Source organism: Grus americana, chromosome 22, assembly GCF_028858705.1.
Source record: "Grus americana isolate bGruAme1 chromosome 22, bGruAme1.mat, whole genome shotgun sequence".
NCBI lineage: Eukaryota > Metazoa > Chordata > Aves > Gruiformes > Gruidae > Grus > Grus americana.
This window is the reverse complement of record NC_072873.1, coordinates 1,888,509-2,162,750: the sequence shown is the minus strand read 5'-3', so window position 1 is coordinate 2,162,750 and position 274,242 is coordinate 1,888,509. Positions and strand designations below refer to the sequence as shown.

Sequence of the window (274,242 nt, the reverse complement as noted above, 5' to 3'; positions counted from 1 at the left end):
AAATCAGGCCATTTTGGGGCTCTTTTTCCAGCTCCATCCCCCCGATGGCTCTGCAGAGGGGCTGGAGTCTGGGGGGGACATGGTGTGTGCTGGGGGGGGCTCACAGCAAACCCAGCCCAGGGAGATGTCAAACTCAGAGCCACAAAACATCCGTTTCCCCCAAACCCAAGCTGCTTTTGCAAAAAATTCTGTGTGCAGAGCTGGGCTGCAGTGCTGCTGAGACACAGGAAAAACCCCACAGTGGGGGCTCGAGGGGGACGCGTGCACCCACCAGGCTGGGGGGCTCTGGGACAGGGGACACGTCCCTTCCCTCTGGGGGTGCGGCTGTCCTGTCTTGCCGGGCTGCACTGGTCCCTCCTCGCCGGTGTCCCCAGGGTGCAGCCCCCCCGTGTCCCCACGAGAGGACCTGAGGCCAGGTGGGAGATGGCGGCACCGGGGCGAACCTGCTCGGGCACTGGGATTTACCCGCACCGGCACCTTCCTGCCCGCTCCTGCCCCTCTGCCCTGGCTCTGACTCGCCGTCCCATGCCCACGCATCCCCAGCAAAAATAATTTCCTGCCGGTTTCCCACGCAGGTCCCCATCCCTCCTCCGCACCCCTCAGCTCTCGGGGCTCAGCCAGGGCAGGATTTCTGCAGAAAGCCCCGAGGCCTCGCCATCGCCCTGCCTGAAAAGGGCCTGGGGAATTCCTGCCGTGCGTTTCTGCGTCAAAGCCGGGGCTGGCTTCACCTTTTGGGGGGACGCAGGGGCTGGTTTTGCCTTTAGGGGGTACACGGTGCTGCCTTTGGGGGGGTGCGGGGGCTGTCTTTGCACTTGGGGTCACAAGGAATGGCATTGCCTTGGGAGAGGGTGCTGGGGATGGCTTTGCATTTGGGGGACACGCGGGCTGGCGTTGCCTTTGGGGGGGGACGTGGAGGATCACTTTGCGGACACAAGGGCTGGGTTTGCATTTGGCAAACACGAGGGTTGGATTTGATTTGAGGGATGCGGGGAGTGGCCATGCATTTGGGGGAACACAAGGGCTGGTTTTGCCTTTTTGGGGGGGACTCGGGGATGGTTTGTCCAGGCCAGCAGCTGCTGTTCCCACGCTGGCTGGGCTGGGGGAGCCCGGTGCCTGGCCGGCAACTCTGCGGGGTCGGAGGCTGTGCCGTGCGGCTGTGCCGTGCGGCTGTGCCGTGTGGCCGTGTAGCTGTGCCATGCACCCACCGTGCCGTACAGCTGTGCAATGCGGCCGTGCCATGCCGTGCAGCCATGCTCTGTCACCGCGCCATGCCGAGCCGCCGTGCCGTACAGCTGTGCCGTGCGGTGGGGGCTGCGCCGATCTCCCACGCGGCCGTGGTTCTTGTGGCCGCTGGGGCTGGGGCGCGCTGGGTTGCCATTGGGAGAGGAGGCGGCTCAGGAAGCCGGCAGCCCCCCCCCCGTGCGCTGTCAGGGGTGCAGGCAGGGCTGGGCAGGGGGAGCACCACTGGCTGGGGGGGGGGGTTGCAGGCAGCTGGCCCCCAGATTTCCCCTCCACCTGGCTTCATCCTGGACCCCCTGTCCCTGCTCCTTGCATCCCCGAGACCCCAATGTCCCGTATCACCTAGCATCCTCTTGACACCCACGTCCCCTGGATGTGCCAGTGTGCCCCCACCTCCCCGTGTCCCCTGGCTCCCCTGCCCCGTGTCCCGTCCCCAACCCCCCCCGAGTTGTGGGGTTCATGCAGGGACAAACCTTGGGGTTTGAGAGCCAGGAGCCCCTTCCAGAGCTCCAGAAACAAACATGCAGAGGGAGGGAAACCAGAGGTGCCCACCGGCTTTTGGGGTGCACGGGGGTGTGTGTGTGAACTGGCCAGGGCATCCTGCACCCCACCACGGCACCTCCCAAACCGCAGGGGCCAAACCCAGGGGAACCCAGTCCTACCCGAGCAGCAGCCCTGGGAGCTCGAGCACCGGGGGATTTAAAAATAAACGCGAGGCGTGCATGGTTTCGGGTCTTACCCCCCCCGCCCTCCCATGCCCTGGCCGAGCCCTGTGGTTTGCACCACGGCAGCGTTTGAGCTATAACACTCTCTCTGCTCCACCGGCAGCACAAGGCTCGGGGAGCCGTGGAACCGGCAGCGTCGGAGCAAGCGAGGTGCAAAAAAAAAAAAAAAACAAACCCAAACCAGAAGAAGGCTGTTTTCTTCCTCCCTGCTCCTTGCAGCAGCTCAGGGCTGGTGCAATACCCAGCCTGGCTGCTCGCCACGGGGCCAGCCATCGCCCCGGCTTGCTGGTGTGCCAGGAGCCGGTGCCGGCTACCGCTTTGGCACCCAGAGCACAGCGGTGGTGAGGCAGCACCCTACGAGAGCTCGGCGAGGGCTCGGAAGCAGCGCAGCCCCTCGCTGCCGCCCTTTGATGTGGCTGCAGTTTTTATCGGTGGCAGGAACACCGTCCCTCGATACGGCCGCATCTCGCTCGCTCCGGAGATGTGAGCCCCGGGGGGGCCACCCGCTTTTGGCACACGAGTGGCAGGACGGGGGCTGCGAGGGCTCGGCCAGACCCTGGGGTACCTGGGATGCTGGCGTCCATCCCGGCCCCGAGGAGCACGTGTGCAGCTCCTCGCCACGAGCGCTGCTTTCTTTTTCTTTTTCTTTTCCCCTCTCTCTCGCAAAGGCAATTTTGAGTCAGCGGCACCCGGTGCAGGCTGTGCATGCTCTTTCCACTGCTCTTCACATGCCGCTTCCCCGGCGCCGTGACACTGCCCAAGCCATGCTTCCTGCCGGGGCCGCGGCCGATCCCCCACGCTCCTGTCCCGGCACCTTGCTCTGCTCCTCGCCCGTGTTTCGGCCCTCCCGGCCCCCCTGGCTGGTGCGGAGGGGCAGGACAGCAGCCCCGGAGCTCAGCTGAGCTCCCTGGCGCAGCAGCCCCCTTGGTGCATCGTGCCATCCCTGTCATGAGCTCACCGGTCTCTGCCTTGGGACTGGTGGGAAACCCCGGCGCACGGGGGGCTGGGGTGGCCGGGAGCTGCCAGGGCAGGTGGGGGGAGGCAAAGTAACCCCCCCACTGCTCCCCCTCCAGGGGTGATTCCTGCGAGTGGGCACCGCCGGGGCCGGGCACCGCTGCCAGCTCTGCGCCTCGCTCCTGCCGGGTGGTCGGCCGGGGAGCAGCTCACCCTCCCTGCCCAAACCCGGCCGGGGGGGTGGGTTCCCCTCTGGCATGGGGAAGGGGGGCGGAAGCCCCCAGCCCCACGCAGGACGAGGATTTCCGGGGCTCTTTCGGAGAAGCCCCGGCACCCGCTTTATAAGAAACGCCGGCGCTTCGAGGAAATGGGGAGCGGGGGTGAACCCAGCCCCCCCACACCCTGCCAGCCGCCCCCCACCCTCGCCCACTGGGTACCGGCACACGGGAAGCGGCGCAGCCCAAGAGAGGGAGGAAGAGGCGAGGAGAGAGGGAGGGGGCCGGGGGTGTGCAGGGCTGTGGCCCCCCCAGCCCTCTTCCCCTGGGGGGGCGGTCAGGATGAATCCCCCCCCTCACCCCGTGTGGGTCTCAGCCAGGCAAAGCTGGGAGGAGGGCTGGGGGCCCTCCGTGTGCCCCATGTCGGTCTGTGTGTGTGTGTGGGGGGGGGGTCTGTCCTGCTCCCCACTGGCGATGGCTCGTTATCACGGGTGATGCTAACGGGGCGGCCGGGCAGCGGGGTCGGGGCTGCTGGAGGTGCTGGGGCTGGTTTCCAGCTCCGGCCGCAAAAAGCCAAAACTCCAGTGGGTGCCGAAATGCCGCAGGTGAAAAGCCGAGCTCTGCTGGTGGGGGTGGGGGGGGTGGGGGGCTGAAGAAGCCACCCCAGCCACGACTTGAGGCCCCCACTGTGAGCCTGGGCCAGCAACTGGGGCTACTGGGGCCAGCAACTGGGGCTACTGGGGCCGGTGATGGAAAAGGAGGGACTGACCTTGGAGGCGTGGGGTCAGCTCCCACCCCAGGACTAGGATTTGGGGTCCCCCTCTGGGCGTGTGGGGACAGCGGGGTGCAGTCCCATGGAGGTGGGGGGGGGGGTGTGGCAGCTGCAGCCCCGGGGCCGCAGGGTCCCCCCCAGCCGTCCCGTCCTGTCCCCTTCCTGCCCTTGGCGCAGGCTGGCGCCCAGCCCGAAATAGCAGTGGTGTTGGTTTCCGATCCGGAAGGTGCTCGGGGAGGGGGAGGAAGATGCCGGGGGGGGGGGGGATCGGCCCCGAGAGCATCCCCCAGCTGCCGGGGTCAGTCACCTCCTCACGGGCACCCAGCCGGGTACGGGGGGGGGGACGGGACAGCCGGGCATCGCTCTGCCTCGGTTTCCCCATCACCACTCTGCGAGGCAGAGCCACCCCCCCACACACACCCCATGCAGCCCCTTGCAAACAGGGGTGAGCCGGGGCCGGGGGGGTGCATGACGGCGTCTGCACCTCTGTCCCCTCCCCAGGCGCATGTTCCCGTTCCTCAGCTTCAACCTCTCGGGGCTCAACCCCGTGGCCCACTACACCGTCTGCGTGGACGTGGTGCTGGTGGACCAGCATCACTGGCGCTACCAGGGCGGCAAGTGGGTGCAGTGCGGCAAAGCTGAGGGCAACATGCCAGGTATGGCCCCCCCCGCCCCATCCCCTTCCTCCTCCTCCTCCTCCTGGTGGGGCTGGGCAGGGGGTAACCCCATCCCCGCTGCCCCCCCCCCCTCCCCAGGGAACCGCCTCTACCTGCACCCCGACTCGCCCAACACGGGCGCCCACTGGATGCGGCAGGAGGTCTCCTTTGGGAAGCTGAAGCTCACCAACAACAAGGGTGCGTCCAACAACGTTGGCCAGGTAAGGGTCCTGCCACCGCGCCGGGCTGTGCCGGGTCCCTGTGTGCCCCCCCTGACCCTCCCGCTGCCCCCCCCCGCCAGATGATTGTGCTGCAGTCGCTGCACAAGTACCAGCCCCGGCTGCACGTGACGGAGGTGAAGGAGGGCGAGGAGGCGTACCCCTCCCCGCACACCCACACCTTCGCCTTCCCCGAGACCCAGTTCATTGCTGTCACAGCCTACCAGAACGCCGATGTGAGTACGAGACCATCCCCGGTCCCTAGCACGGGGGTACCCCCACAAACAGCCCCCCAGCAGCGTGGGAACCCCAGCACCCCCCCAGGGCCACAGAAACCACTGATACACCCCAGTATTGCCCCAGCATCACAGGAACCCCAGTAAACCCCCACCCAGAGCAGCCCCTGGTAATCTACCCCCCCACCCCCCCCACCCTCTAAGGTCCCCAGCATCAGGGACTCCCCGATGGCATCCCCCAGGGCCCCCCCCCCCCAACACCCCTATCTGCAGCATCGCCACAATCCCTGGTACCTCCCCCCGCATCCCCTCAGCATGCCAGTACCTCCCCCTGAATCCCTTCAGCATCCCAGTAGCCCCCACCCAGTAGCCCCTGCATCCCGTCAGCATCCCAGCACCCTGCCATGCCCCCCAGCATCCCATGTCAGCACTCACCCCAGCCCCCCCAGCACAGCCTGCCCCCCCCAGCTGTGGCTGAGCCCCACAGGTGCTGGGCTGGGGGCTGCTCAAGGGAAAAGGGATGGGGGGGACATCCCTGGGGGAGGGGGGCAGGCTGGCAGCCCCAGGCCCCCCCAGCTCCATGTGTCCCCCACCCCAGATCACCCAGCTGAAGATCGACCACAACCCCTTTGCCAAAGGCTTCCGGGACAACTTTGACCAGTGAGTGGCCCCCCGCCCTCCCGCTGGTGTCCGTCCCCCCCGGCCCTGGCTGCCGGGAGGGAGGGCATCCCCCCCACTCCTGCCTTGTCCCCCCCAGGATGTACACGACCTCGGAGGGCGACCGCCTCACCCCGTCTCCGCCGGACGCCCCCGGTTGCCAGCAGCTCCTGCCAGCTCCCCGCTTCCAGCCCTTCCTGCCTGAGCAGTACCCGCTGCCCCCCGGGCGCTTCTTCAGTGGGGAGCGGGGGGCTCCGCTGCCTCTGCCCCCCAAGGAACCCCCACGCTGGTACTTCACCCCCCAGCAACCGCCCGCCACCGGGGCGCTGGAGTACGGCGGCTACGAAGGGGGGTACGGGGGGGGCAAGCTGGTGCCCTATGGGGTGAAGCCCTTCGCCCTGCCGCCTGCCCCCCACCCGCCCCTGCCCTACTACCCCGAGGGGCCGGGGGGGTTCGGGGTGGCAGGGGGCTGGAGCCCCGGGCAGTACGGCCCCAAGGGCAGCCCCGGGGCTCTGGGCTGGTACCGGGAGCCCCGGGAAGAGAAGGGGAAGGAGGCGGAGGGCTGGCCCCCCGAGCCCCCCGCCACCACCTCGGGCGACTCCTCGGACTCGGGGCTGTATGAGTGCAAGCGGCGGCGGGTGTCCCCGTACCCCTCCAGCACCGAGAGCTCCCCCCCGCCCCGTAACGGGGACCTCTATGACAAGGACCCGGGCGCTGACGGCGGCTACTATGGCTTCTATGGCAACTGAGCCACACTGGGGGGCTCACACACCCCCCCCCCGGGCACTGCAAGGCCAGAGGAGCTGGGCACAAGGGGTCTTGTGTGCCCCCCCCCTCCCAGTTTAACACCCATATCCTGGGAAGACTTGAGCGGAGGGGGGCTGCAGCCAGACAATCAGCCCCCGGTGCCACCCCAGTGGGGCCGCGGGGGCGAGCGGGGAGGGGACGGGGTGTCAGTGGTTTTTAAGGAGGGGGGGGTTTAACGGTGAAGTATTTATTGAACCCCCACGTGCCTGGCGTGGGGCTGGGGGCAGCAGCATATCTCAAAATAAAACGCTCTGGGGCACGGCTCTTTGCTCTCCTCTGCGTCATGCAGGAGGGAAACTGAGGCACCGGGGGGGGGGGTTATGGGACTTGTGCCCCCCCTTGCTGGCGGCAGCCAGGCACCCTGGGCTGAGAGGGGGGGCCTGAGTCCCGGGGCGGCGGCAGGGAGAAGGAAGCACTCTGCACACCCCAGCTCTTTGCAGCCTTTATTAAAGCAGGGGCTGTGCACAGCCGGAGGACCAGAGGGGTCTGCCCGCCCGCGGGCACCCCAGGACACCCCGCTGCCCCCCCGGCGAGCCAGGGACCCAGGTGTCCTGTGCCCCCCCCAGTGCCCCAGCCAGCCCCGAGGCTCTACCCCAGGTCAGGGGGAGGCACTGCCCGTGCCCCCCCATATCACAGTTTTGCTTAAACACCGGCGAAATGGCCGGTATTACACCCCAAGTGCTGGGGGTCCAGCCCCACTGCTGGGTGCCACTACTGTGATGAGCTGGGGGGGGCTCAGAGCCCCGCGGAGTGGGGGGGGTGGCTACCAGAGCACCGCACTGTCCAGGTGGGCAAAGCCGGGGTCCAGGCGCAGCTTCCAGTAGGTGTTGTTGGTGACCCACGACTCCTTGCCGTTGGCGTCCGTCAGCCGCCTGGGGAAGGGGGGAGTCACGTCTGGGGCGCCATCGAGACCCCCCAGGGCATCTCCCCCATTCCCCGAGAGCCCCGCATCCCCCTGAGCCACGGGGTGCCCCCGTGCCCCACGCATTGCACCACACTCGAACCCCCCCCCCCCCCGGGCTCCCCCCGCGCCGGACCTGAAGAAGCGAGCCTGGTGCGTGATGTTGTTCTCCTCCATGACGCGGCGTCGGTCCCGCTGCAGCTGCTCGATCTGGCGCTTCTGCGTCTCGGCCGCCGGCACGTTGCCTTCCTCCAGGTACCTGGGGTGGGGACACGCACACATGCACACACGCGCCATCGCTGAAATGAGCTGGGCAGCCTCAGCCCTGCCCCCAGACGCCGGGGGTGCTGCTCACCGCTGGTCGGGGCGCAGGCGGGTGTCGGTGGAGGGCAGGACCCGCCGCAGCTCGGGCGTGAGCTCGTTCAGCTCCAGGGCAAACTGGGTGAAGCCGTAGCTCCTCTCGTGGTCACGGGGCATGGGGTCTGCAGGGGGGGGTGCACGGTGCTGAGACCCCCGGCGGTGCCCCCAGGGTGGGGTATCCCCCCCCCACCCCTCCCCGGGTCCTTACTGGCTCTCCAGACACACTGCCCTGGGGCGGGCCCGCGGTGCAGCCCCTCGTGCCACTTGCCGGCCAGGCGCTCCACCACGGTCCCGGTGCGGCTCAGCACGGCGCCCTGCACCTCGTTGGCCCCCGCGCCCCAGTACCGCGCCTGCGGGCACAGGGGGCTGCGTGGGGGGGGCCGGGGCGGGGCCCGGGGTGAGGGGCGGGGCCAGGGGGAAGGGAGGGGCCATGAGCAATGGGGCGGAGTCAGAGGGGAAGGGCAGGACCATTGGGAAAGGGGCGGGGCCACCGGGAAAGGGGGCGGGGCCATAAATGAGGGGTGGGGCCATTGGAAAAGGGTGGGGGCCAAGTAATGGGCAGAGTCATTGGAAAAGGGGCGGGGCCACTGGAAAGGGGGCGGGGCCGTTGGGAAAGGGGCGGGGCAACAATCCCTTAGGTGAGCATGTGGGCAAAAGGGGTGTGGCCACGCCCAAAAGGGTGGGGCCAGGCAATGGTGACGCAATGGGGGCAGAGTCAGGAACACACGGGAGGGTGGAGCTAAGGGGTGGGCGGAGCCCAGGGACTAAAGGGCGGGGCCAGGGACCAGGCTGGGGAGGCGGAGCCTCTGTGGGGCGGGGCCGGGCGGGGCCGGGCGGGGCAGGCGCACCTTGCAGAAGGTGATCTTGCAGTGGTAGGAGGCGTCGCGGGTGTTGCGGATCAGCACCTCCCCATAGTGCTCGATCCAGCGGGGGCCGCTGAGGACGTTGTGGATGCAGGTCGTCACCTTGTTCCACTCAAAGTGGTCCCCGGTCCTGCGGGCAGCGCTGCGCTGTCAGCCGGGGTGGGCGGGCAGGGTGGTACCGTGGCGGCGGGGGGGGGGGGCGGGGGGCACCTGCCGGGGTCTCACCTGGGCAGCTGGACGTTGACGGTGCCCACGGGGACGATCTCCAGGGACTTGCCCCAGAATTTGTTCTTCCACCTCATGTCTGGGGGGGGGGGGGGCGCGGAGGAGGTGAGACCCCCCCCCCGGCCCCCTCACGTGTCCCCAACACCCTCCTCGGCACCCACCTTGCCAGAAGATGAAGTTGTCGGACTCGGCGTGGCAGGCAGAGATGGGGGGGTGGTGGCAGACCTAGAGGGAGGAAGAGGGACATGCCAATGCCCCGTCCGGCTCCATCCTCCCTCCCCATGCCTGTCCCTACCTGCTCGCTGATGAAGCGGAAGCCACGGTCGGGCCGCACGCACTCGTAGGTCTCGCCCAGCACCGGGTTGAAGGGCTTGCTGCCCGCCCGGTAGTAGGTGGAGGCGTAGGCGGACACGGCGAAGGCGGCCACGTAGACCTGTCACCGCAGGCACCGCACCGCTGCCACCGTGCCGGGGGCGGGGCGTCCGCCAGTCCCTCCCCCGTGGGGGGGTGTTTCCCCTCGACCACGCCCACAATGGGCGTGGGCTCGCCGCGATCGTGCATCCCCCCCGCCCACGCCCCGTGCTGGTGGGGGGGGGGCCGGCCAAGCCCTCCATGGCCCCCCATGTCCCCCCCCCGACCCTGCGTCCCCTCTGCTGCCCTGTGTCCCAGGAGCCCCACGTGTTCCTGAGCTCCCCCATGTCCCCCGAGCCCCCTAAATCCCCGAAGCCCCCCCGTGTCCTCGAGCTCCCGCCCCGTCCCCCGTGCCCCTCCTGGTGCCGAGCCCCCCATGTCGCCGGGGCTCCCCTACCCCCGTGTCCCTGGAGCTCCCGACCCTCCCGAACTCCCCGTGACCCCACGTCCCCCGTGCCCTCGACCTCCCCATGCCCCCCCCCCTCCCCGAAGTCCTTCTTGTCCCCCGAGCCCCCTCGTCCCCCGAGCTCCCCCTGCCCCCGACCCCCCCGTCTCACCAGGCGCTGGCGGGGGTCGCGGGCGCGGCTGGCGCGGTCCAGCAGTGCGCTGTATTCGAGCTCCTCGCAGAGACGCTGGAGCGTGTTGAGCGGCTCGTTCAGCTGCACGGGCAGCGCCACGCGTGACAGGTCCTTCCCCACGCTGCTCCGCAATAGCCCCCACAGGCTCACGTCCCCCGGCGGCGCGGGGGGGGCGGGCAGGCAGCTCCGCCGCCGCGGATCCGGCCCCGGCAGCTCCAGCGGCGGCGGCGGCGGCTCCACGGGCATCCCCGGGCCCTCTGCTCCTGCCGGGCACCGGGCGGTGGGGCGGTGGAGCCGCCTCATTCCCCCCCCACCCCCCCCACCCCGCGGTCCCCTCACCGGTGTCCCGCTCCTCGGTACCTGTCGGGGGGCGGCCCGGCCCCCCCGGGTCGGCCGCGTCCTCGCAGGCGCTGGTGGTGGCCTCGCTGATGCACGACTCGTCGTCCGAGGGCTGGGGAAGGCGCAGGGGACCGTCGGCGGCTTCGGGGGGGTCTCGCGGCGGGGAGCCGTGGGTTACCGCACCGGGGGGGGGGGGGCAGGAGGGGCTGTACCGGGCAGGGTCCCCCTCGGGAGGATGGGAGGAGAGATGGGCTGGGGGGGGGGGGGGGGGCAGGCCGGGAAGGGGGTGGCGGATACCGGTGGGACCGCAGGAGGGGGGGAGCAGGGGCGGAGGGGGGCACCGGCAGTACCCGGCCCCCGCCGCCGGGCTCAGGGACTGTGGAGACCCCGAGCGCCCGGAGCGGGGGGGCTGCGGGGGGCTGCAGGGGACACGGAGGCTGGGGGGCAAGTGGGGACCGGGGGGGATAGAGGGGCTGGGGGGGACTCGGGGAGCAGGGGGGGCAGCTCCCGGGCCGGCTAACGGGGGGGGGGGGGGTGGTGGTACAGGGGAGAGAGAAGGGAGAGATGAACCCACAGAACAGCGGCGGGGGGGGCTGCAGAGCTCCTCCCCCCGGCCATGGCCCGGCCCCGGCCCAAGCCCCGCCGCACCTCGTTCTCGGAGGAGCTGGCGGAGAGGAAGACCTCGCAGGCGTCGAAGAACTCGGTGTGCGAATCGGCCAGCGAGACGATGCTGCGGTTGGAGAGCTGCTGCTCCCGGCCCTTGGCTGGCAGCGCGTCCGGCTGTGGGGACAGCCACCGCCTCAGTGCCCTGCCCCGGGGGGGCCGCCTGCACCCCCCACCCCATCTCGGCCCCCCCTGACCTCATCGGGGTGCAGCGAGGCGAAGGAGTCCAGGGTGGTGTCAGAGGAGATGGAGAGGGAGTGGAAGCGGTGCAAGGCGGCCTGCGGAGGCAGGGGGAGGCTGAGCTGAGCTCCCCCCCCCAGCCTGTCCCCTCCAGCCAGCGTGGGGCTGACGGGGAGGGGGGATCGCCCTGCTGCTGCCCAGGCACCCAGCACCAGGCTGAGACCCTGCCAACTCACTGCACCCACCAGCACCCCGACACAGCAACAACCCCCAGGCCCTGGCAGGACCCAAAGCCGGGGGCAGCCCTGCCCAGTCCCCCGCAATCCCTCACCCCGGCATTGCTGGCACCCCCCGGGTGCGGGGCTGAGCGCCGCCGGTCCAGTGCCTGCCGCATCTCCTCCAGACGGGCCCTCTCAGCCATCAGCGCAGCCACCACGCTGCTGAGCGAGCCGTGCACTGCCGGGAGACACAGGCAGGCGGTCGGACTGCGGCACAGCACCCTGGCACCCACGCTGCCACCACCGGGACCCCTGGCTGGGCTCAGCCCCCCCCCCATCCCACCCCACCTTTCTGGGCCAGGACCCAGAAGCTCCTCTGCAGCTGGCTGTACTCAGGGGGGAGGCTGAAGGGCAGCTGGCTCTGCGATGGCTCCAGGTAGCGCGAGAGGTTGGGGACGGAGCCATGCAGGCGGCCGACCTGGGGGGGTGGAACATGGGGGTCAGCAGGGCCCTGAGGGGGCTCCGTCCCTGGGCAGCGGCTCAGCCGGCAGCAGCAGAGCTCGGCGGGGTGCCCGCTCCTCCTCACCCTGCCGATAGTATCGTCCTTGGCGAAGCTCTGCGTGCACCATATCTTGGTGGTCCTCCTGGCCTTCTTGGGCCTCTCTGTGGCGGCCGAGGGCTGCGAGAGAGAGGAGGGGGCTGGAGCCCAGGAAAGGGGGCTGCCACACTGGGCGATGCTCAGCCCTGTACGCGCCACTGCCCCGCTCACCTGGCTGCCGGAGATGAGGGGTGCCGAGGGGATGCGGTGCAGGGCCTCCAGGCTCTGCAACATGCCGGTCAGCTCCTGCAGCTTCGCCTGGCACTCTGACAGCTCTGCGACAGGCACAGAGCGAGCCCAGTCAGGGATGGGGGACAGGGCATCCCCTCCACCCCCGTGCATGCCCTCCCGCCCTGCTCACCGGCCGAGCAGCGCTCCAGCCCCTCGCTGTCCTTCAGCCAGGCGTTCACCTTGTCCCGGGAGCTGGCGAGGCTGGAGAGGGCAGGGGCGCTGCCCGAGGGCAGGATCCGTGTCCACGGGCCCTGCAGCCGGGGAGAAGGGGCACCACCGGAGCTGCCGCTGGGAGCCCCGTGCCCGGACACTGCCTCGCATCGCCATCCCGAGGTGCCACCCACCTGCGCGTTGGTGGGGGTCCTCCCCGTGGGACCCCCCCTGGGGCAGGGCTCGGGCCTCTCACCCTGGTGATGGGAGCAGAGGCTGCTCACCCAGCTGGTGAAGAGCTCCGGGGACTTGATCTGTGGGACAGGGGCAAGTTGGAGTGGGGGGACCCGGGTGGGGGGGCCCAATGCCCCCAGCCCTGGCGCCAGCCCCCACCAGCACCTTGAGGTGGTAGATGTTCTCCTCCGTGTCCAAGTCAACCCGCTGCGCCTTCTTGTTGACAGACATGACAGACTGACGGACATCAATGGCTCCGTGCAGTTTGCCCTTGAGGACCTGGGGGAGCCCGGGGATGCCTGTCAGGGGGAAGACCCCCTTCCTCATGGGGACCATGGGGTGGCCCCTGCCCCGAGCCCTCAAGGAGGCTGCACAGACGCAGCTTGGCCCCACACTCACGTCTTGGCGCGTGGTGGCATATTTCAAGATGCCATTTTCCAGCACAAAGTACCTCTGGGGACAGAGAGGGACGATTGTTTGGGGAGGGATAGAGACCGGTCCCTGCAGCCTCCCCCATCCAGGGGCCCAAATCGCCCCAGGGATGGGGACGGTGCCCAGGACCAGCCAGGTGGCCAGGGCAGGGTTCCCAGTGCCAGCTCTGCTCCGTTACCTTGTGCCAACCCTTCAGGGGCCATTTCCTCTTCTTGAGCAGGTACCCCTCGTGCCGCTGTGGCTCCTGGCCCGGGCTGCCCCGTGTGCGCGGCTCCTCCACCACCTCCCAGCTCTCTGAGCCCTGCCAGGGACGGGGGTCAGCATGGGGGTCCCTCAGCACCAGGGGCAGATGGGGTGCTCCCCACCTTGTCCTCGGGCAGGGACCCTTGGGTACCCCCTGGGAACAGGACATCTCTGTACCACCCTTCCTAAAGTGGGGTGAAGCTCCCCAGGGCCCCATGCCACCCCCGAGCCAGCCTGTGTGCACCACTGGGATCCCACTGAGCCCCCCCTAATCCTGGAGCCCCCCAACCTGCTGAACACTGCTGTGCTTGGAAGACACAGTGCTGTTGGAGCGTGACAGGGCCTTTTTCGGAGAGGATGAGTCCTTCTCGTGGCTGCCCATGGCCAGTGAATGGACGGGGCTGGGGAGGGGGGGCAGGCCAAACCCCCTCTCCTGTCCGTGCTGGGGGTCCGAACTCGGCCGTCACAGCCCAAGCAGTGGGAGCCGCTGCGAGGAGGGGACACCATGTCAGGGAGCCCAGGGAGGGCATCTCCCACCCTGTCCGCAGGTTTCCTGCGGGGACGAGGGCGGGGGGATCCTCCTGCCCCCGCAGAAGCGAGCAGCCTCGCATGTGACTGGCTGGCACCCAGGAGCTTCTGAGCAAGACGGAGCCTTCGACCCACCCAGCCTTATCTCGCCTCCGCCACCCGGCCCTCGCCCGCCTGGCAGGTCCAGAGTCCGGCCCCGCCACCTTGCTCCTGCTCCGTTGCCCCATGGACTCAGTGCCACAGGGCAACCCAGTGGCCGGCACAGCCGGGAGGGTGGCCAGGGGAACAGCACCGATCCGTCCCAGCACCCCCGAGCCAGGACATGGCCCCCCAGAACCCTGACCTGGCCATGCTCCCTCCCAGCAGGGTGTTCCCTTTGCCCTTCTTAGTTACAGGAGGGGGAAACTGAGGCAGGGGAAGCTCTCCCCCCTCACCTTGCCAGTTCCCCTGCCGGGGTACCCTGGCGTCCCGGGCTGTTGTAGGACGGTCCTGGGATAACCCCAAGCCCCGGCACCAGTAACCGCCGCACCGATAACCACAGCACCGCGCACCCCTGCCCAGAGGGGAGGAGGACGGGGGGGCTCCCACCGCAGCCCGGCCCCCCTGCCCTGCCCAGCTTGGCAGCGAGCAGAGAGCCCCCCCTGGGTGCTGCCGGGGGGCAGGACTGACCCCCCGCGCAGGAACGGAGCTGGGCCGGTGCCCCCGGGGGGTCCCCAGCCGCCCCCTCTGCCTGCAGCCCCCACCGCGGGGGGCGCACAAAGCCCCCGCCTGCTCCGGGCAGGGCACGGCCGCGGGCACGACCCCCGCAGCGCAGGGCAAAGCCCATCCCCGTGTCCCCCCGCCTGCCCCCCCGCAGGTGTCACCCCCCCCCTCTCCGGAGCGGCGGGCAGCAGGGGCCGGGGCCGGCTGCCAGCGGGGTCCTGGCGGGGGGGGGCGCAGGGCTGGACCCCGACTCCCCCCCCCCCCCGGGGCCGGGTCCCCGGTGCTCACCTGGGCGGGCGGCGGGCGGACAGCCGGGGCCGGTCGCATCCTGCCCGGCGGCTGCAGGAACCGGAACACGGAAGGAGGCGGAGGCGCCGGGCCGGAGCCGCTCGGCTCTGCCCCCTGCACCGTGGAGGACCGGAGCCGCCAGCGCCGGGGGCCCGCCGGGGCACCGGGACCACCCCTGCCGGCTGCCCGCACCGAGCCGGACCCACCCGCGTCCCGAGCACGGACGTACCCGGAGCCCCTGCGCGGTATTGGAGACAGCTCCAGCCGCGGAGCCCCGGCAGCGGGACGGCTCCTCTCCCGTAGAGGGGGGGCATCTCGCCCAGGCTGCACTTGCTCTCCCCCCCAAGCCAGCCCCAGCCCACGGGAAAAGGGCCAACCCACGAGCTCTGCCCACACAGGGCTGGGGTACCCCCGGGAGAGGCACCACCCCACAGGAGTCCCCGGGCTTTGCTTTAGCCCCCCCGGGATTTCCCTCGCCTGCCCCCCCAGCACTGCTCAGCTCCAGGACACCCCTGGAGCAGCACCCAGCCTCTCCCCGTGGAGCCGAGGGGCAGGAACCCCCCACCCACCCCCCAAACCCAGGACGAGGCCTCTGGCGTCTCCACCACCACACAGCTCGCTTTAATGGGCAGGACAGCGATTCCGCAGATGTGGCTCCGTCAGCGTCACAGCACGCTCCCCCTCGCTGCCCCCGTTCCAGAGGGCGTGGGGGTCTCAGGGTGCCCAACATCCTCCCCACCGGCACCACCACAGCTCCCCACCATGGTCTGCCCCCTCCGGCCGATCCCAGCAACCCTCCAACCGCAGCCAGGATGTTCCCAGGTGCCATCGGAGCAAAGGGAAGGGCCGGGGCTCCCCAAATGGGTCAGTGATGCTGCAGCACCCTCAGTCCCACCCGTGACCAAACCTCCCTCCCCGACCACAGCCAACGAAGAGCTGACACGGGGATCAGCGTCAGTGAGCCTCCGAGCTCTGGGCAGGGGCAGGCTCGGCCGGGCTCCCTGTCTCCGCAGCCTGCAGCCGGCTGATGTGCTGATCCAGGAGAGCCGTGAGGTGTGCAGAGCCGCGCTGGAGCAGGGAGGATGTCTGGGAGGGCAGGAGGGCCAGAGCACCCACCGTCTGGCCCTGGGTGGCCTCCAGCGAGGGCAGCTTGGCAAAGTTCTCCACTCCCTGCCTGCTCAGGATGGTGTCATCGATGCAGGCGCCTGGAAGAGAGGAGCAGACCTGAGCGCAGGAGATAGGCGCCAGAGCGCCTTCGTCTTCCGCAGGCGCACGAGGAAAGGCTCGCTCTGGCAGGCAGGACTCCCACCCCTCACCATCCATCCCCTCATTCTAATGGACACAACAGCGATCCCGCAGACACGACTCCGTTAGCGTGGACCCTGAGGAGGGAGCGCTGGATGAAAGCCGCGAGCCCGGTGCCAGCCGATGGGGATGCAGGGGAGGCTCTCACCCAGGAGGTTGATCTGCGGCACTCCCTTCAGCACCCGCAGCATCTCCTTCACCTTCGTTTCCCGGCTCACCAGCAGGATATTGCGTGCCACGAAGAGAGGGAGGAGATTCTTGTACTTGGACTGGGACAGCACGGGTCGGATAATCTGACAAAGACAGCTGTCAAAATGCAGCGGGGGAGCACAGAGGCCGCTTTTCACCCCAGCGGGCATCACGCAGTCATCCCACCTCTCCTCCACCTTCCCCTCACAACCACACTGGGATCTGCCCCAGCAGCTCTTGCTCTACCTCATTCAGGACGAACTTGACCTCGATGTTGTGCTTCCGGAGGTAGTGCCTCATCAGCACCACGTCCTCACCAGGCATGGAGTTGAACTGACAGACGGCAATCATCCGATTGTCCCGGAACACCTCTTCCACCTGCCGCCGCAACAGCTGGACGTAACCGTTGTCCTGAAGGGAGGGAGCAGCGCTGGGCTGCAGGGAAGGGGCAAAGGCTGCCGCCTCCCCCCACTCCAACCCCGCAACTGGACCCACTGCCTTGGGACGCTACCATGGATTGGGACTCACCTGGTTTCCAGTACTTGGATTACGAGCTGGGGCATCTCCCAGCCACCCACAAGGCGATGACAGAGGCAGTAACCACCCCGGGCAGCTCTCCTACAGGTGCCCAGCCAGGCTGACCCCGGGGCAGGGCTGTCCCGGGGGTCTGTACCACACCCGGTGGAGGCTGTCAAATCCTCCTGTCAAATCCCCAGAGCAAAGCGCACACGCACTGGGTGTGCAAAGCCACTCGGTGTCCTCGGGCCCTGAGGCCCCCACAACGGCCACACGCCAGAAAATTACCTCCTCGACCGTCTCCTTCCTGGGGGCCAGGCACCGCGGTGGGACGGACGGCCGCGGGGCCAGGTACTCGGTCACGGCCATCAGCTTCTGGCGCTGGAAGTGCATGGCCTTCCAGTGCCGGGTGACCGCCTTGGAGCCGCGGCGGACGAACTGCAGGGCGGGCAGCCAGCCTGGGGAGAGAGGGCACACGGGCAGCGCTCAGGGCCCCGGGTCCCCGGGGGGAGCGGGAGAGGAGCCGAGCCCAGGGAGTAGGGCCCGGGTGAGGACAGACCGGGCCGCATGCACACACCCCTCCCCTTGTCCGAGCCCCGCGGGGCTCCCAGCCCCGGTGAGGAGCCCCTCACCCCGGCACCACGGCGCAACGCCGCCGCTCAGCGCCGCCATCTTTGCCGCTGGAGCGCAAAGGCCTGTGGGGAGGCGGAGGACCGGCGGCGCGCATGCGCAGAGAGGACGCGTGGTGCCGGCAGGGGGAGCGTGCCCTTCGCCCCGCCCCTTCCGGGGCCGCCCGTCTCCTAGCAACGGGCACGCTGCGGCCTGAGCCCCCTCCGGCCCCCGGGACCCCCCGAGCCCGGCCCCGGCCCTGCCCCAGCCCGGGGGGGCTCCGTGCCCCCCACTCGGGGGGCCTGGTCCCACTGACACCCCCCCCCACCCCAGCCCGGGGATCCCAGCCCCATGGTCCCCCCAGGCCCTGGGTTCTCTCTGCCCCACCCGGAGGTCCCAGTGTTGATCCCCCCCAGCCCGGCAGTCCTGTCCCCAGCGGCCCCCCCAGCCCGCAGGTTTCTGCCCCCCATTGCCTCAGCACCCTTCCGCTTGCAGAGAGCAGTGGGGTCAGCCCAGCCCCCACGACACACCGACCCGAGGGCCCAAGGAGGGGACAAGGACCCAGGTCACCCCCCAGCTATGCCTGGGCAGGGGGATACCCTGCCTGGGGGTGAGTGAGCCACTGCGGGGCCTGCTTACGTGTCAGCCTGGGAGGGTACGGGGGGGCTGGCCCCCGCTGGCCTGGGCCCCATCACTCTGGATTTCCCACAGGCCATAAGCAGACGTCCCCAGGGGTGACCCTCACCGACAGCCTCATCTCCACGAGGAACCTGCCTCGGCTGGTGGAGCCCCCACACCTGGAGAGCCGGTGAGGATCCGCACAGAGCTCACCTTCACCACCCAGGCTGGCAGGGAGGGGTCTCTGGGCACAAAGGACACACCAAGCACCTTCCTTCCTCTAGATCCATGGAGCTGCTGTCCCCCTCGACCGTCCGCTTGGACCGGGAGAACATCTGCGCTATCGGGAGGCTCCAGAGCCTGCGGGAGATTCACAGCCTCTACCTGCAGCAGGTAAGGCACTATGGCAGGTGCAGGGCAGCGGAGATCAGCACTGGTTCTGCAGGTAAAGGTCTCCTCGGGGGCACCACAAACACCCCTAGTTCTGCTCCAGAGTTTTGTCTCCCCACGTGACCAGAGGGGCTGGCAGTGCCACTGACAGAATTTGAGCAAGGGTCTGGCATCAGCTATTTGGTCTTTTTCAAACCCACATGAGAAGCTGTAGGGTTCTCCTGAACTCTGCTGGGCTCTCCAGGCCCCTGCAGCTCCATACCCTCTCCATAAAGCTCCCGTGGCAGTGGTGGGACATCATGTTGCCTCTGTGAGGTTGGAGCAATCCCGAGGTGCTCCCAAAGTCTGATTTTTCATGCAGTAGGAAAACATGTTGCTTTTTTTTTTTTTCCCCCAGAACCAAATTGAGAAGATCGAGAATCTGGGCTGCTTTCCCAACTTGAGGTACGGGCAGCTCCTGCCCCCAAGGAGATTGCTTTCCATGCTCAGAGGAGAACAGGGCTCTCTCCTTCCCCTGGCAGAGCTGGGGGGGTTCAGGTTGCAGCCCCTGACAGCCTGGTGCTGCTGGCTCTGCCCCTGGGGGCCATGGTGTCCCCCCACTCACACCACTGCCCTCCCTGTGCCCTGCAGGTTCCTCTCCCTGGCTGGAAACCGCATCCGCAGAGTGGAGAACCTGCTGCCCCTGCAACACCTGCGTGTCCTGGACTTGTCCCACAACCAGATCCAGACGCTGGACCCAGGTAGGAGGCAGGCACGGGTCCGGATGTGGCCTGGCTCTGCCCGAGAGCTACCTCGGGTACCAGGGAAATGCCAGCAGACCCTGGGTCCAGGCTCTGCCACAGCCTCTGGCTCTGGGGTCCCAGCCAGAGCCACAGCAGAGTCACCCTGGGCTGGCCTGCGTGTCCCAGCGTGACACCAGAGGAGCCCTGTGGCCAGGTTTGAGCGGTCCCTTCTGCTGGCAGACTCCAGGTGTCTGCTTCCACCTTGTGTCCTGCTTCGGCAGAACATGTCAGCGGCCCAGATTAAATTTAGGGAATTCAACCTGATAGCAAAGCTGCTCCAGCCCTGACAACCCTTCGTGCCGGCTCCTCCCACGCGTGATTTTTGGCAGAAGAGGGAGGGACAGAGGGATACTATCTCCCTCCCTTCCTCTGTAGCGTTGCTGTTCTGGCACCAGGCCCCTCTGCTTGCAGACAGGGCTGACAAAGGGAACAGCGAGGGCCTGGGAAGGGGAAAACCCTCAGTTCTCACATGCGAGTGTGTGCAATACACATTCCCGCCCTCCCTGCCTCAGTTTCCCCAGCTGTGAGGTGAGAGACTGCTTCCCACAGTGGGGCTGTCGCCTCGGGAGTGGGTGAAGAGCTGTGGGAGATGGGGGTGTGGGGGTTTGGTGGAGGGGGGGGGCTCAGGTCCCGTCTCAGCACCTTTCTGCGTTCCCTTTGATCTGTGCAGACGAGCTGCCCCGCAGCCTCCGTCTCCTCAACTTAACAGGAAATGAATGCACCCGCCAGCACGGATACAGGTGGGTCAGGGGAGCCTGCGGGGAGAGCGGAGGGGAACAGCAACTCCCCCAAACCACACAAACCCCTCAGCAGGGTACAACCCCCCCCCAAATATCAAATACAGCTTGAGCCCCCCCACCCAAACCCCAGAAATCTGAATCTCTGCTCCCTGCCCAGGCCAGGCTGTGGGGTGAGCTGTACCGAGCAGTGCTGGGGGGGCACGGTGCCAGGAGGTTCGGTGTCACCCCAACCCGCTCTCAGCCCTGCGGCGATGCCGCGTGGCGGGGGAATGTCTGCTCTTCCTTCGGTGCTTGCAGAGAGCTGGTGGTGAGAGCCCTGCCGCACCTCCTGCAGCTGGACGCCCAGGATGTCCATGGCAGCATGGGTGAGGAAGAGGAGGAAGGAGGTTCTTCCAGCAGTGAGGATGAAGACAAAGAGTTGTGCTCTGAGCCGAGCGGCCCTTTCACTGCAGGCAAAGGTGCCCAGACTGAAGCAGGACACGCTGCACGCTTGGGGCTGGCTGGTCCCTCTGTCCCCAAGGGTGACAGGAGTGGCAGGGAGCTTGGGTGGCTGTGTCAGGTCTCCTGTAATTCTCCCTCCGTCTGTCCCTGGCAGATTTCTTTGCGGATCTGCACTGGGAGCTGGCTGGGCGCTCACGGCGGAGGCGGAGGGAGGCCCTGGAGGAACACCAGACCCGTCTGGAAGAGCTGGAGGAGCTGCGGGAGCGTCGGGGTCTGCTGCTGCCTCCAGAACCGCTGGGCCCAGGCAGGGAGGGAGCAGCCTGCCTCATGGCCCCAGGCCCCAGGCGGTCTCAGCCCCGTCCCCAAGCAAAACTGGGGACGCAGCTGCCACCCCTGCCCGGACCCAGTGGGCAGCATGCCTGCCCACAGCCCCAGCGAGCTCCTGGCAGGAGTCAGCCCCGGACCAAGGCTCTGGAGGAGGAGATTCGCGCCAAAGGAGCAAGAAATAGGCAGTTACCCCAAATACCCCACACCAGCACGGCGCCGCGCAGTTGGGATTAAAGCCTCTTTATTCCTACACCACTCTGCCTCTCTGCCGCGGAGCCCCCAGCCCCACAGCCGGCCCCACAGGGGCTGGGCACGGGCAGCTCTGCCTGATGGTGGGAAAAGACACACGGGGGTGCGGGCAGGACTCCAAATCCCGCTCCATGTCCCTCTCCTTCCCCCTGCACCCGCATTTCAGGCCACAGCCACCTCTCAAAAGTGCAGGTTCCTCTGGGGCAAGTTAGGGGGCTGGAAGCTCCACACCCCCAGGCAGGGCTGGCGATGCCGGTCGAGCCGTTCCCCACCATGCAGTCAGCGGCAGATCTGCGGCAGGAGGAAGCGAGGAGCCGGGGCACCGGGAAGGTTTCCTCATTCCCTATTCAGGAGCAAAGCCACGGGGGGACCGAGCCCACCCACCTGCATGGAGTTTATGCGTAAAACTTCATCTCTGCCTCCACGCAGTCAAAGAAGAGGTCAGCCAGCTCTTCTGGGCGGGGGGCCACTGTCCCCCCCAGCAGCGCGTTCATCCCCTCCAGGCCCTGCTTCTCCAGGTCCCGCAGCGTCTGCAGGAGCTTCTGGCCCCGCTCCTGGCAGTGTCAGGGAGGGAGGAGAGCTGAGACCAGGCACCCTCAGCGAATTCGACTGCCTCCCACATCACCAGGGGCAGCGGGGTCTGCGGTACCTGGTCCCTCTCCATCAGCTCCAGCGCCGCCTGATGCCGGCGGTAGAGCTCGTGTCGCCGATCGACTGTGCTCTGGAACCGCGGGATCTGCTTGGCAGGGTCGTCACGGAAGGTGGGAGACCTCACCTGTGGCACGGGCTTGAGGCCGGCCACGAAGACGAAGGGCTTGAAGACGGACCTGCCGGAGAGCAGCACTGTGGCCCTAGGACTGGCCAGCACCAGGATGGACGCTGCTCCCCGGGCATGGCTCTGCCTTGTCCCTGTCACCCCCAGAGCAGAGCTGCCTGTCCCGGTGTCCTCACCTGGAGGGGTCAGGGGTGGCCGTGAAGAAGTGGACGCAGGGCAAGGCGGGATCCCGGGGCAGCACAGACACCATGCTGCCCGCCGTGCGGAAGCCTTCTGAGTCCACGCAGATGCCGCTGTCCTTGTCCCGCAGGATAGCCATGAACGTCTCTGCCGTGATGTGACCTGGCGGGCAAGACACAGCCACGTCACCGCCGGCAGCTCAGCCACAGTGATGCTGGCATGAGCCATGGGTGGCCGTCCCCATCCCCTGTCCCCCGTCCCCACCTGCGTGCTGCTGCAGCATCTCCTTGCCGGCACGGTAGCGGGCCTTGGCAGCCTCCATGCGGGCGGGCTGGTGCGTCAGGGAGAAGACCTCAGCGAAGCTGAACTCACCGTCCCCGCTCCACCAGCCCTGGCTGCGGGCTCGCTGCCGCAGCCCCGCATGCTCGGCCGTGATCTCCCTCCCGATGCTGAGCTGGTTGGAGATGTTGCGGCTGCCCTCTGCAAAGGCCAGAGGAGAGTCAGCCTGTGTGGTGCAAGGCTCCCTGTCCTCCCAGTACAACCAGCACCCCCTCACCTCGGATCTGCTGGGCTGCCCAGTACCGGCCAGCGGTCTCCAGCACCCAGGCCTCGGTGCGGTCAGCCAGCAGGAAGGTGTTGTGGTAGACAAAGGGCACCGGCTCCTCCTTGCAGCTCCCGCCCTGGCCGTAGCGCTCCAGCAAGGCCACGATCACCTCCAGGGCCTCCCGGGCAGAGCTGCCCCGCTCCAAACCCAGCCTGCCGCGCCGGCAGCACCCCGTCGGCCAGCTGCAGCGAATGGCATGGGGCGGCCAGGGCAGGGAGGGGGACAGGACACGGTCCTCACCTCACCAGGTCCATCCCCAGCAGCGCCTCATCCTCCCCCACAGGCTCGCGGGTCCAGACGCCCTCGTTGCCTACGCAGACGCCGTGCTCGTTGGCACCCATCTCTGCGCCCCACAGCCAGGCGGGACGGCTCAGCACCACTGCGTGGGTCCTCTCCGCCTGCTCGATCTCCAGATAGGTGCACTGCGGGGCGGGGGATGGAGGACGGCTGAGACCTGGTGCACTCAGTGCACTGTCCCCTGCAGCCACCCTGGCCCCAGCGTGGTCTCACCTGGACTTTGTCCCCAGGATGGTGGACGGCGGCGGGGACATAGACGACCTCCTGGACCTCATGGCGTGGCCGGTCAGCATTCTTGCCAAAGATGACGGCGGGTGCCAAGGTGTGTGGCGGCAGCGCCACGAAGCAGTCGCAGGACGAAGGCACGGGATCCTGCCCTGCCATCCTAAACCGGGTGGAGGGGATGGGGGGGCAGCGAGGGGGACGTCACCCCCTTGTCCCTGTCCTGGATGTGTCTCCAGGGTCCCTTTGGGGCTGGCAGACGTGGGGACACGGAGGGTCATGGGGGGGGCGGCTGGGGCATGACGTGGTCCCTGGACCTGGGGGACATCAGGGACCCTATCCCGGGGTGGCCTGGGGGGCAGCTCCTGCGCCAGGCCCCCGCAGCTCTGCACCGACCGGAGACCCCCCCCGCGCAGCCCCAGTAACCGGGACCCCCCTGCAGCGGCCGCGGACGGGACCCCCGCTCGCACAGCCCCGCTTCCCGGGACCCCCCCCCCCCCCGCGCGAAGCCCCTTCCCCGGGACCCGCCGGCCCCACGAACCTGCCGCTGCTCCCGCCCCGCCGCCGCCCGCCGGTCCCGCCCCCCCGTCCCGCCCCGTCCGGGCGACGGCGGCGCCCCGTGGCCGGAGGCCGCGCGGCGGCAGCGGGCGGGGACCGGCACCGGCACTCCCGTGGGGCGAGGGGTACCAGCCCCCAAAGGAGCCCGCGGACGGGGGTCCTAGATCCCCCCGCCACGGGGCAGGGACGGGGGACCCTGGTACGAGCCGGGGGGGTCCCGTGGGGCAGAGACCCCTGTAGGCAGCACCCCGCGTGGGTTGTACCCCGCATGGGCAGCACCCCGCGTGGGCAGCACTCCTTTTGGGTAGTGCACCCCCCGTGGGCAGCACCCCCCGTGGGCAGCACCCCGCGTGGGCAGCGCCCCGCGCGGCACGCCCGCCCCGCGGTATGCAGGCAGACCTGCCGGGCAGCACCCTGCCCGCGGGGGGGACCCTGGGCGCCCGCCCGGCGCGTCCCAGCGTGCGAGACCGGGCCACAGGGGTGCAGGATGCGGCCCTCCCGGGGGGCTCAGCGGGGCTTCACCCGGGTCAGCCCCCCCAGTCCCGTGTCCCCCCCCCCCCCAGCACCTTCCTGCGTCCACATCCCGGAGCAGCCCCGGAGGCAGGAGGCCAGGGTGGGGGTCAGGGTGCCGGACGCCTGGGTCCCTTGGGAGAGACGGAGCCGGAGAGCCGGGGCGTGGAAAACACGCGGCGTTTATTCCAGTACAAAACCCAAACCCACAGCCCTGCAGCCTCTTCACAGCACAAACGCTCCCCTCGCCGGACGGGGCGGGGGGGGGGCACCCCTCGCCCCCGGCCGCAGCACACCTCGGGCCACCCCGCTCCTGGGGTTCCCCGCTCCCCTTCATCCCCCGCAGCCGCCCCCCGCCCGGGGCTGGGGCTCGGTGGGGGACGCCCGGGGCCCCCGGCCGGGCCGGTTCCTCCCTGCCCCGGGGAGGCGGCTCGGGGGTGGGAGACGCGGCGGTTCGGGGCGCGGGGCCGGGATCCCCACGCCGCAGCAGGCTGGACTGGTTTCGGCGGGTGGGAGCCGGCCTCCGTCCTTCCCCACCCGGTTTTACAGCCTTCATTGCCCCATCGCGGCAGGCAGGGCCCCGGGGGAGCGCGGGGGCAGAGCACACCTGGGGCCCCTCCTCGCAGCCCCCCAGCTCTGAGCTGGATTGGGGGGGGCAGCACGGAGAGGCTGAGCCCATTGCCGTGGGACCCCCTGCTCGGGGTTCCCTCCCCAGCCCACCCTTGGGGTGCCCCCCCGCCGCAGCCCCCCTAAACCTGCCCAGGTGGCTGCAGCATGGGGTCCCCGACACGCCGGAGCCCCCGGCTACTGCCGGAGCCCGGCTACCAAAATCCAGCGGGCCACCGGCGCGATGCTGCGGCACCCTGGGGAGGGTCCCGAACTCCCCTGGGGTCCCCTCGGGAGGTGAAATCCCACCCGGGGGGCACCGAGGGGGAATTTTGTGCTGGAAAAGGCAAATGCTGGAGTCGGGGACGTCCTTCGAGAGCTGTGGGCAGCCCAGGTCACCCGAGTCCTGCAGAGGGACAGTGGCGGCCGTGCGGGGCTGGGGACACGTCCCTGTGGACCCCCCCCCAGCGAGACTTCACCTCGTGCTGGGTTTCCCCAGCCCCACGGCTCGTCCCCGGCCCCATGGCGCGGCGGGGCTGCCATCGGCCCCTCGCGCACCGATGGGGACAGGGACAGGGACGGGGATGGGGATGGGACCCGGCAAGGGGTCCTACCCCCCATCCATAAGGCCCACGGCCACAGCTTTGGCCCGAGACGTCCACTCTGCCCAAGTGGCAAAGCCTGGCTTTACCTTAATAAAATAATAATAATTAATAATAATAATAATTAATAATTAATAATAATAAAACGATCAAAACCAAAAGCATTGGGGTGCCCTCTGGGCATGGACCCCACTTGACTTCACCTCCACCCCTTCCCCCCCCAGCCCCCAGGGTGCTCTGAGCTTGGGCAGTCTCCACAGCCCCAGCCACGGCCCCCCCAGAGCCCCCAGGATGAGGCCATGCTGGGAGACTGGCTCCCCCCAATCGCCCCCCTCCCCAGATTCCCAACTGGTGTGAACTGGCACCGGCTGTAGGGCAGAGTTGGGGGACCCCCAGGTGCCCTGAGCACCCTGCGAGCCCCAGCCCACCCACCCCCAGCACTGCCCCCCAACAACCACCCCCCCCCCCCAGGTCCCAGGTTCAGCGTCTCCTTCTGTGTCCAAGGGGTTCTGCCAAAATCGGGGGGATAAGACCCAAAAGGTGTAACAATCGAGTTTTGTGGCCTGCCAGCCAGGGGTGAAGGACAGATCTGGGGTCCTCTGGGGAAAGGGAGACGGCCCCAGGGGAGGAAAGATAGGGGGTCCCTGGTGGGGGATGCCCTGGGGTGTCCCTGGGAGATACAGGGACCTGGGAAGGGACGGCTATAGGGTCCCCGGGGGGACAGGCAGCATGCACGGGGGGACAGGCAGAGGTCCCCTGGAGAGACGGGATCCCGGGGAGGGACGGCTACGGGGCCACAGGGGGACAGGCAGCATGCATGGGGGACAGCGGGGGTCCCCTGGAGAGATGGGGTCCCCGAGGGACCTGTAGCACGCACAGGGAGATGGCTGTGGTCCCCAGTGGGGTCCCCCGCAGTCACAGGGTCCCCGGGGAGGGACGGCCACGGGGTGCCGGGGGGGGAGGCGGGGGTCGCAGGGCGGCGGGCAGCGCGGCCGTGCCAGGCCGGAGGAATGCGGCCGTCCCGGCTCTCCCAGGGCCGCAGCCGCCCCGTGTGCTTCCCGCCCGGGGCCGCGGCGGTGGGTGTGGGAAAGCTGCAGGTGTGCGCTTGGGCAACCGCCCGCCGCCGCGCCACGCGCCCGCCGCAGCCCCCCACGGCTCCCCACGGCTCACATTCAAGCAGGACTTCTTTTTTTTCCCCATTTTAGCCTCAATTTGGGCCAAAAAAGGGGTTCATACCCCCAAGCCCCCAGCCAAAGTGGGGCTCCAGGGATGCGGGACCCCTGCCAGCCCAGCATCCCCAGGCAGGGCGGGGGGCCGTGGGTACCCCCTGAGCCCCTGCGTGCCCCCCTGGGGGTGCCAAAACCTCATGGGTGGTGAAAGAGCGGGGCTGGCATGGGGCGGGGGGGGGCAAGCCCGGGACACCAACAGTTTAGGGGGGAACACAGGGAGGGGGCCAGGGGGCTGCAGCCGCCCTCCCCGAGCAAAGGCTCCCGGGTTTCTCCTCTCTCCCTTTCTCCTTCCTCCCCTTTGGGCCGAACGTGCCCGGGCAGCGCCGGCTCCTTCGGCTCCCATTGATGTTCCTCCCAAACAGCCCCGCCGCCTGCCAGCAGCCTCCCGAAAAAAAAAGATTTGGGAAGCCGGGGGAGGACGGGGGGAACCGGGGCGGGAGAGCGGGAGCGGGACAAGTGAAACCGCCGCAGGGCAGCTCCGGCGCTCCCCAACCGGCACCACCGCAGCGGGGGACGGGGCTGCACCACCGGCCTGTCCCCCCCCGCCCTCGCCACCGCTTAGAGCGCAAGGTGCCAGCCCTGCACGCCCCCCACACCCCAACACCCTTCGGGGACCGGCCCCAAAGGGTCCTCCCAGCCCCCACCCGGGATCCTCCCCACCTCCATCCGTGTCCCCCCCCGGGGCTCAGCGGCTCAGTTTGTGGGGGCGGCGTTACCCCCCTCGGACTCCCTCTTGCCTCCCTTGCCGGCTGACGGGTCCCCGGTGCCCTTGACCTCGGGTTCGCCCCCGTCCTTGCCCCCATCGTGCGTCTTCATGTGCTTTCCCAGGTGGTCGCTGCGCATGAAGACGCGGCCGCAGACGGGGCAGGCGAATTTCTTGGCACCGGTGTGGGTCTGGAGGTGCCGCTGCAGCTCGTCGGAGCGGGTGAAGCGTTTGCCGCAGAAAAGCCAGTTGCAGACGAAGGGTCGGTCGCCGCTGTGCCAACGCAGGTGGGCTTTCAGGTGGGAGGTCTTGGCGTACGCCTTCCCGCAGCCGGGGATGTGGCAGTTGTGTAGGTGCTTGCGTTTCACCCCCTCCGGACAGGGACCCCCCCTTTCCGCCTCCTGGCAGTTGGGGCAGCGACACGCCGCCTGCCCCCCGCCCCGCGGCACGGCACGACGGGCACCTTTTGGCCGCCCGCCGCCCTCCGCCTCCGGCCCCCGGGGCTCGGGGGGTCCCTCCAGCGCCTTCGCCCCCTCCGGTCCCAGGAGGTGCTGGGCGGGGGGGGGCAGCAGGTGGGCGGGGGGGGCGCAGAGCTGGTGCTCCCCCCCTCCGTACCCCCCCAGGGCCGGTGGCAGCCCGGGGTGCCCGGGCACCTGCAGCCCCCCGCCCTGCCCGGGGGGCAGCTCCATCCAGCTGGCTCCGGCGTGGAGATCCCACCAGTTGACACCTCCCTCCTCGCCGGTGGGGCCGGGATGGGGGGGCCGAAACCAGGGCTCGTAGGGATGCGCCATGTCCGGGGCAGCCGGCAGCAGCTTGGTGTAGGCACCGGGAGCGGCAGGGCCGTCGGCGGGCAGCTCTAACCGCGGGGGGCCATGGGGCTCGTAGGTACCGGGGGTGGCGAAGCCGGAGGCGTCGGGACCCGCCAGCGGCAGCTCCGGGGGCGGCAGCGGGGAGGCGAAGTCAGCGGCACCCGCCGAGGAGCTGCCGTGAGGCTGGAAGGGCTGCAGCGGCTGCAGGTCCAGGTGGCTCGGGGAGGCGCGGGGTGCGTCGGAGGGCTGGGTCCCCAGGGAGCCGCAGACCGCTGTGAGCATTGCCGAGCGGCGCGGGGCGGTGGCACAGACAGACCTGCAGGGCCAAGGAGGGATGGGGTGGGGAGGGGAGAGAAGAGCTGTGAGAAAAGGGGGGGGCACACCGGCACAGGGGAGGGTTTGGCACCGGCGACAGCCCTGGCACCCATTCCTGTCCCGTACCATCGTGGTCCCGCCACGCCACAGGCGACAACGTCCGCAGCACCCTGCCACCCGCGATTTGGGGGACACCCCTGCCACGCCAAGGGGGTTTCTCTGCTCTGCAACCCGGTGTGACACCAGGACGGTGGCACCAGGCAGGGGATCCCCCCTTAGCACCCATCCCCGTGCCCCTGTGGACCCTGTGCCAGCCCCAAAGGGGTCAGTGCCCAATTCCAAGATCTAAGGAAGCCGCCAGCATCTGCCCCGTCACCTCCCTGACCACGTCCCTCCAACGCAGCCAGTGTCCCCATGGGGACATGAGTGGTGTCCCCAAGCCCGTGCCCCAACCATGGGGGGGACATGGCACCCACGAGGCCACCCCAGTTCTCCCGCACCCTGGCCGAGCTGGGCAGCCATTGCCCCCATCTTTGCTCCTGGCCCAGCTGGGAGCCCCCAGGCTGCTGGGGGGGCAAAACACAGTTGGGGGGGCGGGCTGCACCCCCAGGCTGGTTGGCAGCAGGATGGGGGAGCGGAGCTGGCTGCAGGGAGGCAGCGGAGCCCCGGGGCCGAGCCGCCGGCAGCCCTTTGAAGCCAGGCTCTGGGCTGCCTTGGCCCGTGGCCCTGGACCCCCAGGGCACCCGCTGCGCCCCCAGACCCCCAGGCACCCGCTGCCTCCCCGGCACGGCGGCCGTGACTCACCAGGAGCTGTGCAAACCCCACTGGGGACGGGCCCCACCCCGGTGTCGAAATCCACCTGCCGCCACTGGCTCCCGCCCCCCGACTTCCCACCGGCGCTGTGGCAAGGGGTGGCTGAGACCCCCCCATCCCCGCAGACCCCCACTGTCCTCTCCTACCACCATCGCCTTCTCCCAGCCACCCCCACACCACCACCCCCCACTCCCCGTCACCCCCAGCCTGTGTGAGATGGGACAGATCCCCAGGGAGACACCCGGGGGTGCTGAAGCTTTTGGGGTGGGAGATCCCCTGCACAAAGGGTCTGGACCCCCAGAGCCCCCCAAATCCCAGCACTACTATGCTAGGGCAGGGAGGGGGTCCCTAATACTGAAGACCCCCCCAACTGCCTGGGGACACAATTTTCCCCTGCCAGGCAGCTCTGGAGAGGGCAGGGGGACCCCAAGGAGAGGGGCAGGAGCTGGGGGGTGCCAAAATCCCCCCAATGGGATCCACCTCCACCTGCGATACCAACACCCATGGGGGCTCGGCCTCGAGCTGGTGCCGAGGCAGTTGCGGGTATGACGAGCCCCCCGGGGCCGGCAGCCTGAGCAGGTTTCAGGGTGCTGCTCCCCAGGGGGACTCAGCTCTGCCCACCCCAACCCTGGGGGGGGGGGGGTTGGCATCAATTTTGGGGCCAGCTCCTGGGGTCTGTCCCTGCTTCCTGGGGATGTCAGCGGGGTAGGTGACAGCTAGCACCAAGGGGGTCACGGCTCCCACCCAGCGCCGGTCCCCAGCAGGGTCCTGAGCGCCCCCAGCTCCCTGCAGGTGCCAGATTGGGGTCACAACCATGAAAGCCCATGGTGATGGCCCTTTGTGGGGCTACAGGGTGGCAGCCTGCACCACACAGCCCCCCACCCACCCCGGATCTGGGGACAGAGGGGATCTGGCAAGGATGTTCCCCAGCCCCCCAACCCAATGGGACGAGAAGGGACCTTCCGCAGGGTCCCAGGCAGGTCCCATCCGATACAGACCCGGCACAGCCACACCACAGCGAGCTGCAGGCAGCGACGGCCGTGGCTCTCCCAGTGCACCCCGCTCCCAAACGTCCCCCTCAGCTCGGGCGTCCCACCGGGACTGAGCCCCCAATCCATGGCCCCACTGCGCACGTTGAGACCCACAGCCGGGTCGCACCACCTCCGCCGCGGCTACACCCAGCCCAGCTCCAAACACAGGGAACGGGGACCAGCGCTGGGTTTGGGGGGGGGGAGAGGGGGCTGAGAGGGACACCCCCCCGGTGGCCCTGCCCTGCCCGGCTGCCCCAGCCACGCGTGAAGGCTCCCGGGGCGTTTTTCCATCCGGGAATGACGACAAAAACTCCCCAAGGGCCCCCAGCGTCCCCCTCCCTGGCGGGGCTCGACGACGCGTTGGCCATTTCACCGCAGGGAAACTGAGGCACCGGCGAGTGATGCGTCCCGTGAGTCACGGTCCAGGCTGGGCAGAGGCGGCTCTGCCCGTCTCCCAGCCCCAGCCGGTGCCTCGCCCCGCGGCAAGGCTGGGCAGGCAGCGCTGCCCTCAGCCCTCAGCCCCGGCTCCTGCCCGGCCGGGCTCGGGGAACCCCGACGGACGGCTCGGGGACGATGGTCGAGGCCGGTGTCATGGGTTTTGGGGTGATGCTGCGGTTTTGGGGGTGATGCTGCGGGTTCAAGGGTGATGATGCCGCGGGTTTGGGGCCGGTGCCGCGGGTTCGGGGAGATGCCGCCCGCTCGCCGCGCTCACCCCAACGCCCAGCCCACAGCAACGCTCCCCGGGGCCGGAGCGAAACTCCCCGGGGCTTTGTTTGGGGGGGGACGGGACAGCGGCGATCGCGGCGCAGGGGGGGGCCCAGCCCGCCCAGCCTCCCGCCTCGCACCCTCGTACCGGGGCTTGGCACCGGCGCGGGGTCCCCGTGGGGCAGCGGGGGGTGGGTGGGGGGCGGCCCCACGGGAGGGGGCTTCGCGCTGTAAATGGGGGGGGGGGGGGTGAGGGCAGGGCGTCGCGGGAGACCAAGGGGCCGGGAGCCTGGGGCTCGGTGGCCAGTGGACGCGGCGAGGCGGCAAGCAAAGACTTGCCGGGGCTGGGCTGGGCCGGGGCGGCGGAGCCGCCAGCAGCACGTTCCCAGCCGCCGGTCGGGGCGGCCGCGGCACCCTGACCCGGCCGGGGGTCCCTGCCGGGGTTCCCCGCGGCCGCCCACCCTCCCGCCGCGCCGACCGTCGGGGCTCCGGCAGCGGGCAGCGCCGAGGGGGTACGTACGGGTCTAACGGCAGCGAGCTCCCGGCGGCTCCGTCCTCATCGGCGTGGCGTGGGCGCTGGCTCCCGAGGGGACCCCGAGGGACCCGCACGGCTCCCCAGGGACGGGGCACCCACTGGGCCGGGCGAGCAGGAATGGCTGGGTCCCAGCCCGGCTCCCGGTTCTTCCCTCCTCCCCACCGTCCCAGCTCCACCCCTCCCCGGCCCAGGTGATTTTAACCCTTGGAGGCAGAGCCCCAGCCCCGCCGCTTGACAGGAGCCTGGTCCCGGTCCCAGGATCCGGCGCATGAAAGCGGAGGGAGGGGACGGGAAGTTCGCAGCAGACACCGCAAACAGGGGGGTAATTAAAGAAGAAAGAAACAACCGCCTCCCTCCCGCGCCCGTGGCCGCCCTCCTCCCGCCGCCCTCCTGCCAAACCCCCCCGGGGACCCCCGGGCACCCCGCCGAGCCCAGCCGGCTGTCCCCCCCCAGCCCCGGAGGGGGGGGGCACACAGAGGTGGCCGTCTGCTCCTGCCCCCAGGGATGTCACCCATCCCGGTGGGGGGGCTAGGTGTCCCCCCGTTGCCGCAGGGCAAATGGGACTGGCGCAGGGAATGTGTTTCGGGGGCCAGAGCTGGACCCGCCAATGGGCGGGAGCGGGATGCTGATGGCAGGACCCACCATCACCCAGATGCATTCAGGGCTCCCCAAAAGGGTCTGGGAGGTCCCAGCTGAGCCTGTCCCCGCTCGGCCATGGGGTGTCTGACCCTCCCGGCTGCCATTTCCCCGCCACCGAGGCTGCCAGCACAAGGGGTTGCTGGGAGGGAGAAGCCCGCGGAGCTGCGAGGCGGCAATGCCACGGCCGGAGGAGCCACTTAATCATCAGGGCGTCGTGTCCCCATTTCCACGGCCCAAATCCCCAGGCCAGCACGGGGCTGGCTGCTGATAGCCACAACCCGCGGGGACCCTCGCGGCCCTGGGGGAAGCCCACCCCACTCCAAAGCCCGTGGGGAAAGGTGCTAGTCCCTCGCCAGAGCCGGGACCTCGGCCGGCAGCACCGCGAGCCTGGCCGGCCAAGCCCAGCACACCGGCGCGTGGGAGCCCGCATCTCCCTGGCGCGCTTGCCAAGCACCCGGCCGGGCGGAGGGCGCAGGGAACTCCTTCGCCCTGGGGAAAACTCTCCTGGTTTTCATCATCCCAGGGACGGCTCCGCCGCTGCCACCGAAACACGGCTGCCTGTGGGGTGAGCGTGGCCCCACGGCTCGGCCGGGCACCGGGATGGGGACCCCAGGATGGGGACCCTGGGATGGGCAGGGGCAGGGCTGGCAGCGGGGCAAGCTGCTGATGGGGGGGCTTGGCTGTACGCAGCTGGTGGTGACCACATGCTCCAGCGCTCAGGTGCTCTGGGGAGCACATGGGGGTTGCAAGGGGGACGTGGGGTGACCCCAGCCCCCCGGTCTTGCCGCCTCTCCTCCCCTGCACCTGCCCAGGTGGTGCCGGGGGCCATTCCCGTGGCCACGGGGAAGGGGGATGCTCCAGCTTGGGGATGTCCAAGCGCTGTTTGAGCTGGGGTGGTGGCCCTGGGCTCCCCAGCTGCCTCCCAGTTGCTGTATCACGGCCGCCAGCAGCTCTCCGGGGCAGGGAACAGTTTGCAGACTTTACATGTACAGTTCCAGGCACCGGCCAGACCGATCCCCAGCCTGATCCCAATCCCCATCCCAGCGGAGTCACCACAGGGAGCAGGGACCCCACGGTACATCGTGCATGTGGTGGGGACGTGGCTCGTCCTTCGTCCCTTCACTTCGGGGTCTCCTCCCAGTCTTCCCAGTGCTTCAGGGACTGGTGGTGCAGGAGGGAGACAGGTCCCTGCCAAGGGGTCCCGGGTGCCGGCTGCCATGGCCCCTCTCCCGCCCGGTCCTGGTGTGACCCCTCTCCCCGCCAGCCCTGGGCCACGGAGGGGCTGCAGGATGAGAGGACGTGGGACACTGCGTGCCTCCTCCAGGGACAGGGACAAGGACCTGGGGACGCCCCAACCTGCTCACGCCACCAGCACCCAGCCGCAAGGCCCCCCCATGATCCTCCGGACCCCATCCCAAAACACCACTCCTGGGCTGGGGGGGAAGGAGCCGCTGGGGGCAGCGGGGGCTGAGAGCCTGCGGCTGGACAGGGCAGTGGCACGGGGCCGTGGGGACCATGGGGGCCGTGGGGACCAGGGGTCTGTGGGGGGTAGGGGCTCCTGGAGCCACCTCGAGTGGCTCACCCAGCTGGGACCACACATGGGGAAGAAAGCGCACCGATGCTGGAGGATTCTGGGGGGGGGCATCTCCTTGCCACCGAGTGTCTGAAACCCCAAGCTGTGCCTTGAAATTACAGCTAATTACAGACCTCATTTGCATAAATTACAAGGTGAGAGGCAAATTTCTCCAATCCCTCCGGAGCACTCAGGCAGCAGGAGCCGCTCCAGCCTCTCGGGGGGTGGATGGGGGGTCCTGGGTCCCACGCAGAGCCGGGATGGGGGCAGGAGGGGTCAGTGCTCCCCAAAACTGCATCTGGCCCCCCGGTGCATGGGTGGGCATGAGGCAGCAGCCCCCCCCGCCCCGTGCCCCCAGCTCTCTCCCCACCGCTGCCCCCAGAGCTGGGCACAGCCTGGCCCTGCTGGGGGGACACACATGCCCCGATGGGTGACGAGGGGTGAAAAGGGCTGGCACGGGGCACAGGCAGCGCTGAGCTGGGGGGGTACAGCCCTATGGCACATGGGGGTTGGGGACACCCCTCTCCCCAGGGGGAAATAGGGGTGAGGGAATGGAAGGATGGAGGGACAGAGGGATGGAGGGATGGAGGGATGGAGGAGGAGAGGCACCTCCTGGTCCCCCCAGGGCCAGGGGGATGGAGAGAGGGAGGAGGAGAGATGTCCCCCCAGGCCCCAGGAGGATGTTGGGGGACAGAGGGATGGCCGAGGCCCCTCCCGGCCCCGGGGCAGAGCACTTCAAACGGCTCCTGGCTCCGGGGAACGGACGGCAATTTCCTCTGCTGCCATAAAACAAATTGGTGTCTGTGGGGGGAGTGGGGCTGGCTCGGCACTGGGGGCGTGCGCGTGCGTGCGTGTGCGTGTGTGTGCACGTGTGTGCATGTGTGTACATGTGTGTGCAGTGCTGCTGCATGTGTGTGTGTGCAGAGGGTGTCATATCCACACGTGTGCCCACATGTGCAGGTCATGAGCCCCCCGCCCCGCGCTGCACCAGGTCCCTGCGTGTGTGCACGTCCGTGTGCGTGTGCGCACGTCCGTGTGCGTGTGCACCCTCTGCCTGCATGCACCCACCCATGCATGTGGGTGCTGAGCTCGGCGGAGGCTGGGTGCCCAAGAGCAGGGTGCCTGGAGGGGGTTCCCCGCGGGGGGGTTCTGCAGTGGGTGCCATGGGGCTCCGCCGTCTGGGTCGCCCTGGCCTGGGGGGAGCCCTGGGGGCAGCCATGGGGCTTCAGACGGGGTGAGCGAAGCGCCCGGATCCTCCCCCGAGGTTTTGGGGGTGCTGCCCCTGGCCCCGCACCCAGACACCCCTGGGGGGGTGACGCTGAGCTGATGCTGAACCCCCTGTGGGGTGCAGTTGGGGTGCTGGCAGAAGCTGGGGAGGACCCCAAGTCCTTGGGGCTGGCACTGGGGGGACGATGCCAGGTGGGTCAGGCACCTGAGTGGTCCTGGGTGCTCACAGCCCCATGGGGGTGTCACAGACCCCATGGGGGCTGTCACAGCCCGGTGCACCCTTGGCTGAGCAAACCTGGGGACCGGCGACCAACACGGGGTCCCTCAGCCCAGACCAGGACCCCACGAGACCTCCATCACCCCCAGCACGGGGGTCCCAAATCCCCACGCCCGCACCAGGAGGGCACAGCCTGGCACATCACCCATTGCTCTCGCAGCCCCCAAAGCAAATCGGGGGGGGACGACACATGGGACACACAGTCCTGTCTCTGTCCCCAAGCCGTGCCATCACGGGGATGAAGGTGCAGCCCGTCTGGTCCCCAGGGACAAGCTGAAGGCAGGGCACCTGCCTGCCTGGCAGAGATATCTACCGGGATTATCGCGACGGGCTTCCCCTGCCCGCGGTGCGTGCCAGATCACGGCGTGCCCCGAGGGAACATTTCTCACCGGGAGCAGGAATTACTGTCGGGACTCGACCTCTGCGACGTGGCGATGGAGTTGACGGCTCGGTGTAGTTCTAAATACAAGTTTTAATTAGCCCCGTGTAATCTTTCCTGACTATCTGCGTCCAACCGGCCCGGCTGTCAGTCACCGCGTGGGGAAAACCTGCCTGGCACGGCGGCGGGGAGAGATCGGCATCGTGTACCGGGGATGGGGACACGTGGCTGCACCGGGGATGGGGACACGGGGCTGTATCGGGGATGGGGCACATGGATGCACCAGAGATGGGACATACGGAGGCACCGGGGACATGAGGTTGCACCAGGGAGGGGGACACGTGGCTGTACCGAGTACAGGACACTGGGCTGCGCTGGGGATGGGGACACGCAGCAGCCCTGGGAACAGGGACACACGGCCACACCAGGGACAGGGACGCAGCGCTGCGCCAGAGATGGGGACATGGCGGCTGCACCAGGGTTGGGGACGCATGGCCACACTGGGGACAAGGACACGTGGCTGTACTGGGGATGGGGACGCGCGACTGCACCAGGGGACGGGGCCAAACAACCACACCAGGGACGGGGGCCACCCGGTCGTGGCACCACCACCTTCCCCGGGCACGTCCCCTGGGACCCCGCTGGGGTTGGGGCTGACGGGGGGGAACCCAGACACCCCACAGCGGCCCCACGGGACTTCGGGGAGGCAGGGACCGGCGTGGGAGCAGCTCTGCTCCCGGCAGGACCGCAGGGGCGGGAGGCAGTGCTGGGCGGACGCCAGGCCCCCGAGCAGCGGTGACGGCACCGTTCCCCCGTCGCTCGCTGCGCCCCGGGAAGAGCCCCTGCAAAACCACTTTCTAATTCTCCGAAGAAACCATTAGGAACAGCTTAACGACCTCGGCCGGGCGCAGGGACAGGCTGGTGGCTGAGGAGGTGCCGTAATTGCCGTAATTGAGCGTGGGCTTGGGCACGCTTCCCGCGCCGCGGCGCATCCAGCTGGCACAGGGCACGGGGTGGGTGGCGGGGGGCTTGGGGACGGTGACCACGGAGGACGGCATACCCTCGCCCCATGTCGCAGCTCCAGGTCCTCTGGGTCCTCCTGGTGCAGCCTGGCTCTGCACGGGTCCCTGCCTCGCTGCATGGACCTGTGTCCCCGTCTCTGTCCCCGTGATCCTGTGTCCCCATGTCCTCGTGTCCCTGTCCCCCTGTATCCTCATGTCCCCAGCCCAGCCTTGCTGTGCCAACCTGTGTGTCCCTGTCCCCTGTCTTGTTGTGTGCATCCGAGCCCCAATCCCAGCCTGTGCCCCTGCCCCAACCTCGCTGCATGGACCTGTGTCCCTGTGTCCCCATGTCCCTGTGTCCCCATGTCCCTATGTCCCCGTGTCCCCATGTCCCCATATCCCCATGTCACTGTGTCCCTGTGTCCCCATGTCCCCATGTCCCTGTGTCCCCGTGTCCCTGTGTCCCCGTGTCCCCATATCTCCATGTCCCTGTGTCCCCATGTCCCCGTGTCCCCATGTCCCCATATCCCCATGTCCCCATGTCCCCATGTCCCCGTGTCACTGTGTCCCTGTGTCCCCATGTCCCCGTGTCCCCGTGTCCCCATGTCCCCATATCCCCATCTCCCCATGTCCCCGTGTCACTGTGTCCCTGTGTCCCCATGTCCCTGTGTCCCCATGTCCCCGTGTCCCCGTGTCCCCATCCCAGCCATGCTGTGCCAACCCAAGTCCCTGTCCCCTGCCTCACTGCCCCCTTGTCCTCATGTCCCCATCCCAGCTTTCCTATGCCAATTCATGTGTCCCTGTACCCTGTCCTGCTGCACAGACCCTTGTCCCCGTCCCAGCCTTGCCGCACAAGCCCGTGTCCTCGTCCCCCACCCCGCTGCACAGAGGTGGTCCATCCGGTACTGTGGGGATGGCCCTTTCCCAGGGACGGTGACAGCGATCGTGCCCGCGCTCGCGTCCGCGCCAGGCTCACAGACGAAAGCCGGCGTCACTGCCCGCCTGGGGAAACTGAGGCAGGGAGCGGCAGGCTGGGACTTGCCCCGGCAGCCGGGGTGGGAGCGCCGGGAGCGGAGCTGAGGCCGTGCGGGCACCCGGCCAGGCGATGGCCCTTGGGCACCGCTGCCTCCCACCAACCGCCGGCTGCCCGGGGTCCCTCTGCAGGGCCGGTCCCGCTCCCCTCCCTCGCCCCGGCATGGCTGGGGTGCGGTCTGCTGCGGGCTGAGCCCGCGGGGACCCCGGCACTGGGGTCCCCTCTGCAGAGGGTGGCGATGCCGGACAGGGCCCCCAGGGTGGGTGTCCCCCAGCGGTGACGGGCTGCGGGGTCCCGCTCCTGGGGTGAGGGGTCAGAAACGGGGTACGGGGCAGGCAGCACCATGGCGTGGCCGTGTCCCACACGTGTGCGTCCCCGTGCCCCCGGCACGCGGAGGACGACGCCGGCGCGGCGTCGGGAGCGTCGGTGACTGCGGTGCCTCCCGCAGCATTTATGAGCTTGGCCGGAGCCGGGTCCCAGGGGCGGCCGTGGGTGGCCCCCACCCAGGGGACCCCGCCGGGCACCCAGCCCCAACCCTCCCCTTCCACCTGCAGCGTTGGGGCCGGGTCCCCGCCTGCCTTCACCCCACGGTGGGATGAGGAACCCAGGCGGCGTGCGGGCTGCTCTACCCACCCGAGCACGACGCCAGCACCCCGAGATGCGCCGCCGGGACCCCTGCATGAGGCTGGGACAGCGGGGGACCGGGGGCCGAGGCGGGGGTCGGAGGCGCCGGTGCCAGGCGGTGAGTAAGCAGGAGCATGAGGAGGGGAGGTAATTAAAAGGGAGGCACTCGCCACAGCAAGTTCCCACAAATGGAGGCCCCGGGGCCATAGACACTGCACAACAAAGCACCGAGCAATTATTTGGCTCCAGTGGGAGGTGCTGGTCCCGTGGGGGCTGGAGCCAGCTGGGCACCCCGGGGCCCTGGCAGGCCTGGCACGGGGGGGGTGAGGGGGGTTTCGGGGAGCAGGACCCACGGGGACACCCCCCCCACACACACACACAGCCGGTGTCGGGGTGGCTGGTGGCCACAGGGCTGCGGTGGGGGGGGTGAGCCGGGAGCGTGGGGAGGTCGGGGTGGGGAGGTGCGGGGTCACAGCTGCTGGGCACCCCGACACCCTCCGGGCCCCCAAACCCTCCCCGGCACCCCAACCCCTGCAGGGAGACAAGACACCCCAACCCCCCCCGGGGGACATGGGCTCCTTCAGCAGCACCGGCTGCCACCGGCCTTGGGGTCCCCCCGCCCCGGGGTGCAGCGCCTGGCGGGCGGGGGGCCGGGGGCAGCACCAGGCCGGCCCGCGGGTGGGGCGAGGGGGCCGGGGGGCTCCGCGGAGCCTCAGGTTCCCCACCTGTGGCGGCGGGGTGACGCCCGGCCTGGGCTCAACCGCGGGGCCCCGGGAGGCCTCTGCTCCCCCCGGGCCTGGGGGGCCACTGGGGATGGGGGGGAGGCAGCGCCGGAGACACCGCCGGCCCCATGGACCCCCCGGTGGCGCGACGGGGCGGGGGGGGGGGGGGGGGTCCCGGCCCGGGGGGGTCCCAGGAGCGGCCGGGACGGGGGGGACGAGACGGGCGGGGCAGGGACCCCCCCGGGGATCCCCGGGACTCCCCGCCCCCACGGAGACCCCGCTGCCGTCATCAGGCTTCAACGTTTCGGAACCCCCAACCCCCTCCAAAGCGCGCGGCCAATCACAAGCGGAGCTCAGCCGCCTCGCGTCTTCCATTGTCTTCTCTGCGCGTCAATCAAGACGGCCGCGTCCAACCGAGTAGGCGGATTCTGGGTGGCTCCCGCCCACGAGGAAGTCCGCCCCCCCCCGCTTCGAAGGCTTGTCAATCAATCAGCGGATGGCGACAGGCTGAACATGTTCCCATTAGCCAGCTTCGCTGTCAATCAGAGGTCCGCCCTCCGATTTGGTCTCTGCTTCCGTCCGTCATCCCGGAGGCCCGCGCCCATTGGCGGAACTGTCACTCCATCACGGGTCCTATTGCTCGACGGAGCTGCCCATCAAGCGGCAATCCGCGGCGGATTGGTCGACGATAAAGCCTCTCGCCGTCGGTTGGCCAGAGCGCCGGCAAGCCGGGTGGAGATTGGTCAAGAGGCTGCCGAGGGGGCGGGTTATCTAGGGCGGTGCCCGGGCGGCCCCGGAGGAGGAAGATGGCGCCGTGAGGGGGTCGGAGCCGCCGCCGCCGCCGCTCCGGCCGGTCTGTGCGGGCCCACGGCGGGGGCGGGCGCGTTGGAGCGGGGGGCAGCGGCGCGGGGGGTGGCAGCGCCAGTGTCGCCGGGCCCGGAAGGGGCGTGCGGCCTTCCCGGCCCGCCCTCCCCGAGCGCCGGGCGAGCGGGCGGCGCTTCCGGGGCCGGGGCCGGGGCCCGGTCGGGGGCGGGCCCGCCACCTCGGCCCGCCTCCCCGGGGACCGCCGCCGCCGTCGCCGCCGGGAGGGGCCGGGCGGGGCGACCGGGGGGGGGGGGGCCGGGCCGGGCCGTGTGCGGGGGGGGTGCCCCGGTACGTGGCGGCGGGGGCCCGGGGGTGCCCGGGCGCTGGTAGAGTTGTTCCCCCCCCTCCCCGGTCAGCCCCGCGCTCCGAGGGGGGTTGGAGGTGTGTCCGTGCGGGGCGACCCCGCCGGGGGTGCCCGGGTTGCAGCGAGGGTCCTTGGGGATGGGGATGCCCGTGGCGGGGTACCCGGGTCGCAGGTGCAGGGGGTGCCCGGGCCTGGCAGACGTGGGGGCGCGGAGGGGCGTGTTGCCCAGCGGGGTGGGATGCTGTGGCTGGGATCTGCGTGGGAAGCTGCCCCAGATTTTTGTTGAGGGATGCAGAGGAGTGGGGGGGGTGGAGTAGGTGGGGTGCTGCTGTGTGTTTGGGGGGCTGGGGGGGGGGAAGGGCATTTCAGCCCCCCCCCCCCCCGCCCCGTTCTGGCTCTGGGACATGGAGAGGGACTCGGTCTTGTGGAGAAGGACACTGGCCGTACCAGGGGCTGCAGGGCTGTGCTGAGGTGGGGGAGCCATCCCGGGACTGGGGGTGCAGCAGGGAGGTAAGGACCCGGCGGTTATCTCTGGTCCCTGGGGATGTGCAGTGCAACAGGATCTCTGGGAGCTACAGATTGATGCTGCTGGAAGTTTCCACAAGGGCCTCTCGTCGCTCTGGGGGAGCTGCCGCTTGAGGGTGCCCCACGATCCGCTTGCTCCTGCCACCTCAAAACCTCTCCTTCCTTGTGTGTGCAGAGCCAGGAGCTGCTCCCTCCTCCCCGAGGCCAGTCCTTCCTGCGCATCCTTGGCAGCGCGGCCGTCCTGGTTCGCTTTATTTTAGCTGCTTCTCCTCTTCCTCCTCCTTAAACACAACCAAAGCGCCAGGGAATTCCCCCCCCCCCCAGCATCAGGGAAGGAGAAAACAAACTCTGATGTTGGCAAGTGGCTGTCGCAGGCGTGTCGGAGCCAGACCAGGAGTTACAACAACAACAACAACAGAATTCCTGGCCAGTTTATTCTAAGACATTGCTTGATTTCCTGCTGTTAATATGTAAATATGCAGGTGTTTGAGCTTCTCTGCGCTGACTTTGAATACTTGCTTATAGCCCTGACAAACAAATGGGGCTGCTACCATCTGCGGTGTTTTTTTTCCCCTTATGACTGTGCTTAGCTTCGTAATCCTGAGTGGGGTTTTTTTTGCAGTTGCTGAGGTCTTTCATGGATTTCAGGGGACTCTGATTCACCTTTGTGGTCAAGGTGCTAATTAAAACCACGGTAACTTGGATCAGGTGTGTCCATTGGCTTAAACAGAGTTTAAACTGAAAGTTAGAATCATGTTCACCCCCCTGCACCTCCAAAAAAGATGCGTCAGGGAGATGGGAATGGTATTTTGGGGAGCAGAGACTCCCCTGCAACTGGAATACACGGACTGATGGCTTGTGCCCTGTCTGTAAGTTGGTGTGGTACTTCCTCTCTCACTGAGGGGCTGTGACACGGTAACGAGGATATCATTGTGATAGGGCTTGTAGTTGTGCTCTAAAATACACAAAACTTTTCCAGCCCCCCCTGAAAGGGAGTTTTGTAGCTGTGTAGAAGTGCCTGCGCTGCTCAAGCTGCAGCACGAGGTGTTGGTCGTGGCTGTGAGGACTGGCAGGTACCTTCTCGTCAGCGTTTGCCTCTGTCCCCGGCTCCTCTGCTGAGCTGGAGGCCGTAGATCCTGCGGAGGACTGCCTGGCAGCTCCCTGAGGAGAAGAGCTAGTCCTGGTTAGGAAGGAAAAAAATAAAAATCTCTCCCTTTTTATATCTCTTGTAGAATTTTGAAGATAATGGCACAGTTTCCAAAGTAAATAAATTGTTGTGAGAAGCAAAGGAGCCGCCTCTGAGCAAACCTACCAATCGTGCTGGTGTGAGCGGTCCAGCTGGCTGCTAGCAGGCGTTTCCTCCAGCTGGACATGGGTTCTCATGGGCTGGCGCGGTTGGTAAGTTTTCTCTTCCTACAGCTCCCATCGCTCGAGTCCTGTGGATGTTTTTTCTGCGTGCTGTGAGCTCATGGTGGGCTCTGAGAACTCCTCAGAGTGCCGTCAGGCAGGACCTCGGGGATCTGGACAGTTGGTTGGCATGTGCAGCACTTGGTCCTGGTGTCCTGGGGCAGGAGTGAGTCCTGGTTGTGCTCGTTTGAGGAACATAATAAAGGAAACGGTTCTCGAGCCAGAAATCACTGAGGTTTTTGGTTGCTTTGTCCTTTTACAGGGGTGAAGGCAGGCAAGGAGTGAGGAGGCTGTTGTTTCCAGTCTGTAGGGAGATGGTTTCCATACAGAACTGCAGGAGGAAGAGGAGGTGGCCAGAAAAAAAAAAAAAAAATTATGAATCGGTGCTCTTTAGTTGCCTTAAGGGAGAGTCCTCTTCCGCTCGAGGCTTGGCTGGGGGCTTACAGAAGAGCAAACTGGACTTGAACTGCTCAGCAAGTTCTTCGTGGGGCGTGAATAAGTGTGTAATGCAGGGCGGGTGATGGTTTCATGGTGCAAATCTGTGAGAGGGTGCTGGGGGGGAGCTCCTGCCTCTCAGGAGGGTCTGTATCCCCCAGGGCCAATCCAGAAACGTTCCCCGCAGGCAGTGACGGTCCCACTCCCAGTTCTGTTCTGGGCAAACGCCTGGAGAGTGAAGCCGTGTGCTTTGGTATCCGCTTGGTTTCACTGTGCTGTAAGTAGGTTTACACCACGTTACACCCTCAGGATGTGAAACTGTCACTGCTGGACTCGGACATAAATTGTACGAGTGAGAAACTCGCGGAGGGATTACACCGTGAGCGTGGCGACACAGGGCTTCTCCCCCAGTCATTATCCTTATTTATTTGTTCGGGCTAATGGGATCTCTCCTGGTATGTGTCTCTCTTTCTGGCCAGCTCAGCGTTGCTCTTATTTGTAGTCAGGGCTGTTAATCCTCAGCAGTGCCCTAATTCTGCTGAAAGGGAGGGTGCAGCCGTTGAACTCGGGCAGCAGTATGAGCTGCCGGCTTTCTGGGAAGAAAGCGTCCTTTTATCGCAGGCCAGCTCGCTGGATGCGAGCGTCTGATGCTTTCGTCTCCGGGAGGTTGTCACAGCGAGTGGCTTCAAGGGAACGGATGCCCTTCGCTAAGGAACGGGACGAGTAATTTCCATGCGATGCCATCCCAGGCGCCTGGGACTCTGACCTGACTCTTCCCAGGGATTTACGTGCTCGGTTGTAGCAGGGCAGTGAAAGAGCCTCCGTGGTGCCTCGAGAGGAGCCGTGGAGCCTGTGCTGGCGAGGGGCGAGCTGCCTGGCTTTGGGAAGCGGGCTCCTTGGTGACTTGGCCCGGGGCCCGATCGCTCGGTTTCTTAGCGGCTTTCTGTTTGGTGAAAGGCTTCGTGTTCCCAGGGAGGAGACGTCTGTCTCGGTCCATGCTGTGCAGGACAGCCGAGGGGCGTGGGGGGAGCTGAGGGCCTTCACCTCTGGTCTTATGCGAGCGTTGACTGCATCTCAATTACCTAGAGGACTTTTCTCCCAGCCTTAAGCTGTATTAAGATGTGACGACCTGCCCCTGCATTGGGCAGCAACGCATACGCCTCCTGCACCGACTGCAAGAACAAAAGAACCCCTTTATTCTCCCACTGCAGACGTGCCTTTTGCCTTGGGCTCCTGCAGCAGATGCTGCTTCAAGCATGGTCAAGTTTGCCCTTTCTGAAGTTGGGTGCTGGCCCTGTTGCCCTCAGCCAGCCCCTGCCGCTGCCTCTCTTGCCACTGATGCTGCTGAGCCTTTGCCACGCTGGGCTGCAGAGCGTGGAGTTTGCTCCCCTTGAAACAAACCCCACAGGTAGTTTTCCCCATCCGTGTAGTCCCTTGTCCAACCGTGGATCTGCCGCAGCTCCCCGGGCAGGAGCACGAGGTTGTTGAGCAGCAGCTCTGCCTGTGCCAGATCTTCTCTTCACCTACTCAGAGGCAGAGACCAGTGCTCTGCCACGGTCCTGGGATGTGGTTCTTGCCTGGTCCCTCTGAGCAGCAAAAAGCCACTTGCTGTGCTTAGACAACAGTTAATCTTTGGCTGGTACGATGTATTCTAAGCTGTCCAGGGCTTCGTATCTTCGTCGTGCTACTCGTCCTCTGCCAGCGCTTCCCATCGCTCCTGCAGTCCGGGTATCTCTGTAAATACCACGGCGCTGGCTTCCCATCGGCTCGCCTGCGCCAGGGCTGCGTTTCAGAGACGCCCTGAGTAAACCCCAAGCATCCGTACTCCTCAGACGGCCGTAATTCCCCATTTGAAGTCAGGACATTGTCAGCAGCGGTAATAAAGAGTGTTCGAGCTCAGACAAGTTCTCCCTGGCACCTTGTCTAAGCAAATATTATCAAGCTATTGAGACATGCAGCGACTGCTGGATGGGGGTCACAGGGGAATTTGCCAAAGGAAACTGAGGATGAAACGTCTTTCTAGTCCAGAACAAAAGATTTAGCGAATTGTGAGGATTTAGGAGTCTCTTTCCCTGGCTTCGCTGTATTAAGCCTTTAAAAAGAAACTGTTCTAGCTGCCTTGCTGTGATCACTCTGTGGCGTTCGGGGCAGCAGAAAGGATGAACGTCAGAGATCGTGAGCTCCTGAGGAAAGCGTCAAGAGAGGATGGCAGCAAAGCCGCAGGGACAGTGAATTGTCCCCGTCCTCGCAGCTGCCCCGCGGGGTGGCCCTGCTGTCGGAGGAGCTGCGGCCACTCGCCTTGCATCCTCCCTGCCCGGCTCTGCCTGCCGAGGCCCTTGAGCGACCGGCTTCTCCTCTCCCCTCTCCCATCGAAGCTGTAGGCTGCATGGCCCTGGCTCCCCTGGGCACCTCCTGCTCTCCTCCCCACTCGCCGTCAGCTTTTCTCAGCCTCCTGAGGTCCTGCTGCCAACCAGCTCCAGCAGTTTTGGGTCTTTTTTTATTCCCTGAAGTGACCTTTTAATTACATAACGACTTACAAACACTCAGCGCCGACAACATACCAAAATAATTGAAACAATGTTTTTCCAGCCTTGAGAAGCACAATTCTGTACCAAAACTCTGTCCTTTGACATTCCCAAAGTCAGAAAGATAAGCAGCAGGGAGATGGTGTGGGCTGGGAACTGGGGGGCCCTCAGCTCTTGCCAGGCACGTCTGCCTCCGCTTTGAAGGGGGGATCTGCAGGGCAGCGATGGTCTCTCAGCCCAGGGGAGGCCGTGGCTTCAGGTCAGGGTTGTGCTGGGATGCAGGCAAAGGAAAGTGCGGGGAGAGAGTGCTGTGAGATGATGAGATTTCTCTAGCCCCTTTGTAAGCCCCCGGTGAAGGCATGTGGGTGAGGTGTGGCGTTTTGGGCAATGCAGGGAGATGCCAGGAGAGTCCCTTGGGCATCGGGGCCTTGGGCTGGGTGCGCCGGGGAGCTGTGGTCCTTGGTTTTGCTGCTGGTCTTACTCCTCTGTCTCTCTGCTTCCTCTTCGCAGATCAAGAGACAGCATGGCTGCGACTGCTGCCGTCAGCCCCAGTGAATACCTGCAGCCGGCCGCCTCCACTGCCCAGGTGAGTATGGGGGCATCGGCGGGCTCCCAGCTCCCCGCTGGGGCCGAGGGACGTGTCCTGGGGTGCAGGACAGCAAACGCCGAGTCGTTCGGCCCCTCCTGCCTCTGCCATAGCCAGCATTACCGTGTCAGGAGGAGGGCTGGTTGCAGGACAGGCTGGGAAGCTGTGCCCTGGACTTCTCAGCCCTAATGCTGACTCTCTGGAGTGTTGTTTCTCCTTCCCATGTTGTGTTTTCCTTGAGGATCTCTTGGGTCGTGTTAGGAGCTGATATCGCAAGGCGGTCTTGGAATTAAAACTGCATGAAACACTCCAGGGTATAATGGGTGTAAATACCAGCAGACTTGCAGGGTATTTGCAGCTTTATAGAGGTTGTAAGAACACAGGCTCGCAATTAAAAGGCAGTCGCCATCCTGATGGCTAAAGGTAGCATGACTAGGCTGAGCTAAAGGCACACGTGGTAGGGGTAATTAAGCAGTTCCCTTAATAAGGGCTGTCTCATTGGCATGGACTGGATTGCTTTCGATAGCGTGTACCCTTTCCCTCCCTGACTCAATCTCCAGATGTTTGGCACAAGCCCCTGTCTCCAACTTACCCATCTCCTTCCTGGCTCCCCAGGACTCCCAGCCGTCTCCCCTTGCCCTCCTCGCAGCGACATGTAGCAAAATTGGTCCCCCCGCAGTGGAAGCCGCTGTGACTCCTCCTGCCCCTCCTCAGCCAACGCCTCGCAAACTTGTCCCCATCAAACCTGCTCCGCTCCCTCTGGGCTCCGGTAAGAACAGCATTGGGATCCTGTCGTCGAAAGGGAACCTCTTCCAGATCCAGGGCTCTCAGGTTGGCACCTCCTACCCTGGGGGGCAGCTGGTTTTTGCCATTCAGAACCCAACTGTCATCAACAAGGGCACCCGCTCCTCCGCCAACATCCAGTACCAAGCCATGCCCCAGATCCAGGCTGCGGGGGGACAGACCATCCAGGTCCAGCCCAACCTCACCAACCAGATCCAGATTATTCCGGGCACGAATCAAGCGATCCTCACCCCTTCCTCTTCCTCTCACAAGCCCGTGCCCATCAAACCGGCTCCGGCACAGAAGGGGGGAGCTTCACCTGTGCAGGGCACAAGCAACGTGGTCAAGTTAGCCAGCGGCAGCAACGTGACCCTTACCCTGCCCGTGAACAACTTGGTGAACGCTGCTGAGCCGGGCGCGCAGGCACAGATTCTTGCAGAGAGCCCCTCAAAGCCCAGCAAAAAGACTCGAAAGAAAGCCGTGTCGCCCGCCCAGCCTGCCGCCGTGGCCGTGGCCGAGCAGGTGGAGACGGTGTTAATAGAGACCACGGCGGAAAACATCATCCAGGCGGGTAACAACCTGCTCATCGTGCAGAGCCCGGGCTCTGGCCAACCGGCCGTGGTGCAGCAGGTCCAGGTGGTGCAGCCCAAGCAGGATTCGCAGGTGGTGCAGATCCCGCAGCAAGCCCTGCGCGTGGTCCAGGCCGCCTCCGCCACGCTCCCCACCGTCCCCCAAAAATCCTCACAGAACTTCCAGATCCAGACGACGGAACCTACTCCTACCCAGGTACCCCCTCCTCTGTCCGCCTGCAAGGTCCCTCTGCCCTGTTTCTCCTCCGAGCCCTCACCCAGGCTTTAGAAAGCTGAAGGGTTTGGGGAGCCACCAGACATTCTCAACTTGGCATCCCCTTTAGGCATCACTTGTGTGGATTCTCTCATGTCTAAGAAGGGCTGGGAGCGCAGCTGTTCCCTCCGCAGGGCTTTATTAAGCCTCTCTTGCTGTCCACCTGCTTTTGCAGGACTTGGAGGAGTACAGCATCCTTGAAAGCTCTGCTGGGCCACCAGCTTGGGTTGGGATGAGCCAGCCTGCCCAGAAGCCCTTGGGAGACAGAGGGAGGTGGGGGAGCGGGGCTCGCAGCCTGCAGGACGGTGTCTTTAGTGTTGCTTTCGGAAACCGTGCTGCAAGGCCAACGCAACCCTTTGCTGCTGTGCAAGGTCAGGGCCTTCAGATGCTCAGGCAACTTCTCCTGCTCTTTGGCTCATCACAGGCCCAGGTTCCTGGGTTGTGTGGGGAGGGCGACCGTCGCGGTGCAGGGAGGTCTGCCTGGTGACAGTGGCTGGTCTTATTCCTCTTCTCTCCTCCCATCAGGTCTACTTCAAAACGCCGTCGGGTGAGCTGCAGACAGTGCTGCTCCAGGAAGCCCCAGCCATGACGGTGGCTCCGTCTGGGACCTCTTGCAGCAGCCCCGTGTCCCGCAGCTCCGGCACGGGGGGTAGCAGCAAGAAACCAACCACGCGCAAGGAACGCACCCTGCCAAAGATCGCTCCGGCCGGAGGCATCATCAGCTTGAACGCAGCTCAGCTGGCAGCCGCAGCGCAGGCCATGCAGACCATCAACATCAACGGTGTGCAAGTCCAAGGCGTGCCTGTCACCATCACCAACAACGGAGGTGGGCTGCGTCCTGCTGTGCGGCGGGGTGGGAGGGACGGCAGGACATAGGCAGCTCCCTGATCTGGAGGACATGAAGCCCCCCCTTGCTAGCAGCGGCCTTTGCAGCTGGGGTGTTGCAGCTTTGTAAACATCCCTCGTACCCTGAGGCCAAATGTTGCTGACTTAAATGTCATCTGTTCTAGCTCCCGTCGCTCCAGGAGGCCACGGGTGTTTCACAGAGTGTCTCTGTGGTGGCTCTGCTGGGTGTTCCCGAGCCCATCCCGGCGAGCTGTGTGCGGTTAGCGGAGATGGGCGCCTGCGGGGTCAGGCTGTGTGGCCGTGCCGAGCCGCAGGACGTGTCTGAGCGCAGGGGCTGGGGCTGCCCGAGAGCCCGGAGCGGCTGTTTGCTCCTCCACTGCGTGCAGGGGGAAGGCTGAGCTGTACCCCGGCCCTTGGGGTGAGAGGGGTGTCTTTTTTTCCTCGCCTCCAGAGAGCCGGGACCCAGCTGGGCAGAGGGATGCGGTGCACCGGGGCTTTCCCTGCTGTGGCACCTCGGGGCCAGCAGCCCCTACCACAGATCACGCTGCCGGGTCCCGGTCCTGGGACATCTGGGTGCAATGACTGCTGCTTCGCGTTTCCAGTAGCATGTTCACACACACAAGCTCTGTGTTCCTCCGAGCTCTGTAGCGAGGGATCACCATTCTCTGAGAGTGAACCCAGCCCCTCACCTCTGTGGGACAAGTGTCTTAAACCAAAAATAGCCAGATGTGGCCCTGGCCAGTGGCGGGAGCTGCACGTCCGCCCCCGCATCCCCTGTTCATCTCCCCGCTGCCAGGACAGACGCGGCCCGGCAGCCGCTCCGTCCTCCCCTCGTGCCCAGCAATCCTTCCCCAGCCCAGTCCCGGTGGCAGCTAGAGAGCCGAGGGGAGGAAGCTGCGTCTGAGGGCAGTTTATCTGCTCTCTGATCCAGAAAGACCTGCTGCCGCGTGGTGGTTTCTCTCTCAGCAAGAGCCAGCAGGAGTCCCGGCTCAGTTTTGCAGTCAGAAGCTGTTCTTTCTTGCTTGACTAAATGATGTCAGCATAAAACACAGGCCAGCGTGGTTTCGTGCTCCACAGTGGGCTGCCGTCGTCACTGGGGTTGCTTTTAAGGGGGTTTTTAATTGCTGCTTCGCCTGTAAATCTGGGGCCAGCCGTGAGCGTTGGGGAGATGCCACAGGCAGATGTTGCTGCAGCCCCGGCTGCGGAGGGGACCGGTAGGACCTGCTGGCTGCTGCCCGTGAATGAAACGAATTGGGTCGGGTCTCAGCCCAGGTTCAGCTGGGACACGCACGTCTCCCAAGCGGCCATGTGTCCCACGGTGCTGCCAAGGGGCTGCCTCGACCCTCGGCTTCGCGCTTTCCCTCCCTGCGGATGTGGTGGCACCTTTGCTCTGCCTGCGCCCCCCTGATCCCATTCTCCCTCTCTGTAGTCCCCCCTTCTTCGCTCCACCATCAGATCCCACTCCTCTTCCTCCTTCTCCTCCTCCTCTTCCTTCCCCGCTGCCCTGAGAGCAGCGATCCCGCTTGCTGACGCTGACCCCATCTTCTTCTTTCCAGCCCCCATCACGGCTGCCGGGTGCTGTGCAAGGCCCAGGCTGCCGCCTCCGTGAGCGCCCGAGCATGGAGCGGCCCTTAGGGTGCGGGGTAAGTCCCGTTTTTTTGGTCAATATATTGCACGTTTTTTCAAAGTTTCTTTTTTGTTTCCTCTTTGGTCATTTCCCCACCCCGAAGGGTCAAACCAAAAACTTTGAAAAACCGCACAGTATATTCAGAAAAAAGGGACTTACCGGCCCTGCTTGGGGACCAGCACGTGGCGGGGCGGGGGGGGCCGTGGCACTGCTGCATGCGGGGCTGGGGGCGTCGAGACCCGGGGCATCCCGTCCCGTACGCGGTGGTGGTCGGGGGTCTTTCCTCCGCCCAGCCTCCTCCGGAGGGTTTCAGCAGGACCCGCACGAGGAGCATGGACGGACGCGATGGGCACCGGCGTGTGGGCGCAGCGCGGCCCCCCCCTCCCCGGGGAGCAGAGGGGCAGGGCCTGACTCCCCCTTTTCCTCCCCAGGCCAACAGCAACTGACTGTGCAGAACGTGTCCGGCAACAACCTGACCATCAGCGGCCTGAGCCCGACCCAGATCCAGCTCCAGATGGAGCAAGCCTTGTCCGGAGAGATGCAGCCGGGGGAGAAGAGGCGGCGGATGGCGTGTACCTGCCCCAACTGCAAGGACGGGGAGAAGAGGTGAGCACGGAGGGGAGGGGGGGCAGCCCTGGGGGGCCGGTGCCCGTCTCCGAGGCTAACCGTGACTTTCCTCGCCAGGCCGGGGGACCCAGGGAAGAAGAAGCACATCTGCCACATCCCCGAGTGCGGGAGGACCTTCCGCAAAACGTCGCTGCTGCGTGCTCACGTGCGCTTGCACACGGGCGAACGGCCTTTCGTCTGCAACTGGGTCTTCTGCGGGAAGCGCTTCACGCGCAGCGACGAGCTGCAGCGACACGCTCGCACACACACAGGTCTGCAGCCTGGGCACAGCTCAGTGCCATGGTGTGGCCCCCCCCCCCTCCCAGGGCAGCCCCCCAAATCGCGGCCCAGCCCTTGCAGGGTCCTGAGCCGAGGACTGGGATGATCTTGGGCCACCGCAAGTTGTCCTTGCGATTTGACTGAGTGCCCGGGAGGGACTGGACAACTTGGAGGGGGGGGGGTCTCTGCTGCTTTTGGGGTCTCCAGATGGTGGTGGTGACAGAGGTGTGGTGGGAAGGGGCCAGGGGGGGAGCAGCTGCAAAAGGAACCTGGTGTGGGGGTGTCACTGCCACCCCAGGAGCCCCCCACTGTCCCGACCGCGACTGGTTTAGGGCAATACAGGGACAAAAGCCGGTCGGTGTCGGTGCTGCCGGGGCCGTGGCACACCGGCTACCGCCCCCTGACCGCCGCCACTCTTCCCCGCAGGTGACAAGCGATTCGAGTGCGCGCAGTGCCAGAAACGCTTCATGCGGAGCGACCACCTGACGAAGCACTATAAAACCCACCTGGTCACCAAGAACTTGTAGGGCCGGGAGCTGCCCCCACGGCTGCGCGGTCAGACCCGGCGAGGGCACCAGCCTGCGACGCCGCAGCACTCCAGCGTCCCCGGCCGCGGCTGCCCGCGGAGAGGAGCCCTCGGTAACCGTCCTCCTGCCCTTCCTGTGACGCCGGCTGTGCCCCCCACGTGAAGAAACCCTTTCCGAAGGGTGCGAGGGGCCGACCCAGGTTCAGGGGGTGGCCCCGGCGGTGGCCCCGGAGCCTGGCAAAACGTCTCGGAGCCGATCGCGGAAGGGACCGCACGCTCCGGTGCGGGCGGGCCGGGAGAGGCTCCACAGCACATTCCTACTTTATATTTAAAGTCTATAAATAGCTATAAATATCTATATAACCCCCTTTGGAAGGTCCCTTTTTTCTATGGAGATTGTTGCCTTACTCTCCCTGCTCCCGATTACCAACACTGTGTATTGTGAGTGCTTTTTTTAATCTTTATTTAATTTCTCTGTAAGATGCTGCCCATCTTCTTGCCCCCCTTTTCTCCTAACGTTTCTTTTCCAATACTGAAGAGTTGTGGGGTTTTGTTTTGGTTTTTTTTGTCTCTCCGACGATTTCTTTCTCCCCGCTTTTCCGTTTCCAAGTGACGTGGCGTTTCCTTTTGAATTTTGGGACTTCATCCCCCTTTCCTTCCCCCCCCGTGCTGCCCGCCATCCCCACTGTGTATAGTGTACATTGTATCATAGATTATATTGCTTTTGTGTTTACTACATGTTTAAAAAAAAAAAATATGGCTTGTTATTTTTGAGCTTTTAAATTAAACAAATCCACTTTATTTTTTAGTTGTAACTGCCCGACGTTGTTTTCTCGATTACGTGACAGATCTGTTATACTTTATTAACTGTAACTGGTTGGCTGGTGTGGATTCAGCCGGGAGCTTTCCTTGCTAAATAAATTTGGTCACCAGAGGCAAATCCAGCGCAGCGTGTGCCGCCGAGGGTCCTTTCTCTCTCCCGGGGACGCTGTACCTTTAAGGGCCCCTCCATGTGCCTGTTTACAGCCCTGACACCACTTCCGGGTCTCTCTGCCTCCTCCAATTGGCTGGCAGCTCGCCTCACCCCCTCCCTGCGGTGGGCGAGCTTCGCCTCTCCCTATTGGCTGTCGGAGTTGGGGAGGGAGGCGTGGCTGGGGTTCGCCACGCCCCGGGGCGGGGCGATGTGGGGGTTGTGGTTGGGGGGGGGCCGCGCGGTTGCGCTGCGCTCGGCTGCTGTGGGGATGGACCTGGGGGCGCTGCGGGGGAGCTACCGCGGGGACGCGGAGGTGGGTCGGGGGACCGGCGGGGGGGGGGGCGGCTCCGGGGGCCGAGAGGGGCCGAGAGGGACCGTGGATGACCCCCCCCAGGCTGTGTCCTGGGGCCGAGGTGACCCCCCCCCCCAGGGTGACCCCCCCCCCGTGCTAGTTGTACCCCTGGAACCGGGGTGACCCCCCCAGGCCGTGTCCTGGAACCGGGGTGACCCCCCTCAGCTGGTCCCGAGCCCCCCCCCCTTCCCGCGCTGTAGTGACCCCGGAAACAGGGTGCCCCCCCCATGCGGGTTGTGCCGCTGGATTTGGGGTGACCCCCCCCGTCACTCTGGCGGTATCCCCAAGGCCTGGGGTGCCCCCCCCTCCCTTGCATTTGCCGCACCCCCAGAGCCGGGGTCACCCCCTCCCCAGTGCTGGCCGTGCCCTTGACCCTGGTGTGCCCCCCCCCCCCGCCCCCCCAGTGCTGGCGGTGTCCCCAGGGTGCTCCCCCCCTCACGGCGTCCCCCGTGTCCCCAGGCCTTCGAGGAGCAGCACCTGGCCTCCCGCGACCCCATCCAGCAGTTCGGGGTCTGGTTCAAGGAGGCCGCGGGGTGCCCGGCCGTGGGGGAGGCCAACGCCATGTGCTTGGCCACCTGCACCAGGTGAGGCCTTGGGGGGAGGACACGGGACACAGGCCGGGAGGAGGGCGGGGGTCCCCCTGGGGAGGGGGGGGACACACCTGTCATGGCATCCCCTCTCCCGCACAGGGACGGGAAGCCATCGGCCCGCATGGTGCTGCTGAAGGGCTTCGGGCAGGATGGCTTCCGCTTCTTCACCAACCACGAGAGCCGTAAGGGGAAGGAGCTGGTGAGGGGTGCGGCCGGGCCGGGGCTGGGAGGGGGTTCTGGGGGTGCTGGTGGGGGGGGGGGGACGGTGGCTTTCCAGCCCCTTTGCTGAGGCTCTGCCCGGCGTGGGCAGGTCCCGCGGGGGGGCTCTGATTTTTGAAGGCGGGAGCGATGCTGATGTGCTGACAGCTCCCTCGTGCCTCCCCAGGACGCCAACCCCTTCGCTTCGCTCGTCTTTTACTGGGAGCCCCTCAACCGACAGGTGAGTCATGGCCCCCGGGAATGGGGGGGGGCAGAGGGAGCACGGTCGAGCCCTCGGCACGGTGTCGGGCAGTGGGTGCTCCCCCCCCTCAGGGTGGGATGTTGGGGGTCACGCGTTTGGGTGAGGGTCACGTGCGGATGGGTCCCAGCCCCCGGGGATGAGACGGGATGGGGGGGTGCCCGTGATTTTTGGGGGGAGGAGAGTTGGGGGACGGGGCGGTTCCTCGCTCAGGAGCCCACGCAGCCCCTTGGGTGCCCGTCGGCCAGAGCCCAGCTGATGGTGCCCGGCACAGGTACGGATCGAGGGCTCGGTGAAGCGGCTGCCGGAGGAGGAATCAGAGCGGTACTTCCACTCCCGCCCCAAGAGCAGCCAGATCGGGGCCCTCGTCAGCCGGCAAAGCACCGTCATTCCGGACAGGGAGGTGAGCGGCCGTCCCTTTCCCCGCGGCAGCGCCCAGGGGGGCCGGGAGAACCGGGGCTGCCTCTGCCGCCCTCGCGTTCACCACCTTCCCCTTCCCCACAGTATTTGAGGAAGAAGAACGCGGAGCTGGAGGAGCGGTACAGGGACATGACGGTGCCGAAGCCAGCGTACTGGTGAGTCGCGGGGGCTGCGGGCAGGGTGCTGCCCACCGGCGGGACCCCCTGAAGCCCCGTGTTTCTCTGTCAGGGGGGGTTACATCCTGCGTCCAGACGTCATGGAGTTCTGGCAGGGCCAGACCAACCGCCTGCACGACCGCATCGTCTTCCGACGCCTGCGGGACGGCTTGGCCCCCCTGGGAGACATGACGCACCGGGGAGAAGGAGAATGGGTCTTCGAGCGCTTCTCCCCGTGAGGCCGCCGGCATCTCCGGCCACGTTCACCCGATCGGGAGCGTCACCTGTGCCAAACCTGCCTGCCGGTCCCCCGCCGTGCCCCGGGGAACGGGGCTGGCCTCGCTCTGCCCTGCCCCGGGAGCCGCATGCTGCGCTCTGGGGGTGCTGGCCAGGGGCTCTGCTCCGGCCCCCAAGCCCCTCGTCTCCCTTTGCTTCTCCCTGGGGGGGCGAGAGCCGCAGGCAGGTCCAGGAGACTATCTGCTTCCCCCCCGCCAGCACGTGGGGAGCGACCGCTCCCGGTGCTGCTGGTGGTTAATTAATTATGTTAATTATTGTGGAGGGACCAAGAAAGACCCCGGCGAAGCCCTTGCCCGTGTCCTGTGGCTGCTGCCACTCGTGCCTCGTGTTTTAGCTAGAACCGTGCGATGTGCTCAGTCTGCGCGATAACTTATTGAATTGTGGCTTTAATGTCACCGGTCTGTGCAATAACTTATTTAATTGCAGCTTTAATGTCCCCACCGTGTCACCGGTGTTCGTACCTGGCTGCGTGTGTTGCCACCGACGCGCCCCATCCCTCCGGGGCTGTGGGACCCCCACCCTCAGCCGCTCCCCGTCCCCCCCCGCCCCAGCTGCCTGTCCAAGCTTGGAAAAAATAAAACCCGATCGGTGTGGAGCCGCGCAGTGCGTTTGGGTTAATATTTACCTGCGCGGGGGCCAGGCTGCACTCTCCGGCAGACGGAGCTCGGTGCAGCCAGGGGTGCCGGGGGTGCTGGCAGCCCTCGGTCCCTTGGGCCACGTCCCAGTGAAACCGGCCCTGAGAACCTTCACCCTCCCTGGCTCCGTGTTTGCTCTCCCGGTCGCTGGCTCTCAGGGACAGGATCGTGCCCCGGGGTTTTGCCGTGGCCGGGGGTCTCCCGACGGGTTCCTGGCTGTGCCGTGCTGGGCTAAAAACCCTGCGGTGGGTGGCAGCGGGAGAGAACGGTGGGGAGGGCAGCCCCGGGATAGGGGGAACTGGGTTAGGGGGCTGCGGGGGGTGTCACACACCCGGTGCCGCTGTGGCAGACTCCCTCGTGGCCGTGGTCCCTCCCGGCTGGGGTCCCTCAGGGACAGCCACCACGGTGGGGCAGGAGGGGACGGCGTGGGTTCCGGCATCGCCTCGATGGCACGGCACGAGGTGGCAGCTTGATGTCCCGGGAAGGGGCTGGGGGCTTTGCTGGGGCTGGCAGCGCAGCCGGGTCTCCCACCCATCCGGGCATTAGGAGCGTGATGGGAGCCCAGATACCACGGTGATGGGCGTAAGTGAGCCCACCGTGCACCGGCTGCGTGCTGACGCCTCTCCTCCTCCCCGCTCCCTCCCTTCCCTCCCGGGCAGGATCCCTCCGGCGCTGCCAGCCCTGGGACAAAGAGCAGCCTGTGAGCCGCAGAGCAAACAGAGCGGAGGGCGGGGGCCGCCGGGGGCCCTGGCAGCCCTGGCACAGGGTTTGTGCTGGGGAAAGGGGGGGGGGGTTGGACTCCAGCGCTTGGCACCATCCGGCTTTTGTCATAGCTGGGAAGCGTTTGGCTTGCGCTGGCTGCCGGCACGGCCGCACCCTGCTCCGCAGAGAGGGCACCCCGGGCTGGCAGCGCCGGTGATGGCCACCCTAACCCTCCTGCCCCCCCAGTGTGTCCCCCGGCTCTGCGGAGTCGGGGTCTCCCTGTGTTGGCAGCGGCTGGCACCGTTCCCCGCCGCGGCGGCAGAAAGGGCCCGCAGCCCTTCGGCCCTGCCAGGCTGGGGCCGGGGGGGTCTGCCGAGCTGTCCCCCTGCCCGCGCCCCTGAGCTCCCGTTGCTGCCAGACCTGCTTTATTAACAAGAGTTAATTATCAGCAGTCGTGAGAGCTGGCTAAAGGCTCGGCTTCCAACAACCCAAACAAACACCGGGGCTGCGAGATCGGCCGTGGCAGCTGCCCCGGGGTCGGCTCCGGCACCGCGCTCCGCGCTCAGCTCTCCGCTTCCGGGAGCAGGGAGCGATTCCGGGATGTGGATGGGAATGCGGCTCCTCCTGGGAAGCCCGGAGCCTGCCACGGTCCCCACGGAGGCAGCTCAGGGCAGGGGGGGACTTTGCCCACGGGGTTGTTCCCTCAGGGCAGGGAAGCGTCGTGCCCCCTGGTTTGGGGGTGACCGCTGGCAGGGATGCGGCGTCGGTGGCTCTGCCCACGGCCACGCAGCCCCCCGGGCTTGGGACACGAGCGGGGAGTCCCCCGGTCTCGCCCCCGCGGGAGTGATGGGCGGGAGGGGATCGGGGCAGAGCTGGGTGAACGATGGGCTCCGGTGGTCCGCAGCAAGCGACCGAGCTGGGACAAACGTCCTCATCCCAGTATGAACCAGTCAGCCTCGGGGGGCTCCCCGTGCCCGCGGGGGGCTGGGAGGGACGGGCTGCGCCTGGCTCCGCTCCCCGGTTCTCCCTCTGCCCCAGGGGTGCCAGGAGCCCAGGGTAGGGTGGGGGGCTGCGATTAAACAGGGTCCGTCCGTCCTTCTCCCTTAAATAAACAAACTCCAATCCGAGTCCTTCCTCCTCCTGAAGCCCCGCGGTCCGGCGTCCCCGGGCAGGGATGGAGCTGAGCCGGTGGTGCCGGTCGGAGGGTGACAACCGGCTGGGTCATTTCTCCTCCCGCTCGCCGGCGGCGCAGAGGTTGGGGTTGTCGGCCAGGGTCGCCCGCACTTTCTTCTTCTCCTTGAAGCGTCCCGAGTTGGAGACCTTGACGTGTTTGCCCTTGCTGTTCTTGTCCACGATCTTCTCCAGGCGGGTGGTGAAGCCGGGCGGCCCCTCCTCGCCCGACCCCTCCTGGCTCTCGCCGCCGGCGGCAGCGTGGCTGTCGGGGCTCTCGTACAGCACCGTGGGTGCCGACCGACGCTTCCGCAGGAAGGTCAGCTTCCACCAGCCGTGGCTGTCGGCCATTGCCGCCGGCCCCTGAAACGGAGGTGGGGGTCGTACTCTCTTTGGGGGGGGTCCCTCGGCCCCCCCCCCCCCAGGCCTGCCATCCCAGAGCTGACGGGGATGGACGAGGGACACGGGCCGCCGATCTGGCAGCACCGGCGGGGAGCCCGGTGCCGTGTTTGCCAAAGGTGGCTCTGGCGCTCTCCCACCATCTCTGCCGGGATGCTGGTGGCAGGCGCCGGGGGGGCTGCGTGGTGCTGGAGCTGGGGGGGGCCGGGGCAGGAGGACCCCACAGGTACCGGGAGGGGACGCTTGGGTGACTTGGGCATTGCCGAGCCCGGGGGGAAGGCCGCTGGCACCACCGGGAGCTGCCGTATCAGCTGCGTGTAGCGGGGCAGGGAGGGAGCCCAGTAAGCAAACAGGAACAGGAACTGGGAAGCAGGTGGGAGCCGGGGAGGTGCTGGGGTCCCAGCCGGGGGGGGGGTCACTGCCCGCTGCACCCCAGGGTTGGGGTTTTCCTCTTGCCCAGCCCTGCCTGCAGGGACAGGCAGGAGTGTTGGTGGGGCCCCGGTCGCTGCCGGGAAGGCTCCGGCAATCCAGGAAGGCTCCGGTGCCGAGCGTGGCTCCAGGGCAGGGATGGGGAAGGCGGCTCCCGAGCGGAGGAGCTGAACGCTTCCCTGGCAGCGGGCAGCGAGGGGATTCCCAGCGCCCCGGTCCCCGTCGCCATCCCAGGAGCCGGCACGGCTCCATGGCCCCACGGTGCTCAGCCACGACCAGCCCCGCACACCGACCGTGGCTCTTCAGGTGCCGGGACAGGGGGACAAGGACACCGAGACTGGGGCCGCCACCCCAGGGAAGGCAGCGGGTGGCCCCCTGGGCCAGTTTGCTGCGTCCCCCCCACAACGCCGTGCCCCTGCCTGCCCCGTGCCAGAGCCGGGCAGAACCCGTTGCCAAACCGCAGCCACGCCGTGCCGTGACCATGAGCTGGCAGCGGGGGTTTCCACGTCCCACTCCCCGCCGTGTACCTGCACCTCCCACGCCTCCGCTGCGGCCGCCCAGCCCGGGGGTCCCGGGGGTGCCGGGGGTGCCGGGGCAGCTTCGGCCGGGGTGCGCAGGCAGGTGCTGTCTACCTGCCGCTGCCCCGTTTGCTCGCCGTCAAGGTGAACCCGCGACCAAACCCCTCCTGCCTGAGCAAACAGCGGGGCCGGGCCAGGGCACGGCTGAATATTCATGACGGGGGAACCCGGGGCTGAGCCCCGACAACCCACGGCGGGTCCGGGTCCTGGCACCGGCAGTGGCACCGGCGACACCGGGCCGGGCTCGCCACCCCGCCAGCCTCGAGGGCAGGTCCCCGGCGGGTGCCGGGGCGGCACATGGCACGTGTTTCGGGCAGCCAGGAGTTAAGGGCAGCCGGCGGGAGCGGAGCTCCGGCTTTCGGCAGGATTAGCCGAAACCAGCGGCTGGCTGGCCGGGCTGCCAGACCGGTTCCTGCCTCCCGCTTCTCCCCGCCGGGCTGTCCCCACGCTGCCACCGCCCCGCTCGGCCGCCGCCGGCCCCAAGGCCGGGGTGATGCTCTTTTTGGGGGGCAGGAGGAGAACCGCCATCTCATCCCCACATGAGGACGCGGAGTCGTGGGGACACACTGGTTCAGGGCAGGGTGCCACCCGTGGGTGTGTGTCGTGTGTGTCGTCCGTCCCCCCCCCCCCCCCCGAGCGATGCCATCCCCGGAGTGCTGGAGGCAGCTGCTCCCCCAAATCCTGTGGGCATCCCGGGGCGGCTGCTCCCAGCAGGGAGGTCCCCAAGGGATCCTGGGGCACCCCGAGGGATCCGGGATCTGCTCAGGCCCCCCGCGCCCCCCAGGGGATCCCCGAGGGACTCGGGATACCCACGGGGGGGTCTGCGGACCCCGGGGGGGTGGGATTCTGGGTCTGCGCTGGGGCACCCCGAGGGATCTGGGATTCCCACTGGGGGCAAGCGGGGATCCCCATAGGACCCGGGATGTGCTTGGGGGCTCCCAGGGATCCCCGAGGGATCGCGGCTCTGTGCTGGGGCACCCACGCTCCGTGGGACCCGCGATCTGCCACGGCATCCACCCTGGCGACCCGCTGCACTGCGCATGCGTGCGCGGCATCCCCCTCCCTCACCCCCCCTCAGCCCGTTCCGATTGGTCCTCGGCGGCACCTCCTCCTCTCCCTCCCCGACCTCCCCTCCCAGCCAACCGGAGCGCCGGCACGTGGCGCTGTCTCTATACCTCTCCCTTCTGATTGGTAGTAGGGCGGGGGCCTGTTGGACAGAGAGCGTTTTGATTGGATAAAAATGAGGAGGCCATGTCCGGGGATTGGTTGAAGTGGGGAGGGGGCGTGAAAAGGCGGAAGCGGAAGTGAAGCGGTGGAGGGCGGCATGCAGGTAAGGGCAGGGGCCGGTGGGGGGAGGCCGGGGCGCCGGGGGGCCGGCCCCCCGCCCCCCCCCCCCGGCCTCCCCCCACCGGCCCTCGGTAAGGTCTCCGCTCCTTCCCCCGCAGCTCTCTCCCCAGGACTACCAGAACGTACCCATCGACATCCAGACCGGCAAACTCCTGGGTACGGCACCCCCGATCTGGGGGTGGCACCGGTCACTCGTGTCCTTCTCCTCACGGGGGGGTGGGGGGTGTCCCGTGGGTTCAGCACCGCCTCCCTTGGTGCTGTGGTGGGTTGTCCCAGCTCAAGCAGCAGTGGGGTGACACCCCCCAATTTTCCCCCAATTTTCCCCTGACACCCCCCATTTTCCTGACAGCTCCCCAATTTTCCCCCAATTTTCCCCTGACAGCCCCCCCAATTTTCCCCCCACTCCCCCACCTTCCTCTGAGCCCCTCCCACTCCCCCCCCCCCCTTTCCCCTCCAGCCTTTCCCAGACCTGGGAAGCAGCCGGGACTTTATCCCAGTGTTTTGGGGACACACACACATACACGGGGTGTCCCTCTGCTCCCTGCCCCCTCCTGGCATCGTAAGGCATCTCGGGGGGTGTGTGTGGGGGTGACCCCCTCCCCACGGCCCCTCTCTCAGCTCTGCCCCCCGTTTCCCTCCCTCCCGCCTCGCAGACTGGCTGGTGGACAGGAGACACTGCAACCTGAAATGGCAGAGCCAGGTGCTGGCCATCCGCGAGAAGATCAACGCGGCCATGCGAGACATGCCGGAGAACGAGGAGATAAAGCAGCTGCTCGCGGGGGCCTGTGAGCAGAGCTGGGGGGGGGGGTCTGGGGGTGTCAGGGTGCTCCAGGGGGTGGGTGTCGCACTGGGAGCCTGTTCCTGGGGTTTGGTTATGGCAAACTGCCCCCCTCCCCGGCCAAAAAGGAGATGGGGAGTCGGTGGCCCAGCCCCTGGGGTGAGCTGGGAGAGGGTGGCACCCGCAGACCCCCCCGGTGACCGCGTCCCTCCCTCCGATGCAGACCTGCACTACTTCCACTGCCTGAGGATCGTGGAGATCCTCAAGGGCACTGAGGTTTCCACCAAGAACCTCTTTGGGCGCTACTCGTCCCAGCGCATGAAGGTGAGCGTGGGCCTGGGGGCGTGTGGCAGCCGGCGTGTTCGCAGCCCCCCCCCCCACCTTCTGCTTCCTCCTCCCCAGGACTGGCAGGAGATCGTGTCCCTCTACGAGAAGGAGAACACCTACCTGGGTAAGGCAGCTCTGGCAGCGGGCGGGCTCCGGGGAGCCCTTAGGGGGGGTGTCGGTGGGTGGCTTTCGGTCCCCAAACTGGGATGAGGATGGGGCGGGCAGGGAAAGGGGCAGGATGCGACGGGCTGTCGTAGTCCCACCGGGGTGAGGGCCCCGAGCTGGCTGTGCTGCGCAGCTGGGAAAACAACCGAGGTGGCTGGGGCACCCCGAGGGCCTCGTGGGTGGCTGGCACGGCCTCTCAGCACCCCCCTCGCCCCCCTCTGCAGCCGAGCTCGCCAGCCTCCTGGTGCGCAGCATCAGCTATGAGATCCCCTCGCTGAGGAAGCAGATCAGCCGGTGCCAGCAGGCCCAGCAGGACTTCGCCCGCCGTGAGGAGGAATGTCAGCTGGGGGCGGCCGAGCTGCGGGAGCGGTTCTTCGCCTCGTGCAAGCAGTACGGCATCACCGTGAGTCCCTGCGGCCGGCCCCGGTGTGGGGGGGGTCCTGCTGTGCCACCTCCCTCTCCCCAGCAGCCCCCAGACACCTGCGTTTGGCCTCAGCAGGGCTCAAGCTGGGCCCACGTGTCCTGTGTGATGTCCCCACGGTGCCATTGTATCTGTGAGAGGATCTGGGGGGGTGTAGGGTGACACCCCCCCCCCCAGCCCTCCATCCCCTTCCTGCCCGCGTCTAGCTCTGCAAGCAGAGAGCGAAGCCACCCCAGGAGTGTGTTGGCTGCCAGCCTCCCTGCCCTGACACGTCCCTCCGCTGTCCCCAGGGTGACAATGTGCGCCAGGAGCTGCTGGCCTTGGTGAAGGACCTGCCGTCGCTGCTCTCCGAGATCGGGGCGGGAGCCAGCGCGCTCTCCGAGGCCATCGAGCTGTACCAGGCCTGCGTGGAGTTTGTGTGCGAGAGGTGGGCAGGGGCTGGCTGTGGAGGCGCAGGGATAGACACTCCCCACTCCCCCAATCTCCTCTCCCCACCTTTTGGGGGGGCAGCTGGTCAGGCTGGCAGCTGCACCCAGGCTGGGGTTCTCCCGGAGGGACCCTGGTGGGGTTGGGGGTGCTGGGGAGGGGGGGTCCCTGCCTTGTGCCTGACACTGACGTCCCCGTGGTGGCTGCAGCTCCACAGAGCTGGTGGTGCCCATGCTGCGGCACGTGGGCAAGAGAGGCAACACCACCGTCTACGAGTGGAGGACGGGGCTCCAGCCCCTGCGGGTGGAGCGGCCGGAGGTGGAAGAGGTGCCGGAGCAGCCGAAGGAGGACACGGTACGTCCTGGCCAGCCGGGGCCGAGCCGTGGGGCTGGGTAAGAGCCCCAGCTGCCTCTGGTTGGGGTCAGGCAGTTTGTCCCTGGGGTTTCAGGGGGTCTGCTATCCTTCTCCCCGCAGATCGACTGGGGAGACTTCACGCTGGAGCCGACCAAGGTGGATGATGGTGCTGCTGCTGACAGGGGAGCCCAGGGCGAGGAGATCGACTGGGGGATCACGCTAGAGCCCAGTTCTCAGGTGCGTGACCCCCAGCTGTGCAATCCTGGAGTCCGGGCTGGGGACCTGGGGGTGTCCCGGACACCCCCATCTCACAGGGCACCCTTTCCTTTGCGACAGGGTGACGGCATCGACTGGGGAGACGGTGAAAGCGAGGAGGTGCAGATCACGGTGCTGGAGGCTGGCACCGAGGGTGAGCAGGGCTGCAAAGGGACGTGGGGAGGTCCCAGTGGGTGGCAGGTAGCGCCCACCCTGCCTTTACTCCCCCTTCCCTGCCTGCAGTGACCCTGGGTGCCCCGGCTGTGCACAAAGGCCAGTTGGGGATGGAGCAGAAGGCAGCACGGTGCTGGGCAGGCGCCTGCCGGGTGCGGGGTGGGCAGGAGCAGGGCCCTGACCCCCCTAGACGGTGCTGTGGGATGATGCTGAGCACCCTGGATGGACGTGCTGGAGCAGGGGGGGTATGAGCAGCCTGAGTGGCAGAGATCCCTTCCCTGCCCCGCTCACCCCCAGCTCATCCCCCAGTGCCTGAGGGGGTTGCCTGCGGCTCCGATGCCCTGACGCTCCTGGAAAACACCGAGACCCGGAGCCAGTTCATCGACGAGCTGATGGAGGTGAGTACGGTGCGGCAGCCGGGTAAGGGGCAGCTCCGCTGCCATCCTGCTACCGGGACCACAGTACCGGCGTGTCCCCTGCCTTGTCCCCGCAGCTGGAGCTGTTCCTGTCCCAGCGCTTGGTGGAGATGGAGGAAGAGGCCGACATCGTGGCCGTCAGCCAGTTCCAGCTGGCCCCTGCCGTGCTGCAGGGCCAGACCAGCGTCCGCGTGGGCTCTCTGCTGGCCACCACCCGGGCTCTGCTGGGCCAGCTCTGCACCCGCAGCATGCAGCACCTCTTCATGATCCTCGCCTCCCCCAGGTCCTTGCTCAGGGGGGAGTCAGGGCTGGGGAGGGGATGGGACCGTGGGGCTCTGCGGGGCAGATCCGGAGGGGTCTTGGGGTGGGGATGACACCCGGGTGGGAGACGGGGGTGACGGAGGTCCCGGCTGTCCCCAAACAGGTACGTGGACCGTGTGAGCGAGCTGCTCCGGCAGAAGCTGAAGCAGGCGGAGCTGCTGCTGGCCAAGAAGGAGGCGATGAGCCGGAAGCGTGAGGAGGCCCTGGCAGAGCAGGGCACCTTGGAGCCCAAGCTGGACCGGCTGCTGGAGAAGACCAAGGAGCTCCAGAAGCTGGTGAGGGAGGTGGGACCCCGCTGGGATGCCCTAGGGGCCCCCCTGTACCCCCTGACCCCCCCCCCCCCCCGCTCTGTCTTGCAGATCGAGGCAGATGTCTCCAAGCGCTACAGCGGGCGGCCGGTGAACCTCATGGGTGTTTCCCTGTGACACCCCCCCCACTCCAGGCCGGGCACCTACTCTCCAGACCCCCCAACTCACAGCCCTGGGGTGCTGATGACGTGGCTGTGGCCTCGTGGGGGGGTGGATGTTGCTGAATAAAACCGAGACCCTTCTCCCACCCGTCGATCTTGCTGTTCCCCTTGCAGGGTCTTGACTTTTGGGGGGGTGGGGGAAGCCCCTCAGTCCCCTGCTCTGGGTCAGTCCCTGGGGTGAGGGTGGCCCTGGGGACATGGGGTGTCCTTGGGGTGGCCCTCATGGCGGGGGGGGGATGACACACGGTCCCTCCGGGGCCACCAGCCGTTGCCGGAGGAGGGGGGTTCGCAGTGGGGGGGTGGTGGTGGGGTGGGCGATTCGATTTTAATTTCATAGCAGAGCAGTTGATTCATGGCTGGTTGTCGCCGCCGGTGACGCCTGTAATGACTTTCCATCACGATGAAAAGTGGAGTGACACCGCTCATTATTCCTGCCGCTCGTTATCGCTGCGCAGGGGGGGGCCCCCACCGCCCCTGCCGGACAGTGAGCGATGGGCCCCATTAATCACCCCCTGCCCCCTGCCGCCCTGTCCCTTCCCGTCAGCCGGGGGGTGCCGGGCTGGGCTGTACTGGTCCGTACTGGGGGGGGGGGAGCCATGCTGGTCCGTACCGGGGGGGGGAGAGCCATGCTGGGCTGTACTGGTCCATACTGGGGGGGGGGGGCCATGCTGGGCTGTACTGGTCCGTACTGGGGGGGGGGGGGAGCCATGCTGGGCTGTACTGGTCCGTACTGGGGGGGGGGGAGCCATGCTGGGCTGTACTGGTCCGTATTGGGGGGGGCCATGCCGGCCTGTACTGGGCCATACTGGTTTGTACTGAGGGGGCCGTGCCGGACTGGTCCGTACTGGTCCGTACTGGGGCGGGCGCGGCTGCAGCCCCCCCCCCCAGCCCCCCCGAGGGGCCTGCCACACCCGCTGCACGTCATGCATTAGCCACGCCTCCCCAGGCAGCCCATTGGTCTCTGCGCCTCTCTTGTCCCGCCCCCTGCTACCTTGCAGCTGCTCATTGGTCTGTTCATCGGACCCAGCGGGGCTCCGCCCTCCCCCGGGGGTCCCAGTGCTGGGGCGCAGCCTCGGGGGGGTCCCCACGGTGTGTGTGGGGGTGCGTGGGGCACGGGGTCCCCTCCCCACGGGCTCTGCGGGGCTGGGGGGGGGCTCCTGCTCCAGTGGGTGGGGGGATCCCGGCCCCACCGGCTGCGGGGCGGTGGGGGGCAGAGCCCGGTGCGTGGCGGGGGGGGGGGGGTCCCTTCCCCCCGGTGCGGCGCTCACGGCCACGCTGGTGCCACGGGTGAAGGTCGCGGGGAGCCCCTCGTTCCCCCCCCGCCCCCGGCTGTAATTAACGGGACAATTAAACGGCGGCGGTAACTCCTCGCTGCCCGGCGATGGAGCTGGGAACCGCGGGGGGTCCGTGTGCCCCCCCCGGGGCCGGTGGGTGCTGGGGGGCCGTGGGGGGGTCACCATCCTGCCGCTGCAGCCGCGGGGGCACCGTCGCCATCGTCTCCATAGCGAGCGGCGGGGAAGGCATCCGGCACGGGGGGGTCCCCGGCCATAAAGCCCCCTTTATCCACCCTCCCCCTCCCGCCGCGGGGGGCTGCCCCCCGGCCCCTGACCCCCCCCTCCCCACGGGTCACGGTAGCCCGGCCGGGGGCAGAGGGCAGTGCCGCCTCCGGAGGTCACGGCTGGCGGGGGGGCGGCGGCACCGCGGGGCCTTTCATGGGGAATTTGGGAAGGGGGGGGGGGGGGGAGCCGGGATGCCCCCCCCGCGTTAGGGGCGTTGTGGGGGGCGCGGGGCCGTTATTGGTACCGCTGTCTGGGGGGGCCCGTCCCCGCCATCGCATCCCGCGTGAAATATCGGCCGGCGCCGCCGATCGCTGTTCCCATTAAATGCGACATTACCGGGGGGGTAATGACAGAGAGGTAAAACACCCCCCTCCCGGCGGGGGCTGCAGGCGCCCGGGTGGGTTTCCAGCCCCCCCGCCTGCACCCCGCTGCCCCCGCCCCACGCGAGCCCCGTGTCTGTGTCCCTTGGGATGGGGACTGGGGGGGACCGGGGAGGGGGGGGGGCGTGGAGGGGACCGCGTGGGTCCGGGGGACATGTGGATGGAGGGGATGTGGACCAAGGGGACGTGTGGATGGCAGGGACCCACGGTCCCGGGCAGGCAGCCCCCCCCCCCAAAATACTGGGGTCCTCTGCGGGTCACTGTCACCGGCCGACAGGCTGCGGGAGGGGGGACCGTGGCCCCGGGGGGGCTCGGGGCTGGGTTTGCTCCAGAAATCGGCAGACAAAGGGACGAGGCAGGGCTGGGGACGGGGACCCCCACCCCGGGGCTGCGTCATTCCCCTCCTCGGCTCCTGCGATGCCGGGGACCGGCTCTGCCTCCCCCTCTGCGGCCGGGGGGGCCCCGGCTGCTGCTCCATCTCACCTGCCAGGGAGGAATTTAATTACCAATTAAGGGGCCTTCCATCTGTTTGAGGCCTGCCCGAGCGCTCGCGCTCCCCTTTAATTACACCGCTGACAGCCATTTCACTCAATTAGCTGCGAACGCAGCAGAGAGCCGGTGCGGGGGCAGCCCCCCGGCCGCACCATCTGGGGGGACGGACCGGCCCCCCCCCCCCCCCCCCCTTGTTCCTCCTGCTGTCCCCAGCCATCCCCACGGCTGTCCCTGTGCCATCCGGCCAGGTTCCCTCGCCTGTCCCGTGCATCCCCCCTTCCATCCATCCCTCCCTCCATCCCCGCATCCTTCCCTGCATCCTTCCCTGCATCTCTCCATCCCTCCCTCCATCCCTGCGTCCTTCCCTGCATCCTTCCCTGCATCCCTCCATCCCCACATCCTTCCCTGTATCCCTCCATCCCTCTCTCCCCCCTGCCACCTTTCACAGGGTGCTCTGCCAATTTTTAAGGAGATGAAGCCGTCCCCAAGGTCTCCTGGGGGGTGGGGAGGGCAGAGGGGCTGGGGCTAGCACCTCTTGCCCCCTCCCCGCCGAACCCCCCCCCCCCCCCCGACTCTGCTGCGCTTTCCTACGGGCAGACACTGCAGCTGCTTAACGGGCTTTAAATCTCCTCGTTAAAACAATACGTAACGGGGCGACAGATGCCCCAGCGCGCCCAGGGACAAATGTATCACCGGGGGCCAGGGGCGACAGCTCTGCGCAGGGGGGGGAGCTGGCCCGTGCCCCCCACCCTGGAGCTGCCTCAGGAGTTCTGGGTGTTTGGGGGGGCTCCTCCGGAGCCACGGCGGGGGGTGAAAATGTAGAGAAGGGAAAAATCAAGGCACTGGAAAGGGGAAAATCCTCTGGGTTTGTTTTTGGGGAGCGATCTGGACCAGATGGGGCTGTGTGTGCAGCCCCCCCGCCCCATCCAGCAGCGCCCACGGGTGTGATGAGCTGGGGGGACTCAGGCAGGGGTTTTTGAGGAACAGAGGCTCATCGTGCAGCCGAGCCCCCCAACGTGGCCCAGGAATGGGGGGGGGCTGCCTCCTGCGCCAGGGTGTGCAGCCCCCATCCGGTCTCTGAGGGCTGCTCTGGCTCCCCATCCCCAGAGGAGGGGGGGTCCCCGTCCCTGTGCCCCCCTGACAAGGATGCTGTGAGGAGGCGGCTGCCCCCCGGCCAGGCCATCCATCACCGCGACAGCCCGGGGAAAGGCGAGGAGGGCCCCCCTCCCTCGGCACCCCAACCCCTGCTGCCCCCCCGGCCCTGGGGTCTTTTTTTCCCTCCTCCTTCCCTTTCTCTTCCCTTCCTCCCCCCGGCTGGGAGACAAAACCCGGCTGACAAGATGGAGGCCAGGCCATCAATCAAGGCGGCCGCTGGAACCACCTCTCCCCCCGCTAATGAATCCCCTTCCCGGCCTGCTGCTGCGGCACCCCGGCACGGCCACCCCCCAGCACGGCTGGGCCCCCCCCCATCACCCCCATCATCTCCCCCGTGGACTTGGGGGTCCCAGCTGGGCTGGGGATGGAGCAAGGGAGACGGGGTGACCTGGTAGAGGGGAGCACAGTTTGGGGGTGGCATGGTTTTGGGGGTGGCGTGGGCCCAGGCTGGCAGGGATTTGGGGTGCAGGGCAGCACAGATACAGGCTGCCAGGGACTCGGGGTCTCGAGATGGGTTTGGGGGTGGCGTGGCCGTGGAGTCGCACGGGGCTGGCAGAGCTGCAGGGTGCTGTGGGGCTGGCCAGCGGGGTGCAGGGCTGGTGGCCCCCAGCCCCGTCCCTCCCGAGGAAGCCCCCTGGTCCGGTCAGTCCCCATGTGCCCTGTCCCCTCCTGCCCCCTGTGAGTGACAGTTTGGGGCCCCCCCCATCCCCACGGTCCCTGGGGAGTGAATCCCCTTTGTCCCAGGGCCCATCGCCTGCCACGGCGCCTTTGTCCCCCTGTCACTTGGGGGGGGGGCACCAGCTGTCATGGCCGGGACTGTGGGGCCTTCGCGCTCCTCCTCCTCCTCCTCCTCCTCCTCCTCTTTGTTCTCCGCTCCGGCACTGGGGGCTGCCTGGGATGGGGAGAGAGGGGGGGCTCGGGGTCCCCATCCCAAAGGGCAGCTGGGGGCACACAGCCCCCCATGATGGTGCAGTCCGTCCCCCCCCTCCCTTGCAGCCCAGACACCCGTGGGGAGCAGATGGGGACTTGGGGTGGGTTTTGTGCCCTGCCCCATCCATGGGGTCCCCCAGCCTTGGGGTGCCCCAGGGTTGGGGGTCCCTGGGGTGGGAAACCACCACCTGCCCAGACCCCATGGCCCCCCTGCCACCCCCTGCCCCAGTGCCCCCAGTTTTGGGGTGGGGGGGGGTCCTGCCGAGCGCTGGCCTTTGTTACCCATGGAGAGGACAGCCCCAGGGCAGGGGGACAGCTGGGGGGGGGCTGGGTCCCAGGGGGCTGTGAGGTCCTGGGGGGGACACGGGACTTGGGATCATCCCCTCCTTGGGGACACAGAGGACATGGGGACACAAGGGGCTCTCCCAGCCCAGAGGAGTGGAGGGGCTTCGGGGACCCGGGGCTGGGGGGGGGGCACAGAAAGGTGCTGGGGGGGGGGGGTCCCAGCTGCGGGGACATCTGCCTGGGCCCCCCAGGGGGACACGCTGCCAGCTGCTCTCCCTGCCTGGCCCTCCGGGGAGGGGGGGGTCTCAGGCCAGGGCGAGACCATCCATCACCATCTGCCCGGAGCACCACCCCCCGCAGCCCCCCACAGCCCCCCGGGGTCGGGAGCGCAGGGATGGGTAGGGAAGGGTCGCGGGGCGGGGGGCACGACACGTGTGGGGAAGATTGGGGTGTCACTCGTGTTTTGGGGGACATGCATCTTTGGGGTTCACGTGGCTGTGGGGTGACCCCGGGAGGGGCTGGGGAAGGTGAGGAGGGGGTTTAGGGAGGCAGAAGGGGGGGGGGGGGAAACCTGGGTGGGGGGTCACAAAATGTGAAGGGTGTCCCACAGCAGGGGTGTCCCTAGTAAGGGGAGGGGTCCCAAGGGGCAGGAGTCCCTATGATGGGGGGGGGGGGGTGTCCCCAAGGGGCGGATTTGGGGGATCCCAAGGCTGAGGCTTATGATTGGCGGGAGGAGGGTCCAGGGGTGTCCAGGACTGCGAGGGGCGTCCTGGGGGGGGGGGTGGGGGTGTCCTAGGGGGTCTTGAGGAGGGGGGGGTCCAGGCGGGGGGGCAATCCTGAGGAGAGGGGGGGTCCTGGCGACAGAGAGGTCCAGGGCTGGGGGGATCCCGGGGAGGGGGGGGGGGGTTCCGGGGAGGGGGATCCCAGGGAGGGGTGGTCCCGGGGGCGGTCCCGGGCTGGGGGGGGCCCGGCAGGGGGTTCCGGGCGCTGCCCCACAACCGCCGGCAGGTGGCGCTGCAGGATCGCGAATGCGCGAGCCGAGTAGGGGCGGGGCATCCGGGGCGGGGCGGGGTTAATGCGAGTAGGGGCGGGACTATGAGCCATATAAGGGCAGTGCCCGGCGTGGGGCGGAGCTATGCAAAACCTGCCGGGGCCCCTCCAGGGAGCGACGAGCAAGAACCGCGCTGCGGCCGCGGCGTTAGGGAGCGTCGCGCAAGAGGCGGTGGAGGTGCCTTGCTGGGGTTGGGTGGGGGGGTCCCCAGGCTGGGTGTCCTGGGATGGGGGGGGTCCCCAGGGTGAGGGATTCCCAGGAAGAGGGTGATCCCAAGGTGGGGGAAGTCCCTATGCTGGTGCAGCATGACTGTGGCAGAGCAGACCATGCCCACCCGTGGGTGCAAGCCCCACGGCTGCCCCACTGGGCACCCACGGGTGGGCAGCGCTGGGGTGCCCAGCTGCACGCACCCATCCCCACCCCGGGCACGGCCAGGGAGAGCGTGGGAGGCTCCTCCCTTCTTTGTCCAGACCCACACCAGAACGTTGGGGTCCCGCAGCATCCCACCAGCCCCGGGCCACCCCGTGCCCAACCCCATTGATCCGCCATGGCTTGAAGTTATGAACCCGCAGGGAGTGGGATTTTACAGAAAAATTCATAAATGTCATTTTTGCTTCTAAGAGAAATGCACCGAAGAGTGAAAGATCCCCCAGACCATGGGCAATGTGCCCATGGGACCCACCACCTGATGTGGCTGACGGAGAGAGGACACTAAATTGGGATGGAAACTTTATTTGTAGCTGGCTCCAGCCGGGAGCGAGTGGAAACAGTGAATCAATTCTCCTTCATTAGCGCTTAATTTTTCCCTTGATATTATTAACGTCGGGGGCGGATACGAGACCTGGCAAAGGGCTTCTGGAGGCGGCGTAGCTGGGCAGGAGCCATCCTGGGGATCCAGGCTGGAGCGCGGGGTCCGGGCTGGGGTCAAAGCAGGGGGGATGCTGGGGAACGTCCGTGTGTCCTGCTGCCCGGTGTCCCCCGGTGCTGGGGTCCCACCTTTCCAGCCAGCCCCTCTGAGGGGAGACCCCGGAGCTGTCACGTCAGCGGGGGTGGCTTGACGTGCTCCTTGGTGGGCTGCAAGAGCTGGTACGAGACCCCTGGGATGGGGCTGGGGCCAGGCTGACCTTGGGGTGCCCGTCCCGGCCGGATGCCTGGGTTCCCTTGGCCGGGGGGGGGGGGGGGCACACCTCCTGCTGAGCAATTAGGGGTGTGTGGGACCCCACGCTGGGGTGACGACGAGAGCGGGACCCAGGGTGTGTCCCATCTCCATCCTGCTGGGTAAAGCTGGGCAACCCACCCCCTCATTAGCAAGGCTAACGAAGCGCTTACCTGGGCCGTGCTCTGCTCCGACACAGGGCTGTCATCGCTCTGGGGGAGGGAAGGGGACCAGCAGCTTGAGGAACAGGGCGAAGGGGACCCGCTGGGTGCCCTGATGTGAGGAGCATCCCCTCAGCACCCACCCTGCATGGTGCCCATCACCCACAAGGTTGGGATGACCCCGACCCCCATCCCTGCCCAGCCCCCTGGCACAGGGAAGGGCTTGCACCTCGGTGCTATTCGTGGCCGCCGGTACCCCCCGTGTCCCTCCGCTCCGAGCTGCCTGCCAGGTAGTCGAAGAGGACGAAGCCATACGCTGCCGGCTCCGGGGCCTGGGGAGGGGAAGGAGAGGCTGAGGAGGGTGGGGAGAGGCAGAGGAGGGTGGAGGAAGGCCATGGCACAGGATGGCCGCACTCACCCGCAGGCTCAGCCGCTGGATCACTTGCTGGGGGTCGCTCTCCAGGATCACCCTGCGGAGCAGCACGGTGCTGGCACCATCCTACCGGGATCCTCCCGGCACAGCTCCCTCCCGGTCCTGGCTGCACCCCAGCGGGCATCACCACGACCACCCCGTGCCTCAGTTTCCCTCCCTGTGCAAAGCCCTGAGATGCCCTGACAAAGGCTTGAGGAAGAGCTGCCGCAACATTGGCAAACCGGGGTGCCCAGTTCCCCGTCGGCACCCTGAGCCAGAGACGGGGCCAGCCCCTCCCCAGCACCCGGGGGGACGATGCCCCCCCCGCTGTCCCTGCAACTCCCAGTGCTGTGGGCTGCTTCTCCTGCTCCGTCCCCCCCAGGAGCAGCTCACCCCCTGTCCACGATCTCGTCCACCACCAGGAAGGTTCCCTCCATGTTGTCCAGCAGCCAGCACTTCTCCACCTCCTTCCTGTGGGCGAGCGGGTGGGAGATGTCACCAGTCATGGCCTGGGGTCCCGTGCAAGGTCTCTGCCATCCCAAAGCAGCGCTGGCCCCGTCCCACCCGAGGCGTTAGGAGACAGAGGTTTCACACCAGCTCGTGGTGTCACCTGGAGCGAGCTGCTGCCCTGTGCCCTGCCTCAGTTTCCCCACCTGAGGCACGTTTGGGGCCGGGTGGCCCCAGGGACTCACCGCAGGAGGTGGCCCAGGGTGTCGAGGAGGCAGGCGAGCACGGCCGACAGCATCAGCTGTGGGAGAATGGGGGTGTCAGTGGGGCTGGGGGGTCCCCCCGGGGCTGCCACCCTCCCCGTACCTCATTCTCCTGGCAGCCCCCCACCACGTAGAAGAAGAGGTCGACGCTGCTCCTGTAGACGACGGTGAGTCCTTCCAGAGAGGTGATCTCACCTGCACGGCGTGGGGACACGTGGCATCGTTAGTGTCCCCCAGCACTGCGCCGGAGGGGATGCTGCTCCGAGCCCCGTGCCCCCCCCACGCCCCCCACCAGCATTAATCTCTTTGCTGTCTCCCCCCACGATTGCTAAAGCTCCCGAGTGGGACCCCCGCTCACCGCCCGCCCGCTGGGTCTTGCTGAAGACGCTGCTCTCGAAGGCCGCCTGCTCCTTGGCCGTGGGGAAGGTGCTGTCGTAGTACTGGGGGGACGGGCAGGGGGTCAGCGCGGCAGGGTGGGCGGCACGGATCCTGCACGGTGTGTGGGGGGGACAGGGACGTGTGCCGCGACCCCCCAGCTCCCTGCCGGGACCCCCCAAGACCCTGCAGCCCGGGGGGAGACACCTGAACGGGGGTGAGTGGGGGGGGCTGGGCAGCATCCCCTGGGGAAACTGAGGCAGGGCGCTGGGCTTCACCTTGGCCAGGAGGCGCTGCCCGTGGCTGTCCAGGATGAGCAGGGCCTTCACCGTGTACAGCGAGGGCTCCTGGGGGAGACGGGCCGGGTCGGAGGGCTCAGCCCCGCGGGGGGGGGGGTGTCTGGCCACCCCCAGCCCACCCTGCGCTCCCCTGGATCCTCTCCCTTGGGGTCCCCCCAGGTCTGGGTTTTGGGGACCCCCTTTGCTCCCCTGTCCCACCCCCCTTCTCCCTGTCCTGCCCCCCCTTTTTGCCCCATTCTCCCCCCAATCCCATTTCCCCATTTTCCCCAATTTCTCCCCTCTCCCCCGGCCCCCCAGTTCCCCCCCCGGCCCCCATCTCCCCCCGTTCCACCATGGTCCTCCCCCTCCTCCCGTTGCCCACCCTTCGCCCCCCCCCCGTGTTTTTCCCCCCGTTTTTTCTCCCTCGTGTTTACCCCCCCCATGTTTTTCCTCCAGTTTTCCCCCTCCCCCCCCCCCCTCCGTTTTTTCCTCGTTTTCCCCCGTTTCTCCCCGCTCCCCCCGTCCCGCCGCGGCCGCACGAAGTTCCCGGGGAGGCTGCGGAGCCCCGGCCCCGGTCCCGGCCCCGGCCCGGCCGGTCCCGGCTGTACCGGCCCCGCGGGCTCCATGGCTCCGCCGCCCCGGGCCCCCCCCCGCCCCACGCTGCCGTGCCCGCCCCGCCCCGCCCCGGCCCCGCTCCCCCCCCCACCCCCGCACCCCGACTCCTCCCCGCTGCACCCCGGAGCCAAGACCCCCCCCCGCGTGTCCCCCCCCGGCTCTTGTGGAGGAAAAGGGGGGGGGGGGTGTCCCCCGGGCGGGGCTCCCGCACTCCCGTGGGCGTGGGCGCAGTGGGGGAACGTGGGGGGGGGGGTGTTCCCCCAGTGCCCCCCTCCCGCACACAGACACCTCCTTTGGGAAAGGACTGACCGGGGGGGGCAGTGGGGTGGGAGGGAGGTGGGACCCCCACGCACCCCGAATTGGGGGGTTCAGGGAAGGGTCACCCCTCACCCAACCTCTGCTGCCTTCAATTTGGGGTGTGTGTTGTGTCCCCCCCCGGTGACCAAGGGGAGGCGGGTGGGGGTCCTGGCAGCGCGGGGTGCAGCCGGTGGGTGCAGGCACATCCCGGGTGCAGGCTGTGGGCTCTGCCGGGGGGGGCTGGTGTCCCCCCGGGTGCGATCACGAGTGACCCCAGCCGTGGGGCACAGCTCCCCCCTCCCCGTGTCCCTGGTCCCCGGCCTTTACCGGTGAGTCACCGGTTGCACCCAAATCGCCTTTTGTTTTGCTTTAACCTCCGGGGCCGGGGCCGGAGCGTTTCCCCACGGGCGGGGGCTGAGCCCACGCGGGAACCTGGCCCACGGCCGAAAAGGAGCCAGGGAGGGTGTGTGTGTGTGTGTGTGTGGGGGGGTGTTTTTCCCGTGGGAGCACTGGGCAAGGGGCTCTGTGCCCCCCTCGCTGCTGTGAGGCACCCAAAGGCTTTCGCCTGCCTGAGCCGGGCAGGGTGCGGGGTGGGGGACGCCTGCCAGCCCTCCAAACAGTCCCGGGGGGGGGAACACTAAAAATAAACCCCACGAGGGGCAGCCCGGCTCGGGTTGCTGACCACAGCCCTGGGGAGCCGCGGCGAGAGGTTTTTGGGGCACTCCCATACATCCATTTTCCCCGTGGGGCACGGGGGGATGGCAGCCCCGTTGTAAACCCATCGGGGTTTGGCAGCACCCCCAAATTTCCCACCCGGTGTGCAACGTGCCGAACGGCGGCTCTCGGTATCGAGGGGGAACCGCTTTGGCAACGGGGCCGTTCCCGTCCGCCTGCCGGGGCAAATTGCTGGTTGTGGCACGACGTGGGCCGGGGCCGCACCCCGGCTTTCGTGGGTGTTTCGCGGCTTGTTTTCCAGGAGAAGATTAGTGAGACAGAGCAGCCGGGGCAGAGCCAGCCCGTGACCCAAAACCACTCAGATCCGGGTACTTCCAGGCTCCTCGCCACCTTCCCCTGGCCGTTTCCCTGTCGTGCCCGTCTCCCTGGAGCGTCCCCGCTCGCAGCACTGGGGCTCTCTGGGTTCGGGGGGATGCGCAGCCTGTCCCCCGTATCTCAGCCGTGCCGGCAAACTTGGTCCTTGCCGTAAAAAACAGGGGCTCCGCTCCTGCTGCTGCCCTGGGAAGACACCCTCGGCTGGGAAACCTCACCCCGCCGCGAGGCATCGGAGCCCACGCTTATTTTCCAGTTGTTTTTTTTTTTTTCTTTTGGATGAACTATTGTCTCTGGCATCCTGTTTGTCCCGGCAAGTTTTCTGGGGCAGGGAAGAGGGTGTCTGGTTTTGGCAGCTGCAGCGTTGCAGGAATAGCAGGCAGGGGTGGTGCTGCCCGCCTGCCCTCACCTCCTACCTGCCTGTCTCTGCTGCCAGGTCTGGCAGCAGCTGCCCCTCGCCCTGTGGGTGCCAGCATTGATTTGGGCAGGAAGCCTGCGCCGATCGATGGGGAAAGGTATAAATAACCTGCTCAGAGTCGACGTTTTTTAACACCGGCCCCACTCTGTGCTTATTTAAATAGTTTATGGAGTTTCCATCAGTCTGGTGGTTGATCATCCTGGGATGCAAGGATGGGACGGGGGCCTGACGCCGTTCGCAGCGCCTTTCCGCCTCCGCGCCTGCAGTTCTAACGGGAGATCCTGGTGCGTTTTGTCGAGTGGCGTCAGGGCCACTGGTTGCGTGGGCTGATGGCGCTGGTGAGAGTCCTCGGGCACCCGGTGAGGCGGTTGGGATGAGCTGCAGCCTTTCCCTCACCTCTGCTGGGTAGTTACTGTCTCAAAAGACAATCAGACGTCAAGATTTTGGTAGCTCGATCAAACTCAAACTGGCCAGTGGGTTCCTTGGTGACGAGCAGCGGCACTCGTGGGACGACCCACAGACAGTGCAAGTGCTTCAGGCTGACACGTGATGGCCAGACAGACGGACAGCCCCTGGCATGTGAGCGGCATGTGGCTGCGAGCAGCTCTGGCTGCGTGGTGGGGAGCCCCATCCTGCTCTGAGCACCAGCACCCCGGGGGCACGGTGCCCCCCTCTCCCCGGGCTCTCCCCCTCCCCATGGCTCTCGGACAGCCGAGGCCGGGGCTGGGGTCACCTCTCTTTGCCACAGCCATTTGTGCCTCTGGCAGCTCTCACCGCCACGGGCGAGGAGCAGCCGACCGGGAGAGCTCGCTTTCCTCAACCCAAAACCAGGCCTGGGCGTAATGAGCAGGGGTATGCCGACTGGGCAGCTGCTGGAGCATGAAATTAAAGACTTTTAATTAGCGAAGGGCTGGAGCAATGAGGAAAGTAAAGCATGGGGCTAGGAGGCGATGCCCTAGCTTCGCTCCCCGTCACTGACTCACTGCAGGGCCTGAGGCGAAGCTCCGAGTTCGGCTTTGACTCAGTCCTGTTGTCTGCAAGTGGCTCCGGCGGCTGCCTCGTGCCTGCGCATGACCAGGGACCTGCAAGGGCCGAGGGGAGCGCGGGGCAGGGCCGTGTTTAGACAGCGTTATCAGCCCGAGAGCCTGTGGCAGCGCAGGGGAGGCCCTGGGGCCGCTCTTGGGGGACAAGCAAAGCCGAGGAGCCATCACCCCGCTGCAGGCCCCGCTATGCTGTGGCCCTGGAGGAGGCCCAGAGCCCCTTCTATCCCCAGTGCCGGGAGGTGTCAGGATTGGGGGCCCTGGGGGAGTGGGGACCCCCGGGGCGGTGTCGAGGCCTGCGAGGTGATGGAGGCTCCGCCATGGCGGCCCCAGGCCTCGCCCTGCGCTGAGGGCCTGGGGCGCCCGGTGCCATGGCAACAGCTGCGGGGCGAAGGGGCGGTGTCTCTGCGTCGCAGGGATTGGTGCGCGCCTCTGCCACTCAAGCGCCCAGACGGGCGGCTGGCTCCTGCGCGTCGTCTCATTGGTAATTTTCGCTGTCGCTCGGCGGAGGCCTCGCGTTCCATTGGGCAGATCCCTTGTCACTCAATCGCTGAGGGGGCGGGTCACTTCGATTGGCCGGCGGTCGCAAGCACGGGGGCCAGCGGCGCTGTCTGCGCGTCGATTGGCTGCTCAGCCTGCCTATCCAGGCGGCGGCGGGGGTGGGAGCAAACGCCTCACCGTCGCCTTCCATTGGGCTGCCGCTTCGTCCCGCCTCCCCTTCTCGAGCGCCGATTGGTCGCGGCACCGCGCGAGGCGGGAGGGGGAGGTGGTTGGCCAGGGCGGGGAGCGGGAGCGGGGCCGGCGGCGGCGGCGGCGGGGCCGGGAGCGAGCGGCGGCGAGCGGGTAGCGGCGGGCGGCAGCGCGGAGGGGCTGGACGGAGGGGCCGCGGCGGCGTTGGCGTTGCGGGGGTGCTGGCCGGGCCGGGCCGGGCCGAGGGCCGGGCGACGCTGAGGGAACAGCGAGGCCGCGCGGGGGGGGCGGGTCACGAGGCGCGGGGGGGTCTTAAAGGGCCCGGGGCGGGGGGGTGAGGGGGGGCGGCACATGGTCCCGCCGCCCTTCGCTCGGCAGCGCTGGGACCCCCACCCCCGGGAAGGGGAGAGCGGGCAGCGTCGGGGCCTGGAGGCTCCTCCTGGGTACCGGGAGCCGCCCCGCCGGGCTTGGGAGCGGGCGGCCCGGGAAGGTCGGGCCGGGGCCGCGGCGGGAGGGGCGATCCCGGGAGTCCCCGGTCGGGCGCTGGTCAGGGATGGGTTTGCTGCCCGTGGAAAGCCCCTGACGGGTTTTTGTAGAGCCGCTGGAAACTGGGCTAAGGAGTGAAAGGGAGTCGGAGCTGGATTCCTTCAGAGAGAGGGGAAGTTGACGCACCAGCCTAAGAATAGCTCAGGGAGGGGAAGTATGGACAATATTGTCACCAAAGGTAACCTCTGCCGTGCCTCTGTGTGTGTTTCTGTGCCCGTGTCGTGTCAGGAAAATCAGCTTTTTCGAGTGAAATTCGTTTGGCTTTTCAGGGGCCCACGCGTGGGGAAACCGCCGTTTCCCGGTGTAGTAGGTCCATGTGCAATGTTTAGGGTGGTGCCTCGTCGGCGTGTTATCGCGTTTGTTCTCTGGTTATATTTCAGCTGCTGATGAAATTGCAGCCAGAAGCGGAGGAGTCTTTGGACCTTCCCATGATCAGGACCTTTGACTCGTAAAAGGCTCCTTCAAGAAGCTTCGTAGATCAGAAGAGGGGAAGAAAGAACAGCCGGCTGTCGGAGGGAGCAGACCCCGTCCTGGACCGTGGGGAATTGGGGGGGCAAGAGGAAGTCGCTGTATGTGGAGTGTTTGGACAGTAAGTCACATGGATTTTTGTGTAGCTGCATGGATTGTGTACTAAAACAGTTCTGAAGAAGAGGAAAGGGCAAAAGAAGGAGGGTGGAGACTGTCATCTGGGGAGGGTCTGTTGCTTCTCGAGGTTTAAATCTTTAATTACGCTCTGCTGGCTGACCAGTGAGTTCCAGAATCTGAGAAGAAAAACAAAGTTGTCCTGAACCCAAAGTCTTGAATGTTCTTTAGACTTTTATCCTGTTGTTTAACGATAACCCGAATGCTGAAGTCGTCGCTTTATTTTGTTTTGTTTGAAAGTGGGGCAGAGGAAAGAACAAACCCAACCAACCTGTTGTGTGGAGAATTCATCTGATGCTGGTTGGTTTTTTTTTTGATTCCCAAACCCTCCACCTGTTTTCTTTTCTCCTCCACCAGAAATGCTTTCTCTGAAGAAATACTTCACCGAAGGCCTCATCCAATTCACCATTCTGCTGAGCTTGATCGGTGTTCGTGTGGACGTGGACACCTACCTGAACTCGCAGCTCCCCCCTCTCCGGGAGATCATTCTTGGCCAGAGCTCCGCTTACACCCAGACCCAGTTTCACAACCTGCGTAACACCTTGGATGGATATGGCATCCACCCAAAAAGCGTAGACCTGGACTATTACTTCACCGCTCGCAGGCTCCTCAACCAGGTGAGGGCCCTGGACAGGTTTCAGGTGCCCACCACCGAAGTCAACGCCTGGTTAGTGCACAGAGACCCCGAAAGCTCCGTGTCCGGTAGCCAGCCCAGCGCCGGTATCGCCCTAGAGAACGGCAGCGGCCTGCAGGATGGGAGCAGCCCTGACAACGGAGTGAGGGAGAGCGGAGCGGAGCAGGGTTTTGGGGAAGAACTGGAAGATTTGGGAGCGGTGGCTGCCCCAGTGAACGGAGACCTCACCAAAGAGGTAGGCAGGACTTTCTTTTGCCTGTGGTGGGGGGGAGAGGGAGCCCTTGGGGGGGTTCTTGCCCTCCAGTATCCATCCGAGGGAGCGGTACTCTGTACCTTGTGTTTAGCACTTGGGAAAAGCGGGTCCCTGCTTGGGAATGGCGTAATGCTAAATTCCAGCTCAGTGAGAGGGCTCCGGGGGTATCGTGGGGTGGTTTGTCCTTTTTGTTTGTTTTATCCTTGGTCTGAAAGTAATAGCGAAAGGAGGGGAAAAGGGTTGGGGTCAGCATCCGGACCTGTACGCTTAGCTTTGTGTTGTGAAACCAATAAAACGAGGTCGGGAGATAAACAGGGGCATTGGGTAACAGCCTTGTCCCAGGTGTCGAGCGGGTGGTTGGGTTACTTGGCTCTGGAGTTCATCCAGTGGAGATGTTTATTGCTTGGTTTTCATCACGGGCGGGTGGGGAGAGGTGAACTGGAAAGCGGTTTATTTTTTTTCTGTCTGAGCGCAACCTTTCAGAGGCTGTGATGCAATGCTGGTCCCTGGGAGCTGCTGCTCTTTTTCCTTTTTGGCACCGTTCTCTTTGTCACGGCATGTTCAGCGTCTCCCTGCCCGTGGCGTGGGGGATGTTAGCGCTGATTTGCAGCGTCGGGTCCTTCCAGTGTCGCTCTTGCATCTCGTAAATTGTGTCTTGGACAAGCTGTTGAGGCGTCTGGGCACGGGGAGAGCGGGATTCGACTGCTGCCACCCCCGTCCCCCTGCAGCGAGGGGTGGGCAGCTTTTCAGGCAGCTGTCGCGGATGCCCGGGGCTTTTGTCATGTGGCTTCGGCGCAGCAGCAGGCAGGGAATCGAGTGAGGAAAGTGGTGTGAACGCGTGCACGCCAGAGAAACAAAGGTGATGATTGTTTCGGGTCTAGTATTGACGGATGAGCAGCGGGACGCTGCCGTAGGAAGTGTGGATGGTGTTTCGGCTGTACCTGCGGGGATCTCCCAGCTCCGGAGGCGTTTGGGGCTGCGGGACTCGAGGGTGAAAACCCTGCTCCAGGTTTGCAACCAGCGACCTTGGAGGTGTCAAGGAGAGGAACTCCGGTCAGAGAGTCGCAGAACAGAAGGCAGACGTTCATACATTCAGCTGCTTCCCTGATAATTGAGAGGGGTAATTCCCTGTCTTGGGAATGGGGAAGAATTTGATGAAATGCCTTGTGCAAGGTCACACGCAGCCTGAGGAAGACATCGCTGCCCTTCCCCAAGTCTGGTGTTCTTGGCTGAGGGCCTTGGGTCTGGGGGCCCCGTCAAGTGCGGTATAGAGAAACCGGGGTCAGATTTTAGGGCGAAATGCTGCAGATCTGAGAGGCAAGAGGCCGGTAACACTGCTGTATTCCAGAAACCTGTTTATTTCTGTCTTAAAATACAGTCCTGCGTTAAATGCCGTGCTTGCTGTGAGCCGCCAGTGCGCAGGGTGCAGCTGCAGACCTGGCCAGCTCGGGCTGGACTTGATGGGAGTGAAATTCCCAGGCGATGCCGGGGGGGAAGCACGTTCCTCCGCGCTGCAATTTTGCTCCGGTCACCCCTTCGGGGAAGGGTGGGGAGAGCTGGGTCCACACCTTCCCTGATCCCAGGTGTTCGGCCGTCTGCGCTCTTCCTCGGGTCCCTATTTTCCATCTTTTTCCCCCAAACCCCTGGCTCGGACAGGAGGGGAGGGTGTTACAGCACCTGCAAGGTGTTCCGCGCTGCCAGGGGCACAGTGCCCGGGCACCCAGTGCCAGGAAATCCCGTCTGCCGAGCCCGCCTTGCACGCCCACGTCACATCGCCACACTGTCACATCGTCACACCGTCACATCGCCCTCTCTTCCCCCCCCCCCCCCCGCCCCGGGGCCAGCGACACCGCGCTCGCCGCTGGTGCGACGCTTCAAAGCACCGAGTCTTAGTTCAAAGCCCCTGGTGGGGCTTTTTGGGGTTAGTTTTTTATTTATTTTGGGTGTCTTTGTCTGGAACCTTGACTCCCCGGTAAATGCCGAGCAGCCGCCCAGCCTTTCCGATGGGAATTTCGTGTGAGCTCTGCAGCTCCCGGCAGACGCTGCCTCTGGAAGGCACCTGCAGGGCTCGATCCTCCCCCCCCAACCCTGCTCGTTAGGTGGACGACGACGACGATGATGATGATACGCAGGTGGCTTTAGGGCCAGGGTTTAAATTTTTCCATGACTTTTCCTGGCACTTAAAATATCGCAACTCCCTGCGGGTCGCCTGGGCCAGGCGCGACCTTGCTCAGGGAATATGGCCGGTATTAATAATTTTAGGAGCAGGAGCTCGCCCTTGGGTGCGGTGCAGGGCTTTTGGGCTTTGCAGCTCGGGTGGGGGCTGCAGTGGGTGCTGCCCGACGCCTTGGGGATCATCCAAAATGGGGAAATTTTTTTTTTTTTTTTTTTTAAATCGCCGAGGAGGGGGGGCTCACTCCTTGTCAGCCTAAAGACAAAGCTAGGTTTAATCCCGAGTACTTTCCTCTGCAGCATTGGGGGTGGGGAAGGCAGGAGGCACCGCTGCCCTGTGCCGTTTCCACAACAGGAGGATAAAAATACGCGGCCGTCAGCCATGTGATGAGCTGCTGGTGCTCAGCCCCGTCCCGGCTGACAAAGCCCCCCCCAGCCGGGGGGGGGATCTCCTTACACTTGGCCCTGTCTCTCCAGCGGCCGTTGCTTACCGCCCGGGCCCGGGGCGGGCCGTGCCCGCTGGCAGGGTCTGGGGGGGGACGACGAGGAGCAGCCGGGGGGGGGGGGTTTGCCACCGGCTGGCGTGGCGTGGCGTGGCGTGGCGGGGGGGAATGGCCACCTCCGGGCCGGGGGCTCCTGCGGGAGGGAGCCAAGGTCACCCCGGCCTGCCTGGCCTTCCCTCCCTCCCTGGGACCCCCCGGGCTCCAGGACGAGCTTTCCCCCCCCCCCCCCCCCCCGGGCGGTGCGGGCCGGCGCGGTGCAGGGCGAGGCCGGAGGGGGGGGGGGGGGGGCGGCCCCGCTGCGCCAGGGCGGGGGAGCGGCCCGGTGGGCGCCGCGCGGCCGCTGCGCCGCCACCCATTGGTCGAGGCGACGGCCCCCGCCGGCGGGGATTGGCGGAGGAGGTGGCCCCCGTCGGCGCGGATTGGCGGTTGCCGCCGTGCGGGAGAGGGGCGGGGCTTGGCGGCCCATTGGCGGAGGGGGGCGTGGCCCGGCGGCGCCGCATCCCGGCGGGGGTGGGGGCGGGGCTTGGCGGCCGCCGCAGCCAAGGTAACGGCGGGGGAGGGGCGGGCGGGGCGCGCCGCAGCCCGGCCCGGGCAGGGCGGCGGGAGCCGAGCCCGGCCCAGCTGAGCCCGGCCCAGCCGAGCGGGGGGCGCCGCCGCCGCAGCAGCAGCAGCAGCCGCCGCCGCACGGGGGGGCGGGGGCGGCTCCTGCCGCCGCAGCGGGGCCGCGGGCACCTGTGGCCGGTGGGGCGGAGCGGAGCGCGGCTCCCCAGCCGCCCCGGCCGGCGATGCGTGCGCGGCGCCGCGCCCCGGCCAGCCCGCCGCGCTGCCGCCGCCGCCGCCTTCCCCCCCCGCTCCCCCGGGGACCATGATCGGCGTGCGCCGCGGCCCGGGCGGCAGCTGGGGACATGAGAAAGGTACCGGGGCCGCTCCGGTGGAGGGAGGGCGGCCGCTCCCCGGTGCCGCGGCGACGCTGCCGGCCCAGCGGCGGCGGGGCAGGGTGCGGGCGGACCCGGGGGAGGCGCGGTGCGGCGGCGCAGGCTGCCGGAGGCGGGGGCTGCGGGGCGGGGGCCGGCGGCTTGGGCGCAGGGCAGGCTCTACGGCCGGGGGAGGGCGGCGGGGGTGCCCGGGGGGCTGCGGGCAGCCCGGTGACGGCGGCGGCGGTAGCTCAAGTTGCATCAGGTGGGTGGAAATGCGGGGATTTTCCTGCCGGCGCACCCCACCCCTTATGCAAATGGCCGGGATGGCACCACGGGCTGATGCAAGGCGGCCACGGCGCAGCCACCGCCGCGACGCGGGCCCGGGCGGCCCCAGCCGCCTCTCCCGGCGGCGGGCGGGCGGCCATGGGCGGCGGGGAGGGAAGGGCCGGCCTCACCCGCCATGCGGAGCCTGCGGAGCCGCTCTCGGGCATCCCGGGAGGCAGAACCGCCCCGGGCCGCCGAGGGAAGGAGGGAGCGGGGTGCCCGGCGGGTGGGCTGCGGGTCAGGCTGGGGATGAAGGGGGGGGGGGGGTGTCCCTGGGGAGGGGCAGTGGGTGGGGACCCTGCCCAGAGCTGAAGGAAATCTGGTCTGTCTTTCAGGACATCGATTTGATTGACATCCTGTGGAGACAGGATATTGATCTCGGCGCTGGGCGAGAGATTTTTGACTACAGCCACCGTCAGAAAGAGAGCGAAGTGGACAAAGAGCTGAGCGATGGGAGGGAGCGTGGGGACAGCTGGAGGAGCGGAGGGAATGAGATCTTGGATAGAAACCTGCTAGTTGATGGAGAGACCGGGGAGAGTTTCCCTGCGCAGGTAACACCCCTGGGCCGGCCAGGCTGGGGTCTGTGCCCGCGGTGATGCAGCGTGCTGGGGGGTCCGTGCCTCCGCCGAGGCGGAGGGGAAGCAAGGGGTCCTCTGGCCGGCTCTCGGGGCGAGCGGCATCGCGTGTGACTTTCACCGGGGATCTGCTGAGCCGCAGGATAAGGGTTTGTCTGGGTGGACCAGAGGATTTGATGCTGGGAAAGGGCAGGCTGCCTGCCGGGCCAGGCAGCCGCAGCGAGGCGGGCAGGGTAATGGCCGTGTCACCATCGGCAGGGCACTAGGACGAGGGTGGTTGGCGGTTGGTTCTTGCTGCGCCTTTCGGTTGTCTGGCAGAGGCGGTGGCGTGGGTAGGCGCAGAGTCCCCTCCGGTCCGTAGCAGAGTCCTTGCTCTGGCAGTAGGTGAGGCTCACCGGGAGCAGAGGCAGCACGTTTCCTTTTCCGCGCTGCGCTCGGGGGGCCACTCTGACGCTCTCCGGAGCAGGAGGATGGAGTCTGCGAAGCACTGGGTGGGGCCTCTGGCTCTTTTTGGATGCGCTGTAAGAAAGCCCTGCTGTAAGGAGCTCGTTTCTCATCACCACCTCCCTAATCCCGGGGCTACGATTGCTTGTGTTTTACATCAGGTGCCCGGTGCGGAGGATCAGACAGCCCTGTCCCTGGAGGAGTGCCTTAGGCTGCTGGAGGCCACCTTCCCTTTTGGGGAGAATTCGGAGGTGAGTGGATGGGGCGATGGTTTCCGCCCCTCAGCGAATCCAGAGGCAGCGGCGGCTCTCCTTCGCTCGCTTGCCGGGGTTTCGGTGCCTCTGGTACCCCTACCCCAGACTGCAGAACCGGCAGTAAATTGGGTTAGCCTGCTTAAGGAGGCTCCAGGCATCGTCCCTGCGAAACTAGCAGTGGGGTGGGGTGGTCACAATTAATTAAAGACTTCTGGCTTTGCTTCTAATTAGTTCATAGCGAACTGTGGAGGAATAACTGCAACCAGTTTGCTTTGAACAAAGGAGAAGCGATTGCCCGTATGGAGGTGGAAGGGCATTTGGGATTGCTGCCTCCACGGCCGCTCAGCCGGGGACTGACTCTCCTCACGTGGTTAGTTTCCAGCTGCGGATGTCTCCACCCTGAGCGAAGCCGTGCCCGGCGAGAGCAGGTCTGCGGGCATCCAAACCAGCCTGCTGTCTCCGCTCCTCACCGAGACCGAGTCGCCCTTCGATCTGGAGCAGCAGTGGCAGGACCTCATGTCCATCATGGAAATGCAGGTGAGCCGGAGCGGGGGTCGCGGGAAGGCGTTTGTCCCTCCAGGCGCACATCACTGCTCCGTTGAATTTCGGTTCAATGGCTGTGCCGAGCACCTGATTCTGGGACGACCCCAGTTTGGAGTTGGTGGCAGCTGCTTTGGTTTTATCCCAGCCTGTGCAGTGACGCGGTGACATCCGTGCGGTGGTTGCTGCTGCTGTCTTAACCCTCCTGCAGCTGGCGGGTGGTGCTGGGCCGCTGGAGCTTCTGCCATGGGATCCAGAACCGCTGTCCCATCTCTTTTTGGCACCGAAGAAAGGCAGGGCTCGGGCGCACCTCGTTTACCGAGCTGTTTCGCATCTCTTCCAGGCTATGGAAGTGAACACCACGACCGCTGAGACCCTGTACAACGGCACGAGCGGAGACCTGCTGACTTCTAACTACAGCCTGGCTCCGAACACTCCCATCAATCAGAACGTCAGCCTGCATCAGGCCTCTCTGGGTAGCTGCTCACAGGACTTCTCCCTCTTCAGCTCGGAAATCGAAAGCCCCTCCATGGCTGGCAGCTCGGCCCTGCTCCAGCTGGCGCCGGACAACTCCACTGGCCTCAACACCACCTTCGGCTCCACCAACTTGAGCGGCATCTTCTTCCCTCCGCAGTTGAACAGCACGGTCAACGAGACGGCCGGCCCCGAGCTGCCGGACCCGCTGGGCGGTCTGCTAGACGAAGCCATGCTTGATGAGATCAGCTTGATGGACTTGGCGATCGAAGAAGGTTTCAACCCGGTGCAGGCCTCGCAGCTGGAAGAGGAGTTTGATTCTGACTCGGGTCTTTCTCTGGATTCCGGTCACAGTCCCGCTTCTCTGAGCAGCTCGGAAGCCTCTTCCTCGTCCTCTTCTTCCTCCTCGTCCTCTTCCTCCTCCTCGTTTTCTGAGGAAGGAGCTGTCGGCTACAGCTCAGACTCTGAAAACGTGGACTTTGAAGAAGCGGAAGGGGCGGTTGGATACCAGCCAGAGTACAGCAAGTTCTGCCGCATGAGCTACCAGGACCCGTCGCAGCTCCATTACTTGCCTTACCTGGAGCACGTTGGCCACAACCACACCTACAACATGGCGCCAGCGGCGCTGGATCCCGAGGAGCCCAAACTGCCCAGCACCACGAAGAAGAGCAGCAAGGAGAAGCCGTCCGAATTCCTGGATAAGCAGATGAGCAGGGACGAGCATCGAGCCAGAGCCATGAAGATCCCCTTCACCAACGACAAGATCATCAACCTGCCCGTGGAGGAGTTTAACGAGCTCCTCTCCAAGTACCAGCTCAGCGAGGCGCAGCTGAGCCTGATCCGAGACATCAGGAGGCGAGGGAAGAACAAGATGGCTGCCCAGAACTGCCGCAAGAGGAAACTGGACACCATCCTCAACTTGGAACGGGACGTCGAGGACTTGCAACGGGACAAGTCCAAACTGCTCAGGGAGAAAGTGGAATTTCTCAAATCCATCCGTCAGATGAAGCAAAAGGTGCAGAACCTCTACCAGGAAGTGTTCGGCCGCCTGCGGGACGAGAACGGCCAGCCCTACTCCCCCAGCCAGTACGCCCTGCAGTATGCCAGCGACGGCAGCGTCATTTTGATACCTCGCGCCGTGGCTGACCAGCAGGCCCGGCGGCAGGAACGGAAACAGAAGGACCGGAGGAAGTGAGGGACGGCGACGTGGGAGGAGTGGGACACTCGTTCAAGTGAGAACTGGAGAAGGGCTGAGCCTGGAAGTACTTAGAGGAACTTTCATGCCTTCTTATCCGATATATCTTCTCAAAAAAACGTGACTGCTGCCGGTCAGTGTGCGGGAGACTGCGGGACCTGCAGGCTGAGCTCTGAGGGCTCCCTGTGGGGAGGGACGGGGAGGAGCGGACCCTGCACTGCCGAGCCCGGCGCCTTCCACAACCTGGAATCCTTTGAGCGCAGGAAACGAGCTGGCATCACTGGTGGCGAGATTGGCAGAGGTGGAAAAACTACTGTTAGGAACTGGCTTTAAATAAGAAAAGAGATTTAAGCAAATGAACTTTAAACAAGTTATAGGAGAGACATTTTTCTGAACTTCCAAAGTTCTGTGATTTCAGGTAGTTGGTTTTTTTTTTTCTTTTTATTTTTATTTTTTTTCCTTTTTCCTGAACCAGTTTTGACATCGGTGTGATTCAATCTGACTTAATTCCAGATTAACCAACGTCCCTTCCTAGATCAGACCAGTGCACCCATGGAAACACGAGTGGTGTGACTTCCATTAACCCTTTCCAGCCCGAGGAAGCTCAGAGGGGGCTGACGGGAGAACCGTTCCTGTACGTGCGGAGGAGCTGTGACGCCTTGGGGAGGGGGCACGTAGAGCTTTAGGATTTTGGAGGGGGAAGCGTGTGCGTGCGTGTGTGTGTATGTGTGTGGAACTGGAGAGGGTTAACAGAACCAGTGCGATACGCGTTTTCCCCCCCACCACACTCGGAGCATGTCACTGCCGCCGAGCCAGCGCCGTGCCGGGACGCTGGGACGGCACACGCAGCAGCCTGCATGCAAAGCGCTGTCTTCTCCCGCTGCCTGCCTGCGGAACCGCACGGGGAGGAAGGCAGGGAGGGGCGTCGGGACCCCGACACCCCCCCTGGGTCAGCGCCCAGCACGAGGGGAGCGGCGGGTTCCCAGCCCAGGCCGTGGGCTTGTCACGTATAGAAATTAGACAGCTGTTAGGATTCCTGTTTCTTAACCGCGCATTGATTTTTTAAGGGCTTCGGCCCTGTTTTTTCCCTATAGGGTCTAGAGTGCTTGTGTTGAGTAAAAGGGAGAAGCCCAAACGTTCGAAGCTGCTAAATGTTCTCTTTGCCATAAAGATTCAGTGTAACCGTGTGATCACATTATAGGATTCTCTTCTGTCCCTAGGTGTTGGTCTGACTTCCTTTGTTTTCAGGAGGGGGGTGGGGGTAGTGCCTTGATCACTGTCCGTCTCCACCACGGAGACGATCCTAGAAGCTGTATTTACAATATAGCACAGCTGGGAGTGTACTGACTTTACCAGCAACTGAAAAAAAAAAAAAAAAGCTTAAAAAACAAAACCGGCTTTTCCTAGCCAGTCCTGTGCATGTGATACGGGGTGAGGGCAGAGGGAAGACTCGGGGTGGTAACTCAAGGGAAGGAAACCTGGTAATAACGCAGGAGGGAGGCCTGGAGCAGCCCATGGTGCTGCCCGGAGGGAAGATGTCTGGCCATGGGCACGTTTTCCAGGCTACGGGGAAAGGAGTTGGATCTCGGAGCGCGGTGCGGGGTATTCGGTGCGTTCACCACGGCCCCGAGCAGCGTGAGATGGACTCGCCGAGACCCCGGTGGGCTCTCCCAGCCCGGAGTCCTGAGATTCAATGGCTTTACTTACGCGTGAGACGAAGCACAAGTGGTGGAGATGTGGGTGTGGGGAGGTTGGAAGGGAGCCCTGCGCGTATGTTTTAAATTATTTTCCTTTAAGAAACTTTATTTTAATGATCTGTGACCTGTCAGGGAAAGAAGAGAGATTGTGTGAGCACAGGACAAAAATAAAACGGCTTATTCACTGTATGAAGATTTGTTTCATGTTGTTTTTTTTCTTTTCTTTATTTTGCTAAAAGATTAAGCATGTTAGGGAAATGAAACAGCCTCTTCTTGTGGGTCCTTCTCACCCACGGTAGCTCCTGGCTCTCTCCTGCTGTGCTGAGCTCGGCGCAGCTCTGGTTTGCCTCCAGCGATGGTCTGGGGAGGGAGTCGCTGTGGTCCTGCAGGTAACGGCCTTGGAAGGGAGGAAAGCAAAAGGCTCCTCGTTTGTGGAAAACAGCTCTGGTTCAGCTGCTTTATTTTTTTTTTTTTTCCTTACTTCACAACAGTATCTTCTTAAAGCAAGCCAAGGAAAAGTGTGTTTCTGGTTAAATTTGCAGCTGCATGGAGCAACTCGTGGGTCCCTCAGCCAAACCCACCAACGCTGCTGTAGTTCAAAGGCCGGGGCCCGGCTGGGTGCAGCGTGTGGCCGCGGGTCGGAGCCGCCTCCATCCCCCTCCTGCAGCCGGAGCGCGGTGTCCTGCTTTCCTCTCGGGTGAGCAAATGGCACCGGCACAGCTCGAACCCTCCCTTCCCTCTTGCAGCTCCAGCCAGTGCTGCTGCCCTTACACAAGCCCCACCTTCCCCGCAGGTTTCGGCCGTAGCGTTGGTGATGGAGCCAAAGTTTATTCAATCACGAGTGTATTTATATCAGACTCTGCAGGCCGGCTCCTGCCCCTGTAGGATGAGGCCCAGGCAGGAGCCGGAGCCCTTCACCCCTGTGCCAGGAGGGATAAAGGGTTTGAGGAGACGGAGGGACGTTGCTTTTCCCCACCTTGGTGCCTGTTTGGGCCGGTGGTGGTGGGAAGGGCTGGCTGCGAGCTGGCAGGCAGCCGCCAGGCTCAGGCTGGCTCCAGCCCCTGGTTTGCAGCCCTGTTCCCCAGGCAGGGCTTAGCAAAGCTGGGTTTGCCTCCAGCTGGGCTCAAGGGCAGGCCCTGACTTTGCTGCTCTTTTGTGTGAGGGATTGTGCGCTGCCAGGGTGCAGGCAGCCCGGCTGGGCAGACACCAGGGAGCAGCATGGGGAGGGGGACAGGCTGCTGCCGAAATCCTCCCCTTGGGCCAGGCAGGAACCCAGGCCCCGCAGAAGACGCCACGCGCAGCTCAGACGAATGAACTGGGGATGGAAAAACTCATGCACTGGGAAGAGCCTGGGCTGGTGCTGAACCACCGCACCTAAAAGTAGCGGGTTTTTTGGGCTGCATGCCTTGTAGCTCTGCACCCTCTCGCTGTGTTTTTTAGGTATAGACGCCTTTAAGGCTTCAATGCCTTATTGGCATTGCTGTGTTTGTTCATCTGGCGTGGTCACCGCGTAGCAGTTCCTGCACCCCTACGCTCACCACTCAATAGACTTTATCCATAAAGACCGGGACGCCTGGGTGAGATGCCGCTTCGGGGCATCAGCAGCCTCGGCCCCCTCCCCTGGGCAGGCACGACCACAAGACCAAGCAGAAAGTGCGCTGCCGCCCCGCTCTGCTCCCCGACAGTCTTCCACTGGCAAGACTGTTCCTATGGGGCAAATGTCATTTTCCTGGGGATTAAACCTCTCCGTCTGGGACTGGAAGAGTTCACCTACTCCTGCTGCCGGAGTTGAGCCCCGGCCAGCTCTACGCACGGCAACAGCTCAGCCAAGGGGAACGCGAAGCATTAAAATACACACTTTAAGGTGCTTCCCGTCTCTTTTCCTGGGCTCTAGGGTATTTCTTTCAGATATTCCTTCAGGGGCTGTTTTAGAATGTAATACCAGCTTGTAAAAGAAACGCACAGGGATTTCCCCCGCCCCGGTGATGCTGTGAGGAGGATACAGCCCTCCTCGTGGGGTCACTGCCCCCTCCCTGACCGGAGATGGGGTCCACACAGACACCAGAGCAGAGGACGCACCGCTCTGCCCGGTTTCTAGTCTCCCTTTGCTGCCTCCCCCCGCCCCAGAACGGGACCTTTGACTTCAGGCCCCCACTCCCGTGCTCACCTGTGTCCTTGCTCATGCACAAACACACCAACAAACCCTCATCTCCCTGTCGGGGAGCAAAGCGCCATTCCCCAGCCTGCAGCATGGCTTCAGAGCAGCAAGCCCAGGCTAAGAACATACCTGACAAAATCCATTCCCCTCTGGCTGCCGGCCCATCACATCCCGCGCGGGGCAGCCGGGCACTGGCCTTTTGCGGGGCGAGACGGGAGCTTAACCAGCTCCTCGCCCCCGCTGCTGTCACTCGCATCATGCCCCGCGCTGCCGGGGTGCAGGCTGCCTGCCAGCCCATAATCAGGTGAAGTGCAGACCTTTCATTTTTCCAAAGCAGGAAGCACTTAGCCACCAGCGGGGCCTCGTGCCTCTGATCTCGGCGAGAGCCACGGCTCAGCGGCCCTTTGAACCGGTGTCCGGCTGCCGCTCGCTGCCCAGGACAGACCCTGGTTCTCTGCCAGGCTCTGCTGCGGTGCTGGGGGGTGGGGGGGGACACGCGAAGGAGCTGCCTCAGGTCCAGCCTGGAGCTGTGAGCAGGGGGAAAACCACCCCACCATCACCCACAGATCTCTGAACGCGTTACGAGGGTCATGGGACTATTTCCCCGTGACCCAATCCACTTACACAGTGTTACAGGCAGAGACAACCGGTACGCAGAGCTCTGGTGCCCGCCCTGCCTGCAGCTCGCACGGGAGCCCCCCGCCCCCGTACTCGGCGCGGCTGCAGACCCAGCCCCGGGATGGAGCAACACGCATCTTCCAGCTACCCGCTGTGATCGATCGCCCCAGAGCCTCCCCAGGGAACTGCAGCCTTCTTACGTTCAATTAAGTGGACGTTCCCCCTTCCATCTCTAGTGATTAATACAGGTTTAATTGCTGCTTCTTGCTGGCTGCTGGGGCAGGGCAGACGTTTTGCCGTCCCGCTGGGTATCAGCTGTGCTGTTGCGAATAACCTGGACTTCCACTGGCCGCGTGGTTTTTGCGGCCCTGGATGCCAGCAAGGGGCTGGCACAGCCCCCGTTCAGCCCTGACCCAAACCCTCCCTGCCTCTCCCTGCTCCATCCTGCACCCACAAGCACTGGAAACCTCCGAGCCAGGAACCACAATCCTCCCCCCAGGAATGCTTCAGCCCCTCCATACTACTGCCTGGAGCGTCAGCTGGGCTGAGTAAAGGATGGATCTACTCTTCTCCATGCACAAGAACTTGTGGCCTCCAGCAAGTCTGTACCAAGACTCAAGCAAGGCCATCTCCATCTTCAGCCAAACAGTCACCAGAACCACTGTCAGAGCTTTAAAAACCCATCCGTAAACACAAGGTGACAAAGTCTGCTCAACGTTCAGAGGAGAATCCAAGTAAAGGTCACTTACCCCACCTCCGGTGCCGGATCCTGGCTAGGAACACACGCGGCGCATGCTCCCGGCTCCAGCAGCATCTTGCTACGTCAAACGAGGTCCCGAATCACAGCTAGTCCTCTTGTCTCCAGGGGTGAGACTCGGCTCAGGCCTCTAGACACTAACCTCTACGACACTTCTCCAGGTAGAAGTCAACATAAATCAGAACCTGCTGTCAGCTGCTCCAAAGCTCCTGCTGTTGACACCCAGATCGGAGCCATCGGCTAACCTGGGCTGCATCAGAGCTAACCTTGCTCAGAGAGAACCGCAACCGCAGGCTAAGTTCCCTCCGTGACCTGCTCTACACCTTGTCACTCATCTCGTGCACAAAGAGCTGGAGGAAGGAGCAAGGTAGAGAAGAAAAAAATCAGGATTATAAATCTAAAATTTTATTGAGACAAAAAACTGACAGAGCTTGGTATGAAGTTAAAATCCAAACACGTACTTTACATTTAAACAACGTTTTCACAGAAACCTAAACACATGCTTTTAAAAAAAGGTTTGTACAATGCAAGTCTAGATACATACCACCCTACAAGGAGGTGCCAGGAGTCTGGTGGGGCTCATGACTCCAGACATTAAATAGTTCAGTATTTGTAATAAATCTGATTAAAAAAAAAAAAAAAACCCAAACCCCTCAGAAGATTCAGGGTAACACATCCGGCTCCAGCACCAATGTCTGGCCTCCTACAAACAATCGCTTGTTATGGGAGAATATGGAATTGATTTTTTTTCTTGTGCTGCGGTTGACTTCCTCTCCCTCCCACAACTAAAGGGTTCCTGATGCTGCTGGCTGGACAGTCAAATTAAGGTGAGAAAAGGAACAAGTAGTCAGAAGTCTCTCTCTCTCCCCCCCAATTTTGAGAAATAGCACCTTATAACGGAAAGAAGGGTAGAAAGGCTTTTAAAGGGTTAAAATCCACTCCCGCCCCGCACCCCGCCCTCCCACATACAATGCATGTGTCAGTAACTGGCAGTTCTGCTTCAGGACAATACGAATCACAAGTTTGCATTTTCACAAGTCTCCCCTCACACCACCCCCCTGCCCCTTCCCAAAAAATCGCTCGCAGGGTTTTGAGGATCTTGGCTCCAGAGATTTGGACATTCACAGTTTCAGTCTCACGTCAGTGTCCCTGTCTCCCTAGTTCTGTCATCAATACTGGGCTCTTCCCCCCCCCGCCCCCCAACCCCTTTTCATTTTTTTTTTTTTTTCCTTTACTGAATTCAGGTTCTAAAAAAGATCTGGAAATGATCTGGAACATTGTCACCAGATCTCATCTCCCTCCCCAATTAAACAATTTCCCCACATCCCTCCCCCCCAGTCCCCCAAACCGATACACCAGTAAATAGCAAAAGAAAACAAACAAACAAACAAAAAAAACCAAAAAAACAAACAACCTACACACATGCTACGCCGTAAAAATGCAGAGTTAACACTATTGGGAAGAAGGCTGTGGGTTGCTGAGATGGTCTTTGAAGAATAAGCAGTATCCATCTGCACTCCCTTTCCCCAGCCCACCCATCACCAGTGACAGTCCTTCATGGAAGGGGCTTTGCTTCCTCTCCCACAAGCTGCAAAATAGACAGCCTTGAAACAAACCCCCCAAATTCCTCCCCCAACATCCCCAGTATCCCCCTGCCCTTCCCTCCCCACCCCCCCCCAAAATGAGCCGGGCTGGTTTGAATCTGTACACAGCATGAAGCTGCATAAAGCAGTTGAGCAGCTGCAGGGCACAGAAACCATACTGGTCTCTTCAAAGGGCATCTTCTCCAGCCATCTCTACGCTCCCAACCAAGCAGAGCTGCGTTCTCTCCCTCTTGCTCAAACCCACAGTTCAGATCTTTATACAAAGGCTGGCCAGAGCGGGTGCCAGGGGTTAGTTCTTGTCCTCTTTCTTGTCATCGTCCTCTGAGGGGTAGGAATGCCATGTCAACCTCTCCTCATAGAACGAGATGACCACCTGGGGGCACTTGATGTTGGCTTCCTTGGCAGGGACCAGGTCGGCCTCGTCAGAGTTCTTCCTACAGGCCAGAGCAGAGGTGTAAGTTAGGGGGCTGCCGAGGGGAGGTGGAAGAAGCGGAGACCAGAGAAAAATCAAGAAATGGCAGGTAAATGGAGTTCCCGAGCTGCTCGGGGGATCCAAGCGACCCCTTCCCGAGTGGCTCCGGAGCAGGGAGAAGCAGCACGTGAGCCCAGGAAAAAAAAAACCCAGATGTGTGTTCAGCTCTGTCTTGTCAGGGATGGGGAGAGAAGCCGAATCAAAGCTGCGGCCCTGCCCCCAGCCACTCTGTAGTTCTGAGATGGTGCAAAAGCAAATGGCTCCCACACCTACGCCTGACTGGTTTGGCTCCCACCTGCGCCAGCGACAAGCCCTGTGTCACTACAGCTGACGGGGACACGGTCATCGTCACGGTTCTCCTCTGGGTGCAGCCTTCCGAAACTGCAGCCCACGCCATGACACCATGCCCCTCTCTCTCCCCAAGCTCGCGCCTGCTGCGGGAGGACATCTTAAGAGCCACACGATCCCAAGGGCCCTACCTGCTCGTTTCACATCCACGTTAGCCTCGGCGCAGAGGGTCACCTCAGGCAGCAGCGCCATCGCGAGAGATTTCATGCCAGGTAGCAGGGACTCCCCAGGCGCAGGTCCTTCCCTCTCTGGCACAGAATAAGTGAAGAAGTGACAGACACAAAGACACACTCACCACTTCATCAGGAACATGAGCTCCCCGCTGGAATCCGTGGCACCAATGATTCGCTCTGGCTCAAATCCCCGGGCAAAGCCTCGTGGTTTCTCCGACTGAAAGAGAGACAAGTTTCCACTTGTAGCATCACAGGGCGACAGCCACAGCCCTGCTTCTGGTCATGACGACACACCAGTGCCTGTTCGAAAAGGCTCTGCGTATCAGATGCTCAGGCTATAATGACTAAGGCCAGCCAAGAACTGTGATGACCGCTCAGGTGTAAACCCACGGCACTGGGGCGACCCGGGGCAGCACAGCAGAGCACCCTGCTCATGCTGCAAGCAGAGAACCTGATTTCCAAGGCCCTGCTGGTCAAAACCTTGTACTGGCCAAGATTCAGCAGCTCCTGGGGTGAAAACCAGACTGCAGAGCCTTTTACTGTCCCTTTTCCCAAGCAGCTATGAGCACCTTGAGCTCTCTGCTCCACCTCATTCCCCCTCTCAAAGGGGCAACAGGCAACCCTTGCTTCCTGTTTCATCCCCGGTGTGTTCTCCAGGAGAAGCTGGAGCTCCACACCCTTTTGGTTCAAGAACCGGCCTTTCAATTTAGTGCTAGAACTGGCTCTGGATTGACGAAGAGGCCTGGCTTAGGCAACAGCTCATGCCTCCTTCCGAAAGCTACAGCTTTTCAAAAGCACTTCAGCTATGTGCAAGAGCTTCCCTCCACGAAGGAGAACAGCGTGACTGAAGTTTTGGAGTGTGGCTGCTCCAGCTGCTAGACACCCTGCCAAACGCAGGGGTAGAGAGGTGAGCACCAAAACAGCACCCTGCCTCACCTCCTCCTTCTTCTTCTTTGGTTTGCTCTCCTCCCCTTTATCCTCTGTGTCAGACTCCGCTTTGCGTTTGCTTCCCTCAGACTTCTCGCTCTCATGTGCAGTTTTCTGGGATTGAAGGAACTCTGCAATGAGGTCTGGGCAGTCGAGGTTCTCCTCTGGCTCCCATGTGTTATCTTCACTGCAATCAAAGACAACAGCTTAGTTGTACATGCGGGCAGCTTGCTGCAGCTTTCTCTGCCAAGAAAAGTCCTGGACACCAGATCACGCGGAGACGCTGAGAGAAGCAGCAGTCTGGGTGCGGGTGTCCTCGCCCCGTGACACAGGACCTTGCCCTGATCCAGGCAGGGATGCCAGAGGACAGGGCAGTTATTTCCCTTCTCAGGAGAGAAGTGCAATTCATTTTATCCAGCTGCTTGTTTCGCACCAGGCTAAAGAGGGGGAAGCCCCACCAGGGCACTGCACAGCCTGCTAGCAAGACAGAAAGGGGACTTTCCCACCTAGGCTGTGCTCTTGTCGCCCTGATTAGAGCTCGAGGCATTTAGCACCGCTGTTTTTATCATCAGGGCTGCTCTTGGCCTGTTAGCTCCATTTTACAGACAAGGAGAGATGCAGGGAGACTGAGCCACCTGCCCGGAGGCTTTGGGAGCCAAAGGCAGAAGAGATGCTTGTGGCGGAGCAGCCCAGCACCCACCCCGCAGCAGCAGGCAGGGAAGCACTTACTCCGAGAAGCCTTTCCACTTCAGCAGGTATTCCACTTTGCCCTTTACCACTCGCCGATCCAAGACCTTCTCCACCACATACTCCTCCTCCTCTTCCTCTAAAACCTCTTCCACTTTCTTCTTGTTCTGTTTTTTTCCCATTGTGCTGGCCAGTTTTTCAGCTTACGGGCGACGCTGCTAAAAGAGGAGAGAGAACCACACATTTGTGTCAAGGTCAGGTTTGCCTTTGCCAGGCAGCAAACATACTGGATATGCAGAGGCAAAGCGCAGTGCAGGAATGCTGCTGTGGAGAAAACAGGCACGTATGAAGCAGGTAACGCATGAAGAGATGGGCCAGAATGGTCCTGCCAGCTGAAAAGGCAAACAGGAATCTCCAGCAGGAGCTGCTGCGTTTACACAATGCCTTTTTGACACACAGCTTTGGCCTTTTTGTCTCCCCAGCACCTTATTTCACCAATTCCATCAAGACTCTGCCTGATTCCACCTGTACTTTGTCCCTGTTTTCAGCACACCATATCTTGAACTTGCTGCTCCCTTGTCTTGCCCACCGACCTCCAGAAACAAAGCAGTGTCCCACATCAGCTGCTGCAGACCTTGTCCTTCCTCTGCCGAGTCCCGCGTTTCCCCCCTCAACCTGGTCTCTCCCCTTTCGCCCGCCTCGCCGACCTGCCCTTCAGCTTAGTCCAACCCTGCCTTGAGCTGCAGAGAGCATTTACAAAGCTCTACAGCAGTGGGAGGGAGACAGCATACCGCTGATATTAACTAAAAGTTAATAAATAGTTAATCCAAGTTAAATACAAGTCACAGTCCCCGATACCAAGCTCCCCATGTTCATTTCTTTGCTGGTTCATGGATATGCACCCTGGGATATTTATCTAACTCACCAACCCAGAATTTTTTTTTTTTTCTCATCTTCCAGAGCTGTTTAGACAGTCAAAAATTCCTGCATATATATCCAGTGCTTGCTGGGAAGTGGCAGAGCGATGCGGAGCTAGGAGAACTCTCTGGCTCAACACAGCCCAAGGCTACCTGCCGTAAACGCCGCAGCACACAGGTAACGCGTGACGGGGCAGCCCTTGGTGCAGCTCTCCGCTTTCCACTCACGCCGGGGCGGGGGGGGACGGGACACGACTGCAGAGGAGGAGCAGCCCTGCCAACAGGCCAGGCGCTTCCCCCAGGCTGAAACGAAACACCTCAGAGAGCCAAAAACCACAGAGAGGCCCCACTTCCCTGTTGAAACCCAGCTCGGACCAGTAAGAGCACCACAGCCGGGCAGATCCAGGGTCAGAGTCTCTCCCCGCTGCTGGCGGGGATGGCTGTCCACCTCATCCCTGCTGCAGGGCAGGTGGTTCTGCTAAAAACACCCCCGGCCCTTGCAAATATTTTCCAGCCACTTCTTGGCTGGTACCAGTGACACCGAGAGCTCCCAGCCCCACAGACAAGATGCTGAGCTGCGACACAGCCCCGCGAGGGGAGACACCAAAGGCTTTTTCCCTTAGGTTCAAGAAAAATAGAGAGCCCTCTAGTACCCTGATCTCATCAGCAGCCTCTGCTCCAAAGAAGTCTGCGCAGCCAGCCAAGCGCGCTGAACAAGTTGCACTGATTTAGATCGACCAAAGGGTCAGGAGGTTCCACGTCTCCCCATCTGTTATCTCCGATAAGCAGCTACGCCGTCACAGAGAGCCGCTGGTAAAGCTGGCGATGGGACCCAGACCGCCTGAAACCAACTTTGTACCTCAGCCTCCCAAAACCCCACCCTGCTGAACAGCTGCCCGGGGAGCTTTCATGTCCTAAGCGCTGAGGAACACTTCTTTTTTATTCCAGTAAAAAGGCATATTTTCTGCCAAGCAAAATGACTGGTGAGCAGGTCAAACATTACCTGCCTGGAAACTTTAGTTTTGCCACTCAGGTTATCTTGAATTGTGTAGAATAAATTTCAGCTGGCAAAATCTGTGCAAACTGGGGCAGGTTTACATGGCAAAACAAAAATCCTGCAGATTTATACTGGCTGAAGGAGGTGCCAGAGTTCAGCAACAGTCTCAGCTCTCGGGGTACAGCTGGGTGAGCTCCCTTGTGCACAAGATGCTGCTGAGCTGAGTAGCTGCTGTCGGAGTCTCCTTCAAAGGAGAAGGCTTAAAACCAGACCCCACAAAGCTCAAAACACGTACCACCAGTTCAGACCAGCAGAAGCCACAGCAGAGGATGGGAGGGAGCAAGCACAGCTCCAGACCCCCCCCATCTCTGCTGCTATCTAACAGAGAGGGCTTGAGGACAGCCGAGGAGCGTGGAAGAGCGCAGAGGGAGAACGCGGCACTTCTCCGCTTGGCAGGTGCTGGACCAACGTGTTTATACTTTGGACCCTGCTATTGCACCGCTGCTTTCAACCCGACCCTGGCTACAAGCTGTGCCAGCGCCCAGGCTCTCGCTCCATAGGACCCTCAGCCCCTGTTCGGGCTGGCAGACAGACATCTTCCCTTTACACCCCATCCCCGCAGGCACCGGCCGTGGGGTGACCACAGCCTCCTTGCCTGATGGCAATGTCGGGGTAGGAGGAGGAATAAACACCTTCCCCCCCCCACGGCACCCATGGCTGGGGCTGCTCATGAACCAGACAGTGGACTGGCGATAAAAGCCAGGTCAAAGCAGCCACCACATCTCAGGGTGTTTGGTGATCAGGCTCTGCATCACGAGACTTTTCCTCCTTCTGCTCACATTTAGCACCAGATATCTGCCCTGCCTGTCTTTTGCCTGGTGGTCTCAGAAGAGGGGTCAGCATCTGAATAGGCTGCAGAGCAGACAGGGACAAGGGAAGAGCTCGTTCCGCTACTGCACGTGCTGCGCTGTGCTTGCAGAGCCGCACTGCCCGCCAAAGGTAAAAACCCAAACCCAGTCTAAGGGTTAAATGAAGTGAGAAGTTCCCTGCCCCGTATGGACCAGCAGCCAAGGTGGTGGTAGGGATACTCCCACAGACAGGCAGTGCTTCCCCCACGGATCCTTTATTCGCTGCCAGAGGACACCCAGCCCCGCAAGGATGAAGTTTTATTGCCCTATTCAATGGCGGGGGGGGGGGGAGAAAAATCCAACAACCTGGAAACAGCCCACTAAAACAAAGCCATACAAGAACACGCATCAAAGAGGCTTTTCCCTCCTCAACCCCTAGGCTGGAATACACTGACAGCATCTTTAATCAGACAGCAGACGGAGGCAAACCCGAAGCAGAAAGGCTCCCAGTCGCCTGCGGACTCGCAGCAGAGGAGGCCAGGCTGCCTGGCACCGCCTCAGCTGGTGTGCAATACAACAATGTAAAGCCTCCGACCCACCACCAGCATCTAATCCCCGAGCAGGAGCCAGCGCTGCAGCAGGAAGCCAAAAGATCGTGTTTCACTCTGGAATTCTTCAGGCAGTTCCTTCCTCCCCTCCATCATCATCCTCCTCCTCTGGCGTGGCCGCTGGAGGAGGACAGAGCTGAGCATGCCATGGCAGAGGAGATTCTCAAGAAGGTTCCGTCATGGCTCCGACTACAACCAGCAAATAAACTCCGAGACAGCCTGGAGGGGCAAGATCTCGGGCTTCCCCTCTCTCAGCAGGGACTTCTGTTCAACTGCAGCCAAAAGGACTTTAGTCGAAAGCACTGTGGTTACTGCTTGGAGATGGAGTTGTTTTGAAGGCTCCTAAGGATGCTCAGCTGGATTGCCGGGCCGCTTGAGCAGCTTCCTAAGGCGGCAATTGGATCAAAGAGTCTAACGGTAGTCTGGCCAAAGATGAGCTCGGAAGGGAGTTGCTAAAACTAGAGGCGGTGTGTGGGACAGGCAGGTGTGGGAAGGGAAATGTGGAGAGGCAATAGAGCAACGCAACACTGCGGATCCATCATTTTATTGTGCTCATTGCTGGGCAGGGAAGACGCAAATCCAAGGCCAGGAGCACTTTGAGAAAGAGCCTGCCAAGGGGAGGGACAAATATACCAACGCAAAGGGCTGCACCAACCATACCTTAAGCATATGGCAGGCAGCAACCTCCCCAAAGTCCCCAGCCGTTTCCTTGTTTCTGCTAGAGTTATTTACACCGCGGAGTATCAGCGTCACCCCCTTGCACGGCCCTGCTCTGCCTCTGTGGGTTCTCAAGATGTCTGCTCCCAGGCAGGCACGGGGCTGGCACCCTGCTGCCGAGCTGTCCCCGTCCCCTCGGCGTTCATCCCTGCGGCAGGGACAACGCCTGGTTTTCCCTGGAGAGCCTGCAAGCCAGAAAGGTGCTCCAGGGGGATAAGGCCAAGCCGTAATTCTCGGTGTCTTGCTGCTAAACACAGTACAGATTTTAGGCAGCAGCACAGAGACAAGCTGCTGCACAGGCCTCTCGCTGCACTGCAGTCAAAAATGCAGCTCGAGTGTGAGAAAGGGACTTCAGCCCCCCCCCCGGGGGGTACAAACTCAGCAAATGGCTTTATCTGCAAAGCATCTGAGCTGCTCCCCACACCCTCTTCCTCTGCCTCAGGAATGCCTCAGTGGAACAGACTGCTCGGCAAAGATTTCAGCCTTTTGTGACCGGGAACATCCAAACCCTCCAATTCTAGTTATTAAAAACAAACCACAGTCACCCAAAGCACTGGCTGGTTTCTGGCGTCTGGAGGAAGGGGGAGAGGTTGAACCATCCCCGTCTATTTGGAAAGGCAGCGCAGGGAAGACTTACCCCAGCTCTGCTCCCCCGTCTCCAGAGCTTTCAAACACACACATTTCACTCGCACCGAGTTCCTGTGTGCAGAGGTGCAGAACGAAGCCATTTCATTTTGCCTGGGCGTTTTTGGGGAGGGCAGACAACTCCTCTTACGTTTACATGAGCAGTCTCACGTCTATAGAATTTGGGGCTAGATGACTCCTGCCTGAGAGAGATCTCATCAGTAGCGTGTTTCCTAAAATTCAGCTTCAATTTTCTATGCTTAATGTGTGAAAAAAGTTGGCTTATACCAAAAAAATGTGATTTCAAGACAACTTCAGGATGGGCCTATGCCAAATCTTTCCATTTTCATTTGCTGCTTCTTACCTAACACTCAAGGCAAAGCTGAAATCCTTTGTGAAGAGGAAAACAGAACAGAGAGAGACCGAAAGAATAACTTCTTGGTCTGTAGCTAAGAGGAAAAGGATCCAGGACACACCTAAGCCACTTGAAAAGAATTCAAACTCTGGTAAAAGGCCATGAAGAAAGAGGCCCAGCACGAAGGTGTGTATAAAAGCTTGCGTTATTGGGGCAGGAGGAGCAAGAGCGAGCGTTGACAGCACGTCATCGCAGTAGATCAGAAGCACACGCTGGTATCACGAGATCTGGAGAACAGCACCCAGACAAAGACAAATACCCTCAGCCCCACTGGCTGGGACACTTTCTTCGGAAGATTGTGGTAATACCATTCCATGATGCCGGACGCTAATCTTTTCAGTAGGAAGTTTAACAAAGGAAAAGACCAGCCTAAGAAGAAAAACGTGGAGACCCAGAGGTTTAATTTGGGTACAGACTAGTTCCATTAGCTGCATCTTAAAGGATTAACAGTTCAGCTCAGCTTTAATGAGTTTTAAACTTAAAACATTTCCTCCTCCTGCCTTTCTCAAAGTTGGCTGGGATCACTCATCTCTTTAAAGACTTATAAGCAAGCCAAGTTTATTCCACACGCGCCAGGGAAAGGCAGCAGGCATCTTTCTTTTGAAGTGGGAACAAGCATGTTAAGCCTTCCACTCTCCAGAACCTGAAAACAGCAGAAAACATTTCTGGAAAGTTTGAGTGAAAGCTCAAACCTTTGAGCAGAGACCAAACTAAAGAAAAGCCACAACCTTCAAGCTCAGCCACATCATTTCCAGTTAAATTCACAATCCATGAGAGAATGCACCTCTGGATTTAAGAGAAACGCACATGCAACAGTAGGAACGTTACTTCCCTGATGAAAAAAATAGAACCTGAGGTCAGAAATCCCGTCATGCAGACAGGAATTTTGTGATGTGACAGCAGACACAACTTCTGAACTCCTCTAGATCAGATAAACACTCACCGAATCAGAGCAGGGATTTGCGTTCTCCTTCTCCCTTTTGTATAAAGATGAGAAAACGTTGCCCCAAGCGCCGCAGGATTCCCAGTGCCCCCCACGCTGCACCACCTCCCTCTTCATGAGCAAACCCGGGCCCTGCAGCACCTTCCCCTGCCAGCTGCATCCCCAGGGATGGGGCGACCGCATCTGGGGGCATTTCCCCAGCAGCCCCGTGCCCAGGAGCTGCCTGTCGGCGCCCACAGGCCCTTCGCCTGGTTTTCCGCACATTTCCCTGGCGCTGGGCAGCGGGGTCAGAGCAGCCACATCTGTTTCTCATCGTTTTCACTACCGGGATCTCAAGCACTAATAGGAAACCGCGCCTGGGTCGCAAACCCAATGGGGACTGTTAACTCCAAACTTACTTATTGCAAACACCTTGCTCTCTCAAATGCACCAGGGATTTTTATTTTTTTTTTTTTAAAGTTAATAAAATCTTTCACAGATAAGAGCCTGTAATTAGTCAGCCAGAAAGCCCTTTTATACCTCGATTTATATGGAACAATGTATGTGCTTGCTGCTTCCAAAGTGACTAACCCCAACACTGAGAGCACTGCCCCATCCCTGGGATCCTCACACTCAGCCCCCCCATCCCTGACACTGCCCACCCAAACTCAGGCCACCTTCCAGTCCCTGCCATCTCCTCCCCACCACAGGGGAGCGGGTCAGCTTCCCTCCGCTGCCATCCCCTGCACTCCTGGGGCAGCTCCGCATCTGCCACTTCCTCAGCAAAGCTTCGCCACCTCCTTGTCCGGAGATACAAATCCCATTTTGGCTCCATCACTTTCCCTTTCCATAAGCCCTATCTTTCCCCCAAACGCTTTCCAACTCCCATTCCAGGTACAGCTTGACTCCCCCAGACCTCCTCCCCCAGCAAAGGAGCCGGAGAAAGCCAGCCCTGCCGGGGAGCTGCCCCGACACCCACCCCACGCTGCGGCGGAGCAGGGACTCAACCCAAACGCAGCTCCTGCTGCATCTCCCCACTCGCCCTTCCCCAGCACATCCCCGCGTCCAGCCCGCCAGCCACAACCTCCCTTCTCCACCTCCTGCCAGCCGCACGCCAACATCTCCCTCGAGCAGGGGAGCTCTCCCCCAGCCCCGAGGCCCCACGTCCCCCCCATTTTGCTCCCCAACAGCTCTCCTCCCCCCGGCCACCCGGGATCGGCTGCCGTCCCGCTCTCTGCCCTCCTGCAGCCTGCTGAGCAGCTTCCCGCTCATTCTCCCCGCCAAAAGTTGACACTCGTCCCCTCCTCGCTCGCGGAGCAGCCGGAACCTGAATCCCCCTCCTCCCCCAGCCGCCCCCTGTCCCTGCAGCTCTCCCCCCCAGGGAACACCTCCCTCCCCTTCCCTCACCCCAGGGGCTTCACCAGTGGGTCTTAAACCACCGTCCCATCAAATGATCAAACGCCACCTCCTCCCAGAGCAGGGACCCTGCTCCAGCCTTTCCTCTCCCAAAGGACGCTTTCACTCTGTACCCCAACCCAGCCCTCCCCCATTTCCCCAGACCCTCTGCAGCAGCCCCCTCCCAGCACCCCAAGACTCATCTTTCTTCTCTGTCCCACAGCACCCCCATACCTACCCCCACCCCAGCTCTTCCCCTCCCCACAGGACCCCCCCGGGCCCAGCTTTGACCCCGGCCCAGCCCCTCCACACCCCCAGACCCGGCTTTTCCCCCGCTGCGGCCCCTTTGAGAGGCACGGCCCTGCCAGCACCCCCAACCTCCCCATAACGCTTCTCCCAGCGCCCCAAACACCCCCTCCCCTAACCCCCCCAAGCCCCCCCTCCACTAACCCCCCCTCCACTAACCCCCCAAGCCCCCCCTCCACTAACCCCCCCCAAACACCCCCTCCACTAACCCCCCCCTCCCCGCACCCCACCCCCCTCCACTAACCCCTCACCTCCCTATACCCCTCCCGACCCCCCAAGCATCCCCCCCCGCGTCTCACCGCCCTAAACACCATCTCCATCAGCAAACCCCCCTCCACCCCCCACCCCCCCAGTAACGCCCAGTTCCTCCCCAGCATCGCTCCCCCCCGCCCCTCCCCCCCAGCCCCCCTCAGCCCTCCGCGCCCCCCCCGCCCGCCCCGCGCCGTGCCGCTCCCCCCACCCTCCCCCCGGTCCGCCCGCGGCCTGCCGCTCACCTTGCACAGCCCCGCCAACGGTTGCCGAGGGGAAGGGGCCTGCGGGGCGCGGGGGCGGGCGGGCGGGGCGGGTCGGGTGGCGCCGCGGGCCTGGCCGCTCTCCGTCCGCCTCCCTCGAACAAAAGAGCCCGGCCAACCCCAGTACCCGCCGCGCGCACTGCGCCTGCGCCGCGACCCGCGCCCGCCTCCCTCCCTCCGCGCCGCGGGGCACCCTGGGAAGCGTAGTCCTCCACCGCGAGACACACTGGGAGTCGTTGTCCGCTCGCCGCGGGGTACGCTGGGAGCTGTAGTCCTCCGTTCTGCCGCCGTCACACCTCCGCCGCGGCGAGGCCTGTCCGGTTAGACCCGAGCGCGCCGCCCCGGTGGGGATCGCACCGCGGCGTGGCGGGGTCGGGCTCCTCGCGGAGGCCGCCCGCAGCTGAAAGGCCCGGATGCCGCACCCCACTGCCTGAGGGAGCGAACTACAGCTCCCAGCATGCCCCGCGCCGGAAGGGGAAGCACCGTCCTCGCTATAAGGCCGTCGCGCCGCCGCGCCGCTTAAAGGGGCCACGGCCTGCGAGAGGAGGTGAGGGGACCCTGAGGGAGGGGCCCGCTGGGGGTAGGCCCGGGGCTGGGGCCGCTCGGTGCGAGATGCCGCCGGTGGTGGGGCTGGGGGTCCCCCGGGCGGCAGCGCCCAACGCCTGGTGGGGCATCCTTGGCCTGCTTCGGGGCGGCGGTGGGGCCGGGCTGGGCCTCACCCCCTGGCGCGGCTTCTCCCGGTGGGGCTGGGCCGAGGCCGCGGGGTCCAGCCCAGCCGCCTTACAGCGGCATCGAGCGGGGGCCGGGCTGGAGCCGCGGAGCGGGCAGAGCGGTGCCGGGGCCCAGCCCGTGCTCACGGTGCTGCCGAGCTCGGGGCCGGCTCGGCCGGGCCGCTGCCGCCGGAGGGGGTTGACGGTCAGGCGTCCGCTGTGGTGTGGGGCTGGCTGGGGACGTCCCCTTCCCGCGGCAGCCTGGACCGAGGTGGGGCCCAGCTTTGGGGAGCCCTTTCCTTCCTGGGTGGGCAGACAACCCCGGAGAATCCTCCTCCCCGGTACCGGTTGTGGACAGCTCTGCCCAAGCGTGACAAGCAAAAGCAGAATCAAACGGGACTCGCTCCCTTTTTTCCCCTGCTGTGGAGTTCCTCTGTCAGGTTTTCCTCAGAACTCAGAGACTCTGGTGTGGCTGGAAGTCGCCTGGAGCAGCGTGGATAGACGCGAAGCCTCGGCCAGCCCGGAGCTGGGTAGGGAACCGAGCTGGGGGAGGCAGCTCCGAGCTGGACCGAGCTGTCACCAGTGTGTGCTGGTTAGGAAAGAGTATTTGCTGCAGGTCCTGCTGTTCCGGAGGGGTAGAGACTGCTGCGAAGGACGTGTCTGAGTCAGCAAGGAAGATAAAAGATAGGAAGCGAGAGATAAAAGCTGACACTTTCTCCGTCAGCAGCGTGAGCACAGGCCCGGGGGAGGCAATCCTCCCGGCAGCCTGCAGTCAGACCGCACCTCTGGCTGCTTAAACACCCGGACGGTCAGTCGGTCGTATCCCGGGCAGGTGAGGGTCGTGAGACTCCAGGAGCGTGGATGTGGGGCATTTCTGTGCGGCTTCTACCCCTCGTGTCCTTCTAGCTAGAAGACATTGAAAGCATGAGCCCTGGAAACACTGAAATGCAAATTGGAGGAAGATTAAATCAAACCCAAACCATGTATCCCAGGGCCCCTTAAACTGAGGCTTTAAGCAAAAGCCCTGAAAGAGGATTTGGTGTAACTGTTTAAAGCTAACTCAGGGCTGCCTTCTCCATTGGGTTTAAGTTGATTTATCAAGTTAAGATCAATTAACTCCAAATAAAGCGTAAATAAGATTATGTGTTTCTCGGTACAACTCCGGATGAAAGTATAGGTAAAAGACGTGAGCGCTCGGACTCTCTGATCTCGGGTTTTCCCCGCAGCCTGTCCGCCTCCTTGCCGACTGCAGAGAGTTGTCTCCCCCTCCTGGGTCTCTCTGCTCTTTGGAGCACCCTTTCAGTAGCTGGGAAATTAAATTCCTCTTCCTGGCAACCCTCCGTTCTTCCATTAGGCAATTTCTGAGTCTCTCTCTTCTCCCTCCTGCATTTTTAATCTAGGCAGGGCTGTTATGCAGAGCAAGGAGCTTTAAAAGCAACGGGAGGGCGGAAGTGTCCTCTGGGGAGGCCGGGGAACATAATGGTCAAGTTGTGCTGCTGAACTGGTTCTGGCTGGGTGCCCTCAGCATGGGGGAGGATCGGAGCTCCCCCATTACTGCGCTGAGCAAAGTGACTCGTGTCACATTTGGCTCCTTCTCTCCCCTCCTTTCCCAGGGGAAGAATCATGTGCGCTCAAGCGTGGGGGTTGGTTTTTGGTTTGGGGTTTTTTTTTTGGTAGGTTCCCCTCACCCTCCCCCTTACAGCCCAAATTGGAAACAGCAGCCGCCAGACCCAACACCAGCGAGAGTTCAAACTCAGAGACACCTCAGCGCAAGCCTGGCTCTCTCACTGTCTATCCCAAAACTCTTCTCTGCTGTTATTAACAATTTCTGTGCTCTCTGGGTGGAATCGGGTGGCTGAAGTCTTGCAGAAAGTACCTGCGAACCGGTGGAGCCAGATTTTTTTAAAGCGTGGTTTGTGGCTCAACCCCTCCCCTTGTCCCAGCTAAAATTAGCTCTGTCTTCAGAAGAGCTTCGCTTCACATCTGAGCGTATAAATAAAGGTTGGGTTTCCAGCGCTGCCTGACACTTGGCAGCTCTCATGGCCTAAAAGGCAATGCTCCAGGAACGGGGAACAGGTGAAGGGTTGCTTCGCCTCTGCCATCAGGCAGCCGTGTCAGGAGCCGGGGCTGCGGCAGGCAAAGTCCTGCGCCGCTGGTTCATCCCAGGGGCTCCAAAACCTCTTGCAAACAATCCCGCAGCAGAGGTGAAACCAGGACATGGGACACGCTTGGTCTTCCAGCTCCCCCTGACGAGTATTCCTGGTCTGTGTGCGCGCAGTGCGTCTGCGAGGGGGGGGGGGCTTTGTCCCCGAAGGGGTTTCACTGGCTGAACTGTGCATTTATTGGGTGTGTGTGGGTTTATCTCGCTGTCCGCCCCCTTCCTCCAAGCCCTGGCACTGCGTTCGTGGTGCTGTTGCAGAACAGGAATTACTGCAGGAGCACGTAATGGTGGAACAAATTAGCTGGCGTGGTCCAGCAGGACCTGGGAGCGCTGGAGGGATGTGGCGGAGGAAGAGGCTGGTGCGATGGGAGCGTGCGAGCAGCTCACGGCGCAGCTGAGCTGGGAAAGCTAGGCAGCACGGGGAGGGGGGGGCATCAGGTACCTCGTCAGCCCCCCAGCTCCCACTGGAGAAGGGGAAAAGGGGGTTACGGAGGGGTGCAAGGGAGAGCAGTTGTAATGCAGACACGAAACCTAACCGGGTGGGGAAATCGTGGTACCGAGTTTGCTGCTTATTCAAGTGACTTGTGAAAGAGGTGGAGAGAAACAGCGTATCTGCGTCTGGTGCTGATGGGAGACTGACTGAGGTGGCAGCTGGGGAACCGGTCTGATCTACGCAGGAGCAAAGCAGATTTCCTCTGGCAAGGGGCGGCTGGGTCCTGGTGCGGGCTGGCTGCTTCCCCTGCTGGGACGGCCCAGCCGAGCTCCTGCTGGGCAGGCAGCGAGGGGAGGAGGAGGCCTGTAGGAGAAGGAAACTGTGATAGACGCAGGGTTTTCTCCTCCCCAGCTGAACCGACTCCCCTGGCATTTCAGTGTAAACCTGCCTGTGCCGGGTTCTTCCACCCCGTCTCCCTCCTGCGTTGCTGGTTTTGGCTCTGCGGGAGCAAGCTGGGGAGCTGGGGTCTTGGTGCTGTGCAATGAGGAGGCTGTTCCTGGCTAATGGGAGTTACACTGGGGAAAAAGCTCTCCCGGGGCTGTGTCCAGCTCCCCCAGAGACCCCGCTACCAGCCTGGGAGCAGGGACGTGCTGTGGGAGAGGAGGACAGGCAGCTCAGCAGGAGCAGCAGGCTGCCCCATCCCATCCTCGGGTGGTTACAGCCCATCCGAGCTGGGAGCCCTGCTCACCTCTGCCTGTGATCCGGGGATTTGGGAGTGCTGTCCCAGGGCCTCAGCATCCCAGTGCCTCTCTGTCGGGCAGGGGTGATCCACAAAGATGAGCTGTGGAAGAAAGAGGTGCTGCAGGCTCCAGCTCCGGTCACGACACACTCTCCAGCACAGCCCAGCAAGAGCCCAACAGGCCATGTTGCCTCAGGAGCACGTGGGAGATTAATGCTGGATGCTCTCCCTGCTGTGGGCTGCTGGATTTGAGTGCATCCTCTTTATTTTGTGGTGACTGAGGGGAGAGGATCAGGGAGGGCAGCGGACATGGGGGCTGGAGAGGTGCCTGCTGGGTGGGACAGAGGTGTGAGGTGCCTGGGGGGGGTGCAGAGTACATGAGACCCTGATGTGTTAATCTTGTTTTACTAAGTCCTTTTTTCTCTGTGCAGATGTTTCCCACTGGGCTCTGGCTCTAGGATGTTGGAGAACCGAGAGGAAGTAAGACCCTTTCTGATGTGGGCTTTGTCTGTTCCCGGGCTTGGGCAGCGCTGGGGCGGGTGGTCTTGGCCCAGTGCTGTGTCGAGGGGTGAGAGGTGCTGAACGCTGGGCAGGGTCTGTGGGGCAGAGCTGAGGGGTTGCTGGCAATAGGGAAGGGAAAGGCTGGTGCTGCCCCTGGGGCAGGATGGCCGGACAAGCCGGTGTGGCCGTGGGTCCCGGGGAGCCCCTTTGAGTTCTGCAGAGGGGGCGATGCTTGCGCAGGGCAGTGAGTGCTGCTTCCCCGCGCTCAGGCAGTGTTTGTGCCATAGGAGCTGACCACGGTGCGTGTTCAGGACCCCCGGGTGCAGAACGAAGGCTCCTGGAACTCCTATGTGGATTATAAAATCTTCCTCCACGTGAGTTGGGGCTGAGGGAGAGGGGTGAGCTGCAGAGCTCGATTGTGCTGTACGTGAGGCTCACCAGCAGAGTTCTCCAGCTGCGTCCGGCTGTGCTGAGCAGGGTTGGAAGGAGCCATGAAGCAGCCCAGCAGCCCGTCCCTCCCTCTGCACTGTCTCCGTGTGGGTCTGAGACCCAGCTTCTCCCCTGGAGCCTGTTCAGGTTCTCTAGGCACTTTCAGCTCCCCCAGTGCTCCCCAAAGCCCTGTGCTTCAAGGGGATCCCCGATCGCTGAACTCGGGGGTCTGTGCACGCGAGATCCTGCCCCCCTCTGCCTTGCTGCCCCTCAATCATATGGATTATTTTCATAGTGTTTTTTGTTTGGTTTTTTTGCAGACTAACAGCAAGGCATTTACTGCCAAGACCTCATGCGTGCGGCGCCGGTACCGTGAATTCGTGTGGCTGAAGAGGCAGCTCCAGAAGAATGCTGGCTTGGTGTAAGCATGCCTTGTTCTCCCTCCTTTCCCCCTCCTGCAGCCAAATGCTGTTTCCCACTGCCATGGGAGAGCCACGTGAACTCAGAACAGATGTGGACAGAAATCCCGACAGGAACACGGGATGCCTGAGCTCCTGGGATCCAGCTCTGCGCAAAGCAGGGTCCTGGCTGCTGCGATCTGACCCTGAACCGCTGCCTCTGCTCTCTGCCTGCAGGCCTGTCCCAGAGCTGCCTGGGAAATCCACCTTCTTCGTGGGCAGCACGGATGAATTCATCGAGAAGCGGAGACAGGGGCTGCAGCAGTTCCTGGAGAAGTGAGTAGAGCGTTTTTGAGGGCTGGATGGAGGGAGAGGACATGCTGCTCCGGTCTTCCTTAGAAGATGCTGGCTGTGTGGTGGCGGCAGAGCTGTTGATGGTCACCCTGGTGGTGTGGGGCACATGAGCCGTTGGTGGGGCAGGGCTCGGCGTGCTCTGTGCTCCTTGGCATCTGCCTCACCCTCCTCTCTCTGTGCACAGGGTTGTGCAGAATGTGGTCCTCCTCTCCGACAGCCGGCTGCACCTTTTCCTGCAGAGCCAGCTCTCGGTACCCGAGATAGAGGCGTGCGTGCAAGGCCAGGGCTCGCAGACAGTAACGGAAGCCATCCTGCATTACGCCATGTCCAACTGCGGCTGGGTGCAGGAGGAAGAGAGCCGCCCTGTGCTGCTGCCAGGAGTGGACCTGCATGGCAGGTAACGTGGGCAGGGAAGGGAAGCCCCCAGCTCCCTTGCTGTGCCTGCACCTCCCCTTCTCCATTCTTGCTGCTGTGGGTCTGGCTACAGACTGATTTGAAATGGTTGGTGCCTGTGCAAGGGACTTTCACCAGCAGCAAACAGCCTCTGCTGTGAAATAAGAGGAGCTGCCAGGCTTTCTAGAGGCCCCTGAATATTTTTGAATTTCCCTGTCCTGTCCTTGCTACAGTTGTTTCAGGGAATCAAGCTGAGCGTGTTCCCCAGCCCCACAAAGGCAGGATTCCTGCTGGGGGTTGGGCATCGGAGCCCCACACCTTGGGCTGCACCAGCAGTCCCCTGTACCACCCTCCAGGCTGCCGGGGAGGGTGACCTGTCCTGGCCGTGGCCAAGGCTTAGCAGAAAAGAGCTCGAATCTCTCAGAAGAACTTAAGCTGAGATTTACAAAGGTCTTTGGCTGCTTTCCTCCCTTAATCTCTGGGGAGCGAGGAGCCTTTGGAGGCTTTCAAAGCTCAGGCTTTCTGCGCGTTTTGCCTTCGTCCTCGCAGCATGAGTGGGTTCTGCAATTCCTCCTGCCCGTCAGAGCTTCAGAGCACTTGCTGCGTGCTGCGGAATTAATCGGGCATGTCCCTGTGGGGTGGCTGCCCACCCCCCGCTGCAGCCAGACGAGGATTTTCTGGTGGGAGAGGAGGTCATCCTCAATCTGCCACTGCTGCAGCTCCCTGCAAGAAGCTGAACAAGCACAGACATCGCCTGCGTGCTTGCGTCCTGCGGCAGGCACGGGGTCCCTGGCTCTGCTCGCTGGCAGCCCGGTGTGCCTGGCAGAGACCCTCAGGGTCTCCCTGCCCCTCAAATGAGAGATTTACCATGTCTGGCTCTTCTGCACCACCCAGTGCCCATGTTTCTTCATCTTGGTTTTCAAATAGCAGGAAGAAAGAGGTGTCTGGACTCCAGTGAGAGACCTGTTTTTAAATAGAGCCCTTCTGGTTTAAGGAAGGGGTCTGGGGGAGCGCAGCAGCCCAGGCTAATGGGTGGGTACCCAGGCAGTGTGGCTTTCTGTGTCCCTCTCAGCCAGCAGCGCCGTCTGCCTCTTGCTGGTGGCAGGTCTCCCCCCACCCGCTCTGGGCTTGCGTGCGAGGGTGAGCGGCTGCTTCTGCGGCTGAGCCGGCTGGAAGCGGAGGGCTGCGGCAGGGCTGTGCGGAGTGGAAGCAGCCTTTGCTGCGCCAAGGAGGCAGTGGTTGACTTGGAGACGTGCTGGGCACCTCGGGCTCTGCATCTTCTCCCAATCCCTTCTCCGCTCTGACCCGTTCTCTCTTTCTAGCTGTGCTGGCCTGGGAAGCCCGCAGGGTCCGAGCTCCCTGGAGACCTTCCCATATTGGAGCGACTTCGGCATGGACGACGCGCACTCGGACAGTCCGGATGAGCCAGCTGAGCCCTTGGGCAGACGGCGTGAGATGCAGTAAGGGGTCTAGCGACCTCGCCTGCCTTCCCTGGGACCTGCAGCCCTCGCTGGAAGAGGGACCGCTGCTGAGCTGGAGGGATGTCCGGGCTGGCAGGACTGGGGCTGCCCTGGGAACATGGCCTTGTCCGGGGCTCACATGCTCTCTCCCTGCTGACTCTTGACTGTCCTTGATGTCCCAGGCAGTGTGTCGTATCGCTCTTCTCTTTGGAGAAGAGTCCTAGTGGTTAGTGAAACCTGTGTTTGTTGTTCCCATGGCCTTTGCTCTCTGACTGCAGCAGTAGCGGGGCTCGGTTTGCAGTGCCAGCGAGGTCCTGTGTTCTTGGCACGTCCCTGGCCCAGGGCAGGGCTGAGTTACGCTAGCTCCCGTCCAGCGTGATGGAGGAAGGCTTTCCTTGGTGGAGCTGTGAGCAGAGGCTGGCCGTGGCCCAGCGGGTCTCTTTAGTCCCCCGTGTTCCCCTCCGTGCCGCAGGCAGGGGAGGCTGCATTTCCCTGGTAACGGCTGCGCTGTGCGGCTCCTGGGGAGGGTGGTCTCAGCTGCGCAGAGCCGAAACCCGCACGTGGGGGTGCAGATACCATATCCACACCTGGGGCCTCCTGGCACAGCTCGCCCCGCAGGTTGCCTGCAGCTGGGCTGAACAGCAATGAGCTTCCCCCTGGGAGCACGAGGCAGGGGAGGGAGTTGGGGGGGAGGTAGAGTGGGGCAGTTTGTCTCCCCTGCTCTTTCGAGGGGATTCTTCTTCCAGAGGGGCTCCTTCCTCACACCCCAATTGCCATGCACAGGGGGGAACTGCGGACCTCACAACCAGGACCTTAGTTTGCTCGGAAAAAAGGAGCATGTAGTTGCCTTGGAGTCGGTGTCTGGCAGCGCTTGGGCTCTGGCTACTCCTGATGCTGGTCCCTGTGCTCTCCTGCACATTTTCCTCCCACCCTCAGCACTGGTGAAGGCAGAGCCAACATGCTCTGACTTGAAATAAAAATGAAGTAGAAGAGACTTACTGGTTGCTGGCAACGTGTGTCCTGGCTGTGTGGGTGGAGGGAGCTGAGCCGAGGCCGAGCTAATTGCAGATAGATGGCTTTGGGGAGGCGGGGAGGGGGGGTTAGTGCCCCTCTCACCGTGGGCTTGGAGCTGCTGAAACCCTCGGGGTTCACCCTGCCCTGGGCAGCAGAGAGGTCCCAGGGATGGTGGGGCCAGCCCCAGGGTGGTGGCAGGGCTGAGGGGTCCCACCTTGGCCCCGAAACGAGTTTTGTGGTGCTGGGCCCAGCTGGGGAGGGGGGTGGGTCTTGGCCCCACGCAAGGGGCCAGGATGCATCGGGGAGGGAGGGTTGGGAACCCATTGGGGTGCACCCGAAATGTCAGGAGAAGTTCATGGCGAAGGCTGGCAGCTGCTGCTGCGCCAGAGCGCTGCTGCCATTGGCTGCCCCCCCTCATGCATATTCATACATATTCATGAGTGTGCCGCTCCAAATGGCGCAGCTGTGAGGCCAGCTGTGCCCACGGACCCACTCCCACGCCCATGGACCTGTGCCCACGCGTGGCCTTTGCCTCTCACAGCCTTACGCAGGTGCTGTGCCCTCAGCCAGGGCCGTATCCTGCCCCCGGCTCCCTGCACTCCACCAGCATGGTTTGCACCGCAAGCTTGGCCCGGCACTGCCACCTCCTCCGTTCGACGCCTTGCCGGGAGCCAGCTGGCCCCAGGGCTTCTGCTGCCGTGGGGCTGGAGCGAGGGCTCCGTCCCCTTTGCTGGCTGGTGCCTCCTCACAGGGCCCCGTGGTGCCCATCTTCCCCCCCCGCCCCGTCCGGGCTGCAGCCCTGCTGCTGGCTGTGTCTCAGAGCCAGGCGGAAATTATTTTTAGCGGTGTTGATCAGCTTTGCAAAGCTGTCGGGAAAACAGTGACTCAGAGGCGGACCTGGCGATGGCAGGGTGGGAGGGGGCTGAGCACCAGTGTCCCCAGGGCTGCGGAGAGCCCCTGGGGGTGGGGGTCCCGCTCTGGCAGTACTGTGCAGGGCTGTTTTGCTGCAGCGGCTGGGGACAACGGCCCTGGCGGGGGGCGGGGGGCACACAGTCCCCTCTGCCGCACACGAGGCTGGCTCAGCACCTCGGTGGCCCGATGTCTGCCGGGGTTATGGAGTCGGTGGGTCAGGTCTGGGCACGGAGCTGCCACCCCCCCCCCAGCAGTTGTGTGGGGTCAGGGGCACGGTGGGGCACCCAGAGCTGCCAAGGTAACCTTCCCCACCCCGAGCAGGCGAGGACAGCTCGGCCCCCCGCCCCGTGCCCTCGCAGCCTGGCATGTCTCTCTCTCCTCCCCACTGCCTGCCAGAAAAACAGCCTCGCTGCTTGGAAGCAGGCCAGGCTCTCCAGACAGCACATCCTCACCCCCTGCCCCCCCCGCCCCCCCAGGAAAGCTGTCTCACGTCTGTGCAAACAAACCATGGTGCTTCCCGTCCCCATGCAGCGCACCATGCCGGGGGGGGGGCTCCTGCTCTGACCTGGGGCTGGAGCAGCCCGTGCTTGGCCAAAGCATCCCGCTCCTGTCTCCTTCTCCTATCCCGTTTCCCCAGCCCCTCCTCAAGCAGAGCAGGAAGGTCTCAGCCCATGAGCATCGGGAGTGGTAATGAGTGTGCAACAGGAGTGGTAAGGGGGTGCAAACAGCCAGGCTGTTTCCTATCCATCAGGCTGCACCGATGCATCCAGTCAGCCCTCAGCCCTGGTCCTTTTTGTGCCAGAGCATCCTCCTGGGCAAGAGCATCGGTTCGTCCCTGCCGGGATCCCAAAGGGCTCCCAGGAATGATGATGGATATGATGAGGAATGATGGATACCGGGCCCTGCAGCTGCCTCAAAAATGAACTGGTCCTGGGCGAGATACCTGAGGCGGGGAGCGCTGAGCATCACGCTGAGGGGCAGAGCAGAGGGAGCGTTTCTCTCTCTGGGTGCACAGATCCCCACTGCGGGCTCCCACGGCAGCTCAGGGTCACCCACACTGCGGTGAGCTGGGGGTGAAAGAGCAGGTCGGGAATACCGGAGGGATTTGAGACGAGCTTGTGCCCTGCCAAGCTGAACGCTGGGCATCCCAAACCCATCCTCCACACTAAAGACATGCCGGGCAGGGTGGGCACGAGCGATGCCGTGCGTGGGAGCCTGGAGAGGCTGCAGGCAGTGGGACAGGTTCGGCTGCATCCCCGCAGCCCCCTGCATCCCTCTGGGTTCCCACAGGGTCCCCCCCAAGTCATGCCTGGCTTCCAAACATCCGCACAGCTGTGCTTCGCAGCAGCCCTTCGCCTGACACCTGGGCTCACCCCATGGGCGATGCTCCCGTTTGGGCACCCATGTGCCCCAGCCACTGCCTGCCGAGGGCTGGTGGGTGCCGGGGGGCTGCTCCAGCCCAGCCCAGGGGGTTTGGGCACCCTCCCCGGGAAGGCTGCAGTCAGCAGGTACTTACCACCATCTAGTGGCCCTTCAGCCAAGTGCGGGAGGAGGAGGAGGAGGAGGATGCGCTGGATTAATCCTCTGGACCAGAGGGCTCTGGGGATGCTCAGGGCTGGAGGTGAGGGGCCTCTGCCTGCACCCAGCTCTGGCTCCAGACCCGCGATGAAGCCAAACGTGGAGAGGAAAATGGCTTTATTGTGGGCTGCCCACCCCCCCCGCCTGCCCCCCATGTCCCAAGAGCATCACAGCGGGTACCCTGGGGCAGAGCAGGGCTCAGGGGCACCGTGGGGGCCGGGTGATGGGACGTGGGTCTCTTCACGTAACGCGTTCCCGTAGCGGGGGGAGGCTGGCGGTGGGGACAATCGTGGTGGTATCTCAGCATGGTCAGAGAGAGAAGCACCTGGATTCGGGGAGGGGGGAGACATGGGTGATGGTGGGGAAGGGGACACAGACACACAGCCTCACATGTCGATGACTCGCGAGCACAGAGGGGATAACGAGGGCAGGAGATCTCCAGGTGAACGTGGAGCTGTTGCTGCCCCAGGCAGGTGTCAGGACTTTGCCTCTAGCTCGGCTGCAGACCCCCTCCACTTTCCCAGCCCTGCTCTGTGCCTCGGTTTCCCCATCTGCCTCCGTAAGGGGTTTTGCTTGGCAGAAGACGGCTTCATGTGCCGCACTTGGTGTCAGCGTTGGTGTTACAGCCAGTGACAGGCAGCTCTCCGGGTCCAACGGAGGTGCCTGCCGTATTTCTCCATGGAGCCTGAAGGACTGGGAATCCAGGGAGGGACCCTGGGCAGGGTGGCACCGTCCCTGAACTGCGACTGTGGTTCCCAGTCTCACCCGCTCCCAAGTAAAATGGAGACCAGGAGATGGAGCCAAAGGCTCAGCACCCCAGAGCTGCCGGGGCACCCCAGGAGCGGAGCTGCCTCCCCAGCACCCATCTCCGCACCCCATCCCCGGTGGGTGCACCCAGGGGTGCCACCTCTCACCTGGGGTGCTGCAGTCCTCATTGGTCCTCCAGGTCGTAGGCAGCCACCAGGTAATCCTTCGGGACGATCCCGACCATGCTGTTGAGCTCTCCGACCCACCAGCCGTATGCGTTGTACTCCTGGGAAGACACGGCCAGAGGGACCGGGGTTTGGTGCCGGGGTGGGGGACACGGCTCCAGTCCCTTCCTTTGGTCCCTGGATCTACGGACAGCAACCCCCAAATTCCCACTAGAAAATACCCCAATCCCACCTCTCCCCCTTGTAATTCCTTCCCTGTCCTTCCTACCCCCCCCCACCCCTTCATCCTGCCCTGCTCTCCCTCTTGGCTCTGAGTCCCGCGGGGCATGGCTTGGGGCTTGCTCGGAAACTCAGCGTTTGATTCACACCCTGAGATTTTGGGGTATTTTAGGTATGGATGGCAACCCTTGGGATGTCCTGGGCTCCAGCCCGGAGCTCTGTGAAGCCCCTCCAGGTGGATCGTGCCTGGGTAACCCGTCCCCCTCCCCAGATTTACGTGTGATTTTCCCCTGACAGCAGATATTAGAGGCAAATAATAACAGAGAAAACCTTCCCACCCTGCCCCGTGTGCGAGAGGAGGAGTTAGCACACACAGGCTTAAGAAGTTTACCATCAAAACAGGAGATTTTTTTTTTTTTCTTTAGAAGGAGATGTTAAAAGTGATGTGCAAAGCAGCATGTCCCATGTCGCATGTCCCACGCGAGCTCTGACCCCCCCCCGGTTGGGGCATTTAATGGGTCCCTGAGCCCATCCCTGCTTCCCCAGAGGGAACGGGCTTTGCTCCGGAGAGGGGCTGAGGGTCACCGGAGGCAGACGTTGCTCCCACCGCTCTGCAGACGGTGCTGCCCTCGCTGGAGCCGGGAACGGGTCCCGGGAATCCCACTGCTCTCCGGGGACCCCACGCCCCCAAAAATGCCACCAGCGCCGAGTCAAACCCCCGCGACGCTGCTGGAAAGGAAGGAGCGGGGAGGGACGGGGGCTACATCCCCCTGCCCTGCTGTCCTCACCAGCCAGGGAGGAAAAAAATCCTGCTGCAAAACCAGAAGGAAAAAAATTTGGGTCTATTTACTGTAGCCTGGAGACCCACGGGCAGAGGGGCCGAGACGCACCCCGGGCATGATGGGGAGCCCCCAGCCTCCGCTTCCCCCCCCCCCCGCCCAGCTCTGCTGTAGTCTGAACACTATGAGGTATTTTAAAATAATTTCTGCTTTGATGAATTGCCGGGTAGTCTGCGATTGCTCATAATCAAAGGGAGGAAAATGCAAATGAGAGCCAGCCGAGAACTCGCGGCACCGAGCGTTTATTTCACTGCGCAGTGCCAAAAAGAATTAAAACAACATTAAACTCCCAGCAATAATGTTTAAGTCCTCGTTTCCAAGTGCCAAATTGCACCACTCTGGATCATACAGATGTTCGTTAATTATGCTAATTTTTATTAAACTATTAAAACGAGGAGTGCACTGGCACAGCAAGGCAGAGCCCAGTGCAGGGTGAACTCTGCTCTCGTCTGGAGGTGCTAATTTCCATCTCGCTAACGTGCTGATGCCTGATACCAGGTTTTTGGGGGGGGGGGGTGAGGAGAAGGAGGGAGTCTGAGGATGGTTTTGCTGGAATCTACCTAATTACACGCTAATGGGGCCTCTGTGCTCAGTACCTGCCTGGACTGGGTTGGGGGGGGGGGGGGAGTAATTTAGCTGAGACTTTACAGAAGGGACTGAAAAATCCACTAATCAGGAAGATAATTGCTCCAGCGAGGTTGGTGTGCCCCGAGCGGGCCAGTACGCCAGCGGCAGGAGAGGGGAGAGGGATGCTCTGCCCCCTCCGCCCGCTTAACCTCCATCAGGTGCCGCGTGGCAGGAGCTCAGCGGGGTGCTGGAGGCAGCACCCATGGGTGCTGATGCCATGCCGGGAGCCTCCGGGGGCCCTGGCAGGCAGCACCGGGAGGCAGAGCAAAGCCATCGCTCTGCCCGTCCCCAGAAGTGCAGCAGGACCGAGCAAACTGGGAGGCTAGTGCCCTTTCCAGGCGGGCATGGAACAGGCAACTGGATTTGGGGGTCACCCCAGCGACCACCCCCCCCCCCTTGCCCAGCCATCCTCTACACAGCCACAATGGCCCCGCTCCGCTCCCAAAACGCTGCAATTTTCTCCCAGAAGGAAGAAAACCCCTCGAAGCGCTTCTCCACGTTTCACTCCCGAGATTCCCGGTGCCGAGCAAACCCGTAGCAGACGCTCGTTCAGATAATCGCCCGCAGTCGGGGCTTTTATGGCAGGTTGGTGCACGGGGGCCGTAAAAGGCTTTATGCTGCTAATCTCCATCGACAAGGGAGAAGGAAAAGGGGGGAAAAAGAGACAACAAGATGACAACCACAACCCGGTTTCTGTCCCTGCCTTGCACCACGGCTCCTCCAGCGTCACCCCGGAGAGACGATGCGCTTCCGAGGAGGGGGGGAAGCGGAGTCCCTGAATGACCCGGCTGCAGATTCGCCCCGTCCCCACCCGAGGGGACATCCCACAGCCCAAGCCCGTGGTCACAGGGGCGACGACGGGAACGCGGCCAACCGTCCCCTGCATGGCCTCAGATGGACGACCGCCTCGTAGGACCCTAAACGCGCAGCTGCATCCCTCCAGCCGCGTCCCCTGCTCCACCAAGCTCAGATTGTCCCGTTCAACATCCCTCCCGCCCCTCACCCAGCAGCACGGGCTCTCTTCCTCCACCGAGTGCCGCAGGGATGATATTTACTCCCTACCGGTGCTCCCAAGCCCTCCTTGCCACCACGTTCCTTCGCCAGCCCTCGTAAACAACCCCGTCGGGCTTCGGGAAGGCCATTAATCACCCCCCTTCGCACAGAAGATCAATGACGCTTTGATGGATGCCGAAGGAAAAGCCAATCAGTCAGGGACTTATCGGTTTATGATTGCTCGGCCCCATTATTAGTGCTTGTGTGTCATACATTATTGTTAGGAAAATGGAGGAATCTAATTCATAGATGAGGTATGGCGGGCGTGCGAGGGGTCGACTGACACCGGGGAGTTTTATACCAGGTCAGCTATACATCTATTTACCTTGAAAACCAGCTCGGAGCTGCAGCAAGCTCTGAAATCGAGGGGGACCTGTCCTTGGGGGATTTGGAGTCAGCAGCAGCCGTTTCCTTGGCACATCACCCAGGCTGGTGCATCGAGGAGTAATTTGGGTGATGTTCACCCTTTGCTTCAGCTCGTGGCCCACCATTACCTGCTTCCCCCCCACCAGTCTTTGGTAGGGTCAATCCTATTGAAAGAAATGATTCCCCCTTGTTTCCAATGATTCAATTCGCAGCTGGTGTAAGGAGCTGAAGGGCACGGGGCTGGGGCATTGCCATCACCGTCGCCATCGGTCCTTCCCTCGTCCCACCTGCAGCACCGGCTCCGGCATCGCCGGGGTGGCCACGGTGCCCCATCCTACGGGGCTCTCCGTGTCCCAGCCCAGGGGGGAGAAGCCAACGGAGATAAGGGGCTCAGAGCAAGCAGCAATGGGGGAGATGGAGAGAGAGGAAGGTGATGGTTCCCCGCCGGGGAAGGCCAGGCAGCCGGGGAGGCACAGGGGCAATTTTGGCAAGGAGGACCGTGCAGCTCCTCCTCGAGACGAGTTCTCGGCCTGACGGAGGGTGGTCGGGATTTAGGTCGTTAGTCGTTTCCCATTAAAAACAAACAAGCCACCAGCCAGCCGAGCAAGGCAGCGCTACGGACCAAGCCAACCCTGAGCGTGCCGCGGCGGTGCCACGACCTGGCATGGGGGTGCCGACATGGCCGGGGCAGGAGGGACGCACGTCCCTTTGGGCACCCTGGGGCCGCCGGCTCCCCCCCGGCACGCCGCAGCAGTGGGGGACGGCACGGGGGACGCGTGGCCGGGGCAGACAGACGGCGGCGGCCGGGCCCGGTGCAGCGCGGGAGCGGGCAGAAGGTGCAGCTGGAGCCCCGCCGGGGCCGGGCCGGGAGACAATAGCGGCGGCAGCATCCGATCCGCGGCGCTGATGGGATTGGGAGCCCATGTGAAACTGCCGTATTAATATTTATTCCATAAAGCGCGCGGCTCCCAGCTTTGCGCGGCTCCGCCGCGCTCTGACCGCAGTACCAACCCTCAGGCACCGCAAACACAATTTGAAAACAATGTGACGGAAATGTTTAATCTGCTCAGCCCATCTGTGCTGCGTATTTCTCCAGATCTCCCTGAGAGAGGCGCCTTCGAATCTCCACATTGCCTTTAATATTCTCCTAAATCACCTCCCCACTGCACTTCAAGGGCCATTGCTACAATATCACAGGTTCATCGAGAGTGCACGGGAGAAGGGGGGGGTACAGGGAGGGGAGGGTGAGGGACGGGGGTGTCGGCTGGGATATTTTTTATTTTAAAATATTTCCCAGGGATGGTGTTCCTGTGCCCCTCGGACAGGCGAGAGAGAGAAGAAAAAAAAAAAAAAAGGGGGGGGGGGAATCAGAGGGAAGTTATTGTGCTGTTGCTGGGAGGCGATTAGCGAGGCTGTTTAGAAGCAAACAGGCTGGAATGGAGCAAAAATCATTTCCAAAGAATCGCTTTTATTAATCTCCTTCCTCGGCCGCTCGCTTTCGTGCGCGGCTGCCGTTATTCCTCTCTCTGGAGGGCCCCATCCTGCTCCGAGCCTCGACATACAAAACGGGGGGGGCGGATGCTTGGGTGAGGGGGGACACCCCAAAGCAGCGGCAGCCCGGGGTGGGGGTGGCTGGGCCCAGCACTCCTGGGTCCCCCCACCCTGACACAAGGGTGACCTAGAGCCACGATGCTCCAGCTCAGGTGCCTCCCCACTCCCTGCCTCAGTTTCCCCATCGCACCAAGACCGGTCCCCCCCACGCAGGGACAGACCTCCTAACAGGGCCTGCGGCGATGGGACAAGGGGGAATGGTTTTAAACTGAAGGAGGGTCAATTCAGACTAGATAGACGGAAGAAATTTTTTACGCTGAAGGTGGTGAAACACTGGAGCAGGTTGCCCAGAGAGGTGGTGGATGCCCCATCCCTGGAAACATTCAAGGTCAAGTTGGCCGGGGCTTTGACCAACCTGATCTGGTTGAAGATGTCCCTGCTCGTTGCAGGGGGTTGGGCTGGATGAGCTTTAAAGGTCCCTTCCCACCCAAACATTCTGTGGTCCTATCTCCACCGGGACACTGCTGGGTGCTGCCACCCCCAAATCACCCCACAGCTGTGCGTGGGGTCTGTGCGGCGTCCAGGGGGGGTGTGCAGGGTCCGGGGGGGGGTGGTGGTGTGTGCGGGATCTGGGGGTGCGTGGGGCCCGGGGGGGTGTGAGACCCGGTGGTGTGCGGGGTCTGGCGGGGGGTGTGTAGGGTCTGGGGGTGTGGGGGGTTGTGGGGGGTCTAGAGAGGGTGCAGAGTCTGGGGGGGTGGGGGGTTCGGGGGGGGTGCGTGGGGTCCGGGGGTGTGTGGGGTCTAGGGGTGCGTGGGCTCCGGGGGGGGGTGTGAGGTCCGGGGGGGGGGGGTGCGGGTGGGGTGTGAGGCGCAGGGGGTGCGCGGGGCCCGGGGGGGGGGGGTTGCAGGGGGTGCGCGGGGCCCGGGGGGGGGGGGGTTGCAGGGGGTGCGCGGCGGGCGGGCCGCTGTTGCATCCCCCGGCGTTGCCATGGCAGCCGCTCCCGGCTTCGTTTCCTGCATCCCCGGGGGCCGGCGCAGCCGGATCCACCTGCTCCTTCCCCGACCCTCCGCGGGGTCATAGGCAGGTCGGCAGAATAAATGAACGTGAGCACTAATGATGTGTTTGCTGGCTGTTTATGCTCTCTGTGTGTCAGGGGCACTCACATTTAGAGAGCTCATTATGGCTGCAATTAGACTGCACCATTGCTAGATATTTAACTCCTTTTTCTTTTAAATTAGCATTTTAATAACGTGCTTTGAGCAGGGGAAACAAAATGACCATTTTTCACGGACAAACTTCCTAGCTGTAGGTGCAACTTTAATGGCAAAGTTGCAAGGGAGGTAAAATAAGCTCAGGCCTGTTCCCTTCCCACCTATCCCTGCCCTCTCCCCCTCCTCCCCGCCACCGGGAAAGGGGGGGGGGAAAACCGGGAGAGATTTTTATTTGCTTTATCGCACACTCCATTTCCTAAATTTGTTCTGCAGCCAATTATTTTCGCCTTTAAAGTCCTGAACGCTCACGCCTGATGAAAATTAGCAGCCATCTGAGTTAAACTCTGCCTGTGACCTGTGAAGAGGGCTCGGAAATAATTGCGTACATGTGTGTGTGCACGCGCGTGTGCGAGGAGCCATCCATCCCCGACTCCCCGAGCTGCGAGAGGGGAGCGGGGGGGGGGCGTGCGGCTGGGAGCAGCGAGTGCCGATTACGTGATGGGTATTATCAAAATATCTTTATACAGTAACCCCCGGGGCCGCTTCCCTGCAAAGGTCACCGCAATTATTTCCCCTTCATTCATAACTCTTCGGCGGGGATTACGGGACCAGGGGAGGCAGAGGGGGACGAGAGGGACAGCCGAGGGGCTGGCTGCGGCCGCTGCGCCGGGACGAGGGATGGGGACCGGTGGAGGGGACGCGGCAAAGGCAACGGCTCTGTGACTTTACCGGGAACTTGCCAAAAATGATCGTTTTCTTCGCACCCGCTCTGCAAAGCGCAGAGCCCGAGCCCAGCGCGAAGTCGTGGCTTGGCTCCCGCGTTAGGGTTTACGTTCTTGGTCCACCCCTGACCCTCACCCACCCCGCTGTCCCCCGGGGATTGCTGCCAGGGCCCTGGCGAGGGGGCCAGGGACCCCCGGGGTGGGTGCACCCACTGCTGCGGGGCTGGGAGAGGGACCTGAGCTGGGACGGGGGGTCACTGGGAGAGGGTGCCCCACTCTGCCCCGGACCCCGGTCCCAGTCCCGGCCGGCTCCAGCCCCTTTCTGTAACGACTGGCAGCCCCCAGGTCCCCCCCAGAGCCCCCCCAGGCCAGGACCAAGAGCCAGAGCCAGGACCCCCAGGGCCCCCACGCAGCTGAAATCGCACCGAGGGTCTCGAATCAGCAGCAGGGAAGGGCGGGAGGGGAAGGAGAGAGACGCAGCTTTTGCGAGAATGATGCTTTAAACGGTTCCTCTTTTGCATCCGCTCGGCTGTACCTTAGACACCACCGTTTCATAAATACAATCCGGGTAGCGCAGGCTATAATTTGGTGATAGCTACCCCAGGACATATCTAGATACACTTCTGTTATTTTAATTAAATACTGCATTATGGTTTGTGACAACTTCATCGCTATAGCGTAAATGAATTTGGAATTAAAGTCTTACTTAGGCATTCCACTACTTCCCCCCCCTCCCCTCCACCCCTCCGTGTTACAAAGCAAAAGACTATAAAATCAAGATGTTTGTTCATTTACAGATGGAGCAGCTTGGAAACGGGGGGAAAAAAAAAAAAAAAAAGGAAGGAGAAAAGGCGAGACGGTGCAGAAGCGAGAGCGAAACACCGGTGGCTTGCGAGCATCCTCGGGTGGGGGAGAGCACAAATGGGGGATGCTGAATATTAATTGTGTGCGTTACCGTTATCCTCCGGACCGGGCTCCTCCGAACACCCCTTCCCCCGGCCGCGGGAGTTTGGTGTTATCCGTGAGTGTCATTTGTAACTCTGGATTTGGGACTGCTGCAGAGAGGCCGAAGCGCTGGAAGTTTTAGACCTTTGGGGATTCGGTCCGTGGGAAGGGCACGGCGGCGGCCGGAGAGACTGAGTTATGGCAAGGGGAAACTTTTTATTTTACGCCCAGGCCTGGGAGTTTCAATTCCATCCATCTATTAACTCGTCTCTAATGAAACTAGACCGTACGTGACATTTTGCAATATAACTGCTTTAAATGTTACCACATCAATTGGTTTAAATGTTACCCGCGCCTCATGAACCGGGAGATGGTTTTATAATTATCTCCGTCTCTCTCTAACGAACAAAGATTTCTAATGTCTGCTGGTATTTTACATTAGCAAAGGAAACAAGGATGCCAGCTCGAAACACGGGTGTTCAACAGGCTCAGACAAATAAAAAAATCACAAGATGTGAGGGCGGCAGAGGTGCTGCCTCTCACCTCTCGGCAAATCGCCGCCAGATTTAAACCCTTCCTGATCTATTTTGCCTCCCTGCGACTGGGATTTCACCCTCAGTTCTCCCCTCATTCCCTCTATTGCCCATTAACCGCCCCCCCCAAATAAAACCGACTCGCATCCCTCTACCCGCGCACGCACGCATATATATGTATATAATATGTAGATCCATAAAACGACGGCAGCCCATGAAAGTTATGGCCGGGGAGGGATGGGTTTAACGATGAGGCTCCGCTTTAATATTTCCCGTCGTCGCAACCCCAAGTGAAATTTCCACTTCCACCTATGAAATAAGCTGGGAAATCATCGGGCATTTGTTATGCCGGAAACAAAAAGCTTTTGTTGTTGTTGTTGTTGTTGTTGTTGTTGTGGTTTTTTTTTTTGGTTTGGTTTTTTGCCACCCATTTGAAACAGGGTATCGCAGCAAATGTCACCCCCCCCCACCTCCCCGGCAGATTAGCGAGGGGCTCGTTATTAAATCTCTGTCTAATAAAGGCAGAGTTGACTCTGGAGGAGCTGCTGGTTATAACGCTGCCTTTGGAAAATGGAAGGATTGTCACACTTAAAGACACAAATTTCCCCTGTAATATATTCGAATGGAAACCTCTGAATCCAATACTACATGGGCATATCTAATAAATTCACAATATTTCAGCCTCAACAGCCTACAACGGTTAGTTTTAAAGATTTATGTGGTAAAAAATTACTCGGTGATGAATATAGTTTATTCTGTGCAGTATTGGAGGGTATAAGGAATTAAACTACTGTCTTTAACAGTGAATTTATTATTACCTCTGTCAAAGCCGAAGTCTTTAACAGCATTTATTATAAATTTCAGTGCAAAATAAATGGTCAGAGTACGCCTTAAACCTTAAACCCCCGCGGCGGAACCACGTGCCAACCCAGGAGAAGTTCACGGGCCGGGGGGGCACCATCTCAGCAGCCCCCCCCAAAGACCTCCGGGGCTGGCACTGGGGTACCATGACCACGGGGAAGGGGCCACCACTTGTCCCTGCCCCGGCCACCACGCGGGGACCGGGGTCACCCCCGGCGAAGGGCGGGACGGCACACGGTGTGGGCTGAAAGCAGCGGGGTCGGGGCAAAATTTGGGATGCAGCAAACGGGGACGCAAGGGCAGGACCCCAAGGATGGGGCAAAATTTAGGCTGCGGCATCGGGGAGGCGCGGGCGCTGGGCATCGTCGGCGCTGCCTCCCCGGCGCTCGGCCACCCTTTTGTCCTCGCCTGCGATGGGTGTCCCCTCATTTATAAAAATTACCTGGGAGGAATGAGGCTGCCAGGGGCTTGTTCTGGACGATTGGTTCCCGCCGGGGGGGCGAGGGGGCCGGCGGGGGAAGGATGGCCCTCGCTTGAATTTGACCGGTGGGTGACCGTTGCCTTCCAGCTGACCCCGCCGTCCCATCCCCATCCCCATCCCCGTCCCCGTCCCCATCCCTCCCGACTCGGGAGCCTCCCGGAGGGGTTATTAATGGGAGCCGAACGCCGCCGAGCCCCGGGGGCCCATCTCCACAGCCCACCCCACCGGACACCCCGGGGGGCTGAGCCCACCGCCCCGGGATGCAGCTGCGCGCTGAGCCCCAACCGGGCTCGTGACACGTCGGCTCCATCGCCCAGGAGGTTCGGTGCACCGGGGGGGGGGGGAGAGGTTGGCGGGGGGAGCCGTGGCCACCCCTGTGGCCTCTCCCCACGAGCGAGATGGCCCCAAATCCAGGCAAAATGCCACTAGATGTCACCACACGCCTTCCACTCAGGGTCTGGGGTATGGGACTATGCCCCCCCCTTCCCCCCCCGCTTTCATTGAAAGCAATTGAGAGAATTAACTTATCCGCTTTTATGGCCTGCTTGTCACATCCAACTAAGCCCACTTAAAATAGGAAGTCTCGCTGCATTCAAATAATTATCATAACGTACAAATCACTCAGCCAGGGGACAAGGGACCGGTGCCGGGGAAAAGGACAATGCTGGGGTTTTGCTGGGATTACTGCTCCCCCCTCCCCAAATTCATTCCCCCATGTGTTAGCCTGGCTGGGCTGTGCCGAGCGAGGTAGCGGTGTTTCGGGGTCCCTGCAAAGGGGGTGATGAGGTGGGGTACGGGCTCTGGAGCTCGGCCGTGACCCCCCCCCAGCCCGTTATCTCTGCAGCACCGGGGCCTGACGAAGCGCCGGTGTCACTGGGGTGCAACAAAGAGCCTCCTGCCCGGCTGAGGGGGCACGATGAGAAAAGCCCTGGACAGTGGCGTTCCCTGGACTCCCGGCCAAAGCCTCCCGGCGCTGGCACAGGCGCCCAGGAGAGGGGTCAGGGCCACGGGGACGTGGCACTGCAGGGACCGCTCCAAGCAGGGATGCAGTGGGTGACGATGCCGCCCTTGCCCCGGGCAGGACCGTGCATCCCCTCGGCCGCAGCATCCCCCGCTGTCCCCATGGCCGCAGCCCCGGGGCTGCCGAGTGCCCCCCGGCTACCGATGCCCACTAACCCCCAAATCACTTTTCCCCCACTGTTGATGCTCGAAATGTCAGACAGGACCCGAGCAGCAGCCGGCGTGTGTTTCAAACACACCAGATGGATTTTTATATTAGCTACTATTTCATGTTCAGACAGAGCGACCGCACCGCTAAAACGGCAGCCTCGATGCTGCCGAGTTTGCTTCTGTGAGATTAATTCTGCGAAATTAATTGGGACAAGATTGAAAAGGAAATTAAAATGCAGCTGAGTGAACAGGCTTTTCAAACACCTTTCCCCCCCCTTCCCTTCACCGCCTCCCTCCTTTCCCCCCCAACACCCCCCCCCCCCCCCCCCGTGCCGCCTCCGTTCTGCAGCGGCCGCAAGCATCCGTCGCACAAAGTAATTTACGGGGGAAAAGCTCTCAGGACCGATCGGTTACGTGTGAGGAAGCCAGCACAAGAGTCGCAATCTGGAGCCACTGAAGAGAGCGAAAACCCTGCCGTGACTCCAAGCTGTGTCCCCGAGCTGGCGCGGGGGGGGACGCAACCCGCTCGGCCATCGGTGGGATGGACCGAGGCCCCGGCAGCGGCGTGGGCACCGGGGGCTGTGGGTATCGCCCCCAGGGATGCCGGTGCCTCGCTCCTGGCGTCACCCTCCCGGATAAAAGAGGTGACGAGCCGGGGCTGTGGGTTCAGTGCCCGGAGCACGTCAGCTCTGTCCCGGGGGGGCAGCAAGTCGCTAAATGCCGCCGTAAAGCGCTCTGAGATCCACAGATGGGGAATTCTCAGCCTTCCAGCCAGGGATGGTGAAGCCCAGGCTCAAAGCTGCTCTCGCTGCTGCCAGGGATGCAGCTGCCTCTGCGGGGACGCACAGAACCTGCCGTCAAATACGCCGGCTAAAAATGTCCGCTGGGACGTGCGGTGCGCCGCGCCGGCTGCAAACCTTCGGGGAGGTGGACGAGCAGCCGGCGGTCAGCCCACGCCAGGCTCGGTGCCCGGGCTCCGGCCTCGAGGGCTCTGCTGGGTGGCCAAAACCTCCAAGGAGAGGCCTGACCCTGCCGCCATGGTTCTCCCGCCCATCACCGTGGCGTCTGATCGCCCGTGTCCATCCTGCGGCTACCTCCAGGATGCGAAACCAAATCTGATTCTTTTTCTCAGCTATAAAACGTGGCCTTGACCTTAACAAGCCTGAGACTTGGAGGTGCCCTTCATTTCCAAAGTCCGTACCCACCACGGCTGAGCCCCCACCACACGCGCCGCCCTTCTGCGCGTCGAGTCTTGACCTTCCCCGGGTGGGTGCCCACCGAGGCCAGACGGGGCACAACCACCAAGTTCCTTGCTGTTCCCGTGCCAGATCGGGGTGCAAAGCACATTGCAAAACATCCCCCATAAAACGCAACTGCCCCAGCTCATCGCTGCCAACCGGGACCACCGTGATCCGGCGGGGACCGGCTGGGAACCGGGCCAGAGCCCTGCGGGGATGATCGGGGCTGGGAGAGGGTCACAGGCACCGATGGTTTTGCTCTTGCCCCCGCAGACCTGCTAATGCAAACACTTAATTTATTCACCTGCGTGCGCTTGCCGAAGGGAGCCCTGGTCACACCCGGCTGAGCAACTCAATTACCCCTGTAATACCCGAGCAACAGCACGTACAGACTCCATTACCATGAAAAAAAAATAATAAAATAAAATAAAATAAAGTAAAATAAAATAAAATAAAATAAAATAAAATAAAATAAAATAATCTTGCTTTGGGGCATTTGAAATGCCATGTTTGAAGGCAGGGGGTACGGGCAGTCACGGAGTGGGGGGGAACGGGATGCCGGCATCCCGTTCCCCCCCGCTCCACTAAATTGCTAATTTAGCTCCACTTTGGACCTTGATTTTTGACCGATTTCATCAGGTCTTGACCTTGCAACGGTGAATATGGGGCTGCCACCGACGCTCTTACCTTGCTTAGGATGTAGATGAGGTCTCCGCGGTGGAAGGAGAGCTCGTCGGGATGTTCGCTGCTGCAGTCCCACATGCCTTGGTAGTAATTGGTATAATCTCGCCGGAAACCTCCTAGGAAAAATAAAAAAAAATAAATAAAAAAGAAAAGAGAGAGGTCAGGGTGATAGGGAATTATCTGGGGAAATATTGGGGGGGGGGGAGAGGGGTTGGGGAAAGGAAGGAAGTGTTGGTGTTATTAATTTTGCGTTTCAATTAAAAGGCAGAGGCCAAAGAGTTACTGCAAGCAAAAGGAGCTGGTCAATAAATAAATGCAATATCTCTCGGTAAATACACATAAACACATTGAGAAATGTTTCGGTTTCAGAAGACCCTGAATTAAAGCTGTTTACTACAAACCACCAAGGGAACCAAAGATGCCTTCCCTCTCCCCCGTGTCCCTCATCTCCTCCTCAGGCTCAAACCAAGCTGTCCCCGAGGTGGACATCCGTAACCTGGTCAAGAGGGGACATGTGGCACCAGCGCCGGCTCTGCTGGGCAGCGTCCCCACCACGGTGACAGCCCAGAGGCCACGGGAGAGGAACACCATTAATTAACACGGGTATTTGCACGGGGCCTCTGGGAGGATGCTGCTGGGGAAGGTGATAGCCGAGTTTATTTATTAATTAAAGAAGCCAAGCAAGGGATTGCAGCCGATGGAGCAGGGCGCGCTCAGCAAGCAAACGGCACCGACTGCCTGGCCGGGAGCGCCCGGAGTGGGAACGGGGACGGGAGGAGAGCAGGAGCAAACATCTGCCTTCACAACAGGACAGCTCAGGTCTCGATCTTCCCATCGAGATGCGAGTTTGGGAAGGCAACGCCTTTGCTCGGTGCCTGTGATCACAGTCTGCTGTGGAAAGGGAAGGGAACATGAGCCAGGAAAGTCTTTTTATCCCTTTTTTTCTTTTTCTTTTTTTTTTTTTTTGAGGCAAATGATCTGTTTGCCGAAAGCCGTGGGTTTGGGCTGATGAGAGCGTTGGCAAATGGTGCCAAGGCTGGGGACCGCCCTGGGCTAAGCGTGTGCGTGGGTTTTCCGGAATGCACCACGAACCGTGGGTCCCTGCCGAGGGGCAGAAAGCATCCCGTCCCACGATGGAACCGGACGAGCCCGATGCCAAGGTCTTGCAGAGCCCCACGACCAGAGGAGATGCTGCTCTGCCCAGTTTGCAGGCTGGGGAAGGGACTCGTCCCAGCACGTCCAGCAGACCCATCGCAGCATCAAAAAACCCCACCCAAACCCCCCCCAGATTCCCAGTTTTCGAGCACACAAGACAACCGTTAAAACACGCTCCTGGACCAACGGCTTCAGGCAGGAGACTGCTCTGATGGCACGGCACCAAAGTGGGGGTGAATCCAGATGTCACGACACGGACATCTCCATGATGTGACCCCCATGGATAATTAAAGCCAGTAAAACCACGTTTTGCAGGGGAGGGATTTGAGCACCGGGGCTGTACCAGCGGTCTGTGCTGCTCTGCCACGCGGCTGAACCAAGCCCAGAAAGCATAAATAGAAAATATCGAGCACATGTTGGAGGAAATGTTTCTAATATGGTATAAGGGACCGAGTGATAAGGGTGCATCTGGAGTACTGTGCCCAGATTTGATCACCTAAATATGAAAAAGGACATTACAGAGATGGATAATGGCACAGCAGGGAGCAACTGGAATGACTCAGGGACTTGGGGAACTTAAATAGAAAGGCTGGGAAAAAAAAAAAAAAAGTAGGTCTGCATCCTTTGGAAAGTATTAAAGGGGGAGCACACAGTGGCGAGGAAAAGATTGTGAAGGGAATAGGAGGAGTAGGAGCTACTGAGTTATTTAAGCTTGTGCTAAGTGCAGGAACCAGAGGTTATGAACTGGAGGCAGAGGAAATATCAGGGTGTGTGGGCGCTGAGCAGGAGGACGAGGCAAGGAACAGCTTTGGTAGGAGCCAGCAAATTGTGTAATTACCACAAAAGGTCGTTACGGGAGGGTGTGAGGACAACACTGCGATGCGGAGAATAACCCGGTACGGGGGGACGGCGCTTGGCACCGACAAGCGAGGCAAGGTTGGGGAAGAGCTGCTCCCGTGGCACCTAAAATACCAGTAACTCTGTGGAGCATCATCATTAATTTAAACAGAGCGGTGCCCCCCATCAGCCTCTGCTCCTCTCTGGAGTTCTGCTCCGCGTCACTAACGTACTGGGAGTGGACGGGGGTTTGGGTTGAGACAGAAAATACATCTTCCTATGAGACGTTTCCAGAGCCAAAAGTGCCCATCGGCCTCCCGGAGCCCCCCCAGCACAGGGACCCGGGGTCTGCTCGCAGGGAGGCGCTGCGGGAAGCCGGAGGCAGCCTGGTCCTCATCTACCAGGAGCACTTGAGTGGTGCCTCCCTGCCCCGCGTCTGCTCCTTCCTGCTTATCAAAGGAACAAGAGGACCTTGGAAGCATCTCGCCACCCTGTCAAGGAGCGGAGAAAGACGAAGCTGTTGGTAAGACGAGACTTTGCAGAAGCCGGCTGCGTGATGCCCTGCGAGTACAAAGGGAGAAAATTTTCCAGCCCACAGGAAGGTTCGTGGTCCCGAAAGTTTGTGTATTTGTTTCCAGCTATGTCAGCTGGTCGGATGGAAAGTCTCACCCCTCCCTCCAACCCTGCCTTCAAAAGGTCAGAATTAATTGCATCAGATGAGGAAGATGCCACATGATGAAAGCGCGGTCGGGCTCTGCGCTTAATTCCCAGCCACAGCTTCAAAAGCAACAAAGATGTTTGTGCCAGCTACCGAGAATATCTTGTTAAAATTAAGACCGTCTGCGGAGAAGGGATCTCGGCTCCCATTTTAGCACTTAAAGATGATCACGGTGGATGTCCGTGATCCTCTCGACCTGCCAGGTCCAGGCTGGGTGGGATGTGGGTTGGATCCAGACAAGAAATCCCAGGACTCCTGCATTACCCGGGCACGGCAGGACTGCCAGGGCAGCCCGCAGCCCAGCTCCATCCTGCACGCTTGCTTCTACAGAGAAGTGGTTTTGTTTAAAAAGCCCCGATGCCCCGTCTAGACATTTAAATCTGCGTTCAGGGCAGAGCCGTGATTTCAGTGCGAATGATTTACACTGATGTAAGTGGGACGGGAGCCTGCTCCCATGTTTATGGGCCTTGGGGTCATTAAGAAAACCAGCCGAATGTGACAACCGCATCATTTTCTTCTGCAGCCTGAGCAGCCCCGAGCAGGGGCTGTGGGAGAGGCACGATCCACCCCAACCCCTTTGCTTCGGGCGCGTTGCTTTGGAAGCCTGTTGATGCTGAAACCTAATGACAACCGTCTGCAGCTCAGGGGTTTTCACTGCTGTGCTCACGCTAGGCGAAACCTCCCGCCACGCTAAGCGCGGGGGACTGTGACGGGAGGCAGGCTGCGAGGCTTTTTTTATTTTCTAAGTAGAGGAATTTTGCTCTGTTTGTATTCGACTGGTAAGCTCGCGCTGCAGCAGCCGCCCCGAAGCCCATTCAGCGCAGAAGGCGGGGATTAAGCAGCCTTGAGCGGAGCAAACGGGTGTCTTGGCAGGAGCAGCCTGAAGCTCTCAGCTGGATTTGCTGGGCTGCTCCAGCATCGTGGCATCCTTGTGGCTCTTAGAAATTAGAAACAATAGTTTTCCATTAGCCAAATGCTCATCTGGCACTTTGGCCATGTGATATAATTAAGAACTAGCCCCTTCCCTCCCTCCCTGCAGCCCGGCCCTCTGCTCAAGGACTCCCGTCATCTCCTTCTCGCCCTTGGTCCAGCTGGACAAAGCACAAACTGCCCCGGCAAAGGCACCAGGGCTGGGGTTCCCGGCGCTGCGACAACCTTTCCCTCTTGAAATGCAGCCCAGCGTTTCAGAGGCAAGAGTCTAATACATTATTTAGCGTAAAAACAGACACAGGACTTAAAGCAGTCACGACAATGCTAATAACGAAACCGGTTATAACAATTAACAACAATTACAACCGCCAGGCAGATGCTAATGAGCACGAGCAGGGTGTTTAAATGGCTGGCAGGGCTGTGACAGGCGAGAGCCAAAATCCTCGGGGTGGCCTTGGGGTGCAGGTTCATCCTCACCTCTGGCAGCAGCCTGCCACGAAGCCGTGCTCTGCACCCCACTGACCCCCAGCTCGAGCTGGAAAACCCGCGGGGGAGCTGCTGTTCCGCCACCTGCTCCTTCGGATGTTTAAATGCTGGGGCAGTTGGGAAAGGCAAAGAAAAACGTGCGCGTGCACGTCCCGTCTCCTCCTGCTTTCCTTGCCCCGTGCCGAGGAGTCTCCGTGGACAAGCGTGCGGCCCTGCGTTACGACCACGGTGCGGGTTGTAAAGATTAGGATGTGGGTTTTGCCGAGCTCTGGGTGCTGGTACCGGCTGCAGCTGCCACATGCTCCAGCGGCCAAATAACTCATCGTGCTGGGGGGGCGGGAAACGAGCTCCACAAAACCACGAGGAGTGGAGAAACGCTGACTTGCTCCGGTCCCTGCAAGCAGCTGGGACTCAACCCTGCCTGTGCTACCAAGATTTTGGTGGAAACAGGCCTGAGCACCCTCCTGGGCTGGGGACAACTGCCCAGGGAACATCCAAGGGGGTTTGGTGTTGGCCAAAGGGCTTGTTGGACGTTGGATCAGGCTCTTCAGAACCGCCAGGAAGTCGGGCACGGGGGCTCTGGGACCACCGGGAGGGGTAAACCAGCTGAGCAACGATTGGGGTGCTCGTGCATTCAGGAGAGCACAAGCCACCCACCACGCACAGCAGTCAACGCTGATCCCCTCGGGTCCCCATCACCCAACAAGCAGGATGCCTGCTGTGGGTCCCTGGCCAGGCATCCCCAGGGTGGGACCGTCCCCTCCAAGCTCCGGAGAGGGAAGCTGGCGCGGGAAGCTCTCCCAGGCCGGGCTTGGCCAGGAGGATGTGTTTTCCCATGCGGCGAGGAGCAAACGGGGTGGCAGGAAGCCCCTGGATGGTCCAGCCCCGGCTGCTCAGACACAAGCGCTGCTTTCCTGCACCGGGGAGGAAGCGACGATGGAAAGCGAAGCAGGTGGGACCAGGGAGGAAACAGATCTTCCGCTCCCGTCCCACGGTGCGAGTCCTTAAGGAAAAAGCAGGGGTGGGGGCCCTGGTGACCATGGCAGGCTCTCGGGCTGCCGGTTCCGGGCGGGCGGCGCTGGTTCCTGGAGTGGTGTTGCGTGTCCTTCCGGCTTCCCGTGACAAGATCCCTCCCTGCGGTGGCTTCCTCTGGGCCACGACTCGCTTCCTGCCCTCTCTTCTGGCTGTTTCTGCCCCAGCTCCTCTCCCGGGCCCCTTGGGATGCGCCAGGAGGGCTGGCTCCCTCTCCATGGTCCGGGATGGGATGAGGGACAGGGATGGGTGTGCCCCCATGGGAGATCCATCAGCACACAGATCTCATCAGGCAGGAGAGGGGATGGATGGTGGGGCTCCTCCGTGGAGAGCTCACTACAGCCACCCTCCATGGGGTGCCTGCCCAAAAAGGAGAGGCATCACCCATGCCCACAGCGTGGAGAAGATGGGGAGAGCTCCCCAAGCTTGAGTTGTCTGAACTTCACCAGTTGCAGAGTCTCCTTTGTCACCCAGCAGTCTGCTCCTGGGGACCCTCCCATCCTCCACACACCCCTCCATCATCATCACCCGCATCCCAGGACGCTCGAAGGCGGCTGGACTCAGACCCCCCAACGATGACCTGGAGGTCCTTTGGGTTGGCCAAAGTAGGGTGGGCTCTTACCACTCCTCTGGCTGCTCCCAGCATCCTCGCTGTCCTCTGGGAAGGGGGGCTCCAGCTCTTCATCTGGGGGGGGAACAGAGCAGAGAAGTCAAGGGGAGGGCTGCGAGCGTTACTGCTGCACCAACCCCCCAGGCAGGCAGAGGGCTGCGAGAGCATCCAACTGTCAGAATAATAAATTCCTGGCTTAATTGTGAAGAGTGGAAGGGAGGAAGTCACAGATAATATTTTAAACCGTGTTGCATAAAAATATGAATTGTTGTTAACACTGGTAAAAACAAATCACTTATTATAGGCTCATAAATTTAGGCAGCACTTTGCCGAGTGCCCTATAGGAAGAGATGCTTCCTGTGCAGGACTCGCAGCCCAGAGAAAAACGAGACGCCGAGGAGAAATGCCAGGACAGAAACGTGAGGAAGGGTGGGGGACAGAAGCAGAAATTAAAGAGGAGAAAGCAGAGCCCAAGGCAGCGGAGGGCAGGCAGCCGGCACGGCTACGGAGGATGGGGAAAGAGGGTGCAAGAAAATAGTGAGAAATGATACTGCGGAAAAGGTCAAGGACAGAGGGGCTGGAAGTCACGGGGGAGCCCTGCAGAATGGCTAGTGACCGACGGGAGCAAGGATCTGTACACAAATAAGTTTAAATAAGATTATTTAACACCAGCCTGAGCTGCCCTGGGTGCTGGGGCGAGTCAGGCGCACAGCACCCACGTTAGCTGCCGTCACTGCCCAGGTTTCCTCCTGCAACCATAAAGACTAGAAGCAACCTAATAAAAGACTATAAATAAAACTCAATTCTGAAACGTTTCAGAAAGAAATCGTTCATCTGCACCTTGTGCACCGCCGCCGGCACGGGGCTGTCGGGGAGCACGGGGCAGCCCTGGCACGGCCGAGCCCGCTGCAGAAGAGGTGTCCCCGTTGCATCTCGGGGGACGTGGCTTTGCTGTCACCTTTGGGCAGAGCCAACGGAAACCAAGCCTGGGTCTTCTGCTGATCCCCCGGCACCCGATCGCAGGGCGGTGAAACGCTGCTGCTGCTGCTGGGCGCTTTCCGAGGACGCGGCCCCAGCCGTCTCTCCCACCCGGCGCTGATCAATGCAAACCAGGTCAGACCTCCGCTGCCAATTACAAATTGCATCCCAAGTTGGAGGGTCACTGCAACTGCTCCCCCATTAGACGGGAAGCGGCACCAAAGATCTTTTCTAAATAAATCAGACTTTATTGTAAAACTCGGCCACTGACGAGACAGAACCTCATTAGCATTGATTTTAAAATAAATTATTGAAAGTGGCTTTTGCCTGCTCTTTGCATTTGTAAAAGAGAACGCAAATGTATCCGTAACAGCGCTCTCCCCCCATCATTCCCACCCCACCCCCCAAACCCTCGCATCTGGATTCCCTTAAACTTTAACAACGGCACCGAATTCCCTACTCCCATCTTGGCACGAGGTGGAGGGCAGTCAAAACAGCTCCCATGCCTGCGTGCCACGAAAACCCCGGAGCCGTCCTCCGAAGCGGGCTGGCACTGTTCCCCACCGCTGTGGGTGACACCTGCGCCCAGGGGCTCCCCACGGCCACCCCCTCCTCCTCTCCGTGCTGTGCACACCCCTCCGGCTCGTCTCCGCTCCTGCATCCTGCAGACACCGCTTCCATCCCGGAGCCGGGCTGTCCTCAGGAAACCTCTTCCCAGAGCCCTGCTCGCACCTCCTGGCACGCACACACGCTCCTCGGGACGCGTCAGCCGGCGCTGGCGTGGGGATACACGTGCCGCGGAGCAAACGCTGCCGCTGGGTTTGCAAGATGAGCAAAGCTGCGGGAATCCTGCACACGGAGCGGGCTGGCACTGCCGGCTCCCTGCCGGGACACGGTGCTGGGCAGCCACGGGTGCCCCACAGATCCTGGGGAGATGTATCCCTCCTGCTTCCTCCCCACTTGCCTAGGAGCGCCCCCCAGATTGCAAATCCGGCCCCCCTTGCTGGCACAGCTAATGGGGAGTCCCATTTACAGCCCCTAACGAGCTCAGGCAGCCCGGAGGGTCCCAGCCACAGACGAGGGTCCCTGCTGCCAGGGGGGTGCTGGGGAGGCTTTCCAGAGCTGCCCCCTCTCCTGGTCCCACCTCGGGCCCTTTTATTCCATGTTTGATGGAATGAGGCACGTTCTACCCAGAAATCCATTTTATTCCATGTTTGATGGAAATCCATTTTATTCCGTGTTTGATGGAATGAGGCAGGTTCTACCCAGAAATCAAAGCCCCAAACCCCCTCCCCGTTGGCATCGCCCGCCTGAGACATCAGCTAGGCTCGGGCAAGGTGATCTCCCGTGTCTCGGAGGAAGACCCCAGGCAATGCCCGGTCCCCGCTCTGCCCAGCACGCTCGGGGCTGGCCACCTTTCAGCGAGCTCTGCGAGGGCTGTGATGGACGGAGCCTTCACGCAAGGAAGGGAGGAACTCGCGTGGGATTTTTCTCAGGAAAAACGTGGTGGGGAGGCAGCTGGCTGGCGTGGCTGCCCCTGCGCTGGCAGCAGCCAAGTTCCGCTCGCCCTCCTGCACCCCATCTTCTCCTGCAGCGGGGCCACAGCCCCTCCAAACCCACAGACAGCACAGACGCCCTGGCAGATGCCCCGGGACGGCCATGGTGAAGGCACTAATCCTGGGGTGCACAGTCCTCGCACGTTTTGAGCTGTGCAATTCACCAACGGGGCCCGTGGGGACGCGAGAAGCCCCCCTCCTCTCCCCTCCCTTGCCCTCCGCACCGCAGCCCTGCAGCCTGTTGCAACCAGGTGCTTTTCTGAGTCCAGTGTGGAAGGGATGCTTTGCCTTCCCAGGGCCTGGGTGTTTGGTCCTACCTGATATCCGCATTTTACGGTGATGAATCAGAGGGAAATACTAAAAAAATGCATGTCCTGGGGGCTGTGCTGCTTCTCCCTATGCCGCCTCCCTGCGCGGAGCATCACGACCTCTTCCACAGCACCCTGGAGAAAATGCCTTTACTGGGGCAGCACGTCCCTGGGGCAGCCCCGGGCACCCAGAGCCCTGCAGCAGCCCCCAGCCCCAACCCCGGGCACGGCCGGGGAGCCGTGCACCCCACCGCTGCGCCAGAGCAGCCCGGGCGTTGGGCAGATTCTCAGAGGAGCTGTGTTTTAATGTAGCAATTTGATTCAATTTTCCACTCTATAAAATTACCCATCACTGCTCGTTGCTTCCTAACAGACACCTTCACTCTTAATTTAACAATCCTATCGAATTCTGCCAGGGAAATTGGAAAAATTTATCACCTGTGAAATTTTATTTTTCCTTGGTTGTATCTGTTTTTGTAAAACTTCATTAACGACGATGACTTGCTGAGGAAATTATCTCTTCATCTCCCCCCCCCCCCTTTCTTTTTTCCCCCTCATCCTCTCTCTCTCTCTATTCTCACTCGGGACATGAGGGAGGCAGCAGGGCCCAGAGGAGACCCCTGCTTGGACGGCGACTTTCCCTGTGCTTGCTGGGGGGTCCCAGGGGTGCGAAGGGCTGGGGGGGGACGAGCTCGGGCAGAGCAGACCTCTCCTACCTGCCCCCACACCCTGCGACGGGTTTCTCACCACTTGCACGCCGGGCATCTGCCTCTGCAGCAACGTGCCGCCATCACCCACGTCCCAGCCGGCAGGGAACGGGGATCTGCGGGGGGTGAGAAACTCGCCCAGACGGGAGAGCTGTGGCAGCGTCCTGCACGGCGTCTGAGCCGTGTCCCTGCCTGTCGGTGCGATCCCAGCCGCGGGCTGCAGGCAGGATGCTCGATGGCCGGAGAGCGGAGGCGATGCGGGCAGAGGCGATGCGGGCAGAGGCGATGCGGGCAGAGGCAGCTCCTGCCTGCACCTCCGCTCGGTGCAGCCACGCTGCTGGGTGGGTGCAGGAGGCCTGGCCGAACCCCAGGGACAGCAGCCCCTGCCAGCAGCAGAGCCCCTGGGATGCCCACGCACCAGGACCAAAGGATGCTGCGAAAGCCCCGTAAAGCAAGGGGCTTCGACCCTGCCGCTTGCGGGGTTCGGGCTGGCTAGCAGCCTGAGACACAACCCTTCGCGCTGCCGTGGGAACCTCTTAGCAAGCTTTTAAGAAGCTGAGGTGGGCAGGAGAGAGAGCCCAGTAAACGCTGATAGTTAAAGGAAGGGTTGGGCTGGGATGTTCCCTCCTGCACCACGACGCTCCGCAGTCCCAGCATCCGGGCGCCCATCTGTGCATGGGAGCAGGAGAGCAACATCCGCGGGGACCGAGGGCGAAGCTGGCTGGCAGGGTCGGCTCCAGCTCTTTCGAGACACTCTGCATCCCGGAGCGGGAGCAACGGAGGAGTTTGTCCCTAAATCAACACTGCCCAAGCTCCTAGCAGGATCTCACCATCAGCCACGTGCGGAACAAACCTCACGTCTAATATCTGCTCTGGAGTCGGTGTTGGCAGCCGCGAGGCAGCAAGGAGCTGGGCACAGCTGCAGAAGCAGCCAGGGATGCTGACAGCCCTGGGCCTGACAGACCGTCAGCGCTTCGCACACACACACCAGCCTGGGGACCGCTGCGGAGGCTCCCGCTGAGCTCGGCGGTCGCTGCAGGTACACCCGGAGGGAGAGAAAGCTGCTGCCCAAAGAGCCAGGGATGTAAACAGAGGAAGGGAAGGTCAGGAGGGAAAGATGAGAGATGCACAGAGGCTGAGGCTTTGCTCAGGGCTGCGCAGGCAGCCCTGGAGCCCCAGCTCCGCTCCCGGCAGCCGTCTGGATGCCGCTTGCAAACCGCTGAGCAGAGATTTCCTTTGGCAGCAATAACAAGACAAAGATCTCGGGCACTGTAAAACTTTCCGGTTTAGACTTTTTTTTTTTAAAATCACTACAAATATAAAGTTCTGAAATAAATAAGAAGAAACAAGGACCTATTTTGCATCTCTGAGCACCGACACCAAGGTACCCTGCTCTCGGGGATGGGGTGCAGAGAACTGGGTGATCCCAACCTCAGCGCAGAGGAAGAACAGCACGCGTGTTTGAATAAGGCTCAGGTGACCCGTTGACCAAGCCCTGGGGCATGTCACGCCATGATTTCTGCTATAACGGTAAGAAACGTTGCAGACCGTGTCACCCTCCGCAGGCTGTTTGGTTCCGTGCCAGGAAGACTGCTTCTGGCTCCTTTAACCAGCAGCTGCTGCCCTGCTACCTCCAGACCTCGTGCACTGTTAGTGAGCGAGCGCTAGGCTTTAATGCGGTTATTTTATCATCTCTTGGAAGGCCAGTAATTGTGTTACAGCCATGACTGCATGCCCAGAAGGGAGCATTTTCATCATCTGAAGTCTGATTTTCCAGGTAACACAGCCCAGAGATGCCACTCTCACCAAACTTAATACGACCCGAGCTGAACAGAGCACCACCTTCGAAAGTCGTCTCACCTGAGTTTACAAACCCTCCGCCTCACCAGAACAGAAAGGGTTTGCTCTTGTGGTCCATCAACCAGTCTGAACAAAGAAACGGGGGCAAATCTTTGAGTTATGGGTCCATTAAACTCAGCAGAGTCCTGGGTGTTCATTCCCATCAACATGATGTGTGACCAAGGTCTCCTGCCACGTTTGCAGGGCTACAACTAGGGAATGGCTTGGGTTTTAACCTGTTTATTTGGTTGCTCACCTGGCAAAACCTCATAGATGTCATCCTCTTCCATCTCAACGTTTGGTTCATCCTGATTCAGGGTAGTATTGTGGGACGTTGTGTTCATAGAGTCAGAACTGTCCACATCATTGTAGGGATCTTCTTCATCCTCCTCATCATATGGAATAGTGAGGGAGCTCAGGTCTGGCAGAAGAGAGCAAAAGCATGGTGAGAAAGAGCAAACCAAAGTACCAGCTGGATGCTGGTAACAAAGCCTATGCTGCTGTACGTTGCACTCGCTATGGACCTCGCAAGGAGTAAACCGTCCCCTTGTTTGGCCTGTGAGCACCTGGTGTAAAGAAAATGGGATGGAAGCTGAGAAAAGGCTAAAACAAAGGAAAAGCCCAAGAAAGGATGGCAAATGCCAGAGAACAAAGCCAAATTCAACAAGTGCCTCAAGGAACTGAGCCTGACCCCATTCCTGGGCAGCTGCCTGCGGTTTCCACACGCAGGGCTGGAGTCCTGACTCAGTATTGCTGGTCTCAAACTGGAACAGCTCCAGTGGAGCCAAACCCCATCCTTCATCAGCCAAGGACAGAACAGCAGATCTGCAACCCCAGCAGTGAGGAACGATTCCCACCCTTTTCTTGTCCTACTTGGTGACACTTGCAGCCTTTGAGAGATCGCACAACTCTATCCTCTAAAAGCAGCCGAAAGCTCTCGAGTTTAAGCCAAATGCTTGTGGGCTCCAAGCAACCACTTCTTTTTAACCACCTGCTCAAAAAAGCAAAGCCCCAGAACCTCTCTTTTGCTAAGAGGGGATGGTGGGACCCCAGCAAGGTCCTGGCAATGAGCACGAGCCCACGCGTTGCTGGAGGCAGCAGCCCAAGCCGGGTGGGAAGATGCTGCCAGGATCTGCCCAAACTAACGGGGCACGCTGGTGTGGGCCAAGCTGCCAAACTCACCCTTCAGGAGGAACTGGATCTGATCCACCCAGTCTTCAGCCTCTGCTGGGCTTGGGGCTGTGAACTGGAGAGAGGTTCACCTGTTACTGTGCTGGTTCTTGTATGTAGGGAGAAGAAAAAGATTTGCAGCTAGAATAGGGGACAGAGATCCTGGATCTGCCATTCTCTACCCTCTGACTTTGGGAAAGCCATTTCACTTCTTTGTCTCCCTATTCCAAACAGGGAAACAGGAGCGGAACAAAGCTAGACTATCCCAGAGGAAGGCTGTCAAGCCTAATTCATTAAAATAAGTCAGATGAAAACCACAATCCCCACTGAATATACTATACCGACTCTGAACCAAGGCTCTACATCCAAAACCTCCCTGAAGCTCAGGAAGGCTCCATGCACACTTTGTGGACTGAGCCAGGTTTTTCACTACACCAGTTTTTAGGCTCCCCCCTGGATGCTCAACAAACTGAAGGTTTAAATTTAACCTGGCTCTGAATTGCTTATTTAAAAATGGGCTTTCCAAACCCAATCCCCACCTAACCCTTGTGCCCCACAAGTGCAAAGAGAGGATCGCTCTCGTACCAAGGGAAAGTCCGTGCTGAGATGACCTGCCAAGAAGGGGAAGCATCGGCACCTTCTGCAGCGATTTTTGGTTTGTTTTACCGGGGGGGTTGGAGATTCACAGCCTCCCTGACCCAGCAGGTCCACCCTGCGCCTCTGTTTCCAGACCTGGGACTGTGTGCTTTTGTGCCTAATGCTCAAACCAGCACGGAAGGTCCATTTCTTCCCCCAGTTCCTACCTCATAGGTGCGTTTGCCGGGGCAGATTAACTCAAAACAGCATCTTTTCCGAGAGTCTTTGCGCAGATGAAAAGCCAGCCGGGCGCTATAGTGCTCAATGGAGAAGTTGCCTTTCGGTTGCTTGCCTGGAAGAGATGAAACGTGTTAAATCTGGAGTTTGCATCTTTTTATCAAGCTCGCAGTACTGCTGGGTGGTGCAGATGTCTGCTGCCCACATTGGGAAACCAAGGTACACCACGTGTCCATGGGAACTGGCCAGAAAAACCCCTTCAGTCCGAGCATGTCCACCCCCAGGAAATCCAGAGGGAACATTATAAAATCTTCATAAAGACACAGTAAAGAGGATGCCCTTTGAAGCCTCAAGAGATTGTGAACAGCCAGCAAAAGGCTGCCAGGGTCAGAAGGCTGCGTGAGATGAGCTGGTTGTAATGAAGCAGAGACCACGGTGTACTTGGGGAAATATGATACCAATGATTATTCTGCTGGTAAGGCATTACGGGGCTGGCATACAGGAAGAAATACTTAGCGGGACCTTTGAGAATTGGCCTACGGATCTTGCCGATGCACACGCGTGGCCGGTGTCAGCCAGGGTGGAGAGAGGGAACCTCACTACAGTCATCTGAGGCGTCTTTATTTACCCCAGCTCATTATTTCATCGTGAATCTTCTTGACGAAGTGTGGGACTACGATTCAGGCTGTTGCTCTGAACCTTTTTTTGGATTTGCAGATCCTTAAGAAACTTCCAGCGGTGAGGTCAAGCCCTGTATAAGGATTTCAGCCCACGGATGACAGGTTTGCTTTACTCCGTTGTCTTCTGGAGACCATGTGGAAGTTGAAAACTATTCATCCCTCACAAAAGCCACCAAATATCAACCCTTGGCTTCAACACCTACCTCTGCTAGCAGCTCACCGGGAAAGCCCGACTGCTCAAGATCCTCAGACAAAAAAGCATGTGGAAGAAGGACAAAGACCCAGCTTCATCCCCACAACCCACCGGAGTTTAATCCTCTCCTAACTGCAGACTGGTCATTGTAAACCAGGGATGTACATGCGTGTTTTGTAAGCCATTTTCATGCCGTGTTTCTGGATGGGTGGAACAGAGGAAGGCCATATATCTAATCACGCCAAACTCTGTTGGAGATATTAGCTGTCTGTTTATATGTACCTGATGGAGCATGACTGCAAAATATTTATATACACTGACACTTGGATTATATACAGTCACTTAGGGGGTTGAAGCCCAGCTGATGGCTAATGGAAAACTTGGTACATCATTTTATTTACACACAGCTCTGTTCCCGTGTCTCTCTTCTCTTGTTCTATACCTATAAAGGTGTTTGGGGGTAGGGGGAAAAAAAAAAAAAGCAAGCTGAGATCTACCTTTCTAGAACCTGCACGTTATGCCTTGGTTGGGAGTTACAACCTTCCCATGGTACAGGCTTTCCTCTTGTCCGATATTAGCCTGTCCTTCAGCAAGGGCTGTCCTCTTTTCCAGCCCTGTCCGTGCCCTCAGCTACCACCCAGAGCCTGGGGACCAGAGGCAGATATCTCACCACTTACTTTTCTCATTGGCGTAGTAGTAAAAGGTTCTTCTGTTGAGGACACACCACCGCTTCTGCCACTCTGACCCAAAAAAGCTGTGCTCTAGAAAGGAAAGCACAGCAAAAGAGCAAAAAAATAAAATAATAAAATATAGTTTCTGTTCTTTCAGTGTATGTTTCAGATGAATATTTAGGGGAAAGAAGAATTTTTTCCCCAACAAAACCCTGCAGATTTCTGGCACAAAATTCAGGCAAGCAAATTTAGATACAAAACCTCAACCAAGTAAGAAAGAACCAGGCTGGAGCCTCTGTAAGCTTTCCCCAGCTCTCTGGGCTGGGCTGGGCTGGGCTGGGCTGGGCTGCTGTGACCCTTAGTCCTGCTAACCAGGAGGGAACACAGCTTTGGGTTAAACCTCCCTAATTGAGGTTTAAGCAAATGTCTTTTACTCTGTAATTGGAGCAAGCTAAAACATGCACAGGGCCAGTTATCCAGCTCAGCTGATGGCCATGAGGCTGCTCTTGCCTCATACCACCTGTCATACAGCAAATAAATCAAGATAAAATCGGAGTGATGAGGAAATAATTTGTAGCTTTCACAAGAGTCAGTAAAATCAAGATAAACCTGAGGCTGACTCACAGTCCTTATCTCAACTTGCTAATGTGTGTGATGCTACGAACTACCTTGTCTTCACCAGGATTTTATCCTCATTAGGTAGTGCGTGTTAGAAGGGCACATCTTGCCTTAGAGGACTGGGCTGCTGCTTAATTCAATTTCTGGGGTTTAATCTTTGTGCGGTTTGATGATCTGCAAAAGAGAATAAATAAAGGCTGTGCCCTCCCTGCGTGTATGATGCCTGAGAAAAGCCTGAGAGATTCTGCATGCGCCTACAGACAAATCTGCAGAAAAGATGTATTTTCCTGTTCGTTCTTCATCTGAAAACTTGTGTTCTTGGTAATTCTGAGGTGACACCCCAACCCTTATCTTATGATGTGCTCGTCAGGCCTTACCTCGGGACCTCTTCTCCAGATATCCTTGCTTCAAAATGTTCCGCGTGTCTTGAACGCGCCTCGGTGTGATCTCTTCCAGTCCTACAGAGAGCAGAGCAAAGCAAAGCTTTGGGATTTCCCATTTGCACAACCCCTCAGCACGTTTTCAGCCCCTTTCTCTGCAGAAGAGGCTTGGGAAGGCAGATCAGTGGCTGGGGGTGAAAATCATGGTCTATCGTGATCTCACCAGCTATTCTCAATCCTGGGTGCAGTCTCTGGGGGCTGATGCTCAGCCCTTTCCCCCCTCCCCTCCAAGGTCCCTTTGGCAGCAGGCAGGATCTGGTCAGGTTTACAGACTCGGAAAAGCTGATCCCCTTGTTGGATGTCTGGTCTAGCTCAGAGCACGACACCTCGCCTGGGCTGGCAGCCGGACCCTGCGGCCGCGGCGGGGCTCTGGCACTCACCGCACGAGGTGATGGCCACATCTCATCCCCAAAACCAGCGGGGCGAGGACGTCCCCGAGCCATGGCTTGCTGCTGAGAAGGTCTCCCCCTCTTCTCCTGCTCATCTCCTGCCATCGTAACTTGTACTAGGCACAATAAAAAATGACTAACTAAATGCCACTAATCACCTCCCCAGCGCCCAGCCTTGGCAGCCTTTTCAGTATGAATAACTTCCCAGGGTCCCGGGTCACAAGAGCTTCTCCTGTTTTCTTAGCGTGTCTCGCTAACGCCCAGCTCTCAGCCCAATCCATCCCACCTGTCACCTCCCTCATTCACGGGCTATTTTCATTTTTGTGTTTTATAGTTTGCAAACTCCGGGCTCGCTATAAATTCTCTGTAAATGAGTCTCAGGGCGAATGGTGGACACAAAGACACACAGAGTTTGGGTTGGTGGAAAGGCTCCCCTACGTCTGCCTCCTCTGTTGGCTGGAAACTGGATCCTTCAAAGACCAAATCCTTGGCTTGTGCAAAGCTATCCGAGACGATTCAGACTAGGGGAAGCCTGGGATGCTGTGGGATTGCCCCTCTGCAATGTCTGGAGGACACGGACAGCCCCTTCCCGCATGGAGAAATCTCCTTTCTCTCCAGCACCTGCCCGGCACAAACGTGCTCAGGCTTTTCTCTAGCAACGCTGAGCATCTGACTTATAAAAAGGCACATTGTCTTCTCAAATCCAAGCCCTGACCCCTTTTGCTAATGCAAATCTAAATGTCATTTTATGGGACATTTATAATTATGAAAATGGGACGGTGCTGCCGGATGCACAGGGAGACCCTGCGAGTATGAATATTACATTAATGTGCCCAACGCCAGCTCGCTGATCCCGCTGGCAGGAGCATAAAAAATGCTTGAGTGAAACTTTTATTTAGACGTTAAGAATCCAGGCCCCAGCGGGGTGACGAAGGCAGCCCCGGCGAGATCCCATCAGCGCGAGCGCTTGAATTGAATTACCCAGGGGGGAAGGCAGGAGCTGCGAGTGCTGCTTCGCTTATTTAATTTCATTTACTTTCAGTACATTATCAGCATGGGGCTTCCCTCTGCCCCCGTTCCCCCAAGAAAACCGGCTGCGGAAATCGCCGGCGTGCAGGATGCTGTCGCTCGAGCCAAAGCGGGGACGTGTCCGGCCATCCTGGTCCTCCTTGGGACGCGCTTTCTGTTCTTTCCTTAACTGTCAAGAGAGATTTGGGGGAGCGCAAGGACCTTTCAGACACCACAAAGAGCAACCGAAGCGGGGAAGCAGCACGGGTGCGATGGGAGCCAGCAACAACCTCTTCCAGCCCCCATCTTCTCTCTTTGCCCATCATTTCTTGGCTCCTGCCTGTAAGCAGGCAGGACCCCTGGGATAGCTACTCCCTCCTCAGTTGTGCTTTGCCCTATTTGAGACCAATTTTCCATGTAAGCAGATCCCATGTTTCAGGTTATTTGTGGCCCTGGGACCCAGGATCTGCTGGGTCGGCATCTCCCCGGGGCCAGGGCTCCGCTTTGCTGCGGCACCTCTGTGGCATCACCTCCGGAACACTGTCAGGAGCCCAAATTTCTCCTGCTTTGCAAGAGACACTGTGCCTCAGTTTCCCAGCAGAAAAATCAGAATGAAAGGAGACTCCCTTCTTCTTAAATACTCAGTGGCTGCTCAGACAAGTTAATACAATTACGGAGGGGTTGCAAGGGCTGATTCGATTGCACGGGGCTCTGGAAATTTTAAGTTTTACAGAATATGACATGAAGATGGAAGCTGTAACCTGTGTGTTGCACGCAGCCTCTCTAATGCAGCCCCGCTAATGCAGAGCCGGGAAGATTAAATCTGTGCAAGGTGGGCGAGCGCCGGGGCTGCAGATGGGGCTGGGGCTACGTGGGGTGTCCCTGTCCCTCCCCATGTCCCCAGCCTGCCCCTAAGGACAAGCCAGATGGCTTTTGCTGGCAGCAAATGGCTAAATTAACCTGCAAAGACAGTCCCTGGGGTTTGGTTTGTTTGGTTTTTTTTTTTTTTTATTTCTTTAAACCATCCTAATGGACACCCAGGAGATCCAGAGAGGCTCGGTGGGAGCCCAGCCCCAGAAAGCTCTCTGGTTTCCAAGGGCAGAGGGTTTATTTGCCCGGGCAGCCTCTGCCAGACACCTCTGCCCCAGGACCACACAGCTGGCAGGTAAACCGCAGCTCACCACATCTAGGACTCCAAGCGATGGAAAAGCCAGCCCGTCACCTGGTCATCTGTTCCAACCACTAACGGCCATTCACCATTTATAAAAACAGAGAAAGAAAAGGCCTTCGATTCATCCGAGAGACACATCTGTGCTCCTCGGCCCCTCTCCGGTCACTCCTGGCACGGCGCGGCAGAACTGCGTCTGCGTCTGGAGGGTCTCAGTGGTCCCTTCCACCCTGACATCTCCCCCAGCCCACCCTCTGCCCAGCAGACGGTTGGTACCGGCAACGCTGCCCAGTGTCACCAGCGCCTCAAACTCCTCGTGGCCCCTCTTCATCCTCCTGCAGCCTCTTGAGCCTGGCTCCCGAGGGCTCTGCGAGCTGCTCAGCCTCAAGGATTTTCCCACAGCTGAATTTCCCGATCCACGGCATGCATCGCTCCATCTGGAGCCTCCCACAGAAGGGCTGCACATTGGTGGCACTGGGAATAGTTCTGTGCCGTAATCCTGGAGACCGCTTTTCTGCAGAGGATACAAAGCTGCAGCATTTCAGGAGTGGGAGAAAACTGGGGCCAGGGACCCACGCCCAGGGGTGCAGGAGCAGACACCAGCTCATTCCCTTCCCCTCCTCATCGCACCTCAATCTTTACCGTGATTTGCATCCCCCAGGCGCTGCCGAAGGATGCCCTCAGCCTCAAAGTCTTCACTCCTACACCAGGCTGAACCCAGGTCACCCCCCGAGCCTCTGGTTTTGCTGACCAAACAGCATCTTTTGGGCAAAGTTTCTAGGAGTTTGGTTGCCGAGCACTGTGACTGTTCCACCCCATCCTTGCCACGTCCTCAAGGACCTCTGGATTTCAGCTCTCGCCCCCTTGGTCTCTGAGTCATGCACACCAGCTGCACAAACTGTCACAGTAGCTGCAGCCAAACATGCCCGGGGGCCGCGGCGGTGCCCACGCTGTCACATCAACCGACTGTTCAAAGGGATGGAGCACGGAGGCACGATGGTTACAGCTAATTCCCCATCCTCCAGCTTATTCACCAGGCTCAAATGTGCCAAGAGCAGATTCTGCTCCCGGGGACTTCGCAGGGAACACCCAAACACATTTCAAACCAGAGCACAATTGGCTGTGATTTCCCAAAGCCCTCCCCGGTGGCTGCGCTCTTTTTCCCATTGAAGCTAATGAGAAAAAAAACAATCAGAAAGAGACAAACAACCCCTCCCGCTGCCTTCAAAGCGAGACGGACTGAGGAAATGCTGAAAGCTTTTGGAAATCCCAACCGACACCAAGGTCTGCCACGGCAAACAGGTCCAGGACGTGGCTGCTGGGGCTAATGGCGCTAACGACCACTGCCGAGCGGCATTTGTGGGTCTATTCAAACTCAAGTTTCATACATGCAAAAACAAGGAGCTGTTTGTAAGCCATGCTCCTTTGGGTCTCTGATGGGTGAATAATGCTTCCCGTATTTAAAACCGTTACCTTTTTCCAAGATCAAGAAGATCTTGAAAGCATCTCCACTTTCTCACATCAGGATCCCCCCCCAAAACCTTCTTCCCAGACACCCTTAAATCAAAGTTACCAGCCAGATGTACCCCATGGTCCAGTCGCACTTGGCCCCTTGGCTCCAGGCTCCGGCTGACGGAGGCTGAATACATCTGGCACAGCTGGGCAGGACCTTTTCAGTACCGTGCAGATGCTGCAGTCCGGCGAAGCGGCCAGCAACGGGCACGGACTGATGTCCTGACCAAACAGAGAGGGAGGAGAAAGGCCATCGTGGGAAACGAGCCACCCTCCATCAGTGTGGACCCCCCGGTCCCTGCCTCCTCATCGCCCTGCTCCAGGTCACTGCCCATCTCCCCGGTGGCTCCTGGGTCCTCGGTGCCCCTCGGACACGCTTGCCTCCGCGCCTCGGGAACGTCGCCAAACCTTTCAGCACCTTGGAAACGGCTGGGGATCATTTATAACGACGGGAACAAAATGAGCAACTATTTCAAAGAAAATGGGGAACTAAACAATTGTCAACATGGATCACACGAAATAGATCTTGTGCCAGATTAATTTTATTGCATTTTTTTGAGCAGGAAAATAAGAAAGTAGATGAAGAAAAGGCAAGGCACGGCAGAGAAGATTTATTCGGGCTTCAGCTTGACTTTTCAAAAGAGGCTAGTAAGCAGAATTCAGGGTGTAGGCATCCACCCCAGGATAACTACCTAGATTGAAAGCTAGTCAGCTAGCAGGAGGCACTTAAAAATCAATGGCAACAAATCATCGAGAGGAAATTATCAACTGAAATATCCCTGTGTTCAGCTTTGGGATCAGTTGTCCTCAGGCTCAGGAGCCCTCGGATGCTCCAAGGCATCCCAGCCCAGAGAGCCCATCCAAAAACTGCAGCTAAACCCAGAATTTCCTTCGGGACAGGCGGGGAATTGCTAAATGCTCTCTTGTAGCAGCCAGTACAGACCAGTATTGAAGGCAGGAACCAAGATTAACTGGTCCCAGGCAGCGGCGGAGGCTTTTGACAAGTGCTGACAGTCAGGAGCGAACACAAAATCCATGGAAGTCGCTCAAGAAAACCGCAATTCTCACCTGGGGTTGTATAGTGCCTAATTAACTGCGTTGCTCCTAATACCCTCGTTGGACCGCAATTAATGACCGAACACAAACAAATAGGGGACGTACAGATGGACCTTTGTTTGGCGTGGGGTTAGTGTTGGATTCAGGGCTGTTTCTTCAGAGGAGTCCATGACTGTGGGTTTTATGATTGATAAGCAAACAAGGGAAGAGACAGTCAGTGGCAAACAGTTGACTGAAGATTGGGCTGGGATTTAGCCCGAGAGGGTGGAAAAAAGCCTCCAATTTTTATTGGTGGGGTGTTTTTTATTATTATTCTGTCTGGAAAATTTAACAGCAAGTTTGAAGTTAAACCAACTTTGCCAAAGGAAAAAAAAAAAAAAAAGAAGAAAATTCAAAGAGGAGGCAAAGCCTTTGGCCCAAAAGTTTCCTTCCAAATCACTAAGTCTATAATTGCAAAATAAAAAACACTAAATCTCAATATCTATTTGCACAGCTCATTAGCCAAGGGCTCACACTCAGCAAAGAGGGAGGGGAAAAAAAACCCCTTCAGCACCAAGTGGATTTGGGGAGTTGCTATGGAAACCGGCCCTTCGCAGCCGCATCTTGCAAATCCCTGCTCAGATGGGTCTGTCCATCCACCCGTCCACCCATCCACCGGTTTCCCCAGGACGCAATTTTTTAAAGTCCTCTAAAAAAAAAAAAAAAAGCGTAATGTATGAAATATATAAATATATAATCTGTGTAACTCATTCCCCTGTTATTTCTCTCCCCCAAACATAACATTATGTCAGACATTCGACCTGCTGTGCTACCGGGACAACATGATTTACAACGTGAAAAGGGAAAACCTAAATCATCACGTAATGAAAACATTAAAGTTAATGCATCACAAGTGAGGAATTTATTACCATTAACTCCAATAAACAGTTATAAACCACCCGTCCTTTCCTGTCCACGCGCAGGGACACAGGCGTGGGGACTTCATTAAGCTCAACTTTCTTTTCTTCTTCACCAGACCGCTCATGTGTGCTCCAACCGGCCACCATTTATTGTTAACTGGACTGGCTCATTTTCCGGGGACTGGCGAAGGTTTGAAGGCCTCATCCATTTCCTTCCACGGGTGGCTCGGCGCAGACAGATGGAATAGGAAAGTTCACGAGACGTGCAGCTCGATGAGTTTATTTAAACGCCGTTGAAATATATGCTTTGACAAAAGCCAACCCTCGCCCCAGCCCTGTACGTCGTTACTCAAAGAGGCTGATGGATAAGTAATAACATATGGGCACGCTGTGCGGTTACACCGGACACCGGCTTACCTCAGGGTGCACTTGGCCAAATATTTGCTTCTCACTGATGTTACACCACCACCTTGGAAACCTAAGCCTGACATCTGAAGCCTTATCGAAATTCCCCCCCCGGCGCGGGGGAGGACGGCGAGGCTGGCTGGTCCCTGCGTGGGACCGTCTCTCCCCGAACCCCTTTGGCCCATGGTGGGTTTCAGGAGGGGTCCCAGGGGGGTGTTTTGGGGGACGGGAGCCACGGGGACGTGATAACAGGCAGCGCCATCCAGTTATTAACTGCTGCCTCAATCCTGAGAGCTTTGCAGAAAAATACCGCTGGCTTCAACGGGAGCTGCAGGTCTGATTCATTAACTGCACAGACGGGTTCGTTATTGCAGGGCTGCCAACGAGGACTTTAACGAAAACGTGCTTTTCCCACAGCGCACAAATGAGACCCACTCCCCCGTGTCCCTCAAGCCAGGACCCCACCGCAGCTGCACAAGCACAGAGACGGTCCCTGCGATGACCGGTGCCACACATGTCCCCCTCAGCACATTCAGGGGGGCTTTGGAGAAGCTTCTTCTCCGGGGCGAGCTAAAAGCAAAGCAATGGAAGAGCGGGGACAGGACGCGGCGTCGGGGGGACCTCGGAGCCAGCAGGACACGCAGCCCCACTGCTGCATGCTCAGGCTGGAACACCTCTCGTCCCCGCCGCTCCCCGAGCGAAGGCACTGGTGGTTATCGATGCAGGGTGCAGCTAAGCAACGTTTGCTCCTTCTGCCAGAAGGAAGGTTGCTCAGCCGTTCTCCGGCTGCGTTAAACACCCACTTGTGGAGCTAACAGGACCGAATACAGAGATCCAAGGGATTTGCAACATCCAGTTCTTCTAATCCCCAACAGAAGCAAATTTCATAGAATCATGGAATCATAGAACCATAGAACCATAGAATCATAGAATCATAGAATGGTTTGGGTTGGAAGGGTCCTCAAAGATCATCTAGGTCCAACCCCCCTGCTACGGGCAGGGACACCCTCCACTAGACCACGTTGCCCAAAGCCTCATCCAACCTGGCCTTGAACACTTCCATTTCCTACCAATGAGTATCCCACTGGAAATATTTCACCGTCTTGATTTTTCTCTAGAGTTTTGGACCACCGTCATGTCCACCCTGTGCTGTGGTCGGACATCAGTCCAGATGTGAGCACGGTGGTTTGGGTGCAACCCCAGAGATCCCTCCTGGCCATTCTCCCCAGATGGGCACCTGGAAGGGCTCCGCCGTGCTGCAGAGGTGTCACAAAGCTGTGGCACCCCCAGAAGACACCAAGTACAGCAAGCCTGGGCCCCCCCGTGTCCTCCAAGACCAGGGTCCCTCCACATCTTTCATCTATGAACTTTCCTGCCAGGAACAAACGATGAGGAGGAAGGGAACCAGAGAAACAGCCAGAGATGGGAACTCCAGGAAGAAGCGACCCAAGCAGAAAATGCAAACTCTCGGTGCCCACAGCAGCATCTCAGGCCGCTGGGACGTCTGCTTGGGCTCCGAGGGGGATATTGGCTTTGAGGGGCCAAACCGCATCATGTTTCGGCATCCCGCTGTGCCCCCCGCCATGCTCTGCCACCCGGCACTGTCACACCGTGCCCGAGAGCTGCTCAGCCCCAGCCCCCGGCTGCAGCCGCAGATCAGGGCAGGAAAATTCCCGAAGGGCAGAGACGATTTCAATGCACAAGGTCTCGGCAAAGCTGCGAAAAGACCCAGACACCTGTTGGCTAAAGCCCATCTTACAGCTTAGGCCTTTTATTCCTATAAAAATTCTGTACCACGTAATCATCAGCCTTGACACAAACGATTCCTATAGATCACTGTGGAAAATCAAGAGGATTTAAGGAGAGAGGAGGGTTAGGAAAAAGTAAAACAAACGACACGCAATTTTTCAAGCGGAAACAATGGCAATATGAAGATATATAGGTGTCAGCCATTCTGTAGGAGGCAGGAGGCTGTGCTCTTTTACCTCTTACAGTGTCACTCTCATGACCTCTACCATTTGAAATGCTTTGATTCCACCTTGCCCAAGGGATCTCTGAGCGCCGGGGAAGAGATGAGGAATGCCCGCGCCTGACCTCACCTCCACATTGTCTAACGACTGATGGCATAAATCAGTTTTTCCCCTCTGCAGACCCGAGTGTCAAGAACCCATGTGAGAAGGCTGGAAATATTAAATGATTTCCCTGAGGGTTTTCATTGTTACTTGGTTTCTCTCCTGTAACTGTAGAGCTGTGTTTCACATGAAGAACAACTTTCCCTTGAGACCTCAATTTGTGTATAAAATGAACCGGAGGGGGTGGGGAAGAGGGATGCTGGCAGCCAGCATCCACCTGGGAGGGGAGCAGGAGGGGCACGACGAAATCTGCAGTCCCCAAACTTGCTGTGCTCGTCCTTCCTGGCCTCGTGCAAACCAAAACCGGTGCAAGCCCGGTGAAGAGATACAAAGAAGAGGTCAGCGAGGCTGCTCGGGTAAGGGGTGAGACAGACAGGAGCCAGCCCGTCGCTGGGGACGAGGTGAGTGAGCAAATCCCAGAGAAAGAATAAAACCAGCCAAGGGGTCTCGGTGCGCCTCGGCCTGTTACCGCCTCGGGAAGACGCCCAGCTCGTGGGATGAAGAGGGATCACAGACCTCACAGCGGGTACTGGAAGCCGCAGCCGCCCCAGACGCGGGGGATGCATCAGCACGTTGCAGAGGAGCGCAGCCGATGCGCGGGCAGGGTGAGTGCATGAGCGAGCTGCTTCACCCTGGACCTTCTCCTCCGGGTACGTTTCTGTTTCTCTGACCCTGACACTAACGTGCTGCCACATTCTCCCCAGTCACTGAGCCGTTTCGCTGCCTCCTCCTGAATTCATCGTATTCAGCACCTGATGTAGTCATCTCAAGAAAACTGGTGGGAGTTATTCCCCAATTACAAATGGGTTTCTTTCTCCCATGTGCTAGCCAGCCCGGTAACACCCCGTAAGCGGACGCCTCTCTGGCCAGACACTCGGTCCCAAGCCCTGGGAATGGGAGGGAGAGATTTAAGGAGAGATTTGGGGTCAGAGAGGTGCAGGCAATGGGCTCTGGAGGCAGGAGCGGGCAGCCGGCAGGGACTGGCAGGCGACTGATGGAAACGAAGTTCCGAGTCACAGGTTGGGGTCTGCACCCCCAGACCAGGCAGCAGAACAGCTTACACCCCGTCCCGAGCCTGCCTGCGACGCACGTTCCTGCCTGATCCTGCCCAGCTGGGGCGAGCTGGGGGCTGGGGGGGGCAGCCGGCTGCGCCACTGAGGGGTACCTGGGGGACCTGAGCCTCGCTGGCTGCCTTTTAGTCTGTCCACAGCGAGCTAAGAAGCTGACAAGAAGTCTTGGGGAATCGAATCAGCTTATTTTAGGCATATTTAAGCAAGCTCGTGGCAGCATTTCTCTAGAACGCAGGCAGCCCACCTTTACCTGGCCCACTGCTGCCGAGAGCATCATTAGCTGCTATTTGCACAGCGCTTTCCAAGCCTAAAACCCCACCGAAGCGCTAAGCGGGATCATTATTCCATCATTCAAACCCAGCATCACTCTTTAAAAACAAATTTTGCAGGTAATTAGTCCTAACTGCTATTTGCAATTTAGCCACCGGTTTGTCTCATCTCAAAACCCAGACGAGGCACCCTGGCGATCGGTTCCTCGGCAAAAGCTCCCCGGCACCGCTGCCCTTGGACCTCCACGCCGCGCCGGACCGTGCCGGTGATGTCCCTCAGTGATGGGAAGCACCGTGGTGGCCCCACGGGCACAGACACACATACACACCCCCCCCCACCACCGCAAAGACCATTTGCTAATGGGTGCGATGGGTTAGGGCTGCACCCAACGAAACCAGAGGCAAAGCCAATCCCTGAGCTCCCTGGCATGGTTTAAAGGTCCAAGTTTGACGCTGGAAATCGCTGTCTCAGCTGTGCGACTCCTGCAATGATAAGAAAGGTCCTTGCCAGGGCTCGAGGCAGCGAGTGGGAGGAAGCCGCCCTTCCCGTATTTATTAAACTCTTACGTTTCAAACGAGTAGCCTGGTTCTCCCACTTCCCTTTCATCTAGGCTCAGGTCTATTTTTTCCTTGCTTCCTACTTCTGAGTAATTGTTAGAAAAGTAAAATCAACAGGTCGTAAAATGATAAAAGCACGTTCTCTGGTAAATCCTCCCCTTGGGCTCACTTCTGCTCTCGTTTTACTCTGATAAAATGCCCCTGCCTTCCCTGGAGCCCTCTTGATTTACATCACATACCTTGGATTACGAAAGAAACGTTGATTTTCTGATATCAACACAACATGAATCTAGACACACCCAGCCTAGCTCTGCTAGTCAAATAAATCAGGAGCAGAGCCAGGAATAGCTTATATACGAGTAATAGAGCTTCAACTACACCATACTGATACGGTGAGAGCAATCCAACCTCCTTAATGTAGATAGTTATATCCAAATAAAGGTGTTTTATGTCAGTATAAATTATTCTCTTCCCATTTAGGGATGCCTTTCTACAAAATGAATGTGCTAGAGCAACTGCCAATCTGGATACAGACATATTGTTTAGAAAAAAAAAAACAAAACCACTGGAAAAGCCCTCACTGAAACACAAGCCAGCATCTGACATCTCCTTCTGCTGGACCCGACACTTTGGGGTCCCCCCGGTCCCTCGGGACGTGGTGCCGTCCCGCTCCAGCTCCCTCCCGTGCAGATCTGGTGCAGAGCTGCGGAAGGCAGCAGGTTTGGGGGTTTTTTTTCCCCCAAACCTGCTGCCACCTTTGATGCGTTCCCCCCGCCCCAGTCTGAGCGGGTCAGGACCCCCCTTGCAAGGAGGCACCGAGCGCTTCGCACGACAGGAGTGCCAACCGAGAGGAGATGGGGATGGGGACAAGATGCAGGACAAGATAGGTGGAGCGGGAGCTCGATGCGCCCACGTTCCCCCCGCGGCACCCCAGGACGTGGGGCTGGGACTGCCAGGACTGGGGAACCCCTCCCTGAGACACAGCTTTTGACCAGTTGCTCTGGCTTTTTGTCTGAGGGTTTGGGTTTGTTTGTGGGGTTTTTTTTTTATTAGACGCAAACTTTGCAAAATGGAAAGAGCTTGAGAAATTTCCGAGTGCCTCCTTGTCTCAGAGAGCGGGGCTTTGGGAGCTGGGCTGATTTCCCATCCCTGAGCCAGCCACTGAGGTTAGCAGCCCAGCCCGGGATCCGTCTGCAGAGCTCTCGGCTAATTCCCTTGGCTCGGGGAGAGAAATCGCCACTTTCTCCCCACTGAGTACAAAGATCGCCTGGGGCGCGTCGCTGGGGGCAGGTAACGGGAATAATTCCTGCTCCCAATTCCCCCTGCCATCCCCAAGGCTCAACTTCATCGCTCCCGGTGCAACTCCGGGAAGAGACGGAGCAAGGGCACGGGGAGCGTCTGGAGCTCGTTAGAGGATCCTGCTTTGCGCTGGGCTGGGACAAAGATGTTTCCTTTTAAAGCCTCGGGCTCCCGCGGGCAGGAGCCCAAGTGATGAAAGAAGCTTTCTGGGTGGCGGCGGTCCCAGCAGAGATGCAGGAACCGGAGCCCTGGGTGGGTTGATTTAACTCAAAGTGATTTAAATCGTCAATTTTCATGATGATTTAAATCATCAAGCAAGACATCTTGATTGAAATCATCCATTTTAATGTTGTTTTGCATTTGTACTTTTTATTCACTTTCTTAAGGAAAGCTGGTAACCATTAAAACATGTTGATAAAGTTCACTTTTATGGTAAACTTAACATTTCTCTTAGCTAACCAGCAGAACACACTATTTCTATGCAAAAATATTTCGGTCATTATGTAGCTTAACAAACATTTATTTGGGTACTTAAATTTTGTATTATGTCACAAAATGGTGAAAGATGAGGTTTTTAGGAAGTGATTATTAACTTTTATTCACAGCTAATGTTAAACACTATATGGTCTGAGACTGAAATCCAAATAAAAATACACAAAAGCAATGTTTTGAATTTTATTGATAAAATAAATTTACTTTTAACTTGATGGATATACGAGGGAGGAAAAAAATTAAATCCTATTAAATTTAAAGCTGATTTATTTCACAAAGGAAGTATTATCAGTAGCAATGGGATGGGGTTTAAGGTTCCTGGTTATCACATCCTTCCAGCTGGCGGATCTCATCCTCCCAAACCTTGTCTCCCTCTTCTAAATTTTGGATAAAACCAGAAGTGGCCTTTCTCGGCCTTCCAGTTTTTGGCTCTGCACAAGAACGTGAACTATGCTGCAGTGTATCAAATCAAAGAAAATATTCTCTCTGCGCCTCTGTGATGTTAAGTCTGGTTTAGGACCTCTCAGAAATCCTGGGACTCATGGGACCCTCCAGGGACTTGCTTAAGACTTTGGCAAACAACAAGTTTCAGGGGTTTGTTGTTTTGCTTTTTTTTTTTTTTTTGAGTCTCAACAATTCTTTTAAAGCTTCATTTTTCAAGCAAATATCTTTGGACTTTTATAACGCACCCCTCTGAACTCCATCCTCGATGGCCTTGCCACAAACCCCACAGCACCCAGTGAGGCTCGGGGTGGCTTCCTGGGGGGAGCATCCCGCAGCCACGGCCCCTCGGCACCGCTCGCATCAGAGCCAGCCCCTGGCATCGCCGCCGGCTGAGCTGGAGACCCCCAAATCCCACCATGGGGTGCAAAGGTGGAGCGTCGCCTTCCTTCGCCCTCCCCGAGCTGCGAGCGTCGGACCAGCGAAGAGATGGGGCTGGTTGCAGTGAGTATAACCCAGGATTTCTCACCTCATTTTTCCCAGCCTGGCACCATTATTCCAGCAACTTCCACCTCCCGACCGCTCTGTTTCAGCCGCCCCTTTTGCATTTCCCTTTCCCCAACTATTTCCGGGGTCTGGCACCCCGAGGCGAGGCTGACACGGGTAAATCTGGTGTCTGTGAGTCCTCCCAGGCTCCCACCTCCCGCAGTCCTGGCTTGGCTGGGCACGGAGCCATACGGGAATTGGGAAACAGGGAAGCGTCTCCGTGAGCCGTGGCTTGCTCGGGCGGAGGAAGAGCACTCTGCCTGCGCTGCCGTGGGAGGAGGATGCTCGAGGCTCCGGTGTTGGCTGATACGGGGCAATTAGATTAAAGTATCTTCCATTAGTGAAGAGTGAGAGTTTGCTAAGTGTGGTATCTGTTAGCCCACAGTCATAACAAACCCACAGATAAATGAAGTGCCAGTTACCTCCTTCAAAAAAAAAAAAAAAAAAAAGAAAAAAGAAAAAAAAAAGACAGGAAAAAAAAGAGCAAGCTGCTTCCTCTTGGAAAGGCTCTGGGCTCCCCAGTCCCCTGCCTAAAATTCAAGTATCAGCGTGGTCCATCCCTGCGAACCCATTTCTAGAAAACTGGCGTATGTAATTAAAAAATTAAGGATGTCTGTTAAAGGGAGACAGCTGGGAAATTATAAAGGTGGGACAAATTTTTAGGGAGCGCTGACTTGCAATGCAGCACACACAGGAAGGGCAGGGGTGTTTGCTGCTCTGGGGACTGGGGGGTGCAGCAGCCCTGCGCAGCCTCCACCCTGGTTTAGACAACTTTCTTCTGCAGGACACGAGGGAAATCACTGGAAAGACATAGTTGTCCCATGCAAAATTCATTAGACCATGCTGCCTCTCATCTGTCAACTAATTTGACTGAAATTTATACTCCGCTTTGCTCGTACCAGTCCAGCTCAGCAATGGTGGTAAGTCATTCCTCCCCCACGGTGAGCCCTGCTCCATCCTCCGTCCCCTCCACCGAGCCCTGTCCCCCTCCAGCCCGCACTGGGGACCCACGGCGGAGGAGAGGAACCCCCCCGAAACAGCAACCGGGCAGAGCCCCGAGGGCCAGGAGCAGGCAGGGAGCGGCGGGAATGTCCACGCTGCAGAGCCTTCCCCTACAAGACCGTGCCAAGAGCAGGAGCTGGGGCCGACCTTGGGCTTCACTTATTTCCCCATTTTGGGCACTTGCGAGTGCAAAGCTGCCCCCCGAGGCGCGACCCCGCAGCGGGGACGTGACAAGCCCTGCTCGGCAAAGCGGAGCTGCCGGCCGTGCCGCCAGGGCTGCTGGAGGCAACAAACCTGGGGCGTTCCTCTGCAACGGGGCAGAACAGGGAGGAAATTTAGTGTTTCTTGCACTTGACATCAGCGATGGCACGCAGAGCCAGGGAACAGGCCAAGGGCTCTGTGCCGAGCCGGTTACGCGATCTCCTTAAACCTCCAACCATCCCGGCACGTCGGGCAGAGCCGAGCGTGGCGGCATCACCCTGCTGCCCCGAGCATCCGGGCGGGAAGCGGAGATGAAACTTGGCCACTGCTTTTCCTTGTTCCAGATAAGAAAATCATTTGTCACCATGGGGCAGGGTGGGTGTCGGGGGGGTGGGGGGGGTGGGGGGGGGTGGGCTTTTTATCGGGAAAGTGTCAGTCTGTCCACACGACCTGGAGAACAAATGTGTGTTTTATCACCCGCCCAACAAAACCCGCCGAACACCTGCAGCAGGCGTGTGCCCCGGCCGCTCTCGCCCCGCCGCCACGGAGGGAGAAAGTCACAGTGATGGATTTGCCCATCTTAATTAATGTAAACAAACAAAAGAGGAACATCAAATAATGCCCTTGACAGCCTGAAAACGGAGCCGGGAGAGCAGAGAGCGCTTTATAAAAGAAGGCCTTTTGATGTGCAGGCCACAGGATCAAGGTTTGTAAATAGCAGCAGCTCCGTATCGCGGCTTATCCAAATATTTTCATTTCCCATCACAAGCTGAGAGCCAGGGGTTGATGGTTTTGTACTCTTCAACTTTCAGCTTTCACCCTGCAGCCCCGGAGCGAGCAAGCGGAGGAGGGCGACGGGGGGTCACCCGCTCCCCATCCCTCCGGGCTGCGCTCTGCTCCCTAATCTCCCCGTGGAGAAGAGCTCACCGCTGATATGGGGCATCTGGGGCACCCAGCCCAGAGCTGCCAGCGCCGCTCTGCCCCGCACGGCCGTTCAACCAGGGGATGCTGAGCCCCGCTGAGCCCCGGCTGCAGCCCTCGCCGGTCCCATCCTCTCCTCCCTCCAGACACGAGCAGAGGAATGGATCTGAGGGTTAGGGCGGTTCATGAGCTGAACATGAATCAACGGTGTCACACCGGGGGGATGAAGCATCACCCAGCGATGTATAAACAGGATTAGCGTTGCTGAGACATGTGAAGAAATCCTTCCTCCCCTGCTCAGCTCCAGGCAGGACCCCGGACCCCAGACCCCCGTGGGGCTCCTCCTGCCCGGCCACCCTGTCTCCTTGTCCCCACTGGGCACCGCGAGAGGCTCTTGCAGGGAAAGGAGACACGTGCCAGGCCTGAGGGCTGCTGCAGGAGTAGGGCAGTCCAGGGCGATACCCTCAATTTTGGGGAGCAGAGAGGGGGGTTATCGCTGCCGGTGTCAGACAGAGGGGGAAGCACACATTTACTGCTGAGCAGCGATGACACTAAAATTAGGGAGGACAGGAAGGGAGAAAAAAAGCTTTGCACCATAAATATCCTGTGAATTCCCGTCTTGACATCAGGGTTACATTTCGGGTCTTTAAAAACACATACGACTAAAATCAAGTGCTTCCATCAGCTTCTCTGGCATATTTACGGTCTCTGGGAAGGGCTCCCAGACAGAAATCCCACTTTGACTTATAAAGGACCCGGCAAAGGTCAGTGCAGGGATGGACAGGGGTGAAGTACTTCTCTCCTGCGACTGCGGGGTGAGGGGAGCCCAACCTGGAGGCAGGGGGTGCAGCTCCCCCCTCCCCCCCCGGACCTGGTACCCAGGGGATGCTGGAGGAGCGGGGGGGGGGGTCCCCCGGGGGCTGGGGCCGCCGTGCCCGGGCAGGGCTGGGGGAGGATGGGGCTGCGGGCGGGGGGAAGCGGGGAAGGACCGTGTCGTTCCGGGGCTTCGCCACAAGGCAGCAGCAGAAGCCCAGGATTGAAGCCAGGAGCCGAGCGCATCGCGGTCCAGCCCCGGCCCGGGGGCAGCAGCAGCAGCAGCAGGGCCGGGCCCCGCTGGGGACAAGGTGGGACCCCCCCACACCCCCCTGCCCAGCCTGCCCTCCTCAAAGAGGGGCTGTGCTGATCCCCCCCTAAGCGGACACCCCAGCATCCTGCCCCTGGGGAGCCCCAGTCCTGGGGGTGCCCCCTCGGCTGTGGGCGATGCCCGGGAGCACAAAGCAGGCTGGAAGATGGGGGGGCTGTTATACCACCCGGAAAACTAATTTTCAGAGGCCTTGGCCCCTACCCTGGAGCTTTTTTATCCTAAAAAGCCTGGAGAGGAGGCGGATTGGCGAGGAAATGTATTTGGACAGAGCCAAAGGGGTACTAAAACAAGACCTGGGGGTAAAACTGGGCTCTGCCAGCTCCCAGTTTGGTGTCCTACAGGTTAGACTGGCCCAGTCCCACCTCTCCCAGCCTCTCCCCGTCCCACATCCCTTCAGTCCACCCTCTGCCCAGCCCGGGGGGATGCGGGATGGCTGGCAGGGCGCTGGCAGGGGGGGCAGCCTGTCCCCAGCCCCGTCCCCATCCCACCGGGGCTCGGAGGGCTCCGATAACCCCCCGGCAGGTCGGTAACGGCACGCTTTGCCGCAGCTTTCGGAGTAGCTGTACCTTCATGCCCCCCTTTCTGCTCGCGATGAGGATGCCAAGGCAAGCGGACGGCCCGGCACGCTCCTGCCCTTCCCCTCTCCTGACTTCATCGTTTTTCCTCTGCAGACTTTTCTAAAAAGTGCTGAATGCGGCACTGCTCCACTGTAATTATTTATCCAAAGGTGGGGGATGAGAGAAACACACTATGATTAAAAAAATTATTGGTAAAAGGAGATAAAATAAAGTATTGATCGTGTTGGCTGTATCCCACCTCTGGAAATGTAAGAAAGTGACAGGGCTGTATAAAGAATGCCAGGTCCAAAAAAGAAGCTGCTGCTTATTACCTCTCAGATACCCACCAAGTGATAAATCCAGGACGCTATAGATCAGGAGTTTATTATAAAAAGCACCAAATGTGGTTAATCAGGTGTGTTCTTGGCTACAAATCCAGGCTGGCTCGGGGGGTCAGGACCCAGGAGTGACATTCGGACCAGCACCCCACCGGGTAAAGGCTCCACTTAGGGATTTGGCATTAACCACGTGTAACCTGCTCTACGAAAATGGGGAGAAAAAGGCAAATTTCACTGCCAGTTCTGCACCCCTTTAATACTAAGCCTTAAAATTCCTGCCTGGCAGAGGGGAAGCTGAGGAATAGCAGGGCTGGGCTCTGCAATCCCAATTCCCGGCATAGAGACAGGGCTGAAATGTTTAGGCAAAGGTGAGAGAGACACCGAGACCCTTGAAACGTCTCTCATCAAATCAAAACACTGAGCTTAATGGCTCTGGCTACCTCAGAGACCAATAAAAGCCCCAAAACCGGTTATGAGACTGTGATCTGAGGTTAGAGGAAACCTGGCAGAGTGCTGACTGATTGGAGAGTTATTGGAAATAAATAAAAAGGTTGCATTAAACCTAACGGAAGGTCACAGCGCGAGCGTATCTCATAGAAGGTGACTGCCCTCATTACCCATACCGGGGTACCCCCCTGCACCTTGGGGATGGTGCTGGTGGTTTCAAGTCTCTTTGTGGAAAAGAGATTTATATAAAACTGATTATTGTTATTTTTGCAGTGGAAGAACAGCGCATTCATCAGGCCGGTCTGCCTTCCCCTGCTTTCAGTGACTTCACTCAAGGCACCTGCAGCCGACCCCCTTTTCCAGCCCTGAATTTGTTCAGGGATTTAAAAATAAAATTAAAAAAGCCAAATAACAGCCTTCGGAAGGAACGCAGCCACTGGTCAGTCCTTCCCCACCAGGACCTGCCTCCAACCGACTGACCTGGCTGTACGGCATCGCTCCCTCTTCTCCCCATCTCCGGGGCATGCGGAGCCATTTCTGCTGACCCTAAAATTCGAGAGGACTTAGGCTGTATCCTCCTGAAACCTATCCGAGGTGGGATGCAAAGGGCTTATCTCCACAGGAGATACCTTATCTCTTACGATGTGAGCACTCGCTTTTGTAGCCTCCTTTGAAAACCCCAGCTTTCTAAACCAAGGAGGAAATGCAGACAGAACAGACGATAGAGGCACTAAAACAAATTGAACCTCCAAAAATATGAGTGCGGAGCAAAAAGGGCTCACATAACTTCATGTGCCACCATGTTATTCATGTAACTTCATATGCCATCACCCTGCATTTCTCCCTTGACACCCCTGTAAATTTTCAGCTTTTCTTTAGACCTTTGCCCAAAAGGTACCAAGTTCTCGTCGGAAAAACATTAAAAATAAAATTCTGCCCAGCGGAGTCAAACTGGAAACTCCTGACAGCTCAACTCAGAACAAACAGGAGCCATGACAAGCTTGCTAATTTGCCCCATAATCTATAAATCTGAAAACTACAAGATATATTAACTCTGTAACCTCGGTCCTCCTAACCCCGAGTCAGCTCTCCCACGGGAACAACGCATCTTTTCATCTTTACGGCACGTTAACTGAGCTGGGATGGGTTCACCGCAAACTTTCTCCTCCAGGAAGGGAGACGGTGTGTGTTCCTCCGTCCCCGAGGACCCTCTCGGCGTTGAGGGGAGGGAGAGGAACATCATGAAGAATTTGTAACCGTGCATGTAGAGATGACATTTATAGGGCTCTCAAATTGGAAACTGTACATTTTATTGCACTCTCTGTCAAAAAATGCAGTTCCATCAGAGGCGAGAACGACAAGGGAAACAACCAATCAATATCTGGGCCTCTAATATCTGGACTGAAAAAAATCATTATCCTGTTACTTTTATTATGGCGTTATGCTTGAAATATGATAGTTTAAGGTTGTTTCCATTACCTCGACAATTTTTAAGGGGTGTTTCCCTCCCCTCCGCCTCTGGCTCAACTCCCTTTGGGCTGAAAATCAGAACAAGTCACTCGAGGGGGGGATAGGTAGGTCCTGGCTCCCCCCAACCCCGGGGTGGGTATGCTGGGAGCCCCATAGACCTCATTCGCCCCCGGAGATCCCAGGAGGGCAGAGGGACCCCACGTCCAAGCACACGTGCTCAAGCCAGGCGAGGTAGATCTGTGTCCCACCGCCAAAAACACGGAACCAAATAATTTGGCTCTTGCTTCACCCACGCCCTCGTGCAAGCCCTGCAGCCTGCCCCAGCTGCCACCCCAGGCGGTTCTCCGCTGCCGTTGCCACCGGGACACCCAAAACATCAGCAGCAGTCAGGAGCAAGGAAAGACTGTCTCATCCATCACCCCCAGCACGGTCCTTGCCCCACAGAGTTAATCTGCTCCTACGCGCCCGGTGCCATTAAGGACGCAGCTGGGCAAACTCATCCTCCCCAAGCACAACAGCTCACAAGGAGACGCTCTGTCTTAACCTTGCAGGTTTTTCTTTCTTTGGGGGTAGTTTGGGGAGCGCTAGGGTTGTATTTAAGTTCTGGGTTTGCGTTTGGAAGATTATTGATGAAGTTTTGCATTACCCAGGCTAAAAGCCCTGTGCCGCTTCTCTCTTCCAGACTGTCTCGCTTCAGTCCCGCAGAGCACTAAGTGGGCCCTTAATGAACGAGAGAAAGGTTATCAGGACCCGCATGGGGCTCAACTGTCTGCTCCAGCAAAAATCAGGAGACGCCACAGATAAGAGTTCAAAGCGATGCAAAGAGCCCGAGCTGGCTGCCGCTCAGGCCACGGCGCGCCTGGGGAGCCGGTTCCCAGCACCGAGCAAGCGGAACAGGTAAACAGCCGTCCTCTGCGCATCCCCAGGCTCCGGCACTGCAAAGTGCAGCCCTGGAGCAATGGGCAGGGGAGATGTACTGGTGAGGAGGCCCCCGGGCTCTGCTCCACAACTCCTCCGAGCCCCGTCACGCATCCTGCGGAGGATGCTGGTACCCAGCACCTCCCAGACAGAGCCTGCAGCCAAAGGTGCTCTCGGCTAAGGGGTACTGCAGCTTATAAAGCATGCGAGGTTGGCCACAGGACTGCCAGAACAGCAGGGAGGTGACCCTGGGAGCAACGCTGTCTATTGGGGGTCCGTCATGGAGGGACATAGGTTCCTCCAGCCTTGGTTGCTGGAGACCGCGTGATGCATTCGGGCACCACCCGCAGCATTTTGGCAACTGAGGCAGGGTAAGAGAGCTGGCCGGAGCACCTGCACCAGGGAAAAGCTCGGTGAATGAGCAAAATAGGCGTTGGAAGCTGTCTGCTACAGGATGGCTCTGGAGAACATAGCTGGAACAGATCCCATGGATGTATAATAGAGTTCAACAAAAAACAAGGCCAAAAGCTCATAGAATGGAGTCACAAATGCCCATCAGCATCTCTGACTCCTCCAGTACAGGCAGTTCCTCTTTCAGAGGACGGTCCAAAAGGTGCTGTGGGACTCATCCATCAGAGGGACGTTCAAGAGACTCTGCTTGGCTCTATTTACACTGCTGCCAGCGTCACAGGGGTAGCGTCTTCGTGACAGCACAGCAAATTCTGGCGAGTCCCTGGGAGGGAGGGGTCGCACGCTGCCGGGGGATGCTGGCTGCACAGCTCCTCACCGGGACCTGGACCACAACCCCTGAGAGGATGTCATGGGAGATGCAGGACAGTAACCACATGCACACCATCATCAGACCCACCATCGCAGCCTCCTGACAGCCCATGAACAGACATCTAGTGATTACCGAAAGCTGCAAGGGATAATTACTGCTAAGCAGGGAGGAGGGGAAAGGTTCCCAGAAAGCATTTGGTGCTTTAGCCTCCCCGGGCTGCAATAAGCACCAGGGTTAGTTGAGACACGCTCATTTCTTGCCCCGTTTTAAAGCAGTCGTGCAACGTGGATCACCAAGGCGGCACTGCGGTGATGGAGCCGTCCCCCCCAGCTGTCACCTCTCCCCAGGGCCAGCTCAGAGCTACCCGCCCCTCCCTGCCATCCCACCTCAGTCCCTCTCTCTGAGAAATGATATCAGGGCACACAGATTCCTCAGCACCACGATTTAGACGCCGGAGTTGTTTAAGCGGGACAGCCTGGAAGGCGCTAACCTTTAAAGGATTTGTGGTTGAAGAGTAGAGAGAGTTGGGAGAGACAGGGCAAGGAGCGAATGTGAAGAAAAGACAGATCAATCCTAACGATTCATCATGCCAAGAGCTGTCCAAATAATCAAAGGCATCAGCCAGGTTGATGTATAGCTGATGTCACCGAGAGAGACCCTTAACAAGGCAGCCAGTACAACAGCTGCTGGTCAGGGAGTGTCTCAGCACACGCCGGGCTGGGGCACGGGAACACAGCCCATCCATCACTGACCCACCTTAATGGCCAACCTTATTAGTAAGCGTTCGCCGGGGCTGACAGCCCGCGGCAGCCGTCCTCACGCTCCCCAAAACGGGCTGACCCACCTGGCAGGGGAGGATGCTGGGGATGGGATGGACGCCGGCCAGGCTCGGTGGGCTCAGCCCCGTGCGAGGGTGGGTACCGGTGGGGAACCGCGGGCGGTCGCCGACCGTCGGGGCTGGCTCCGGCGCGGCTGAGAGCTTCGGGTGCTCCATAAAGCCCCATCAGCGGTGGCAGGACAGTGCTGCAGCAGCTCTGGAGGCAAGGGCTGTGGATCTCCGAGGCATCCCCCATCTCTCTGCACATCGAGCATCGATCAGGATTGCAGGGTGAGACCCAGCCGCTCTCCCAGCCCCGCTCTCCCACCCCGACATCGTGGGACAGGGCACGGGCCCGTGGGGAGCCAGTTTTTAACATCACGGTGGTTCTGTGAGGCTGAGCTGGTGCAGAGGCTCCAAAAACCGCTGGCCATCCCAAATCCAGAACCAAAGGCCGTCTCTACCCTTCCATCCCTGCTTCTGACTCCAGCACACCGGTTACCTGAGCAGGGCTCACACCTCTCAGCTCGTTTTATCCTGCCGTAGGTGAGAGGCAATGGCTACAGCCCGGCCACCACATCAAGAAATGGGGTTTCCCCCGAGCTGTGCCCTCCCACGTGTCCTCTGTGCCCACACACGAGGCGAAGCGGTGACGTTCACCTGCTCGAGTCCCCGAATTCCTGCTACAAACCCTTTGCTGCGTTCTCAGCAGAGCCGTGGAGGTGACCTGGATGTGGGGACCCAACAGCCCCGGGGACCGACGGGCATCGCCCGGCTGGGCCGTGCTCCTCTCCCTAGCAGCCAGCAAGAGTGCAAAGGACGGTAGAAGCTTTTGCTTCATCCTGTATTTCTATTTTCCTAAGGACCTGCTGTCCCCTGAGTGCTACCCACACGTTCAGCAAACGCCCCTGGGGCTCCAGCCGGGATGCTGGGGGGATGCATCAGGGATGGGACCAGACCCCCACGCCACACACCAGCCCACGGAAAAACATCGGCTCCACTCAGAAATCCCCGTGTGAAAACACAGCAGATTTACCAGCAGATGGCACTGCCCCCCCCACGGCCACCCGTGTCCCCGCCACCCCGCAGCACCTCGGCGCGCAGGAGGGGGAAAAGCATCTTCCCGTGTATAAATCTCACATGCATGTGAAAATGCAAAAAACCCCTTATTTTTCCTCATCTGGGGCAACAAGATGCGCTAATGCCTGTAATTAGTTAATAACATGAATGCAGGTGAAATACACGGTGCTACAACATCTTAAACCCTCCTGGCACCAGGCAGGAGGCGGCTCCTGCTCCTATAGACATCGGTGGCTATAGGAAGGCTCAGCACCACGGGCAAGCGGGCGCAGCTCGGACCAAGCTCAGCTTTTCCTAAAATACCCTTTTTCTGCCAGGCCCCCAGTCAGGATCCCATTGGATTAACTGGAGTCCAGTTGATTGCTGCAGTTTCAATAGCTTGTTCAGACATCGATTGCCGTCATGTCACTGGGAGAAAAGGATTAATAATCGGGTGCTCAGGTTGGCTCAATACTGCTGATAGTGCCTGACAAAATACCGTTAGGAGCACTCCCACCGGAACACTATCTATGTAGGAAAGCTGCAAGAAACATCATTCAGGGGTTTGCGGAATAATGATTAACTCCAGATCTTCAGCCTAGAAAATCCAACAAATAGTTTCTATTATTTCCAGATAAATTCTCTCTCTTCTTCAGTTCATTGCTGTTGCACACGCAAACCTTTTCACTGAAACCCACCAGGGGAGATGCATCTTCTCCTGTCTCTCCCCCCTCCTCCTCCCCCCACAGCCCCTTTATAATCCCTCCCAGAGGAAACACACTTCTTCGTAACCCTCACATTTCTTCTGACCCTCAGCTAAGGAAAACACATCCCCTTCGCAAGTCCCCGACGCCGCAGGCGAGGAGCGGAGTCCCACCAGGTTCCCGCGTCGGGAGCGCTACCGATGTCCTGCCTGGCCTTGGGCACGTCACTTCTGCCTCCCACCATCTCCTGCCACCGCTCGTGCCTGTCGTGATGGCACGCGCCAGCCTCGCACAGATGGGACCCGGGGAGCAGCGGTACGGGCAGGGAGCTGCCATGCCCCCCAACACCTCCCCTGGTTTCCAACCTCACTGTCAGTATTAACGACCGGGATTGAGCCCGAGCCTGCAGCAGCAGAGACGGTGTCTCAGCCGCGGAGGTGCAGGATCCAACCCGCCATCCCATCTTCCGCTCTCCGTGAGCCGGTGCTGGGTGCAGATCCGGTGACCTCCCTCCGAATCAAAGGAGGACGGGATTGGGGCAGTAAATCCCATCCCGGTGCACATCAGCCCGGCAGTAAATCGGAATCCTCTCCGTGCCCTCTTTATTATCACATTCACAGCATGAAGTTATGAGCTTCTTCACAGCTCCTGCTATAAAAATGTGATGGATGGCAGGGGAACCTCAGGGAGTTAATCTATTCTCCCATTAAATTTTACTTTAATTGGTCTTTGAGTCAATCAGAAACTCACTAGACAGTGAATTAAGAAAAGAAAAAGGAAAAAAAAAAAGAATGAAACAGGGTAGGGGGAGTAAAAGGAGGTGCCTTTTTGCTGTTCCTATATTATAATGCTGGATTAGCCTTCTAGAGAAAGGCGAGAGGCTGGCGGGCCATGCAGAGAGATTTCTGCATGGCTCGAGGTATCACTACAGAGGGGGAGAGAGAATCAAGTAATGCAAAAAAAAAAAAAAAATCCTTCAAAAACACAGGGGCGTCAACGAAATCTGGTCATCAGCAACAATAAAGCAGCAGCGAGCCAGCCCCGCGCTGGTGACAGGGACGCGAGAGGGAGGATGGAAACGGCATCACTAAATAACCGACATCAATAACGTTAACGTGGAGGTTGGGGAACGGGGCAGCGGTCCCGGTGGCCGGCATCAGCGGCGTTATACGGCACCAAAGCCCGGTCTGACGGCAGGCGGCACCAGCAGCGGCTCCGCCGAGGCCCCGGCATCGTCCCCGTCCCCGATTTGTACTGGCACAGCCAGGAGCAAAATGGACAGATTGGGAAGGCAGGTTTGGTGATTGTGTTGCCTGTGCGGCATTAAAACCTTTAACGGGCTCCGGATAAAGGTATTCGGGGTCCATTAATGGTCTCCCAGGATTTCCCATCTTATTAGGAGAATAAGTAGTGTATCAGCCTGCAAATCAAATATCCTAACAAAAATAAAAACTGCAGCAGCGAGAATAAAACCAGAGGAAAATGGCAGACAAAACAAGGCCGCCTTCGCTCAGGAGCAGCGTGCCGGGGCTGACGTCTGAAGTTTATGCCCTGGAATATATGATAATAAGGTTTTATGGGAGTGAGCCCTAGGGACAGGCATTGTCTCGGTAAACAACGGACTTCAGGGAAAAGCTGAGGTTTGAGTAATGTGCTCAACCTTCACTTATGATAATATATATATATGCATATATGCATATGTGTATATATATGCGCATACACACATATATACACACGTAGGGCAGCAAGTGCAGGAAATTATCACCCTGCTATGCCTGCAGGCCTCCCCGCTGCCTGCACCCCTCGAGAGAAAAACAACGGGCAGCCAGAGCGAGAAACAGCGTGTCCCACACTGGTATGAGGTGCTGAAACCAGTAACTCAGGCTGGGAGGAACCAGTCCCAGGCTGGCGCGGCCCCAGGCAGGTCTAATGTGTATCTGGGGGCAATTTGGGGCAGAGCTGGACCCACGGAGATGGTCAGACACACGGAGATGATGGTCAGTATTTGCGCCGAAGTCAAATTCTTCAGCCTATGTGAGCCCAGGGGGCCTGCGAGGGGTGGAGCAACCCCGGCCCCCAATCCCAGAGGGTAAAATCTCTTCCTGGACAGGGGTCCAGACTCCAAAAGCCCCCCTCAGCAGCAATTAGCAGGGCTGGAGAGGGGCTTCACAGATCCCCGCTGCATGAGCGATCGCTTGCCAGTTGTGCAATTTCATCATGAGTCCCGCAAATGTTTTCTTGAAAGCCCTGTGCTCCTGGAGTCCCGTGAATACACAAGACGTAGCTTCATTTTCCTTGTAGAGGAAAGCAAAGCTTTAAAACACAGGGGAAAAGCAAAAAAGTCATGATTTTTCATTTTGAGGGAGGAAAAGGAGGAGGAAGAGGAAGGGGAAGAGCGGGGAAGGCTAGCTTAGGCTTTTGCAGTGCTTAGAGCTGACAATTTTGCTTTAGGCTCCCGGCGCAGGGAAGGAACAGTATTTGTGCATTCCCACGCCTCCTCTCGCCAAAAGGAGGACCAGGTGATGCTGTTGGCCTCAGCCCCCCCCCCAAAACACACCTGCACTGGCCTGAGAGGCCAGAGAGCACCCCCGGTTTCCCGCACAGGATCCGTGCCTGACCCCGGGATGAACTCGGCAGCTTCTCGGAGCAGAGGCAGCGATGAGTCCCCCGGGACCGTGCCCTTCGGCGCACGTGCGGATGGGTGGCAAGAGGGGGAGAGGGACGGAGGCAGGCAGGAGTGGTCCTGGGTAATTATGAAAATTAGATCTTTTAAGCACCAGACTTTAGGCTCAATTTGGACTGACAGCTTATGAAGAGATCATCTGACGCCCTTAATGGGCGAACACGGGTTCAGCGGCTGTGTGCAATTAAATCATGCACGCTGGTGTTGCGGCTGACACGGGGAAGGGGGGCAAGCCCAGATGTGCTGGAGGGGGTTTCAGGGACCACTCTGCATCCAAGCGCCGGCTCTGCTCCGCAGGAAAATGGGGCCAAGGCATCGCACACGCTCACTCCATCGCCTCCTGCACCCCTCCACGCCTGCGAGTGCTCAGTGCCCAGCTCTCAGCTGGCTCAGATGTCGTTTCTGCTGGGGTAAACCCTGGGCTAATGTGCCAGTGGCCAGGAGAATTTGGCCCCACGCAGGCAATTAGTTCTCCTAACAACCCACCACCTATTCATCACCTTCATTTTGTACTTTATGCAGTTTACAATAAATCAGTGGGCAAAGCCAACACCAGAACTCGGAAGCGCTTGGGTCCCTGTTCCAGGTTTTCTGGGAAGTCTCAGCAAAGGCACAATTTGCAATCAAGACAATTCCTGGTGCAAAATGTCCATCGGCGGAGATCCGGTGAGGAAAAAGGGCCACGGGGATGTGATTCACTGCGGTGGCCGGTTTCCCCGCCCCACTGCCGTCGGTGACCCTCCGGGGCACGGCAGGGACATCCCAGGGCGCTGCGCTTGTGCCTGGGCCATCCTCACATGCGGTGAACGCCTCTGTCCCATTGCCGAGCGTGCCAACGAGCCCAAAGCGCTTGCGCAGACCCCAACCCCCCCCCACGCAGAGCCGAAGGGGTTAATGCACGTCGGACCCCTAAGCAAGAGCAGGATCTGTCCTGCCCGGAGCAGTTATTCTCTTCTCCACTTTTCCCATCTCTTGTGAAAGTTAGAGGCTGAGGCGGAGCAGAATCAAACCGCTCCCCTGCCCGGCGTCCGCCTTCCCATCCCCTGCCGCCCTCCAGGCTCGGCCGAATCGGCAGCAGCGAGGCAATGAGCGCCGTCCATCAGCGCCGGAGCAGGAGCGTTCGGAGGGGTGTAATTCTGCCGGAGGAGAATGGACTTCCCGAGCACATGGACCTAAACTGCAGAGAAACAGAGCCCTAAATCTCTGGCTGTAGATTTACGGCCTCCATTCTCCTTCTTTACTGCAAATACAATCCGGCAGTAATGGTCTAACACAGGAACACCATCACCAACTGGCTGATGGCTCACATAAAAGCAATGTCAACCAAAAACTATGAGTTTATAAAAGGGAACAAACCCTCAACAGTGACAAGAACATGAAACCCATTAACAATTTAAACACTCTCCATTTTTTATTCCCCACCTTGAAGCTATTACAGCTGATAGAAGGCTTCACAGCTGAGTTAACCACTTCAAGGGAGGGCTGCGCTTGCACGCACGCTCACACGCATAAAGAGTTTGCCGAGGCCGCGAGGTGGGAGGTTACGTGGTTTAAAACCATTCGAGGCTCCGCTCCTGCAAGATGCTCAGCTGCCCTCCCTTCCCAGGACCTGCTCAGCACCTGGCAGGATTCAGCCGCTTGCAATTTCCAAGGCTTTTGAAAGCTGCCTGGTAACCCCAAGATACCAAAAGATTATTGCTATGGTTACTGGTGGGAAAAAAAAAAAAAAATCGCAGGTGTGTTATAATTGTTTTTCCCGGAGATTTTCTTGCTGCTCTGGGTCTCTTTTGGCACCTTGTCATATTACGGAGCAAATATTTGTGGAAGCTGTTGTGGAGTCCCGGAGGTGAGCACAGAGCCAGCACGGGGGACAGGGGAGAGACCACCTGCTCCAGGAAACTCGTACGACTTCTCCTCGGCAAGATTTTGCAGAAAATACAGGCAACTCCCCAACACACATTTGGCGGATCATTTAAAATCTGACCCCGTTCAGCACCCAAGTGGTAAATGCCCCTGCACAAGGGCCGGCTCCCAGCAAAGTGCAGCAAACCTGCCAGGACGCCGCTCCCGGCTCTCCACTGACCCTGAAAACACCATTTTACCTCTCGAACTATCAATTTTCTCCAGCTGCAAAACAGGGATAACACCAGTTAACCTCTGCTGTAAAGTGCTTGATAATCTTCGACGCAAGGCGCTCTGTCCTAACAGGAAAACGACTGTAATTTTCCCCTCTTATTAGAGAAACTAAAATGGGGCTGATCCTCGCCCGGTCTGATTTAGACTTGCCCCAGGAACAGCTTCGACTCCTCCAGATCTAAAAAAGGAGCAGCTCCGCGCAAGGTGCAATGCTGTTTGTGCAGGGGATATCATTGATCAGTGAGGAGATCATTGGTCACTGATAAACCCAGGTGACTGGGAAAGACAGAGCGGTGGAGAAGCTCGCCGGGCAGGCGGCCGCGCTGCTCGCTGGCTCCCACCCGAATACCCCCGGAATCCACTTTTCCGGGCTGGCTCCGTAATCTCGACCATCGCACATCCTGAATTCGAGGTCGTGGGCGCAACTCGTGCCCACGGACCCCACCGGGTCCCTGCAGCACCGCTGTCCCCTCCCTTCCTTCCTTCCTGCCCCGGCCCCAGGGCAAACAGCGGGGCAAACAGCAGGACCGCTGGGAACAGCTTGAAATCAGATCCTCGTCCCCAAATGGAAGGAAGTGGCACTGGAGGCTCCTGCCATAAAGCCGGTCCCATCCTATTGAAACGCCGGCAGATGGGGCCATAAACGTTTCCTCCTCCCCTCGCTAACAGCCACCGAGGCTTCAGATTCATCTTTATCTTTATCTTGCTGTCAGGTTGTAAATGCCTCTCGCTCCGTCTCTCACAGCTGGGATGCACCGGGCCAGTTCCCTTCCTCTTGAGGTTCGTTTTAACCAACAACAGAGGGGAAAGGAGAGGGGAAGGGTGAAATGGAAACGGGATCTGCAAGCAAAAAGGAAAGAAACCCACACCTGTCTCATACATGGGTTTATGAAGATGAGATGTCCATGGGATGGAAGCAGGACCAGGAGGAATCGAAACCACCCACAGCTCCGGGCACCCCCCCATTAGCATATCTAAATCACAGGCGATGTGGCAAGGATTAATGTACCCTCTTGTTTACCTGTGCCGATACGGGTTAGATATTTACACGAATAGCATGAACATCTGCAGCTTCATTAGGCAAGATAAAAGTTAAGGACTATAAACCTTTATGCTTCAAGTCGTAAAGCAGTAAGGGTCAGGAGGGAATTTCTAAATATAGGCAAGTTATTCCATCACTGTCCATTACGGCGTTTTCTTGTGACTCTCCAAAGCAGCTGGTGCTGGCCACTTGGCTATTGGATGAGGTGGGCCACAAGTCTGACGTGAGCTGGCAGAACCCACGTTTCCGTGGTCTTCATTTTATATCGCAATGGCACATGAGGACCTCACGTAAGATCTGGGTTTGCTCTATCATTGGGCACAGAAACAGAGAGATCGCCTCTGTTTTGAAGACCCGATACTCCACAGATTTATACTGGAAAAGCCACCTTTAGACTCTGTAATTAATGTTGCCTTGAGCAGGATGGGGAAAACTGTCACGTTTTTGATTTAGTTTTTCTACCTGTTAAAAGATTTGGGCAGGCAACTCGCACCACATCAGGCACTTTCCGCCTTGCAACATTCAACTCCGGACCAGAACGGACATGGGTGTTTCTGCAGGAGGAACAGCTTATTCAGAAACCGCTGGAGCTCACCCATCCTTGGCTGCACACAGCCATTCCCGGGGCTGATGCTTTCTCATTCTTATTAAGAGCTCGGGCCACAAATCCTTCAGCCTAATTCCCTATTTTTTTAAATGCCAAGCATTCATTTTCCTTCCTAGCCTGCTGCTGCGTCCACCTTCTTATGACAGACACGCCATGAACCAAAACCAACGTGCTGCCATCCCTCCACGCAACCAGCTCCGAGCAGGCAGAGACTTGTCTGGGCTCATACATCAAACTGCAGCTCAGGCGGGACAGGGGGCCAGCAACCCCTACCCTAAACACCGCATTTCCGCAGCCAGCAACAACCTAAACAGGAAAGGAAGCCTGAGCAGCATACGGATACGTTCAGCCTCCACCATCCCATGAGCAGGAGAAGCTTGACAAGACGACGGCGCTTTTGACCCCCGCGATATTTGTAGCAAGGAGGCGATCCTCTACAACAGAGCTGCAATCGGATGGGAGACACCGTGCTTCAAAGAACAAATTCTGGGCAAAGCAGTTAAAACCTCCTAACTAATAATAATAGTGACAGGCTGACATTAATTAGGACAAGTGGACTCTTGTTCAAACAGTTTACGAAATGTTGCTTCATCCTGCCCAGGGAATGGATGCTCTGGACTGTTTTATTATACTGGACCCCGACCTTTGATTTTACGAACAGTGTGTTTTGGAGGTATCCTGGCTAAGAGGGTAGAAGTTTCGTAGGAGGAAATGAGCTGACAGCACTCCTCTGCTGAAGCCCCAACAGAGGATGCTCCAGCTCAGCCCTGCATCTTGGCTCCTGCCCGAACGGCTGCACGACCGCGGGGAAGCCAAACCTCTACGAGTCCTGGCGAGAGCAGAGCTGCCGCCTAGGGCACGTCAGCCATTTTTTGCCAGGATAAAATAAAGTTTAAGGACCTAAGGACCGGCTGCGTCTCACAAGAGGATACGGCATTTTAAGGTCTTTTATATCTGGCATCAGATGCGCCTCAGGTCCCCTTGGGCTTGAGGAGTTGCAGGAGCTGCTCCAGGAGCTCCTCCAGACAGCTCCTGCCAAAGAGCCCACAGTTCTCCCTCGGTCCATTGACACATCAAGGCGTTTTACGCTGAATTTTCCCATACTCACTCCCTTTGGCATCGAGTCTGCCGCAAAAATGACAGATTTTTTACATCCGGCCATTTTTTCCTATATTTTACGCAAAGCGATAAAGCCCGGCTACGCTTCTGCCGCGGCGGTGCCTGGAAAGGTTACCCATCGTGTGTGGGGTCAGCCTGCGCCAGCACAGCTCAGAAGGGATGGGGATCATTAAATAAATACCTTTTCCAGAGGACCGAGGAGCTCCGACCAGTTTTTCCCACCACGAGCCGGAAAAACGACAAACGCAAAACTCTCTCTGCCTTGGAAATTTTGAGGGCTTGTCCTTTTGAATGTTTAAATAAAGGTGTTTTTTAAAGAAAAGAGTGTAAACACGGAGGAATTTATTTTTATCTTTTTAATTGTGGGAGCCTGCTCTGTGTTCGTGTTTTCCAGGATTAACAGCTAGAGCCAGAGCTCTCCGTTTTCTAAGTCTTCTAATTCTACTAAACATCCGCTACCCTGAAAGGACTCCACAGAATCCCATAAAACATTATTTATCTGTGTGCGTTAGCTGCACGATACTGTAATTTCCAGAATAAATGCTGGGTGTAAATTGTTGTTTATGTTGGAGTCTGACTGTCTTTACGAGAAACAAAGTGAAAACTGAATCTTCACAGCTTTATTTCTTCCGCTGAAACCTCTTCTGCAGAAGGAGAAATGCCTGGTGGAGCGCCTTAATGGATGGCTGTAAAGATTGTTGGGTTAAAACAAAGTACAGGGAATCACCTTCGTTCCCCCCCTTTTACTGCCAAATCCTCAGCTGGTGTAAATTGGTGTAGCTCCAGTGACTTTGGTTCATCTGGCCCACGAGTGTCATTTAAATCAAGCTAAATTAAAGCGAAAGCAGCGCCATTCACATGGTTCTAATTAAAGGCCCATCAACGTTTCTAGCGCAAGCCCCGGCTGGTTAAAAACACTCATTTCCACACCGGTGTCCAGCCCCAAGCCGTAGGCACAGTGTCCCGAGCATCTCCACGTATCTGCACCCCATCCTTGCAAGGGCTCTGAAGATGCTCTAAGGTACCTCACTCCGAAACAGGTACCGGAACCGATTCTTTTCATGGAAAAGCATCTCTGGAAGAGTCTGATCCGGCTCCGGGAAGGACTGTGGCACAGGAGCTGTCCTCACTGTTCATAAGCAGCTGCTGCGGAAGGCCAGTCCTGTGCCGTCTGAAGTCTGGACTCACTCCATTTGACTTTTGATAGCCACGTGAGACGTCCCCGTTAGCAAAAATGCCACCTCCTCCTCCTGCCAGATGCAAACCTGTCCCTGGGGATGCCTCGCTCTGTCCCCAGGTCTCGAGGTCTTCATCCAGGCTCCTGTCTGACGGCCTGAAGTGAGGAGGGATGAATCTCACCCATCTATCAACTACAGGAACGGGCTTCATCTTGACTTTCCTCTCTGGTGGATCCTTTATTTCAGTCCCACCAGGTATAAAGCACTTGCCAGCTACAACGGCACAAACTCAGGTGGGATGGAGCTTGGTTGGGAGGACCCGGTTTGGGACAGGAGGTTGGGAGATGTGGTGGCTTTGTGGACATCACACAACGGATGGTGGCACCGCGGGGACTTCACTGCTCTCTCCCATCTGCACTGGCCTCGCGTGCCCAGAGTGGGAGCATTTTGGGGTCGGGGCTGCCTTGAACTTGGTGCCTGTGCTGAGGCACCGGCTGTACCACGGTCAATGCGGCCAGGCAGGACCTGCAGAGCAAACCACTTCCAACTGCACAAACCACCAAACGGTGCAGAGCTCATCCGGCTCCCACCTCCCCAAAACTTTGTCTTTCAGCATTGTGAGTGGAAACCGGCTGTTAATGATGTGCAGGGACGGGAGAAGGGGGCAGAGGCTCTGCCCCGAGCTCCTCACGTCATCCTTGGGCTGCGTGACCCCCAAGAGCTCCTGGGCCGCCTCCTGGAAGAAGGTAAAGCCCAACCGCTTCCAGACCACGGGACTGACCCAGATAGACCCTGGCAGGTCCCTTCTGTGAGGACATCAAGCCTCTGTTCATCCCTTCTCTGCTTTCAGAAGGAGCCCCAGGAGGGACACGAGCCCCCCCACCGTCCCGGTCCCCAGGGTGCTGCCGAAACGGCCGTCACCGCTCCAACGCGAGCGGCAGAAGATCAAAGTTCAGGGAAACTTTTGATGAAGTGCTCTGGCAGGCCCGTCGTCGGGAAGCAAGAAAGGTCAGAGAGTGGAAAAAATAATAAGAAAATATAACTGCTTTCTTATGAGGAAAATATTATGAGTTCTTCCCCTTTTTCAGCTTTTATGGAAGGAGATTCTGCCAGTTCGCTCAGAAAAAAAGAAGAAAAAGTAGTTTTAAAATGAGATTATGCACCTTCAGGGTGCCATTAGGAAGTTTTACTGTACTGAGATGACATGAAAGCTCTGGAATTAATATCCCTGAGATGCTTCAAACCTGCAATAGCAATTATTGTACTACGTGTCCCTGGATAAATAATAGGGCCATTCAGCTAATTAGCTTCAATGATTTCAGCTCCCTGTAAATTCTCTCTCACTCGGCTATAAAAATAACACTAGGCAAACTTTTGGTAACAGAAACTTCTTTCAGGGAAAAAAAAAAAAATAAGGGGGTTCCCCCAGCTCCTAATTCATAACTGCTGTCGTGGTAACGGTGCGATTCCAAGGACTGGAAATATTAATAGGCTATAATAGAAAATATAAAAGGAGAACCATTATTAATTGCCATTTACTGGTAATAAACCTATCGCACCAATTTCTGCCCGCGCACATGTGCAACCCCATTAATTTCAATGGGGCTGCACGTGTTAATTGAGAGCAGAATTTAGTCCACTGGTTGTAATTAATTAATCAAGTTTTCAGTATGGTTTGCATACTTTAAATCTTTTTTTTTTCTTTTTCTTTTTTTTTTTATTTTATTTTATGTCTTCACATTTCTCTAGGTTTGACTTATGCAACAGGGGCTCCGTTCTCCACCACACCGTGATTTACTCCGGAGGAGAAGAGGTTTTATCCTACCATGGCTCATTTTGCACGGGGTAAATCCACCCGCCATGGATCAGCCCCCGCGAGACCGTCGCACGTACACCTGCCCCAAACGCTGCTCCGAATTATTTGGTCCATATTCTGATCTACGCCGGCACCTCTCGATCCCGAGCACCCGCTGTCCCCGGGACTGCCCCACCGCACCGATGTCCACCGGTTTTGGGGGGTTTTGGGGTGTTTGGAGCAGTAAAATAACACTTTGTACAAGAGGCAGCACTGCCTGCACCTACTTTTAAACCCTGATGCACCGAGAAATTTAAAGTACTGACAAATTCCCATCTAATTTCATGCACAGAGCTAAGCACGTAATTAAGTATTTCCTTTAGAGCCCATACGGTTCTGCCCGTAAAAAGGAATGCCGCGACAGTGATACGTTGTGGGGGTTTCTAAGGCTGAAACATGAAACAAGCTTAAAGGCCAAATATTAATAGGGATTATCGTGCCCCCCCGCCCGGATCACGGGTGTCCATGAGGGGACGTGGCCATCGCCTTTTTCCAAAGACCTCGATATCTGCAGCGGGATGAAAATTCTTTGCGTTTCCACTTTAAATAAACCTGATTTCCAATACAACGACTAACTAAGCAAAACAAAGCAAAGGCACAGAGAATTGGAGGAAGACAGGAAAAGAATAAAAATAAGAAAGCCTCCCAAGCACCTTCCCCGACCAGATTTTTTTTGGTGTGATTCAAAATAAGCAATGCCCAATTTTTATTTTTTTTACTTTTTTTAAAAAGAGTCTGTGCTCAAACCCCTCATAGCAGGATGCTCTGAAAGTCCGAACTACTGAAGGAGCTGAGTAAATCCCAGGATTCAAGAAGACCCAGCAAAGCCAAAGTGACGAACCGTTTCCAGCAGAATACAGCCCAAAAATCTTGGCCGTCCTGTGCCGGAGCCCAGAAAGCCCCAACGGCTCCTGCAAAAGCCCAGGGGAAGGTGAGAAGCCCCGAAGCCGGCGGCTGCGTGTCGGGGCAGCTCCCAGGGGCAGCAGGAGCAGCGTCCCCTCGTCCCGGGGTGACACCAGCCACTCCCGTCCGTGCTCCGCGCTGGCCCTGGGCCGAGAGAAGGATATAAAACCTAAGCGATTCCTCTAAATGGAAATTTATCTCAGGCATCCCCCTGCGTCAGCGCGGCGGCACTTTCCATCTCAGCACTCGACATTATGGCCCTTGGTGGTAATATTAATAACAATCCTCTGATCAGCCACCACACGATCCTTAAAGAACTGACCCAATGTTATTTTAACGCGCTCAAACCCCCTTCTCCTCGCTCCCCGTTAGCCGTGCGGCTGCTGCGCTGCCTGCAAATACATTTCACTTTCGGCGGGATCTACACACTCAGCTGATGAGAAATCCAGGCACCTCGCTCGCCAAGGATGGAAAGTCATAACATTTGTTTTGGAAATTTATTTTAGCCAATATTTCTCAATAAAATAAATTGTATAAATGAAATCAGACTGACACCACAATATTTCCTAACTAGCTGGCGTCTCCCTGCAGCACTCAGGGACTGTCAGAAATTTTTCCCTGAGGTTTTCCCCGTTTATTTTATTTATTTTTGTAAAGCAGGGGAACGCGTGAAGGTTTTGGCATGGTATATTTTTCAAATCAATGCAAACCTCGTTACATAATACACAGGTTTTGCATGTTTCCCCGTGACGCGTGCCTCCCATTTGAGGCACGATTGCTATACATTGCGATACCACTTTGACCAATACGACAGGTTAAAAAAAATTAAAACCCAATCCTGAAAATAATCAATTTGTTGCCCTCAACACCTTTAGAGGTCTGTGGAATTTAAAATTGTAAGATTCAAGGCCAGGTTTGGATGGGTAAAATTGCCTTTTGTTTTTAAGCCTGATATTGAGTTTTGGTCACTGCAAGGAAGATCAGGAAAGATTTTTGCATGGGTGATGCTCTCTGCTAGATGCATTGCAAAAAAAATAGGGAAAGAAAGAAAGAAAAGAAAGAAAAGAAAGAAAGAAAAACTGAGGAGCGTGGCGAAGACGCAGAGAAAAAAAAAAAGCCTGTATGGATCTACATCACCAACAGGGATTTAAACCAGCCAAGCCCTGGGACCAGACACCAGCAGAGCGCTCGAGTTGGAGAAACACTAAAACCCAGATTTAATCTACCATGGCGGGAAGCGAGACCTTCATTTAGCACATGTTCATCAGCACATTGAAGTCAAGAAGACTTCAGCGTATGTTTGCTGAGCTGGGACCCGCCTGCAGCCCAGGAACAAGCTGTCGGTTAAATCACGCAGCAAAAGGAGGGATGTGTTAGTCTCCTTTATCTTGCAGAGAAGCAAACAAAAGCCCAGCAAGGTTGAGGTCGCATAAACTGGGTTTAAACTGGGCTTTGGTGGCACAAGACCCCGGGCTGCTCTCCCCCTGCTTGGTCTCCCCAGGGGCAGGAGCATCCCCAGGAGCTCATCTGCTTTTCCCCTCCACATCTACAACAGGAACATCCAGAAAAGGGAAGAACATCCAGACCACGTTATCACTCGCTCCCAGCTCTCTCCTCCGCACTCGACGACCTGCCCGTGCCCATTGTCCCTATTAATCCGGCTACGGCCACGTGAAGCTCAAGGCACAAACCTGGAGGAAAATTGCGGCGTGGCAGCTGTGTGCCCGGCAGCAGGCTGAGCGCTCGGCGGCGTGAGAAATGAGCAGGCTGCGCATTGAAAAGCAAGCGCTGGAAAAACGTGACAAATTTAGCCCTAATTCCTCAAGGGTTTAAATTTGTCACTATTGGGGTTAAATTGCTTTCAAGGGGTTGCATTATGTGGATACAGCTTTTAAAAAGCAGGACGGGCTGAAATGCCTCATGTTGACCCATTCATGTACCCATGGCCTTAATCTAAACTTTCCTGGATCTCATTCTATGAATAATTATACACACAGGAGGGCAGCTCATCAGCTGGCGTAAACTGGCTTAACTCCACCGAAGTAATTGGAGAACAGGCCAGAATACCGTTTCCAGACATGGTACGATGCCACTGGGGTTGAGCAGGCAGCGCACGAAGGCTGCGGGCAGGAGTCCGGGGTTTTATCACCGCTTTGGGATCAGCTCTGCTCCAACGGATTACGAGCCAGGACGCCTGCACTCTTTGGCCAGCTCCGTGTGTGTCTTTGGAGCTTAATTCAGTTCGCTTCTCTTTACCTTTAGTCTCCCCTTCCCGCCCCCCCCCCCAAATAACCCTGCTGTCATCTTGAAAAAGCAGCTGGAATTGTGTGGTTTTAAAAAAAAGCCCAACTCTCTGAGCATCGCTGCGTACCACTATTCCTTACTTTAAAACGTCGATGTGGGGCCAGTTCTGCTCACAGGCACCCTCCCTTGTCCCTCCCAAAATCCACTTCCAGCCTCAGTTTCTTGCACGCACACCCTCACACTGTCCTGACCCACCAAAACCAGGGCTACGCACCAGACAACCCCACCCTGATTCAAATTCCCAAATGGCATCTTCACAGGACCCAGATCGAGTTCCTGGTGCCCTCTGCAAGAGCTTCACCCACGGGAAACCTCGGCATCAGGTCCTGCACGAGGCAGCCAACCTGCCGCGTATCGTATGGATGTGAACAACATATAGATAAGTGGAAGGGATGGATCCTCACGGAGGGCTGGGGGGGAGCAGGGCTGCGCTGTCTCCATCCCTCCTCTGCTCCACCTGGATGGAGAGATTTAGTCCCGCAGCCAGGATCAGAGACTATCGCAGACTGCTCATCTCACCAATCAATTTTTACGGCTGGAGAGGATAATAATGGTAATATCAGTATAAAAAAACCCCGCAATGACCCATAACAGTAACATATTACAGCTCCTTTTAAATAACTGTGCTAGCTGCAGTTTCTTTGTTTCTCCGGCAGCAGACAAGCCGAGGCGCTGGGACTGTCTCCGGGATGCGCAAACGCTCCCAAAGCGAGGAGGACGCGATGGGACAGGGACGGGCACGCGGGGATGAGTGACCCGGCAGCCGTAGAAGGGCTGGGAGGGAAGGGTGGGATAATGGAAGGGAGCACTTCACCCCCGCCTAAGGCAAAACCATCTCAACCTGGAAGGATTTTAGGCTGCGATTTAATTCTGTCGTGTTCCCATGGCCCAGCAGAGCGATCCTCTGCGGAGGGTCCCGTCGGTACCGAAGACACGGCGTTCCCAACCACAGCTGTGAGCCAGCGAAGCAGAATGTGCGGCTTAATTTCCAACGCCCCCCAACCATATGCTGCATCGGGAAAAACCTGAAGATGGAGCATTTTACCCTAACACCGGGCACCAAAAGAGAGCGTTTTCCCTAGAGTTAACAGGCATTTACTGGGGTTTACTGGTACCGGAGGAAGCAAAGTTCTCACTTGCTGTAGGCAAGACAGAAAGTTAACCCAGAAAACTCCCCTCACCTTTGCTCCCGGCAGGGAAAGACAGGGTTTATTTTACAGCGGGATGTTATATAGACCCCACTGAAGGGAGCAACGAGGGAAGACTGGACAGATTTTCATTTCAGGCATTTGGTAACAGCAGGAAGAACTATACAGGATTTAGGTTCGCTGGGATGGGGGGAAGAAAATTTAAGCCATCGCTACTTTCTTTGCATGCCATTACTTCGAAGCGATTACCTTAGCTGTTCAGATCTTGACAAAAAGCTCCTTAAAATACTGGACTTGATTTCCAAGTACAATAAAGCACCTTTACGCTTTCATGTAAAAGGACCCTATGGCCGCCCTCAATCTTAAGCACATCGTTAGCCCCAGAGTACCTGGTACCCAAGGCTCCCGTACCTCCCGCGCAGCAGCTGAGCCCCGTCCAAAGGGCTGTTTCCTTCCAGTCACTATTCCACACAAATACTGAAAATTTTTGAAAATTTTTAAAGCTGTTGTTTAGAGGCTTGAAGCCTTTTTTTTTTTTTTTTTCCATTTAAAAATGGGACCGGATCCAGAGTACTGCTATTTACTTCACCAGCATTGCTTCAGATTTATGCTTGTGTAACGGCTACAGCAGAGCTGAGTCCAAACTGTGCAAAAGAGATTTAAAATCAAACGGGCGAGATGTGAATGTGACAAGACACACACGCGCACACACACATACACACACACAGCGTGCCCGGAGCTCCTGCACTCCCTGGTCCCAGCTCCAAACTCTCATTTGCCCTCACAAACCCTACTAATACACTAATTCGCCATGGATATTATTTTAAACGGTGCTTCCGAGTGACCCTCAAATTTGCACACACAATAAAACCTAATCTGCATCTGCAGCCTGTGAAATGGTGTGGGGACGCCGGGGCGTTCGCTTCGCACAATCCCCCGTACACATGCACACCATTTTTCAGAGAGCAAATCTGGAGCCTGTTTTCGACAGATAATACCCGTCCCCTTCTTCCCACGAGCATCCCAAAAACCAGAGGCCAAACCAGGCTGAAAGAGCTGCTTCGACAGCAGCAATCAGGCTGATCAAGAGAGAAGAAAATGTAAGAGAAGGGATCTTAAAACAGCCCTAAAGTGTGCTGCTTTAGATGGACTTCTCTTCCGCAAGTGCGATTTTTAATCCTGTGTTTTCTGTACACCAACCCCTAGGTTGCTAATTTTCTCTCATAATATTTGCCTCATTTTGGAATATTTCCCCAGCCCTGTTTTGGCAGAGTGCAGCTCCCACACAGCCACGAAGAAATCCTGCAAACAGGGGATTTAGACTTTTCTCAAATTCCCACAACCATCCTCAGCCTCAAGCCTGAGCCCGGTCAGAGCCGTGCCTCAGGATCCGACCCCCTTTCACCGTGGCAGGGTCACCCCTCCATCCCACTGGGACAAGAAAATGGGGTACCGACCCCCCCCAGACTCCCCTTGCTCCAGGTGGATTCCTGGCATCATTTTTAGCACTGAATTCCTAACCAATAACGAAGCCGGAGCAGGAGGACTTCGTTAGCAGAGGAGTGGGGTGCTGCTTCGTTCTGCCACCTCCACCGATTTCACCGATTCCCCATAAACCAGTAACTGCTGCTGGGGACACACGATGGAGACGTTGAAATGAAAAAGCAAACGGGGTGTCCATGCCGCAGAGGTAGCTATTAAATATACAAGCAAAGCATTTAAACCCGTCTACGCTAATACCTCCAAATACACCGAGAACCTGAAGCACAGGTACGTCTCAGCTTTGTGAAAAACAACTCGGTGTTGCACAGGAAGATCTTATTCAAAAATTCCCTTATGCAAAAATTTTAAAGTGGGGAAAAAAGTTCCTTTTATTTATGTATTTATTCTCAAATGATCGTATGTGAGAGAGAGAGAGAGAGAGAGAGAAAAAAAGTTTATTTTAATCAAACCCAGAATATTTAAGCAGCTGAAATGGGTTTATTTTTCATGTTAAAAAGGGACATTTTGAAAACACTCCATGAAACAAAAAAAATCAACCCAAAACGCCTTGATCACAAAATAAATTATTTAGCTCTTATATAAACCCCGGCATGAAACGACAAACATTTTTGTCACTTTTGCACAGCCCTGATTACCGTGCATTATGCTTTCTAACAGCTTTTCCTAGCATCATCACTAATGGATTTTATAACATGCTTTATAACAGGTTATTAAGGAATATGGCTATAGCTGGTAATCGCTGTATAATATGAATAAAGCATTTAAGAAACGGCCCCTTCATTTAAACTGTTAACTGGGAAAACTGTCGCATTATAAATAACAGAAGTGAGAGGCATTTCTGGGGAGGGCTTCCATCTCCAGCCCTGCAAAAATGTGTATTCGCACATTTCTTCCTTTTTTTTTTTTTTTCAAGAGTAAAACCCGTTCATTCATCATTATTCTTAAAACCTACTTTTGCTGCGATGCCCACAAGAAGCGAATCCCTCGAGACTATTTTCTTTTATATGATGAGTCATTTATTTTATACAATGGTATCATAAATTTTAAAAAAGTTCAAGCGCGCTGTGCATGGGCCATTGCCAAGTAACCGTGTCATCTCACGGCTGTGTTTACGGTCTCTCCTTCCCCACACCTCACTGTTTTGTCATCCCGTCACTGAATCATTTCGGGCTTGATCCTGCTCCCATTTAAGTCAATGGCAAAATTCCCATTGACGTCAATACGAACAAGAAACGAGCTATCTGGGAGCGAGATGATATATGAATGTCGACGTATATATCAAACCGTGGCCCGATGTTGAGTATCTAACTAATAATAAAAAATTATAGTCTGCTGTGATAGTAGGGGAATAGTAGGTGGGCTTGGGGAAGCGAGGAATAAAATTAACATTATAATTGGGCAGGTATTTATAAATCTGCATCCTGGAGGAGTTTTTAAATGTCTGTTAAAAATAAAAAATATCGACTCCCCCGCAGCTAAGGGATGGGGTGCGGGTTTCTGTGGAGTGCCCACCCCGGCCCCACGGGTGCTCCAGTATCCCGCACCCTGCACCCCGCACCCTGCACCCTGCACCCCGCACCCGGTCCGCAGCCCCGGCGGGTGCGTGTCAGTCCCGGCTCCGCAAGCAGGTGGCAGTGGCGACATTTCCCGACGAGGCTTCTCAGCTGGAAATGTCCAAAACGGGGAGAGGAGGGGGGGAGAGAATAACCCTCGCCCAGGAACAAACACACAAAAATAAATAACATCTCGAAACGTTAACTTCTTTCCCTCTATCAGATCATTGTTAACAGCTAATAAAATATCAGTCTGCAGGGACACGAGATATAACCAATACCCTAATAAAGAGAGTCAAAGAAAGGAAATGAGATCTGCCGGGTTTTTATACCATTCGAATAAAGTGATGGATCTGAAGATTTGGACAATCGTTTCCTAAAAAATTAAAAGTGGAGCCTGCGCGTGCCAGCAGGTTGCTGAGCCACGGAGAGCCAGGACGCAGCTCTGCCGCAGATCAGATTTCCTCCCGTTATAACTATCGGTTAATGTTTTTAAAAAGGGCCCATTAGCAAATGCCACATGTAAAATGATTCATTGGTGGAAACCCATATGAAAAAGTATTACGGTCTCTGCTCCTATATTGCAACGTAATTAATATCAATTGAATTAATCATAGCGAGTTAAGTGAAATGTTATTAAACAATGCACACGCGCAAACATCATGGCATCCCCCTTCAGACAAAATGTAATGTTTTCAATATTTGCCTGCAGCTGACAACAATAAATCCTCTTAAATTTGCCTTCCAAGGTCAGCGAGTGCAGGAGATGCATGTATATGATTTTCTAGTTTACCTGCTAAGGAGAGAGAGGGGTCAGTAAATTATACTCCCAATTCAGCCTAATTGAATAGACTAGTGGACGTCAGGCTCGAAACTGGAGGGAGCATGAGGACATACTTGACAACATATATCTGTCACCGAAGACGAGAAGAGACAGGTAAATGGACTGACAGAGGGGAAAGATATACCACATGTACAATAACCACCATGTGATGAGAAGAACAAGTGTTAAAGGAAGAATAACAGAGCCACCTCCATTATCTGGAAAGCAACTTCACTCATTTTTTTAATTAGTGGAACCTGCGGCTGACAAGGGAGGGCAAGATTGAAGACTCGCTGGAAGCTCATTACATATTCTCATCCTGAAATGGGTGGCAAGAGGCAATGTTTTTAAGCAAACCCAGTTGTGTTTCTCTGGAGCAGGACAACTTCCAGGATTTGCCAAATGGGCAGAGAATGACAGGTTGATGTTTTTGAGAAAAATGGATTCCCACTGCAAATCTGTTAGAGCAGCCAAAGCAGCAACCCAGGGATTACACAGTGTTTGCTCTTGTATGGGGCTTTGATGCAGAGGTTTCGAGGTTCTTTATACGAGAACGCTTAATGGCATTAATCCCGTTTCGCAGATAGAGAAAGCGAGGCAAAGTCATTTGCTCAAAATTACTCAGTTGAGACCAAGAACCAATTGCTCTGACGACTGCTCCCGGGCCTGAACCGAAGGGATGAGCAGAGAGGAGCAGCAAGCAGACGAAGTACAGCGAGAAGCAGACTGACGAGCGACGAGGGGAGACGAGGTATTCGTGGGAGAACTCCAAGTTGGGGCTCTTCACAGGTCTGATCCAACGATCCCAAAATCGCTCTACTAGACCTTGGAAAAAGTAATAGCGCAGCAGCGGTATAGTCATGGAGGAGGTGAAGGAAAACTAGGAACCACAGAACTAAGTATCCTATTATATTAATGCAGCAGCGCAGAAATACAGCTAATATACGTGTTGTCTTAGAAAAGGAGCCAGGAAAAGTTGCCTGAGTCTTCAGCAAATGTTCCCAAGCCAGCACGGCTCCAAATCCTGCTCTAAGGGAGCAGCAGGAGGGACGTGGGAGAAAGGCAAGGAGCAAAGGCACTTGGGGCCTCCGATGAAGAACAGGTCTGCAACCATGTCCCAGCACACCAGGCTGGGAGCGAGAAGGAGAAGGACCTTCCCAGGTCCCAGGCTGGACAGGCAGCCTGCCTGGAGACAGGCTGTTTTTCCACAGCAGCGGCTCTTTAGTTGGGAATTTTTCCTTACATTTAGCAGCTCCTGCCAGAGCACATCAAAACACAGTAGAAATGTTAACAAGTTACTCCTGGGAAAAGGGAGAGTAGGAAGAGGAATGTTGAACATTGTCATCCAGTTTAATCAATGAGCAAACCAAGGCAAAACATGTTCCACTCTTGTCTCAAACTCACCAGCAGAGTTCAAACAGAAACCAGCAATCTCAACTATTAATCTCATTTTAAGCCGCAAAGAAATATATCTGCTTGCAGTACTGCACAGCTTACTCTGACGGAGCCCATAAGCTTCAGATCTTTTACTGTGTCACTCACGGTAGGGTCCAAACAAATGTTTTCAACGACATTTTGGTCAACAGCCGATTAAGCATCTTTTAGTCGCCCAACATTCCTGTGCCCTTCCCAAAATAGCATGGTCCCAATAAAACGTTGGAGACTCTTGAAGACCAAGTACAACCTTGAATGGACAGCAATGTTTAGCCTATTTGACAGTCAACCTGATTTTAAATATCAAGAGTAGAAGATCAGAAAATTGCTGATGGGAAAACAGGACATTCTGGCATTTGCAGGTGACACAGATGGCAGAATGCAGCCTGAAATCAAGCTGCAAAGTATCCTTTAATCAAAGTATCAGAGGAAAGGTCTCCCTGGCTAGCTATGGATCAAGTTAAAACGGTGGCATCCCATCTTCCTGCAACAGCATCATTCTTTGTGACCTGCCAAAAGGATGCGCTGTTGAAGAAAGCTCCATCCTCACCACCAGATCTCAACCTCTGCTGCTGGTGAAGAGTCTTGTCCACAAAACATGGCAATTCTTCCATCTAGCTGAGAGCAAGACCTGGGACTGGCCTGTTCCTCCCTGTCCTTCACAAGAGGGACAGCTTCAGAGAAACTCTTTGGATCCGTGTCTCACACCATCCCCAAGAAGTTCTACAGGCACTTGGAGAGGATGAGCAGCGTCACCAGCTCAGCGCGTTTGCCTCGCTCTGCCTTTGGAGTCCCAAATCCTGAAGTTACAAGATTGCCTGAGGATCTTGGCCATCATTTAAGCAATGGCCTGGCAGCCATGGTTGAAAAGAAAGTTGGGAACCAACACTTCTCAGTTCCACAGAGGACAAAAAACCTGAGTATTAAGACAACCTGCCCTTTTTAGTCCATGTCCACTTCCAGTGGCCTGTCTTGTGGTACCGTGAGATGAGAGAGGGCTGATACTAAAAACGCAAGGAGGGGCACAACCGTTACAGTTCACTTACGAGTGAAATAGGAAGCAGGGAATGTCTTATGGTTAAAATTTCACAGCGAGGAGAAGAGCAGGTAACCATGGCCACCCCGATGGATGTGAGTCTGAGGCTCAAGCTGGAGCAGATCTGGGGACCTCCTTCTGGCTTTGGAGTCTGCACGTGACATGGAAAATGAGAACACCGGAATTACCAAATTCACAGAATTTTATGGACAATTTCTATTTACATAGTGCTTTGGAAGGACATTTTAAGAGTCCATAAGGTACCACGGGAATACACGGAAGGCACTAGAGGAGACCAAGCATTACTGTTACCACTCTGGGACTTCTATGTAATTCCAGTGTAGTCAGTCATTCAATTTTAATCATAACTAATGCAATGCCTTTTACAAGAAGAGGTCGTGCTATATTCCAATCCATTTTGTAATTAAGCATAAATTTTAAAGAATCAATTGAACACAGCGATGAACTCACAGTTTACCCAATGCCTTTGCTGCCCAAGGGTGTCCCTGTGCAATTAACAGACTTAAAAAGACCCGGCTAAAGGATGGAAAACGCTCCGAACCTCTGGCACGCGGCCGTATCTGGGAAACAATGTAAGGAATAAAGCAGCAATGCCATAAAGATAAGGTGGAGAGGCAGGAGGAGTTTTTTAAGGAAATATTTAAGAATAGAGAAAAAGAATGATCTGATTTAGAACCGGGCAGGAAAGGGAGGTTTTGACCCCTAAGAGGAAAATCTTGCGAGGTGCTTGAAAGAGACGCTGTCGGAACTTGAGCATTATCTTTAGCTTTCATTTTGGGCATCTTCCAGTTCCTCCAGTTAACGCCTTTTCCACTGGCCAGAGCCAGGATGGGCCCAATCCCGCACATGCTGGTGGGAATGGTCTTTTCCATCATCCAGTTTAAAGTACTGGGACTGTCCAGGCAGCCCCGTGGCGGGAGGTGTCGGCAGGGTCTGGACAGCGATGTGCTTTGTCTGGTTTTGATGAAGTAGCGAAAGAAGCATAACGAGCCCCTCAGGTCCGACTCTCTTCTCTGTCCAGAGGAAAATAATTTAGCCTGAGAACTTGAAATTGGAGTTGGGAGAGGATGAGATGTCTCTGTCTGCAGTTTTGTTAATTTAAACTGGACTTTATTAGGGATGATTTTAAAATATAAACATTTTTAACCGGAGCCAGGATTTTAAATGTACTAAACAGTCTGGCTGCAGGAGTTTGGACTGCTGCAGAAATTGCTGCCATTTGCAAAATTTGGATGCAGACACTGGGATGATTTCAAGCATCTCCACCCCCCAGGATGTGCCCTGCATCCTGGCTGCGGACTCGGCTCCAGCTCCACCACCTGCATCCGTCGGAGGCTCGGCGACCCGGCCGGCCCCTCCACCGCTGTCAGCAGAGGGCAATGAAGGCCACGCAGAAAACCCCACACCAGCACCACCCAGAAAGACAGAAAGCAGAATTTTTTCCATCCCAATTACAAACCGAGCAGCCCCCAAATCCATCTCCTTTCCCAAATCTCGGATCAGATTTCTTCCCCATCTGAGAACAGAGCATTTTTGCTTGTGTTTACACAGGGCAGAGCAGAGCAAAGTCTCCCTTCCCATATCAACGCTTTCTTTGCAGCAAAGGCTCCCTTCACGCACGCAAGTGCAAGCCTTCCCAAACTCCCCCTGCGTTCGCACTGGCCCTGAGGTCAGAATCCGTCCCGCTCTCTATTCATCAGTGTGGAGTCCGGGGAGATTTAATTTTCTTTCTTTCTTTCTAAAGCAAAAATGAACACTGCATGTGCTTCAGACCCTTGCAGCCTCAACGGCAAGACTCTATGCAAATACAGTTGCTAAGGAGAAAACATTGCTCTCCCCATGTCCTCCTAAAAATACTAATTAAAACCGACCCCGCTCGCTCTCGCAGGGTACCAAAGCGATGCGAGGCAGTGAACTCCATGCGGCCAGCCATCAGCATCGGGAACAGGCTGGAATGATTTGGTTTTGACCGCCAGATGACCTCGAGGGCTGCCCGGCCTGATGGACAGTCGGACCATTAGTCCTTTTAACACACATTCTTTTCCCGAAACGCAGACATCACTCCGCTGGTTCGCAGAGAGAGAGAGAGAGAGAGCGAGCGCACCATCTAAACCAGCCATGACCCTGCCCGCTGGGTTATGGGCCCTAAGGCGAGGAGGAATTCATTCGGGGAAGGAAGGCGACAGCTCGCCTTTCACAAAGAGCCCCCGAAACCCCAAGCGTCCTCCCCAAGCCTGAGAAAACCATGACACGCCACGGCAGCCCCGAGAAAGGAGGGTACGGAGCTCCGCATTCCCGTCCCCGTGCCCCACAACAAAAGGGAAGAGGCAAACCTCTCTTTGTGTTTCCCGATGCTGGTTGTTTTGGGTTTGGGTTTTTTTCTAACCCAAATAAACGCTAAACATCCCTCACGGTACCACTTGGGAACGGCCGTGCTGCTCCATGCTCTTTTATCAGAGGATGCAAAATCCCAATTCCTTTTATTTTCCCCCTTCTCTTCTGCCGAGGCGTAATTTTTTTGGTCTTATTATTCCAAGCAAAATGAGGCAAGAGCGAACGAGCCCTGCTGCTAATAGACCAGAACAACCTATTAATCCAGAGCAAAATTAAGCAGCACAAAGGTTAGGGAAACGAGAGTCGTGCTGTTTTTTAACCTCATAACCGAGGCCTTAGCCTAAAGCCTACAGATGACGAGAGTTTTTTCTACTGACTTTAATGAGATTTTGGCCAGGAGATTTAGGTGCGATCAAGGGTCTGTAGATATCTGGAGGTGTTTTGCCTAAATAGACCCAGATTTTCAGCAATATCTCCATTTTTCTGTCACCTTGCTGCAAGACTGAGAGCAAACGGCTAGTGCCCACAGCTGCCTCAGTTTCCCCAGCTGAAAAAGGAGGATAATAATTAATCCTCCTCCATCAGGTTTATCAGAAAGAACATCTATTAAGTGCTTCAAGACTACCAGATGGAAGAGAATAAAACGCACAAATTGCTACAAATACACTGTTATTGTACACATTTACTCTGCCTGAAACAGTAGCTTAAAAAGACACGGAATTCTGCCAGCAAAATTAATACAAAACAACAAAGTATGCTTTGAGGTGGAAGGGGCAGTGGTGAGAGGGATTTTCTGTCCCCCTGCCCCAAAGAGATGATTCATTCCATCCAAAAATAAAATGAGTAAATAAATACAGATGCCAAGCCCACAACATGGAGGCGGGGAGGCGGGGGAACCCGACAGCTTTTCATCTCCCTTTTCAGTGGCTGCAGCAGACAGAGCCTTGCCTGTCCCGAGCCCATTTTAATTTCCCTCTTGGGATGACTGACAATCTACGCTGAGCTAAATGAGGAAACATCTGTTTGACTTTCCAAAAGCTGGCACTGGGTGCCGAAGCCTGGATCCTGAACGCCACTTTCACCAAACTCAGCCCTCTCCTGCTAGAAACAGCCCAGCCGGGGCAGAGGCAGCAGCGCCAGGGTCGAAGCCTCCGGACTTTCTCGTTACTCGAGGTCTAAGCTCAGAAAGGAGGTTGCATCTGAAACGCAAGCTCTCGGCCCATTTTTCCCCACGCTAGGAGAGAAATTGAATTGCAAAGGGCAAGCTGAGCCCCATTTCCCCACGCAATTTTCCCCACTGCACTCTGTTTGGTGAAGACCGAGAATACAGGGAGCGTTATAACTCCTCTTAACAGGAGGCAGAGAGAAACTTCGGATGCCTCCAGCCTGCTCTATGTCCAGGAAAACCTCGCAGGGGCCTTTAATTATTTTTTTAAAGTTGCTTCCCACAGTCCCTGACATTTTGCAGGCTGCTGGCTGTTTGTTTTCTCTAGCACGGTGGCTGTACAGTAGAGTGTGCCTGACCCCTGCACTCTGGCGAGAAGTGTGTCTAATGCTCCTACAAGGTAACCTTTTCACTGGAGTTTTCTTGGGTGACCCCAGAGTCCCATCTGTCCGAAGACTAACTCCTACGGCATGTGGAAAATGCAGCTGGCCTGTCTCCAGAATGCCTCCTGCAAGACCGACCCATCTGCATCTTCTCTGCTTTATCCAAGTTTCCAGTATGGCATATTTCCCCCCTTCTCCCTCTGTACAAGCTCAAAAATTAACTCTTTCTGCCCAGGCAAGAGGATTTAGTTTAAGCAAACCGAACTGAGCGTTAGGAGCAAGTTTAGACTGACTTAAACCCGCACGAATCTGCAGCGACTTAAACTAAATTAGACTCTGAATTTTCTTTGTAGTGGTTAAGGAAATAATCCAGCCCTTTATTCCCTCCCTTCCCCTGGGGAGGTTTATCCGTCTCATCTCGTCCCCAGTCCCCGTTCAGCAGTTGGCAGAGCCGACACTGCTATGGGGACAATAAGCTGCTGCTGGAATTGCTTAAGGGACAAGATAAGAACGGAGAGCGGCCGATTGCAGCGATTATCGGTAAACTACAGCCGGGAGGGATTTAAGGCAAACGATCAGCTGGGTGGGGGCTGTATCATGGAAAAGTGCATTTCCGCTGTGAGGAAAACAACAGCGTGCCTTGATTCTTTGGGAATTAGGGGCTGAAGATCTCCGGAGCACGACCAGAGGGATGCTTAAGCCCAGGAGCGCGCAGGTTTTCAGCATCAGCCTCTGTTTGGGTTTATACGCGCTCTAGCAATTAGCCAAATATTTGCAGCGGCAGGGAACCGCAGAGAAATCCTCAACCCCAAGGTGAGAGTCGATGGACGCAAAATGGTGGCATTCAATGCCCGGCCTGCCATTTAAAACTGGCTTCAAATAAAGGAGGAAAATGGCAAAATGAAGCCACGTTTGCTTCAACAGCTCTTTGCCACCCCGTCCTCTAGTTTGGGGATTTCCCTCCCGCCTCCCCAGGCAACCCTGGATAGCCCAAGGAACGAGGCTTGACATTCAGATACGTTTGGCCACACTCATGAAATTCCTGAGTTTCTGCTTCATTTAGATGAGTAACATTTAAAAACAAACACCGGCACCGATTGCCGGTACCCACAAAGCTGTCCTTGCACCGTGGGGTGGTGGCGTTCGCTCCTCCGCAGGCTGAGCACACCTGAAACGGGCAGGAAACCTCCCATTTATTTATTTTAACAGGACTAGAATTGCAGTTTACAATGAAGGTGCAGAATCCAACTCCAAATTACCTGGGAGTGAGGATCCAACACCCACAGGCACCTTAGAGAAATCCCAACTTTCATTAACAAACTACAACTGAGCTTTGGTTCCCGCAGGCTAAAACACATAATAACCCGAGAATTAACTTCAATGTATTCACAGGATTAACGTTGTACCAAGGGCTGATAATTAAAAGAATCCTGATAAAGACTCTGCCAAAAATTAATTAATAAAAAGAGAAATAACATTGTAACGTTAGATCTGTGGGTTTGATGCTCCACCTCGCACAGTTAAACAAATCTCTTCCGCTCACCAAAAACCTGGCACTTAAGCGACGTAAAAACTTTAGGAAGAGCAGTAAGTGTGGCTGGGTTACAAAAGCGGAGCTTTTCTATCCCGATTAGGCTCTGACACTTGAAATCCAAGGCAGCTGCTCTGCTTAGCTCGACCTCACTCCTTCCCCCCTTTCCCAACAGCCCATCGCTCCCTCCTCGTTCTTTATTTTTAAACTTCAAGTTTTTGCAATCAGGAAAAAAAATGGCAGCCATTAGAAACACTAGTTAGGGACTTAGTCCAAAATCAATTTTAATTAAAAACACACCGCTTTAATGTTGAACATGGTCATTTTTAGCATTGCTGTTGGCTAGACGATCTGCGCAGCCTGGCCACCATTGATACGCAAGGAAGGACCTGCCACCAGGAACAACCCTCGTTATTAATGGGGGGGCTGGATGTAAAGCCCTGGGGGTCGGGGGAACCCTCTTACGGCTATCAGCCCTCTCTAAACGACGTTAGGGTCACAGCGCCTAACGCCTGGATGTCGTTTCGTTTTGGGGAGGGGGTATCCGTGGGTGAGAAGGGGCCGGCGAGGCGGGTGTGGGGGTAAATAAACTGTAAAGAGGAGCGCCGGGGTTTTATGAGAGCCGCTGTGACCCAGAGTCAGTTGGTCACATGCAGCCGGTGCCCATTACCAAATCAATAAGCATTAAATCAACCTCATTTTCTACTATTTAAATTAACTATAACTGTTTTAATTGCAGATTCATAGCCTGCAAACTGCTTATTACGCTTTACATTATAGCAGAGATTTGCTTGCACGTTACAGACCATTGAGAGCACTCTACAAACCCAACCCGGCTGAAACCTTCTCCCCCCCTCAAGCCTTCGGCGTACAGGAGGAGACCCATTAAAGCCAGGGGAAGGGAAGGGGAGGGAGGGCTGGGAACACACAGCGTGGGAGCTCGGCACAGGGTAATGGTCACCACAGACCGTAGCAGGAGGCGAGAAATTAAGGGCTTGTTCTTGCTCCCACGGAAGATGCTGCTGTGCCTGGCAGGGGCCGGGGTCCCAGCCCGAGGGGCTGCGGGTGGAGGTTGGCTGTTATGGGGGAGCCACGTTGTGTGGGGTGCACCTCTGGGGGTTGGAAAGCGGGGTCCCTTAGCGCTCGGATGAGGTTATAGGGTTATAAATCCAAAAGAAGAGCCTCGCGTGCAAAATGGCAGTGACTTTCAGCAGCGCTGGGCAAGCAGAGAGAGGGGATGAGACACCCCAAAGGGCAAAATCAGGCCAGGGACACGGGTGAGCCTGGGCGGTCCCCGAGGTGGGGCTTTCCACCAAGGCTGAGCTCTTGGAGGCAGGAACTAAGTCCCAGGGAAAGCAGCGTCAGGGCCAGATCCTGCAAGCGCCTGCGTGGCACCCGGCAGGATGGAGCCCACCTGCTCACGCAGACAGCAGCACCGCAAGCCTTGGGGCTTCACCGCACGAAGGTGCCCTTCTCAGGTCTTTATTGCATTTCTCCCTAATTTCCAGATTGCTCTCCAGCAAGGCACAGACGTGTCTCATTAAAAAAAAATAAAATCCTATCCCATCATTAAGGAAGGAGCTCTTTAAACAATCTTTGAAAGTTTTCATCTTTCCTAGGGAGCGCACGCCCTGGGTTTGGCCCTGGACATCATTCTGGCATTTTGCCTCTGCTGCTCTTGTCTTCTTCCCGTTCTGTCTCCGAGACAAGGAATAGTCTGTAGGTAAATGGGAGTTTGTTAATTTTTTATGGATGTCAGTCTCTTGACATTAGTGCTAGATAGACTAGTCCCTGGGTCAGTGGCAATGACCCCAGCAGCACTAAAACATGCACAGAGTAAACACTCAAGGGTGGGCAGCGAGGGGGTTATTCTACAGCAAGTTTGCTCCGCGCTGGCTGCAGCCTCCCCCTCGCTCGGCCAGGGTCCGTGGCCGTACGGGGCCAGTCCTGCTCCCCGCTCAGCCCCAGAGACCGAGTCCCTCCGGCACTTCGGTCGGGCCACAGTCAGCGAGGGGAGTCCCCGAGTAACTTTTTGGAGTTTTAAGAGCAATGAGCTCTACTTGATGGACTTGGCATCGGTGATGAGAAGCCACCTCCCCGGCAGTGGAGGTTTACACGTGCCTGCCTTCCCCAGCTCTCCAAGGGACAACTTTGTCCCGTGATTTCTCACCTGCTTGTTTTTACATCTCAGCTATGCACCAAGGCAAATGCATCGTACATTGCAAGTTAAGAGCAGCCGCTGCTAAAGCCCCTGGTTCCTGTACAATCAGACAGTGGCACCAGCACCAAAGCTGGGATCAAGACTAGATACAAGGAAGAATTACAATGAGGGTGGTGAGGCACTGGCACAGGTTGCCCAGAGAGGTGGTGGATGCCCCATCCCTGGAAACATTCAAGGTCAAGTTGGCCGGGGCTTTGACCAACCTGATCTGGTTGAAGATGTCCCTGCTCGTTGCAGGGGGTTGGGCTGGATGAGCTTTAAAGGTCCCTTCCCACCCAAACCATTCTATAAATACTTCCACCTAATGTCATGGGTGCTCTTGAATCAAACAGCCTCAAATATTTCCACAAGTATCATCCAATCTCCCGTCGCCAAAGAAAGAGCTATCATGAGGGTGCATGGGCAGCACAAGAAAAAAGGGATCTGTCAATGCTATCGAAAGAGAGATCGAGGAACAGAGGGGCACATCCAGCCTTCTCCCTCCCCGCAGTGACCAGAGCTGCATGCATGTAGGTGCACGAAGGAGACGACACAGCTCCAGGACCTTCAATTCACCATCTCCTGACACACCACACACCTTCCTGGTGTCTCTGTCCTCCTGCCCTTGCACCAGCACAGTCCCAGGCCATGAAACTCCTGGCTCAGCAACTGGACTGAACCCCCAGCTCCCTAACAAGGTTTTCTCAGCATCACCAGATCTGTCTTTTTTTTTCTTTCTTTTTTTGCCAGACCAGAGCACCCAGGGAAAGATCAAACACTTAATACGGGCACGCAGGCTGCCCTTCATGGAGAGGGCTGTTTACAGGCTCTTGGTCCAATCTCTTGGGTCTGAACGAGAAATTTAATTCTGGGCTCCCAGATTTTCTATCTGCACAGCTGGCTCCGTAACAGGAATTCTGCATGCATGCTGGGTATAAGCCGGGACTACTTTAACATCTAATTTCAGCACAGCAAGAATTAGCTCATCCATAAATGACAGCAGGCCTGCAGCTCCTCTGTCCTCTCAAATGCCCAAAGCACAGATTAGCGATAAAAATATCTGATTTTCTAGATGCTATACTTGATAATAAGCTAGTGAATTCCCCTGGATGGATTTCTTAAACAGTCCCTTTTACTCAACAACCTGCCCTCCCCGAGAACTGCAGTTTCCAAGGCTACGCCGGTGGACAACCCCCCCATCTGTCCCCCCTAGACCCCAAGGTACGGCTCCACTGGGACAGTTAATAGCAAGGATTAGTGAGCTAACCAATATCATGACTCTCTCCCATGTATTTCCCTGGTCTCCATTACCGCCCAGAGCGCTGCCGGAGCCGTCTGAGCACTTTGCAGTCATTAACGTCCCCCAGAGCACGAGGGGCCGTTATCCCCATCCTACGCACAGCCACGCTGCGGCTCCATTTCCCAAGAACCTGCAAAGAAATTCAAGGGAGAGACCTGCCTGCAGGGCAGAGCAGCCCATTGGACTCCCTCCCCAACCTCCTCTTCCTCAGGAGTGGAAGAAAAGATGTTAAGAGGAACGTGTAAATAAGTAAATAATCATAACCAGACTCGGAAGCCAAAGAGACACCAAACTGTGCCAACGCTGTGCCACGGAAGATGTTCCTGTCCCGTTCTCTGGGCTCTCAAGGTGAAGAGCATGGAGAAGACCCTGGAAGCAGCCTCCTACAGAAGTCCCTCTTCTTCCATCACCCAACTTCACCAAAACCCATCCTCAGGCTTCTCCCCGAGGGAAAGGCATCCCCCACGCTGGGCTGCATCCCAGGCTCGCTGGGAAAGCCACTTCCAGAAAGGGCCGTGGAGCTCGGCTGGGCACGGCGGGGAGCTCAGCTCCTGGGCAGGCAGGTAAACGCGCGACTCCTCACGCTCCCAGCCTGAGCAATGGTGAATAACGCACAGGACCCCAGAGGAAGCGGAGAAAAATGAGGGGATGCCCAGGGCTCTAATAGGGAGGCAAAGGTTCCCGCCCAGGTAGGAGAAAATGTGCAATAAAATTGGCCGATTTGGCTTAACAGGTAATTACAGAGTTAATAAAACCAGGCTCCTTGACACGATAGGTCCTAACGATACAGCCTGTGTCATGGGCACTAAGTGACTTTTTCCGTTGCTGATCATTGATCCAGCAGACAGTAACAGCTCCGGATTGGATCGATGCAGCTGTCGCAGGCTGGCAGCGAGGCTGCGCGCTCGCAGACCGCAGGACATTTCACATGAAGAAGTTTACTGCTCTTGCACTGTGACCTGTTTGGAAATGAAACATCTGGCCATTTACCTCTGCTGCTTTTAATACAAAGATTAATCCATGCTATGAACTATTTGCCAGAAAGATCCATTTTCTTTTTTAAAAAAAGTAGCAGCGAGGTGTATTGCAAAGGGAAGTGGCAGCTTTTCGTGTTTGCAAACTTTTATTTTAATTTGAAAGTTCTGGAGTTTAAAAAAACCAAACAAAACCCCCTCATACAACAAGCAAGTCTGGGTCAAGGACTACAACCTGAGATAATCTCTCTGCGTCCTACCAATTCCCCAATCCAAACTTCTTCGTTTTCCATTTGACTGGATGCTCAGGGATGGGACCGCAGCCCAAAGCCAGCCCCAGGGCTGTCCTACGAGCCCCAAGCCCAATGGCCGCGGTCCCTGTGCCAAGGCTGGGCACCTCCTCGTTCCCTCTCCTCTGTCAGACACAGAATTTCATAGAAATTGTAAGAGATTAAATCCCTTAAAGCAACTTCTGTGAAATTTGGCTGAAACTGGCCAACAGGCTAAAAAAGTGAAGCCGGAACCCGCGGGCGGGTGGGGAGGGTAAAAGCATCGCCTCCCTCAGCAAACCCGGATAAAAGCAAAAATTAAAGCAGCAAGTTTGCAGCAGGAAGCAAAGGGTGCAGTCAACATTTCTCCTGGCTTGATGTCCCCAGGTATAAATACCTGCAGGGCAATGAGCACGAGCAAACCCGGGACCCACAGAGTCACCCCCGGACGGGGACAGGAATGTCACCGCAGCTCGGCGCCGCATTTTTCCCCTGCCTCGGCGCAGCACACCTGTGGCTCCCAGCCCTCGCAGTGGGTATAAACTGCCGAAACAAAGAAATACAGCTGGATTAATATTTAACAGTGCCACCCGGGCATCTTTAAACATTACACAGGATATATTTACAGCTTGCTTTAGAGTTACTTTAGCTCTAGAAAGTTTCCACAAAACCAGTCACCCGTGCTCTGCCTAAGTGTGCGTTTTGTGTTGCTGGGAAGAAAGCGATTCATCAGGAGCTGGAATTCAGCATGGCCTCGCATGAGCAGCTCGAACCCGATGCATAGGAAGCACGGTCTGCTGGGGCCAGCACCAGACTGGAACTGGGGTGACTGGGCTCAAACATCTGCTCTGCCACCGAGTCCCCGACAGCCCTGGGCACATCACGGAGCCTCTGCTCTCCGGCCGTCACACGGGGTACGGCCAGTATGAAGACGTTAAAATAAAAAGAGAGGGGCTCGTAAGATCCCTGTAGCTGCATAACGTATTGGGAAGGAGAGCTGGGAGAACTGCCGCCCCGGCCGTTGCGGGGCGGGGGCTGATGGGGAAGAGGTCCCCAACTCTGGCTGAGTCGCCTACCGCTCTGATCGCCCAGCAATTAAATCTCTTTAATTGTGCAGAGCTGGCACAGTCTCACAAAACATCTTTGGCAAAATCGGGGAAGGACCGGGTCCCAGTTTAAGGGAAGAGCTGCCCTTCTCTTAACAGGGCGCCCATACCAGCCCTCACGCGAGGCAAGGTCCAGCCGCCGCTTCAGTACGGCAGCTTTCAAGACATCCAGGCGCGCGTTTTCCTATGCTGGGACTGCGCTAGCTTGGGCAACCGGGACTTTGTTGTTGATTTTGAGAATTTGGGTGTCAGAAGCACACCATAGCACCCAGCCTCAAAGACAGGACAAGCACCAAGTTACCTTCTGGGACCCAGAACCCGCCATGGTGCACCGTGGCCAAAACACAAATACTTCAGTGCAAAGCTGCAGTCTGTAACTTTTTTCTAACTGGAAGCTGGGGGGAAAAAAGTATTTCAGCATCCTTTGCAGAATAAGCGCATGAAGCTAAACATATGCTCGATAAACACATCTCCCTGGACCAGACACATCTGTCTGGCTCCTGAATTAACAATTTCTGAGCCTGGTTGGGATAGGTGACTGACTCTTAGCCATTACATCAACTATTTCCCTATAAGAAGACAAGCCTGTCAAATTTTTACAGCCTCATATGCAGAGAACAGATACACACACACACTGCGGGACCAGAGAAACGAAAAACATCCAGTTGCTTCTTTACAAGCATTCCCACTTTAACTAAATATTTGCAATCTGTTTATACAGAGTGAGCTGCATGACCTTTTATAGAGTGAGCCGAACAAGCATCAGCTCCACAGCCCTCGCCATAAGCCAGTCACCTACACACTCCTAGGAACCACGATAAGAACACAGTAATTATCCTCCCCCCCCCTCATTTTATCGATGAAGGAAAGGCAATGATTGCTCTTTCAAAAACATTGCCGAAGATTCATCCAAGTTGTCATTTTTTTTCCTGACTAAAAGATTTCCGAGAGGCAGAACAAAGTGCAATGCAAATACCAAAAAGCTTTCGAATACAATTTATTAACTGCGAGCATTACGTGAGGCACCGCAGACTCCAACCAGGCAAGGGCACAATACAGACGTAGTTAACCAGACAGTTAACCTCGCATGGAAACTCTGCGATCTGATACCAAACTGGTTTAAAACCAACCAAGTCTCCCCCCCGCCCCCCACGTGGTTTTGGCTTTCTGTACCTTTTGCACACAAAAGCACATTATTTAAGAGCACCCATAGAAGGGGGATTGCACCCACTGGGACAAATGGATTTAGAAACTGGGTTCAAACACTCTGGCTCTGCGGCTGGGTGCCAGTCTGGGGGGATCGGTTGTGCAATGCAGTCTTTCACGCGCACCCCCTTGGCTAAAATTGTCTTGGGGAATTTATTCCATTTGCCCCTGTAGGACTGTCCCCTTTGGAGCCAAAGAGCAGACCTTGGGAGGTTTGCCTTGCTGCTGACGTGGCCCTTCTCACCGAGAACTAAGGGACTGTCAACGTGCTGCATGACAGAAAATGCAATATCGGGTATCGCACAAAAGGATGGTTAATCTCTCGAGTCCTTCAAATGTCTTATAAAAACTCCCATATATAAATAATATCAGTATGGAAGTAGAGGTCCCTGCAGAGATCAGGGCCCTATCACGCAGGGTGTTTTATGTACACGTTGAAAAAGGCTGTCTATATTCAGAGGAGATTATATTTTAAACAGAAGATAATGAACCTCATTTTGCAGGTGGGGACAGAGACATAAAGATAATTTGCACACGCAGAATCCGTTGCTAAGCCAGACGCTGCGCTCAGATCCTCTTATAGGTCCTGTCCACTGCCACAGCCACCAAAGCATCCTTTTCCTCCCTCGCTCAATACTGTCGTGTAACGTTGCCAAGTTCCTCCGGAAAATAACCCGTGCTGCTACGTAGCTAAACTGCTATTCTGGGGCAAATTCTCTGCTCGGTGGTACTGGTGCAACCCTGCTCACTTCAGTCTGGCTGCAGAGGAAAGCCAGGCTAAATTTGGCCCTCGGGCACCTCCAAAAATAATTGGAGGTGAGAAAAGCACAATAGCAACACTCAGCTTTTAAAAGTATACATAAAATATTTAAAAAAAAATAGATAAATTATATATGTGTATACAATGCCCAGAGATGCCTCGATTTATATGATACGGTTTCCTGAGAGCAGTACAGCTCCAGGCAACAGAAATGAGAAGTCAAGCTGAACAGCAATACTGTATCCCAGAGATTGTGACATCTTATAACAGGGAACAGAGGTGCCCCTGGGGCACCCCGTAAAAATTATTACTGAGCAGCAAAACAACAATGTAAGTTAATTTCATTGAAATTAACAGTAGTTTCCTCCCCTTGAGCACACGGAGAGGTATAATCAGAGCAAAAAGGCGGGGGGGCATGTGTAAAGAGTCGAGCAGTTGGAGTGGCTGAAGCGCACAAATGCTTTGGAGAGACTTAAAACCAAACTATGTCAGGATTTTGGACCGATGGGTTTAAGAAGAGAGCTGTTTAAATGATTGCTCTCTCTCACCTTTGGAAGCTTTAAAAAAGAAACCCCTGCTTCTTCTTTAACTACATTTTCCTCCATCGAGCCCAAACATCACAGTAGGGCTGCTTGCTGCTGACAGAGCTGCTCGGTTTTCCCTTCGGTAAGGAGATAGCAGCGTCTTTGCATTATTTCTAACAGACACAGGATTTCACACGCATCTAATCTATCAGTGAACCCCATCCCGGAAAAAAACTTTGGTCCAGAAATGGATTTTTGCACGCTGTAACCCCTGCTGTGATTTATCGGAACTGGATTACAATAATTATATTAGTACATACTTCTAAAGTGAGTGTAGTTAGACCAGAACGGATCTGGTTTATGTTGGTACAGCTTGTTTACTTCCTCTGGAAGTATTCTGGTACCAGTGCCTCCACGTGAACGGGTCATATGTCTTAATGCATCGTTAAAGCAGTACGGGAGCGTGCAGACATGCCTTTAATAGATGGAGGCTCTGACTCTTTAAAAAGACAATCCCCATTCAAAAAGTACTTACACACATGGTTAAGCCCCGCTGACTTAATTTGTTAAGTAAAGGCTGTTTTAAGCATATGCTTAAATATTTTGCTGCAATTGAGGTCACAGAACTTGGAGTTGCTCTGCCGAGGAGGACCACGCGTAGAAGAGCTGCACGGACGGGGCTCCGTGCTGGAGGAGCAATGCCTTATTAAACGCTTACAACATGCAATTAAAAACAACAACCCAGACAATCCTTTTAAGAAGGGGAAAGTTACTGAGGATGAAATACTATAACTTTAAGAGCAACTAAATCAGGGAGCAGTTTGCTTTGGCTCTATGTCCTCGGCCTGGCTGCTCCGTGCCTCAGTTTACTCCCACCCCAAGACGGTGGGAATCACAACCCTGCTGTCCTCTAACCGTCATCCTAAAAATCACTTTACCACAATCTCCTCTTCTTTAAACGCAAGGAGAAGAGACAAAACGTCCTCTAGTGATAATGAAACAAAGGGGAAAATACTTGGAAATTCAAAATGAAGACCGAAAGCCTTTCGTCATGTCCTCCTGCTGAAGTTCAGTAATATATGAGGCAAATAGGGTAACATATCACAGGCATCCAGGACATTTGTAATGCCAGGGTCAAAATGCCATGCACAGAATTGTGCCTTCTCCCTCCGGGCAAAACTCTCCCAGGCAGATTTTCAGCTGGTGTAAATTGCCCAAACCCCATAATGAAGTTATGACAATTTACAACAGCTGAGGATCTGTTCATCTAATGAAGAGAAATACTGGGAGGAGGGAATGAATTAGTTTTAAGTAAGAGCTCGTTGCAAGAGCACATACAAGCATCTTTAAGAGAGCCCTAAGAACCATTCCCTTATCTAAAGAAAGGAGAAAGAACGACGACGTTCCTTCCTGAGCAACGGGATTTTTCTTCTCCCCTTCAGCTGAAGGATGGGATTCAATAAAAGCTTCTCAGACATGCAGGGAAAAAATGATCTACAAGTACGCAAAGATGTAGATAGTATTAAAAAAGGGGCTTCACTTTTCTTCTGGGCTGTGGGTTGTTTTTTTTCCTGTTTCCCTCGAACAGGAAAGCCAGCCACGCTGCCCATATTTCACTCCTGACAGTCCCTTCCATCACTGGAACAATAGCCCTGCGCGGCTGACCAGGGTCACAACCACGCCGGCGCTTTCCCAACGCCGCCGTATCGACAGAAAACATCAGTCTCTATCTCCGATTCTCTTCCTGTGATTCTCTCGACAGAGCCCTCTCTCCAAGCCCTGGCTATTTCACAGAATATCTACAAAATCCAGGCAAAAAGGGGATCCGAACAAAGAGCGCAGACGTAAACCCTTTCATCCGGAGACGGTCTGGGCAGCGCGAGTTCGCTGTATTACAGTCGAGATCCTATATCGATCTATAGATAAACTATCAGCCAAGCGGCTCCTTCCTTACAACCCACCCTCTATAAAAATAAAATACACCGTCTCCGTGTATAGAGCACATATGTCCTTTCCACATGGGAGACTCCATTCCCTGCCACAGGTGTCCCAAGGACAGTTGTAATAAATATAAGTATTTCAGCTGTACAAGGAACAGCAGAGAGTTACGTATTCAGATCAACTCGGACCACAAGAACCCAGCAATTGAATTTAAATGAATTACGCCCATAGTAGACTATGCACAAGGTATGAAATACTTGGAGAGTAATGGATGGGCAATATTTCAGCCACCCAAGATGGGAAAGAGCAGGAGATTTGAGCCGGTGTTTTCAGACGCCAGAACAAAATCTTTTTGGGGCAAGGAAAAAAGCCAGAAAGAGGGTGATGGGAGGCAAAAGGATAAAGAGAAATACAGTAACTCCTTCACATTCCTTGTCTGTAAAGCACTGCACGTTTTCAAAGCCCAGAAATAAAAACAGCAATGTTAAAATATATTAAAATAAAAGCCATGCGAAGCAAAATCTAACCTGGCTAGCTTAAATTCAGCGTTACTGAATTTACCGACAATTTTACATCTTGATTTCTTAGCGTTCCATTTTTTTAAGCTAATCTAAGTTTTTTAATGTTCACCTCTTGTATTTTTGTAAAGGAAGGAAGGAAGGAAAAAAGTCCAAAGCTCTTCAGCTGAAAGGACTTTTAAAACATCTGTCATCGTAAATGTGTAAAACAAAACCAGGCAGCAGTGAATTCTCTGTCTCTATTCACTGTGCTGCCCGGCAGAGGCAAAATTCATGCTCCGTAAGTTTTTCTAGGAAGCATTTGTAGCAGAGATTTTTTTTTTAAATTAAAAATTGTTTCAATTAAAAAGAAAAAAAAAAGAGAGAGAGGGATTAAGTTGAGGATAAGTCTGAAAAATGCATCTCCTTAGCAGCCTTCAAGCATTTTTTCCAAACAAATGCAGATTGCAGCGATGAGACGAGTGATGGGGATGCAGAGAGAACACCTGAAAGATCCACTGACAGCACTTGTGTCGGAGGTGCTCGATGGCTGTTTACACCAAGTGCCATCTGGCTGTATAGATATAATAACAATTATTCCATCGAGGTATGCAGCTCTCTAAATCATATTAATATACAATGATTCCACTAGTCTTATAGGACTTGCTGTTTCTGTGTGCTCCCATTTAACCTGGGTAATGCGCTAAAACAAGCCTGCCTCATCATTAAGAATTGATTTTTTATTTATGTGAATGTCGCTTGCAATCCCATGATATCCCTTTGTAATTCAGGAGAACGGGGGCTGCATCCCTGCATTAATCTCATTTTATGGCATATCTTTAAAAATTTGCAGCATCTTGCTGCATTTGGATATTTATGTTGAGATTTGTGTCCTCACACAAGGCTGCTGTTTTGCTTCAGAGATCTATTTCACACGGCACTGGCGCAAAGTATCTAATATACTTCATTAGCTATATTACATCAGATAAGGGTTTTATTTCTTTAAATTATTTAACCTTGGTAGAGCCCACTGGGACCACATAAATTACAGCCCCACTAATGAAAATCATTAGTTAGGCTATTCAGAAAGACAACAGGAAAAGAATTAAATATCTTTTAAAATCAACTCTTTTTTTTATATTTGAAATCCAAGATATTTGGTAATTCAGCACAATCATCTGTTTTCTCACATCGGTGCTGATTAGACCTCGATACCGAAACATCTGAGACAGCTATATAACATTTTTGCAGAATATACTCTTTTTTTTCCCCTCCAGTTTCTGGAGTCCTTTGAAAAACTCCTCTTCTGCCTTCCAAAGGAGAGCAGACTACTAAACACCTTTTTATCATCATCAGTAGAGGCAGAATTTAGTTCCTAATTACAGAAATAAATGTCAAACACTTTGTGTGTCTTTCCTTAAAGCTGGAACACGTCATCCAGCCATGGAAATCTGAGATGGTGGAGCTCAACCCCTAAGGCTGGACCATACCTGCTCCTCCCGGAGAAGATCCCTGTGCTGGAAACCCAACCAGGTTCTGCACAGGGCAGAAAGGAAAAAAAAAAAGGGAGAAAGCAAAATTAAGTACACTTGCTTCAAGTTATTATCCGAGTATTAAGTAATAAAACCAGCACATTTAATTTAGACTCTCCCCCACTAAGTATCTCATGGGGGACATCTTTAATAACACCTTCCACCATCCATATCACTATTAAGGTAAATGTTGCCGCATTAATTCAAGTTACTCATTTTTCGTCCACCTTTTGTAAAGCAGGGTTGTGCAACTCGCTGGTTTGGTCGAGCTCCACACATGCTGAGCATTACGATGTTTTGGGAGGGTATGAGGAGAGACAACAGAATTTCAGACAGATTCTCCAGAACAAAGGCTACAGAAGCACCACCTCCCCAGATTTGTCTTTGTTTTTGTTTTTTTTTAAAGCAGTTGAGAAGAGTCAAACAAACCCCAAAACTCACCAAATTGACCCTAACGGCGGTCAGGAACACAAGGACTTGGGCACAGAGTAGGTCCTGACTTACATGGTGGTACCCTCCAAGGGTTCTGTGCGCAGCTAACCCCACCCTTAGAAGAAACCATCAGAGAAAAGAGAACATGAGCCACAACCATCCTCCTCCTCACTCCCAGCGATCAAACCAAGCCAGCTTCAGAAAGCCACGGCAAAAACAAAAATAACAAACAGGGATGATTTGCAGATAAAAAATATCCTACATTTGTAGTGCCCTGGAAGTGGAACTGCCTCCCCAAGAGATAACCTGGATTTATGAAGCTACAGAAGTTCGTTATGGACTACAGAGAGGCACCAGAGCAGCTCTGTGGGACCATGAAGCACCTGGTCCTCTTGGGCCACTGGTGACCACTTCCACCACTCGTGAGCATCAGACTGGGCAGCCCTGATGCAAACCAAGAACCCCACAACCTTTCAAAAGCGTCAGCAGTCAGATAAATACATTTGAGAAGTGGTCAAAGTTTGGTCTGCTCTCCTGGGCTTTGCTCAAATCCGGAGCAACTTTACCAGGATAAAACCAGAGCCAAAGGAAGATTTCAGCCATCGGTTCCAGGGATGAAACCAGAGGCGGCTGGACCCTCATCTCTAACCGGGCTTTGGATCACGCTCGTGCTGTATGTAGGATCCCGCACCACTGTGACCCCTATAAAACTCCAGGTTTAAAACTGTGATTTAAGAATGGCAGCTCAATTTCCCAGCTCCTACAGAATTAAACTCAGAACCTAGTAGAAGCCAAATGTATTTTCCCTGCTTTAATTACTGCACCTTACTTTGTTTCAAAGGGCTTGCTTGCTTTCTTTTTTTTTCTTTTTTTTTTTTTTTGTTAAACCTGTAAAATACGCCCAGCGCAGAGTTAATTTTAACGTTCAGCTGATAAACCATGAAAAACATGGGGTTTGCAATGAAAGTGCTGACAGCAACAGTAAAGACAGAGCACTGCCATTGGGTGTTGCTGCAATTTGCCTTCCAGGGCTGTCTTTGAAACAAAAAAGCTCCACATGCAGCATGCAAAGAAGTTACAAGTGTGTTGGGGGCTTGGGGAGGGGGGAAAGCACATGTAAGACGAGAAGGGCGGGTGGCGATGGGAGTGGGGAAAACTGCAGATCAATCATTTATAATTAACAAAAATCCGATTGGTGCTTTAAATAGAGATCAATGTGTTGCAGGCTGAGTGGATTGCGAGGATGTATTCACCTTCTCGTAACTCTCCTCGCAAGCTGTCACACCTACAGAATCCCCATTTGTTTTGTTAACAAAGCTTCAGGGGGCGCCAGGCTCTCATTGAAATTTCATTAATCTAATGGAGTAAAGTCCTATAGAAAAAAATCAAATTCTCGTTGGGCGAGATGGTACCTGGGAAAGATAACCTCTGGTTGAACTCCCCGACTCTGATCGCTCTGCTATTAGTCTGAGGAAATAGACAGCAACTAGGATGATTACAGCCACCGGCCTCAACATTTTTTTCCGCCCCCCCACCCCCCCCACCCCCCTTCTCCCGCCACCCCCTTTCCTCGCCAGCAATTGCCAACACCACGGGCTCGGCTCTAAAACCGCGCAGCGGCGAAGGGAGGTTGGTCCCCGCAAGCCGGCGTGGGAGGGGAAGGGGGCAGTTAAGTGGGGTGTGCGTGGGGTGGGGTGGGGCTCTGGGTACGTCCCGGCCAGGTGGATGGGATGGTAGATCCGAAACGGGGAGCTCTAAAAAAAAAGTTATTTGGGGTGAGAGCAGCAGAGTGGGCCAAGAGGAGGTGTGCGGCTGGTGATGCTGTGTCAGGTCCGGGGTATGTTCTGGAGATGCACTGGGTGTCTTCCTGGCTGGTGCCCACCATATTCCAACCATGTGGTGTCATCATCCCTACCTCTAATTTAAAAAAAAAAACAACAAATTTTTTTCTCTTCCCCATGCCAGTCCACTCATCAGCTTCTCATTCTTCAGGCCCTTAAAGATTTTGCTAGAGGTTTCCAAGGGAAAGCCACTGCGTTTCTTCCACTGCTGGATGCGTGACCTTTACAGACGGGACAAGCAGCTCTTGCTAATTTTTTGAAGATGTTGTATTTGGAATATTCCAGGAATCCCAACAACTGGAGTAATACAATCGCAGGAGTTTCTCAACTTTCAGTTCACACTCCTCCCAAATTCCTCGTCCCCTTGTTTGTGGGAAAGAGCAGGAAACTTGAATCCAAGGGAGGAAAGACCATTTAAAAAAAAAAATCTCACGGTTTTCTGAATGCTTGGGATTGCAGTCATTGCCTGATTTTCAGAGGAACTCAGCACCAGTTTCAATGGGATTTCAAGTGAATGGTTATAAAGGTGCTACTGAGCACAGACATATGTACAGCTAAATTCTGCTACCCGAGTGGCAATTATTTTACAAATTCTTTTAAATTTATTGGAAAAGTGAAATAGTCCATTCCTCGACTCTCAAATCACTCATCCAGGTGGCTTATAAAATCCAGCTGCAATTTTTATTTTGGAGGACTTGTATAATCCAAGACAACACTATACTTGCCATCTGTGGCATGTGGTTCAGAGTCCTTGGCCAACTGTCAACATGAAAATAATAAAATAAAAATCATGCCATTATTTCAAATTAAAGGACTCCCACAATAAATAGAACTTTAAACAGATCAGACGTGGAAATCAAAACCTGAAAAATCTCATCTGACTGAGCATAAATTTAACTGCATCGGATAAAGTGTTTGTGCCACTTCATCCACGTGACTGGATATAGCTCTTTAAAAAAAAAAAAAAAAGTGTATTTGCTTTCTGTTTGCAATCTAAATATACAATGCGCTTTAGTGGCTTCATCTGAAACTGTCACAGGTCTTTACGGTAAGCTGATCAAGCCTCCACTCTTCTGGGAAGGGCACTTATTCCCTTGTTGTAGACGGAGAAGCTGAGGCAGCCATTGCCATGCTGGGAGGAGGTCCACGACCACCCCGTCTCCTCCTCTGTCCTCGGGAGCTGAAGGGCGCACGCATGGAGCTCTGCAACAGAAAGGTGACGGGTCCCACCACGCCATCGTGACACAGAGGGGCTGAGGGCACAGCTCCCCCTTCTGACACCGGCTGTTGACCCCCTGCATAATCTTTTGGTGTTTTCCCTCCCAGCTCCAAGGTTTTTGCGGCAATCCCCTCCTCCAGAGCTGAGACTCGCCTCCCCACTCTACCCTTCTCAAGCCTGGTAACCTCACCAAGCTCTGCACGGGCGCAGTGGGGAGGGACAGGTACTCCCTGTCCTGAGAAAAACAGAAGTTTTGGAAGTACCCACCTCCTACTACCAACTGCCCAGAGACCACCCCACCACGTTGCAGCAGACACAGGCGTTTGGATGGGTGTACACAGGTGAGCTGCATCTCCTGACGGGACTTTGCACTTCACCATAAGCAACCCAACGCCCTCCTGCTCTTACCAGGTAAGAGCGAACCAGCTCAGACCAAGTTTCCCAGCCTGTGATGCTACATCACTTCAAGGGGACAGGATGAAAAAGACGGTAGGGAAAAAATGGCAAATTGAGGAGGGAAGGAGCAAGAGGGCAGCAGGTCAGCCATGTCGGACCTTGCAGAACGGTGGCTGCAGGACGGGCGATGGCGGTGGGAAGGGACGCAGACAGCCCAGGAGGGGAAGGCAAGGTGACCTGAGCGAGCAGAAGCCCAGACTGCAAACAAACGGAGACGGTGTGTATGGAGGACACGGCATGCCAGGGCTGAAAGCTGAACATAAGGAGCCTGATGGAGACAGGAGGCAGCCAGGGATTCAAGGAGAGGGCAACATTGAAAGAAGACAAGAGGGGATTACGGTTTTGGCAATACACACGTTACTCTCCCCGCTGTCCTTACCTGGCACAGCTCTACTCACTGATGGATCTTTTTCCCATGTGTGCCTTGCACGCCCAAACCCCTCTCCTTTCACAGGACCTTCTTTGTTTGCTCCTTGCTCTCACACACACACAGACGCTTCCTACCCTGGATCCACCTGTGGAATCAACTTCCCGTCCTCCATTCCTTACCCCTGTTTATTCACTTAACGCTGTTTTAAGCTATGCACTGGAAGTGTCTTTACCTTTCTGAGCCAAAAGGGATAAAGGACAAGCAGGGGTGGGAGAGGAGGAAGGGTGCTACCAAGTTAGGATTCTTCCAGGGGAGGGGAAGGAAAAAAAAAAAAAAGTAACCTTTGTTTAAAGTACAGCACCTTTCTGGGCATCTGTCTCTTAGCAGAGAGCGAGCAAGTCTGGGAGTGAGAGAGAGATGTGCACACACACCCAATTGCAAACACACACACACAGATGAGCCTTCAGGGAATTGTATGAACTTTTGAACCAGAGACGCAGAGACAGAGCCTAGCCTGTTCCCACTTTAATAAACAATTTTTTTTTCTTCAATTAATTAAGGTTTGGAAAGAAAAAAAATTGCAGAAGAGAAGTAATTTAGCATGCAGTGCGTACTTTACAGATGGATCCTACCTTTGGATGCTTATTAAATCTATGCATGATTGCGCTAGAGAAAATTAATCGCATTGTTTTTCACTATTCAGAGGGGTTTGCAAACAGCACAGAAAATGATGCAGAGCTCCGATTCCCTGCCCCCACCCAGCTCCCCCCATTCCCACACTAACAATAAGGACAGAAACCTAATTCACGTCCTACCCACGCTGTGCCAGAGGGACCAGGTTTCGACCGAGCCTGGTCACACAACCCACTGCCATGCAAATGTTTATTTTCAAGACTCAAAAGCTCCACTACCCGAATTTCTCATTCTACGGCCTCTGAACTATCCAGTTGAAGAGTGAGGGGTTTTACTCGGACCCTGCTGGGAAGAAAGAGCTGACCGACGGTTGGGGGTGTAGTCTGGAGTGAAACTGCTATATTTCAGCTTGCTGAGGAAACCCCAAACCTCCAGCCCTTTGATGGTCACGTATCTGGCTGAAAACGGGCAAGGTATTGAAAGAAATGCCCAGGGAGCGGCGAGAGATCGGCCTTCGTAAAAGACTGTCGTACTCTAGAGATGGAGCCCACCTCCAGCCTCCTCCTCCCACGGCAGCTTCACCCAGGCTGCCCCAAAATGAGCATCATGCTCAGCTCACAAGGACCACGAAGGAGTCGAGAAGAATCACTGGGTTTTCCTCAAGTCGCCCTGAGGTTCCTTCTAAACCAGGCTCTCCCAACCCAGCTCCGCTCGGCTGAGCTTTTAACAGGAATAGCTCTCCATCAGAGGCAAACCCACCATATTCGATTAAAAACCCCAGAACACGTTCGAACCTGGACCCCAACAGGTCAAAAAGGTCACAGTGCCTTCCTTCTCCCCTCGTTTCTCTCTTCCTTCTTACCCTCTATCCCAGCTAAGAATATACAAGTCCATAGCTTTGAATCCCATGGACTGGGAATTGGCAAGTTTTATAAATAATTCAGAGTTTTAATGGTATCTAAAAGGAAAGGGAAGGAGTTGGCCCAAAGAGAAATAGTAATGTCATGAATTTGATAGAGGAAAGGGTGCTGAGGTGGGTATTGTGAGCAAATACTCTTCCTTCCCAGAGAAAGTCCCATGAGAAAGCAGGACCTGGGAGGATGCTCAGCTGTAACCCACAAAACCCACTTGGCTGTATGTTGGTACTAATGTGCAAAAACTTATAGGTGCTCTGCTAAGTGCCAACTAAAGAGGCCTATATCAGCATTTCATCTGGGCTACAGCTGAGGAAAATTATGGAAACTCAACAGGTCAAAATTCGACATTAGGAGCAACGACAAAAGAAGGGTTCCTTAACCAATGCAGCAAAGGAGAGTATTGAAATAAGGGCACAGGGCAAGAATTCTCTCTTGCCCAGATTTTTACATTCCTGGTGACCATCTGCAATTTTATGCTCTGTTTTACAAAAGTAGAAACCGTTATCCATAAGCTACTTGTCTCTCACTTGCTCAAGCGGCCGCTACAAAGCAAAGGGATGGAAGCAAATATTCAAGCACAACAGTGCGTGTTCTCAGCAAATGCCAAAAAGCAAATGTCAGAAAACCAAGCATGCAAGAAATTATGTGCAGGACTGTGTTCTAATTAGGCCTATCTGGTACACACAGGAAAAATACGCACAGGAAATCAAGGCCAGGTGACATCGCACGCAATGTTTTGGGGACTACAAGGTGTTTAAGGATTTAATATAACAATAACTTAAGTTTCTCTGATTCAATTCCTAGTCCTCCACCTCCACACACTCTGCAGAACGGAGATCTTTCCTACCTAGTCCACCAGCAGCATCACAAGAGTGAAAGCAGCAATGTTTGGCACACATAGCATCGGCTCCTGCGTGGTCATGGCCAAAAAAACCCCATCCATCTTGGGTAAAGAGGACAGAATTCCAAAAAATAGTGTACATGATCAAAAACATACAATTCCCCACTTGCACCAGCCATCAAGTGGAGAGGTCAGCAACATGAACGTCAACTTGGCTCATGAAGCGATGCTCGCTCTGTTTGGGTACAGAGCCTGCCCCAGCGCCGCTACGTTGTCATAAACCTTCAAAAAGGTCTGAAAGTCGGAGATTTTGTGCCACGTGTTTGCCTCTATCTGGAGCAACATCAGAAAAGCCTCATGCTCCAGCATCGTCCAAACTATTAACCCTCCCACTCAGAATAAAGTTGAGATGTAGAAAAACAGCCACTAAAGAACAAAAAAAAGACCAAAAGGATGGAAAAATCACATCAGGTTTTCATGGGGCTTTAATGAAATGAGTGATAGCTGGGGGAATAGAGGAACCTACAGAGAACGAACTCCAGGAGCTAAAGAGAGAGATGGAGTCAGGACTGCAGGTGTTCCTCTAAATTTTGCTGTTAAATCTCTTTCATCTTAGGCAACTTATTTTCCCCCCTCAGTTTCCCTTTTAATAAGCCAGAGGCAGAGATACTACGCTTCTGCACAGGAGAAAGAGTATAAAGTGGTCTGACGCTTGTCAGAAGAGCATCACGTAAGACCTTGCCCACTCCCAGCAGCTCCGCTCCCTTGCTAAAAGAACATTTCAGACATGGATCCAGCTGAGATGAAAGCAGAAAAGGCTTTTCTTGGTATGAAGGATCTACAAAGGGAGTTTTCGCAAAACACAGTCCTGGCACTTTCCAATCCACATCCCTGCCTGCTTCACAATAGCTTCCTGGCATAGTTATGCCCTTATTGTGACATTTCAGTGCATTAAAAATACATCGGGCAAAGCAAATAACTTTAAAAACCAAATTTTACCAGTGTGGAGCTGTAACATTAATTTCTGGGCTGGTTATACGTCTGCTGCTTTCCTCTCAGCTATCACTAGCGCATTTCCAGCAGTGAAGTTAGAAGACAAAACAAACATCCAGGGGTTCTGGCTTCCTCCTGGTGACATCTCACGCAGCTGAGAGCACCATGCACGCAGAAAATGATGCTACCAGTTTGCTTGCATCCCACTTTTCTTACAGAAACCTTGAAGTCCTTCAAATACAAACAGCCTGAGCCTTACTGAGCACATTTGTGCTTTCCTGCACGCCAACGAGTAAGATTTTGTTTATAACAGATGTAAGAGGAAAGAATATTGCAGAGCTGTTAGGGTTTTCAGTTCATTTTATTCAAAGTTCCTTACGTATTCTATTTTTGCAGAAATACAAGCACTGACTCGACCAGCCCCATGTGGCGACAGACATCGGCAAAGGACCCGCAGTCCCTTACTGTGCTCCTTGCATAAAAAAGGTCTCAGTCACACAGATTGCAGTTGATTTGCAAAAGTTGTTTTACACTATGGTTACAGCCCTACATCTATTCACTTACAATAATGGGGTTATAACAACAATTTTAAAAAATAAGACAATGAAGTCATACTGATAAAACAGGCCATAAACAGGGATCTATAGCCTGCTTATTGCTTTGTACTGATGAAATACGACTTACTCTCAGTTAGCTGGAAGAATTTTTTTTTTTTTAATACCACATCTATTAAATAAATTATCGGTAAGTTCTGTTGTCTGGAAGACACAACGCATCGCTGGAACTTCACAATATGGCCCAGGTGGGAAACAGAAGCAAATAAAGCCCCGCACTGCCATGGCCCTTTCCACCCAAGATTCCCAGAGTATTTCAGAAACTGGGAAGCTTTAAAACCTTATGGCACCGTGTCCACAGATGAACAAACGTGATGCAGAGGGAAGGTGCACAGAGGTTCTCTTTCAGGTCAAACATAATAGTGTAAAAGGTAAAAACAGACATTCTACTCCTTCACCCCTGGTCTGGTTCCTCCAGAACCTCTTGGTCCTGTTTCCTCCAGCCCAAGAGACATGCAGGGGCGCAGGTCCCATTCCCTGGGACCTCCCTGGGGTTGCGGCAGGGTGGAGGGCTGGTCCACGTCTTCAAAGGCATCACCGCAACCACAAAAGCTCAGCTCTTGCAAGCCCAGTTCTCCTGAGGCAACTGTGCTGCTGGGATGAGCATCAACATTAGCCCCAAGGCCTTTGGCCGAGTAGATAATGCCGTTAGTATTTGTATTTGCATTGTTCAGAGCAAGTGAGTATTTTCACAGCTGTTCCGAGGTCTTTGGAAGTTGCAGTCAGGCCCTTTAGACACCTAAACTCAGGAAAGCAATTAAGCATATGCTTACGTGTGGTACTGATGACAAATCATTTTCTGTTCTGGAGCTTAGAAAGGAAAAGACCACATAATTATTTTCAAAATAACTTCAACAGCAAATACCGGCATTTCTCAAGTTCAAAAAAGCTGGATCGAGACCTTTTCTGGGGCACACGGAGACTGGGGGTTCACCAGAAAGGTACAGGGAAACACTTGAATGTGGAGAGGCTCTCCTTCCAGGTAACATCCATTTTGTCGGCAACACAAAACCAGCAATATTCCTTGGATCTTCATACCAAAACCGGTACCAGCTCCAGCTGAGATAGCTATGGAGCAGGGATGACAGAAAGCCCGTTCTTCCTGCCTGACTCCGGTGAATTGACCTTCCCAAACCATCCCCACCTTGCACAAGACCTGTTTACGGTTTGAAGACTTACTGATGCTACCGAGGCAGATGTTCTTCACCCACATTTGGCCTCGTAGTGCTGGGCATCACTCAGAATTACAGAAAGTTTTCTCCTTTCCTACAGACTAGAAGGAAAAGACACGGCACAGAAGTGAATTGACCAAATGGTCATCCAGGGAGGATGAGTCGCAAAACAACAGTGACCATTACGCGCACACGTGATACAATAAATACATCTACAATAACAGACTGCGTACGGTGCAAGTGCACGACTCCAGCTTGAGTATATGATCACGGTGGAAATTATTCCTGCATGCAGAACACACGTGCACACATACAAACGCTCTACTGAGCGGTTGCATGAGCAGCCGCTGTTGCCGCTTTCAAAGGGACTTTGTGTTTGTTCTCTGATGAGCTAAAAGCAGAAGCAGCCACTGTCAGGAACGGCAAACACCAACCGCCTTCCCCAACGCAGCGTGGCATGCCTTCAGCCTTTCGTACCAAAGCACGGGAAGGAAAATACATCCCTTCCTCAGCACAAAAAACTGCAATTGAATGCCCATCTCCAAAATCCACCACGATCCTGAGCCACCAACCATCAAACCTGCCACTTCTCGGCCCATCAGCCCCGCTGATGGCAGCAGCCAGGGACAGCCCAGAGCCCAGAAGTCAGGTCTCAGCTGGTCCCCATCCAACTTTTAAGGAATTTGTACTTTCACATAGACCAGGTACAGCAGCAAAAACCAGCACCGTTTGTTATGGAGATGCATAACAAGTAAGTACCTAACGTTCATCACCTGGAAAAGCTCAAAGCTTTTAAAAACTAATAAATATGCCCCAAAAGATTATTACTGGGTGACTCAAAGGGAAACTGAGGCATTATAGAGAGGAGGGAAGTGACTCTGTAGCAGTCCCCACTGAAGCCAGTGGCAGAGGCAGGACCTGGGACCCATCCTGCCCACCCACACCGTGGTACCCAGCACTGATCCTCTTCCTCATGGTCCTCGTGCAAGCCACTAGCACAGAAAAGCTTTTCAGCAGCGGGCTGAGAGGAGGAGGAGGAGGAAGAGGAACAAAACCAACTTTTTGCATCTTTGCACGAAGGTGCCCGAGATGAACCGCCCGAAATATAACCGATTTGGTGGGGGTTTTTAAGGGCTGGGGGAAGGGGAGGATGGAGGAGGCCTGGACTATCTTTGGGGGTTGCCATGGCTGCAAGGTCATCCTTCCAGACTTGGCTCTACCAGCAGAGTTCAGACGGGTCAGCGTGTGACCGGCTCAAACCCCGAGGTTAAAAGTTCAAGCAGAGAAGGAAAAACCAATATGTCCACGCAGAGTATGCTGTACAATTTATTTCAATTTACATCAAGCCATGCATATAAAATTTAGATAAATTCTATTCAGATCTGATGTTGCCTGACACACAATGTATGCAAACAGATGTCTTTGGGGCTTTCACTCAGCTTTGGGGAGGAGACAGGGTGCTAAGTTAATATATATTAATAATCTATATCAATGTTTAGGGGGGGTCCTTTTATTGTTTTATAGAAAAGCAGGACAGAGATTTTAGGTTTAAAAACGCTGAATTCCTTCTCCCCGTTTTAATTCCCCCCCCCCCCCTTTGTAATTTCCCGAGCTCTCCCAATCCACACGGTGTCATATTAAGAAAGATAATGAGTATTTACAACTGCAGCCCTGCTTGTCACTGCAGTTATAGCCTCTATTTATATCCTGTGCCACTTTCTCCGGATTCCCGGTGACTGATGGGTTTGATTTATATTTGAACGTGGTTCCCCCCTTTCTCTCCTCTCCTTGAGTTCCCACCTTCGGAGCCAAGCGGGGCGGCTGCGGCTCAGCGCCGTGGCCACGAGATGGCTCCTGGACCCCTTCTCCGGCTCCTGGACCCCTTCTCTGGCCACCGCCGGGGTCTGCACAGGGTCCAGAAATGCACCGGGACCCCAAGGGGCCAACGCTGCCATAAGCCGCGGTGCAGCACCCGAGAGGAGGGAGAGCCCCCCCCCCACTTCATCCAAGCATCTGCACTACTTAAATCTACACGCAAAACTCCCCAGCAACTGCCTTTGGCTGCTCGTAAGAAATAACAGGAGGGGGAAAAGAAAAATATGGAATATTATTTAAAAATTAAAAAATAGCAGGGCACCCGAAATGCTGGAGAGAAAAGGTTTCCCATGACTGCGCAGCAGAAAAAAGTCAGATAATTCATTTTTCCCTAATTGTTGGCTCACCTGGGTGGGTTTTTTGGGGGGAGGCTGGCAGGCAGGAAAAAGAGGGGAGATGGGGGGGGAAAATAAAGGGGAGAGAGTCAGAGGACACTCGTGGGTGCCCCTTTTCCCCAGGCTTAGACCCCCCCAGACAGACAGATATTAAAAGTTGGTGCCTGCTCAGGCACCCGTGGGGCTGGGTCCCCCCGAGCCTCTCCAGCGAGGTGCTGGAGCTTCACCCGAGCCGGGACCGGCAGGATCAGGCTGAAATAATAAAATTTGAGTGTTCTGGAAACACACTGCAGCCTTTTAGGGAAAATTAGCCAGATTGTTTCTATAACTCGTTTAATGAGAAACAGTCACACTTTAAGGGGCGCTTGAGTCGTCGACAGTAATGAGAAGCTGCTGCACTCCGGACGAACACTGCAGTTATTTTCCAAAGGGCGCTCGTCTGTAATAAATACATATGCACTCCTGCATCTAGCAGCACCTTCCAGCTTCCCAAGATTTTATTTATTTTATTTTTTTAAAAATAAAATAACCTGAATTATAAAAAGCTCCTTTAATCTGGCAGATAACCAGCAAGTTGTTAAGCACATTTTGGTAAGGTAGCAATTAATAAAATCAACTTGCTTGAAATAACGTGGGTTTTTTTTTTTTCTTTTAAAACAGTCTCTCTTAATCTGCTTTCAGTGGTAAAGATTATGCTTTCAGGTGACCAATAATTTTCTAATAGTCACCCTTAGCTTTTCTTCCTCCAGAAAATAACGAAAAAAATAATTTACAGATTCTTTAGTTAGTCCCATAAATTTGAACAAACCTACAGTCAGTTTTCTGTTGAAGTAAGATGACCAAAATTTCATACATCAGAATATAAATCCAATTCTCTTTACCTGCCAAAATTTCCTCGGAGAGCAATTTCAAGGTCACAAAGAATGGGCCAAATCCTCAAGTCTTTATTCAGTTTTATTTAGTAATTATTCTGACTTCGCTGAGAGTTTTGCCCGTGACCCACAGTCCATACAAGTAATGCCTAAGTAATGGTTTAATAAAGACCTTGGCGTATTAAGGTGAGAATATTAGGTCAAATGGCAATCATCCGTCCGAGAGCACGAGTGGATGTTTGTGTTACAATTCTATGTACGGAACCTTCCCCACGTTCAAAGCAGTTCCTTATTCCAGGACAGGAAATTAATGATCTACCCACTTTTCAATGACTAAAAACGAGGGAATAAAACCATTTCAGAAGCCCTCAATTTCTCCATACGTACAAAGTGCCTTATTTTCATCATCCCTGTCAGTTATGACAAGTGCCGACTGGACAAATACCAGCTCGAATTCTGGCCATTCATTTCTATTCATGATGATTTGAGCAGAGGCTCAACTGCCTAAAAATATATATGAGTTCCGTGAGGTGGTTTGGTTTTTGGGGTTTGTTGTTTTGGTTTGGGGTTTTTTTTTTATGGAAGGAACAATAAACTATAAAAACAAGACAGGAAGATTTGAAGACGCTTTGCAATGGTTACAGCTACTGCATTTCAGGCTCTGCTTCTGCAAAATGGACATTTCCACCATTAAAAAAAAAAAAAAAAAGAAAAAATAAAAAGCATTCACCCTCTCAAGCCCCCCTCCTCTCCCAAGATGTGCTGGTTGCTTGCTGGAAGCCAAGTTGCAAGAAATAAGATTTACTGCAGCAAGGAAGCTTTTACTATATTTGTAGTGAGTGTTTCTTTTATATCAGTTCCAGACTCCAGCTCACAGCATCCCTTGAAGAACAGATGTCCTGGGGACGCGTAACCATTCATCCTCACCGCAGTTTGGGGGGTCAGTCCCGTAGGAGCCGGCAGCCAAGAGGGCTCTACAATTGGCATGAGAAATCTACTTTTCTGATGAGCCGGAGAATAATATAAAAACGGAGCATTGCTGTGAGCAAAAGACGCTAATTTGCTACACTACTGGATGTGGCGGGGGAGAGGCGGCGGCAGGGGGGGGAGAGGGAGGTGGGGGGGGAAGAGGGGATGGAGGAATAAAATTCTACCCAGTTACAGAATCAGTGTTCGAACCTGCTCCCAGTTCTTCATCAGCATGAAAAATTACAACTGTAACCAGATTTTTCTCTGTCGCCAGCGTAAATGTGCGATTACAGCTGTTCATATTTTCACTCTAATGAAGGGTTGCACATTTAAATGGTAAGATTTATTATATATTGTATACCGCCTATGTACATGCAAAACTGTTAACCGACGCCTAAAACGCTGCTTGTTTATTCTGGCATCAATTATCATTTTTCTCAATTTTTAAATAATAAAAAAGCCCATTTCGGCACAGACGGGTTTCTGTTTCTTCTGAAGAAATAAACAAATCCTCAAAATATGAAGGGGGGGGAGAAGGAGGAAAACGTAACAATGTGAACTACAGGATCAAATAAAAGAGAGCGCAAGACCCTTCCTCATCCCGGCAGAAACAAGGAGCCGATCGCCCACGCTCGTTTGCCTTTTTTTTTTTTTTTTTTTTTCCAGAGAAACTGGTACGAGCTCGGGTTCATAAACAGGTGAAATGATGGAGTTTATTGCAACCAACATCAACACTGAAACTAAATAACTGTGTTGCCATCTCGGTCCCGCTGAAAGACGGATGGTAAACTTGACCTGCCGCTGGTACTATCCGAGTGCCATTTTTTATCGCCCTTGGCCGCCCCCCCGGCTGAGCGCGCTGGGTAAATGCCTGTGCGTGGTCAGGTCAGGCGCGGGCGCGGGTGAAACTCCGTTCACATTTGCATACAGGCGGGCTTTCACAATGAAGACCCATCTGTTCCCGTCACCGAGTACAAATCGAGTGTCACCCAACTCGCTGCAAACGACAGCCGCGCGGCCATTAGATGGAGGAACACTTAGCTCAGGTTACGGATATGGAACTGCTGATTTGGGTTTAAATACCTGATAACTGAAGACTTTTTATTACATGCGAACAAAGAGTGAACCTTGAACTGATCACGAGAGCACCCTGCTCCCCCACGGACCCTCCACCCCAATACCCTCGCGCTCCCACCCTTCACCCTCTATTATCCACACAAAACCACTGTATATTTTTCCGGGGGGGGGGGGGGGGGGGGAACCCCAAACTAAAACCAGATTGAAATGTCACAAAACAGATCCTAACAGTGACCAATGACATCAAATTTATACGGAAGAGAGGACGGGCGCAATAGGAAGAGAGAGAAAAGCATCAGTGGTGTAAACAGAAGGCGAACTCTGAACTTCACATGCCCTTTGAGGTCATTAATATTGTTGCAACGTTGTTCCTTGAACTTCTACTAAATTTTGCCCGGGTGGAAATATTTGCAGTTCAGGTTCAGCAGAGATGAGGCTCTGCCCTCCTTGCCCCGCCAGCCACCCCTTCCCGCTCCGGTCACCAGCCCGTCGGTGCCGCTCGTGCTGAGCAGGGATGTGTCAGGACTCGTGTCACCACGTCCTCCTCCGTGGCGTGTCCCCAAAGCCGGGCACCAGCACTGTGCAAGTGCCAAGGCCAGCGGGATCACAGACCAAGTTCACAGCGAGCTTTACTGACCACGCAGGATGTCTGGGGGTTGCCCCATCTCTACCCAACTTAGAGGTTTCCTGGGGAGCTGCTTTGGTACTTCTTCCCTTCAAGTGATGGGAGCGCTAAGCTTGTGTGCTTTGCTTTCAAGATGAAGTCAAATAACATTATTTTGTGCTCAGAATGAGCCTCCTGTCCCATGATTAAGTCAGCAGGGGCAAAAAAAAAAATAGGCTCAATACTCATGCAAGGAAAACCAGCACAATCATGACCACCAACAACCCCTCCTTGCTTCCAGAGAAAAGGGGACCATGAGCACAGCCAAATCCTCCTGCAGAGCCACCTCTTACCATCAGCTGCAAACTCTTTGGGCCCAAACATCAGCACGTTCACAGCCCAGCTGTGGCCAAGGCATCACTGGAGCCCGGCACAGCCAGAGCAAGGAACGGGGCTCCAGCCCCCCAAAACCGATGCACTGCTGGTTTACGGGTCATATTCGATGCCATGGTCAAAACTGTTTCCAAGATCACGTAATGATGCTGCAAGGAAGAGGCCAGAGGTCCTGACTCGTGTCATAACTATTAGCCCACCTTCCTACACGTGCAGTTTTAAAACAACCACTTGCCAGGACAGCCAGGACTATTTTTTTCTTACACCCTTTCCTCCCAGGTCCAAAAGCACCCGAACGCTTCCCAGCTGGACTACAGGACAGTCCACTCCTGCTCTCCATCACACCAGAACACCCACTAGCATCGATAGAAGTCCCTCATTTACTGGGAGGAAAACAGACCATTTCAGAAGTACGAATGGGAACACATTTTTGTTTCACCAAAAACATTTAGGGGAAGCTGAAATCCTATTAAATCCCCCAAGACGGGCAGTTTTCCCCACTGTTCATGGCCCAGCTGCTTTCCCCTCTCTTGAAAAGTTCCCGTAAACAAAGTGGGTATTTGCATATCACAGGCAAGGCCCTTCTTGGGATGTCAACGATTTGCATGCAAGGTGGCTGCATGTGGCAGCGTGGCTCCGAAGGGAAGAATAAACCAACTAGGAAAAAAACCCATTACACAAGGTTTACCCTTCTGTTGGCTCCTAAAGAAAGAAAGCCCCATTAAAGAGCTGTCACTGTTTTAATTCCAGTTTTCCTACAGGGATATGATCCCATTCCCTTCCCCAAAAGATAAAGCAACTCGTCTGATAGAAATATTGGCTGCTTGGTGTGCGTGGGTGTTGTTTTCTCTTTTTTTTTTTTTTGTTAGGAGTGAACAGGAACTGAACCTTGAACTTCATTTACCCTTTGAACTCGTTACCTTTAAACAAAATTCCCCATGCTTTCCCTCTTCAAACAAATTTCATCACAATTACAGTCCCTTCCACTTCGCTTAAAGATATATAATCATTGACTTGACCTAATTACCTGGTGCAGGCCTTTCTCTACAAGGTGAAAGCCATATTGGTGTGAACAGAAGCTGACCCCTGTATTCTTGATACCCCAATTTTATTCTAATTATTGTATAGGAGGTTTTCCATCTTCCTCGGTCCTCCTATTCCCGCCCCCCAGTTGCTATTTGGTTGCTGGCGCATTCGGTGATGCCCTTTGGGTTGCAAGCTGCCTGGAGACAGGCTGCAAAATACATCTCACATTGAAAAGCGCAGGGTTTGCTGTTTTTTTTTCAAGCTCCCCCATTCAATAGGGAACCAGGAGATTCAGCTCTGAAAAAGGCTGCCAAGAACCGTCTCCTGTGGAAGCCCACACAGCGTGAGTCCGTCACCCACCACAAGCATGTGGGCTGGGGGAGCAGCCTCGGACCCCCCCAAAGTGACACCTCGCATCGCAGTCCCTCTCCAGGGAAGCCTGGGCTGTTTGCATACACGGATTAAAAGCTTTACGCTACCAGGGAACGGGACTTCTGACATGGAGCCAACGTTTCCTGTGACTCCAGAGCAAGGTGATTGCATTGAGAATGTAAACACAAAGAATTGGGGTCTGGGTGGCCTCACAGTCCCCTGTTCCTCCAAATCCAAGCGAAGAGCACCTCTCCTGCAAGCCAAGGTCACTTAACTGCCAAGGACCAATGCCTTCAGGTTAATGATATTTTCAGCTCCAGTAGAGTCAGTATGGCAAATCCAGGACTCACCTGCACATCACACTGCTGGTTTTTCACCCTCCCAAACTACAATGCAAAGTTGGAGGGCACTGGGTTGATCCTAATCTGACATCGCCTGGAATGGTTGATGTGTTGGAGTCAAATCACTTCACACTCCTCTAACATCATCCTCATTGCCATTCTTTACTTTGTCTGTTTGCCTCTTCAGAGCTGTAATTTGGTGCAAAACAGCTTTGGTACTGGAGTAATACCACGACATATCACTGCAATAACAACTAAAACACCTTCCAGAAGACTAGGACAAGACTGTTGTACCTTCTTGTATAAGGTTGAGGTTTACTGTGGATCCCCACCTTCTTTGAGGACAGTTTTTTCCTTAAAAATAAAATTAAGTTGCAATGAGAGGATGGAACTCCCCACCAGTGTCATTAGCTGCTAATTTCTGGTGGCATTCAGAGACAGCAAAAAGCTTAAATTACCTCTGCAATTCAAGATATTTCCCTCTTATTCTTTAAAACCAACAAGAAAAATCTAACAAAACCAGCTCCAACATTAATAAAGAGTCACAGCAATTGACAGGCAGGGTCACTGAGAAATGGCACCTCCCTAACCTTCTCATTTGTCTTGGGCAATTGAAAAATAATTAGCAACTGCGAAAGGGTTCAATACCTAAGAGTAAACAAAGGGAAAAGGGTTACTCTAAGTCATGGTCCTATGGCCTGAGGCAGAGCTTTTTTTTTTTTTTTTTCCATCCACTAGGTGAGCATACCCCCCCTTATGAAAAATTAGCCAAGGACTGGCCAGGAAGCCAAGGAGAGGGCAGGTGTGGACGGTCAACCGGAGCTGCTCTTTGCATTCAAATTCCTTCCTGCTCTTTAGTTTTATTAAGCACCACAACAAAAGAAGAAGCAGAGGCAGAAAGAGCCAGCACCAAATTGCACAGATAGGTGGTGCGCAAACCTCGGTTCTGTGTCAAAGAGGTAGTGCATCCATTTGTTATGGTCTCTTGGCGAGAAAGGCCATGCTCAGATGCCCTGGAGCTCCACTGTAATAAATAGACACTGAAGATTAAAGGAGCAAATCCTACCACCTGCCCCAAGCCTGAACCCACAGATTTAGCATACTGGGGTACCCAAGAGGGATGGAGGCTTTGTAGGCAGCAGAGCTATAGCCATTTTATGGCAGTTTCTGCAACCTCAGGGCTTGTGCCGGTGCCCCTGGCTCAGACAGCTCAGCTCCCCTGCTGATCCGTGAATTCAGGGGTTGAACGGGAAGACCAAGGGGGAGGGGAGGAAAGCGGTGCTCGTCCCCAAGCCTACCCCAGCCATCATGGGATCAAACCGAGGAACCAAAACCCAAAGTGACCATGATCCGCACTATTGTCCTCCTCCTCCCAGAGTTCTTTGATCAGCAGCAAGTTTGCATATCAAAGAAAAGAAGGAAAAGAGAATATTCAAATACTGATATTGTCTGGCCTTACTTTCCTTTGGTAGGGCTGGTTAGTTTTCATCGTAAAAGTTTGCGTGCTTTTCAATCTTCTTTCTTTATTGTTGGTTGGGATTTTTTTCTTAAACAAATTAAGAGTGGCTTTGCAAGACCTTAAATATAAAATCGAAACATTTCTGATCAACTTATTCCAATTGCATTTGAAAAGAAAACTCGTGGGTTTGTTGTTGGTTTTTTTTTTCCCCACTACATTTCTCCTAGACTGAGGGGGGAGAGGAGGGATACAAATTTTTCCCTTGATTCAAAATAAGATGCGGGGGTTTTTTCTCCAACAAAATACTTGGAGCTGATGGATCTGGTCCAGCAGAGCTAGCAGATCCAGGGAGACACTCAAAGCAGACGTGGAGTTTCCACCTACAGATGAAAATAAAGCAACTTCAAATCATCCTTGGCAGAAAGCAAACTGGAAACCCCATCTCAAGAGGAGCGTCACCACCCTGACGCCCCCACTAGATGACAAACACAGCTAAACGTTGGCAGCGAAGATTTCTCACCTACTTGGGAGATGCCATTATATATAGTCGAGGGAGCCAAAGTCATGTTCTGCTCCTTGATGGCTATAGAGATTACTCAGGTAGCCATGGGCTTCCCAGAGTAGAGCTAGGATGGGGTGTGAGCATGGAAAGGGGCAGACAAATGTACCCATTATTGTTTTGTACTCCTAAGGTTGTGCTTTCCTTCCCACCAATCTCCATTTGCATGAAGTCTTACAGGAATTATGATAACAAAGTACCCAAACTTAGCAAACCACTGCCCTTTCCTTCTAATCGTATCAGAGAGCTAAAAATACGGAGAGGGCAATAATCAAAGGTAGCACCGAAGTTTAAAAATACAATACCAAGGTGAAGGTGAAAAATGCTCTGGCAAATCTAATGTCACACTCATAGCAGATTTAAAAAAAAAAATCAAAAAAGGACTAAATTACTTTATGAGCACCCAGGCAATAATTGCTTTCTTAGCAACAAGCAACCTTTGGGTTTGTAAAGAGCGAATGACCTTAGGCACATACGGTCAGCCTTTCTGATCAAGCTACAAAATTAGCAGACGAAGGGTAATGTGGAAGACGCAATATATCTAGAGACTTTACTGAGCGTTTGATGTGGTGCCACAGCAAATCTCACTGAAAAAATTAATTTACCTCAGCTTGGATAGAAGCAATCGTCAGAGACTGAAAATTGGCCCAAGGGCCACAGACAAAAGCTGGTGATAAATGGCTTTCTGTCACGTGGGGGAGAAGCGTCTGTGTTGGGGTACTGCAGGGTATTAGTCCCCGTTTTATCTAAGGCAAGTAAACAGTCCATTAATTCAATGAGCAGGAAGATACTGAATTAGGTGGTAATGCAAATATCAAGTGAAAGCAGAGGAAATAATAGTAGGGGACACAGAGAGGTTAGGAATATGGATAGAATAATAAAATGAGATTCATCCTGCTAAATAAACAAGGGTAACAAAAAAAGTCATCCAGAGCACATCCAGCACCAGGGGAATGTTATGAAGTAAAAGGGGAGAAAATAAGAATTTGCAACATAATTGAGGATCTCAAAAATAAATTGGTTGCACAGGGGCAAGGGACCTCTGCCACAGAGGAGGGGAGTCAGGGTAACAGCAGGCTTCTTCCAGCAATGATGCAACATTAGCACAGGCTACACCCCAACACTGGATCTGGCCTGCATCCTTGGCAACTCACACCTAACACGCTGACCACATGAAGGGTGCACAGGGGAACAGGACGGAAACCGTTTCCCTCCAAGGTCAGAGGCAGGGGATCTCTGAACTCATCCTGTAGTCCACAGCTCCCTGGAATAATCAAGTCTGCTTTGAAGCATAAGGATAGGAATGAAGTTTAAGGAAGCAGAAATCAGGGTAGACTTGAAAGCTCTACTGACCCAAAGATCTCTCCTGCAGATGCCCACAGACCACAACCTTTGGGGGACAGCAGAGTTCTGTCTTTTTTAGGTAAAAGTGGGTAAAGCAGAGATACAAGTTATGGGGGATGGAGAGCACCACCCTATATATATGTTCAAAGATTGACACCAACCACCTGCCTGCTCCAAATCTTCAGGGAAAGTTCATCCCTATCATGCATGTCCTCTCCATGCACCTCATGCATCAGGTGTTTATCAGGAAAGGCTGAACACTTCCAGGATTTGGAAGGAGTTCAGAGAGTGCAGGGAGCTTCGCTCCACTAAATTTTGTCCTCCCTTGGTTTTTGTGATTTCTTCACCCGCTGCTAGCACAGCCCCTCCTAGGCATCTCTTTTGGCAGGCTCTTGTTGCCCCCAACATAAGACTGCCTTAGCACTGAATGCCCTTGCCCCAGATACCATCAGTTCAAAGTTAAAATAAACTTCCGATTTCTTCCCCCCAAATCCCATCAATTTTGTTAATGCTTTGATGCTCTGCAGAGCGATGCTAGACCATTTTCATTTACAGCAGATGGCCAAGTCTCATTACTAAATAGAAAATAATTCTTTGGCTGGAGAACCTGAGCAAGGTGTTTGGGACTCCCAGGCATTAAGATGCGATTGCCACCTACACCACAGGCTCTGCATCGGACCCGAGTCAAGCCACTTGCACTCCACATCAGTCCCCGCTCAAAAAGAATTATTTTCTCCACTCCAGTGAACGAATCTTACTATAAAACCAAGCTAATGCTCTCCTCCTGCTACTCTTTGATTTGCCTAGTTAGCTCTTTGGGGTTGTCCAGGCAAGGCGGTCAAGGCTTCTTTCTCCAAAGGCTACCCAAGTGCCAGCAGCATCCTTGCACTGCTGCGCTGCCAGGAAGGTGCCATCACGAGGGCAACTTGGTTAAAACCTGCAGCTGCAGAGACGCAGCCCTGGGTGATGGGATGTTTCAAGGACTTGATCTATCCGCCAGAGCGTTCGTTCAAGCACAGGGTGAGGGTGGATAGAGGAACAGCAGCAATTCACCAATTTCAAACAGCAGCTCCCGCTTTAACCTATGAGTGCAGGAAAAAAAATAGGGGTGAAGCTTTGTAACCAAATAAAGAGAGCTGTGAGCTCAATAACAGGCATTATCCTATGGCAAAGATTTTGTTATTGTTGAGTACTGATTCCTTTATCTCTCAGAAACAATCAACCTTCAGCCAGAGGAGTCTAACCTTAAAACCCCATAACTCAATTTTACATAGTGTTAAAGTTTGGGGGGATATTTGTCAGTGCTGGAGCTGATACAATCAGTCTGGAGGACCCTAGAACAAAGAGCAGTGGGTGAAGAGCATGTCACCTCCGCACACATTCGTTTCCTTGATGAACAAGGAGCTATTAGTTGGTGAGAAAGCATTATCAGGGTGAAGGATGATGCCGATTGTTTCGGCTGCTCTTCCCGTGACACTGGATTAGAAGAAGAAGTCCCAGTGTTTGCTCAATGCCCCACCGGCTCTGCCCCCGCCGCACACAGGTACACGTCCGCACGCTCCCAGCCACCCTTCAACACAGACCAAAAATCAATCTGGACACCCAATCTCTTTCAACTGCCACATCTCTCCGAGGGTTAAACAATAAAAGTTTAACTTGTTTTAAGGAGTAGTTCATCACCGTAAGCCTTGAACAAAGCTACTCCTTAAAATACACATGTGCCCATGCACACAAAATGCCTTCGTGCAAAATGACAATGACAGAACATCCAAAGTAGCCTCTTTGCTTGAGTAAACCCACCGGCAGGTACAACAGCTCTAGGGAGAAGCTTGCTGAATAAAGTTATACTTGACTCCTTACACTTAAAGGAGAAATGAAACGAAAAAAAGAGAAAAAAAAAAGATGCCTTTTCTTCCCTCCAGTTGTCCTTTAACACATTCCACTTTAGAATTTATTATAACCAGTCTTTAAATTAAATTCTTCAGGACAGTGGCTTTATTTTTGCACGTAGTGATTTTCAGCACTACATAACCTGAGTAATAATTTAATGTATTCCCTGTGGCTCACATTGAACCACGCGGTTAAGCACATGCTTAAGTCAGAATGAAGTCAGTAGTAGTTTAGCATGTGTTAATGTATATATAGCAGAGGCTCTTATTGCTGTCCAGACCATTTCTCTCAGCTGGGAATTTTGTATTTCAGGACTTGTTAGTGTTTTGAGATTGATCCTACAAGAAACAGGTACAATCACGATTAAACCCAGGAGCAGTTCCGCCCAGGTGAACAGACGATACTCTGGACACGTCTGCGGGATGAGGCTGTCTTTATTTGGAACGTATCTTGCTTTTCACCCAAGGGAGAAGGGCCCCGAGGCTCTGCGTGCACATGTCCCAGAAACATGGGGAAAGCACATGTTTCGTTTGCCATTTTGTCCTCAAGTTGTCACGCAAACACGTCCCACAGAGGAATGAAGTTTACCCTGGTTTCAGACAAGTCATCTTGTCATTTGAGCAGAGGAAGAGTCTCCTTCACTTCCCTTGCTAATGACCTTGTTACGCTCAAAATTCTAACACAGAAAAAATGAAACCCAAATCTTTGCTATAACCTCAACACATTTCAAGTGCATAATCTAGAGCATCTCTTACCCTTGCTCCTGTTGAAGCATGCATGCAGAACCCACCAAATATCTTATCTTACTGTTCATGTATTGGGTGAAAGAACGTCAGTTCTAGGTTTGCTGTAACCCCATCACTACCGGTGCCAAACACGCTCAACCCCTGGCACGTCTGCAAGGGCGAAGCCCCATTTCCCAAGTCCTAGCGAGGTCGTTGGTGCCAGCCGGGGGCTCTGGGCATCCCAAGGCTGCTTCTGCACAGCACAGGGCCCCCACCGGCTGATCCAAAACCAGCACCTCCTCTGCCACCCTGCCTGAGCACCGCCCCTCAGCATCCTGCCCTCTGAGCATCCCTCCTGGAGAAAACCCCACATGGGTCAGTAACGAGAGACTCTGCCGCCTGATAGTTCAGGAAACTAGAATCACTTTCTTTTTCAAAGGGCAGAAGAGAAGCCGTAATGAAGTTCCACCCTGACACTTTGTTAACTTACATTTCCTGCATATTGATCCCTCTGCTGGGGAGAATATAGAGACACAAAGCGTTTATGCCTGGGATTTACATACTCATGAATAAAAAGGCTTTTAGGAGGCGGGTGCGTAAGTTATCCCAGCCCCCCACGCAACAGTAACTTGCGCATTGATAATTCACGGGTGTTTGACGCGGGGAACATGCAATTCGCCACGAGAGGAAGCTCCATCCCGGCTCCTGACAGCTGCCACACCACCCGGGACCACGCACCCGACAGCATCGGCTCAAAGGCACCCGCGCACCGAGCGCCCCGCTCCCACTGAAATAATCTACGGGCTGAGGGCATCCTCCGCTGCAATTAATTTTAAGCTGCGATCATAAGCCAACGCTCCCCCTGTTTTCACCCGAGCTCGCTGTTGTTAAGGCGCTTGCTAAAAAAAATCTACCTAACACCTTGTCGTTAAAGACTATCCTCTAGGTACGGAAAATAAATCTGTTCATCTGATCCCACACTTATAAAGCAATACAAAGAAACTTTAATTATGCTTTTTCCCTGTCGGCAAACAGCAAAGAAGGCAGGATTTTTGCTTTAGAAAAGCCGCATTAATAAGTTATTGGCATTTCACCGACTTCTAAGCAATTTGAATTATAACTCCTGTCTGCGGCCCCACAGACCCACCGAACTGCTGAGATTTTACACCACATGTTTCATAACATTTCTGGTTTTCTTAAGAGCTCTTGTGATCAAGGAATTACTTGAGAATCTCAGCTTAAAAAACAAACAAACATCCCAGCGGTTGGGCAGAAACCCCCTTCCAAACCACAAACCGAGGCATGCAACACCCAAAGACCAAATCACAAACACATTATTTTGTGTAAAAGCAACTCATGCTTTTAAAACCAGCATTTGAATCCCAAGGTTGACAGTCCTCAATTGCAAACAGCCACCACGAAATTGCATCCCATTTAGGATGTGGGAGCTTAAGGGACAGGCTGGACCAAAACATTTCAGGGCCCGATCTGGTTTGTGTCAGGATCATATCCCCAAAAAGCGCTGAGGACCCACCAGATAGGATGCTCCCAAGGGATCCAGGCTGCCGGCCCCACACAGGGCTGAGCATCAGTACGGACTCGCCCTCTGGTCCTTCCATCAGCGCTGATGTGTTACGTTTCAACACTTTATAAAGAACAACTGCTTTTACGGGGTGCAGGGGAAGATAAGGGGGGAGAATAGACAAGACAGAAGGGACTTGCAATCACCCAGTCTTTCACAGGCACCCTTAGCACAAGAGCAGCTTCTCAGACCAACTTCCAAACATCTCCGCCTGAGGAAAAATGACTTTGAGCTCAAAACGGGCACCCACAAAACTGCGGGCTCGCTCGGCTGCCCTCAGGACCAGCATCTGCAGCTCGACATGCCCGGCTGATGGAAGCCGCGGCCACAAGTCGGATAGGATTTCTACAGCAATTACTTGTGCTACAATTTGCTGCCACTGTAAAATCCCAAATGAGAACATGAAGCCACTTTGGGTTGGGGTTCCCCACCCCGGTTTGTTTTAAATGAAAGCTGAAAATCTTGGTAGCATTACTCTCACTGCTGCTTGTTCTCTACAAAGGTCTGAGCTCTCCTATATATAATTTATGCATCTATTTCTGGCAGCCTGCAAGCAACCCACCCTCCTCCTCTCCACCCCGAACAAATAATCCTTAATATAGAGGTGAACCGAGTTGCTCTGTATAAAATATAGCCAAACCTTTTGACCAGCCAGAGTACCGTTCCAGGAACTTATTTGCACAATGCCAGAGACATTATCACACCGGGCTTGAAAGCGCTAATGTTATGGTGCATTTCCATTCAGAAAAGGATAAATCAAAGAACATAAGCTCTGCAGCTTTAAGGGAGTCTGATTTCTTTACGAACTGTCACGCGGTATAAATAGATATTTTTTAGAAAACATGTTGTTTTCTTACACATGGATTTGTGCCTGTTCTCCTCCCCTTGGCAAAACTCACGTTGAGCTGGTCAAACCTGCTCGAAGCCACGGGAAGGAATCAGGAGAAATAACCGATCCGTGCTTTAACCTCTCGCTCCCTGGGCTCGTTCGGACGATGCCCAAGATCAGAAAGGAAACAAGCCGGGGGAAACCCTGAGCAGCAATCGCACTTGTCACAAACCCCTTCCCCAAATGTTTCCTGTGCTCTTTCATAAGGCTTAAAAGTACATCAACAGCAAGTTTATAACAACTTGGTCAAAAGCAACAAAAGACATTTCTGGACATCAGGGAGGCAGAGATAATTGCTTCTAATGGTATTTGAAAAGAAAAATGTAAAGCTTTCAACTCCAGCCTAAGAGGCATTTCCACTCATCTGTGGGCATTCAGGGTTTGATCTATACAGACTATCGAACTTGCAGGTACTCAGCACTTCTGAAACAGGTTCTTAGTCTGCATTTTATTTCACACGCTTTCTTATTACACCTGAAATTCAGCAGCATTTGGGCAAGCAGCTCCTATGGGCCACGGCGCAGGCTGAGGGCCCCAGGCCACGCTACCCTCCCCTGCATCGGCCACTTAGTGCCTCACCACTGCTTATCCCAGCGCAGCGGATGTCAGGCTGTCACTGGGGAAGAAAACCACAATTTCCACTTTTGGTTTGGAAAAACAGAGATTTGGTATTCCTGCATCCACACAGGGGCTTCATTCACGCCCACGCCGAGCTGTCAAACCTCCCGCAGCGGGAAGAAGGAATTCACAGAAACACCCGGTTTGGAGTTTGGGGGCTCGGTTTGATTTCTTAGTTGTGGGGTTTTTTTAAAAATAAAAGTAACAAGGAAGCAAGAGGCGCCCACGCGGGTTTCCAGCCGCGCAGCCCCACCCTGCGCCACACGGGGGCGCTGCAGAACTCCGCTGCCGCCGCCGCCGCGCCCGGAGCCGGGCACCCCCCGCGCCCACGGACATCCCCCTGCAACCCCCCCTCCGCGCCCACGGACATCCCCCTGCAACCCCCCCCTGTGCCCACGGACCGACACTGCCCCGCGCCCACGGACATCCCCCTGCAACCCCCCCCTGTGCCCACGGACCGACACTGCCCCGCGCCCACGGACATCCCCCTGCACCACCACCACCCCCCCCCCGCACCTACGGACAACCACTCCTGCAACCGCCTCTGTGCCACAGACCAACACCCCCCTGCAACTCCCATGGACACCCCCAATACCCCTGCAGCACCCCCGTTCACCCCACTGCACCCACGGACCCCATCCCCAGCACCCACGGACACTCCCTGCGCCCCCCCACACCCACGGGCACATCCCCTGCACCCCTCCAGCGCCCACAGGCACCCCCCCTACACTCCCCCTGCACCCACGGACACCCCCAACACCCCTCCCAACACCCACAGACACCCCCCCTGCACTCCTCACACACACACACACCCCCCACCTTCCCGCACCCTCACCTTTGCCTGAGCAAGGCTCCACACCCACCCGCATCCCCAGCCCCTCCAGCTGCCCACTGAAAACATTCCTGCAGGCTGGATTTTTAAAGCAATTCGATTCCCTATTTAGGAAGCGATTCCTTAGAGTTCAGAAGCGTGTAGGAAACACAAGGAGAGTAAAAGCAGAAGCTGGAGTGGTAGATGCAAGGACTACCTAAAAGCAAGGAACCGCCTGTGGTTGGGAGCACTGCACGCTGCAGGGAGAAAGGATTTGGTGCTCCAAAACACCAAGAGAAAACAGCGCACCCTGAAAGAGGGGGACACGTTCAGAGGCTGGCTGGAGGCTGCCATGGACCAGGCAAGAAACTTCTAAAAGTTCACAGACTTCTCCCCCGGATTTCAAGGTGGCCCACCAGCATCTCGTTTCTGTAGAGTTACGTACAAAACTCACTTTGGTATTTTATTGTTTCCCTACCCATTTCTATGTACTAGAATGCCAAACGTGAGCAAACAGGGCTTTCTCCAGGATGCAAATGGGTTCAAGAAGTACCTGGAGATGGATTAAAGACCTGCCACCCCTTTACAGCTTCTAACCCCCTCAAAACTTTTAGTACCACGTTGTATTTGTACCAGTCATCCCCATCCCCACTGGGGCACAGTGAAGTACCATCTCATCTACCACCCTCCACACCTTTTAAGATAAAAGGCATTTTGAGCACATTTTTATAAAGCAAAGGGAATTTTTACTAAATTATTTGATTTTAATATACTTGGAATTTATGTATTTAAAAAAAAAAAAAAACCTTCATGCAGAACTGAATGAGCTATAAGCACGTTTGGCCAAAGTTCTCTGCTGACGTGATGGAAAAATCTCGGAAGTCAGAGGCAAGATTTCTTACCCCAGAGACCATGCCTAACAAAACCTGTCAAGTACATTCCTGTCACTGTGAGTTATGCTCCCTTCCACATACTAACGGATACCTGTGTAATATAAAAGAAAATATATTGTCACTTCTGTTGCTGTGACATGGCAGTAGAGCCGATAGCCAGGCGCGGGGGCAGAAGCCACAGTGGCCCTCACCCCCTCAGCTCCCTGTGATCTTGCCATGACACCGAATGAATCATTTGGATCCTGGCTCGGCATCCCTCCAGCAAGGGATCTGATGCTCTGCAACGATGGCAGAAGCACCCCTAAGGAGCCACGGGGAAACCCCAACTGATAAAGCAATATCTAGAAGTGCTAAATATTAAAGATGCACGAGTCCTACCCCTCAGGACACTGTGGTATCTACCTTATGCTTCAGTAAAACTAAACATGGGCAAATTAAGTGATCTACCAGTTCAAAAGACAAAACATTTTTGAAACGTCGAGTGGTCCGAGCAGAGTACATTACATGGGAAGTGTCTCCTAAGAAATACTTATCATTATAACAGTACTTAGCACTTCCACAGCGCTTCCCAGCCTCCCAGCACTGTACAAACATTAGCTTCTTAATCACTCATTAGGGACGATCCTATAGAGCTGGGCCATGCCTCATTGAGTAAAGTCATCCCCAACTCGCTCAGTCCCTCCTGCTCCCTCCAGAGACAACTTTGAAGGTTCTCTCCGATTCCCACGAAAAGTTCAGAGCGAGCAAGGAAAAGTCTGTTCAAAATGAACAGCGGTGGCATTCCCTCACCTCCAAATTCCCCCGTTTTTCATAGCAAGGATAGGCAGAAGTGAGCATCATCCCAGCCAGAGAGACCTGCTGCCATTAAAACCTTGAATTAATACAGTTGGGAAATTCAAGAAGGTGGGAGATAGCAGCCTTTAACAGCGCTGCGTGCTCGCACCTACGGACGTAACCTCCTGTTGTTGCAAAACAGGGCTGAGAAGGGATGGAAAAAAGCCACTGGAATGATAAGCATGTTCCTACAACCGGCCAATTTATTCTTCTGGCCATAGCTAGATGGATTACGCCTGTGAACAGCCACCTGTGCTGCCTGGAAGGAGCAGCTCTCGGTCACTCATCAGTGTGACAGCAGCACACGAGGGTCCGTGGTGGCCCAGGCTCCAAACACGGGAGCGGGGGGTCTGCTCCAGGCACCTTGCTGGCTACGTGGACAAGAGAGTGGGAAGAAAAAGGGGCACAGTAAGAGTGAAGTGTGCCCACCCGGAGAAGCCAAGGGAAACCAAAAGGGTGAAAATTAGTTCGTGCAATCTTGAAACTCTCTACTATTCCCACAAGGATGTTCTAATTCAGATACCAAGGCTGTTTGATACACCCTTTAGCTTAATCCACTCCTCTGAAGCACCGATTTAAACTCTCAGGTGACCAACTTTATATTCATGTAAAAAAAAAAAATCATTGTGCCTTCACCTTCTATAGTGAAAAAAGTAAGCAAAGAAAACAAGCAAACAACAACAAAATACCCCAAGTAAACAAAAAAGTCTATTAGTAAGTCAGCACAGAAATTCAAAAACCCAGAGGAAATCACAACCCCAATCCACATCGATCCCACCAACAGGTATCTAGAAAAATTCATTCTGATGATGCCCCTACAAACCATGGCAGGGCAAAGAAAAGGTTCCAAAATCCTGCATTCAGCCTTTTTTCCCTTTAATATTACTGTTTCGGACTACCAACAGCCTGCATCTAATCAGCCAAAATTGCTCAACTTTCATCCAGACCGAACACACACACAGTCAAGCCCGTGATTTGCTGTTATTCAGCACTCCTACCGGTTTCCAAGAACTAACACCTCATTTTAATGTAACTGCTCTCCATGCCAGGTTTTTTCCCCCCCCTCCTTTTTGTAGTATGTAATTTTTCTATGTTATCAATCTCCTCACCATTCACCCATTTGGGCATCCTTCCATCGAGCCTGGCATTTCATCTGTGTCTGAAAACTTCCAGTGGTGCCAAGTGTTTGCATACCTTGCAAGTGTTATGTCAAACTCTGCCCCTTAGAGCTGCCAAAAACCACCACTCAAAGTTAGCAAAGCAAATACCTCCTTAGACAAGCTTAATAAACACGCCAGGAGAAATCCTAGACTTCATAAAGACATTGCTTGCCTGACGAGGCCAAGCCTGAGGTCTTCAGCACCCTTTCATGTCCCATTTAGGCCAACATCCATTATCCTTGTCACACGTTCTCCATCCGCACTCTGCATAAGTGCATCATATCTGAGCACGCAGATTATTTAAACCCACCAATCCCAAACTCCACACCTCTCTTCATGCTGCAATTACCAGCTGTGAGATCAACCTTGTCTCTAATCAGCCTAAACGAAGCCATTTATTTTATAGCATGAATCAACACGTACAGCAGATATGCCGAGCGTTTTGCACTGCACGAAGAAGCTAACTTTGGTGCCCATCAGCTCTTATGGCCTCGTCCCAAATAAATCCTCATTTCTTTGTATTCCTGACTGATGACCACCGATTCACTAACAAGAGTGGGAGCAGACACGAAAGAATACATTGAGCAGACAGAGGTGGAGAAGAGGAGAGATGGAAGCAGAGAAAATGAAAGAGGAAGGACAAGTTGGGAGGGGTAAGAAAGCAGGGGGGAAAGTGCAAGGGAAGTGAAAGAGGAGGAGGAAACAAGATCTGTGGGAAGTGGGAGATTGAGAATCTGAGACCAAAGCAGTCAAACCTTCACTAGGGCCCAAAGATAACCCCTGAGAAGTTCAGAACAATCTCAGCTCTATAGGCTTCAATTTCAATGGCACATCACAAATCCATCACTCCCAAACCACCATTCACAAGCAGACGCAAGCACTGCAGCAACTCTTTGCCCAGAAAACCCCCAACTGACATTTAATGCTCTGGAAAGCGCCCTTGGCCTCCATGCCAGCTCCCATCCACCACTCAGCTGGGAGCCCCAAATTCCCAAGCACTAGAAGGTCCCAAAAAAGGCTCTCCAAAGCAGGGCAATTTAAAAAAAAGGATGGGGTAGACAAGGTCTGAGAAGACATAGCCCCTTTGAAATGTGAGGCTGAGCACCCAAGAAGAAACACACCCAGAAGCTGCACGTTAACTTTGGGAAACGACAGCCACCGGGTCAAATTCTGCTCTTTTCCATCACTGTTGTCAATCCAAAATAGAACAACCAACTCCAGTTTGCACCAAGATGATTAAGAAATACATTTAACTTCAGCAATACTAAATTCAACTCAGGATTGCCTTAACATTTTATGGTCATTGACAAAACACGTACCAGTCAAAAAAAAAAAAAAACCCAAAAACCACCTCCTGCATTATGAGATGGATAAAAGACAACAAGAGAGTCATACTAGATCACACTTACCTTCTATCTTCTTCACTCAAGGTCTTCAAAAAGCATTAGTGACTTACCATCATCCTGGAAGTCTGATGGAAATGAAGCATCAGATGTCATGGAAGGTGCCAAACTCCAGGTCTGATTTTCATCAGAACTGTCCTGTCCAAAGCCAGCATCATGCTGATCCTCTCCTAGAAAGAGAGGAAGAGCCTGATTTTAGTGAAGAGAACCCATTTCTAAACCCAAATCTTGTTGCGTACACCGTGAGACATGTTTCCTCCTGGTTCCCACCTTCCATTGAAGTTCTCTACAAAACCCAAAACCACTTCTCTGGTTTTAAAGTGAGATTCATCATTTAGGGCCAAGGCAGCATATTCCTGCTGCAAAAACGCTCATGCTGGAGATGTAAAGACTTCAGAGCTGGAGGGTTACAAGGAGGAGGCTGGAAATACCAGCCTTGGGGCTGAACTACCAGAGCTAAGTCCAATTCCTTGCTCTCACCCTCAATACATGACCTCCACATAAATCATCTCTCTGTAAAATGAAGGACCATCCTACCTGCTTCACTAGAATCAAAATTCTTCCTATATTATAGGAAAGAGCTTTGAGATCCTTAATTGAAAGGTAGTAGGGGAAAAAAAAAAGATTGACTCCCTATAACGACAGGCAGTCGCATACAAACAAACAAAGCAATGTGTCTGTGTGAGGCAGGAGCTTTTACCTCCCCATGCTTGATGTTGCACTGAATTTTTCTGGAAGCAGACGTTTTGCTAGGGAATTTGCTATTGATACTGGATTTTATGCAGAAGGCACTTAGATAGTGAGAGATGTTAATATCAAACTTTAATATAAATGGAGTGCAGCTAGCCTACCTGTAGAAGAAAATACTACTCAACAGAAACAAAGCAAAAAAGTGGTCTTTCAAGCTTTTGCCTTACATTTCCTGAATACACACAGCCCAGACCGCTGATAACAGAGGTAAAGACAGCTGCTTACTCATTCAACACACAACAAACAACAAGAAAGGTGAGTTTTCAGCTGATGTTAATTGCGTTCAAACACTAAAAACAAGTTTTATCTCAGCAAACAGAGGAACTGTGCTCCACCGTTTAAATCAAGCACTGATGAAAGGGTACCAAGGCCTGGAACGGAGGGTTACAACGCTCTTCCTCCCACCAAGAAACACAGTGGAGATGCCATTAAGCCTCCAGCTGCAGAAAGACATGACAATAGTTTGGATATGTTTTATTTTCAACAGCCCAGGTTACAACCTTCCCTTGTGTGAAGCCCTCAGAGACTCCAGGCTCCTACGTTCAAGGGCAGATTTTCAAGAAAACTCCAATTCTTCACCAAAAGGAACAATCTGGCTGTGAAGAACATAAGACACACAAGATTGTCTTCCCACAGCTCAGTTCCTTAAAAAACAAATCACACTGGGTGCCAGACACCATGATAGTCTCGCTGATACTATAAGCTCAAAGGTCTTAAAATAAACCCGTTGAAGACTTGACTTTGAGATTTACCAAAGGCCCATGGGGGTCCCTGGCAGAACAGAGGGGTCCCTGGCAGTCCACCCTTGAAGCCATTACAACTCTCCTAACAGGGGAAGAGCCCAAGAAGTAATCAAATCTTTTCCCAGCTCTATGCTCACTTGCTTCCAGCAGCCATCCCAGCACACGGCACGGAACATCGGATTCCGGAGAAAAAAAGGCAATTTGGAAAATAACTTTTCTCCTTTTGGGAGATGCATCATTCAACATCTGCATTGCTAATCTCTCATGCCAAGAAGCAAGCTGCAGGTCCCCGGCCGAAAAGGGCAGGCTCTGATTCCTCCTGCGGGATCAGACATCAGAGGTGGCACGGCAGTCATCTTCCATCCACAGACTACTTCTTGGTCACAAAGAGTAAGCAAAGCACGTTCCGCTATGCTACAACAAACTGAAATTCATACATGCACCTCCATAAGGGAAAAAACCCAAACAATTAGGGGTTAAAAGCAGAGACTGAACCCCTCGCTCCACTGGCCAGACTCTGGGAAGCGGAGCACATCCACGAGCACACCACTGCCCGCCTGACCTTGGAGAAGTCATTTCAGTGCTTTGCTCGGTTGTGTGTGACAAGGGGATGTTTCTTCCCTGTTTTACTGTAGCACTTTGAGATCCTCAAATAAAAAGGCTCTAAAAAACCTATATAAAAAGCTGCTACCAAAGAGCAACTCAGTGTCGTAGGAACACACAGCATTCATTCTAATGAGGAGCCGTCCTCAGCGCCGTGGGCTCGACTATCCGCAGCGACGCGAAGGTGCCAGCGTTATAAGACAGTTTCCATAAGCCCCTTCAGCCCTTTACAAAGAACATTTCCTTCCAACCAAACTGCACCGTATTAAACCCGGCTTCTCCAACGAGCGCGGAGGTAACAGGCGGTTCCCTCTAACGAGATACAGGTGCAGGATTATTGCGATAATGAGCAAACTGTTTCTGGTTTCCGACTAGCAGGAGGCAGCGCGGCACGGTGCAGCCGCCACGCCGGGGAAGCCCGGCTCACGCCTCGGTGCATGGCTGCGGGAAAGCGTTTGGAACAAGGGCCCAATCGGGAAAGTTACTTGCAAGAATAAGTCACCGGCTTTAACGGCAGGAGAAGCTGGTGCACGCGTCAGCCACGGGGAAGAATCAAGCCACAGGTCTCTGTTTTGGCAGAGTAATTCCCAGGCATGAAATATCATCGCGGGGGGGTTGTCACCACAAATGTGCTCTTTCCGGCTGTTCCTACGCAGGAGTGGAAACTGGGGTTTCACGTGTTCACGCAGGCTACCATAACCCACTCAAATATACCCAGGCTGCCGTATGTACATACGTGTATCATGCCAAGCACAGTGGGACTCCGAATTGCATGAGCTGCTGCAACACAAATCAGTACAAAGGCGTTTTGTTTGGTTTAGTATTAGGAATATTTTCAAACACTGCCTATAGTTTCAGCAACAAAGAGATCAACAAAAACTCTGCAGTCATAGCCACTTAAAACAAATCCTGTTTCCTTTCGGATTTGCATTACGAGAACTTCTTGTGCTTTAATCCACTTCTCCATAAAGTTTATGGAGCAGCAACAGCTAGTTGAGTCCAAGCAGAAAAAATAACCAACAACTTGTCAGGGGCCAAGCTATTGTTCTGAATGAAGAAAAAACTCATTAGCTTTTAATGAAAACACAGGGAATAAAAACCAAATAGCACAGAACCCCAGCAAATAATTACTCTGCACCTGACGCAAAGCTGCTCTATCTTCCTACTCAAATCCTCAGCAAAATTCCCCAACTTATCGCTCTGGAGCATGAACAAAAGCAAGATTGACTCTAAGGGAAAGAGCAAGAGGCTTCTTGGGCTTACACCTCATCCAGGGGCTCCCCTGGCACTGTTTGGCTACCCCCGAGTGTGTTAAACACTCGACTTTCTTGCTTCATGATAGTTGTGGCACAGGGAAAAAAAAAAAATTATGCCATCTTTCAGCCGTCTGACATTTTCTGCAGAAACAGTTTCTCGCCCAGCAGCAGAAAGAGGGGCTTGAAGGCATTCTGTGTAATTAACGCAGATATCATGCTTTACCCATATCGACTCTAAGCAAATTGCAGAGGGGACAGATTGTGCCTCTGGTGACGGGGGTGTCCCCAGAAGAGGGGGTGGCAATTCAGAGCGCAGTGACTTTGGGCAGCAGCGTCAGTCAGGTCGCAGCAGTCACACCAGGTCTCTGCAGGACCCACGGACATCGCACAGACCTGGCACAGACAAGGCCTCCTGCCTTGGAGGAGAAAAAAAATTCCCAAAGGGAGAACAAAAAGAACCCAATTAAGCATTAACAGGGCTTGGAGCGAGCAGCACAAGTAGAACCTGTGGGAGCAGGTCACCACGATCAGGGAACACGCTGTTGCTTCCTTCTGCGCGGCCTCAAGAGCACAAACGCTGCTCTCTGCAAGGAAGGGAATAATCTGAACCTACCCCTCCTATTTGCTTTGGGGTTTGCAATGCTGGAGGGTAAAAATAAAAATCCTGCGACTATGCCGGAGCGGAGGTAGGATCCAGCAGGTGACAGGTCTTAGGACAGATACCAAAAAACCTCAGTTCAGGCTCTGGGTTTGTTGCGATTCTGTTGTGGAGTGTCAGAAAATGCCTCCATGCCCACCTCCGCTTCTGCAAAAGGGGCAGAGGGACAGTTACTTTTAAGATTAACACCTCTTATTGAGACCTCAAAAGTCAAGACTGACTTTTTTTCCTGTACAAAAACTGGCAAAAAAGTTTTCCTTTCTCTAAGCTGCAGTTTGCCTCTCATAGGGAGGAGGGAAAAAAAAAAGAAAAGGTGAATTAATGCATCCTGACACACACAGGAAGAGAAACAATCTAAATAGGTGAAAGGGCTTTGTGGTGGAAAAAATTCATCTCCAGTAGCTTGTTAAGGGAACTGCAATTAAGCTTACTTTGCATTCAGTGAAGGTCTTTATCTAGGTACCTAGAGTTTCATTAAGCATCTTTTTAGAACATAAGAAAAAATCAATACCAAGCGAGTTCCATTTATGCTTTTATGATAAGCTCGTTCATGCCAAAGCGGAAGTAAAATCCCCAACTCAAGTTAATATTCAAGGAAACGAAGTTCCTGCTTTAAAGTAATGACTCCTTAGTATCATACTACAAATAAAGGTCTCTGATCCAAATCCCATCTGCCTTCATGCTCGACAGTGTTAATATCTCTAGATTTTCAGGGACTAATTTAGCAGTAATGCATTTCCCAAAGCAGAGCTGTAAAAGTATTATCAATACTATGGTTTAATATCCCTTACTACAATCACTTGCTGAAATTATGGAGAATCACATGGAAACACATCAACAGAGACGCACCCACACAGTAAGTACTGCTCACATGTAAATATATTATAGTTTAGCTTTTGTAATGTAGTTAAAGCTCTGTCAACATTGCTATTATAAATTATATACCTTTTTAAACACATTTATGTGCTAGAAAATGTATGATGTTTCTTTTTTGAATGCCTTAAAGGCTTCATCGGCTCCTAAGCGCCCATTTGGATCTGTGTGGTTAGCCCCTGTGATTTAGTACGTGAATAGCTGAGGGTTTGGTGGATGCAGATTTTCTGCAGCTTCTTCATACAGACTATTGACTTTTTTATAGTGCCAGTGCCTGAGTGTCATTACATCTGCCTGAAAATCCCGTGTTTTCTATTGCACACCACAGCGATACCCACACGTGTCCGTCTTCCCCGGGCTGGACCGACAACAGCGGTATTATTAACAAATTACAAGAGAAATTTCTTTATCTACAGATCTCAAAGCGTTTACCCCATTTAATAAATATTTTCTTGGACATGCAGATGATGCACAGAAGGAAAATAACTTTGTCGCTGGCTCACGGGGTAAACAAGGCCACGGCAGGAGCAGGACCCGTCTCTGCTAACGCTGTGTTTTATCAGCGGGACGGGTCTACCTCACGGCAACAGGGTCAAAAGCAAAGCGAGGGACCTCCTTGCGCACAGGAGGAGCCGATTTATCATTGTTTTAGAAATGTCGACCCAAACAGGTCTTGGCTGTCTGACAAGTGAACGCAGTCCAAGCCTAATTTTGTTCACTCAGTATCCAGTTTTTGCTAATTACATGTAGTAAAGCAAATTAATGGTCCACTAAAAATGCCACTTACATTAAAAACCAACTAGAAAGCGGCAAGCTCTTTTGCAGCAGGCTCTCTGCTGCAGTGCTGGGGCGGATTTGGGGGATGCAATGATCCCGTGTGCCCAGCAGGTCGGGCTGCAGCGCGCAGCATCAGCCGGGGGATGCGCGGCCCCTCCAGCCCGGCAGAAGCCCTGCTCCGCTGCCAGCCAGCGCAGCCTTCTCCCACTGCCGGGCACAGAAAGGCAACAAACCTTCCGGGGATTCATCAAACCCATCAGGCAGGAGCCGGGCAATGCAACAATAGACTTCCTAAAGGTTTCTGGGGTGCAAAATCTACTTCTATTGTCAGGGGAGAAAAATTTAAAAAAAAAAAAATCAAAGCCTCACAACAGGTCCAAGTATTTTATTACATCAAAAGGAATTCAAGTTTTGCAACTCAGTTTTGAGAGAATAAACCCAAAGGAGGCCGAGAAGCTCAGAGCATGCTGGGGTTAAATTATTTTCTCTCCCTGTCACATGGCAAAGAAACTTCATGATGATACAAAACAGAAAATAACCTGGAAGTTATTAATTCACAGATCTTCAATCTGACATGCAGATATTCAAACCAAAGTCTTTCTACAACTGATAATGGGTTTATTTCTAAAAGGAAAAGACCAAGACAACAAGAGAAACCCCAAGTCCTGCTCACACACCCAGAAGGCCCCCCACAAACAGCACAAGAGGTTTGCGACTTGCAAGCCTTGCTGGAAGGACAACTTTGGCAGGGCTGCTCTGTAAGACAGCACAGCTCCTTCTTGTGACTCCAAATAGCCGATGAGGCTGGGGGGGCTAGGTATCCCCCAAACCCATGAAGAAGCTGCTGAGCCCACACTGCACCTCTCCCCTCACTCTCTATTTTCTAATCCCGTGCCAGCCCCTTGTGTCATTGCCCAGCTGAGGTCTCCTCTCCCGTTTTCTCTCCCTTTTCCTCGCTGTGTGTTTGCTCTCTCCCTCCCTCCTCCCCTAACTTCCTCCCCCCAGCTCCCCTCTCTCGCAATCCTTGGCACCCTTTCAGCAAAGGCACTGCATATTCTGCCTCTCAAGCGGGCAGCAGCTACACAGAACAGCTGCCTGACAGGGGAAACACAGCACATTTCAGTCTTGCTAGGAACAAGCCTGAAACCCAGCGCAGCAGAAGATTCCCACGGGATGTAAACAAGTAAACAAGATTTATTCTTTCTTTTATGACCCGGCAACACATCAGTGAAATACAAAGCCCGTCCAACGTGAGCAAAACCAGCCTAAAGCTACCAACAGTTTGTATTTCTGTCTACCAATAAATTATTCCTCGTGAGTCTCTTTGAAGAGAGAAGGTCTTCATATAAAGGATGGGGATATTGAGGCACAGGAAGATCACAAATCTACGCTTTGGTTCATCTTCTGAGGTACCAGCTCTGCTAGGAACACAGCAAACCAGTGTCTGCGAAGCCAAACCCCACATTTGTGCAGTGCAATAATTAACAAACAGTTCTGCAAATACAGTCTGGGATTTAAAAAAAATAAAAAAAAAAATCTATCAACATCTTTGGTACCAAAGAGGAGACTACAGGCCAAATAGTTTTGAGTAATGTCCACTGCAGTGGCAGTAGGTTCAGCGTATTTTCTTAGCGGAAACTCTTCCAAGCGAACAAGGAATAAAGAGAACTAACCCACGAGGGAGCTGGAGTTTAGCGAGCATATTCCAATGACAAGACACAAGGAGGCTGTCTTGCCCGTATCTGCAGCAATTTTCACTGTTAAGAAAAAATAAGTACAGACAGCGAATGCAAAGACAGGAGCGTATAGCAGAGCGATAGGCACTCCAGGGACCGGAGAAGATGCCCATTAGGCATTTATGATAATGCAAAGGATGATTTTACAGTTGTGTTTCAGGATGGAGTCTGACTAAAGGGCAGAATTACTGGATGGGGTTAGTGCTCTACAAACCAATGCAACACAGAAATCATTGTGGGGAGAGGAGGGAGACAGACTCAAAACTCCAGAACTGAACCAGCTGAAGGCTCGGAAGACCCCAGAGTCAGGAGCCAGCGCCGCACTCCCAGCCCCGCTCCCGCTGAGCGAGGGCTACGGACACAGAGGGCACCCGTGTCGCTGCTCCCCAGCCAGGCTCAGAGGTGTACAACAGGGCGCTCCTTTTCCTGAGGGCTCCAGAACATCTTAATGGCCAAACCAGAGAATTTACATCCTTTTTCCCCATTTTTGTGGAGCAGGAGGGTCTATTACCCACTGTGAGCGAGCTCAGGTGATGGTATATGTGAACGCTCTCGTACTCTATCCCCAGTGGGGCAATTTCTTGAATGTTCTTCTGTTCTGCACGAGCACAGAGCAACGCTTGGGCTGCGTGTTCATCTAAGCACATTACAATAACCCCTGAGATTTCTTTATAAAAAGGAAAGCTGCAGCACATTCCTATTACGCAAACAAGTTCAGAAAACACAGAGGGTTCATTTGAGAAGGCTCTCTATCTCCAAAGCTGCACATCAGGCAATTTAGACAATCTAATAATTAGAGTATTTTATTAACTGACCAAAGCGAGAGCAATAGAACCTGTTAATATTTAACTTACTGGGGCTCCCCAAACTGCTGTATATTTAGCATCTTTACTGACAATTTTTATCATCTTTTCATGGTGCATTGCTGTATTCTGAAGGGTCTGGTGTGCTCTGAACTTCCCAGGGGAGGGAAGCACGGGACACCCCTAAATGTGAACGACGAGGGCAAGCTCTGCCCAAGGCGTTACAATTCGGATGGGTTTCAAAGGACGACGAGTGACTCAGTAACTTGAACACTTTGATTAATGAAGTCGAGATCTCCAAGAAGCACCTAGTAATCCAAACCAGGAAACTTTCCTCAAGTTTGTAAGAAGTTTTAAATCAATGGGCTGGTTTAAAGAGAGTTCAAAAGCCCTCCTCATTAACCTAATTCTTCTCAGTAAAGGTCATGAAAGTTTTGACATTAACTGCAGAATAACCCAGCCAAACTGCTAGTTGCAGTTACCTGGTCTTTCACTCCCATTATAAATTCTGCACGTTCTTCATTTGCTGGCTCAAAGTAAAGATTGATAACAGTAAACCTTTTTTTAAAAAAAAAAATCAAATGACATCTTTATTTTTGGAGGCTTTTCCCTCCTCCTCCCCCCACTTCACGCAATGAACACATCCCAAAAAAGTGACTTATGTTTTCAAGAAACAAGGAGAAAGCCTTTTGTATTTCCTTGTACTACAGCAATATGAATTTCAATCAAGGGTAAACATCTCCCCCTTAATTACTGTGCACTCACAACTAGCTGAATATCTTTCAGACCACTGCAGAACTTTCAAGGGTGCTCGTTGGAACAGCCTGGGACGAGAGATCTTGGGACGAGGCTGGATTTTGGCACACTCGAGTGCTCTGCCAAGTTTTCTTGTCCCCTCCAGCCAAAGGGTGCTGCAAGGTCTGTTGCAGCCCTGGGCCTGAATTCCCAGGTTTTTAAAAGATTTTAAAGCTTCATGATAAATAGGAGCTTGGTTTCTCATTTGAGCACTCAAAATGCAATAGCAACAGTTTCAAAGTTACACATACCTCTTGATTTTTCTATGTATATGTGTAAATAAAAATACACCTCCGTAGAGCCCTTCCCAGAGCACAGACGCTTGCCTCCTACCTACGACATTTTTCCAAGCAGGGCACTCTGTTTTCTCCTATAATCGTTACTTGCCTCCAAAATTTGTGCACAATACCGTAGGTAGCAGAATAATTTATAAGTCCATGTAAAAGCAAAGCTGTGCAGCTGCTCAGAGTTTGCAAAACTATGAAACAGGAGGGATTTCAATGCAAAAAATACTGTCTCTACACAGATTAGTTTGCCCAGAATATAATACATACACAGAGGCAAAAAAACTGCACGCTTGGAGCTGCAGGAAGCAAAGCTTCAGCGCTGATAAAGAGACCTGTCAGAAGTGTTGATATTAAAGCTTTTCTTTTTTAAGTTAAAGAACACATGCCTTTGTGTATATTTTATTTTTCATTAATTAACTCTGTTCCACACACCACCCAAACACATCTTGGACTTTAGAAGGCATTCTAACAAAATTTTTTTTGTTTTCTTTTTGTCTCTACGTGTTATGACATTTCAAGGGTTGTAGCTGGCACTCATGTTTATAAAGCCGGGGAATTCCACACATGGCGATAGAATAGATATTTTAACAATATGTTACAAATATTGTCAATTCGATATTTTTTCCTTTGCGTTTTCAAACACATCATAAATCTAGACTAGGTTTCTGCATATGAACCCTGCTTACCACTGAGCTGGAGACTCTTGGCATGAACGCAAAGAGGGTTTTTTATAAATAAAACTTAGTAAAATCACTATGCACTCCATTAATTCAGGAACACTCTGCCTCAGCTTCAAAGGGGATCTTTACAGTAAAGATGGTGTTTTTGCTGCTTTAATGATTTGCTACTTGTACTTGTCATAACTACATGAACCAAATATGCAATACCAGGGAGCAGCAGTTTAGGGAAATGCACAGTTCCGTCTCCCATCCAGCTCCACTTCAGTTCAATTCAATAGATTTGAGGCTTTATATAGAAAAGCTACTTCATAAATCTAACACTTGAGGCCATTGTATAATGCCAGTTAATGAAAGAAAACTACAGGCATGCCTCAGGTATATACGTACCTCGCGCACTGCTATGACATCCAACCCCGAGAATAACTGGCGACCCGTGGAGTGCTCTGCATCCCACCCAAAGTAAGTAGGGCCGATAGAGGTAAAACGATACACACTTCATCTAAATAGTATATACTATGAGATAAGTGGCCTACTAAGACTTTCCACACTGTTACTTACTTAATCCTTTTACAGAACATGAAGGCTCCCAACATTTAAGTCATGTTTTATCCCGGTCAGTCCCTTACCGCACCTCCCTGGCACACGTTTGTATTTATTCCTCCCCGCTTCAGGGAGGTGACATTTTCAGGGGTTAAAGTACAGAGCTGGGAGAAGCAGTAGATCTGGACCTAATTCCTGAACACACCTGTAGATGTTCTGGTACCTTAAGCACATTTCTTGAGCCTCAGTTTTCCTTAATTTAATAAATGGGAACAACAATGCTCATGCTCTCGCATGCTTTGACTACTTACAAATACTTTGAGGAACGTTACTATTCAGAAAATACACAGCACTTCAGTCCAAACCATTTGGAATGGATTTTTGATGGAAAAGCAAAAATGTTACCATAAGCTCAGTGAAAATAAATCTGGGTTTATTCATCTATTTGGGGTTGTTTCAACATAAAGTAAAAAGTCATTGCCTACAACTGCATCCAGTGTATTTTTGGCGTGAACGAGTTGAGTGCCCCGCATGATGCCGTGCGAAGAGCAGGAAGACCCAGGTACCCCACAGGAGAATTTGGAGGGACAATTCTTTATCGGCCCCAGGCTGGAGCCCTCAGCTGGGAGGGCAGCGCCACATTTCCTCCAGCTCTGAAGGTTTATGGCCAAGCAGAGCGCTACAGAGCCAGTTGAGCTCCAGAGTACCTCGGAATACTGTACAGACATCAATGATTTAATCTAATTCACTTCTACCAGTGGTCATGTTGTCTTTTTACACTCGCCCATCTTTGCGTGTCTTTGGGGTTTGGGAATGGAGAAGCTGAGATGCACCAGTGACAATAATTGAGTGCCAAGTCCCACTCCAGCAAAGCCAAGCGTGCAGCCTGACCCACAGCTCATTTAGCCACACAGACACCGTCTTCTTTAACCCCTCCTTTTGCATTGCTCCCTGTCCCTCCATTCTCTTCCCTCCAGTTTCCCTCTCCTCCTCTTGAACGTTGGATTCTTTTGCGGTTCCCCAGAATGGCCTCTTGCCGCTCCCCCAGACCATTCGTCTCTTCTAAGCCAAAGCTGTTGCAGAACATTTCCCCTGCACTGAATTGTGAGAAGAGACGGAAACAGCAGAAAGGAACTTGGGGGAGGGCTACCACTGACCCACGTCCTCTCCAGATTTTCTTTGCCAACTTTCCTCAGCTCTCTTTCCACAAAGGGGAGGTTGCTGCAAGACAACAAGGGCATGCATGCATAAAATATATTAAGTGTATAAAATGGTTCACATAGGCAGTCAGCCCTCCTCCAAAAGGAAATATGAGTCACCCTGGGGCTCTGTTCAAAGAGGACCAAGGAACACAGCAAAAATAATTTGCAACTACACACTACAGTCAACAACGTCGCTCAGTGCATACGACTTGGGCACAGCAACTCATCCCACGTCTCACTCTGCTCAGTTCCATCTTCCTGAAACTGCACTGGTTTGCCCAACTCATCCTCCAGACAAGACCTATGCTCCTGCTTCATGGACATTTCTGCTTGCTGGGAGATATCAAGATCGATTGTATTAGTTTCAGCCAATACTGGAAACCAGCAGGTTGGGATAGCTGGAATCGATGAGGTTTTGGTCTTCAGAGGGATTTCAGCACGGCTCCGAGTTCAAGGAGCACAACTGCCTTTACCAGATGCGGTCACAAGTTGGGCTGAAACCCCCTTGAAAAAGCTGTTTACTAGGTACTACAAAGAAAATCCCAAACCTTCTTAGAAGCCTTTTCCTTTCCCACATCAGCCTGTTATTTAAATGCCCTGGCAGCACAGCTAGGCAGCTAATTTATGCCTGGTTTTTGCAGTCCTCTTACCAGCATGTCTAGGCACATGGGATTTATTTTCTTCTTTAAAACCAAGCCTCACATTGTAGTTCTCCAGCTTTTTTTCCATTCAGCATGCACCAAGTTCTCCTCACCACCTTCCCTTCCCCCAGCAAGGTATCACAAACTAGAGCTGATGCTCTCAAGGTGATGTCCGAGCCCATGTTTTAACTCCCAAGTTGTCCTGTTTCCTTAGTACATTTTTTTCAGAATAGTATTAGTTCAAGATGACATAGGGACACATTTGGAGATATCTACATACCTGAAGACCCAAACACCTGTACAGTAATTCCTAACAGGTATTGAAGCGAGCTAGGCACTTCATTTACAGATCTATACACAGTTCTACAAACCAATCTTCCTAATATTACTTAGGCTTCCAACTCTACAAAAGAATAAAAAATATTTCAAAAGAACAAAAGCATCCCTCCTCCACCCTTTAAATTGTATGAACTTTCAAAATTAAAAAAAACTAATTTTGAGCCCTTTTATGTGTTCTAATCCTCTCTCACTTTTTTTTAATTTTGAACACAGCTGTCTGTTGTACTTTCTCAAATGATGCCAGATGCTGGGTTCATCAACCAAACGCATGAAAACAATGGTTTGAAAGCAATTAGAAGCACCGAGGCTGCACCGAGGCTCATATTAAAATGTGATAACACTGTTCTAGTGGGAATTGCAACGCTGCTGCATTTCTGACATTTCTGTGCTGCCAGACAGACAGGATGTGCTGGAAGTGGGCCCTGATCGAGGAGGTAACATACTGGAATTTATTCCTGGAGTAAATGAAGGATTAGCTGAGTTGGAACACTCGCAAGGATTTTTATTACAGCCCCAGCTCCCATCTCGTTTGAACGCTGGCAGATCCTTCTGTCTGTGCTCACGTATCACAACCATTATTTAAGGAAAAAAAAGATGAACCCACCGAACCACACGCCGTGGCTGTACCCAATGCTCCAAATCAGGAATCAGAGCTGAGCTCCACCGATCCGATACGGAGTCAGAGGAGCTCCAGGTCAGCTCTGAGCAAATACATATCCATCAATCGCCCCGAATATGCCGAAGTACCCACTGACATGGCTTGTGACCTGCAGGCACCCTGGAAAGTTTAAATCATCACCCCCATTATCGTGGAAATGAAGATCAAAGTCACGATCAGAATCTCCCAGCTTGTTAACAGACATAACAAGAGATGGTCACGGTCCTGAAAAATTTACAGCCTGACCATTTGTCTACACCTGGAGGTTGATTCAATTTCAAGTTCGGGTTAACATGACGCAACGAGACCGGAGGAAGCTTGCTGAAGGTTACCCAACAGCCTTTACTCCCAAGCCAATGGCCCATGGGAATATACTGCCCTTTCTGAACTTTAGACCTTTTCTGGAGACAGAAGTTTTGCAGAAAAATTTCCTGAGTTTATCCAAGACAATACATTTATGTCAGCACCACACAGTTTTGTATTATTTGCTCTCAAGGGTAAGGAGAAATGGACTTCCACTGCCCAGAAAGAGCACTAACCCCAACTCCTGCATCAGCCTTCGCTACAGCTTTGCCCCTTTCCACCCCTAAGAACTGCCACGCACAGCTATATATTCAGTTTAAGCTCTTCTCCTTGTTGACTTTGCATAGAAAACATCACACACATCCAGCCCTTCCCTGCTCCCCATGCTCACAGCGGTGCGAAATCTCCCCTCCTTCCCTGGCTTGTACTCACCTCGGGGCAGAAAATCCAAGTGGTACCTAAAAGACCAAAAAGAGACAGATGTAAGCATATATTATTTTCTTAATGATTTGTTCCACCCTGATGAATAAGTGACAGATGGGAGAGCTGTGCCAGAAGCACTGCCAGGAACCCAGCGAATGGTCAACACGCATTTTGTGCAAGAAGCTTCAAGAGGAACTGCGAGTCCTACAGATGCTAGCTGGCCCCTGCAACATCCTCTGCTACCTAAGGAACCTCCTTCACATCTCCTCCTCTTGGAGACTTTCAAAGACTCCCAACTTCCTTCCAAAAGAACAGGCGTCTCTCTCCAAATGCAAAGGTTTACACGACTTTTTGCTTTCCAGCCTTAATTAAAGAGCTTTAGAAGTCCCTTCCCACCCAAACTATTCTATTCTAACTTGTCTTAACCTCATCTCACAGGTTCCCTTATGGCAGCAACATCGCAGAGGGTAGTACACCCTGCCCACCTCTGGCTGTGTAAAAAAAAAATCCTCCGTGATTTCTTCATCTCTCACACTTTGAGCGCATCTTGGGTTGACATCAGAGTCATTTTAATAAGGGAACAGCACTGGTGAGTTTTGGAAACAGATCAAGGACTGGGGATAAACCACAAAGTGACCCATTCACAGGCAAGATGTGTAACAAACGGTTGGTCTATAGGCACTAGTGGCAAGAATCCAGTATGTAAAAATCCAATCAATTTGTTTCCTCATTAAAAGCTTTCATGAAGAAAATTATTTAACACAAACATTCAAGCTACTGACACAGATTAATTAGAAAACAACAACAGAATTCTGATTAAGGGCATAATATTTATTTGACTTGTTTGCTTTGGACAAAACAAAATTAAAAGTGTGCACAGATAGAAGAAACTTTCCTGGGAGAACAGGCTCAGTGATAAATGACAGCTGTATTATATTGAAAAGAGCCACACCGCTCTGCCTCATAGCAAGAAAGGGCTGCAGATTTCTCCGGGCCTTTGGATGCTCTTGGCAGTGGTCGTCTATTTTTAGGACGAGCTCTTTCCTATCCATCCTACACCCTGAAGCCCAGAGAAGCAACACCACCTACCCAAGGTCAGGGGAACCATCAGAGCAGCTCCATCCTTTTGTTTCTAAAGAGCATTAACTGTTACTCAACATTTGCTTTGAGAATTCAAACATTATTCAGCACTGAAAAACCTCCCCGCCCTGGGCTCAACCTCCACTCTGCGAGAGAAGGGGTACCCGCAAGTCCAGCATCCCCGAGCGCTGAAATACTTTTGTCTCTTGAACAGACGACTGCGAGACAAGGACAGCAAAAATCACTTCTTGTTTTGTGAACTTTTGTCTCTTGTGCTTGAGAGACTGTCCTAATCTCCCCTGAACATGTTTTAGTGATAACATTTACTGCACTAGGACCAAAATGATTTTCTGTCACTTCTAATTCCAGTTCAATAAAAGTGTAAGAGCTTTGTTTCTAACCTCTGTCATTTTTAATACAGTAAAATGGTTTAAAAAAATGTAAAATTGAGTTCTATTTCCTACTGGACCAGCAAGCCCATGTTAGCTTCACTCTGATCAAATTTAAAGGGGGGGAATACAAAAAAAGATGTTTTGCCTTTTTTTTTTTTTTTAAAGCATAACGAAACAGTCAAAAATTCTAATCTCATCAGATCAGGATGTGTCTTTAATCTCATGCTTTGATCATTTTCACTCTGGAAAGGCTTAAGCAGAGAATGAAAGTTAGTTTAAAATTTAATCGGGAATGGGGAGGAAGATGGTCTTGTTCTTACAGAAGATGAAAGAGTAATGATCTAATTCCTTCATCTGCCACTGACTGCATGAAAATCTTGAATAAATTACTTGTCTTGAGAGCTTAAAAAGCACCCACATATGATGCCACAGGATTTTCAATATGTTCCCTTATAGGATTTCTTTCTTTCTTCCTGATGGTTTGTATGTGCCTAAGACAGGGAGAGGGGAAGCACAGCTTTCAGCTTCTGTTTCCCCCACCCCTTCCTGCAGGTAACTTCAGCTTTACCTACTCAGCGAGTTACATTTTCTCCATTTTCAGACCAGAATATCTTTTTGTTCCTGCCTTACCCAAGAAATGCAATTATTTGGACAAAACACCCATTTTGCTGCAACAGGCTAGGTAGCAAATAGGGCAAGATCAAAAATATCTATAGCCCTAAGTCACGTGCATGCTTATAGATTGAGAATAAAGCATGTTTCTGTGCAGCAGAGGAGGAACTCAGCTAGCAGGAGGTAGTTAGTCATCTTGGGCCATTCTCCAAAGTACAGAGCTTGAGGCCAATTATGATTTTCGTTCCCAGTTAAGACAGTACTAACTGACAAGCGTGTTACGCCTTTAACACGCCCCGTCTGTGGGTAACAGGCAGTTACACAACGTTTTGCTCTTTAGCTTTGCAGGTGGTTTACCCGAAAAGTTATAGTCAATAATTTCTCACAGCGAATAATTAAAATAAATTGTAATTGCTCCATAGACATCCCCCCTTGAGCCAGACAGCATAAGTTAGAAACTGGAGGCTTAATTCTTATTCAGCAGCATCTTTATTTTGGAGGTTATCTGCCTTGGGATCAGGTTTGACATTTTCTTCCTTAATCATCAACAATTTTTAGATCTCAAACATGAAGAGTAAAAGCTTCTCATTCATTTTCTTAACCAGAAAGTTTGGGAATAGGGGATCTATTTGGATCTATTTGCTATATTAGACACTTTATTAAAAAACGCTCCTATCCACCACAGCTATCAGCAGAACCCCCCAAGAAGAGTACCAGTTAAGGCAAAACATAGCAAAGAGTTGTCAGCCAAATAGGAAAGTCCAATCTACATCAGACCTAAAGAAAGTGGAGGGAGACAGGGAAAACTCTTGTCAAATGATTAACGAGCTTCAGCCAAACAAGCTCACAAAGGAATTTATTGAGAATTTTGATGCTATATGTAAAGCGAGGAACTCGCCCAAAAATATCTGATTTCTATTACAAAGCCAGAGAACGAGTGTTGCGCTGCCAATACTTTAACGAGAGACATGCTATTAGTATTTCTCCCACATGGTTTGCGACAAACCACCCACCTCTCACCTCATCGGTGCGTATTTTGGGCCAGACAGGAAGAAGTCACAGATTTGTTCTGTTGAAAACGCAAACTGTTTCTCACGATCATATAGCCTTTGAGGTTACGCACTCAACAAGCAAACATCAGAGGGGCTCGATTTTCTGGAAATGTTTATGTTCTTTGCTCCTGAAAAACATACAGATCCCAGTTCTAATTCATCAGCCTCCCAGTAGCAGTGTCTCCAACTGGACCCAATCAAAATTGCAACTCAACTGTGTGAACAGACCTCAGAGGGTGACCTTATCCTGACAAGGAGTATAAGAAAATGCTGTTGTCATGTTGGAAAGGGAAACTGAGTCACCGAGCAGGCAGGTTTGCCAGAAAGCCACATTCCCAACAGGAACCCAACATCCTTACAGTCTTGAGCCAGGACTAATGTTTCTCCATGCCTGGTGGGTAAGGACCAGGTCCTTCTGCTGCCTCCCGCAGAGCCACGACTTGGTCTTCAGAAGTAAAAGATTCTTCCAGGACATATCAGGGCCTTGATCACAGATTTTATCCTTGCACTGGTTTATAACAGAAGCAAGATTGGAAGCAACCCCAAGAGCATCAGTTAGGCCCTTGTGAGGTTTGAAAATAAGTTCTCCAAATCCTTCCTAGCTGTACTGTATGATGGATTCACCTTCAACAAAGAGCTTGCTTCTCATAGCTCTCTTACTCGACAGCAGTCACCCAAGGACAGCGATGCTGCCAGGCCTGACCAAAAGGACTCCATTCCTGGCAGATGCAGGGCTACCAGCAAAGTTACTTCAACACTCCTATCACCTCAGCAGCAGTGTTTAAACCAGGGAAACGCAGAAATATCCCTTCTTGTTCCACAAGGAAGGGCAGATTAAGCCCTGAAATACACAAGGATGAAATTCCCCTCCCCGGGTCAGTATTATGCCACGCTAGGTCTAGATTTGCCCTTTGATATAAGCACAGGACTTGTGTTTTCTTAGAGCACCAAGATAATTTGGTTTTATCCCTATGTTTCCACCCTTCACACAAAACTCAAGCAGCAGACCTAGCCCAGGCCTCAAATCCTCTGTTGCATGGGGGAAGTGGTGTCAAATCCCACCAACGCACAGAAATCCAATAAAATACACGCTTTACACACCCACTCCTCCCATCCTCAACCTGAGTTTGCTGACCAGCATCCACTGCTTGCAGCAAGTCCCCGAGCTGAAGGATCAAACCAGATCCATTTGGGGCTAGAAGCAAAAAATGGCTGTTTGAAATCTTTCCATCTGTATCATGCAGGGGGGTCAAACTTGATGGTTATAATAGTCTCTTTGCAGCTCTAAAGTCTATAAAAGTCTAAACCCCACTTTCCTCTCAGACTCAATTTCAGCAGGAACCATAAAATAAAGTCAGGTTTCAATGAAATTTCCTGTATTTTCCTGTCCAATTAAGAACACTAATATCACCACAGATGTTATTAAATTAGATATTTCAAGACAGTCTAATTTGTTTGGTGCACGGTATTTGTTGGTTTTTAATGTTTGCAAAAAAAAATTAAAAATCAATGTTGTACAAGATTTCAAGCAGGAAAAAAAAAGACGAAAATGGGATTGGGGAGCTCACCATTAGCAAAGTCGGTTACAAACCACTTCAAATGCATTTCTCGGTTAAATGTTACAGAAGCAGCAGCAGCTATGCAAAGACTCTGGTTACACAATTTCAATCATTTACAGTCCTCAGGTTTCAGATTAACAATGCATTCACAAGGAAATGGATGGGGAAACAGGAGTAATTTTATCAGCTGGAATGGAAAATGATGCAAATTACTGAAAGGAGTCTAACCCAGAAGGCACCAAACTGCATTACTGGCAGAGAGAATGGCCACATTCACCCCAGGTATAAAAGCAGGTAGAATACGATAACAGCTGAATTGAATTTGTGCCCCTGCCACACCATATATTAACACAAGAGAATTCCTTCGTCAGCACTCCCCAAAAGGGGGGGGGGGGAAATCCCCTACTGAGATTACAGAATAAATTGGGAACATCCTAACAGAACCTTTACCAGACTTTAAAAAGAAATAATCACCATGGTCTGTATTAAACTTGACTGTTGAAAACTAAAAGGAAAGCCTGTGCTCACACACACCCAGGCACAGATGTACTGGTGCAGGGTGGTGAGAGGCCGAGCAGGACCACATCTCCCCTGCACAAAGGAAAAAACCAACTCAAGGAGCTTGTTTTTAGGATCGAAAAATGCAAATCCAGAAACTGTTACATGTTTCTGAAATGACAGGAACTTGCTTTTATTTTTTGCAGAACAAATCTGTATTTAATAGCCAAAGTGTGAACGAAATCCTGCTCAGCAAGATAGTTTCCTTGCTGAGCAAATGAATTTCAGCTCTCTGAAGAACATGGAGGAGGAGAACAGCACTTTGCCTAATTAAAGACAATGTGGTGGGGCAATAGTCCAGCCCTAGCTTTAATGTGCTGAGCTCAATTATCTGCCCATCAGGTCACATTCTTAAATTCCTTTTTATCTTGGTATCACACGTTATTCAGCATAATGAGTTTAATATTGGTAGGAATTACAGGCAGTGCATTTACACTAATGAAGCAAAATCACCCTGAAATTGCATTTTCTTTAATTTCAATCTTTAAAACTTTAAAATAAAGTTGAAAATTGAAGTAATAAATGTAGTTAATACGGTTAGAAGTTTATTGGAACAGGCCAAACATGCTGCTTTAGACAAAATTTTGGATGTATTCCATTAGTGAATCTTTTTACAGTTCTACTGTAATACCATGCCATAGAAAGGATCAAGTTCAACCCAATAATTAGGCGAAGTTCCTCTGGTGTTAAAGTATCTACAGTTCAGCTACACCCATAAACCAATAAAACCAGTAGCCTATTGGTTTGTGACAGCATGCACGAACCACGTGCTACAGCTTGCAAGATTTGTAGCACAAGCCCAAGGATGCCCAAACCAGAGGCAGTCACACCGTGCTGTCTTTACCCTTACACTTCCATTTGGGGTCAAAACATCCTGTTTCAGCTCAAGTAGCAAGTGCAGGGTTTCTTACTGACAGTAACGCTGTTGGGGCCAGATGTAGCAAAGCACCCAGAAGGAATTAGGCGATGGCATTACCAGAGTTTGGTCCCCGAAAACAAGAATTTTTGCAGCTCAGATTAAAACATTTGCAACACTGCAGATGCCAGCAGGGCAGTACAGCGACTGCGGAGGTCCAGGAAAGACTTTGGGTTTTGGCAGGTTCTCTTTAGCAGGCCAGGACATCACCTGGAGATGTCCGATACGTGAGAAATTTCATTGCAGAGTTGAAAGACCACATGCAGACTTTTTCTCACTGATAGCACAGTAGTAGCATTGGGAATATTGCCATAAACTTTAAGGAGGATTAGATGACCAGGCAGTAAAATGAGGTTTTGGGGCTTGTTATCCAGAGGTGAAGGGCCTGGTCTATGGTGGAGCTCCTGCTGCTGGTAAGAATGTCAAAAAATGGTCCCGTGTATTAGTTATGAGTGGCAGGATTGGACCTCGGGTTCACGTCAGGGTTGTAGTCACAGAGGAGCAAATTAAAGGTAGAGTTTCAGTGTCTATTTTGGATTTCCTAGTGGGTGTATGCAAGAAACTCAACATTAATTAAGCCCCTTTCTCTTCATTTCTGCTTTGATATACAACAGGTCCACCTTGCTCTCCTTTTAGCACTATTACATTTCGCCTCAGGGAAAAAAAAAATACTAAGAATTTGTTTCCATCAATGCAAACTTGCTTTCCTACAGGGAGTTTAAATGACTAGCTGACTCCAAGGAGATGGAGGAACTATTTATCTCCATATTTTTAAATAAATCCCATTCTCCCCATCTCACCCCCTGCCATTGTAACTGCTCTAGAAATGTCAAAATGCTGAGGTGAGGTCATTTAACAGCAAGACGACGGAGTTTTTTTGTTACTGCTCTTGCCAAAGGACAAGAATGGGCTTGTGTTCCTGAGCGGAGTCATGTATCCGATTCATCCCAGGTGTCGGACATCTGCTGCTAGCTCTGCAGCCGCCTTTGTTAGGGCACAAGAAACAGCAGCGACGCTCCTGAGGAACAACTCGAAACAAACCCCCAGCACCAACGGACCTAAAACAGAAGCAACTGGCAACCTTTGGGGCTTCTGGAAGACAAGCAAAACCCTGCCCCAGCACCACATCCTCCACCTACCCTCCCCTAAACCAGAACTGCTTTCTAAGCGGGTTTTTTTTATCCATTACAAACACTTTGTTCTTCCGTTCAGGACTAGAGCAGAGTCCTCAGCCTACGGTCAGGACACAGGTAGCTGTGTACGCTACTGTGCTGCGAGAGCCTCATCCCTCACCCAGATAATTCCTGGGGACCAAGCCTCCAGTTGTGTTCTGTGGCTTGTTTTCCTGGATGCCATGCAAAGTAATTAGAGAAAGCAATTTTTTAAAAAAAAAATTAATCAACAGAACCAAAGAGATGATTAGGAAAAAATTGCCAAGCCAGGATTTAGATCTAAGAGATTAGGAAGTGGAATAGGATCTGACTTAGTAAGGAGGGAAAAAAAGAGAAAGAGAGACCTGTTTCAACACAACAGTGCACTTTAAATAACCAAATGAATTCTGAAAGTAAAATGGTACGGGGACTCATAACTCAGCCGTATGGTGACAGCCTCCCCACAGCCGCCGCCTGCAACACCTCTGACACAGCTCCTCAAGCAAAAATACCCCAGACTGCCTTAGAAAAAAAATTATAACCTGCAAACACCATCCACTCCCTACCTACCGCACTTCTTGCGGCAAGACGGGAACAATATATCCTCACAGGTAGCACATGGAGACATAAAGCCCAACCACTTGTTCACATTATAGTCATCAGCGAACCTCCTGGAGGGGGAACGTTATGAGGCCATGGGGAGAGCAGCGATATAAAGACCTGACGGCCAAGTTACAGGAACAGCTATTGAGACTGGCTCAGGATAATCATACTAGATGAAGCTCTTCCCTTTCAGAGACGCGCATGTCTCTCCCCAGTAGTTGAGCAGTTTACTTATGTCCATTATGAACCCAAATAATGAAACCCTACACGCCGCGTTGTGTTTCAGCCCGCAGAGGTGAAACGCGGGGAGCGGGGCTGCTGGGGGGAGGCAGGCGCTTCCTGAAGACGACGGCGGATGATTTCCTGAACACCCGCCACAAAAGCCACAGGAAACTCCCCAAAGAGACAAAGCTGCGTCTCATCCCCAAGAGCAAGACCTTCTTAGATCCTTTCAAATAAAAAGATACAGTCATCGTTACAGTAATCTCCCACCACAAATCATTGCATTAATGGCTCAGGTCAGAACAAGGACATCTGTATGCTCTGTTCTTCTCACCCTTTCCAAATGCCACCAAGCAATAAAACATAAGTAGGAAATCAGCAGCGCCCTGCAGTCTTTGCTCAAGGGTCTCACTTTCCCCTCCAGAAGTACCTGCAATTTATTTCAATAAGCAACAGGACCGAGGCCCTGAACCTGAGCATCCAGGAGGAATTTGCATATCACCTCTCCTCCTGACACAAAGGCTGCTTCATGAAGCCTCCTGCTTTTTTGAGATGGCTTTGTTCTAAAAGCTTTATCCCCAAATTGTATTCTTGCACTGAGAAAGAGCTAAGAGCCAAGGTTGAGTTCTGTGTCACAGCATCAATGTTTGCCCCAGGACCCTGAAGGCTGCTCCTTCTCAAGCAAGTCACCAAAACCACACACAACCTCTGCAAAGCCAGAGGTCCATGGGATGATGGTCACAGCAGCATCCTTCCCTGCTGCTCAAGTGCCATTCACAACTCTAATAGCACACGAAGACAGGCCATCTCAGGAAGCAAGAACGATCCAGCGTTTCCAAGTTCGCCAAGTGCCTCACACATTTATCAAGTTCCATGCTATTTTTAATTCACTAAAAAACAGATCGAGAGTTGCATTACAAGAAGATAAAGAGTTGTCACTTTTAAAGTCGCATGCTCGCAGGACAGTTGGAAAAAAGAAAGCTTGACTTGATGTCTGAAGACTTCAGGTTCAGAATTCTGCTTACTTAACTCTTTCCATCCAAGATCAATAGCTGCCAAGGAGTGGAAATTTTTCAGAGAAACCACGCCAACCCATTATAAACGTGCAATCAAGCCCTTTCTTCTGCAATATTGCAGGATGCTGCTACACACACACACACACCATTCTTCCATTAGATATGCTACAGCCCCATTTTCCAAAGGCTTCCATCTTCTGCGTTCAGCTTGTTTCAATTATTCAGGACAACCCAGGCTGATAATTACACAGTCCCGTGTTGCTGAGTAAAACTGATGCTTAATTAGCCAGCAGGAAAGATCGATTAAGATACAGCAGGGCATCTTGCAAAGTTCTTCAGCGGGACTGCAGGGAATAGAGTCTGGCTGTGCCCTTCCAAAGGATAAAATTCTCCGCTTCTCAGGGACTCAACAGCAGTTTTATTTAAACTGGATGCTTAGATCAGTCAGCCACCCCGAGTTTTATTGTCAGGTCTTAACTTCAAGTGACACAACTCATATCTTATAACTAGAGCATTAACAGCAAGGTCTGGATCACATTTCCAGCCAAAATTATAACACAGCTGAAGCTGAAAGTTTTATTTAAGCCTCCAGCAACCCGTTTGCTGTTTATGTTCCTCAATTTTCCCCTAGTGCAATAGGGCAACCTTTGTTTGCTTCACTCACTCATCCGAATGATGCAGCTCCTGTTCTCACGCAGGACTTGAACAGTCCCAAGGACATGAGATTTTGGAATCCAGTTCAGACCCAGGTCTTAACTCAAGAAGTCCTCTTCATTGTGTTTTACTGTATCAAAGTCCAGGCAATGCATATTTGAGTTCAGGTGCCACTCCTGAAATAGATACTTGCAGCAGCAAGCCAGCAGCATGCACCTTGCTCACTGCATTGATGTACCCACATGTCTAACTGTCAAAGTGTGGGAAAAAAATCCATCAAAATCCTCTCTAGCACAAGGGAGAAGGAAGAACAGGATCAGACCCATATGCAAAGAGCTGTACAGGCACAGCCCAAGGCTTTTTTTTTTTTTACATTCAAACACAAAAATTCCAAACAAATAATGACAACTTTGCAGACAACCATAACTGGTTAAATAGGAGAGTGTACAAACCAGTGTGCGGTGCACACTCACATTATAGCAAGCCCTGAATGTCCATTAACTTCCAAAGCATGGTCCGGCTAGTCAAATACAGCATGTGGTACCCCAAGGCATGATGGTATTCCGAAGCACTTCCATTAGTAAGTAATGCAGACAACACAAACCTGGCTTTGACTTGCTGGAAGCCAAAGAGAATTGCATCCCTCTGGTCCCTTGCTTTAGCACTCAAGTTTTCATTCTGCAGTCCATCTGCCAGGTAGCCTTCAACATCTGGGAAAGAGAATTACAGGTTAAAACTAACCTGTTCTTGGCTAAGAAACCTGGACCTGGCTGTGCACTGGGAAGCCCTCGAGGCACCATACCAAGCAGTCTGATCTGGAGACACAAGTCAGTCTGAAGAAATCATTTGGAGAAGTTAAGGCATTGAAATGCTTGCAGAGAGAAGATGATCTAAATATTGCACGCAATTACAGAGCTTCTCTCTAGTTACAGTGGTATAAGGCAAATAAGCAACTGCAAAGAAGCCACCAAGCAGAAAAAGATAAGAGGAAGGTGAAACATTGATAGGTCTATTGGACTAAAGTGCAATTCCACCTGCCTCTTTGCTGCCCCAAACCCTAAAACACTGCTGCTGTGACAGGCTTTTGGCATTAAGGACACAGAAAAAGTGGTTATCCCACTCGGAGGATCCAAAGCGCATTTAAAACACCAGTGCAAATTATCCACTGACACTTCCAGGAAACCCTAACCTGTGGGTTTCACAAGGATGATCTTCGTGCAGGACAAGCACTGAACAACAGGTTGGTTCTGCACCAGCCTACGTGCGCTTGTATCGCAACATGGGTTCTCCTGCAAGGTTATCGCTGAATCCTACACCCTGTGCTTGCTCAGACAGCTAGACAAAAGTAAATATTCTCTCACCTCAAAACCACACCTATATGCAGAAGTTTAACCTGAATTGGAAGATAAAAAGATTGTCTTCTATTTGCATAAATATTTATGGTCTTCACAGAAACCTCATGGAAATCAAAACAGTTCCAGTCACACCTGCTCCGTATAGGAGAATATCATCCTTGCACTTCAGCAGTATTACTACTAGTTTCCTCTAGCAGAGAAAAGATTAGCTTCCAAGCTATGTGTTGTACATCCACAGGCCTCTCCAACCTTTAACTCACGCCCCATACTGTGACACTAATGTCAGTTTAATATCCTGCTTGCAAGACTTTCAGCTCCTTATGCTTCAGCTGCCGGTACAACAGCCAGCACTGTTTAGCACACCCCAGGAACCTGCACAGCTCCTCCACCTGCAAGCACATCTCAAGATCAAAATGCCACAACAGAAATTAATACCTTTTTCCATCAAAATCACAAGTCCTCATTTCTTTTTGTTGCCTGCTCATGACACACTAGAGAAAGGCTTAGCACTTGGGGGGAGGGGAAAAAAAAAAAAAGGAGCTCTTTAAAGTGAAGAGGATAAGGAAGGAGATGGAGGCGAACAAGAGCGATGCTTGGGCATCCCCCAGGAACAGGGTCCTCTTCAGAGTGACAGATGGGCAGGACCCAGCTCCTCACTGCTCCTTCCCAGGCTGCTGTGGGCAACCAGATCATAACACTCATCCCCGTAACAGTCCAGTTCTCCTTTCTGGATTTATTCAGCTGAAAGCACCAGCTTCCATGGGAGCACTCATTAACAAGCACATTTCAGCCAAACGCAGACTCCTCCAGGTCCTCACTAGCTCCTTCCTCTGTCTTCCTGCCTTTCCTCCTACCAGGAGGGTTCCTGACCCATGAGAACCAGGTCTGAGCCAGCTGTGTCACATCTCCTGTGGCCACCACTCCATAGCCGAGACATGGAGCTTAAAGCCCGAATACAGCACTGAGATATCGAAGCGTCCGAGCACAACCCCTCTGATGTGGGGATGCACAGTTGACCCATCTCAGCAGATGGGCGGTAACGCAAATTCACAGCATCGCTCTCAAACCCACACCTACGTCCAGCAGCAGTTTTGGGAGCTCTGGGAGCATAGAGGTGTTGGGCCAATGTGCCTATTGATATCAATTCACCACTAATAATTTAGCCCTGGGTGGCCTGCCTGGGATAACACAAAGGCTTTGCCAGAGCAGCTGAGTGAAGCTTTTTAAATCCCAGGCAAATCCTGTAATCCTTAAACTAAGTTTCATTCTCAGTACATCTCTATGCAGTTTTAACTGTACATCTAAGATACGGTACCAGCTTATGACAAGCATAACAAGGCTGAGGCTTACACCACTTACAAATTACATTAAAAGTACCCAAGTACATATATGTAAGCACAAAGGATATATCTTGCTCCGAGGAGCTTACGGCTTAAAAACAGATGAGACTAAGGGGACAATTTATTATATACAAACCAGCATAAAACCAGCACAGTAGAAATGGGTCAGCAAGAGAAACTACATACAGGCTGGATTTCCACAGTGAAAGAACGAGCAAGAAAAACAAACTGCTCCCAGAACTAGTGCAAATATCAGCTGCATCCCTCTGTCATTTTTAAGCGCAGATTAGCTCCATGAGTATGCGATTAGCTCTAATACGGTATTTACTTACTGGGATGTCAGCATAGATCAGCTGCTGGATAAGTTATGGTAGAACTAGGGTCACTTCTGCAAACCAGGCAGAGCCCCTTTCAGAGCCAGCCACTATGTTTATAGCACCAGGAAATGAAAAAGAAAGCCTAACCATAAACTCTCAAAGTGGATCAGGAAGAGCAATATGTAAGCAGCTCTAGAGTAAATCACCCTAATGTTAGTTTTACTGCTTGTCGGTAACATTATATTCTTGATGTTTATAGATTGCTCTCTGCGATCCACTCTGAAAGTTTACAGGACTCTCCTTTTCATTTCCTGCAGCTAAAAAGGTAAGAGGGAAAAAAAAATAGTTGACATTTCATCAAGTGTTTCAGGGGAGTTTCTAGAAGCAATTGCAGTTATCCACTTTAATCCTGCAGGAGATGCACAGCATCATAAGAATTATGTCACAACCACTGAAGTCCAGGTAGTAAATAACCTTTTAATGGCAGCACTAAATTCTAGGAGTTAATCAGCACTCAATGAGCAGAGCTGAAAGGTATTAAGATGCCATGTGTATTCTCTCCATGCACATACATTTACTTTTTTTTCCTCTTTTCTATTCCTCTGCCATCAGAAGGCCGCCAACAGAAATCCTACACTCCACGTGCAGAGGAACTAGTCCCGCAGAATCACAACATTCTAGCTATACAAGATAACGCTGAGCCAACTAGTCTGCTCCAACACTTATTTGATGCTTCACACAATCCCTCCTGCAGTTTATCAGCCCAGCTGGCTGGGAAAAATTAGTTTAAAAAAGTTTAAGACACCTATCAACACAGAGAGCACAGATACCTTGAGCTTCCCTGAAACTGCATTAATATTTCCAGGACACATCCCAAGACAGCCCAGGGTTTAGAAGGCTAGTTGTCAAAATAAGAGACATGAACTATTGCACACAGCATTTCTCGACTTTTCTGCAAGCTCAAGAAAGGATGGTTTAATTGTGAAACAACATTTTTCAGATGAGCCTTCCTGCTTTAGTGAGGCTGAGTCAGAGAAAACCTTGAGAACTGAAGCAATCTTCATCCATCCATCCATCCTCCTGCAGTGGGACATTCTCTACTATGCAATGGTCAACAGGGGAACAGAGAACAGCCACCAAGTCTCAACCCTGAATTCCCCCGATATTTATATTCCAGAGCTATTCATGATGCTACATCAATGCTGACTGTGGCTTATTAGCCCTCACAAGCCAGAGCATTTTATTGTTTATTTTTAAACCAGCATTGAGGCTGCTTGCCTTGCAATTAGCAGCTACCAGCTTCATTAGGCTGTGCAGGTGCAGTCACAGCCTCCCCATGCAGCACCTGCTCTGTCCTTCCTGTTGCCCAAACTCCAGCAAGAAAACGGCTTTCCAGACCTACCGCCTGAAACGAAGAGGATGGAGCAAGGCAGGCGAAGATAATCAGACTGCCAGACTGCCTTTGCTTCTGCAAACAAAAACAGAAGCCCTGGGTTTGTCAGAGATGCATCACATTTTTTAGAACCACTGTTTCAGCCTTCAGAAGAAATTTGTGCTAAGCAAACATGAAATACCCCTAAGCAAAAGGATATTTAGTTTTAAAAGGGAGCCAACTGAGCCAAAAGTAAAACTCTGTGTAATTAACTGACACCACAGCGTTAATGAAACTTGGATTGCTTATTTGCAAGATGTAATTTAAAGTAATAATTGTTGTAACCACATCTACTCATAAGCTGAAAATAACAAGCATTCATAAGCATTGCAGGATTGCAATGTAAAGACAATAGCCATATTGTGTTGGCTTTCAACCACCGCAACCTCAGAGATGCCTTACACGATACTAACACAACTGTTACTAGCAAGACTTTGACTACCTGCTTCTGTGCATCACATAAACAGTCCTGCATTACGGACCAAACTAGTACAAGGAAGCAGACATCAGTACGTTTCCTCCTCTATTTATATTTTTTATTTTAAATACAAGAATTCTTATGGCAATGCAGTTTGCAAACACTGCAATAGCTTCAGCTCCTTCATTTCCAGCCTGCGCAGCTAGAAACCTCCTCAGCCACTGGAAGGCCTCAAGACCGTATAGATTGTTAAGACACAGCAAGTTTGATACAGAGGTATGTGACATGCAATTAATCTCCATTCATAGCCTGCTATACCTGTCAGCAAACAAAGGCTGTGCTTTAGAAGGAGATCTGAAGCCTTCAATTAAAAACAGTCAGCTAACAAGAAAATAATCTAAGTTAAAGGAAGGTGGCAGGTGCAGAAATGAGTTGTTTACAAAAGTGTCAGCACTGAACAATAAAGTGCTGCACATCAAAAACGTGAAAGGGTGAACTTCGCTGAAGCCCCCATGATTAAAAAACAGAGGAGAAAATTTACACCTACATCTGGGGGAAGACAGAAAGCATTTGGAAGAGAGCTTTGACGGGCTTGGAGGCTGCACGCTCCCTCTCAGACTGACAGATCCCAGGGCTGGAAGTTATCCCTCATCTCGGAGGGGACGGGGCGAGTGCTCGGTGCTGCCGGGAGCCATCGCAACAGGAAACAAAAGGTCACAAAGCTTTGCGGCAGCAGGGACCAGCCCCGAACACAACCGCTCCGAGCGGCAAGATGCTAACGACTCCTTCCCCGCCGCCCACGTCTGCAACAGCAGGATGTGTCGCTAACACGTGTGCGTGTTGTTCGGCAAGGGGCTAACGCCGTTGCTCCAGCCTGCAACGCTGCTGAAGTTTTATTTACGGGGAATTTATTGACATGGTCACCTCTGCACAGCGCTTCTCTCACCAAGCCTTTGCCTACCACGCCACGGGGCCAGCAATGGTTGCAAAGGGCCCTATAGGACTGGTCTGTGAAGCAGGTTTTGATAGAAGAGTTTAACATTGTTTCTGCTTGGCTGACCCACCACTTCAATGAGTGGAGGTGTAACAGTTCAAGTTAGCGAAGAAATCCAGGCAAAACAGCTTTAGGAGCCTCCCACCTGCCATCTTACACACACAGAGGAGTAAATGCTGCCAGCTCTCAGCACAGCTCGTTCACTCAGATGCTGAGACCTCAGGAGGTCACATCCAAGTTATCAAGCAGAAGCGGGGCTTGAAGCCAGCGCTGCTCTCAGCTGTACCCCCATTTTCAATGGGGTTGAAGCTTTTCTGAGGATGCACCCCACCGAGCTTGCTCGCCACATCCCCAGTGCAACACATAACAGTTACACAACATCTAAAGCCAGGAGACACCACTATTACAGCCACAAAAGCCTGCTGAGGGCTCGCTGCGGCACACAAGCTTCTTTTACCCTTTGCACCCACCCCCTCATCTCACCAGTGGAGCCACTCAACGCCTTAACTGAAAGCACTCAGTAGGGACATCTTTTGACCATGCCAGAAGGCACCCCACTCATCTTGCTTACACTCTCTTACACAGAGTCTGGGACCACCAGAGAGCTTCCCCACCCCTGACACAGGCATAGACCCACCTCCAGCTCCTGAGCAACATGAGGACAGTCCCAAAAACACCAGGACAGGCAGCCACATCCCCTGCACTCTCACTGGAGTTAGAGACAGGGAAGGTATACATAACCTGAGGACCCCAAAACCATCAGCTTTAGAGAAGATGTAGGTCCTTCTGCTCCTCTCTCGCACTCAACACAGCAAGGTGCAAAAAGCTTTTCAGTTTCTTCCCCTGCAACCACAGCAGATTTTCCCCCATAAAGCAGAAAGGGAGCAAGGAGGAATTCGTGGTTACCTTCCAGGAGCCTCTGAATCTCCTCTGGGATCATGATACCAACCACCTCCTTTCCACAAGAGTCAAACCTGCTGCTACAGCTCATGCCCCTCAGGGGCAGGGACAAAGGAAGCAGGGAGGGTGGGGACACCCCAAAAAAGGTAGGAGGAACTGCTGGGCTCCACTCAGATGCCTCCTCTCTAGTACAGCCCCAGTCAGCTCAACCTACCTCCTTGCAGGCAGCCAGGAAGCCCAGCACCACAGAGCACCCTCCATGCTCGCAGCCAACAAACTGCAAAAGTGCCTGACCCTATCCCAGCAGCAGCACAGCTGAACCTGTGCTCCTGCATTAGCATTTTAATCTCATTCTTAATCCTGGGGCAGTTAGGAGGTCATCTCCCCCAACTCAGCACACCTGTGGGCAGAGCAGAGCCAGGAGCTCTCTGAGGCTGCGTGGCCGTTGATTTCACCTCCCGTGCCTCTGCCTGTGCCTGGCACCCCGGGACTTGGGATTGGAGCTGTTCCAGGCAAAAGCAGGCTCCTTCCTCTGATGCGCAGGGGAAGAGAATGGTACTTGGCTGTCCTGCAGTAAAACTTCCCCTCTTCCTGCATAGGAAGAGGGCTGGATTGCAATAGCCATTCATATTTCTATGTCTTGCCCAGAGAAATAACAGGGTTGCGCGCTTTAACTTGCTTTATGACAGGCAATAAATGCAAACTGCACTCTACAAAACAGAAATGGCATTGCATTAGATTAACCCACAGCCCTACATCTGCTCCTCTGCTATATAAATGAATTAGCGCAAGCTGACTGTGAGGACACCACTATTATTTTTCATTCTTGCATTTCCAAATTTTAGGCTCAATATTGACAACTCTAAAGACAGTCGTCTTTAACTGAAGCTCATCAGTGATTCCAAAGACCAGTTTAACATTTCCCATAGGCTAAGTGTACAGGATCCAGTCCTTACTTTGCAATATCCTGCTATCAAACAAATATTTATTATTATAGCACATAGAAAAGGTTATTCTGAACATGCTTGCCATTTTCACTTTTCTGGTATTTTATGCCTGGCATGTGATCTTTAATTATATTTTCCCAACATAAAAGAGCATTTGCAATGAGCCAGGGCCACTCTGAACTCTCCAAGGAGGCTCCCTAAAACTGCTTCTCTTGCTGCTTTGCTTCCTCCTGCTCTGGGCAAGCCAGCCTGGCACAGTAATTATCACAAGCTGGCAAAGCAAAATCTGTAGGGGATAAGAAAAAAAGAAGTGTGCATGGGGGTCCCAGCCTGCAAAGGCGGAGATACACAAACACTTCGCTGCAGTTCCACTGGCTTCGGTGGGCCAATGCCATGTCGTGAGGCGGAGCAGATTTCCAAATAATTGCAGAATCAGACTCTTACAGCTCTCTGGATGCATCACCTGGATGGAATAAAGGTTTAGATGTTGGGCGGCAGGCCTTGGATAAAGGAAATCTGGAGCAGATTCCAGATTTGCCCCAAGCTTCTTGCTTGGTTCAGTCAAGGCAATATGTGAGATTCAGACCTATCTCACATATGTGATATAAGAGTTATACTGGCAAAGGCTCAGATACGGGAATGATGGAAACATAGACGAGAGGTGCTCCTCCATACGCCATCAGCTGCTAACATGCTTTGTGACCCACTTTCTGAGACACGTGGGTGAAACAAGGGAAAAGACTCTGTTATGCTTTTGGTTATCAGTACAAATCAGATGAAGAACAGGTATAAGATGAAGCACAGTGCGTTGTGGGTTTTTGTTTTGGGCATGTGTGCCTCCGGTTCTAGTGTGTTGCTTCCCCTGTAGACAGTGGAGTGAAAAGGGGAAACCCCCAAAGCAGCTGCCAAGTTCTTTTGTGACCTTTATGTTGAAATGTCCACTTTTATGGGTGGGGACACCACCTCAATAACTCACATACAAATGACACTTGTCAAGAAGGGATGGCTTTAAAGGAGAAGTGAAGATACCGTGACCATGAACACATTTAGTGTATGCAGCTGATTTACCAGGAAAGTAATGTTGCACTGGTGTCTGTGTATTGAGTCTCTCCGCGTGGTAATGCTGAAGTGGCAGCTGCCATTTGAGGTTTAGTCGCAAAGCAGACACTGTGTTTTCCCTCCTGCTCAGGGAGGCTCAATTGCTTTCCGGATCCGGGCAAAGAATCACACCACCACTTGTGATTCATCGCTTGGCTGTGCTCTGCACACACATGGAATTTCAGAACAACTTGGAGACAGACTTCACGTCTGACATTACCAGTCCAGACCTTACAAGGTTCCTATTCTGAGTGAGTTCACTCTGCTCCTCTCCTTCCCCCTTTACCTTGTGCTCCGCTGAGTGGGCTCACGCACAGTGACCACACCGCAGTGGCACAGTCTTTATTTTAGGACAACATATACAAGAAATTGCTCTTCAGTGCATGCAGAGGTCTTAAAGCACAGGAAATGCAGCTGCAGTTGAGGGCCTCACACAGGAGATTGCCTTGCTAGAAAGCATCTACACCGCAGTAGTCATTCCCATTGCATCTCCTAGTCAGGCAGGGTTTCATGAGTCAGGATGTAGAAATTGAGTCTCCTATGGAAGCCAAATGGGAATCTCAGCTGCCAGAGGCTCCTGACACATTGGAGTGGTTCAGATTGTATGCAAAAGATGGTAGTACATGTAGGTGGATGTGTGCAGTAGATGGATCTGTCTACAGATTCTCACCTAGAGGTGTTTAGGGATAAATATTTAAATGCCTCTGTGTGGAAATGCTAGTTCAGTTCATTACAGACTACAAATAAAAAGCAGCTGCTTGCTGAGACTGACTAACTTTAAAAATGGGTTTATAAAGGAATGAACTAGGTCCCTTAGATGGAAGAAACTGCCTTCAGATATGCCAGAAAGATCAATAAAACCTGATCAATGCAAATCTCAGAGGAAGAAATGTTCACGCAACTGCAAAGAAAAGGGTCATCTCACATGTTCTCTGCATTTCTGTAACTCACACAATACTCTGAAAGCATAGTGGTGTAAAAAGTGAACTAGAAGATACCTGGTCAGTGAGTCTTGCCCAAGAGTTAAATGGATTTATCATATTTAGGGTCTGGAAGAAATTTTTCCTTGTGTCAAACTAGCAGTGACTTGCTTTGCAGGTGGTTTGTGTGGTTTTGTCTTCCTTTGCTGCCTTGGGTGTGATTGCTGCTTAAGAGCACAGGGGGATTTCACCCAACAAATTTCCTGCTGTTGCAGTGTTTACAGCATCGGCAAAGCTCTAGATCTTTTCTGCTCAACTTCTGAGACGTATTGCAGTTGTGATTTTTGGTCTTTTGCTGCAGATCTTAAGGTTATCATAAGGCACCGAAAGTAGCATCTTGTGTGCAGAGGCTGGCACTCTTGCACCCCGGCTGCTCTTGGACCACACATCCATCCCATGGTCCTGGCAGCCGTGGACAGGACCCAGCACCTGGAATGTTCCCCTCTGGCCCTACAGGAAGATTTTGTTAAGACCAGGTTGACCGCGCAGCAGCTGCTGTTGTTATTAAATCCATTTTATTGAGGAACACTGAGGCATAGAGCCTCAGCTGCCATGGAGACATAGGTGCTATTACCAAAGCCTTAGCACCTAGCCAAGCCTTCCACTCAACCTTATGCAGCTGCAGATAGAGCCAGGCAGACTGATTCCCAGGCAAATGACCTTTTTTCCCCTGCTTTTTTCCTTGCCACTTTCATTTTTGAATGTGTGAATAGGTTACAAATTTAGTTTAGTGGTCAGCTGGGAAGGAGACGGGGGAGTCTGGCGGTGACTGGCAACTTCCACTGCATCATTGTTATGTAGCATCAAGCTTTATGGGCTCTAGATGTAAAGCTGCCTCCCTACATGATAAAAGCCCCACCTTAATCATTTTAGGTCCCAAGTTCAGCAGACAGGCTCTCTCCTAATGATATTCTGTTAAATGGACAAATTCCTTTGAAGGCTTGTCTTGCTTTGAAATCCAATTTCACAGGAAGCCAGATGTGATTGGGTGTAGCTATGGAAACAAAGCAGGGCAGCCTTAGAGGAGCTGAGCGATGCAAGGTAAAATGTGAGAGTCGGAGTCCTTTACTGCGCTGTCGGAAATATCAAAGGATCTGGAGAGGTTGGCAGGAGACGTGTCCCTGTTATGGGCTGTTCTGTGTGGCTGGGTACCAGCGCCTGTCACTGGAGGTAAGCAGCCAGCTGTCCTGTCACACAGCCTGAAGCGGAGCTGAATGCACAAAACCAGGGGGGGGTGCGGACTCGCCAGTTCCCGTCTGCTCCCCCCCAGCTCCTCCTGCACATCAGGATCTCAGCCTTCCCCTCGCTGCCATTCGGAGAGGTTAACAACAAAAGGGTAACGAGGTTAAACCACAAAGCCCTGGCTGATAACAGCCCTTTCAAGCAGCTGCACTGAAATTAATCTGAAACTTCTAGTAATTAGATAAGATAAGGCTGTGTGCATGCTCGTGCGGGCACACGCTGACCCTGGGACACCCATTGCACAAAGAAGGTGGAGGATCACAGGCTTCATTAAACTGGATCAGGTTATTTGTTCACCTAGTCTGGTGCTGCAGCACTGAAAGTACATTTCCAGCCCCTTTATTCATCTTGCTCGATATCCCTGGACAGTGCACTGACTTGCCCTTTTGTCCTCTCTTCCCGGCACTGTAGCTCCTGCCAATTCAGAGCAGACTCTAATTCTTGCTTTTTCAGAGCAGATGCTAGTCCATCCATTTCTGTATCACAGCTCCTGCCATTCCAGGGCAAATTGGTGGGCCACTGGGTGTCATTTGCTGCCTCTGACAGTGACCAACAACTCAGAAAAAAGGCAACTTTCCAATCTGGTAATGTACCTGACTGCTTGAATAATGTCTCCTGGTTTACTAATCAGCTATGCCATGCTAATGCTCTGCTGTAATCCCAGAGTTTACATGCTTATGTCATTCTCATTGTCCAACAGCTCGTGTATCTTTTCGTGTGACTAAGTCATTCAGTTAAAGGTTGGTTACAACCCTCATAAAGCCTCTTTCATTTTTTAAAGCTAAGTGGTCTTCGGTTGTCTTCATAATTCGATTCTGCACCTCTGCTTCACAAGGGCTTGCAGGTTACTGTTCATCAGTTTCTGAAGCCAAAGAGAAACAAAAATATGTCAGCGGCTCTGAGTTATGATAAACAGATCTAGTCCCAAAGCAAAACTAAATGACTGGACCTTGCTCCTGGCTTAGACTGCCAGACTCTGGATTCATTTACCTTCCAGACATGCTGCATTTTCTCTGCTGTGAAGGCTTCTCGGAAGCACGCAGGTGTGTTGAGATGTATTTATTAGAAGATCTGTGAATGTATAGCAACTGTTTTTCATCACACCAGCACATTAGTTACAGTAGGACCCCACTAAAATGCTCC

At 55.8% G+C, this 274,242-nt stretch overlaps 15 protein-coding genes across 42 annotated transcripts in view; 7 read left to right on the top strand and 8 right to left on the bottom strand.

Moving 5' to 3' along the window:
- TBX21 (T-box transcription factor 21) overlaps nucleotides 1–6,607 on the top strand; it is a 9,022-nt gene extending 2,415 nt beyond the window's left edge. Inside the window, exons 2-6 of the mRNA XM_054801847.1 lie at nucleotides 4,407–4,561; nucleotides 4,661–4,782; nucleotides 4,863–5,015; nucleotides 5,614–5,675; nucleotides 5,773–6,607. Of these exons, the coding sequence (XP_054657822.1) occupies nucleotides 4,407–4,561; nucleotides 4,661–4,782; nucleotides 4,863–5,015; nucleotides 5,614–5,675; nucleotides 5,773–6,421 (1,141 nt within the window). The 3' untranslated portion in view covers nucleotides 6,422–6,607. The remainder of the gene's footprint in view (nucleotides 1–4,406; nucleotides 4,562–4,660; nucleotides 4,783–4,862; nucleotides 5,016–5,613; nucleotides 5,676–5,772) is intronic.
- A 398-nt stretch (nucleotides 6,608–7,005) lies between these two features.
- OSBPL7 (oxysterol binding protein like 7) lies at nucleotides 7,006–14,728 on the bottom strand. Of its 4 annotated transcripts, none has more exons than XM_054801842.1 (23): nucleotides 14,624–14,728; nucleotides 13,395–13,592; nucleotides 13,041–13,163; nucleotides 12,830–12,883; nucleotides 12,596–12,709; nucleotides 12,391–12,510; nucleotides 12,177–12,297; nucleotides 11,987–12,090; nucleotides 11,804–11,896; nucleotides 11,566–11,695; nucleotides 11,331–11,455; nucleotides 11,017–11,097; nucleotides 10,805–10,936; nucleotides 10,157–10,268; nucleotides 9,797–10,080; nucleotides 9,124–9,261; nucleotides 8,990–9,053; nucleotides 8,829–8,907; nucleotides 8,589–8,733; nucleotides 7,949–8,090; nucleotides 7,736–7,862; nucleotides 7,517–7,639; nucleotides 7,007–7,351 (listed from the first exon to the last, which is right to left on the bottom strand). In XM_054801842.1, the coding sequence occupies exons 2-23, from the start codon at nucleotides 13,485–13,487 to the stop codon at nucleotides 7,243–7,245; spliced, it is 2,613 nt and encodes an 870-aa protein (XP_054657817.1). In that variant the 5' UTR covers nucleotides 13,488–13,592; nucleotides 14,624–14,728; the 3' UTR covers nucleotides 7,007–7,242. The 4 variants fall into 4 exon arrangements, with proteins under 4 accessions (XP_054657819.1, XP_054657817.1, XP_054657820.1 ...); XM_054801843.1 differs by having other exon boundaries at nucleotides 7,009–7,351; nucleotides 10,178–10,268; XM_054801844.1 differs by lacking the exon at nucleotides 11,017–11,097 and having other exon boundaries at nucleotides 7,006–7,351.
- Nucleotides 14,729–15,221: 493 nt separating this feature from the next.
- Nucleotides 15,222–17,359, bottom strand: MRPL10 (mitochondrial ribosomal protein L10). The gene is made up of 5 exons (XM_054801592.1): nucleotides 17,266–17,359; nucleotides 16,922–17,091; nucleotides 16,364–16,528; nucleotides 16,077–16,221; nucleotides 15,222–15,828 (listed from the first exon to the last, which is right to left on the bottom strand). Exons 1-5 carry the CDS (start codon nucleotides 17,303–17,305, stop codon nucleotides 15,578–15,580), a joined length of 771 nt encoding a protein of 256 aa, XP_054657567.1. The 5' UTR covers nucleotides 17,306–17,359; the 3' UTR covers nucleotides 15,222–15,577.
- Nucleotides 17,360–17,594: 235 nt separating this feature from the next.
- Nucleotides 17,595–20,774, top strand: LRRC46 (leucine rich repeat containing 46). The gene is made up of 8 exons (XM_054801933.1): nucleotides 17,595–17,852; nucleotides 17,954–18,050; nucleotides 18,145–18,253; nucleotides 18,648–18,694; nucleotides 18,881–18,990; nucleotides 19,703–19,772; nucleotides 20,070–20,230; nucleotides 20,368–20,774. The coding sequence occupies exons 1-8, from the start codon at nucleotides 17,822–17,824 to the stop codon at nucleotides 20,772–20,774; spliced, it is 1,032 nt and encodes a 343-aa protein (XP_054657908.1). The 5' UTR covers nucleotides 17,595–17,821.
- SCRN2 (secernin 2) lies at nucleotides 20,765–23,442 on the bottom strand. 3 transcript variants are annotated; one of them, XM_054801930.1, is made up of 9 exons: nucleotides 23,409–23,442; nucleotides 22,859–23,030; nucleotides 22,589–22,770; nucleotides 22,301–22,500; nucleotides 22,009–22,224; nucleotides 21,741–21,906; nucleotides 21,439–21,616; nucleotides 21,174–21,343; nucleotides 20,765–21,080 (listed from the first exon to the last, which is right to left on the bottom strand). In XM_054801930.1, the coding sequence occupies exons 2-8, from the start codon at nucleotides 23,027–23,029 to the stop codon at nucleotides 21,185–21,187; spliced, it is 1,272 nt and encodes a 423-aa protein (XP_054657905.1). In that variant the 5' UTR covers nucleotide 23,030; nucleotides 23,409–23,442; the 3' UTR covers nucleotides 20,765–21,080; nucleotides 21,174–21,184. The 3 variants fall into 3 exon arrangements, with proteins under 3 accessions (XP_054657905.1, XP_054657906.1, XP_054657904.1); XM_054801931.1 differs by having other exon boundaries at nucleotides 20,765–21,343; nucleotides 22,589–22,795; XM_054801929.1 differs by having other exon boundaries at nucleotides 20,765–21,343.
- A 3,623-nt stretch (nucleotides 23,443–27,065) lies between these two features.
- On the bottom strand, nucleotides 27,066–31,384 carry SP6 (Sp6 transcription factor). Its single transcript, XM_054801762.1, has 2 exons — nucleotides 31,269–31,384; nucleotides 27,066–28,200 (listed from the first exon to the last, which is right to left on the bottom strand). The coding sequence occupies exon 2, from the start codon at nucleotides 28,164–28,166 to the stop codon at nucleotides 27,066–27,068; it is 1,101 nt and encodes a 366-aa protein (XP_054657737.1). The 5' UTR covers nucleotides 28,167–28,200; nucleotides 31,269–31,384.
- An 8,155-nt stretch (nucleotides 31,385–39,539) lies between these two features.
- SP2 (Sp2 transcription factor) lies at nucleotides 39,540–51,855 on the top strand. 2 transcript variants are annotated; one of them, XM_054801687.1, is made up of 8 exons: nucleotides 39,541–39,611; nucleotides 41,684–41,849; nucleotides 45,329–45,404; nucleotides 46,020–46,973; nucleotides 47,556–47,856; nucleotides 49,935–50,109; nucleotides 50,188–50,381; nucleotides 50,815–51,855. In XM_054801687.1, exons 3-8 carry the CDS (start codon nucleotides 45,342–45,344, stop codon nucleotides 50,913–50,915), a joined length of 1,788 nt encoding a protein of 595 aa, XP_054657662.1. In that variant the 5' UTR covers nucleotides 39,541–39,611; nucleotides 41,684–41,849; nucleotides 45,329–45,341; the 3' UTR covers nucleotides 50,916–51,855. The 2 variants fall into 2 exon arrangements, with proteins under 2 accessions (XP_054657660.1, XP_054657662.1); XM_054801685.1 differs by lacking the exon at nucleotides 41,684–41,849 and having other exon boundaries at nucleotides 39,540–39,611.
- A 250-nt stretch (nucleotides 51,856–52,105) lies between these two features.
- On the top strand, nucleotides 52,106–54,753 carry PNPO (pyridoxamine 5'-phosphate oxidase). The gene is made up of 7 exons (XM_054801688.1): nucleotides 52,106–52,200; nucleotides 52,699–52,823; nucleotides 52,929–53,028; nucleotides 53,215–53,268; nucleotides 53,561–53,689; nucleotides 53,791–53,861; nucleotides 53,935–54,753. The coding sequence occupies exons 1-7, from the start codon at nucleotides 52,156–52,158 to the stop codon at nucleotides 54,098–54,100; spliced, it is 690 nt and encodes a 229-aa protein (XP_054657663.1). The 5' UTR covers nucleotides 52,106–52,155; the 3' UTR covers nucleotides 54,101–54,753.
- A 1,157-nt stretch (nucleotides 54,754–55,910) lies between these two features.
- On the bottom strand, nucleotides 55,911–58,155 carry PRR15L (proline rich 15 like). The gene is made up of 2 exons (XM_054801662.1): nucleotides 58,021–58,155; nucleotides 55,911–57,028 (listed from the first exon to the last, which is right to left on the bottom strand). The coding sequence occupies exon 2, from the start codon at nucleotides 57,014–57,016 to the stop codon at nucleotides 56,717–56,719; it is 300 nt and encodes a 99-aa protein (XP_054657637.1). The 5' UTR covers nucleotides 57,017–57,028; nucleotides 58,021–58,155; the 3' UTR covers nucleotides 55,911–56,716.
- A 1,211-nt stretch (nucleotides 58,156–59,366) lies between these two features.
- CDK5RAP3 (CDK5 regulatory subunit associated protein 3) lies at nucleotides 59,367–63,610 on the top strand. The gene is made up of 14 exons (XM_054801522.1): nucleotides 59,367–59,401; nucleotides 59,517–59,574; nucleotides 60,072–60,203; nucleotides 60,420–60,520; nucleotides 60,599–60,647; nucleotides 60,913–61,091; nucleotides 61,400–61,536; nucleotides 61,745–61,889; nucleotides 62,010–62,126; nucleotides 62,226–62,298; nucleotides 62,628–62,716; nucleotides 62,812–63,017; nucleotides 63,159–63,330; nucleotides 63,415–63,610. Exons 1-14 carry the CDS (start codon nucleotides 59,396–59,398, stop codon nucleotides 63,478–63,480), a joined length of 1,530 nt encoding a protein of 509 aa, XP_054657497.1. The 5' UTR covers nucleotides 59,367–59,395; the 3' UTR covers nucleotides 63,481–63,610.
- A 6,425-nt stretch (nucleotides 63,611–70,035) lies between these two features.
- COPZ2 (COPI coat complex subunit zeta 2) lies at nucleotides 70,036–73,111 on the bottom strand. 13 transcript variants are annotated; one of them, XR_008573921.1, is made up of 10 exons: nucleotides 73,077–73,111; nucleotides 72,469–72,537; nucleotides 72,174–72,255; nucleotides 71,943–72,010; nucleotides 71,798–71,853; nucleotides 71,499–71,576; nucleotides 71,112–71,163; nucleotides 70,923–71,025; nucleotides 70,706–70,805; nucleotides 70,036–70,569 (listed from the first exon to the last, which is right to left on the bottom strand). XR_008573921.1 is itself a non-coding variant. In XM_054801606.1 (10 exons), exons 1-8 carry the CDS (start codon nucleotides 73,092–73,094, stop codon nucleotides 70,930–70,932), a joined length of 543 nt encoding a protein of 180 aa, XP_054657581.1. In that variant the 5' UTR covers nucleotides 73,095–73,111; the 3' UTR covers nucleotides 70,077–70,569; nucleotides 70,706–70,744; nucleotides 70,923–70,929. The 13 variants fall into 13 exon arrangements, 6 of the variants coding, with proteins under 6 accessions (XP_054657581.1, XP_054657582.1, XP_054657583.1 ...); XR_008573915.1 differs by having other exon boundaries at nucleotides 70,077–70,569; nucleotides 71,919–72,010; XR_008573917.1 differs by having other exon boundaries at nucleotides 70,077–70,566; nucleotides 71,919–72,010.
- Nucleotides 73,112–76,650: 3,539 nt separating this feature from the next.
- NFE2L1 (NFE2 like bZIP transcription factor 1) lies at nucleotides 76,651–87,934 on the top strand. Of its 7 annotated transcripts, none has more exons than XM_054801557.1 (7): nucleotides 76,651–76,728; nucleotides 77,502–77,710; nucleotides 78,121–78,632; nucleotides 82,902–83,117; nucleotides 83,747–83,836; nucleotides 84,215–84,376; nucleotides 84,723–87,934. In XM_054801557.1, exons 3-7 carry the CDS (start codon nucleotides 78,123–78,125, stop codon nucleotides 86,046–86,048), a joined length of 2,304 nt encoding a protein of 767 aa, XP_054657532.1. In that variant the 5' UTR covers nucleotides 76,651–76,728; nucleotides 77,502–77,710; nucleotides 78,121–78,122; the 3' UTR covers nucleotides 86,049–87,934. The 7 variants fall into 7 exon arrangements, 5 of the variants coding, with proteins under 5 accessions (XP_054657532.1, XP_054657534.1, XP_054657533.1 ...); XR_008573913.1 differs by lacking the exon at nucleotides 82,902–83,117 and having other exon boundaries at nucleotides 76,661–76,728; nucleotides 84,723–86,466; nucleotides 86,562–87,934; XR_008573912.1 differs by lacking the exon at nucleotides 76,651–76,728 and having other exon boundaries at nucleotides 76,910–77,710; nucleotides 84,723–86,466; nucleotides 86,562–87,934.
- Nucleotides 87,935–92,496: 4,562 nt separating this feature from the next.
- On the bottom strand, nucleotides 92,497–103,888 carry CBX1 (chromobox 1). Its single transcript, XM_054801753.1, has 5 exons — nucleotides 103,733–103,888; nucleotides 95,532–95,707; nucleotides 94,812–94,989; nucleotides 93,998–94,092; nucleotides 92,497–93,316 (listed from the first exon to the last, which is right to left on the bottom strand). The coding sequence occupies exons 2-5, from the start codon at nucleotides 95,669–95,671 to the stop codon at nucleotides 93,172–93,174; spliced, it is 558 nt and encodes a 185-aa protein (XP_054657728.1). The 5' UTR covers nucleotides 95,672–95,707; nucleotides 103,733–103,888; the 3' UTR covers nucleotides 92,497–93,171.
- A 159-nt stretch (nucleotides 103,889–104,047) lies between these two features.
- Nucleotides 104,048–112,321, top strand: SNX11 (sorting nexin 11). Of its 3 annotated transcripts, none has more exons than XM_054801750.1 (7): nucleotides 104,048–104,297; nucleotides 108,225–108,273; nucleotides 108,582–108,668; nucleotides 109,044–109,144; nucleotides 109,359–109,457; nucleotides 109,660–109,872; nucleotides 111,191–112,321. In XM_054801750.1, the coding sequence occupies exons 2-7, from the start codon at nucleotides 108,253–108,255 to the stop codon at nucleotides 111,330–111,332; spliced, it is 663 nt and encodes a 220-aa protein (XP_054657725.1). In that variant the 5' UTR covers nucleotides 104,048–104,297; nucleotides 108,225–108,252; the 3' UTR covers nucleotides 111,333–112,321. The 3 variants fall into 3 exon arrangements, with proteins under 3 accessions (XP_054657725.1, XP_054657727.1, XP_054657726.1); XM_054801751.1 differs by lacking the exon at nucleotides 104,048–104,297 and adding an exon at nucleotides 104,380–104,990; XM_054801752.1 differs by lacking the exon at nucleotides 108,582–108,668.
- A 2,617-nt stretch (nucleotides 112,322–114,938) lies between these two features.
- On the bottom strand, nucleotides 114,939–268,928 carry SKAP1 (src kinase associated phosphoprotein 1). Of its 2 annotated transcripts, XM_054801585.1 has the most exons (13): nucleotides 268,839–268,922; nucleotides 262,681–262,786; nucleotides 252,271–252,296; nucleotides 238,248–238,364; nucleotides 143,943–144,023; nucleotides 142,954–143,037; nucleotides 141,394–141,518; nucleotides 140,603–140,666; nucleotides 139,677–139,841; nucleotides 134,045–134,107; nucleotides 128,268–128,380; nucleotides 115,747–115,865; nucleotides 114,939–115,157 (listed from the first exon to the last, which is right to left on the bottom strand). In XM_054801585.1, exons 1-12 carry the CDS (start codon nucleotides 268,870–268,872, stop codon nucleotides 115,764–115,766), a joined length of 1,080 nt encoding a protein of 359 aa, XP_054657560.1. In that variant the 5' UTR covers nucleotides 268,873–268,922; the 3' UTR covers nucleotides 114,939–115,157; nucleotides 115,747–115,763. The 2 variants fall into 2 exon arrangements, with proteins under 2 accessions (XP_054657560.1, XP_054657561.1); XM_054801586.1 differs by lacking the exon at nucleotides 252,271–252,296 and having other exon boundaries at nucleotides 268,839–268,928.
- Between the last annotated feature and the right edge of the window lie 5,314 nt (nucleotides 268,929–274,242).

Excerpts from the sequence above, each read along its gene's own strand:
- SNX11 (XM_054801750.1), top strand. The coding sequence starts at position 108,253 with ATGTTGGAGAACCGAGAGGAA. Across the intron at positions 108,669-109,043 it reads ATTATAAAATCTTCCTCCAC|ACTAACAGCAAGGCATTTAC; the intron begins GTGAGTTGGGGC and ends GTTTTTTTGCAG. Across the intron at positions 109,145-109,358 it reads CAGAAGAATGCTGGCTTGGT|GCCTGTCCCAGAGCTGCCTG; the intron begins GTAAGCATGCCT and ends CTCTGCCTGCAG.
- CBX1 (XM_054801753.1), bottom strand. The coding sequence starts at position 95,671 with ATGGGAAAAAAACAGAACAAGAAGAAAGTGGAAGAGGTTTTAGAGGAA. Across the intron at positions 94,093-94,811 it reads CAAAGAAGAAGAAGGAGGAG|TCGGAGAAACCACGAGGCTT; the intron begins GTGAGGCAGGGT and ends TCTCTCTTTCAG. Across the intron at positions 93,317-93,997 it reads CTCATGTTCCTGATGAAGTG|GAAGAACTCTGACGAGGCCG; the intron begins GTGAGTGTGTCT and ends TCTGGCCTGTAG.
- PRR15L (XM_054801662.1), bottom strand. The coding sequence starts at position 57,016 with ATGGCCGACAGCCACGGCTGGTGGAAGCTGACCTTCCTGCGGAAGCGT.
- COPZ2 (XM_054801606.1), bottom strand. Across the intron at positions 71,854-71,918 it reads GGGGCTGCCAGGAGAATGAG|CTGATGCTGTCGGCCGTGCT; the intron begins GTACGGGGAGGG and ends ATTCTCCCACAG. Across the intron at positions 71,577-71,797 it reads ACCCTGGGCCACCTCCTGCG|GAAGGAGGTGGAGAAGTGCT; the intron begins GTGAGTCCCTGG and ends GCTCGCCCACAG.
- NFE2L1 (XM_054801557.1), top strand. The coding sequence starts at position 78,123 with ATGCTTTCTCTGAAGAAATACTTCACCGAAGGCCTCATCCAATTCACC. Across the intron at positions 83,118-83,746 it reads GGGAGAGTTTCCCTGCGCAG|GTGCCCGGTGCGGAGGATCA; the intron begins GTAACACCCCTG and ends GTTTTACATCAG. Across the intron at positions 83,837-84,214 it reads CTTTTGGGGAGAATTCGGAG|TTTCCAGCTGCGGATGTCTC; the intron begins GTGAGTGGATGG and ends TCACGTGGTTAG.
- SP2 (XM_054801685.1), top strand. The coding sequence starts at position 45,342 with ATGGCTGCGACTGCTGCCGTCAGCCCCAGTGAATACCTGCAGCCGGCC. Across the intron at positions 45,405-46,019 it reads CGGCCGCCTCCACTGCCCAG|GACTCCCAGCCGTCTCCCCT; the intron begins GTGAGTATGGGG and ends CTGGCTCCCCAG. Across the intron at positions 50,382-50,814 it reads ACACGCTCGCACACACACAG|GTGACAAGCGATTCGAGTGC; the intron begins GTCTGCAGCCTG and ends TCTTCCCCGCAG.
- SKAP1 (XM_054801585.1), bottom strand. The coding sequence starts at position 268,872 with ATGATCCCAGAGGAGATTCAGAGGCTCCTGGAAG. Across the intron at positions 238,365-252,270 it reads CTTGGATTTTCTGCCCCGAG|GAGAGGATCAGCATGATGCT; the intron begins GTGAGTACAAGC and ends CTCTCTTTCTAG. Across the intron at positions 141,519-142,953 it reads CTACTACGCCAATGAGAAAA|GCAAGCAACCGAAAGGCAAC; the intron begins GTAAGTGGTGAG and ends CATCTCTTCCAG.
- SCRN2 (XM_054801929.1), bottom strand. The coding sequence starts at position 23,029 with ATGGCAGGGCAGGATCCCGTGCCTTCGTCCTGCGACTGCTTCGTGGCG. Across the intron at positions 22,225-22,300 it reads GGCAGCCCAGCAGATCCGAG|AGGGCAGCCGCAACATCTCC; the intron begins GTGAGGGGGTGC and ends TGGCCTTTGCAG. Across the intron at positions 21,907-22,008 it reads GATGCTGCAGCAGCACGCAG|GTCACATCACGGCAGAGACG; the intron begins GTGGGGACGGGG and ends CTTGCCCGCCAG.
- OSBPL7 (XM_054801842.1), bottom strand. The coding sequence starts at position 13,487 with ATGGGCAGCCACGAGAAGGACTCATCCTCTCCGAAAAAGGCCCTGTCA. Across the intron at positions 11,098-11,330 it reads GGGGTGCCAGCAATGCCGGG|GCCGCCTTGCACCGCTTCCA; the intron begins GTGAGGGATTGC and ends CTGCCTCCGCAG. Across the intron at positions 10,937-11,016 it reads CCTCGCTGCACCCCGATGAG|CCGGACGCGCTGCCAGCCAA; the intron begins GTCAGGGGGGGC and ends CTGTCCCCACAG.
- CDK5RAP3 (XM_054801522.1), top strand. Across the intron at positions 60,204-60,419 it reads GCAGCTGCTCGCGGGGGCCT|ACCTGCACTACTTCCACTGC; the intron begins GTGAGCAGAGCT and ends CCTCCGATGCAG. Across the intron at positions 63,018-63,158 it reads ATGATCCTCGCCTCCCCCAG|GTACGTGGACCGTGTGAGCG; the intron begins GTCCTTGCTCAG and ends GTCCCCAAACAG.
- LRRC46 (XM_054801933.1), top strand. The coding sequence starts at position 17,822 with ATGCCTGGGCAGGGGGATACCCTGCCTGGGG. Across the intron at positions 18,051-18,144 it reads CCCCCACACCTGGAGAGCCG|ATCCATGGAGCTGCTGTCCC; the intron begins GTGAGGATCCGC and ends TCCTTCCTCTAG. Across the intron at positions 18,254-18,647 it reads ACAGCCTCTACCTGCAGCAG|AACCAAATTGAGAAGATCGA; the intron begins GTAAGGCACTAT and ends TTTTTCCCCCAG.
- PNPO (XM_054801688.1), top strand. The coding sequence starts at position 52,156 with ATGGACCTGGGGGCGCTGCGGGGGAGCTACCGCGGGGACGCGGAG. Across the intron at positions 52,201-52,698 it reads GCTACCGCGGGGACGCGGAG|GCCTTCGAGGAGCAGCACCT; the intron begins GTGGGTCGGGGG and ends CCGTGTCCCCAG. Across the intron at positions 53,862-53,934 it reads GTGCCGAAGCCAGCGTACTG|GGGGGGTTACATCCTGCGTC; the intron begins GTGAGTCGCGGG and ends TTTCTCTGTCAG.
- SP6 (XM_054801762.1), bottom strand. The coding sequence starts at position 28,166 with ATGCTCACAGCGGTCTGCGGCTCCCTGGGGACCCAGCCCTCCGACGCA.
- MRPL10 (XM_054801592.1), bottom strand. The coding sequence starts at position 17,305 with ATGGCGGCGCTGAGCGGCGGCGTTGCGCCGTGGTGCCGGG. Across the intron at positions 16,222-16,363 it reads TCAAGTTCGTCCTGAATGAG|ATTATCCGACCCGTGCTGTC; the intron begins GTAGAGCAAGAG and ends TGTCTTTGTCAG. Across the intron at positions 15,829-16,076 it reads GCCGCAGATCAACCTCCTGG|GCGCCTGCATCGATGACACC; the intron begins GTGAGAGCCTCC and ends CCTCTCTTCCAG.